The sequence below is a fragment of the Petromyzon marinus genome, unplaced genomic scaffold (assembly GCF_048934315.1).
Source record: "Petromyzon marinus isolate PM22_M1 ecotype Great Lakes invasive population unplaced genomic scaffold, UKy_Petmar_22M1.pri1.0 PM_G_Scaffold_32, whole genome shotgun sequence".
Lineage (NCBI taxonomy): Eukaryota > Metazoa > Chordata > Hyperoartia > Petromyzontiformes > Petromyzontidae > Petromyzon > Petromyzon marinus.
The window spans coordinates 694,088-982,445 of NW_027422895.1; the positions used below are offsets into that span (position 1 = coordinate 694,088).

General features: G+C 47.1%; 8 protein-coding genes and 2 long non-coding RNA genes across 12 annotated transcripts; 5 read left to right on the forward strand and 5 right to left on the reverse strand.

Moving 5' to 3' along the window:
• Window positions 1-557: 557 nt before the first annotated feature.
• LOC142915534 (speckle-type POZ protein-like) lies at window positions 558-9,297 on the forward strand. Of its 2 annotated transcripts, none has more exons than XM_076061298.1 (8): window positions 558-666; window positions 1,229-1,350; window positions 1,523-1,674; window positions 4,891-5,018; window positions 5,803-5,980; window positions 7,389-7,444; window positions 7,872-7,994; window positions 9,018-9,297. In XM_076061298.1, the coding sequence occupies exons 1-8, from the start codon at window positions 589-591 to the stop codon at window positions 9,171-9,173; spliced, it is 993 nt and encodes a 330-aa protein (XP_075917413.1). In that variant the 5' UTR covers window positions 558-588; the 3' UTR covers window positions 9,174-9,297. The 2 variants fall into 2 exon arrangements, with proteins under 2 accessions (XP_075917413.1, XP_075917414.1); XM_076061299.1 differs by lacking the exon at window positions 558-666 and adding an exon at window positions 719-806 and having other exon boundaries at window positions 9,018-9,296.
• Window positions 9,298-44,964: 35,667 nt separating this feature from the next.
• Window positions 44,965-49,371, forward strand: LOC142915505 (cadherin-2-like; the record flags this gene model as incomplete). The annotated part of the gene is made up of 4 exons (XM_076061260.1): window positions 44,965-45,210; window positions 46,321-46,473; window positions 47,723-47,867; window positions 49,352-49,371. Coding segments are annotated over 4 exons (564 nt in total), but the record flags the coding sequence as incomplete, so codon positions are not given.
• Window positions 49,372-53,714: 4,343 nt separating this feature from the next.
• On the forward strand, window positions 53,715-122,627 carry LOC142915506 (cadherin-2-like; the record flags this gene model as incomplete). Its single annotated transcript, XM_076061261.1, has 3 exons — window positions 53,715-54,099; window positions 58,088-58,225; window positions 122,508-122,627. Coding segments are annotated over exons 1-3 (435 nt in total), but the record flags the coding sequence as incomplete, so codon positions are not given.
• A 1,281-nt stretch (window positions 122,628-123,908) lies between these two features.
• LOC142915535 (cadherin-2-like) lies at window positions 123,909-147,088 on the forward strand. The gene is made up of 8 exons (XM_076061300.1): window positions 123,909-123,963; window positions 125,284-125,426; window positions 126,549-126,691; window positions 128,071-128,292; window positions 132,019-132,240; window positions 132,689-132,828; window positions 134,231-134,380; window positions 145,604-147,088. Exons 1-8 carry the CDS (start codon window positions 123,928-123,930, stop codon window positions 145,865-145,867), a joined length of 1,320 nt encoding a protein of 439 aa, XP_075917415.1. The 5' UTR covers window positions 123,909-123,927; the 3' UTR covers window positions 145,868-147,088.
• Window positions 147,089-147,675: 587 nt separating this feature from the next.
• On the reverse strand, window positions 147,676-165,632 carry LOC142915536 (uncharacterized). 2 transcript variants are annotated; one of them, XR_012935984.1, is made up of 4 exons: window positions 165,349-165,632; window positions 158,603-158,680; window positions 155,908-155,967; window positions 147,676-149,102 (listed from the first exon to the last, which is right to left on the reverse strand). It is a non-coding gene; the product is annotated as an uncharacterized LOC142915536 (long non-coding RNA). The 2 variants fall into 2 exon arrangements; XR_012935983.1 differs by lacking the exon at window positions 165,349-165,632 and having other exon boundaries at window positions 158,603-159,844.
• Window positions 165,633-204,071: 38,439 nt separating this feature from the next.
• On the reverse strand, window positions 204,072-215,431 carry LOC142915507 (uncharacterized). Its single transcript, XM_076061263.1, has 2 exons — window positions 215,422-215,431; window positions 204,072-206,855 (listed from the first exon to the last, which is right to left on the reverse strand). Exons 1-2 carry the CDS (start codon window positions 215,429-215,431, stop codon window positions 205,747-205,749), a joined length of 1,119 nt encoding a protein of 372 aa, XP_075917378.1. The 3' UTR covers window positions 204,072-205,746.
• Window positions 215,432-222,489: 7,058 nt separating this feature from the next.
• On the forward strand, window positions 222,490-228,566 carry LOC142915508 (uncharacterized). The gene is made up of 3 exons (XM_076061264.1): window positions 222,490-222,686; window positions 225,056-226,270; window positions 228,552-228,566. Exons 2-3 carry the CDS (start codon window positions 225,107-225,109, stop codon window positions 228,564-228,566), a joined length of 1,179 nt encoding a protein of 392 aa, XP_075917379.1. The 5' UTR covers window positions 222,490-222,686; window positions 225,056-225,106.
• Window positions 228,567-229,783: 1,217 nt separating this feature from the next.
• Window positions 229,784-233,184, reverse strand: LOC142915490 (uncharacterized). The gene has a single exon (XM_076061250.1). The coding sequence runs from the start codon at window positions 233,176-233,178 to the stop codon at window positions 231,142-231,144; it is 2,037 nt and encodes a 678-aa protein (XP_075917365.1). The 5' UTR covers window positions 233,179-233,184; the 3' UTR covers window positions 229,784-231,141.
• Window positions 233,185-248,504: 15,320 nt separating this feature from the next.
• On the reverse strand, window positions 248,505-249,713 carry LOC142915491 (uncharacterized). Its single transcript, XM_076061251.1, has 2 exons — window positions 249,618-249,713; window positions 248,505-249,486 (listed from the first exon to the last, which is right to left on the reverse strand). Exon 2 carries the CDS (start codon window positions 249,470-249,472, stop codon window positions 248,543-248,545), a length of 930 nt encoding a protein of 309 aa, XP_075917366.1. The 5' UTR covers window positions 249,473-249,486; window positions 249,618-249,713; the 3' UTR covers window positions 248,505-248,542.
• An 8,628-nt stretch (window positions 249,714-258,341) lies between these two features.
• Window positions 258,342-261,499, reverse strand: LOC142915537 (uncharacterized). Its single transcript, XR_012935985.1, has 2 exons — window positions 261,457-261,499; window positions 258,342-261,307 (listed from the first exon to the last, which is right to left on the reverse strand). It is a non-coding gene; the product is annotated as an uncharacterized LOC142915537 (long non-coding RNA).
• Between the last annotated feature and the right edge of the window lie 26,859 nt (window positions 261,500-288,358).

A 288,358-nucleotide genomic window follows, 5' to 3' on the forward strand; every position in this document is an offset into this window, starting at 1 on the left:
TAATAAAAAATATATATAAAACAATAAAATTCTTACGACGTTTCGACCGCAACACAAGCAATCATCGTCAGGTGTGAAAACCACAGCAAGAACATTTAACTCGTAATCTCGTAGTCACTTATGTGTTAATATCGCCTGATGATGTCACTTACATGTTAATATCGCCTGATGATGTCACTTCCCTCTTAATGTCGCCTAATGATGTCACTTCCCTCTTAATGTTGACTGATGATGTCACTTCCCTCTTAATGTCGCCTGATGATGTCACTTACCTCTTAATGTCGCCTAATGATGTCACTTCCCTGTTAATATCGCCTGATGATGTCACTTCCCTCTTAATATCGCCTGACGATGTCACTTCCCTCTTAATGTCGCCTGATGATGTCACTTCCCTCTTATTGTTGCCTATTGATGTCACTTCCCCTCTCAATGTCACCTGATGATGTCACTTCAGTCTAAATGTCGCCTGATGTCACTTCCTTCTTAATGTCGCCTGATGATGTCACTTCCTGCTTAATGTCACCTCATGATGTCACTTCCCTCTTAATGTCACCTGATGATGTCACTTCCCTCGCATTCGAAGCAAACATGTCCAGGGCCCCGAGCTCCCCACCTCCGTCTGAAATGTCCAATGCGCCCATCGCAGAAAGCTGGTGCTACACACAGGTAACTTGTTCCCCTGTGGCCAATCACATTCAACGGGTCTCCGTCTTGTGCCGGTCAAAGTATGCGCATGGCTAATGCATTTAACTTTTACACGTTTTTTGTTCATCGCAAAGCCATCCAAAATGGTTTCATAATTATGTGTAAGTGCAATTATGGATTATCATTGTACAGGCTATTTTTGTACATCAGATTGCAAAGTTCATAGAATTGCACTAACAACATTATACTAGATAATTGTCTCTGATTTTGACTGGTAGTGTATTTTTACAAAAGGGGCAGCAGTTTTTATCAAATAAAAAAAATAAAAAGGCCTTTTATTGCACACTCTAATCTATGACATGTTGAGACTTGTGTTAACGCTGTGCAGTAATGAACATGCAAGGTAATCCCAGAACACTAATAAGACCCTTTCATGTACAGTAATGTTTCTTTCCTTATAGGCAGTTTGTGTTTTTGAGCACAATATTCAGATGTGTGGGTGAAATACTTGAGGGTTTGTCAATGGTCATGTATTTATGGTAATGAATGAGCTTTATAGCTGTTATGTGCTCGTGTATTTCAGGTTAAGGTTGTAAAGTTCTCTTATATGTGGACCATCAACAATTTCAGCTTCTGTCGTGAAGAAATGGGCCAAGTTCTCAAGAGTTCTACATTTTCAGCAGGCACCAATGATACATTGAAATGGTACAGTAAATTCTGGCTATTTTATGACATTAAAAAAAATCACAATGCTCACGGAGGTGCTTTACTAGAACAATTTTGCATAGTGCATGTTTTAGTTCATACTATATTGTTTTAGCAATGTAGTCTGCGCGTACATACACACCTAATATGTCTTGTTTATATGTTCAATCAGGTGCCTACGCATACACCCCAAGGGTCTTGACGAAGAGAGTAAAGATTACCTATCGTTGTACTTGTTATTGGTCAGCTGTCCCAAGAGTGAAGTCTACGCCAAGTTCAAGGTTTCTATTCTTAATGCCAAGGGAGAGGAAACCAAGGCTATGGGTGAAACTACTTGTATTTAAGTATCAATTCACGTCATATGTGTATTTGGTAACAGGATTATATCATAATCAGCCATTATTTATCGACTGCTTGAAACATTGTATAAACCTTACGAACACCATCCCTCATCCTTCACATGAGCTGATCTAATATCTCCTTGTCTACGTTTGACATCGTCTTGGGCATGTACTCTACTTTTCTTCCTATTCGACCACTAGTCTCATCCATCAACCATCCCATTTAGCGATGTGTCCTGTCCAAGCCCAATCTATATTTACAACAGTCAATATGTTGTCTCTAATTTGCCGTTTTGATTTGACCAACGTGTTCCTCTTTCAGTTTCTCACTGTAATTCTCAACATACTTCTCTCCACGCTTTGTGTACTTTTTGGTTTTGTTCCATTTGTCAGTGTTTCTATTTGTAATCAGTGTTTCATAGTAGGTAATATGCACTAGATTGGAATCTTTCATCCTGTAGCACATTGCAACTTTTCATTATCAAATTAATATTCCAAAAGTGCTCTTGATCCTGTTCCACCTTCAGAAGTTGCCATTATGCATATTTTTTGTGTTTTCCATGATATTGACCCTCCAATAATTATTTTATTTTGCTTAGTGTACCTGGACATTGTCATTCACGGACATTTCTTTTCCTAGTTTTACAATCTTCACCATGTGTTATTCCATTGTAATTTATCAAGTGACGGCTTCATTTTTCTGCTTGCACTCACTGTTTATTACAACTTCATTATTTTTGTTTGTATTCTCATCCATTTTTTTATTCATTTCTGGTGGTTTTACAAAGGTTGGCATTTTCATCCCATTTCACACTTCTCCTTTACCTTGCTTTAGTGGTTCATATTGTTTGTTTTATAATTGCCTTATTACTTTCAGGATACTCTTTCAATGCGCGATAACTATTTTAAGTGATGACATCCATACATTTACTGTGCTTTGCTAAGGCTATTAACATGTTTCTGAGAGTCTAAATCTATCTTTTTGTTTTAAACTTTCATGTTTTTTTCTTATTATTTGCTTTGGTGTTGTCTTTGGTAATGTTAACATGTAACTCACGTCACACAACCATGTTTACAAAGACAAGCATTATTAATACACAAACACATTCAACTAATCCATATGAACTATATCTTCATACACTTAAATCCAGGTCTGATTTTCATCTACCTTGAAGTTAAAAGCTAAACTGAACTATTTTTATTTTACCAGGCAAGGCCCACTGAACTACAGTGTGGGAAAAAAGTATTTGATGCCCTGCTGATTTTGTACGTTTGCCCACTAACAAAGAAATGATCAGTCTATAATTTTAATGGTAGGTTTATTTCAACATTGAGAGACAGAATAACTACAACAAAATCCAGAAAAACGCATGTCAAAAATTGTATAAATTGATTGGCATTTTAATGAGGGAAATAAGTATTTGACTCCCTCTCAATCAGAAAGATTTCTGGCTCCCAGGTGTCGTTTATACAGGTAACGAGCTGAGATTAGGAGCACACTCTTAAAGGGAGTGCTCCTAATCTCAGCTTACCTGTATAACAGACACCTTTCCACAGAAGCAATCAATCAGATTCCAAACTCTCCACCATGGCCAAGACCAAAGAGCTCTCCAAGGATGTCAGGGACAAGATTGTAGACCTACACAAGGCTGGAATGGGCTACAAGACCATTGCCAAGCAGCTTGGTGAGAAGGTGACAACAGTTGGTGCGATTATTCGCAAATGGAAGAAACACAAAAGAACTGTCAATCTCCCTCGGTTTGGGGCCCCATGCAAGATCTCACCTCGTGGGGTTGCAATGATCATGAGAACGGTGAGGAATCAGCCCAGAACTACACGGGAGGATCTTGTCAATGATCTCAAGGCAGCTGGGACCATAGTCACCAAGAAAACAATTGGTAACACACTACGTCGTGAAGGACTGAAATCCTGCAGCGCCCGCAAGGTCCCCCTGCAAAACAAAGTACATATACATGCCTGTCTGAAGCTTGCCAATGAACATCTGAGTGATTCAGAGGACAACTGGGTGAAAGTGTTGTGGTCAGATGAGACCAAAATGGACCTCTTTGGCATCAACTCAACTCGCCGTGTTTGGAGGAGGAGGAATGCTGCCTATGACCCCAAGAACACCATCCCCACTGTCAAACATGGAGGTGTAAACATTATGCTTTGGGGGTGTTTTTCTGCTAAGGGGACGGGACAACTTCACCGCATCAAAGGGAAAATGGACGGGGCCATGTACCGTCAAATCTTGGGTGAGAACCTCCTTCCCTCAGCCAGGGCATTGAAAATGGGTCCTGTATGGGTATCCCAGCATGACAATAACCTAAAACACACGGCCAAGGCAACAAAGGAGTGGCTCAAGAAAAAGCACATTAAGGTCCTGGAGTGGCCTAGCCAGTCTCCAGACCTTAATCCCATAGAAAATATGTGGAGGGAGCTGAAGGTTCGAGTTGCCAAACATCAGCCTCGAAACCTTAATGACTTGGAGAAGATCTGCAAAGAGGAGTGGGACAAAATCCCTCCTGAGATGTGTGCAAACCAGGTGGCCAACTACAAGAAACGTCTGACCTCTGTGATTGCCAACAAGGGTTTTGCCACCAAGTACTAGGTCATGTTTTGCAGAGGGGTCAAATACTTATTTCCCTCATTAAAATGCAAATCAATTTATAACATTTTTGACATGCGTTTTTCTGAATTTTGTTGTTTTTCTGTCTCACTGTTCAAATAAACCTACCATTAAAATGATAGACTGATCATTTCTTTGTCAGTGGGCAAACGTACAAAATCAGCAGGGAATCAAATACTTTTTTCCCTCACTGTACATAGCTCTTTTTCAGAAGTGCCCCGGCCACAAACGATAGCTTAACGAGATGGCTTATTGTGTGGAAATGTATAGCAGCCAAATACTCTGGATTTTTATAAATATTGAGGGAAAAACCGGAAGATCTGCATAAAAATACATGCAACCACAAGGAGAACATGCAGATTCCAAATATACAGGCATCAGGGTTGAGATCGAACCCATGACCTATATACCAGGCGAGGCAGTTGACTGCCACCGTGGCGCAGGGCTTTAGAATACATTGCTGTCTTTACACTTTGAAAATAGAATTAAAAAATTTTTTCCCATTACATGAAATTACCACCGTTTATTGTAAGAACTGGTGAGTATTGTTTGAAATCTATTTTTTTACAGAGAGCCCGCGAGCATACCGCTTTTTCCAAGGAAAAGACTGGGGATTTAAAAAATTCATTCGAAGAGATTTTTTGCTTGATGAATCTAATAGCTTGCTTCCAGATAACAATCTGACACTATTTGGTGAAGTAAGTATGACATGCTGCAGCTAATGTGTAATTTTCTATTTTAGTCATTACAATTGCACAGTTGGAGTCAATATTCTACTTAATTGAAGATTGTAATAATTACTTTCCCTGTTCCATAGAAGGAAATTGTTAACATGAGTTTTACAAGCACGTTTTTCCTCCACTGGTGCTAGAGTTAACATAGCACAACAATTAAATAATCAAGCGTAATTTTTTTTAGGTTTTCTCCCTCTGGATAGTGTTTATATTTAAACCTTGACATTTTTATAAACTAGAATGTCAGGTATTACATAAAGTGTTTTGTTTAAATGTCACCACATGAATTCCTTTTCCTATTCTCGGACATCAGCCAGTTTGATGTAAATGTTTCTTGTCCTTAGGGGGGTCCTTTTAATCAGCCAGATTTATATTTTTTACCTTTAAAATACTTTACAAAATACAAGCATTTTTGATAATGAAAGGAAGCACATCAAGAAGGGCTGTTCACTTCCTCTGTTGTTGTGCAGAACCCATAATTAGGGGCCTCACTACCTGTTTAAACTGTTTATACAGTGTAAAATAACTTGACAAAAATATAGAATGAAAATTGATTAATATGAAAAACATTTCACGGACCTCTATTTTGGCATTATTCACAACACTTGTTCTGATATAGGATGTCTGTGCAGATTTGCTTGCTTGATTGAACCAAAGCCTACATCTTCATGCAAAATGTGTAGTTAAGTGAGGATTTGTAAAAAAAAATCATCAAATGCCTTCTCAAAGCTGGTTGATGTCTATGCAGGTTAGTGTGGTGCAGGATTCCGTGAACATTTCTGGTCAATCCAGCATGAGTACATTGATAGTGCCAGATTGCCGGCTGGCAGTTGACTTCGGGGAGATCTGGGACAATTCCCGCTTCACTGACTGCCTGCTTCGTGTTGGTGGCCAGGAGTTTAAAGCACACAAGGCCGTATTGGCAGGTCTGTGCCACAACAAGCAACACATGCGTCGTTTAGTGTACAATAGAACCATATAATTAATGATACTGTAATTAGTTTGGGGTAATCAACTACAGCCATTTCCTGTTTTACACTGAATTTTATTAACTAACACTGGCAAATGCTTACGTCAATTTGTAATGCTTTTTGTTAAAGGATACATCAGTAAATATGTGTAATGAATTCAACTGAGTCACAGACGCACTTCTTCAACCGACACACGGGGTACTACCCCGTAACACATGAACAACCTATGGTGGTGGACCACCAGGCTATCTACACTAATTACACGGGAATTAGCTACGACGGACCGGACCCTGGCCGGGGTCCGGGTCCACGTATTGGTGACTCTTGTAGGACGTAGATTCTTCAGGATGAACAACAGCAGCCGGTCCCTCTCAGGGACCCGGCTTTTATCCTCTGTGGCGGGGGTGGCTCCGCCCTTGGCCACGACCACCTTCTGGAATCCTCTAGCGGGTTCCCGGCCCTGACACGTGACCACCCCTAGCCCCCACCTGGGGGCCCTGTGTACACTTTACCGGTCACGTGTCCTTCGTGGTCAAGTGCCATGGCCCTTGGTAACCCCATTCCCATGGCCAGCACTCTCACACCCTATCCTGTAGGGGTCGGCACCCCACGCAGAGCGTGGTGCCACTCAGCACTGTCAGACAGCGCTCACCATGCCCCTCTCGGGCCGGTACTGCACCCACATCCACGTGGTGCCCGCGATGTTAATACATCGCACGCCGTGCCTCTCTATAGCCGGCATTACACAGTGACATTCGCGATGTCACTACATATATAAATGTAATATTGTATTGTGTGAGAGATGAACATATTTAATTAGCCTGTTGCTAAAGTTTTTATTCCGTTTTTATTTACTTCACTATATCGTTGTTGTGCAGGAATTCATTTTTCACAATGCAGTTATGGTGTAGGTTTTGAGCCTCTAATTTGGACATTTATTTGACAAATGTTTGACAAATCTGTAATGGATATGCCATATGAAATAAAATATGGATCTGGATTTTACCTCTTTTGTATCTAGATTATTTGATCTCTAGATATAACATCTAAATGTGTCTGTACCACATTCTGGTGTTTTTCCAATTCACTGTACAGTAAAACCTTGAATTGCGAGTAACTTGGTCTGCAAGTGTTTTGCAAGACGAGCAAATTTTTTAAATAAATATTAATTTGATAAACGAGTGAGGTTTTGCAATACGAGTAGTACGTATACGCTTTGTCTGCCGAGCGTCACGTGATCACAACTGATATACGAGTGCTTTGATATACGAGTGCTTTGGATTACAAACACGTTTCCGGAACAAATTATTCTCGCAATCCAAGGTTTTACTCTATTTGTTAACAGTTGCTTTACCTTTTTCAGGTCGGTCACTTGTTTTTAATGCTATGTTTGAACATGAAATGGAAGAGAGCAAAAAGGTATCTTTAAATGCAATCTTAATACAGCACATTAATACTGTGATCATACATTTCCAAGGTGCATTTGTCACAATGGATCGGTTGATAAGTATCTCTTGAGAGTGCTGTCAAATGTTGAACTATTACCCTAGTAACTCTTTTGGCGCATTGCACATTTATTATCAAAAAGTATTCATTCTGAGGGAATGTTAGATTGTATTTTATAGCTATTTTTTATACAACATTTCACAGAAGGCCATTGCATGTGTGTCAAGAATGGATTTATTACGCGCAATAAATAGTCATCGGCAAGTTGAATACAACTTGAATGGAGCCACTTTACATGTGTTGTGTAGATATAAAGGATGTTTATTTAATTTAATGCTATATTTTCGTCTCCAAATATATGCCGAAGTTAATTTGAATATATTGTGTTGCTACCTTGCAGAATCGAGTGGAGATTAATGATGTGGAGCCTGACGTGTTCAAGGAAATGATGAGTTTTGTCTATACGGGAAGGGCTCCAAACCTGGAGAAGATGGCTGATGAGCTGCTGGCCGCTGCTGACAAGGTTACACGCTTAAAATATTAACATGAGATCGCACCACCTTGTGATGTATCGGTATGCAGTTGTAGGTCGCAAGTGAAATTAAAACAGCATTTAGGTATTTTCTAAAGCCCGTGTCACAAATAATATGAATAGCAAATGTATATGATGTAGACGTTCACATTAGTGCTTTCAGGTTTTGGAATTGATGTCCTGGGAGATGATTGAATTTTCAACAAAAAATATAAATTGTCATGCAATTTCACAATTGAATTGAATGTCAAACTGGTATTAGTCCATGCTAGAGGCTAGTACGTGTGCATTGAAGTGCATTCACATGCAGCATTTTTATCCTAAGTGCAACCATTTGGCTGTGTGTTCTTGTATTGAGGGTTTTTTGTTAATCACATTAACAATTGATACAATTAGTAATAAAATAAAGGGAAGTGTTTTAAAAGATTGTTTGATATGGCATGGCTGTATAGAAATAAATTGGAACAAATATACTTTTATTAAGGAAACGGATATCCTGCTGTTCCTGAAGATCTGCCAGATAATCAGTTAAGAGTCATTACTCTCCCTTCTGGAACATCATATTCAATAGTTCCTAAAGCGATTGTAATGAAATAAGAATACAAATCGTATAAAGTCGCATGTTCAAGCTTTGTTCATTAAAGTTTAATATTCTGCTAGAGTTGAAATATGGTGGCTTGCAGTTGCATTGTTTATCAGCTTAACAACCAAACTCTTTAAGCTCTTGGAAAACAACATCTCACCTCCTTTGTAATTTGCATGACTTTGTAACCAATATAATAAAGTTTAGGACAAGGACCCCTAATTATAGTAGAGATCAATAAATACATGACTTAAAACATAAATATGCTGAAAGGTTGATGCCATGTTTTAAGAAAATTCTCAAACATTTGACTGCTATATACTGCGTTTATAAAGTAGTTCATGGGGTGAGGGAATGTTATACAAGCGAAATAGGTAGAGAAAATAGTGTTCTTAATACTGAAATTGCACTTTGTTTTTACTTTTCTCAAGTATGCATTAGAGAGGTTGAAGGTGATGTGCGAGGAGGCACTATGCACAAACTTGTCGGTGGAAAATGTTGTAGAGACTTTGATCTTGGCCGATTTGCACAGTGCAGAGCAGTTGAAGGCCCGGGCCATTGACTTCATAATAAACAGGCAAGTCTAGTGAGAGTGTGACTGTCACTGAGCTGCGTAACATTGATGATGTTACCTGGCAATTTGCATTACAGTCCCTTTTAATGGAGACTAACCGTTTGCCCCAATCCTTATAGACACTGCTTATTAGGAGCTCGCTTAACCCTGACTTGTACTTGCAGTCATGCGATGGACGTAATGGAGACGGCGGGCTGGAAGTCCATGGTTCTGTCTCGCCCTCACCTGGTTGCGGATGCTTTCCGTGCCTTGGCCACGGCCCAGTCTCCACAGCTGGGACCTCCATGCAAGCGTCTCAAACAGACTTAACGGTGGCAGGCAAAGAACATCTATGACCAGGAAAACTTTGGCTGCACGGTGCGGTTATTTACCTGTGGCCTCCATGCAAACAACCGTGAAGACTTTGCATCAGACTACCAACTTTCCTCTGCTTTGAAAATAATGTTAATTTAAGCAAATATGTTTACTTTCACAAAAAGGTGGCCAAATTCACTTTACCATGTAATATAGTGTTACATCTATACATCTACAACTCTATAAACAAGTATATATGTAGAAAAAGTGGAAAACTACAACCTAATAAACACCACGACATATCCCAATTGAGAGAGTGTAAAATAAAACGTTCGATGTGATTGTCCCTAGGTGGCAGGACAATTTGGTTCAATTGTTTAGTTAAGCAAAAACAGAATGGTCTAAAACCCTGCAATGTCTACCTTAACGTGAAGGATGAGTATTCGTCCAGTGTCTGTGTACTCAAGGTTACAGATAGTGGTATAGGGAACAACCAGTTCTGAAAGATAAGAATGTGCCAAGCCATATAAGGCCTTAATTCAAGAGGTAAACTTTTCAGATTGATTTTTCATTGCACAGACAGCTTATGCATTGACTAGAACAGGAGTACTATGATTGCGCGAGTTTGAAGACTGACAAAGATAATATTGCAGTCGTGTATCCTGCGTATAACAAAGCATGGATGGAGTGCTCGGTGTAAGAAAAGGCAAGGCACAGCATCAATTTGGCCATGTTACGCAGTTGATAACATTTCACTTTTTTGCTCGTATGGGCTTTCATGTATGACCCAAAGGTTTTTGACTTACAACAAAAGTAAATCTTATGTCCATCAATTTAGTAGTTTGTATTCACGGAAACAAGATGTGCTGTTTTCTAAGTTTTGTTTCGTATTATATTGTAATGATTTGTTTTTATTATGAATTTCATCTATTGCAAACTCGTAGCATCATGTCAACCCAGAGTTTTACGTGATTGGAAGGACCATAATTTTTGCATCAGCGCTGTTTTACGTAACCTCTCACTTAAAATTAAACTGTACATAAAATTGCATAAGCTTTGAAGGATTACACACATAGATTTGGAAGCACAGATTTAAAAAATATTCAAAGCTGCAGGATATAATATGAAAGTACAACAAATGAGCAGTGTCATGGATTTGAGTCGATTTTAAGAATATTACAATCTAATGCAATGTGTTGGGATATGAACAAATGCAAACGACGAGAATGTTGGAGTTTTTTTTACGTGTTAAACGTACAAAACAAGTTGGATAATACATGCAAAATTAAGGATAGCCAGTGTTGTAAGCAGTCTATTTATTTTGTTATTTGTTTAATATTTTAGTTTCGTCCTTATATATATTTGATGCTAAAGATGTATATGGTACATTGCACTCTACCTATTCAATTAAAAACTGATTAGGTGATTCGGGGAAGTTATTTGTTGTCATGGTGAGAGTTAAAGCATTGAAATCTGATTGGGGTTCTAATCTGCAGCAAGTCTATGCTGTCATAAGTGAGTGTGAGTGCGGTGGACTAATTGACCCCTGAAATGTATCAGGCAGTTACCGATAATGTACTCTTCAAATTGTTGCCTTGTATGACTTCCGAAATTGAAAACACTTTGCGCCAAATGTAAATGTTTATTGGAAAATGGATATACTGTAACTGCCAAAAAATATATATAATTGCAGAAATAATAATATGGTCTTTGTAAAAAGTGTGTGTTTTGAAAAAGTGTGATTGCATGCAAGACAGTTTTGGGTTCTTCCCACGAGTTTTTTTGCATATTCAGAGATGAAAATATGTTAATTGGTTAAATTAAAAAATTTTGCTACAATTGTAATACAAAAATATAAACTTGAAGCTAGAAATGCGGTATAGTGCCCCAATGTTTGACCTTTTTATCTTTTTCCATTACAGATAATACTGTTTTGGATGTAATATAAATGTTTTGTAAGGCCCTTTTACAATGAATTGTCAGCAGATGATTGGAATTGCAAAATGAACCATTCTTGTATATTACGTGTTTTCTAAATTGATTTGCATTATAAATGGCAATATAAACCCTTTTCATGTGGTAAATATATTACCGTTATCTGATCTCTTCTAGAAATCAGTATTTGGATATAAGAAAAAAAGCTGCTTTTAGCTCTGCACCACTTATTCCACATTTTTTTCATTAAAATTGTTTTTGATGTTAATATTTTCATTCATGACATTTTGCAGTGTTACACTTTTTATTTTCGGTAAAGTCTCGTCGAAAGAAATTACTACACTTTACCCGAAAGAACCAAAGAGTCATTCCTGCAGTCACGAAAGCTTTGAATCTATTTTGCTGTGTATTTAAAAGTTGAAAAAACATGAATGTACCTGGAAATATGTCCAGTTTAAGTTGTCATGTTCTTTACTCTGGGAATGTTACAGATATGTGGATATGTCAAATTTCAATTGACACCCAACAACAACATTTTAACAAGTTGTATTTTGGAGCCTTGCCACTTTTATAGGCATGTTTACCATGTGTTGATAAACAGTTCACTAGAGAATTGTAATGTGTTCACTGTTCATCATTTACAGCGTTTTGTCAACGCACTGCTTAAACGAAGGCCTCACCACACCATGTCGGTCATTCTTCACCCACTGATGTTAACTGTGGCTGGGAATTGAACTGGTTGTTTCGTCAGTTTCCTAGTGCCACCACTCCATTCAATTACATCCTGTTTAATGTGTATAATTATAAGTGGCATTCTTACTCTTTGGTTCTATTCGGTAAAGTCACGTAGGTAAAAAAATTAAAACAACAAAAATCACGACGTTTCGGCCACAACACAAGCGGCCTTCATCAGGTGAAGGGACCAACCTGTCCAGCGGGCAGCGTTGGAGTGAAGAAAGCCAAGCGCTGGTCGCCTCCCTTTAAGCTGTGAGGGGGCAAACAGCAAACGCTCTGACAAAGGAAATTAGCATGAAACGCACCACTGACAAAGTTTGGAATTAGCACAAGATGATAATACACCTCCCTGGGAGTTTGGAATACCACTATGCATGTTGTTGCATTGCAACAACAACATGCATAAATACAAACTGACAATTTCATCCTTGCAGTCACGAAAGCTTCAAATCTAGAAGTCGCATTCTATTTTTGGTGGTCATACGTTCAGTATTTTCTGCTGAACTGAGTGTTGGATTTATTCATTTTAAATGTACTTTTTGCTTGGTTACATTTTGCTCAGGTAACAGCTCGCATTTGCGGTAATTGGTGCCATAAATCAATGTCTTGTCTGGCATTAGACACGTCTGTACGAACAGTGTTTTCATTAGCCTCCATTTATCAGTTAGGCGAACAACTAAGCTCGAAGGGGCAGTACGTGTCGTTCTGGTCACTCAACACGACGTGTACTGTTCACGGACCACTGAGAAAACGCGTTGCAACAACAACATGCATAAATACAAACTGACAATTTCAGCCAGTGCAGCAGCTTTATATAGCATGACCACATCGATTCAAGTTTCACAAACCTCTTATTCGTATGTGCAGACATGTAGCAACTACAATAATGTTTCTTTGAGGTGGTAGAGCCGGATGACTGCGTCAGCTGTAGCAGATTGTATCACTGTAATGCCTCCATTATGTTTGTGAATCGGGCATTGAATTGTTATATGTTCCATGGTTCTGGGTGAGCCCAGTCGCACACTGGAGAGTTTTTTCTGTTTTCCTTTTTTGTGCATCGACCGGATGTTGTTTAGGGTAGCCCGTAAGCTTTACGGAAGATCGAAGCCAGGTACCTTTTACATCGGGTCTTTCATGAGGTGTTTGTGTCTTGTGGACTTCATTCGGATTTCCAAGAATCACGTTTGAATGTTGACTTAAAGCTTTCGTGACTGCAGGAATTCACATTCTTGGGTCTTTCGGTAAAGTCACGTAGATAGGTTCAAAGAAAATAACAAAAAAACTACGACGTTTCGATCACAGCACAAGCAATCGTCATCAGGAGAGCAATCTTATTATCCCTGAGATCAGGGCTAGGCCAGCCCTGAACAAGATCCGTTTACCATTGGGAGAAGTGACAACAGCAGATGTCATTGTGAAGGCGATCGGTATTACCTTAGTGTCGCGGCATCTCTTCAGAAATGTGAGTGACTTGATCGAGTCGACGGGTCTTGTTCAGGGCTGGCCTAGCCCTGATCTCAGAGATAATAAGATTGCTCTCCTGATGACGATTGCTTGTGTTGTGATAGAAACGTTGCAGTTTTTTTGTTATTTTTATTATTTTCTTTGAACCTATCTATGTGACTTTACCGAAAGACCCAAGAATATCACGTTTGAAGTTACATTGTTGAAGGTTAAGCGCGTGGGTCCAAAAAGGCTTACGCGACTCGAGTGCTGGCGAGGGACTGTATTGAGATCCGAATGGATGGGGAGACGTTCGTTTTTCCACGATTTGCTGTGCTTCCCGGACAGTTGCAGTATTGAGGCAAATGGATGGGGAAGTGATGCGTGGCAACTCGAGAAGCCAGGATTTTGGATCCTGCTTTAAGGTTCCAGTGCCACCGCATTGCATCGTTCAATTGGACATCAAATTGCACTTTGTTTTTTTTGATGTTAATATTTTCATTCATGACATTTTGCAGTGTTACACTTTTTATTTTCGGTAAAGTCTCGTCGAAAGAAATTACTACACTTTACCCGAAAGAACCAAAGAGTCATTCCTGCAGTCACGAAAGCTTTGAATCTATTTTGCTGTGTATTTAAAAGTTGAAAAAACATGAATGTACCTGGAAATATGTCCAGTTTAAGTTGTCATGTTCTTTACTCTGGGAATGTTACAGATATGTGGATATGTCAAATTTCAATTGACACCCAACAACAACATTTTAACAAGTTGTATTTTGGAGCCTTGCCACTTTTATAGGCATGTTTACCATGTGTTGATAAACAGTTCACTAGAGAATTGTAATGTGTTCACTGTTCATCATTTACAGCGTTTTGTCAACGCACTGCTTAAACGAAGGCCTCACCACACCATGTCGGTCATTCTTCACCCACTGATGTTAACTGTGGCTGGGAATTGAACTGGTTGTTTCGTCAGTTTCCTAGTGCCACCACTCCATTCAATTACATCCTGTTTAATGTGTATAATTATAAGTGGCATTCTTACTCTTTGGTTCTATTCGGTAAAGTCACGTAGGTAAAAAAATTAAAACAACAAAAATCACGACGTTTCGGCCACAACACAAGCGGCCTTCATCAGGTGAAGGGACCAACCTGTCCAGCGGGCAGCGTTGGAGTGAAGAAAGCCAAGCGCTGGTCGCCTCCCTTTAAGCTGTGAGGGGGCAAACAGCAAACGCTCTGACAAAGGAAATTAGCATGAAACGCACCACTGACAAAGTTTGGAATTAGCACAAGATGATAATACACCTCCCTGGGAGTTTGGAATACCACTATGCATGTTGTTGCATTGCAACAACAACATGCATAAATACAAACTGACAATTTCATCCTTGCAGTCACGAAAGCTTCAAATCTAGAAGTCGCATTCTATTTTTGGTGGTCATACGTTCAGTATTTTCTGCTGAACTGAGTGTTGGATTTATTCATTTTAAATGTACTTTTTGCTTGGTTACATTTTGCTCAGGTAACAGCTCGCATTTGCGGTAATTGGTGCCATAAATCAATGTCTTGTCTGGCATTAGACACGTCTGTACGAACAGTGTTTTCATTAGCCTCCATTTATCAGTTAGGGGAACAACTAAGCTCGAAGGGGCAGTACGTGTCGTTCTGGTCACTCAACACGACGTGTACTGTTCACGGACCACTGAGAAAACGCGTTGCAACAACAACATGCATAAATACAAACTGACAATTTCAGCCAGTGCAGCAGCTTTATATAGCATGACCACATCGATTCAAGTTTCACAAACCTCTTATTCGTATGTGCAGACATGTAGCAACTACAATAATGTTTCTTTGAGGTGGTAGAGCCGGATGACTGCGTCAGCTGTAGCAGATTGTATCACTGTAATGCCTCCATTATGTTTGTGAATCGGGCATTGAATTGTTATATGTTCCATGGTTCTGGGTGAGCCCAGTCGCACACTGGAGAGTTTTTTCTGTTTTCCTTTTTTGTGCATCGACCGGATGTTGTTTAGGGTAGCCCGTAAGCTTTACGGAAGATCGAAGCCAGGTACCTTTTACATCGGGTCTTTCATGAGGTGTTTGTGTCTTGTGGACTTCATTCGGATTTCCAAGAATCACGTTTGAATGTTGACTTAAAGCTTTCGTGACTGCAGGAATTCACATTCTTGGGTCTTTCGGTAAAGTCACGTAGATAGGTTCAAAGAAAATAACAAAAAAACTACGACGTTTCGATCACAGCACAAGCAATCGTCATCAGGAGAGCAATCTTATTATCCCTGAGATCAGGGCTAGGCCAGCCCTGAACAAGATCCGTTTACCATTGGGAGAAGTGACAACAGCAGATGTCAGTGTGAAGGCGATCGGTATTACCTTAGTGTCGCGGCATCTCTTCAGAAATGTGAGTGACTTGATCGAGTCGACGGGTCTTGTTCAGGGCTGGCCTAGCCCTGATCTCAGAGATAATAAGATTGCTCTACTGATGACGATTGCTTGTGTTGTGATAGTAACGTTGCAGTTTTTTTGTTATTTTTATTATTTTCTTTGAACCTATCTATGTGACTTTACCGAAAGACCCAAGAATATCACGTTTGAAGTTACATTGTTGAAGGTTAAGCGCGTGGGTCCAAAAAGGCTTACGCGACTCGAGTGCTGGCGAGGGACTGTATTGAGATCCGAATGGATGGGGAGACGTTCGTTTTTCCACGATTTGCTGTGCTTCCCGGACAGTTGCAGTATTGAGGCAAATGGATGGGGAAGTGATGCGTGGCAACTCGAGAAGCCAGGATTTTGGATCCTGCTTTAAGGTTCCAGTGCCACCGCATTGCATCGTTCAATTGGACATCAACAAGCCGGGTGTGTGCCGAGCTATTTATGGTCCATGCCGTTGCACAGAATACACAAGGACCATGGCTTATACCATAGCACCGGTGATAAATAAGAATTATCAAACAAGAACATGGAACAAAAGCTGAAAAGTATTTAGGAAAAAAGCGTGGAGCGGTGCATGCTGAGAGTTACTCTGGGATGGAAAGAGGAATGCAGATGTACTGACGTCGCAGACGTCGCTGTGTAATGCCGGCACTAGAGGGGCACGGTGTGCGATGTACTCACATCGTGGACACCACTTGTATGCGGGTGTCGTGCTGGCCCGAGAGGGGTTCTGTGAGCGCTGAGTCATAGCGCTGAGTGACACCACGCTCAGGTGTGCATTGCCGACCCCTACAGGATGGGGTGTGAGAGTGTCAGCCATGGAATCAGGTTACTTTAGGCCATGGCACTCGGGTTGACCCCGGAGAACACGTGACTGGTAAAGTCTACACAGGGTCCCCAAGTGGGGGGGCTAGGGGTGGTCACGTGTCGGGGCGAGATCCTGCTCGAGGATTCTAGAAGGTGGTCGTGGCCAAGGGTGGGGCCAGCCACGGCCACGGAGGATATAAGCTGGGTTCCCCAGAGTTGCTGTTGTCATCCTGAAGATCTACATTCGACGTCCGTGAAGAGTCACCAACACGTGGACTTGGACCCAAGCTGGGGTCCTGTCCGTTGTAGCTACTCCCAGTGTAGTTAGTGTAGTTAGCCTGGTGGTCACGTAGCTAGTTACGGTGTAATTAGTGTAGTTAGCCTGGTGGTTACGTAGCTAGTTACGGTGTAATTAGTGTAGTTAGCCTGGTGGTTACGTAGCTAGTTACGGTGTAATTAGTGTAGTTAGCCTGGTGGTTGCGTAGCTAGTTACGGTGTAATTAGTGTAGTTAGCCTGGTGGTTACGTAGCTAGTTACGGTGTAATTAGTGTAGTTAGCCTGGTGGTGACGTAGCTAGTTACGGTGAAATTAGTGTAGTTAGCCTGGTGGTTACGTAGCTAGTTACGGTGTAATTAGTGTAGTTAGCCTGGTGGTGACATAGCTAGTTATGGTGTAATTAGTGTAGTTAGCCTGGGGGTTACGTAGCTGGTTACGGTGTAATTAGTGTAGTTAGCCTGGTGGTTACGTAGCTTGTTACGGTGTAATTCGTGTAGTTAGCCTGGTGGTTACGGAGCTATTTACGGTGTAATTAGTGTAGTTAGCCTGGTGGTGACGTAGCTAGTTACGGTGTAATTAGTGTAGTTAGCCTGGTGGTGACGTAGCTAGTTAGGGTGTAATTAGTGTAGTTAGCCTGGTGCTTACGTAGCTAGTTACGGTGTAATTTGTGTAGTTAGCCTGTTGGTTACGGAGCTAGTTACGGTGTAATTAGTGTAGTTAGCCTGGTGGTGACGTAGCTAGTTACGGTGTAATTAGTGTAGTTAGCCTGGTGATCACGTAGCTAGTTACGGTGTAATTAGTGTAGTTAGCCTGGCGGTCACGTAGCTAGTTACGGTGTAATTAGCGTAGTTAGCCTGGTGGTTACGTAGCTAGTTACGGTGTAGTTAGTGTAGTTAGCCTGGTGGTCACGTAGCTAGTTACGGTGTAATTAGTGTAGTTAGCCTGGTGGTTATGTAGCTAGTTATGGTGTAATTAGTGTCATTAGCCTGGTGGTCACGTAGCTAGTTACGGTGTAATTAGTGTAGTTAGCCTGGTGGTTACGTAGCTAGTTACGGTGTAATTAGTGTAGTTAGCCTGGTGGTCACGTAGCTAGTTACGGTGTAATTATTGTAGTTAGCCTGGTGGTTACGTAGCTAGGTACGGTGTAATTAGTGTAGTTAGCCTGGTGGTTATGTAGTTAATTACGGTGTAATTAGTGTAGTTAGCCTGGTGGACACGTAGCTAGTTATGGTGTAATTAGAGTCGTGATTCATAATAAAGGTTTTTGGGTTAGATCGCGTTATTTATAAATGTGTCGTAACCCTCCACCACCCGACACGGCCAATCAGCAAAAAAAGTGTCACGTTGACAAAAGACAAAAGAGTTCACTACATCAGCCCACCGCTGTGTTGAAGGGTGAATCACCAACATTTACAGTTTGAATACGACGTTTCGCTGATAATTACATACAGCATCATCGGGCAATTCGCCAGAATGGTAAAGCCCTCACTTGCTCCCGGTCTTACATAGAGCAGCAGCAGGGTGACGTCTTCATTTAACTCATTCAGGTGCAGTAATTATATAATCGATTGGTGATCAGTGACAGCGCCGTGACTACACGGGATGTCGCGCTTGGCCTTAGCAAAAGGCAGACGGCACAAAGAATGAAGACGCACAATGTGACACTGTGAACTTGCGAGACGATTTCGTTTTGCGCGTGCGATAATCACCGCCATTCTGCTGGGTAAAATGTGTAGTACTCTTTGGTTCTATTGGGTAAAGTCACGTAGGTGAAAATAACATAACAAAAAATCACGACGTTTCGGCCACAACACAAGCGGCCTTCATCAGGTGAAGGGACAAGACTGTCTGGAGGACAGCGCTGACTTTACCCAATAGAACCAAAGAGTATGGATCCTAGCAGTCACGAAAGCTTTAAATCTAGAATTAAAATGTGTAGTCCAATCGCTTGGCACTAAACATTTTATTTAAATGTGAAGACCTTTGTCGATCCACTGCTGGATAAATTCCTCCACCACGATGTTTCTGCCATGGGGGTTGTTTGACCATCATTCACCACATTGGTCAGTGTGGATTGGTGAAGGACAGGTAGGTGCCCAGAATTAGTTCAGATATCACTCGCTACTGATGTCATCCGTGATCAGTAATCAAACTTGAGTCGCTGCTGGGTTCATAGTGCATTGCGCTAACAATTGCACCGCTACTACACCTTAAACATTGAATGTCATCATTGACCACGATCAATCCACAGCTGGATGAAGACCTCCCGGTGCTATCCGTGTACCTGCTTGAGTCCCGAGTGGTTGGGGTCATCTGAGTGCAAGTGGTGTGTGGTTATCCACGTCGGGTGAGTTTCCTCACCAACCTGCATTGACCAGGGTATAATGACTAACGGTCACATATCTTCCCCACAATTTTAACGCATCTTGATACATTAACCTGAATCTGAAAATTTGAAATATTCATCATTACGAGGAAATAAAACAGGAAGGAGACAGACTTCTAAACATGGATTTCTCTGTTAGATGCAGTCATTTGATGCCACTATTTGTGATATCTCAGGGAACACGATGTGACAAATCAAGCATACCAGCTTATATGGAAGAATGTCTTGATTCCAGCTCTCAAATCAACAGATCGACACGATGCTTATATAAATAACCACATTGTACAGCTTACCGACCTACCAAGGAGTTGACCCGTTCTTTCGATGTCCTCTAGTACACAGGTAACTATAGGCTACAACAGGTGTTTCGTAAAGCCAGTAGATACACCTTTCTGCGGCCCACTTTTCACTTCCCACAAAATCAGCAGCCTGCAATACAATGCAGCGATACGGTCCAATTTACACTTCAATGGCGACTAATGGGAGATGCGAATGGACCGTGGAAGACTGGCCCACAAACTTCAGTTTGAGAATGCAGAGGACTGGATGGAAAAATGCCAAGGAAATCCCGATTGGATACCCCCCCCCCCCCCAATCTCTCTCTACGAAGAGTTGACGGCGGGGATTTGAGAGGCGGCAGCAGCAGCAGCAGATGGTGGCCGTACGCTTGTGGCAACGAAGCCCCGAGTAGCCGTCCCTGCAGGTGCACACGCCAGGGAGCCGCGCAGCGCCCGCCGTTGACGCAGCCATCTCGGCACAGCGCTGTTCGGGGGGCATCGCCAGAGGCGCACGGGAGGAGGAGCCTTTAGCCGTCGGCAGAATCCTTGCATCGGGTAGAGCGGCCCCAGACATCGTCGTCGTCGTCGTTGTCGTCGGCCGCTAAGTGATCGGAGTGGCGATGATGACGCATTGGCGAATGTTCGTGCGTGTGTATGTGGTCACAACGGTGACTTCCTGGGCCTCAATTATGTCGGCTCAGACTTAAATGAGTACCTGGTGTGCTGTGGATACATCAGCATTGGGGCGACAAAAGCGGCTTTGGGGCCATCCATAAATGACGTCACGAGATTTTGGACGAATTTTGACCCCCCCCCCCTCGTCATTGTCACAAATGTCTGACCCCCCCCCCAAAAAAAAAGATAAAACATGCTTCAAATCGCTTTAAACTATTGTCATTGTAGTGCGTATTTATTGTGCCGCTGCACTCTGATGTTGTAGGAGAAAACATTTATTAACAAGTCTATTTAATTAAGTGGAGCGTGTTGTCTATATTTATTTAAAGTTGCGCATTTTGATGTGACGTCACATTTCTCACCCCCCCCCTCGTCACGCATCGTCACAAATGTCTGACCCCCCCCCCCCAGGTGCGTGACGTCATTTATGGACGACCCCTTTGGCGTGGTGTTGGCCACACCACCTACTCGATACAAGACGTACACAAGCTGAAGAATCAGACTGGCGAACGAGAGGCAGAATTGAAATAAATACATCGTGACACGGTTGGCATAGATGAGGTGAGAAGGAAAGGAGAGCACCCCATACCTCTGAAGAGTGGCATAACCTTTCCTATCATAGGGGCACAGCTGACAGTAATTCTAGAGGAATGGGATTATATTATTGCTGTCTCTGAGAATCGCACATTGTGTTTGATCGCTCTCATCGGATAGGGCGACCTGAAAAACTGGCGGTGTACTTTCTCACTCTCGCTTGTGTACAATTACGGGTTACCAGAGCACAGAATGCAAGCTCACATTCACTCGGGTAAGATGGGCTGCAAGCACAGTGGCCAGATGTTAACTACCTCGCCTGGTATACAGGAGGTCGTTGGTTCAATCTCGACTGACGCCTGCTGCTGTATATTTGGATGTTCTCCCCTTGATCGTGTGGCTTTTTCTCCGAGTCCTCCGGTTTTTCCCTCCCAATTCAGAAGCATGTGTTTGGAGTATTTGGCTGCTAGAAATTTTCACACGATAAGCCACTTCGTTGAGCTATCATTTGTGGCCAGGTCGCTTCTAAAAAAAAGAGCTTTACAGCTCAGTGGGCCCTGGTAAAATAAAAAAGTTTTAATTTAGTATGAGAGGGCAACATTCTCGTCGGTAATGGCATAAGACAGGAGGCGGCAGTGTATACGTGGTGCATCTGCGTTCGAGGCTTAGCCAATTTTCACAGCCTCAGATCAATCCACTGCTGGATGATGCCTTTCCCCATATTATATGGGTTACTTGACCATACTGCACCACACTGGTCAATGCGGTTTGTTTGAAGGGGTCCAGATATCACTTTCAATTCATGTTATAGTCATTCCCTGTAATCGAACTTACAGTGAGGGAAAAAAGTATTTGATCCCCTGCTGATTTTGTACGTTTGCCCACTGACAAAGAAATGATCAGTCTATAATTTTCATGGTAGGTTTATTTGAACAGTGAGAGACAGAATAACAACAACAAAAATCCAGAAAAACGCATGTCAAAAATTGTATAAATTGATTTGCATTTTAATGAGGGAAATAAGTATTTGACCCCTCTGCAAAACATGACTTAGTACTTGGTGGCAAAACCCAGGAGTGTCCCACTTTTGTAGAGGAAACCTTTACAGCAAAATCATCAAACACCCACCACCCCCACCCCACTACCGTTCCCAAAGTCCGCCGAGTGGAAGGTCATGGCAACGCAAGAAAGTCGACTGATCTTTCACGAAGCCAGGACTCCCCACGCCCATGTCTGAGGGTTCTAAGGTCAACTGTAGTTTAGATTAACAAAAATATCTGAATGCAACCGCAACTCACAAAATAACAAAATTAACCCAGAATGCACCAAATCTCGTCAGATCTTTGAAGCTCAGCCGGGGAAGAGCCTGGGTTTAGTGCTTAATTTGAAGACTGTCTGGGAAAAGCAGACGTTTCAGGCCTTGCGCTGCAAGTTGGCCAACAGATGTCGGTGTACGGTGATGCTTTTTATATTCTTGGTTATTTTGGTAAAGTCACGTAGAAGGGAAACAATAAAATAAAAATATAAAACATCTATGCAGTTGTCGAGTGTTACCCCCCCCCACCACCTTTCGTATGCACAGGTAATCTCCGAGTTACTCCGGTTTCCTCTCACGAGCCAAACAAGCTACAAAGGAATTGGTCGAACATCTGAACGCTGGAACTTCATGAATACAAAATCTCAGAAACAGTCAGGATTTCCTGAGTAAATGAATGGGAAAAAAATATTCTGACAGTATTATTATTATCACCCACGGATGCGCATGTGAGCGGGGCTTAATTTCAACCACGTCCCACACACGGCACACCACGTCCAGTACGCACTTCTCACACTACGGCCGTGGCTACACAAAAAAAAATCACGTGTGCCTCCTCCGGTCTACCAGCGACCCGGAAAATATTCCATGAGAAATGTAAGGCCTCCTCGTGTGCGGGCGCGCCACGCGTGAAGACTGAATGGACTTTGGGGGGCTGTGGCCCTCTGGTTGTACGTGGAATGTACGGGGGGTGTGGTGGTTGGCCCAACTGGATGCGGACCGCTATAAATTCCGTGCACTGCACAAACCCCCGGAATAAAACCACGGCCTTTGCCGGACCACTGGGGGCAACCAGCGAGCGAAAAAGAGGCCAGAGTTGGAAAAGGTCCACCCCCCCCTCCCCCTTCTTTCTCTCCCCCTCACTTGTGAAAATGAATGAACAATTTGTTCGATTACAATGCCATTGTTTCGAAGAGATCAAACGGATTATCTTTCGTCTTGGCTACACAGCCGTACGTGTGCATGTATACATCCCCCGTTTGTCAATCCACTGCTGGATAAGGGCTCACGCCACCCAGCAGTCGGTAGTGAGGGGTTATCTGACCACACGTCAGTGTGTCTTGATAAAGCTCAGGGGGAGTACAGACACAAAATTGATTTAGCTGCACTGCCCGAAACGCCCACTACTACTGCACCTGTGTTTTGTGCAAGGTGGTCGCCCATCCGAGCAGTATCCAGGCTCAAAACCTGCTCAGACGAGATAGGTGCGCGGTTAGGCCGCAGGCCAATAGGGGTCGCATGCAGACACTTCTAGAACACAAATCGCATGTCATTGTGGTTTGCGTTGACAACACTGCACGTCGGCGTCACGAGCGACTAGTCGCCATGCTGTGGACCCTGGGCAATAATCATTGGCAAATAAAAACAGATAAGTAGCTGGATATAAGCACACCTGCTATAAGCACAGTTCTTATATGGCAACACATTCTTACGTTACACTGGTGGCCTTGCTCTGTAAAGGGTGTGCTTATATCCAGATTCTACTGCAACTGGCGGGCGTGTTAGGAAAACTTGATAACCCACACAAGCAGGACACCTTCGTGAGAGGTAGGGCTTTGTAAAAGAGAGTAAGGGGATGGAAGAGATGATGCGAGCGAATGTTTTAAGGCCACTGTGCGGAACATCTGTACGGGGAAAGTTGTATTGTCAAGCGCTTCAAAGAAGTCACACGTGGGGTTAGAGAGAACAATAATAAGTGTGGGTTACCAGGTTATTCTGGGACACCCCTCGATTGTGGTGCAATTGCTAGAGACCCTACGACAGCACCGTCACATTTGATCATCAACCGCAACTAAATCATTATTAACATCTAAAGATTCCAGTAATAATAAGCGAATTAACATAACCATTCATGCCTCCCCAATCTAATTACAGTGGCGAGTAAGTTCACCGAGCGAGCGATGTCAATTATAATGATGTTCTAAAGCGTTTGGAGAGCTTAAAATTTAAAGAACGAGAGCAGAGTCTCGACATTTACGACTTGGAAAAATTGAAAAACCGCCATTTTAATGACAGGCCCCTCAAATGTAAGACCAAAACATTTTAGACTTGGGCGTCTTATTTTTTCACAAACTCAGACTTAATCAAGTTTGCATCTGGAGATGCTGAAGGGTGACACATTCCAAACATGACATCAGATTTTAAAATCCGAAAACTGCGATTTGCCCTCTTAAAAATTCCGTGGGCTAAAACTTGTGTGTGTGTGTTTGTCGTTTGCAAGCTTGGGTCCTGCGAAAGTATTGTCTGGAAGTGTTGAAGGATGTCAAATCCAAACATGACATCAGAATTAAAAAAATTCGGCATCCGCATTGTTGCTTAATTTCAGCCTAAGCCTGTTCAGGTTTGCGTGTGTACGTATAGACGGTGCTTTGAAGGGGGTTGGCATTCGAAACATGTCGCATTTTTCAATAACTGAATTTTCGGGGGATTTATTTTTGTAAGTGCGTGGCACACAGGGTGGTGCGCTGCTATGCAGGATTTTCAAATGGATACGCGCGACATTGACAGCATAATTGGAAATCACATCGACAAGCGCCATAGGGAATATCTTCTTTAACATTCATTTATATTTTTGTTATTTTTTCGATTTTTATATTTTACGTGCCGAAAGTTGTTTTTGCGCCAATTTTTATTTTGCTTCTCACCTGCGCCAAAAAAAAATACACTTAACGTGAAATATATTCGGGGAGGGGGGCGGGGGGGGGCAGGAAACTAAAGCAACACGACACAATAGTTCAAAGCTAGGCACACGTTGCACGCTGCACTGAAACTCTGCGTGAACTACATGTGAACTACATGTGAACTGTGAACGCCGTTTTGTCAACAGCGCTGGATGCAGCAACAATACGTTCCTAACGCACGAGCAGCTATGGCAGGGAGCAATGTTGGGATTAACCACAGGTTGTCGCCCCAGGAGGTAGCCGTGCAGAGGAACGCAAGTATCGTTTCCGGAGGATAGCTCTCCGCAGCTGGGCTGCTCGCGTCTCTCCTGTTTTGTTAAAAAATAAAGGCACTTTTGAAGGCGGAAAACTGGCTACATGCGTTACGCCAGTACTATCCTGTGCGCGCAGGTTATGCATGTAGGTAAATATTAGGCATGTACGAATAAGACTACCCCCCCCCCACCACCCAGCATCACTCGGGCGCTGCGATAGATTCAAGATTAAACAATTTGGTTTTAATTACCAAATGTGGTGAACGCGGCACCTCGAGTACCTGCGGTGGATTAGGTGACCGGATCAATTAGGTGGATTGCACGGATGGAATGCAAGTGGTTTCCCAGTAAAAGTGGAACATCTGGACCAGCGCAAGGGGTGAACGTTCGGCCAACGTTGGCCAAACGGTTTACTGGGCGATTCTAACGTTCACTATTTGCCACACGTGTTGCGAGCATACGGAATCGAGGATTCTGATCCGCTGCGTCGTTACTACGACCGATAAAAACACCGGTCCTGCAGTGGGTCACCATCGATGATGAAACTCGCATTTGTATTGTTTCACACTTTTTTTCGTTCTCGTCTCTACGGTTTTCGTTCACTCAACTTGGCCCGACTGCGATGCGTACGGTGTCGCTCGGACGTCGTTTGCATCACTTGTAAATAACAAATTCCCAAATGCACGATTAGATGCGAACGTTTGTGGGTGTAGGAATCGTTTGTTTACGGTCTATGCATCGCTACACGCCTAGTATTTGTGTATGCACACCCATACTTGTGTGTACAGATACGCTTATGCATGTAAAATACTATGGGTGATTTTCTGATTTAAAAAAAATTACTTGCTTGCATTTGTAACAATTATGGATCTTCTTATGGATTTTTGACCACTTACACGATGTCCTAATTTTTATGCGTTTTGGGGTTTTAACAAGTGATGTCATGTGGCAATTACCTCCTGTCAAGTGACACCACTCTTGGCGTGAAGGTGATGCCACCTGTTTGTGACATCACTTTTTCAGATCAATATAAAGAATATTTATTTATTTTGTCCCAAATTTTACGTCTCAGCCTGGATTGCGATATTTTTCAGATTAATCTGAAAATCTGGAACATCCCTAATAGTAATACATATACATCATAATTCTAACAGCATGCATTTAATGTCTCAATGTACACGTTTACTGTATAAGATTGTGAATGTACCTGTTACATGGGTGTCCACCAATCACTGAAGAAAATGGATTACAGTAGACTGCAGTCCTAGCTATGTTTATGAAATCACATAACCCATACACACTTGGTAATGTGAAGATTTCATCATCTGTGTCTCATGCCCTCCTCTCGACCGCCACATGTCGACCATCGCGTTGACACGCATCATATCGAGATTTAAAAGTCCCAGGTGTTTGCCAACATCACGTGCTTTTCTCGTGTGCTGCTATCGGCGACCACTCTAGAAAGATGGATGACCAACGGATGCAGTTATTTAGGAATTGGTGATTTTGCACAATGACCAAGGCGGAGACATTTTTGTGCACTCGGCACGCGCCTCTGTGCGTGCTGCCGACACGGATTCGCTCGAGGTTTTCGCAATCGTTAAATGCAAGCACGGTAAGGATTATTTTTGCTGCCAATATTTCAGCCAGGGGGACACGTTAAAGATCCCTTGGCGTAGTTCGCAAGAGTGGGACCACTGTGCGCTGGCGTCAGGGTCCACGTTTGGCGAAAATTATACCGCAAATTATCTCAATTGGATACATGGTGTTCATCACTCTCCCTACTGCCCATCCGAATGGCCCAGGTCAGTCTTCACATGAGACCATCCTGGTCTCTTGGGTTCTCATCTGCATGAACATAGCAAACTTGAAACTTGAACCGCACAGTTCAATTAGATGTATAATTACGATTATTTAATTATGGGTACATTCAAGGACAACACACCCTGTACAGGACAATGTGCTATACATACGAATATAATTATATGGGCCTAAGTAAGCAATGTCATATACCCAAGCATGTGTTGCGTACACATACATGGGTATATGTTTGTACGTGTATTTACAGATGTATATATCTGCAAACATGTTCCTACGTTTATTATTAGTGGACTTACATATATATCTGTACATATGAATGCATGTGTCTATGTATGAATGTACACATGCATACATGCATGTATACATACATGCATGCATACACACATGACCTATGGGAAAAAAATGTATGTGTATGGAAATACGTATACGTGTCAATGTACGCGCCATACAGACATATACCCATGCATGTGTTGCGTACACATACATGGGTATATGTTTGTAAATGTATTTACAAATGTATAGATATGCTAACATGTTCCTATGTAAATTATTAGTGGACTTATATATTTATATCTGCACATATGAATGCATGTGTGTAGGTATGAATGTACACATGCATGTATACATCCATGCATACACACGTAACCTATGGAAAGCAAATGTACATGTGTATGGAAATATGTATAAATCCGCGTATGTACATATGCAACAAGGCAGTGGGTGACCAGTGCCTCCAGGTTGAGGAAACAACAGCTTAAACTTCAGGTTTGTTCAACCTCCGGTGACGTGAGATTGAGAGGCACGCGTACAGGCCTCGTGTCAATCCACTGCTGTATGAGGATGACCCCCACCCCACGTCGTGCTGCTCCGTTGGGGTCACGTGACCACAATTCACCGTGCCGGTCAGTGCGGCTTAAAGGCGGCCAAGAATGGACACGGGAGCATAGAAGCACAATACGACAATGGATATTGTCTGTGACGGCCCTGTGCTTTCCCCGCCCGTCACTTGGCGCGTACAGGTGGATTCATTGAGAACTGGAACGTGAAAAAAAAGTCTGATGATGATGATGAAGCTCCTTTGCTAGGGACCAATTATACGGAGCAGTTTATCCCGGGAAGATATGTGCCCCTGTCCGGTTGGAGAAAGCGCCGATGTAACTGCTGCTCCGAATCTTATTCGTGCCTTCATCATGCTCGTTGATTAATCATGGAGGGACCCCTCTCTGTGGACTCCACAAATCTCCCACCTTCCTAAGTGCAAGTGATCGTCCAACCTTCAAACTTGTACCCATCAATGAGAACGCATCAACCCGGTACTCGGATCCCTCCACTGTGCTCTCAACCTAATTCCGACTCAACCGCAAGATGGAGGATCTTGAAGACGCCTTCAATGTCTTCAAGATCTTCCATGGGCTCTCAACGCTCCAACCTCTCCCCCCCCCCCTCTAATCGCCTATAATATTATCTGCACACCAGCAACTAAGATCTCCCATCTTACTGCCCCCTGTTCAAGTCCAGACCAAAATCTTTCCTCGTCCTTGTCTACGATCGTCGCAAGTCTCCGAAATGTTTCAAAGAAGAAAATGAATACTTTCCTGTTTTTGGGCGATTCCCAGCGATGCGGATTTAGACGGTCTCTCAATGCGCTTGGATCGTATTGCTGATGAAGCCAATGCCGTCGCATTCCAGTTACTCAACAAATCCACCGGACGCGCGCGCCATCGCCCGAGACTGGAAAACCCGAGGTGGCAATTGTGGCCTCCTCAACCTGAAGCCACGAAAAACCTCCCCTATGCATTAAGTGCCTGGCATGAGCAATTCACATTTTTCAGATTCCGTATTCAAAGATCGCACTGTCCAAAACCAACGGCGCCACGATCAAGTTGAAACCGGTTCCTTGCGAAGCCTCGGGAGGTACCGGTGGGGCGAGTGGGAGGACGTGTCTCACGGTGGGCCCCCCCCCACCCCAAACTCCCCCTTCTCTCTCCTCGCCGTTCGCTCGATCTCCACCGCGGTTCTAGTTTCTGTACCGTGCCACAACATCGGACCACAGCCTCTGCATGTCCTCCAGGCCCCTGGTCCAGAGCTCGCGTAGCTTCACCCAGCCGGTGCGCGCCGTTATCAGCAGGTAGTCGGCGTTCTGCGGGTATCGCAGGATCGTGTAGCGGGCCATGACCAGCGACTGGCAGAACCTGCGGGGAAAAGTAGACCATATTGTTGTTGTCGCCGTTGCTGTCGTTACGGTTAATATCGTTTGTTATTCAAGAGGGTTTTTGCTGCCGACTTGTTGATCAACTGGGATTTTAGTGTCCCCACCTCTGCTCTCACCTGCACGCCACCAGGAAGTAAACGGCCCTCCTCTCGTCCTCGGTGAGGGCCTGCACGCTCTCGTAGCCGGCTAGGACGTGACCCCCGGCCTCCATCGCCTCTCCGCTCTCCACCATCATGTACATGATGGCCATGGCCAGGTCGTACACGTGGTAGCCGAACATCATCGAGTTGAGGTCCACAATGCCGGAGACGCGGTGCCGCGGCACTCCCTCCGCCGACTTGGGCCCCTGCTGCTGCTGCTGCTGCTGCTCGCTTCCCACGGCCACCTCCTGCACCAGGATGTTGTCGTCATTGAAGTCACCGTGGATTATGCCTGCGGCGAGGGGGAACGTCGAATTTGATTTCGTCCGTTGTCTTTTATTGTTGACCGTCCTCCCCTCGTCGCCGTCGTCATCGTTTGTGCCCGTGCCGTTTTTATTCCGGCCGCACGATTGGTGTTGCGCAAGCCGCGTGTGCGAGTCTAAGAACGGCCCCCGCAGAGTCTCAGTGAATCACCGACTTCTCCTGCCTTCAAAGGCACAGAATTACAATAACCCACCAGCGTCGTACAACTCTGCACGGGGGCGAGATATGGAGCGGTGTGTAGTGGTATGCACACCGCATCACGAGCCCTTGATTCCCGGCCATGGAGAACATCACTGATATCTGAACCAGTCCTGGGATCCTACCTACCTCCTCACCGACCAGCATGGTGAAGGTGGCAAAACAACCCCCATGACCCTACACAGCCTGGGAATGCCTTCGTCCAGATAGTGCATTGACAAAGGGCTGTACATTATTATTATGAGTATATGTGTAACAAAAACTGTTGAACACAATTTAGCATCCATTGAAAAATGATTTGGTAGAAATTACAATTATGATTTATATACAGTAGCGTCTGAACGTCATAACCCTGTCATTTGATTTCACCTGTGATCAGTGTCTGTGCGAGTGTCCCCCATTACATGCATGCCCTGTAATGCATCTGTGTATGCTGGGTAAAAGTAATCACGTAAAGCACATTGCAAAGAAAATGCTTGCCACAAATGAATCACAATACCTTGCTGATCTCGTCAAGCAGCATAAACCATCACGCGAATTCGGGTGATCCTCGCAGCGGCTTGTGGCTAACCATCGAACAAACAAAGACGGTCACCGCATCGCGCGCTTTCAGATGCACTTCTGCGGCCGTCTGAAAAGCTCTTCTTTCCGATATTAGGAAGGCACTGGAGCTATGCACTTTTAAACCTAGATTGAACACTAATTTATTTTTGAACTGATTTTTTGTGTTTAGTTTGTTGTCCTTCCCCCGCACCTCCGATTAGCACGGTTGGCTACGTACGGTGCGAAAGAAGTTCAACGTACACACGTACGCGGCACCCGTCGTGGCTTCAAGGCCTCGTCGGTGGCCTGAAGCGCCCCTCGCCCCCTGAGGCATGGAGCTACGTCCCGGGTGAAGCTGCGAGGCGAGCGTACATCTGGTAAACTTGTGCAGGTTGGGTTGGATCTCCTCGCGGAACTTGGCGATGACCTCCCTGACCAAACCCTGGTTGGGGTCGCCGTCCAGAGTGAAGAGGTAGGACTCGAGCAGGTGGGTGTTTGACAGGTTCCAGATGAAATCGTCTCGTTGCAGGGAGTGCAGGAACGGGTGCTCAAACTATGCAGATGTTTAAAAATGAAGGCGGTAAGATGACAAAAAATGCAATACGAGATTAACATCGCATTGGCCAGTTGAGTACATATGTAAGTTAAAGGCAGCAAAACGTCAAGCTAGCAAAGGATAGTCTTCGTTTCAAAAAAGATGTTCTCCTTGACTTATTATTTTCTCTTTGTTTTTTTTCGGTAAAGTCACGTAGGTAAAACTATAAAATAAAAGAATGAATGAAAAAACAACTACATTTTTTCATCATCAGGTGTGAAAACCACAACAAGAATTGTTTTTTTTTCAAATTTCCTTGTTGTGGTTTTCACACCTCATGACGATTGCTTGTGTTGCAGTCGAAACGTCGTGAGAATTTCATTGTTTTATATTTTTTATTATTTTATTGTTTCCCTTCTACGTGGTGGTGACTTTACCGAAAGCAACAAGAATATGAATCCCTGCAGTCTCACGTCACCTGTCAAGAGGCGCTCGTGCGCTCGTACCTGCTGCAGGGCTTGGTGGATGCTCGCTGCCAGCTTGCCCACCTGGTAGTACAGGCTGCCATCCGCCAGCACCCTGGACAGCGGCACGCCGGGCAGCAGGAGTCGCCACCGAGGTCAAGAGGTCACCACGGTTAGTGAAATCTCACCGTCGCTTCCTTTTGCTGGAACATAAAAAGCTGTTCGGAAGCTGATATCGGAACCTCCAAGGTCTGGCCAAAGTGTCAACTCACCACTTTGCGCCCTGTGTCCATTACCCACGTGCTATACTACACAGGGTCTCTTATGAATTGCTCAACTGATAGCCAAGGCTACTATTCTTTTTTTAGGAAATTAAGCGACAATTTGCTGCTCAGTATTAAATGGTTAATAACAATAATGAACGTGCTAAGTCCAATATATAACGCACATAAAATTCGTGTAGTCTTTAAAACGCCAATCTCTCAAGCAACTTGAATCGAGTATTTCTGTTCCCCCCCCCAAAAAATAGTAAATTGGAGTGATTTTTTCCTCATGACTTTCTTTCACGGTACTATTAACGCAGAAATTAATAACACGAACGCATTCCGAAATTCACATTCCTATATGGCCTTGTTGTCTAAACCGCTGTAGCTAAATAAAGCATTTGAGAGGAATAATACCTCGCCACACCCATGCGTAAGGCATCCGCCAAAGTTGCAACGTGGCACGCAACCCTCACGCCTTAGCGCACGCTGGCCGGAACCGGGGGCAATTCGCCCAGGTTCGGGCCAGAATGGATACGTCAGCACCACGAGTCTAGCTGAATTCCCTGGGTTCAGCTTGAGCAAATTACTTAGGAGCAGGGTGAATGGGGGCCCCATCTGCATCAGGAGGCGACTTTTATCGCTCGTTCCATCACGTAAATATAAGGGTCAGCGGCATTCCGTGATCTTCGCATTCCAAACACGGCGTTGGGTGGCGATGTCAGCTCACGCGATGAACCCCGAGCCTGGGTTTAAAGGAGCGTTGCTAGCCCAGGCATTATAATCAGAATATGTACTTTTACTGGAGGAATCCGATGAGCTATGAAGCACTTTGCTTTACAAATGTTTAGCAGCCCAGTGTTGTCCCAACTACAGCCCGTGGGCCAAGCCCGAATCACCAAAATTAATTCATTCTGGTCTACAGGACAACTATCCCGCCACGCCTTACAAGAACTAATTAAGTACATGTCTCAGTCAGCAATACTCACTTGAAATTACACACGACAACCGTCGCCCCCGCGCCCTACCCCCAACTGAAAAGTTTGACAAGACCCTCCCGATACTCAGTGAGGCTCTGCTGTGAAAACAAGTGTAACGATGATGATTACAATAATAATATTAATAGAAGTGATGCGATGCAGGAGGTCGGAGTGGGTGTGGGGGAGAGATAAGCTCTGTATCGACATGTTTGCATTTCTCTAAATCTCTCCTCTTGCGGATAGATCTTTCTCCTATCTCTTCCATATAAATATATTTCTGATTAAATCTCTCTATGAATGAGTTAAATGATGACATCACCCTGCTGCTCTATTTAAGACCGGGAGCAAGTGAGGGCTTCACCATTCTGGCGAATTGCCCGATGATGCTGGATGTAATTACCAGCGAAACGTCGTACTCAAATATTGTAAATGTTGTGTATTCACTCATCACACCGGTGGGCTAAAGTAGTGAACTATTTTGTCTGTTGTCAACGTGACACATTTTTTACTGTTTGGCTGTGTCGGGTGGTGGAGGGTTACGACAAATTTATTAATAACGCGATCTCACCCAAAAACCTTTATCATGAATAAATCTCTCTCATATCTCTACATTATATTGCTTGTGACATCTCTCTCCCGTCTATGCTTGTTCATGTAATACATGGTTTTGGTTTGACGTGTTCCCCTTGTCAGCCAATCCGGAACTCGATGCAAAGAGTTTGACGTTTGCTTCTCTGTGCCATTAAAACGTCTCAGGGTCTCGTGGGAAGATAAGCAGAAACAAAAATTACGATTTAGGTTTCGTAAGTATGTTGAAATTCTTTCGCACCATACGTACGTAGCCAACCGTGCTCATCGGAGGTGTGGGGAGGTAGAACACACTGTGCAGTTGGCGAATGGCGGCGTCGGTGAACTGTACAAACATTATATCTACCAACCTGCAGGTCAGTAGATGAGAAAACAGCAAGTGTGCTTCTGATCTCTCACCACAGATGTTATCGTCTCGTCCGTGTGGCTTTGCTGTGAGCAGTCATTCCAGTTTCATCCCACACACCAAACATTGTTTTTTTTTATATATATATATGAAGAATTTACAAAATATCACAATGTGGACCTTGGGCCAGTACCAACAAGCAGTGCGTTACATCCACCAACCTCACAAAAACTAAAAAGTATGATCCTTTTACATCACTTATCGTCAGTGGAGTGCGACCCAGTATTATACCACCGCCTCATGCTCGGATATTGATCGTTGTCTTTGCAAGTATAAACCAATGCTGTGTTCGTATGATTACTATCAGCCTATTACTAAATCACCTGGAATGTGCCCTATCATAAGATCTGAAAGCTAAGCAGGTTGAGCCTGGATTAGGGCTTCTATGGGTGACAATCGTGCATTAAACAGGCATCACAGGCTGCTGCGTGGTGCTACGTTGTGGGGGCCAGAGTTCAGTTGCAGCAAAATCAATTGTACTGCACTGTACATCTATTAAACTTGATTTGTCGCTTTCGTGACTGCAGGAATTACTCTTTGGTTTTTTCGGTAAAGTCACGTAGAAATAAGAAATAATAATAAAATTACATAATAGCATACGACGTTTCGATTGCAACGCAAGCAATCATCATCAGGCATAGAAGAGCTAAATTTAAGAGAGAGGAAACACAGAACCGCAGATATATATACAGACACCTAAGTAGAAGGGAGTTCACACAGAGACACAAAGAGAGACACAACGTACGGAGCACAGAGAGATAGGGTCTCTGTGCCGAGGCCTTAGCATGTAGGGGGAGACAAAGAGAGATGGAGACGCACATCAAGTAGAACAAGATTTAGTATTATGTACATCTCTTCTCCAATGTCTCTGCTCCCGGGACCCACGCAGGCGCAGCTCACCGATGCTCTCGAGCGACATGATCTTCCCGCTGACGTTGTCCACCACCTCCTGCATGGGGAAGCCCCTCTCCCGCAGGAACCTCATCATGGCCATCTGCACCTCGAGCAGCTGCGGCCGCTGGCTGTCCCGCGTGTTGGTGACCTTGAGCACAAACTGGCGACCGTCGCGCGCCAGCACGCGGTAGTTCTGGTCGACGTAGCTCGCCAGCGGGCTCACCCCCGCCACGCTCACCCCGTAGAGGCGCTCCACCAGCTTCGCCGCGCGGGACTCGCTGATGCACGGCTTCTCGTGCTCGTGGCCATCGTCCTGCGGCGCGGCTTGCATCGTCTTCAACGGACAAAACGAGGGCAATCGAAAAGCTTTTGGGTTTTGCAAGTGCACGTTGGCGTTCGCTCCATTCGTGCAGCGCGAGGCACCTCCGATGAGCACGGTTGGCTACGTACGGTGCGAAACAAGCTCAGCGTACACACGAGGCTACACCCTGGAGGCGCTACGCTTCACGGACAGCCCACAGTAGTTGTCGCATTTACAGAGTTGTGCCGACACACGTGGCATACTACTTATTTAAATTACATCTCCGAGATCTTTAGCATCCGACTGTGAAGCAGACAGTGCGCAATATTTACAGTTCATACACCCACAGCGTTAACCGGGGCGGTCGTGGGACTCGTACCACAAACATCTGCAACGCGCTACCGCTCGGCCATGAAGTCAATCGATCGATCAGCGATCAATAAACACGTCTCTTTGCTCGCATCACATTTAATAGCAACACATTTCACCGAACAGAAAAGCACCACTTAAACATGTCAGATATAAGATTCGTAATAACAGAGAATTCTCCTTGTGTATTTCAGTGGAAATACAGCCAGTGCCTGATAAAGTAGCATTACTGTAACTGGAATTTTAACAAGAACCGTGGGTTTATGCAGCATTGGGGAGCTGCAGCTATGGCCCGAGTAAACACCTTGTCCCGTAAGCACGAAATCACGTGTTCAAATTCCACTGTATGTGTAATTGTGTGAATAATAATCAAGGCTTAATCTGTCACTGAATATTTTCCGGGTCGCTGGTGCGGAGTGGAGTGGGCAGCACAGCCCCGGTAGCCACGGCGATAGCGAAAGGTACACACTGGACGTGGTGTGCCGGGTGTCAGTAGATTTTTCAGAGTCGCTGACACAGAGCAGCCCTGGCCGAAATTATCTCCATACATATGTAAAAGGCAAAGTTGTGATTATGTGTGTCTATTCAAAATGTTTAGCGTACTTCCCGACATGCAACAAACTTGAAATTTGCCATGTGGGTACTTTCCAGACTGTACACCACGCAAAAATTATTAAAATACACTTTTGTGGTTTTTTCTGGGGGGAGGAGGGGGGGAGCTCAATAATGCATTTTTTTTGCACGGCAAGTGAGCTGTGACGTCAAATCTGTCACGTGACCCACGCATGTGGAAGCTTAACGCATTGTAGTGTAGTGGTTAGCGCACTGCGCTACGAACCCGGCAACCCGAGTTCAATTCCCGCTCACGGCCACCACCGGTGACGATTATTTCAACCGCTCCTGGGCCTCCCCTAGATCGACTCAGCCTCAAACGAGTAATTGCTGTGGTGTGTGAACATCGCCACTGGGGACACAAAGGCGGCCGGGCGTGGTGCTGTCACCCACCCCTTCGTCTGTATATATAAAAGCGAAATTTGTGAATATGTGTGTCTGTTCGAAATGTTTAGCATACTTCCCGACATGCAACAAACTTGAAATTTGCCATGTGGGTAGCTTCCAGACTGTAAACAATGCAAAAAGTATAAAATATACTCTTTGGTTCTATTGGGTAAAGTCACGTAGGTGAAAATAAAATAACAAAAAATCACGACGTTTCGGCCACAACACAAGCGGCCTTCATCAGGTGAAGGGACGAGACTGTCTGGAGGACAGCGCTGGAGTGTGAGAAGCCACGCTCAGATCACGACCTTTAAGCTGTGAGAAGAAAAACACAAAGCGCCTTGACAAAGGAATTAGCATATAATTTAGCATTGAAATGGCTCATTCAAATAGCTAAGTTAAAGTATACACATCCGCAGAGGTACCCCTTGACAAAGGAATTCGCATAGAATTTAGCATTGAAATAGCTGAGTGATTAGCTTGTAACTGGTCACAGAAATAGCTATGTTAAAGTCAGAGCATATTTCACGTAAACAAAACGTGCCAATTAGTTACTGCTTCAGCACACTGGTGTATTGGATAGTAAACCCAGAACATTTACCATTAGAGTATGACGTTTCACTGATTATTACAACCAGCTTCATCAGGCGATTTGCCATAATTGTGAAGAAGTATTCCTGTTTCCGTCTTTGAAGTCAACTCAGCCTTAAATGAGTACTTGGTGCAGGGTGTGAACATCGCCACTTGGGAGACAAATGCGGCCGGGCGTGGTGTTTGGCCACCCACCCCATCGTGTGCTGGGCCGGCCTTCATAGGTGTTGGCTCCCAGCCATTGCCCCAAGTCTGTTAAGGCTATACGGGGGTCTTTGTGTGTATGAGATGCATGTGAGTGTGTGTGTATGAGATGCATGTGTGTATGTGATGTGTGTGTGTATGTGATGTGTGTGTATGAGATGTGTGTGTGTGTATGAGATGTGTGTGTATGAGATGTGTGTGTGTGTATGAGATGCGTGTGTGTGTGTATGAGATGTGTGTGTGTATGAGATGTGTGTGTGTGTGTATGAGATGCGTGTGTGTGTATATGAGATGCGTGTGTGTATGAGATGCGTGTGTGTGTGTATGAGATGCACTGCTGTATAATAATGTACTACTCACTACTGAGTACACAGACAGTCCCCACTGTGTTCACAGCTACCACCCCAACGCACGCATAAACTCAACTCAGTCATTAAAAATGTTAAGTTATGTTTAGCAAACAATAGTCATTGCAACGTTATACTTGAATCTAATAACAAGTTTAAGGCACTGCTGTATAATAATGTACTTGTCACTACTAACCACAGTCCCCACTGTGTTCACAGCTACCACCCCAACGCACACATAAACTCAACACACACACAGTGCGCTAACCACTGCACCACCGCTCCCCACACACACACACAGTGCGCTAACCACTGCACCACCGCTCCCCACACACACACAGTGCGCTAACCACTGCACCACCGCTCCCCACGTCCACCACAACCTGGCACCCGATGATGTATCGATCGGCTCGGCTTACCGTGGCTGCTGCGCCAAGTCACCTGCAGAGAAAATCGTTTTAAATTGCGATTAACTATACTCGCGCCGATTCCTAATGGGATAACATTAGGAATCGATTATAATAGAGTTACGGATGTATGAGTCGATTTCAATTGGGATAACATGGGAACCGATTTATTTGTGGCTTAGGCTAATAAAATCGATTTGCATTGGGATAAAATGGGAATCAACAGTGGTCTAAAATGAACCTTCATTAATCGATTCCTCCTGTGTAGACGTGGGAATCGACCACGTTAGACGATCACGTGTGTGGGCGTGGTCTCTCAACGTCAATCAAACAGGTAGGGCGTGACTGGTGGAGAGTTTGGGATCTGATTGATTGATTGCTTCTGTGGACAGGTGTCTTTTATACAGGTAACGAGCTGAGATTAGGAGCACTCCCTCTAAGAGTGTGCTCCTAATCTCAGCTCGTTACCTGCATAAAAGACACCTGGGAGCCAGAAATTTTTCTGATTGAGAGGGGGTCAAATACTTATTTCCCTCATTAAAATGCAAATCGATTTATAGCATTTTTGACATGTATTTTTCTGGATTTTGTTGTTATTCTATCTCTCACTGTTCAAATAAACCTACTATTAAAATTATATTTCTTAAAATTATATTTCTTTGTCAGTGGGCAAACGTACAAAATCAGCAGGGGATCAAATACTTTTTTTCCCTCACTGTAAACCCCAATGATCCGATCGAAATGAGGGATTTTGATCGGATCATTGGGGGGCCACGTGTCACTACCACCCCCCCCAAACAGTCATGAGCAGCACCTCCCCACACGCCCTGCCACCGAGAAAAATGTTTCACGTACGAGAGTGAAACTGATATTTTCATTCTCAGCTGGAATTTAGCCAAATGCAATACGCTTGAGAAACCTGGTTTAAAATCACAAGCAAGTTGCCTGAATTTCAAACCCATGGTCTCAGCGGTACAGCTCGGTGCTCTTGGCAGACTGAGCCAACCGGTCACTTCATCGCAAGCAACCGGAAGCATCAAGGTTGTCAATGCCGTGCGCGTCGTCCTAATGGGGAGCGGCAGTGTGGTGGCTTGCAACGCTGTGTTGCGAACCCAGTGAACAGAGTTCAATTCCTCCCCACTCACGACCAATAACGGTGCCGAATATTTAAACCGCTTTCCATGGGTCGGCATGGCTTTAAATGAGTACCTGGTGCAGTGTGATCGTGGTGGTGGTTGTGATGGTGGTGATGATCATGGTTGTGATGATGGTGGTGGTGATGGTGTCTCTATGGGTCTCTGTGAGTCCCTGAGCCTCTATGGGTGTCTACGAGTCTCAGTCACTCTGGGTCTATATGGGTCTCTATGAGTCTCTACGGGTCTCTACGGGTCTCTGTGTGTCCCTGTGGGTCTCTGTGAGTCTCTGTGTGTCTGTTGGTCTCTGTGTGTCTCTGTGGGTGTCTCTGGGTCTCTGTGTGTCTCTGTCGGTCTCTGTGAGTCTCTGTGGGTCTCTGTGTGTCTCTGTCGGTCTCTGTGTGTCCCTGTGGGTCTCTGTGGGTCTCTGGTGGCCGGGCCTGCTGTTGGCCACCCACTGCTCGTGTGCTGTGCCAGCCTTCATAGACGCTGCTACTCGCCAACAGCAATTGCCTCAACAGTCTGTTATTTCAAGTTTCATTTCAAGTTTTCATGTATTAGGTATAGCCCTGTGACATGGGAATCAATAGTGGTCACCCACCTAAGTTCATTATAAACGTGGGAGCGTTATACGCATTAGTTCGCTATCACGACATACAGTACCCTGGTGTCTACAAACTAGGTTGCCTCTGTGGTAGTAGTTACATTGGAGAAACCAAACGCCATGTCTCGGACCGCATTCGTGAACACAAAGCAGACCTTAAACACGGTAGGACCAACACCTCGGCCATGGCAGATCACTGTTATAATTCAGTAGGCTCACATGACATTGACTTTTCCAAGACGGAGGTTCTTTGTAAGCCATCTGGCTTCCATGAGAGATTCGTTCATGAGGCTATCCACATATACAAACACAGAAACAATTTCAACCGAGAAGATGGACTTTGGCTTAGCAATCATTGGAAGGATTTGATAAACCATTTCAGGTCTTAATTGATTGTTCATGCTTACGGTGGCTTTCAGACAGCATAAATTAATTTTTGGTCTCCCCACTCCTCTTTAAAGAACATAGATGGACTCTTGAATTAAAGCTTTCGTGACTGCACTAATTCATATTCTTAGCTCTTTCGGTAAAGTCACGTTGAAGGGAAACAATAAAACAATAAAATATATATAAAAAAAACACAATATATTTTATTATTTATTGTTTCCCTTCAACGTGACTTTACCGAAAGAGCTAAGAATATGAATTACTGCAGTAACGAAAGCTTTAAATCAAAACATCAACAGGCTGATGTGCCACATCTCCTCCTTCAAGAAGTCTCACAGCCCTGCGATGTTGTGTCCACACAACCCAAACTACGGAGTGCCTGGTGGTAAACCGCTGTGCTGTAGCCTGCGCCCCTCCAGTGGAGCAGGAACAGTAAAACCTCGCTGATGCTCTCCTGAAGCACTCCTGTGCGCAACAATCATTGAGACTAGTTGTACGTGCATCGATTGTAAAACCCCGTTCCGTTTCAGGAAGTGGGGACAGTTGGTGCCGTGTGCTCGTTTCACGTCGGGGTGCCACTAAAGGCGCAGGTCCCACCCCTGAGTGATCGGTTACGCGACACTCTTTTGCACGAATAATAAATCTCTTGCAATTTTATTTAATTATTTAAATCTTTCGTGACTGCAGCGATTCATATTCTTTGTTCTTTCGGTAAAGTCACCACGTAGAAAGGAAACAATAAAATAAATAAAAAAATATTAAACAATAAAATTCTTACGACGTTTCGACCGCAACACAAGCAATCACCGTCAGGTGTGAAAACCACAGCAAGAACATTTAACTCGTAATCTCGTAGTCACGTACATGTTAATATAGCCTGATGATGTCACTTCCCTCTTAATGTCGCCTGATGATGTCACTTCCCTCTTAATGTCGCCTGATGATGTCACTTCCCTCTTAATGTCGCCTGATGATGTCACTTCCCTCTTAATGTCGCCTGATGATGTCCCTTCCCTCATAATGTCGCCTGAAGATGTCACTTCCCTCTTAATATCGCCTGATGATGTCACTTCCCTTTTAATGTCGCCTGATGATGTCACTTCCCTCTTAATGTCGCCTGATGATGTCACTTCCCTCTTAATGTCGCCTGATGATGTCACTTACCTGTTAATATCGCCTGATGATGTCACTGCCCTTTTAATGTCGCCTGATGATGTCACTTCCTTTTTAATGTCGCCTGATGATGTCACTTCCCTTTTAATGTCGCCTGATGATGTCACTTCCTTTTTAATGTCGCCTGATGATGTCACTTCCCGCTTAATGTCGCCATGAGCAGCAGCATCAGTGAGTGTGGCACTAAAGAGAGAACCCCGTGGGTAAGGCTGATGGAGCGCCGCGTGATGATGCTGCTGCTGCTGGCGGTGGCGGCGGTGGCGGTGATCACAGAGCAACAGTCTCAGGTAACGGGGGTCCCCCCCCCCCCTCTCATTCACCCCTTTGGGGCCCCCTCTCATTCACCCCTCTGGGGCCCCCTCTCATTCACCCCCCAGGGTCCCCTCTCATTCACCCCCTGGGGTCCCCACCCCCTCTCATTCACCCCCTGGGGTCCCTTCTCATTCACCCCCTGGGGTCCCCTCATTCACCCCCCTGGGGTCCCCTCTCATTCACCCCCTGGGGTCCCCTCTCATTCACCCCTTGGGGTCCCCTCTCATTCACCCCCTGGAGTCCCCTCTCATTCACCCCCCTGGGGTCCCCTCTCATTCACCCCCCTGTGTCCCCCTCTCATTCACCCCCTGGGGTCCCCTCTCATTCACCCCCCTGTGCCCCCCCCCTCTCTCTCGGTGTTGGTGGTGTTTGGGGAGTTTATCTCCCGCTCGCGGCTCAACCCACACCCAGTGACGGCCGTTATCTGAACCGGTCCTGGGCCTCCCCCAGTCCGACTCAGCCGCAAATAAGTAGCCGGTGTGGCGGTGTAGTAGAGCGGTGAACATCGCTAGCACTGGGGGAGACAAAGGCGGCCGGGCCTGGTGCTGGCCACCCGCCCCCTCGTGTGCCACAGTGCCGGTAGCCTTCATAGGTGCTGCTACTCGCTAACAGCACTTAACAGCACTTGTCCCTGTCGCACCCCAAGGTGTACAGGGAATGGCTCTGACTCCCTGCCACGTAGTTTTACCCGGGCCCGCTCACCATCATGAAGGTCCTTAATGATCTTGAGCAGAGGGTCAGGGACTCCAAAAGTACGAAGAACAACCCAGAGCCCAGGCGTACTGATGGTATCATAGGTCTTGACCAGGTCAATAAAGCAGAAATGTAGGTCCTGTTGGAATTCCCTACATCTCTGCTGTAGCAGACGGACAGAAAATATGGCATCTGTGCAGGACCGCCCTTTCCTGAAACCGCGTTGGGGCTCCGCAAGCCTCTCCTCAGCGTGCCTGGCAAGGCGATGCTGAATAATCCTTGCCAGGACCTTTCCCGGCACACTGAGGAGTGAGGTGCCCCTGTAGTTGTTACAGTCTGTGCGGTCCCCCTTCTTAAAGAGGGGGACCACCAGGGCATCCTTCCAATCCTGCGGAACCCGTCCAGTGGTCCAGACTGTTGTTATGATGTCATATAGGGCAGTCTGTGCACAAACGCCACCCTCCCTCAGCATTTCGCTTAGGAGATCATCTCTGCCCGGTGCCTTTCCTGGTCTCAGACTCTGGATCGCCTTCAGTACTTCCTCAACAGATGGCACCTCAGCCAGCCACTCACAGGGGGTGACTTCTTCCTCCAATATTTGAGGCAACGCAGCCTCGGTAGGGTCATCACCACTTTGTCCCATGTTGTTTTCCTGGGTGAGGGATTTCCCCTCCCCCAGGACCTCACAGAAATGCTCAACAAATCTGAAAACCTGTTGCTGGGGGTCGGAGATTGGATCACCGTTCTTTCCCCTAAAATGGTAATAGGTGTGGGGCTGCAGGTTACTTTTATGATGTAATTAAAGAGCGATTTGTGATCGCGGGCCGCTGAGGCAGACTCCATCTCCTCAGCAACCCGCGACCACCACCCATCCTTGCAGCGCCTCACGGCTCTCCGAACCTCCGAGCGAAGGCTGCGGTAAGCCTCCTCATTATCCGACATGGGATGCTGTAGCCGATGAGAGGGGGCCTGTCACTTTTTCTCAGCCAGCTTGAACACCTCCTCTGTCAGCCAGGGTCTCTGGGAAGGTCTGGACTGTGTACCCAAAGCGGCCATTGCAGCTGCATGAGCCACAGTCCTAAACCTCGTCCATTTCCCCTCGACATCAGGAGGAGTCAGGGACGATGCCAACCCCAGACGCAAGCGATGATGAAATTCTCGCTTGCAACTTTCATCAGCTAGCTGAGACCAGGCCACTGTGGGTTTTAATGGGTTCCTGGGTGTACACCCACCGCCGGAGTGGAAGAATGGCAGGTGCATCTTACAGATGACAAGTCGATGGTCAGTGGGCAGATCAGCTCCATGGTAGGTCCTGGTGTCAAGGACATGGGCCCGCATCCGCTGTTCCGTCACTGTAGTCCAGCAGATGTTCTTGCTTAGACCTGGCATGCATCCATGATGTAGTGTGGATGCGCCGATGATGGAAACACATTTGGTAATTACAAGCCCATGGGCTACACAAAAATCTAGCAGCCTCCTGCCGTTGTTATTGAGCTGATCTGGTCCATGCCTTCTAATTACTCCAGACCAGGTGCCCGCATCATGAACCAAGATGACTATCCCGAGGGGTCACTTTAGCTAGCGCCTGTGACAGGAGGTCATAGAAGGCAGCTGACTCATCGGCCTTGCCTGCATCCCTCCATGGATGTTCGTTTTCAGTGGGGGCATAAGTAACCACTACCACCATTCTTCGCCTCTGGTTGATGGGAAGGCGAGCCCAGAGTAGCCTGGGGCTTACAGCTTCCCACACCTCACCGCCACGCTCCCACGCCTCATTCATTCTTTTATTCAGAAGAAGAGCCACACCCTGTTGTTTGGCAGTCTGCTGCCCCGAGGAGAGGACTGTCCACCTCTCATGGTGGCAGGAGCCAGAGCCGGTCCATCGGACCTCCTGAATACCACAGAGATCCAGGCGCTACCGGTCCAGCTCCCGACAGAGGAGTGGCAGCCTCTCCTCCGCAGTGAGCGTTCGAACATTCCACGTGGCCACACAGTGGTTTTTTGTTGTTTCTTGAGGAGCCCCGAGGGTAAGGATTCAGTCTCCTGGCTCTGCCAAATGGAGTTTTCGGCAGGAGACGTCATAGATGCTTATCCCCCCGAGGCCTCCTGTACAAGCTTATTAATTAGATATTTTAAACGTGGTTTAGTGGTAATTAATTGAAGGTGGAGGGGTTACCAGCCCCTCGCACCCATCCAGAGCCCCCAATTAGCTGCTGTGGTGGTTACATGGGACAAAAAGCCAATCGAAATTCGCCCTCCCCCCACGGCACTGCCCACGACAGCGTTGCCCGTCCGGCACACACGTACACACACACTTACACGCATACACACACGTACACACAGAGACACACACACACGTATACACACACTTACACACATACACACACACGTACACACACGCGTCACTATCTGGCCAAATTCCGTGTCGTTAAGAATCCCTCCACCAGCCGACAAAAGGAATGAAGTGGCCTCGCTCACGATGACGTTTGGTGTCGTCTTCACCGCACCCCGCACAGGGAGAGCGCGGGGAGAGACGCGTGGAGGTGGTGGAGGTGGTGGAGGTGGTGCAGCTGGAGGAGAGAGACGAGAAGGAGGTGGAGAAGGAGGTGGAGGAGGAGGTTGAGAAGGAGGTGGAGGAGGAGGTAGAGGAGGTGGAGGAGGAGGAGGAGGAGAGAGACGAGGAGGAGGTGGAGAAGGAGGTGGAGGAGGAGGTGGAGGATGAGAGAGACGAGGAGGAGGTGGAGAAGGAGGTGGAGGAGGAGGTGGAGGAGGAGAGAGACGAGGAGGAGGTGAAGGAGGTGGAGGAGGTGGAGGTGGTGGAGCTGGAGGAGAGAAATGAGGAGGAGGAGGTGGAGAAGGAGGTGGAGAAGGAGGTGGAGGAAGAGAGAGACGAGGAGGAGGTGAAGGAGGTGGAGAAGGAGGTGGAGGTGGTGGAGGTGGAGAAGGAGGTGGAGAAGGAGGTGGAGGAGGTGGTGGTGAGGTTCCAGCAGCCAGGGCAAGGTGCGAGTCGTCGTCGCTGGAGACGGGCCTGGCTCATCCCCAAGGTGTCCGTGCCCGAGAATGACCGCGGGCCCTTCCCCAAGCTGCTGGTGCAGGTGCGCTGTGTGACGGACGTGGCGCGTTCTCATTCTTATTGTCGTATAACCTCATCCTAGCCCTAACCTACCCCTAACATAACCCTCAACTAGCCCTAACCTAACCATTAACTAACTCTAAAGTAGCCCTCAACTAACCCTAAACTAACCCTAACATGACCCTCAACTAACCCTAACCTAACCATTAACTAACTCTAACCTAACCCTAACTTAACCCTAAACTAACCCTCAACTAACCCTAACCTAACCATGAACTAACTCTTAAACTAACCCTAAACTAACCCTAACCTAACCCTAACCTACCCCTAACATAACCCTCAACTAGCCCTAACCTAACCATTAACTAACTCTAAACTAGCCCTCAACTAACCCTAAACTAACCCTAACCTAACCATGAACTAACTCTATACTAACCCTAACCTAACCCTTAACTAACCCTAAACTAACCCTAAACTAACCCTAACCTAACCATTAACTAACCTAACCCTAACTTAACCCTAAACTAACCCTCAACTAACCCTAACCTAACCATAAACTAACCCTAAACTAACCCTGAACTAGCCCTTAACTATCCTTTAACTAGCCCTAAACTAACCCTAACCTAACCATTAACTAACCTAACCCTAACTTAACCCTAAACTAACCCTCAACTAACCCTAACCTAACCATAAACTAACCCTAAACTAACCCTGAACTAGCCCTTAACTAGCCCTTAACTAGCCCTAAACTAACCCTAGCCTAAGGTTAGGACGCGTGGAGAAGGTGGAGGTGGTGGAGCTGGACCAGAGAGACGAGGAGGAGGAGGTAGAGGAGGAGGAGGGGGAGGAGGAGGAATCCGTAGAGCCGGGAAGCTCTTTTCTGCCACGCTCAGTAGGGGGCACGGTGGGGGGTGACAGAAACGCTTCTGGCGGTGGCGCAGAGTCCAGGGAAAGGTCAACGAATCGACGAGACGCGGACAGCCGAGACATCCGCACGCCGCCGTGGGAGGTCTGTGGGGCATTGTCGAGAGTCGAGGGTGAGGTGAGCGTGAGAGCGCTGGAAGAAGTCCAGCGTAGGAGCGGCCGTCACAGCATCATCGCCGCCCCCACGTTCGTCATGGCACCCCAACAGGTGAAGTCCGACACCGCCGGGGTGGACATCCGCTACGCCTTGCTGGGGGACGGCGCCGACCAGCATCCCGTGGGGTTGTTCGTCATGGACACCGTGACGGGGAGAGTCTCAGTCACCAGGAGCCTGGACCGGGAGGTGATCGCTCAGTATCGGGTACGGACCACTCACGCTACACTACACTATGCACTACTACACCATATACTATACACTACACTACTACACCATACACTACACTACTACACTACACTACTACACTACACTATACACTACACTATACACTACACCATACACTACACTATACACTACACTACTATACATTACACTATACACTACACTACTATGCTACACTATACACTACACCATACACTACACTACTACACTACACTATACACTACACTATACACTACACCATACACTACACTATACACTACACTATACACTACTACACTATACACTACTACACTATACACTACACTATACCCTACACTATACACTACACTATACACTACACTATACTACACTACACTACACACTACACTATACACTACACTATACACTACACTATACACTACACTATACACTACACTATACACTACACTACTACACTATACACTACTCTATACACTACACTACTACACTATACACTAATACACTATACACTACTACACTATGCACTACACTATACACTACACTATACACTACTACACTATACACTACTACACTATACACTACACTATACACTACTACACTATACACTACTACACTATACACTACACTATACACTACTACACTATACACCACTACACTATACACTACTACACTATACACTACTACACTATACACTACTACACTATATACACGACTACACTATACACTACTACACTATACACTACTATACTATACACTACTACACTATACTACACTATACACTACTACACTATACACTACTACACTATACACTACTACACTATACACTACTACACTATACACTACTACACTATACACTACTACACTATACACTACTACACTATACACTACTACACTATACACTACTACACTATACACTACTACACTATATACACTACACTATATACACTACACTATACACTACACTACTATACACTACTACACTATACACTACTACACTATACACTACTATACTATACACTACTACACTACACTATACTACACTATACACTACTACACTATACACTACACTATACACTACTACACTATACACTACTACACTATACACTACTACACTATACACTACTACACTATACACTACTACACTATACACTACTACACTATACACTACTACACTATACACTACTACACTATACACTACTACACTATACACTACTACACTATACACTACTACACCACAGTGTTGTGACTGCAGCTCAAGTGCTACGCTGTGGACACGAGTGGGCGTCATCTGGAGAAGCCTGTGGACCTCGTCGTTGATGTCATTGACGTCAACGACAACCGTCCCACGTTCGCCAAGAAAGTCTTTCACAGCAGCGTCGTCGAAGGATCCCCGCAAGGTGCGCTGACGATGATGACGATGATGACGATGATGACGATGATGTTGATGATGATGATGATGACGATGATGACGATGATGACGACGATCATGACGATGACGATGATGACGATGATGATGATGATGATGACGATGATGGTGATGACGATGATGACGGTGATGACGACGATCATGACGATGACGATGATGACGATGATGATGACGACGATGATGATGATGATGACGATGATGACGATGACGATGATAACGATGATGATGACGACGATGATGATGACGATGGCGACGATGATGATGATGATGACGATGACGATGATGACGATGATAACGATGACGACGATGATGATGACGATGATGACGATGGCGATGATGATGATGATGATGACGATGATGATGACGACGACGATGGCGAGGATGATGACGATGATGTCGCCATGGCAACCACTCACTCACACACTCACTCATGCACTCACTCACACATACACTCACTAACTCATACACTCACTCATACACTCACTCATACACTCACTAACTCATACACTCACTCACACACTCACTCACTCATACACTCACTCACACACTCACTCACTCATACACTCACTTACTCATACACTCACTCATACACTCACTCATACACTCACTCACTCATACACTCACTCACACACTCACTCACACACTTACTCATACACTCACTCATACACTCACTCATACACTCACACACTCACTCATACACTCACTCATACACTCACTAACTCATACACTCACTCATACACTCATACACTCACTCATACACTCACACACTCACTCATACACTCAGTCATACACTCACTCATACACTCACTCATACACTTATACACTCACTCATACACTCACTCATACACTCACTCACTCATACACTCACACACTCACTCATACACTCACTCATACACTCACACACACACTCACTCATACACTCACTCACTCACACACTCACTCATGCACTCACTCACTCGTATACTCACTCACTCATACACTCACACACACTCACTCATACACTCACTCACACACTCACAGGTACACACACACAGACACACTCACTCACACAACAACCGCCATTCGCCACTAAGTGGCGGTGACGTCACCACGACGCTTGTGCCAGGCTATGTGCACCCTGAGGCCATGTGAAGTGTCGAACGCCCGCTGGCAGGAGGTCACGGGGCAGACCTAGATGTCACAGGTCGACTGACTGAGATGACTGGCTGATGCACCACCTGTGCCCCCTACTGTGCCAAACTGCTGTGCTTTAGCCACCCGGCGCTCTGCTCGTTGTTGTGAGTGTCGCTCCTCCGCCCTCCGTTGTTGTTGGAGGGCAACTACCTCCAACTGCCCAATAGCATCCTTCACGAGCCTCCTCCACAGAGGCCTATCTTGACACCGCTGGTACCAGTCATCGGCAAGTCCACTCAGCTCCACGTCCTCCTGTACCACATCACTCCATCTCTTCTCTAGCCCATGCCGCGTCCGCTTAACCCCCTCAATCCGGCCAAACAAAAGCTGTTTCGGCATGCGGTGGCTGGGCATGCGGGCTACATGACCCAGCCATCGTGCCCGCCGGAGGAGCTCACCGATGGGACCTTGCCCAGATCTTTCAAGGATTTGTGAGCTCCTCACACAATTCAGCCTGGTTAAACCCAGGATGGATCGTAGACAGGCTAGCCTAAATGTTTCTAACCGGCGAAGATGTTTCAATAGGGGGGTCCACGTTTCGCAAGCGTAGAGAAGGGAGGGAATGACCGTGGCCGAGAAGACCTGAAGCTTAGTGCGGAGCAACAGACCAGGTAGCTTCCACACAGCGTTACGCAACCGATGAAAAGATATTGCCGCTCGACTGATTGAGTGAGACCTCTGCTGTTAAACTGGAGCCGGTCATAAGCACACTGCCGAGGTATGGGAAACTCCGCTCGCTCCACAACTGCCCCATCACCGATTGGGAGTTGTGGGGGTGTAGTGTCCGATGGTACAAAATACCCAGGCAGGTGCTTAGTTATGGTGGGGCTGATGGTAAGGCCCCACCTCTTAGTGGCACGCTCCAGTCTCAGCAGCAGCGTCTCCAACTCCTCCTCTGAATGAGCAGCTATTACCAAATCATCAGCATACATAGCGTGGTTGAGCAATAGGGAGCCATCCCTTGACCGCACCCGGGCATCGATCAGCCTCCCATTATATCTGTACCATATGGAGATTCCCCCGGTACAGCTATTGAAGGCTTCACGAACTACGTGGTCAAAATAGATGTTAAATAATGTGGGAGCCAGAGGACATCCCTGTCGCACCCCAAGGTGTACAGGGAATGGCTCTGACTCCCGGCCATGTAGTTTTACCCGGGCCCGCTCACCATCATGAAGGTCCTTAATGATTGTGAGCAGAGGGTCAGGTACTCCAAAAGCACGAAGAACAACCGAGAGCCCAGGCCTACTGATGGTATCATAGGCCTTGACCAGGTCAATAAAGCAGAGATGTAGGTCTTTTTGGAATTCCCTACACCTCTGCTGTAGCAGACGGACAGAAAATATGGCATCTGTGCAGGACCGCCCTTTCCTGAAACCGCATTTGGGCTCCGCAAGCCTCTCCTCAGCGTGCCTGGCAAGGCGATGCTGAATAATCCTTGCCAGGACCTTTCCCGGCACACTGAGGAGTGAAATGCCCCTGTAGTTGTTACAGTCTGTGCAGTCCCCCTTCTTAAAAAGGGGGACCACCAGGGCATCCTTCCAATCCTGCGGAACCCGTCCAGTGGTCCAGACTGTTGTTATGATGTCATATAGGGCAGTCTGTGCACAAACGCTCCCCTCCCTCAGCATTTCGCTTGGGAGATCATCTCTGCCCGTTGCCCTTCCTGGTCTCAGACTCCGGATCGCCCTCAGTACTTCCTCAACAGATGGCACCTCAGCCAGCCACTCACAGGGGGTGACTTCTTCCAATATTTGAGGCACCGCAGCCTCAGCAGGGTCATCCTTACTTTGTGCCACGATGTTTTTCTGGCTGAGGGATTTTCCCTCCCCCAGGACCTCACAGAAATGCTCAGCAAATCTGCAAACCTGTTCCTGGGGGTCGGAGATTGGATCACCGTTTTTTCCCCTAATGATGGTAATAGGTGTGGCGCTGCAGGTTACTTTTTTGATGGAGTTAAATAGAGATTTGTGATCACGGGCCACTGAGGCAGACTCCATCTCCTCAGCAACCCGCGACCACCACCCATCCTTGCAGCGCCTCACGGCTCTCCGAACCTCCGAGCGAAGGCTGCGGTAAGCTTCCTCATTCTCTGACGTGGGATTCTATAGCCGATGACAGTGGGCCTGTCGCTTTTTCTCAACCATCCTGAACACCTCCTCTGTCAGCCAGGGTCTCTGGGGAGGTCTGGACCGCATACCCAAAGCAGCCATTGCAGCTGCATGAGTCACAGTCCTAAACCTCACCCATTTACCCTCGACATCAGAAGGAGTCGGGGACGATGCCAATCCCAGCCGCAAGCGATGATGAAATTCTCGCTTGCAGCTTTCATCAGATAACTGAGACCAGGCCACTTTAGGTTGGAATGGGGTCCTGGGTGTACACCCACCACCGGAGTGGAAGAATGGCAGGCGCATCTTACAGATGACTAGTCGATGGTCAGAGGGCAGATCAGCTCCACTGTAGGTCCTGGTGTCAAGGACATGGGCTCGCATCCGCTGGTCCGTCACTATGTAGTCCAGCAGATGTTCTTGCGTGGACCCGGCATGCATCCATGATGTTGTGTGGATGCGCCGATGCCGGAACAGCGTGTTGGTAATTACAAGCCCATGGGCTGCACACAAATCTAGCAGCCTCCTACCGATGTTATTGAGCTGATCTGGCCCATGCCCTCCAATCACTCCAGACCAGGTGCCAGCATCATGACCAACTCGGGCATTGAAGTCACCCATCATGATGACTCTATCCCGAGGGGCCACTTTAGCCAGCACCTGTGACAGGAGGTCATAGAAGGCATCTGACTCATCGGCTTTGCCTGCATCCTTCCACGGATGTTCATCTTCGGTGGGGGCATAAGTAACCACGACCACCATTCCTCCCCTCCGGTTGATGGGAAGGCGAGCCCAAAGTAGCTTGGGGCTTACAGCTTCCCACACCTCACCGCCACGTTCCCACGCCCCCTTCATTCTTTTGTTCAAAAGAATAGCCACACCCTGTTGTTTGGCAGTCTGCTGCCCCGAGTAGAGGACTGTCCAACCCTCATGGTGGCAGAACCGGTCCACCGGACCTCCTGAATGCCACATAGATCCAGGCGGTACCGGCCCAGCTCCCGACAGAGGAGTGGCAGCCTCTCCTCCGCAGTGAGCGTTCGAACATTCCACGTGGTCACTCCTGGCTCCGCCAATTGGGGTTTGGCCAGGAGACGTCATAGACGCCTGGCCCCCCGGGGCCTCCGGCACAAGCTTATTAGTTATATTTTTCAGTTGTAGTTTAGTGGTAATTAATTGAAGGTGGAGAGGTTACCAGCCCCTCGCACCCGTCCAGAGCCCCCGTTTAGCCCCTGTGGTGGACACAGACGCCATGAGGGGAGGAGCCAATCGGAATTGGACCTCCCCCCACAGCACTGTCCACGACAGAGTTGCCCGTCCGGCACATACACACACATACACACTCACACATACACACTCACACACTCATTCACACATACACACTCACACACTCACACATACACACTCAAACACTCACACACACATACACACTCACACATACACACATACACACTTACACACTCACACACTCACATACACTCACACATACACACAGATACACAAACTCACACATACACACATACACACTCACTCACACACACTCACACTCACACACTCACTCACACACTCACACACATACACACTCACACATACACACTCAAACACTCACACACACACATACACACTCAAACACTCACACATACACACTCACACATACACACATACACACTTACACACTCACTCACACTCACTCACACACTCACATACACTCACACATACACACAGATACACACACTCACACATAGACACTCACACACTCACACACACACACTCACACATACACACTCACACACTCACACACTCACACATACACACTCACACACTCACACACACACTCACACATACACAGACACACTCACACATACACACTCACTCACACACTCACACATACACACTCACACACTCACACACACACTCACACACTCACACATACACACATACACTCACACATACACACTCACTCACATACACACACATACACACTCACACACTCACACATACACACATACACAGACACACTCACACATACACACTCACTCACATACACACACATACACACTCACACACTCACACATACACACATACACACACTCACACATACACACTCACTCACACACACTCACACACTCACTCACACACTCACACACATACACACTCACACATACACACTCAAACACTCACACACACACATACACACTCAAACACTCACACATACACACTCACACACTTACACACTCACTCACACTCACTCACACACTCACATACACTCACACATACACACAGATACACACACTCACACATACACACTCACACACTCACACACACACTCACACACTCACACATACACACTCACACACTCACACACATACACACTCACACACTCACACACACACTCACACACTCACACATACACACATACACAGACACACTCACACATACACACTCACACACTCACACATACACACTCACACACTCACACACACACTCACACACTCACACATACACACATACACAGACACACTCACACATACACACTCACTCACATACACACACATACACACTCACACACTCACACATACACACATACACACACTCACACATACACACTCACTCACACTCACACACTCACACACTCACTCACTCACACACTCAAACACACACAGACACACACACACACAGACACACACACATACACACAGATACATTCACACACACTCACTCCTTCCCCTCCCTCTCCCTCCGGGCATGTCAGGCACTTTCGTGATGAGGGTGGTGGCGAGTGACATGGATGACCCCTTGACGCTCAACGGAGCGATTCGCTACCATATAGTGTTGCAGGTTCCCATGGTGACTGCACACCGCGTGTTCACCATCGACAGATTCACAGGCATCATCACCAATACTGTCCGGCTGGACCGAGAGGTGGGTATCACGTCTGTGTGTGTCTGTGTGTGTGTGTCTGTGTGTATGTCTGTGTGTGTGTCTGTGTGTGTGTGTGTCTGTGTGTGTCTATGTCTATGTGTGTGTCTGTGTGTGTGTGTGTTTGTCTCTAGTGTGTGTTTGTCTGTGTGTGTGTGTGTGTCTGTGTGTGTGTGTCTGTGTCTACCGCGTGTTCACCATCGACAGAGTCACAGGCATCATCACCAATACTGTCCGGCTGGACCGAGAGGTGGGTATCACGTCTGTGTGTGTCTGTGTGTGTGTCTGTGTGTGTGTGTGTGTCTGTGTGTTTGTCTCTAGTGTGTGTTTATCTGTGTGAGGTGTGTGTCTGCGTGTGTGTGTGTGTCTGTGTGTGTGTCTATGTGTGTGTCTGTGTGTTTGTCTCTACTGTGTGTGTCTGTGTGTCTCTGTGAGGTGTGTGTCTGTGTGAGTCTGTGTCTATGTGTGTGTCTGTGTGTTTGTCTCTACTGTGTGTTTGTCTGTGTGTGTGTCTGTGTGTTTGTCTCTACTGTGTGTGTGTGTCTGTGTGTGTGTGTCTGTGTGTGTGTCTGTGCGTGTGTGTCTATTTAACTACAAAAAAGTAATCTGCAGCGCCACACCTATTACCATCATTAGGGGAAAAAACGGTGACCCAATCACCAACCCCCAGGAACAGGTTTGCAGATTTGCTGAGCATTTCTGTGATGTCCTGGGGGAGGGAAAATCCCTCAGCCAGGAAAACATCGTGGCACAAAGTGAGGATGACCCTGCTGAGGCTGCGGTGCCTCAAATTTTTGAAGAGGTCACCCCATGTGAGTGGCTGGCTGAGGTGCCATCTGTCGAGGAAGTACTGAAGGCGATCCGGAGTCTGAGACCAGGAAAGGCAGCGGGCAGAGATGATCTCCCAAGCGAAATGCTGAGGGAGGGCGGCGTTTGTGCACAGACTGCCCTATATGACATCATAACAACAGTCTGGACCACTGGACGGGTTCTCACTCTTCAGTGTGCCAGGAAAGGTCCTGGCAAGGATTATTCAACATCGCCTTGCCATGCACGCTGAGGAGAGGCTTGCGGAGCCCCAATGCGGTTTCAGGAAAGGGCGGTCCTGCACAGATGCCATATTTTCTGTCCGTCTGCTACAGCAGAGGTGTAGGGAATTCCAAAAAGACCTACATCTCTGCTTTATTGACCTGGTCAAGGCCTATGATACCATCAGTAGGCCTGGGCTCTGGGTTGTTCTTCGTGCTTTTGGAGTACCTGACCCTCTGCTCACGATCATTAAGGACCTTCATGATGGTGAGCGGGCCCGGGTAAAACTACGTGGCCGGGAGTCAGAGCCAGTCCCTGTTAACCTTGGGGTGCGACAGGGATGTCCTCTGGCTCCCACATTATTTAACATCTATTTTGACCACGTAGTTCGTGAAGCCTTCAATAGCTGTACCGGAGGAATCTCCATATGGTACAGATATAATGGGAGGCTGATCGACGCTCGGGTGCGGTCAAGGGATGGCTCCCGAATGTTCAACCACGTTATGTATGCTGATGATTTGGTAATAGCTGCTCATTCAGAGGAGGAGGTGGAGACGCTGCTGCTGAGACTGGAGCATGCCACTAAGAGGTGGGGCCTACCATCAGCCCCACCAAAACTAAGCACCTGTCTGCATATTTTGTACCATCGGACACTCCACCCCCACAACTCCCAATCGGTGATGGGGCAGTTGTGGAGAGAGTGGAGAGTTTCCCATACCTGGGCAGTGTGCTTATGACTGGCTCCAGTTTAACAGCAGAGGTCTCACTCCGAATCAGTCGAGCGGCAATATATTTTCATCGGTTGCGTAACGTTGTGTGCAAGCTACCTGATCTGTCGCTCCGCACTAAGCTTCAGGTCTTCTCGGCCACGGTCATTCCCTTCCTTCTCTACGCTTGCGAAACGTGGACACCCCTAATGGAACATCTTCGCCGGTTAGAAACATTTAGGCTGGCCTGCCTACGATCCATCCTGGGTTTAACCAGACTGGATTGTGTGAGGAGCTCACAAATCCTTGAGAGATCTGGGCAAGGTTCCATCGGTGAGCTCCTCCGGCGGGGAAGGCTGCGATGGCTGGGTCATGTAGCCGCATGCCCAGCCACCGCATGCCGAAACAGCTTTTGTTCGGCCGGATCGAGGGGGCTAAGCTAGCGCGGCACGGGCTAGAGAAGAGATGGAGTGATGTGGTACAGGAGGACGTGGAGCTGAGTTGACTTGCCGATGACTGGTACCAGCGGTGTCAAGATCAGCCTCTGTGGAGGAGGCTCGTGAAGGACGCTACTGGGCAGTTGGAGGTAGTCGCCCTCCAACAACAACGGAGGGCGGAGGAGCGACGCTCAGAATAACGAGCGGAGTGCCGGGTGGCTAAAGCACAGCAGGTTGGCACAGTAGGGGGCACAGGTGGTGCATCAGCCAGTCATCTCAGTCAGTCGACCCGTGGCACCTGGGTCTGCCTCGTGACCTCCTGCCAGCGGGCGTTCGACACTTCACGTAGCCTCAGGGTGCACATAGCCTGGCACAAGCCTCGTGGTGACGTCACCGCCACTTAGTGGCGAATGGCGGTTTTGTTGTTGTTGTGTGTGTGTTTATCTCTACTGTGTGTGTCTCTGTGAGGTGTGTGTCTGTGTGTGTGTCTGTGTGTGTGTCTGTGTGTTTGTCTCTACTGTGTGTGTGTGTCTGTGTGTGTGTCTGTGTGTGTCTGTGTGTGTGTCTGTGTGTTTGTCTCTACTGTGTGTGTGTCTGTGTGTGTGTGTCTGTGTGTGGCTGTGTGTCTGTGTGTTTGTCTCTACTGTGTGTGTGTGTCTGTGTGAGGTGTGTGTCTGTGTGTGTCTGTGTCTGTGTGTGTCTGTGTCTAGAACATCTGACTGTTGTTGTATCTGTAAAGCAAAACAAATACGGTACATTTTGTGCACTGATGCAGTTTTCCGCATCGTTTAATCTGGCTTCTGCCGCACATCACGGACACAACGTTCGTGTGACGATTGTCTGAACTGGTCCCGGGCCCCCCTAGGTCGACTCGGCCTCAAATGAGTACCTGGTGCGGTGTGTAAACATTGCCACTAGGGAGACAAAGGCGGTCGTGCGTGGTGCTGGCCACCCACCCCCTCGTGTACCGTTCCAGCCTTCATAGGTGCTCGCTAACAGCACTTGCCCCTACAGTCTGTTAAGGCTATATGGGGGATCTTTGTCTGTGTCTATGTGTGTGTCTGTGTGTTTGTGTCTATGTGTGTGTCTGTGTGTTTGTCTCTACTGTGTGTGTGTGTCTGTGTGAGGTGTGTGTCTGTGTGTGTCTGTGTGTTTGTCTGTGTAAGGTGTGTGTCTGTGTGTGTCTGTGTGTGTTTGTGTGTGTCTGTGTGTATGTCTCTACTGTGTGTGTCTGTGTGTGTGTGTCTGTGTGTGTCTGTGTGTGTGTGTCTGTGTGTTTGTCTCTACTGTGTGTGTCTCTGTGAGGTGTTTGTCTGTGTGTGTGTGTGTCTGTGTGAGGTGTGTGTCTGTGTGTGTCTGTGTGTTTGTCTCTACTGTGTGTGTGTGTCTCTGTGAGGTGTGTGTCTGTGTGTGTCTGTGTGTGTGTGTGTGTGTCTGTGTGTGTGTGTGTTTGTCTCTATTGTGTGTGTGTGTGTCTCTGTGAGGTGTTTGTCTGTGTGTGTCTATGTCTGTGTGTGTGTCTGTGTGTGTGTCTGTGTGTGTCTGTGTGTCTGTGTCTATGTGTGTGTCTGTGTGTGTGTTTGTCTCTAGTGTGTGTTTGTCTGTGTAAGGTGTGTGTCTGTGTGTGTCTGTGTGTTTGTCTGTGTAAGGTGTGTGTCTGTGTGTGTCTGTGTGTGTGTCTGTGTGTGTCTGTGTGTGTGTCTGTGTGTGTCTCTGTCTCTCTGTGCACGCCATGTATAGCGGTTACCGCTCTACACTACAAACCCACTCCGTGCGTGTGCCGGGGGGTGACGGTGTGGGAGTGTCCGCTCTGTGTAGAGAGTGGCGCACTTTTCGCTGGTGGTGATGGCTTCAGACATGGAGGGAGACGCCAACATCGGACTCTCGACCACGGCCACCGCCATCGTCACCATCACCGACATCAATGACCACGCCCCCGAGTTCACGAGTAGAACCGTACGGCACGCCGGCACCACCACCGCCACCACCACACACCACCCACACTCACACCGTCACCACCACCCAACCTCAACACTGCACCATAGACTCAACACTGCACCATAGACTCAACACTGCACCATAGACTCAACACTGCACCATAGACCAAACACTGTACCATAGACTCAACACTGCACCATAGACTCAACACTGCACTATAGACTCAACACTGCCCATAGACTCAACACTGCACCATAGACTCAGCACTGCACCATAGACTCAACACTGCACCATAGACTCAACACTGCACCATAGACTCAACACTGCACGATAGACCAAACACTGTACCATAGACCCAACACTGCACCATAGACTCAACACTGCACCATAGACTCAACACTGCACCACAGACTCAACACTGCCCTTAGACTCAACACTGCCCATAGACTCAACACTGCACCATAGACTCAGCACTGCACCATAGACTCAACACTGCACCATAGAATCAACACTGCACCATAGACCCAACACTGCACCATAGACTCAACACTGCACCATAGACTCAACACTGCCCATAGACTCAACACTGCACCATAGACTCAACACTGCACTATAGACTCAACACTGCACCATAGACTCAACACTGCACCATAGACTCAACACTGCACCATAGACCAAACACTGTACCATAGACTCAACACTGCACCATAGACTCAACACTGCACCATAGACTCAACACTGCACCATAGACTCAACACTGCCCTTAGACTCAACACTGCACGATAGACTCAACACTGCACCATAGACTCAACACTGCCCATAGACTCAACACTGCACCATAGACTCAGCACTGCACCATAGACTCAACACTGCACCATAGACTCAACACTGCACCATAGACTCAACACTGCACCATAGACTCAACACTGCACCATAGACTCAACACTGCCCATAGACTCAACACTGCACCATAGACTCAGCACTGCTCCATAGACTAAACACTGCACCATAGACTTAACACTGCACCATAGACTCAACACTGCCCTTAGACTCAACAATGCACAATAGACTCAACACTGCACCATAGACTCAACACTGCCCATAGACTCAACACTGCCCTTAGACTCAACATTGCCCTTAGACTCAACACTGCACGATAGACTCAACACTGCACCATAGACTCAACACTGCACCATAGACTCAGCACTGCACCATAGACTCAACACTGCACCATAGACTCAACACTGCACCATAGACTCAAAACTGCCCATAGACTCAACACTGCACCATAGACTCAGCACTGCTCCATAGACTAAACACTGCACCATAGACTCAACACTGCACCATAGACTCAACACTGCCCTTAGACTCAACAATGCACAATAGACTCAACACTGCACCATAGACTCAACACTGCCCATAGACTCAACACTGCCCTTAGACTCAACACTGCACAATAGACTCAACACTGCACCATAGACTCAACACTGCCCATAGACTCAACACTGCACCATAGACTCAGCACTGCACCATAGACTCAACACTGCACCATAGAATCAACACTGCACCATAGACCCAACACTGCACCATAGACTCAACACTGCACCATAGACTCAACACTGCCCATAGACTCAACACTGCACCATAGACTCAACACTGCACTATAGACTCAACACTGCACCATAGACTCAACACTGCACCATAGACTCAAAACTGCACCATAGACCAAACACTGTACCATAGACTCAACACTGCACCATAGACTCAACACTGCACCATAGACTCAACACTGCACCATAGACTCAACACTGCCCTTAGACTCAACACTGCACGATAGACTCAACACTGCACCATAGACTCAACACTGCCCATAGACTCAACACTGCACCATAGACTCAGCACTGCACCATAGACTCAACACTGCACCATAGACTCAACACTGCACCATAGACTCAACACTGCACCATAAACTCAACACTGCACCATAGACTCAACACTGCCCATAGACTCAACACTGCACCATAGACTCAGCACTGCTCCATAGACTAAACACTGCACCATAGACTCAACACTGCACCATAGACTCAACACTGCCCTTAGACTCAACAATGCACAATAGACTCAACACTGCACCATAGACTCAACACTGCCCATAGACTCAACACTGCCCTTAGACTCAACATTGCCCTTAGACTCAACACTGCACGATAGACTCAACACTGCACCATAGACTCAACACTGCCCATAGACTCAACACTGCACCATAGACTCAGCACTGCACCATAGACTCAACACTGCACCAAAGACTCAACACTGCACCATAGACTCAACACTGCACCAAAGACTCAACACTGCACCATAGACTCAACACTGCTCCATAGACTCAACACTGCACCATAGACTCAACACTGCACCATAGACTCAACACTGCACAATAGACTCAACACTGCACCATAGACTCAACACTGCACCATAGACTCAACACTGCACCATAGACGCAACACTGCACCATAGACTCAACACTGCGCCATAGACTCAACACTGCACCATAGACTCAGCACTGCTCCATAGACTAAACACTGCACCATAGACTCAACACTGCACCATAGACTCAACACTGCACCATAGACTCAACACTGCACCATAGACTCAACACTGTTCCATAGACTCAACACTGCACCATAGACTCAGCACTGCTCCATAGACTAAACACTGCACCATAGACTCAACACTGCCCATAGACTCAACACTGCACCATAGACTCAACACTGCACCATAGACTCAACACTGCTCCATAGACTCAACACTGCACCATAGACTCAGCACTGCTCCATAGACTAAACACTGCACCATAGACTCAACACTGCACCATAGACTCAACACTGCACCATAGACTCAACACTGCACCATAGACTCAACACTGCACCATAGACTCAACACTGCCCATAGACTCAACACTGCACCATAGACTCAACACTGCACTATAGACTCAACACTGCACCATAGACTCAACACTGCACCATAGACTCAACACTGCACCATAGACCAAACACTGCACCATAGACTCAACACTGCCCTTAGACTCAACACTGCACGATAGACTCAACACTGCACCATAGACTCAACACTGCCCATAGACTCAACACTGCACCATAGACTCAGAACTGTACCATAGACTCAACACTGCACCATAGACTCAACACTGCACCATAGACTCAACACTGCACCATAGACTCAACACTGCACCATAGACTCAACACTGCACCATAGACTCAACACTGCACCATAGACTCAACACTGCACCAAAGACTCAACACTGCACCATAGACTCAACACTGCACCATAGACTCAACACTGCACCATAGACTCAAAACTGCACCATAGACTCAACACTGCACCATAGACTCAACACTGCACAATAGACTCAACACTGCACCATAGACTCAACAATGCACCATAGACTCAACACTGCACCATAGACGCAACACTGCACCATAGACTCAACACTGCGCCATAGACTCAACACTGCACCATAGACTCAGCACTGCTCCATAGACTAAACACTGCACCATAGACTCAACACTGCACCATAGACTCAACACTGCACCATAGACTCAACACTGCACCATAGACTCAACACTGCTCCATAGACTCAACACTGCACCATAGACTCAGCACTGCTCCATAGACTAAACACTGCACCATAGACTCAACACTGCCCATAGACTCAACACTGCACCATAGACTCAACACTGCACCATAGACTCAACACTGCTCCATAGACTCAACACTGCACCATAGACTCAGCACTGCTCCATAGACTAAACACTGCACCATAGACTCAACACTACACCATAGACTCAACACTGCACCATAGACTCAACACTGCACCATAGACTCAACACTGCACCATAGACTCAACACTGCCCATAGACTCAAGACTGCACCATAGACTCAACACTGCACTATAGACTCAACACTGCACCATAGACTCAACACTACACCATAGACTCAACACTGCACCATAGACCAAATACTGTACCATAGACTCAACACTGCACCATAGACTCACCACTGCACCATAGACTCAGCACTGCACCATAGACTCAACACTGCCCTTAGACTCAACACTGCACGATAGACTCAACACTGCACCATAGACTCAACACTGCCCATAGACTCAACACTGCAACATAGACTCAGCACTGCACCATAGACTCAACACTGCACCATAGACTCAACACTGCACCATAGACTCAACACTGCACCATAGACTCAACACTGCCCATAGACTCAACACTGCACCATAGACTCAACACTGCAATATAGACTCAACACTGCACCATAGACTCAACACTGCACCAAAGACTCAACACCGCACCATAGACTCAAAACCGCAACATAGACTCAACACTGCACCATAGACTCAACACTGCACCATAGACTCAACACTGCACCATAGACTCAACACTGCACAATAGACTCAACACTGCACCATAGACTCAACACTGCACCATAGACTCAACACTGCACCATAGACTCAACACTGCACCATAGACTCAACACTGCGCCATAGACTCAACACTGCACCATAGACTCAGCACTGCTCCATAGACTAAACACTGCACCATAGACTCAACACTGCACCATAGACTCAGCACTGCTCCATAGACTAAACACTGCACCATAGACTCAACACTGCACCATAGACTCAACACTGTTCCATAGACTCAACACTGCACCATAGACTCAGCACTGCTCCATAGACTAAACACTGCACCATAGACTCAACACTGCCCTTAGACTCAACACTGCACGATAGACTCAACACTGCACCATAGACTCAACACTGCCCATAGACTCAACACTGCAACATAGACTCAGCACTGCACCATAGACTCAACACTGCACCATAGACTCAACACTGCACCATAGACTCAACACTGCACCATAGACTCAACACTGCCCATAGACTCAACACTGCACCATAGACTCAACACTGCAATATAGACTCAACACTGCACCATAGACTCAACACTGCACCAAAGACTCAACACCGCACCATAGACTCAACACCGCAACATAGACTCAACACTGCACCATAGACTCAACACTGCACCATAGACTCAACACTGCACCATAGACTCAACACTGCACAATAGACTCAACACTGCACCATAGACTCAACACTGCACCATAGACTCAACACTGCACCATAGACTCAACACTGCACCATAGACTCAACACTGCGCCATAGACTCAACACTGCACCATAGACTCAGCACTGCTCCATAGACTAAACACTGCACCATAGACTCAACACTGCACCATAGACTCAACACTGCGCTTAGACTCAACACTGCACGATAGACTCAACACTGCACCATAGACTCAACACTGCCCATAGACTCAACACTGCACCATAGACTCAACACTGCACCATAGACTCAACACTGCTCCATAGACTCAACACTGCACCATAGACTCAGCACTGCTCCATAGACTAAACACTGCACCATAGACTCAACACTGCACCATAGACTCAACACTGCCCTTAGACTCAACAATGCACAATAGACTCAACACTGCACCATAGACTCAACACTGCCCATAGACTCAACACTGCACCATAGACTCAACACTGCAATATAGACTCAACACTGCAATATAGACTCAACACTGCACCATAGACTCAACACTGCACCAAAGACTCAACACTGCACCATAGACTCAACACTGCAACATAGACTCAACACTGCACCATAGACTCAACACTGCACCAAAGACTCAACACTGCACCATAGACTCAACACTGCACCATAGACTCAACACTGCACCATAGACTCAACACTGCACCATAGACTCAACACTGCACAATGGACTCAACACTGCACCATAGACTCAACACTGCACCATAGACTCAACACTGCACCATAGACTCAACACTGCACCATAGACTCAACACTGCGCCATAGACTCAACACTGCACCATAGACTCAGCACTGCTCCATAGACTGAACACTGCACCATAGACTCAACACTGCACCATAGACTCAACACTGCCCTTAGACTCAACACTGCACGATAGACTCAACACTGCACCATAGACTCAACACTGCCCATAGACTCAACACTGCACCATAGACTCAGAACTGCACCATAGACTCAACACTGCACCATAGACTCAACACTGCACCATAGACTCAACACTACACCATAGACTCAACACTGCACCATAGACTCAACACTGCACCAAAGACTCAACACTGCACCATAGACTCAACACTGCACCATAGACTCAACACTGCACCATAGACTCAACACTGCACCATAGACTCAACACTGCACCATAGACTCAACACTGCACAATAGACTCAACACTGTACCATAGACTCAACACTGCACCATAGACTCAACACTGCACCATAGACGCAACACTGCACCATAGACTCAACACTGCGCCATAGACTCAACACTGCACCATAGACTCAGCACTGCTCCATAGACTAAACACTGCACCATAGACTCAACACTGCACCATAGACTCAACACTGCACCATAGACTCAACACTGCACCATAGACTCAACACTGCTCCATAGACTCAACACTGCACCATAGACTCAGCACTGCTCCATAGACTAAACACTGCACCATAGACTCAACACTGCCCATAGACTCAACACTGCACCATAGACTCAACACTGCACCATAGACTCAACACTGCTCCATAGACTCAACACTGCACCATAGACTCAGCACTGCTCCATAGACTAAACACTGCACCATAGACTCAACACTGCACCATAGACTCAACACTGCACCATAGACTCAACACTGCACCATAGACTCAACACTGCACCATAGACTCAACACTGCCCATAGACTCAACACTGCACCATAGACTCAACACTGCACTATAGACTCAACACTGCACCATAGACTCAACACTGCACCATAGACTCAACACTGCACCATAGACCAAACACTGTACCATAGACTCAACACTGCACCATAGACTCACCACTGCACCATAGACTCAGCACTGCACCATAGACTCAACACTGCCCTTAGACTCAACACTGCACGATAGACTCAACACTGCACCATAGACTCAACACTGCCCATAGACTCAACACTGCAACATAGACTCAGCACTGCACCATAGACTCAACACTGCACCATAGACTCAACACTGCACCATAGACTCAACACTGCACCATAGACTCAACACTGCCCATAGACTCAACACTGCACCATAGACTCAACACTGCAATATAGACTCAACACTGCACCATAGACTCAACACTGCACCAAAGACTCAACACTGCACCATAGACTCAACACTGCAACATCGACTCAACACTGCACCATAGACTCAACACTGCACCATAGACTCAACACTGCACCATAGACTCAACACTGCACAATAGACTCAACACTGCACCATAGACCCAACACTGCACCATAGACTCAACACTGCCCATAGACTCAACACTGCACCATAGACTCAACACTGCACTATAGACTCAACACTGCACCATAGACTCAACACTGCACCGTAGACTCAACACTGCACCATAGACCAAACACTGCACCATAGACTCAACACTGCCCTTAGACTCAACACTGCACGATAGACTCAACACTGCACCATAGACTCAACACTGCCCATAGACTCAACACTGTACCATAGACTCAGAACTGCACCATAGACTCAACACTGCACCATAGACTCAACACTGCACCATAGACTCAACACTGCACCATAGACTCAACACTGCACCATAGACTCAACACTGCACCATAGACTCAACACTGCACCATAGACTCAACACTGCACCATAGACTCAACACTGCACCATAGACTCAACACTGCACCATAGACTCAACACTGCACAATAGACTCAACACTGCACCATAGACTCAACACTGCAACATAGACTCAACACTGCACCATAGACGCAACACTGCACCATAGACTCAACACTGCGCCATAGACTCAACACTGCACCATAGACTCAGCACTGCTCCATAGACTAAACACTGCACCATAGACTCAACACTGCACCATAGACTCAACACTGCACCATAGACTCAACACTGCACCATAGACTCAACACTGCTCCATAGACTCAACACTGCACCATAGACTCAGCACTGCTCCATAGACTAAACACTGCACCATAGACTCAACACTGCCCATAGACTCAACACTGCACCATAGACTCAACACTGCACCATAGACTCAACACTGCTCCATAGACTCAACACTGCACCATAGACTCAGCACTGCTCCATAGACTAAACACTGCACCATAGACTCAACACTGCACCATAGACTCAGCACTGCTCCATAGACTAAACACTGCACCATAGACTCAACACTGCACCATAGACTCAACACTGCGCTTAGACTCAACACTGCACAATAGACTCAACACTGCACCATAGACTCAACACTGCCCATAGACTCAACACTGCACCATAGACTCAACACTGCACCATAGACTCAACACTGCTCCATAGACTCAACACTGCACCATAGACTCAGCAGTGCTCCATAGACTAAACACTGCACCATAGACTCAACACTGCACCATAGACTCAACACTGCCCTTAGACTCAACAATGCACAATAGACTCAACACTGCACCATAGACTCAACACTGCCCATAGACTCAACACTGCACCATAGACTCAACACTGCAATATAGACTCAACACTGCACCATAGACTCAACACTGCACCAAAGACTCAACACTGCACCATAGACTCAACACTGCAACATAGACTCAACACTGCACCATAGACTCAACACTGCACCAAAGACTCAACACTGCACCATAGACTCAACACTGCACCATAGACTCAACACTGCACCATAGACTCAACACTGCACCATAGACTCAACACTGCACAATAGACTCAACACTGCACCATAGACTCAACACTGCACCATAGACTCAACACTGCACCATAGACTCAACACTGCACCATAGACTCAACACTGCGCCATAGACTCAACACTGCACCATAGACTCAGCACTGCTCCATAGACTGAACACTGCACCATAGACTCAACACTGCACCATAGACTCAACACTGCGCTTAGACTCAACACTGCACAATAGACTCAATACTGCACCATAGACTCAACACTGCCCATAGACTCAACACTGCACCATAGACTCAACACTGCACCATAGACTCAACACTGCAACATAGACTCAACACTGCACCATAGACTCAACACTGCCCATAGACTCAACACTGCACCATAGACTCAACACTGCACTATAGACTCAACACTGCACCATAGACTCAACACTGCACCATAGACTCAACACTGCACCATAGACCAAACACTGTACCATAGACTCAACACTGCACCATAGACTCACCACTGCACCATAGACTCAGCACTGCACCATAGACTCAACACTGCCCTTAGACTCAACACTGCACGATAGACTCAACACTGCACCATAGACTCAACACTGCCCATAGACTCAACACTGCAACATAGACTCAGCACTGCACCATAGACTCAACACTGCACCATAGACTCAACACTGCACCATAGACAGAACACTGCACCATAGACTCAACACTGCCCATAGACTCAACACTGCACCATAGACTCAACACTGCAATATAGACTCAACACTGCACCATAGACTCAACACTGCACCAAAGACTCAACACTGCACCATAGACTCAACACTGCAACATAGACTCAACACTGCACCATAGACTCAACACTGCACCATAGACTCAACACTGCACCATAGACTCAACACTGCACAATAGACTCAACACTGCACCATAGACCCAACACTGCACCATAGACTCAACACTGCCCATAGACTCAACACTGCACCATAGACTCAACACTGCACTATAGACTCAACACTGCACCATAGACTCAACACTGCACCATAGACTCAACACTGCACCATAGACCAAACACTGCACCATAGACTCAACACTGCCCTTAGACTCAACACTGCACGATAGACTCAACACTGCACCATAGACTCAACACTGCCCATAGACTCAACACTGCACCATAGACTCAGAACTGCACCATAGACTCAACACTGCACCATAGACTCAACACTGCACCATAGACTCAACACTGCACCATAGACTCAACACTGCACCATAGACTCAACACTGCACCAAAGACTCAACACTGCACCATAGACTCAACACTGCACCATAGACTCAACACTGCACCATAGACTCAACACTGCACCATAGACTCAACACTGCACCATAGACTCAACACTGCACAATAGACTCAACACTGCACCATAGACTCAACACTGCAACATAGACTCAACACTGCACCATAGACGCAACACTGCACCATAGACTCAACACTGCGCCATAGACTCAACACTGCACCATAGACTCAGCACTGCTCCATAGACTAAACACTGCACCATAGACTCAACACTGCACCATAGACTCAACACTGCACCATAGACTCAACACTGCACCATAGACTCAACACTGCTCCATAGACTCAACACTGCACCATAGACTCAGCACTGCTCCATAGACTAAACACTGCACCATAGACTCAACACTGCCCATAGACTCAACACTGCACCATAGACTCAACACTGCACCATAGACTCAACACTGCTCCATAGACTCAACACTGCACCATAGACTCAGCACTGCTCCATAGACTAAACACTGCACCATAGACTCAACACTGCACCATAGACTCAGCACTGCTCCATAGACTAAACACTGCACCATAGACTCAACACTGCACCATAGACTCAACACTGCGCTTAGACTCAACACTGCACAATAGACTCAACACTGCACCATAGACTCAACACTGCCCATAGACTCAACACTGCACCATAGACTCAACACTGCACCATAGACTCAACACTGCTCCATAGACTCAACACTGCACCATAGACTCAGCAGTGCTCCATAGACTAAACACTGCACCATAGACTCAACACTGCACCATAGACTCAACACTGCCCTTAGACTCAACAATGCACAATAGACTCAACACTGCACCATAGACTCAACACTGCCCATAGACTCAACACTGCACCATAGACTCAACACTGCAATATAGACTCAACACTGCACCATAGACTCAACACTGCACCAAAGACTCAACACTGCACCATAGACTCAACACTGCAACATAGACTCAACACTGCACCATAGACTCAACACTGCACCAAAGACTCAACACTGCACCATAGACTCAACACTGCACCATAGACTCAACACTGCACCATAGACTCAACACTGCACCATAGACTCAACACTGCACAATAGACTCAACACTGCACCATAGACTCAACACTGCACCATAGACTCAACACTGCACCATAGACTCAACACTGCACCATAGACTCAACACTGCGCCATAGACTCAACACTGCACCATAGACTCAGCACTGCTCCATAGACTGAACACTGCACCATAGACTCAACACTGCACCATAGACTCAACACTGCGCTTAGACTCAACACTGCACAATAGACTCAATACTGCACCATAGACTCAACACTGCCCATAGACTCAACACTGCACCATAGACTCAACACTGCACCATAGACTCAACACTGCTCCATAGACTCAACACTTCACCATAGACTCAGCACTGCTCCATAGACTAAACACTGCACCATAGACTCAACACTGCACCATAGACTCAACACTGCCTTTAGACTCAACAATGCACAATAGACTCAACACTGCACCATAGACTCAACACTGCACTATAGACTCAACACTGCACCATAGACTCAACACTGCACCATAGACTCAGCACTGCACCATAGACTCACCACTGCACCATAGACTCAGCACTGCACCATAGACTCAACACTGCCCTTAGACTCAACACTGCACGATAGACTCAACACTGCACGATAGACTCAACACTGCCCATAGACTCAACACTGCAACATAGACTCAGCACTACACCATAGACTCAACACTGCACCATAGACTCAACACTGCACCATAGACTCAACACTGCACCTTAGACTCAACACTGCCCATAGACTCAACACTGCACCATAGACTCAACACTGCAATATAGACTCAACACTGCACCATAGACTCAACACTGCACCAAAGACTCAACACTGCACCATAGACTCAACACTGCGCCATAGACTCAACACTGCACCATAGACTCAGCACTGCTCCATAGACTGAACACTGCACCATAGACTCAACACTGCACCATAGACTCAACACTGCGCTTAGACTCAACACTGCACAATAGACTCAATACTGCACCATAGACTCAACACTGCCCATAGACTCAACACTGCACCATAGACTCAACACTGCACCATAGACTCAACACTGCTCCATAGACTCAACACTTCACCATAGACTCAGCACTGCTCCATAGACTAAACACTGCACCATAGACTCAACACTGCACCATAGACTCAACACTGCCTTTAGACTCAACAATGCACAATAGACTCAACACTGCACCATAGACTCAACACTGCACTATAGACTCAACACTGCACCATAGACTCAACACTGCACCATAGACTCAGCACTGCACCATAGACTCACCACTGCACCATAGACTCAGCACTGCACCATAGACTCAACACTGCCCTTAGACTCAACACTGCACGATAGACTCAACACTGCACGATAGACTCAACACTGCCCATAGACTCAACACTGCAACATAGACTCAGCACTACACCATAGACTCAACACTGCACCATAGACTCAACACTGCACCATAGACTCAACACTGCACCTTAGACTCAACACTGCCCATAGACTCAACACTGCACCATAGACTCAACACTGCAATATAGACTCAACACTGCACCATAGACTCAACACTGCACCAAAGACTCAACACTGCACCATAGACTCAACACTGCAACATAGACTCAACACTGCACCATAGACTCAACACTGCACCATAGACTCAACACTGCACCATAGACTCAACACTGCACAATAGACTCAACACTGCACCATAGACTCAACACTGCACCATAGACTCAACACTGCACCATAGACTCAACACTGCACCATAGACTCAACACTGCGCCATAGACTCAACACTGCACCATAGACTCAGCACTGCTCCATAGACTAAACACTGCACCATAGACTCAACACTGCACCATAGACTCAACACTGCGCTTAGACTCAACACTGCACAATAGACTCAACACTGCACCATAGACTCAACACTGCCCATAGACTCAACACTGCACCATAGACTCAACACTGCACCATAGACTCAACACTGCACCATAGACTCAACACTGCACCATAGACCAAACACTGTACCATAGACTCAACACTGCACCATAGACTCAACACTGCACTATAGACTCAACACCGCACCATAGACTCAACATTGCCCTTAGACTCAACACTGCACGATAGACTCAACACTGCACCATAGACTCAACACTGCCCATAGACTCAACACTGCACCATAGACTCAGCACTGCACCATATACTCAACACTGCACCATAGACTCAACACTGCACCATAGACTCAACACTGCACGATAGACCAAACACTGTACCATAGACCCAACACTGCACCATAGACTCAACACTGCACCATAGACTCAACACTGCACCACAGACTCAACACTGCCCTTAGACTCAACACTGCCCATAGACTCAACACTGCACCATAGACTCAGCACTGCACCATAGACTCAACACTGCACCATAGAATCAACACTGCACCATAGACCCAACACTGCACCATAGACTCAACACTGCACCATAGACTCAACACTGCCCATAGACTCAACACTGCACCATAGACTCAACACTGCACTATAGACTCAACACTGCACCATAGACTCAACACTGCACCATAGACTCAACACTGCACCATAGACCAAACACTGTACCATAGACTCAACACTGCACCATAGACTCAACACTGCACCATAGACTCAACACTGCACCATAGACTCAACACTGCCCTTAGACTCAACACTGCACGATAGACTCAACACTGCACCATAGACTCAACACTGCCCATAGACTCAACACTGCACCATAGACTCAGCACTGCACCATAGACTCAACACTGCACCATAGACTCAACACTGCACCATAGACTCAACACTGCACCATAGACTCAACACTGCACCATAGACTCAACACTGCCCATAGACTCAACACTGCACCATAGACTCAGCACTGCTCCATAGACTAAACACTGCACCATAGACTCAACACTGCACCATAGACTCAACACTGCCCTTAGACTCAACAATGCACAATAGACTCAACACTGCACCATAGACTCAACACTGCCCATAGACTCAACACTGCCCTTAGACTCAACATTGCCCTTAGACTCAACACTGCACGATAGACTCAACACTGCACCATAGACTCAACACTGCACCATAGACTCAGCACTGCACCATAGACTCAACACTGCACCATAGACTCAACACTGCACCATAGACTCAACACTGCCCATAGACTCAACACTGCACCATAGACTCAGCACTGCTCCATAGACTAAACACTGCACCATAGACTCAACACTGCACCATAGACTCAACACTGCCCTTAGACTCAACAATGCACAATAGACTCAACACTGCACCATAGACTCAACACTGCCCATAGACTCAACACTGCCCTTAGACTCAACACTGCACAATAGACTCAACACTGCACCATAGACTCAACACTGCCCATAGACTCAACACTGCACCATAGACTCAGCACTGCACCATAGACTCAACACTGCACCATAGAATCAACACTGCACCATAGACCCAACACTGCACCATAGACTCAACACTGCACCATAGACTCAACACTGCCCATAGACTCAACACTGCACCATAGACTCAACACTGCACTATAGACTCAACACTGCACCATAGACTCAACACTGCACCATAGACTCAAAACTGCACCATAGACCAAACACTGTACCATAGACTCAACACTGCACCATAGACTCAACACTGCACCATAGACTCAACACTGCACCATAGACTCAACACTGCCCTTAGACTCAACACTGCACGATAGACTCAACACTGCACCATAGACTCAACACTGCCCATAGACTCAACACTGCACCATAGACTCAGCACTGCACCATAGACTCAACACTGCACCATAGACTCAACACTGCACCATAGACTCAACACTGCACCATAGACTCAACACTGCACCATAGACTCAACACTGCCCATAGACTCAACACTGCACCATAGACTCAGCACTGCTCCATAGACTAAACACTGCACCATAGACTCAACACTGCACCATAGACTCAACACTGCCCTTAGACTCAACAATGCACAATAGACTCAACACTGCACCATAGACTCAACACTGCCCATAGACTCAACACTGCCCTTAGACTCAACATTGCCCTTAGACTCAACACTGCACGATAGACTCAACACTGCACCATAGACTCAACACTGCCCATAGACTCAACACTGCACCATAGACTCAGCACTGCACCATAGACTCAACACTGCACCAAAGACTCAACACTGCACCATAGACTCAACACTGCACCAAAGACTCAACACTGCACCATAGACTCAACACTGCTCCATAGACTCAACACTGCACCATAGACTCAACACTGCACCATAGACTCAACACTGCACAATAGACTCAACACTGCACCATAGACTCAACACTGCACCATAGACTCAACACTGCACCATAGACGCAACACTGCACCATAGACTCAGCACTGCGCCATAGACTCAACACTGCACCATAGACTCAGCACTGCTCCATAGACTAAACACTGCACCATAGACTCAACACTGCACCATAGACTCAACACTGCACCATAGACTCAACACTGCACCATAGACTCAACACTGTTCCATAGACTCAACACTGCACCATAGACTCAGCACTGCTCCATAGACTAAACACTGCACCATAGACTCAACACTGCCCATAGACTCAACACTGCACCATAGACTCAACACTGCACCATAGACTCAACACTGCTCCATAGACTCAACACTGCACCATAGACTCAGCACTGCTCCATAGACTAAACACTGCACCATAGACTCAACACTGCACCATAGACTCAACACTGCACCATAGACTCAACACTGCACCATAGACTCAACACTGCACCATAGACTCAACACTACCCATAGACTCAACACTGCACCATAGACTCAACACTGCACTATAGACTCAACACTGCACCATAGACTCAACACTGCACCATAGACTCAACACTGCACCATAGACCAAACACTGCACCATAGACTCAACACTGCCCTTAGACTCAACACTGCACGATAGACTCAACACTGCACCATAGACTCAACACTGCCCATAGACTCAACACTGCACCATAGACTCAGAACTGTACCATAGACTCAACACTGCACCATAGACTCAACACTGCACCATAGACTCAACACTGCACCATAGACTCAACACTGCACCATAGACTCAACACTGCACCATAGACTCAACACTGCACCATAGACTCAACACTGCACCAAAGACTCAACACTGCACCATAGACTCAACACTGCACCATAGACTCAACACTGCACCATAGACTCAACACTGCACCATAGACTCAACACTGCACCATAGACTCAACACTGCACAATAGACTCAACACTGCACCATAGACTCAACAATGCACCATAGACTCAACACTGCACCATAGACGCAACACTGCACCATAGACTCAACACTGCGCCATAGACTCAACACTGCACCATAGACTCAGCACTGCTCCATAGACTAAACACTGCACCATAGACTCAACACTGCACCATAGACTCAACACTGCACCATAGACTCAACACTGCACCATAGACTCAACACTGCTCCATAGACTCAACACTGCACCATAGACTCAGCACTGCTCCATAGACTAAACACTGCACCATAGACTCAACACTGCCCATAGACTCAACACTGCACCATAGACTCAACACTGCACCATAGACTCAACACTGCTCCATAGACTCAACACTGCACCATAGACTCAGCACTGCTCCATAGACTAAACACTGCACCATAGACTCAACACTGCACCATAGACTCAACACTGCACCATAGACTCAACACTGCACCATAGACTCAACACTGCACCATAGACTCAACACTGCCCATAGACTCAAGACTGCACCATAGACTCAACACTGCACTATAGACTCAACACTGCACCATAGACTCAACACTGCACCATAGACTCAACACTGCACCATAGACCAAACACTGTACCATAGACTCAACACTGCACCATAGACTCACCACTGCACCATAGACTCAGCACTGCACCATAGACTCAACACTGCCCTTAGACTCAACACTGCACGATAGACTCAACACTGCACCATAGACTCAACACTGCCCATAGACTCAACACTGCAACATAGACTCAGCACTGCACCATAGACTCAACACTGCACCATAGACTCAACACTGCACCATAGACTCAACACTGCACCATAGACTCAACACTGCCCATAGACTCAACACTGCACCATAGACTCAACACTGCAATATAGACTCAACACTGCACCATAGACTCAACACTGCACCAAAGACTCAACACCGCACCATAGACTCAACACCGCAACATAGACTCAACACTGCACCATAGACTCAACACTGCACCATAGACTCAACACTGCACCATAGACTCAACACTGCACAATAGACTCAACACTGCACCATAGACTCAACACTGCACCATAGACTCAACACTGCACCATAGACTCAACACTGCACCATAGACTCAACACTGCGCCATAGACTCAACACTGCACCATAGACTCAGCACTGCTCCATAGACTAAACACTGCACCATAGACTCAACACTGCACCATAGACTCAACACTGCGCTTAGACTCAACACTGCACGATAGACTCAACACTGCACCATAGACTCAACACTGCCCATAGACTCAACACTGCACCATAGACTCAACACTGCACCATAGACTCAACACTGCTCCATAGACTCAACACTGCACCATAGACTCAGCACTGCTCCATAGACTAAACACTGCACCATAGACTCAACACTGCACCATAGACTCAACACTGCCCTTAGACTCAACAATGCACAATAGACTCAACACTGCACCATAGACTCAACACTGCCCATAGACTCAACACTGCACCATAGACTCAACACTGCAATATAGACTCAACACTGCAATATAGACTCAACACTGCACCATAGACTCAACACTGCACCAAAGACTCAACACTGCACCATAGACTCAACACTGCAACATAGACTCAACACTGCACCATAGACTCAACACTGCACCAAAGACTCAACACTGCACCATAGACTCAACACTGCACCATAGACTCAACACTGCACCATAGACTCAACACTGCACCATAGACTCAACACTGCACAATGGACTCAACACTGCACCATAGACTCAACACTGCACCATAGACTCAACACTGCACCATAGACTCAACACTGCACCATAGACTCAACACTGCGCCATAGACTCAACACTGCACCATAGACTCAGCACTGCTCCATAGACTGAACACTGCACCATAGACTCAACACTGCACCATTGACTCAACACTGCCCTTAGACTCAACACTGCACGATAGACTCAACACTGCACCATAGACTCAACACTGCCCATAGACTCAACACTGCACCATAGACTCAGAACTGCACCATAGACTCAACACTGCACCATAGACTCAACACTGCACCATAGACTCAACACTGCACCATAGACTCAACACTGCACCATAGACTCAACACTGCACCAAAGACTCAACACTGCACCATAGACTCAACACTGCACCATAGACTCAACACTGCACCATAGACTCAACACTGCACCATAGACTCAACACTGCACCATAGACTCAACACTGCACAATAGACTCAACACTGCACCATAGACTCAACAATGCACCATAGACTCAACACTGCACCATAGACGCAACACTGCACCATAGACTCAACACTGCGCCATAGACTCAACACTGCACCATAGACTCAGCACTGCTCCATAGACTAAACACTGCACCATAGACTCAACACTGCACCATAGACTCAACACTGCACCATAGACTCAACACTGCACCATAGACTCAACACTGCTCCATAGACTCAACACTGCACCATAGACTCAGCACTGCTCCATAGACTAAACACTGCACCATAGACTCAACACTGCCCATAGACTCAACACTGCACCATAGACTCAACACTGCACCATAGACTCAACACTGCTCCATAGACTCAACACTGCACCATAGACTCAGCACTGCTCCATAGACTAAACACTGCACCATAGACTCAACACTGCACCATAGACTCAACACTGCACCATAGACTCAACACTGCACCATAGACTCAACACTGCACCATAGACTCAACACTGCCCATAGACTCAAGACTGCACCATAGACTCAACACTGCACCATAGACTCAACACTGCACCATAGACTCAACACTGCACCATAGACCAAACACTGTACCATAGACTCAACACTGCACCATAGACTCACCACTGCACCATAGACTCAGCACTGCACCATAGACTCAACACTGCCCTTAGACTCAACACTGCACGATAGACTCAACACTGCACCATAGACTCAACACTGCCCATAGACTCAACACTGCAACATAGACTCAGCACTGCACCATAGACTCAACACTGCACCATAGACTCAACACTGCACCATAGACTCAACACTGCACCATAGACTCAACACTGCCCATAGACTCAACACTGCACCATAGACTCAACACTGCAATATAGACTCAACACTGCACCATAGACTCAACACTGCACCAAAGACTCAACACCGCACCATAGACTCAACACCGCAACATAGACTCAACACTGCACCATAGACTCAACACTGCACCATAGACTCAACACTGCACCATAGACTCAACACTGCACAATAGACTCAACACTGCACCATAGACTCAACACTGCACCATAGACTCAACACTGCACCATAGACTCAACACTGCACCATAGACTCAACACTGCGCCATAGACTCAACACTGCACCATAGACTCAGCACTGCTCCATAGACTAAACACTGCACCATAGACTCAACACTGCACCATAGACTCAACACTGCGCTTAGACTCAACACTGCACGATAGACTCAACACTGCACCATAGACTCAACACTGCCCATAGACTCAACACTGCACCATAGACTCAACACTGCACCATAGACTCAACACTGCTCCATAGACTCAACACTGCACCATAGACTCAGCACTGCTCCATAGACTAAACACTGCACCATAGACTCAACACTGCACCATAGACTCAACACTGCCCTTAGACTCAACAATGCACAATAGACTCAACACTGCACCATAGACTCAACACTGCCCATAGACTCAACACTGCACCATAGACTCAACACTGCAATATAGACTCAACACTGCAATATAGACTCAACACTGCACCATAGACTCAACACTGCACCAAAGACTCAACACTGCACCATAGACTCAACACTGCAACATAGACTCAACACTGCACCATAGACTCAACACTGCACCAAAGACTCAACACTGCACCATAGACTCAACACTGCACCATAGACTCAACACTGCACCATAGACTCAACACTGCACCATAGACTCAACACTGCACAATGGACTCAACACTGCACCATAGACTCAACACTGCACCATAGACTCAACACTGCACCATAGACTCAACACTGCACCATAGACTCAACACTGCGCCATAGACTCAACACTGCACCATAGACTCAGCACTGCTCCATAGACTGAACACTGCACCATAGACTCAACACTGCACCATAGACTCAACACTGCCCTTAGACTCAACACTGCACGATAGACTCAACACTGCACCATAGACTCAACACTGCCCATAGACTCAACACTGCACCATAGACTCAGAACTGCACCATAGACTCAACACTGCACCATAGACTCAACACTGCACCATAGACTCAACACTGCACCATAGACTCAACACTGCACCATAGACTCAACACTGCACCAAAGACTCAACACTGCACCATAGACTCAACACTGCACCATAGACTCAACACTGCACCATAGACTCAACACTGCACCATAGACTCAACACTGCACCATAGACTCAACACTGCACAATAGACTCAACACTGTACCATAGACTCAACACTGCACCATAGACTCAACACTGCACCATAGACGCAACACTGCACCATAGACTCAACACTGCGCCATAGACTCAACACTGCACCATAGACTCAGCACTGCTCCATAGACTAAACACTGCACCATAGACTCAACACTGCACCATAGACTCAACACTGCACCATAGACTCAACACTGCACCATAGACTCAACACTGCTCCATAGACTCAACACTGCACCATAGACTCAGCACTGCTCCATAGACTAAACACTGCACCATAGACTCAACACTGCCCATAGACTCAACACTGCACCATAGACTCAACACTGCACCATAGACTCAACACTGCTCCATAGACTCAACACTGCACCATAGACTCAGCACTGCTCCATAGACTAAACACTGCACCATAGACTCAACACTGCACCATAGACTCAACACTGCACCATAGACTCAACACTGCACCATAGACTCAACACTGCACCATAGACTCAACACTGCCCATAGACTCAACACTGCACCATAGACTCAACACTGCACTATAGACTCAACACTGCACCATAGACTCAACACTGCACCATAGACTCAACACTGCACCATAGACCAAACACTGTACCATAGACTCAACACTGCACCATAGACTCACCACTGCACCATAGACTCAGCACTGCACCATAGACTCAACACTGCCCTTAGACTCAACACTGCACGATAGACTCAACACTGCACCATAGACTCAACACTGCCCATAGACTCAACACTGCAACATAGACTCAGCACTGCACCATAGACTCAACACTGCACCATAGACTCAACACTGCACCATAGACTCAACACTGCACCATAGACTCAACACTGCCCATAGACTCAACACTGCACCATAGACTCAACACTGCAATATAGACTCAACACTGCACCATAGACTCAACACTGCACCAAAGACTCAACACTGCACCATAGACTCAACACTGCAACATAGACTCAACACTGCACCATAGACTCAACACTGCACCATAGACTCAACACTGCACCATAGACTCAACACTGCACAATAGACTCAACACTGCACCATAGACCCAACACTGCACCATAGACTCAACACTGCCCATAGACTCAACACTGCACCATAGACTCAACACTGCACTATAGACTCAACACTGCACCATAGACTCAACACTGCACCATAGACTCAACACTGCACCATAGACCAAACACTGCACCATAGACTCAACACTGCCCTTAGACTCAACACTGCACGATAGACTCAACACTGCACCATAGACTCAACACTGCCCATAGACTCAACACTGCACCATAGACTCAGAACTGCACCATAGACTCAACACTGCACCATAGACTCAACACTGCACCATAGACTCAACACTGCACCATAGACTCAACACTGCACCATAGACTCAACACTGCACCAAAGACTCAACACTGCACCATAGACTCAACACTGCACCATAGACTCAACACTGCACCATAGACTCAACACTGCACCATAGACTCAACACTGCACCATAGACTCAACACTGCACAATAGACTCAACACTGCACCATAGACTCAACACTGCAACATAGACTCAACACTGCACCATAGACGCAACACTGCACCATAGACTCAACACTGCGCCATAGACTCAACACTGCACCATAGACTCAGCACTGCTCCATAGACTAAACACTGCACCATAGACTCAACACTGCACCATAGACTCAACACTGCACCATAGACTCAACACTGCACCATAGACTCAACACTGCTCCATAGACTCAACACTGCACCATAGACTCAGCACTGCTCCATAGACTAAACACTGCACCATAGACTCAACACTGCCCATAGACTCAACACTGCACCATAGACTCAACACTGCACCATAGACTCAACACTGCTCCATAGACTCAACACTGCACCATAGACTCAGCACTGCTCCATAGACTAAACACTGCACCATAGACTCAACACTGCACCATAGACTCAGCACTGCTCCATAGACTAAACACTGCACCATAGACTCAACACTGCACCATAGACTCAACACTGCGCTTAGACTCAACACTGCACAATAGACTCAACACTGCACCATAGACTCAACACTGCCCATAGACTCAACACTGCACCATAGACTCAACACTGCACCATAGACTCAACACTGCTCCATAGACTCAACACTGCACCATAGACTCAGCAGTGCTCCATAGACTAAACACTGCACCATAGACTCAACACTGCACCATAGACTCAACACTGCCCTTAGACTCAACAATGCACAATAGACTCAACACTGCACCATAGACTCAACACTGCCCATAGACTCAACACTGCACCATAGACTCAACACTGCAATATAGACTCAACACTGCACCATAGACTCAACACTGCACCAAAGACTCAACACTGCACCATAGACTCAACACTGCAACATAGACTCAACACTGCACCATAGACTCAACACTGCACCAAAGACTCAACACTGCACCATAGACTCAACACTGCACCATAGACTCAACACTGCACCATAGACTCAACACTGCACCATAGACTCAACACTGCACAATAGACTCAACACTGCACCATAGACTCAACACTGCACCATAGACTCAACACTGCACCATAGACTCAACACTGCACCATAGACTCAACACTGCGCCATAGACTCAACACTGCACCATAGACTCAGCACTGCTCCATAGACTGAACACTGCACCATAGACTCAACACTGCACCATAGACTCAACACTGCGCTTAGACTCAACACTGCACAATAGACTCAATACTGCACCATAGACTCAACACTGCCCATAGACTCAACACTGCACCATAGACTCAACACTGCACCATAGACTCAACACTGCAACATAGACTCAACACTGCACCATAGACTCAACACTGCCCATAGACTCAACACTGCACCATAGACTCAACACTGCACTATAGACTCAACACTGCACCATAGACTCAACACTGCACCATAGACTCAACACTGCACCATAGACCAAACACTGTACCATAGACTCAACACTGCACCATAGACTCACCACTGCACCATAGACTCAGCACTGCACCATAGACTCAACACTGCCCTTAGACTCAACACTGCACGATAGATTCAACACTGCACCATAGACTCAACACTGCCCATAGACTCAACACTGCAACATAGACTCAGCACTGCACCATAGACTCAACACTGCACCATAGACTCAACACTGCACCATAGACAGAACACTGCACCATAGACTCAACACTGCCCATAGACTCAACACTGCACCATAGACTCAACACTGCAATATAGACTCAACACTGCACCATAGACTCAACACTGCACCAAAGACTCAACACTGCACCATAGACTCAACACTGCAACATAGACTCAACACTGCACCATAGACTCAACACTGCACCATAGACTCAACACTGCACCATAGACTCAACACTGCACAATAGACTCAACACTGCACCATAGACCCAACACTGCACCATAGACTCAACACTGCCCATAGACTCAACACTGCACCATAGACTCAACACTGCACTATAGACTCAACACTGCACCATAGACTCAACACTGCACCATAGACTCAACACTGCACCATAGACCAAACACTGCACCATAGACTCAACACTGCCCTTAGACTCAACACTGCACGATAGACTCAACACTGCACCATAGACTCAACACTGCCCATAGACTCAACACTGCACCATAGACTCAGAACTGCACAATAGACTCAACACTGCACCATAGACTCAACACTGCACCATAGACTCAACACTGCACCATAGACTCAACACTGCACCATAGACTCAACACTGCACCAAAGACTCAACACTGCACCATAGACTCAACACTGCACCATAGACTCAACACTGCACCATAGACTCAACACTGCACCATAGACTCAACACTGCACCATAGACTCAACACTGCACAATAGACTCAACACTGCACCATAGACTCAACACTGCAACATAGACTCAACACTGCACCATAGACGCAACACTGCACCATAGACTCAACACTGCGCCATAGACTCAACACTGCACCATAGACTCAGCACTGCTCCATAGACTAAACACTGCACCATAGACTCAACACTGCACCATAGACTCAACACTGCACCATAGACTCAACACTGCACCATAGACTCAACACTGCTCCATAGACTCAACACTGCACCATAGACTCAGCACTGCTCCATAGACTAAACACTGCACCATAGACTCAACACTGCCCATAGACTCAACACTGCACCATAGACTCAACACTGCACCATAGACTCAACACTGCTCCATAGACTCAACACTGCACCATAGACTCAGCACTGCTCCATAGACTAAACACTGCACCATAGACTCAACACTGCACCATAGACTCAGCACTGCTCCATAGACTAAACACTGCACCATAGACTCAACACTGCACCATAGACTCAACACTGCGCTTAGACTCAACACTGCACAATAGACTCAACACTGCACCATAGACTCAACACTGCCCATAGACTCAACACTGCACCATAGACTCAACACTGCACCATAGACTCAACACTGCTCCATAGACTCAACACTGCACCATAGACTCAGCAGTGCTCCATAGACTAAACACTGCACCATAGACTCAACACTGCACCATAGACTCAACACTGCCCTTAGACTCAACAATGCACAATAGACTCAACACTGCACCATAGACTCAACACTGCCCATAGACTCAACACTGCACCATAGACTCAACACTGCAATATAGACTCAACACTGCACCATAGACTCAACACTGCACCAAAGACTCAACACTGCACCATAGACTCAACACTGCAACATAGACTCAACACTGCACCATAGACTCAACACTGCACCAAAGACTCAACACTGCACCATAGACTCAACACTGCACCATAGACTCAACACTGCACCATAGACTCAACACTGCACCATAGACTCAACACTGCACAATAGACTCAACACTGCACCATAGACTCAACACTGCACCATAGACTCAACACTGCACCATAGACTCAACACTGCACCATAGACTCAACACTGCGCCATAGACTCAACACTGCACCATAGACTCAGCACTGCTCCATAGACTGAACACTGCACAATAGACTCAACACTGCACCATAGACTCAACACTGCGCTTAGACTCAACACTGCACAATAGACTCAATACTGCACCATAGACTCAACACTGCCCATAGACTCAACACTGCACCATAGACTCAACACTGCACCATAGACTCAACACTGCTCCATAGACTCAACACTTCACCATAGACTCAGCACTGCACCATAGACTCAGCACTGCTCCATAGACTAAACACTGCACCATAGACTCAACACTGCACCATAGACTCAACACTGCGCTTAGACTCAACACTGCACAATAGACTCAACACTGCACCATAGACTCAACACTGCCCATAGACTCAACACTGCACCATAGACTCAACACTGCACCATAGACTCAACACTGCTCCATAGACTCAACACTGCACCATAGACTCAGCACTGCTCCATAGACTAAACACTGCACCATAGACTCAACACTGCACCATAGACTCAACACTGCCCTTAGACTCAACAATGCACAATAGACTCAACACTGCACCATAGACTCAACACTGCACCATAGACTCAACACTGCACCATAGACTCAACACTGCAATATAGACTCAACACTGCACCATAGACTCAACACTGCACCATAGACTCAACACTGCAATATAGACTAAACACTGCACCATAGACTCAACACTGCACCATAGACTCAACACTGCCTTTAGACTCAACAATGCACCATAGACTCAACACTGCACCATAGACTCAACACTGCACCATAGACTCAACACTGCACAATAGACTCAACACTGCACCATAGACTCAACACTGCACCATAGACTCAACACTGCACCATAGACTCAACACTGCACCATAGACTCAACACTGCGCCATAGACTCAACACTGCACCATAGACTCAGCACTGCTCCATAGACTGAACACTGCACCATAGACTCAACACTGCACCATAGACTCAACACTGCGCTTAGACTCAACACTGCACAATAGACTCAATACTGCACCATAGACTCAACACTGCCCATAGACTCAACACTGCACCATAGACTCAACACTGCACCATAGACTCAACACTGCACCATAGACTCAACACTGCACCATAGACTCAACACTGCACGATAGACTCAACACTGCACCATAGACTCAACACTGCCCATAGACTCAACACTGCACCATAGACTCAGAACTGCACCATAGACTCAACACTGCACCATAGACTCAACACTGCACCATAGACTCAACACTGCACCATAGACTCAACACTGCACCATAGACTCAACACTGCACCAAAGACTCAACACTGCACCATAGACTCAACACTGCACCATAGACTCAACACTGCACCATAGACTCAACACTGCACCATAGACTCAACACTGCACCATAGACTCAACACTGCACAATAGACTCAACACTGCACCATAGACTCAACACTGCAACATAGACTCAACACTGCACCATAGACGCAACACTGCACCATAGACTCAACACTGCGCCATAGACTCAACACTGCACCATAGACTCAGCACTGCTCCATAGACTAAACACTGCACCATAGACTCAACACTGCACCATAGACTCAACACTGCACCATAGACTCAACACTGCTCCATAGACTCAACACTGCACCATAGACTCAGCACTGCTCCATAGACTAAACACTGCACCATAGACTCAACACTGCCCATAGACTCAACACTGCACCATAGACTCAACACTGCACCATAGACTCAACACTGCTCCATAGACTCAACACTGCACCATAGACTCAGCACTGCTCCATAGACTAAACACTGCACCATAGACTCAACACTGCACCATAGACTCAGCACTGCTCCATAGACTAAACACTGCACCATAGACTCAACACTGCACCATAGACTCAACACTGCGCTTAGACTCAACACTGCACAATAGACTCAACACTGCACCATAGACTCAACACTGCCCATAGACTCAACACTGCACCATAGACTCAACACTGCACCATAGACTCAACACTGCTCCATAGACTCAACACTGCACCATAGACTCAGCAGTGCTCCATAGACTAAACACTGCACCATAGACTCAACACTGCACCATAGACTCAACACTGCCCTTAGACTCAACAATGCACAATAGACTCAACACTGCACCATAGACTCAACACTGCCCATAGACTCAACACTGCACCATAGACTCAACACTGCAATATAGACTCAACACTGCACCATAGACTCAACACTGCACCAAAGACTCAACACTGCACCATAGACTCAACACTGCAACATAGACTCAACACTGCACCATAGACTCAACACTGCACCAAAGACTCAACACTGCACCATAGACTCAACACTGCACCATAGACTCAACACTGCACCATAGACTCAACACTGCACCATAGACTCAACACTGCACAATAGACTCAACACTGCACCATAGACTCAACACTGCACCATAGACTCAACACTGCACCATAGACTCAACACTGCACCATAGACTCAACACTGCGCCATAGACTCAACACTGCACCATAGACTCAGCACTGCTCCATAGACTGAACACTGCACCATAGACTCAACACTGCACCATAGAATCAACACTGCGCTTAGACTCAACACTGCACAATAGACTCAATACTGCACCATAGACTCAACACTGCCCATAGACTCAACACTGCACCATAGACTCAACACTGCACCATAGACTCAACACTGCTCCATAGACTCAACACTTCACCATAGACTCAGCACTGCTCCATAGACTAAACACTGCACCATAGACTCAACACTGCACCATAGACTCAACACTGCCTTTAGACTCAACAATGCACAATAGACTCAACACTGCACCATAGACTCAACACTGCACTATAGACTCAACACTGCACCATAGACTCAACACTGCACCATAGACTCAGCACTGCACCATAGACTCACCACTGCACCATAGACTCAGCACTGCACCATAGACTCAACACTGCCCTTAGACTCAACACTGCACGATAGACTCAACACTGCACCATAGACTCAACACTGCACCATAGACTCAACACTGCCCTTAGACTCAACAATGCACAATAGACTCAACACTGCACCATAGACTCAACACTGCACCATAGACTCAACACTGCACCATAGACTCAACACTGCACCATAGACTCAACACTGCGCCATAGACTCAACACTGCACCATAGACTCAGCACTGCTCCATAGACTGAACACTGCACCATAGACTCAACACTGCACCATAGACTCAACACTGCGCTTAGACTCAACACTGCACAATAGACTCAATACTGCACCATAGACTCAACACTGCCCATAGACTCAACACTGCACCATAGACTCAACACTGCACCATAGACTCAACACTGCACCATAGACTCAACACTGCACCATAGACTCAACACTGCACGATAGACTCAACACTGCACCATAGACTCAACACTGCCCATAGACTCAACACTGCACCATAGACTCAGAACTGCACCATAGACTCAACACTGCACCATAGACTCAACACTGCACCATAGACTCAACACTGCACCATAGACTCAACACTGCACCATAGACTCAACACTGCACCAAAGACTCAACACTGCACCATAGACTCAACACTGCACCATAGACTCAACACTGCACCATACACTCAACACTGCACCATAGACTCAACACTGCACCATAGACTCAACACTGCACAATAGACTCAACACTGCACCATAGACTCAACACTGCAACATAGACTCAACACTGCACCATAGACGCAACACTGCACCATAGACTCAACACTGCGCCATAGACTCAACACTGCACCATAGACTCAGCACTGCTCCATAGACTAAACACTGCACCATAGACTCAGCACTGCTCCATAGACTGAACACTGCACCATAGACTCAACACTGCACCATAGACTCAACACTGCGCTTAGACTCAACACTGCACAATAGACTCAACACTGCACCATAGACTCAACACTGCTCCATAGACTCAACACTTCACCATAGACTCAGCACTGCTCCATAGACTAAACACTGCACCATAGACTCAACACTGCACCATAGACTCAACACTGCCTTTAGACTCAACAATGCACAATAGACTCAACACTGCACCATAGACTCAACACTGCACTATAGACTCAACACTGCACCATAGACTCAACACTGCACCATAGACTCAGCACTGCACCATAGACTCACCACTGCACCATAGACTCAGCACTGCACCATAGACTCAACACTGCCCTTAGACTCAACACTGCACGATAGACTCAACACTGCACCATAGACTCAACACTGCACCATAGACTCAACACTGCCCTTAGACTCAACAATGCACAATAGACTCAACACTGCACCATAGACTCAACACTGCACCATAGACTCAACACTGCACCATAGACTCAACACTGCACCATAGACTCAACACTGCGCCATAGACTCAACACTGCACCATAGACTCAGCACTGCTCCATAGACTGAACACTGCACCATAGACTCAACACTGCACCATAGACTCAACACTGCGCTTAGACTCAACACTGCACAATAGACTCAATACTGCACCATAGACTCAACACTGCCCATAGACTCAACACTGCACCATAGACTCAACACTGCACCATAGACTTAACACTGCACCATAGACTCAACACTGCACCATAGACTCAACACTGCACGATAGACTCAACACTGCACCATAGACTCAACACTGCCCATAGACTCAACACTGCACCATAGACTCAGAACTGCACCATAGACTCAACACTGCACCATAGACTCAACACTGCACCATAGACTCAACACTGCACCATAGACTCAACACTGCACCATAGACTCAACACTGCACCAAAGACTCAACACTGCACCATAGACTCAACACTGCACCATAGACTCAACACTGCACCATAGACTCAACACTGCACCATAGACTCAACACTGCACCATAGACTCAACACTGCACAATAGACTCAACACTGCACCATAGACTCAACACTGCAACATAGACTCAACACTGCACCATAGACGCAACACTGCACCATAGACTCAACACTGCGCCATAGACTCAACACTGCACCATAGACTCAGCACTGCTCCATAGACTAAACACTGCACCATAGACTCAACACTGCACCATAGACTCAACACTGCACCATAGACTCAACACTGCACCATAGACTCAACACTGCTCCATAGACTCAACACTGCACCATAGACTCAGCACTGCTCCATAGACTAAACACTGCACCATAGACTCAACACTGCCCATAGACTCAACACTGCACCATAGACTCAACACTGCACCATAGACTCAACACTGCTCCATAGACTCAACACTGCACCATAGACTCAGCACTGCTCCATAGACTAAACACTGCACCATAGACTCAACACTGCACCATAGACTCAGCACTGCTCCATAGACTAAACACTGCACCATAGACTCAACACTGCACCATAGACTCAACACTGCGCTTAGACTCAACACTGCACAATAGACTCAACACTGCACCATAGACTCAACACTGCCCATAGACTCAACACTGCACCATAGACTCAACACTGCACCATAGACTCAACACTGCTCCATAGACTCAACACTGCACCATAGACTCAGCAGTGCTCCATAGACTAAACACTGCACCATAGACTCAACACTGCACCATAGACTCAACACTGCCCTTAGACTCAACAATGCACAATAGACTCAACACTGCACCATAGACTCAACACTGCCCATAGACTCAACACTGCACCATAGACTCAACACTGCAATATAGACTCAACACTGCACCATAGACTCAACACTGCACCAAAGACTCAACACTGCACCATAGACTCAACACTGCAACATAGACTCAACACTGCACCATAGACTCAACACTGCACCAAAGACTCAACACTGCACCATAGACTCAACACTGCACCATAGACTCAACACTGCACCATAGACTCAACACTGCACCATAGACTCAACACTGCACAATAGACTCAACACTGCACCATAGACTCAACACTGCACCATAGACTCAACACTGCACCATAGACTCAACACTGCACCATAGACTCAACACTGCGCCATAGACTCAACACTGCACCATAGACTCAGCACTGCTCCATAGACTGAACACTGCACCATAGACTCAACACTGCACCATAGAATCAACACTGCGCTTATACTCAACACTGCACAATAGACTCAATACTGCACCATAGACTCAACACTGCCCATAGACTCAACACTGCACCATAGACTCAACACTGCACCAAAGACTCAACACTGCTCCATAGACTCAACACTTCACCATAGACTCAGCACTGCTCCATAGACTAAACACTGCACCATAGACTCAACACTGCACCATAGACTCAACACTGCCTTTAGACTCAACAATGCACAATAGACTCAACACTGCACCATAGACTCAACACTGCACTATAGACTCAACACTGCACCATAGACTCAACACTGCACCATAGACTCAGCACTGCACCATAGACTCACCACTGCACCATAGACTCAGCACTGCACCATAGACTCAACACTGCCCTTAGACTCAACACTGCACGATAGACTCAACACTGCACCATAGACTCAACACTGCCCATAGACTCAACACTGCAACATAGACTCAGCACTACACCATAGACTGAACACTGCACCATAGACTCAACACTGCACCATAGAATCAACACTGCGCTTAGACTCAACACTGCACCATAGACTCAACACTGCCCATAGACTCAACACTGCACCATAGACTCAGAACTGCACCATAGACTCAACACTGCACCATAGACTCAACACTGCACCATAGACTCAACACTGCACCATAGACTCAACACTGCACCATATACTCAACACTGCACCAAAGACTCAACACTGCACCATAGACTCAACACTGCACCATAGACTCAACACTGCACCATAGACTCAACACTGCACCATAGACTCAACACTGCACCATAGACTCAACACTGCACAATAGACTCAACACTGCACCATAGACTCAACACTGCAACATAGACTCAACACTGCACCATAGACGCAACACTGCACCATAGACTCAACACTGCGCCATAGACTCAACACTGCACCATAGACTCAGCACTGCTCCATAGACTAAACACTGCACCATAGACTCAACACTGCACCATAGACTCAACACTGCACCATAGACTCAACACTGCACCATAGACTCAACACTGCTCCATAGACTCAACACTGCACCATAGACTCAGCACTGCTCCATAGACTAAACACTGCACCATAGACTCAACACTGCCCATAGACTCAACACTGCACCATAGACTCAACACTGCACCATAGACTCAACACTGCTCCATAGACTCAACACTGCACCATAGACTCAGCACTGCTCCATAGACTAAACACTGCACCATAGACTCAACACTGCACCATAGACTCAGCACTGCTCCATAGACTAAACACTGCACCATAGACTCAACACTGCACCATAGACTCAACACTGCGCTTAGACTCAACACTGCACAATAGACTCAACACTGCACCATAGACTCAACACTGCCCATAGACTCAACACTGCACCATAGACTCAACACTGCACCATAGACTCAACACTGCTCCATAGACTCAACACTGCACCATAGACTCAGCAGTGCTCCATAGACTAAACACTGCACCATAGACTCAACACTGCACCATAGACTCAACACTGCCCTTAGACTCAACAATGCACAATAGACTCAACACTGCACCATAGACTCAACACTGCCCATAGACTCAACACTGCACCATAGACTCAACACTGCAATATAGACTCAACACTGCACCATAGACTCAACACTGCAACATAGACTCAACACTGCACCATAGACTCAACACTGCACCAAAGACTCAACACTGCACCAAAGACTCAACACTGCACCATAGACTCAACACTGCAACATAGACTCAGCACTGCTCCATAGACTAAACACTGCACCATAGACTCAACACTGCACCATAGACTCAACACTGCACCATAGACTCAACACTGCACCATAGACTCAACACTGCTCCATAGACTCAACACTGCACCATAGACTCAGCACTGCTCCATAGACTAAACACTGCACCATAGACTCAACACTGCCCATAGACTCAACACTGCACCATAGACTCAACACTGCACCATAGACTCAACACTGCTCCATAGACTCAACACTGCACCATAGACTCAGCACTGCTCCATAGACTAAACACTGCACCATAGACTCAACACTGCACCATAGACTCAGCACTGCTCCATAGACTAAACACTGCACCATAGACTCAACACTGCCCATAGACTCAACACTGCACCATAGACTCAACACTGCACCATAGACTCAACACTGCTCCATAGACTCAACACTGCACCATAGACTCAGCAGTGCTCCATAGACTAAACACTGCACCATAGACTCAACACTGCACCATAGACTCAACACTGCCCTTAGACTCAACAATGCACCATAGACTCAGCACTGCTCCATAGACTAAACACTGCACCATAGACTCAACACTGCCCATAGACTCAACACTGCACCATAGACTCAACACTGCACCATAGACTCAACACTGCTCCATAGACTCAACACTGCACCATAGACTCAGCACTGCTCCATAGACTAAACACTGCACCATAGACTCAACACTGCACCATAGACTCAACACTGCACCATAGACTCAACACTGCACCATAGACTCAACACTGCGCCATAGACTCAACACTGCACCATAGACTCAGCACTGCTCCATAGACTGAACACTGCACCATAGACTCAACACTGCACCATAGAATCAACACTGCGCTTAGACTCAACACTGCACAATAGACTCAATACTGCACCATAGACTCAACACTGCCCATAGACTCAACACTGCACCATAGACTCAACACTGCACCATAGACTCAACACTGCTCCATAGACTCAACACTTCACCATAGACTCAGCACTGCTCCATAGACTAAACACTGCACCATAGACTCAACACTGCACCATAGACTCAACACTGCCTTTAGACTCAACAATGCACAATAGACTCAACACTGCACCATAGACTCAACACTGCACTATAGACTCAACACTGCACCATAGACTCAACACTGCACCATAGACTCAGCACTGCACCATAGACTCACCACTGCACCATAGACTCAGCACTGCACCATAGACTCAACACTGCCCTTAGACTCAACACTGCACGATAGACTCAACACTGCACCATAGACTCAACACTGCCCATAGACTCAACACTGCAACATAGACTCAGCACTACACCATAGACTCAACACTGCACCATAGACTCAACACTGCACCATAGACTCAACACTGCACCATAGACTCAACACTGCCCATAGACTCAACACTGCACCATAGACTCAACACTGCAATATAGACTCAACACTGCACCATAGACTCAACACTGCACCAAAGACTCAACACTGCACCATAGACTCAACACTGCAACATAGACTCAACACTGCACCATAGACTCAACACTGCACCATAGACTCAACACTGCACCATAGACTCAACACTGCACAATAGACTCAACACTGCACCATAGACTCAACACTGCACCATAGACTCAACACTGCACCATAGACTCAACACTGCACCATAGACTCAACACTGCGCCATAGACTCAACACTGCACCATAGACTCAGCACTGCTCCATAGACTAAACACTGCACCATAGACTCAACACTGCACCATAGACTCAACACTGCGCTTAGACTCAACACTGCACAATAGACTCAACACTGCACCATAGACTCAACACTGCCCATAGACTCAACACTGCACCATAGACTCAACACTGCACCATAGACTCAACACTGCTCCATAGACTCAACACTGCACCATAGACTCAGCACTGCTCCATAGACTAAACACTGCACCATAGACTCAACACTGCACCATAGACTCAACACTGCCCTTAGACTCAACAATGCACAATAGACTCAACACTGCACCATAGACTCAACACTGCCCATAGACTCAACACTGCACCATAGACTCAACACTGCAATATAGACTCAACACTGCACCATAGACTCAACACTGCACCAAAGACTCAACACTGCACCATAGACTCAACACTGCAACATAGACTCAACACTGCACCATAGACTCAACACTGCACCAAAGACTCAACACTGCACCATAGACTCAACACTGCACCATAGACTCAACACTGCACCATAGACTCAACACTGCACCATAGACTCAACACTGCACAATAGACTCAACACTGCACCATAGACTCAACACTGCACCATAGACTCAACACTGCACCATAGACTCAACACTGCACCATAGACTCAACACTGCGCCATAGACTCAACACTGCACCATAGACTCAGCACTGCTCCATAGACTGAACACTGCACCATAGACTCAACACTGCACCATAGACTCAACACTGCGCTTAGACTCAACACTGCACAATAGACTCAATACTGCACCATAGACTCAACACTGCCCATAGACTCAACACTGCACCATAGACTCAACACTGCACCATAGACTCAACACTGCTCCATAGACTCAACACTTCACCATAGACTCAGCACTGCTCCATAGAATATACACTGCACCATAGACTCAACACTGCACCATAGACTCAACACTGCCTTTAGACTCAACAATGCACAATAGACTCAACACTGCACCATAGACTCAACACTGCCCATAGACTCAACACTGCCCTTAGACTCAACACTGCCCCATAGACTCAACACTGCGCTTAGACTCAACACTGCACAATAGACTCAACACTGCACCATAGACTCAACACTGCCCATAGACTCAACACTGCACCATAGACTCAACACTGCACCATAGACTCAACACTGCTCCATAGACTCAACACTGCACCATAGACTCAGCACTGCTCCATAGACTAAACACTGCACCATAGACTCAACACTGCACCATAGACTCAACACTGCCCTTAGACTCAACAATGCACAATAGACTCAACACTGCACCATAGACTCAACACTGCCCATAGACTCAACACTGCCCTTAGACTCAACACTGCCCCATAGACTCAACACTGCACCATAGACTCAACACTGCACCATAGACTCAACACTGCTCCATAGACTGAACACTGCACCATAGACTCAACACTGCACCATAGACTCAACACTGCGCTTAGACTCAACACTGCACAATAGACTCAATACTGCACCATCGACTCAACACTGCCCATAGACTCAACACTGCACCATAGACTCAACACTGCACCATAGACTCAACACTGCTCCATAGACTCAACACTTCACCATAGACTCAGCACTGCTCCATAGACTAAACACTGCACCATAGACTCAACACTGCACCATAGACTCAACACTGCCTTTAGACTCAACAATGCACAATAGACTCAACACTGCACCATAGACTTAACACTGCACCATAGACTCAACACTGCACCATAGACTCAACACTGCACGATAGACTCAACACTGCACCATAGACTCAACACTGCCCATAGACTCAACACTGCACCATAGACTCAGAACTGCACCATAGACTCAACACTGCACCATAGACTCAACACTGCACCATAGACTCAACACTGCACCATAGACTCAACACTGCACCATAGACTCAACACTGCACCAAAGACTCAACACTGCACCATAGACTCAACACTGCACCATAGACTCAACACTGCACCATAGACTCAACACTGCACCATAGACTCAACACTGCACCATAGACTCAACACTGCACAATAGACTCAACACTGCACCATAGACTCAACACTGCAACATAGACTCAACACTGCACCATAGACGCAACACTGCACCATAGACTCAACACTGCGCCATAGACTCAACACTGCACCATAGACTCAGCACTGCTCCATAGACTAAACACTGCACCATAGACTCAACACTGCACCATAGACTCAACACTGCACCATAGACTCAACACTGCACCATAGACTCAACACTGCTCCATAGACTCAACACTGCACCATAGACTCAGCACTGCTCCATAGACTAAACACTGCACCATAGACTCAACACTGCCCATAGACTCAACACTGCACCATAGACTCAACACTGCACCATAGACTCAACACTGCTCCATAGACTCAACACTGCACCATAGACTCAGCACTGCTCCATAGACTAAACACTGCACCATAGACTCAACACTGCACCATAGACTCAGCACTGCTCCATAGACTAAACACTGCACCATAGACTCAACACTGCACCATAGACTCAACACTGCGCTTAGACTCAACACTGCACAATAGACTCAACACTGCACCATAGACTCAACACTGCCCATAGACTCAACACTGCACCATAGACTCAACACTGCACCATAGACTCAACACTGCTCCATAGACTCAACACTGCACCATAGACTCAGCAGTGCTCCATAGACTAAACACTGCACCATAGACTCAACACTGCACCATAGACTCAACACTGCCCTTAGACTCAACAATGCACAATAGACTCAACACTGCACCATAGACTCAACACTGCCCATAGACTCAACACTGCACCATAGACTCAACACTGCAATATAGACTCAACACTGCACCATAGACTCAACACTGCACCAAAGACTCAACACTGCACCATAGACTCAACACTGCAACATAGACTCAACACTGCACCATAGACTCAACACTGCACCAAAGACTCAACACTGCACCATAGACTCAACACTGCACCATAGACTCAACACTGCACCATAGACTCAACACTGCACCATAGACTCAACACTGCACAATAGACTCAACACTGCACCATAGACTCAACACTGCACCATAGACTCAACACTGCACCATAGACTCAACACTGCACCATAGACTCAACACTGCGCCATAGACTCAACACTGCACCATAGACTCAGCACTGCTCCATAGACTGAACACTGCACCATAGACTCAACACTGCACCATAGAATCAACACTGCGCTTATACTCAACACTGCACAATAGACTCAATACTGCACCATAGACTCAACACTGCCCATAGACTCAACACTGCACCATAGACTCAACACTGCACCAAAGACTCAACACTGCTCCATAGACTCAACACTTCACCATAGACTCAGCACTGCTCCATAGACTAAACACTGCACCATAGACTCAACACTGCACCATAGACTCAACACTGCCTTTAGACTCAACAATGCACAATAGACTCAACACTGCACCATAGACTCAACACTGCACTATAGACTCAACACTGCACCATAGACTCAACACTGCACCATAGACTCAGCACTGCACCATAGACTCACCACTGCACCATAGACTCAGCACTGCACCATAGACTCAACACTGCCCTTAGACTCAACACTGCACGATAGACTCAACACTGCACCATAGACTCAACACTGCCCATAGACTCAACACTGCAACATAGACTCAGCACTACACCATAGACTGAACACTGCACCATAGACTCAACACTGCACCATAGAATCAACACTGCGCTTAGACTCAACACTGCACCATAGACTCAACACTGCCCATAGACTCAACACTGCACCATAGACTCAGAACTGCACCATAGACTCAACACTGCACCATAGACTCAACACTGCACCATAGACTCAACACTGCACCATAGACTCAACACTGCACCATAGACTCAACACTGCACCAAAGACTCAACACTGCACCATAGACTCAACACTGCACCATAGACTCAACACTGCACCATAGACTCAACACTGCACCATAGACTCAACACTGCACCATAGACTCAACACTGCACAATAGACTCAACACTGCACCATAGACTCAACACTGCAACATAGACTCAACACTGCACCATAGACGCAACACTGCACCATAGACTCAACACTGCGCCATAGACTCAACACTGCACCATAGACTCAGCACTGCTCCATAGACTAAACACTGCACCATAGACTCAACACTGCACCATAGACTCAACACTGCACCATAGACTCAACACTGCACCATAGACTCAACACTGCTCCATAGACTCAACACTGCACCATAGACTCAGCACTGCTCCATAGACTAAACACTGCACCATAGACTCAACACTGCCCATAGACTCAACACTGCACCATAGACTCAACACTGCACCATAGACTCAACACTGCTCCATAGACTCAACACTGCACCATAGACTCAGCACTGCTCCATAGACTAAACACTGCACCATAGACTCAACACTGCACCATAGACTCAGCACTGCTCCATAGACTAAACACTGCACCATAGACTCAACACTGCACCATAGACTCAACACTGCGCTTAGACTCAACACTGCACAATAGACTCAACACTGCACCATAGACTCAACACTGCCCATAGACTCAACACTGCACCATAGACTCAACACTGCACCATAGACTCAACACTGCTCCATAGACTCAACACTGCACCATAGACTCAGCAGTGCTCCATAGACTAAACACTGCACCATAGACTCAACACTGCACCATAGACTCAACACTGCCCTTAGACTCAACAATGCACAATAGACTCAACACTGCACCATAGACTCAACACTGCCCATAGACTCAACACTGCACCATAGACTCAACACTGCAATATAGACTCAACACTGCACCATAGACTCAACACTGCAACATAGACTCAACACTGCACCATAGACTCAACACTGCACCAAAGACTCAACACTGCACCAAAGACTCAACACTGCACCATAGACTCAACACTGCAACATAGACTCAGCACTGCTCCATAGACTAAACACTGCACCATAGACTCAACACTGCACCATAGACTCAACACTGCACCATAGACTCAACACTGCACCATAGACTCAACACTGCTCCATAGACTCAACACTGCACCATAGACTCAGCACTGCTCCATAGACTAAACACTGCACCATAGACTCAACACTGCCCATAGACTCAACACTGCACCATAGACTCAACACTGCACCATAGACTCAACACTGCTCCATAGACTCAACACTGCACCATAGACTCAGCACTGCTCCATAGACTAAACACTGCACCATAGACTCAACACTGCACCATAGACTCAGCACTGCTCCATAGACTAAACACTGCACCATAGACTCAACACTGCCCATAGACTCAACACTGCACCATAGACTCAACACTGCACCATAGACTCAACACTGCTCCATAGACTCAACACTGCACCATAGACTCAGCAGTGCTCCATAGACTAAACACTGCACCATAGACTCAACACTGCACCATAGACTCAACACTGCCCTTAGACTCAACAATGCACCATAGACTCAGCACTGCTCCATAGACTAAACACTGCACCATAGACTCAACACTGCCCATAGACTCAACACTGCACCATAGACTCAACACTGCACCATAGACTCAACACTGCTCCATAGACTCAACACTGCACCATAGACTCAGCACTGCTCCATAGACTAAACACTGCACCATAGACTCAACACTGCACCATAGACTCAACACTGCACCATAGACTCAACACTGCACCATAGACTCAACACTGCGCCATAGACTCAACACTGCACCATAGACTCAGCACTGCTCCATAGACTGAACACTGCACCATAGACTCAACACTGCACCATAGAATCAACACTGCGCTTAGACTCAACACTGCACAATAGACTCAATACTGCACCATAGACTCAACACTGCCCATAGACTCAACACTGCACCATAGACTCAACACTGCACCATAGACTCAACACTGCTCCATAGACTCAACACTTCACCATAGACTCAGCACTGCTCCATAGACTAAACACTGCACCATAGACTCAACACTGCACCATAGACTCAACACTGCCTTTAGACTCAACAATGCACAATAGACTCAACACTGCACCATAGACTCAACACTGCACTATAGACTCAACACTGCACCATAGACTCAACACTGCACCATAGACTCAGCACTGCACCATAGACTCACCACTGCACCATAGACTCAGCACTGCACCATAGACTCAACACTGCCCTTAGACTCAACACTGCACGATAGACTCAACACTGCACCATAGACTCAACACTGCCCATAGACTCAACACTGCAACATAGACTCAGCACTACACCATAGACTCAACACTGCACCATAGACTCAACACTGCACCATAGACTCAACACTGCACCATAGACTCAACACTGCCCATAGACTCAACACTGCACCATAGACTCAACACTGCAATATAGACTCAACACTGCACCATAGACTCAACACTGCACCAAAGACTCAACACTGCACCATAGACTCAACACTGCAACATAGACTCAACACTGCACCATAGACTCAACACTGCACCATAGACTCAACACTGCACCATAGACTCAACACTGCACAATAGACTCAACACTGCACCATAGACTCAACACTGCACCATAGACTCAACACTGCACCATAGACTCAACACTGCACCATAGACTCAACACTGCGCCATAGACTCAACACTGCACCATAGACTCAGCACTGCTCCATAGACTAAACACTGCACCATAGACTCAACACTGCACCATAGACTCAACACTGCGCTTAGACTCAACACTGCACAATAGACTCAACACTGCACCATAGACTCAACACTGCCCATAGACTCAACACTGCACCATAGACTCAACACTGCACCATAGACTCAACACTGCTCCATAGACTCAACACTGCACCATAGACTCAGCACTGCTCCATAGACTAAACACTGCACCATAGACTCAACACTGCACCATAGACTCAACACTGCCCTTAGACTCAACAATGCACAATAGACTCAACACTGCACCATAGACTCAACACTGCCCATAGACTCAACACTGCACCATAGACTCAACACTGCAATATAGACTCAACACTGCACCATAGACTCAACACTGCACCAAAGACTCAACACTGCACCATAGACTCAACACTGCAACATAGACTCAACACTGCACCATAGACTCAACACTGCACCAAAGACTCAACACTGCACCATAGACTCAACACTGCACCATAGACTCAACACTGCACCATAGACTCAACACTGCACCATAGACTCAACACTGCACAATAGACTCAACACTGCACCATAGACTCAACACTGCACCATAGACTCAACACTGCACCATAGACTCAACACTGCACCATAGACTCAACACTGCGCCATAGACTCAACACTGCACCATAGACTCAGCACTGCTCCATAGACTGAACACTGCACCATAGACTCAACACTGCACCATAGACTCAACACTGCGCTTAGACTCAACACTGCACAATAGACTCAATACTGCACCATAGACTCAACACTGCCCATAGACTCAACACTGCACCATAGACTCAACACTGCACCATAGACTCAACACTGCTCCATAGACTCAACACTTCACCATAGACTCAGCACTGCTCCATAGAATATACACTGCACCATAGACTCAACACTGCACCATAGACTCAACACTGCCTTTAGACTCAACAATGCACAATAGACTCAACACTGCACCATAGACTCAACACTGCCCATAGACTCAACACTGCCCTTAGACTCAACACTGCCCCATAGACTCAACACTGCGCTTAGACTCAACACTGCACAATAGACTCAACACTGCACCATAGACTCAACACTGCCCATAGACTCAACACTGCACCATAGACTCAACACTGCACCATAGACTCAACACTGCTCCATAGACTCAACACTGCACCATAGACTCAGCACTGCTCCATAGACTAAACACTGCACCATAGACTCAACACTGCACCATAGACTCAACACTGCCCTTAGACTCAACAATGCACAATAGACTCAACACTGCACCATAGACTCAACACTGCCCATAGACTCAACACTGCCCTTAGACTCAACACTGCCCCATAGACTCAACACTGCACCATAGACTCAACACTGCACCATAGACTCAACACTGCTCCATAGACTGAACACTGCACCATAGACTCAACACTGCACCATAGACTCAACACTGCGCTTAGACTCAACACTGCACAATAGACTCAATACTGCACCATCGACTCAACACTGCCCATAGACTCAACACTGCACCATAGACTCAACACTGCACCATAGACTCAACACTGCTCCATAGACTCAACACTTCACCATAGACTCAGCACTGCTCCATAGACTAAACACTGCACCATAGACTCAACACTGCACCATAGACTCAACACTGCCTTTAGACTCAACAATGCACAATAGACTCAACACTGCACCATAGACTCAACACTGCCCATAGACTCAACACTGCCCTTAGACTCAACACTGCCCCATAGACTCAACACTGCGCTTAGACTCAACACTGCACAATAGACTCAACACTGCACCATAGACTCAACACTGCCCATAGACTCAACACTGCACCATAGACTCAACACTGCACCATAGACTCAACACTGCTCCATAGACTCAACACTGCACCATAGACTCAGCACTGCTCCATAGACTAAACACTGCACCATAGACTCAACACTGCACCATAGACTCAACACTGCCCTTAGACTCAACAATGCACAATAGACTCAACACTGCACCATAGACTCAACACTGCCCATAGACTCAACACTGCCCTTAGACTCAACACTGCCCCATAGACTCAACACTGCACCATAGACTCAACACTGCACCATAGACTCAACACTGCTCCATAGACTCAACACTGCACCATAGACTCAACACTGCACCATAGACTCAACACTGCCCTTAGACTCAACAATGCACAATAGACTCAACACTGCACCATAGACTCAACACTGCCCATAGACTCAACACTGCCCTTAGACTCAACACTGCCCCATAGACTCAACACTGCGCTTAGACTCAACACTGCACCATAGACTCAACACTGCACCATAGACTCAACACTGCCCATAGACTCAACACTGCACCATAGACTCAACACTGCACCATAGACTCAACACTGCTCCATAGACTCAACACTGCACCATAGACTCAACACTGCCCCATAGACTCAACACTGCGCTTAGACTCAACACTGCGCCATAGACTCAACACTGCACCATAGACTCAACACTGCCCATAGACTCAACACTGCACCATAGACTCAACACTGCACCATAGACTCAACACTGCTCCATAGACTCAACACTGCACCATAGACTCAGCACTGCTCCATAGACTAAACACTACACCATAGACTCAACACTGCTCCATAGACTCAACACTGCACCATAGACTCAGCACTGCTCCATAGACTAAACACTGCACCATAGACTCAACACTGCCCATAGACTCAACACTGCACCATAGACTCAACACTGCACCATAGACTCAACACTGCTCCATAGACTCAACACTTCACCATAGACTCAGCACTGCTCCATAGACTAAACACTGCTCCATAGACTCAACACTGCACCATAGACTCAACACTGCCTTTAGACTCAACAATGCACAATAGACTCAACACTGCACCATAGACTCAACACTGCCCATAGACTCAACACTGCCCTTAGACTCAACACTGCCCCATAGACTCAACACTGCGCTTAGACTCAACACTGCACAATAGACTCAACACTGCACCATAGACTCAACACTGCCCATAGACTCAACACTGCACCATAGACTCAACACTGCACCATAGACTCAACACTGCTCCATAGACTCAACACTGCACCATAGACTCAGCACTGCTCCATAGACTAAACACTGCACCATAGACTCAACACTGCACCATAGACTCAACACTGCCCTTAGACTCAACAATGCACAATAGACTCAACACTGCACCGTAGACTCAACACTGCACCATAGACTCAACACTGCTCCATAGACTCAACACTGCACCATAGACTCAACACTGCACCATAGACTCAACACTGCCCTTAGACTCAACAATGCACAATAGACTCAACACTGCACCATAGACTCAACACTGCCCATAGACTCAACACTGCCCTTAGACTCAACACTGCCCCATAGACTCAACACTGCGCTTAGACTCAACACTGCACCATAGACTCAACACTGCACCATAGACTCAACACTGCCCATAGACTCAACACTGCACCATAGACTCAACACTGCACCATAGACTCAACACTGCTCCATAGACTCAACACTGCACCATAGACTCAACACTGCCCCATAGACTCAACACTGCGCTTAGACTCAACACTGCACCATAGACTCAACACTGCACCATAGACTCAACACTGCCCATAGACTCAACACTGCACCATAGACTCAACACTGCACCATAGACTCAACACTGCTCCATAGACTCAACACTGCACCATAGACTCAGCACTGCTCCATAGACTAAACACTACACCATAGACTCAACACTGCTCCATAGACTCAACACTGCACCATAGACTCAGCACTGCTCCATAGACTAAACACTGCACCATAGACTCAACACTGCCCATAGACTCAACACTGCACCATAGACTCAACACTGCACCATAGACTCAACACTGCTCCATAGACTCAACACTGCACCATAGACTCAGCACTGCTCCATAGACTAAACACTGCACCATAGACTCAACACTGCACCATAGACTCAACACTGCACCATAGACTCAACACTGCACCATAGACTCAACACTGCACCATAGACTCAACACTGCCCATAGACTCAACACTGCACAATAGACTCAACACTGCACTATAGACTCAACACTGCACCATAGACTCAACACTGCACCATAGACTCAACACTGCACCATAGACCAAACACTGTACCATAGACTCAACACTGCACCATAGACTCACCACTGCACCATAGACTCAGCACTGCACCATAGACTCAACACTGCCCTTAGACTCAACACTGCACGATAGACTCAACACTGCACCATAGACTCAACACTGCACCATAGACTCAACACTGCTCCATAGACTCAACACTGCACCATAGACTCAACACTGCCCCATAGACTCAACACTGCGCTTAGACTCAACACTGTACCATAGACTCAACACTGCACCATAGACTCAACACTGCCCATAGACTCAACACTGCACCATAGACTCAACACTGCACCATAGACTCAACACTGCTCCATAGACTCAACACTGCACCATAGACTCAGCACTGCTCCATAGACTAAACACTACACCATAGACTCAACACTGCTCCATAGACTCAACACTGCACCATAGACTCAGCACTGCTCCATAGACTAAACACTGCACCATAGACTCAACATTGCCCATAGACTCAACACTGCACCATAGACTCAACACTGCACCATAGACTCAACACTGCTCCATAGACTCAACACTGCACCATAGACTCAGCACTGCTCCATAGACTCAACACTGCACCATAGACTCAACACTGCACCATAGACTCAACACTGCACCATAGACTCAACACTGCACCATAGACTCAACACTGCACCATAGACTCAACACTGCCCATAGACTCAACACTGCACCATAGACTCAACACTGCACTATAGACTCAACACTGCACCATAGACTCAACACTGCACCATAGACTCAACACTGCACCATAGACCAAACACTGTACCATAGACTCAACACTGCACCATAGACTCACCACTGCACCATAGACTCAGCACTGCACCATAGACTCAACACTGCCCTTAGACTCAACACTGCACGAGGGACTCAACACTGCACCATAGACTCAACACTGCCCATAGACTCAACACTGCAACATAGACTCAGCACTGCACCATAGACTCAACACTGCACCATAGACTCAACACTGCACCATAGACTCCACACTGCACCATAGACTCAACACTGCACCATAGACTCAACACTGCCCATAGACTCAACACTGCACCATAGACTCAACACTGCAATATAGACTCAACACTGCACCATAGACTCAACACTGCACCAAAGACTCAACACTGCACCATAGACTCAACACTGCAACATAGACTCAACACTGCACCATAGACTCAACACTGCACCATAGACTCAACACTGCACCATAGACTCAACACTGCACAATAGACTCAACACTGCACCATAGACTCAACACTGCACCATAGACTCAACACTGCACCATAGACTGAACACTGCACCATAGACTCAACACTGCGCCATAGACTCAACACTGCACCATAGACTCAGCACTGCTCCATAGACTAAACACTGCACCATAGACTCAACACTGCACCATAGACTCAACACTGCGCTTAGACTCAACACTGCACAATAGACTCAACACTGCACCATAGACTCAACACTGCCCATAGACTCAACACTGCACCATAGACTCAACACTGCACCATAGACTCAACACTGCTCCATAGACTCAACACTGCACCATAGACTCAGCACTGCTCCATAGACTAAACACTGCACCATAGACTCAACACTGCACCATAGACTCAACACTGCCCTTAGACTCAACAATGCACAATAGACTCAACACTGCACCATAGACTCAACACTGCCCATAGACTCAACACTGCACCATAGACTCAACACTGCAATATAGACTCAACACTGCACCATAGACTCAACACTGCACCATAGACTCAACACTGCACCATAGACTCAACACTGCAACATAGACTCAACACTGCACCATAGACTCAACACTGCACAAAAGACTCAACACTGCACCATAGACTCAACACTGCACCATAGACTCAACACTGCACCATAGACTCAACACTGCACCATAGACTCAACACTACACAATAGACTCAACACTGCACCATAGACTCAACACTGCACCATAGACTCAACACTGCACCATAGACTCAACACTGCACCATAGACTGAACACTGCGCCATAGACTCAACACTGCACCATAGACTCAGCACTGCTCCATAGACTGAACACTGCACCATAGACTCAACACTGCACCATAGACTCAACACTGCGCTTAGACTCAACACTGCACAATAGACTCAATACTGCACCATAGACTCAACACTGCCCATAGACTCAACACTGCACCATAGACTCAACACTGCGCCATAGACTCAACACTGCTCCATAGACTCAACACTTCACCATAGACTCAGCACTGCTCCATAGACTAAACACTGCACCATAGACTCAACACTGCACCATAGACTCAACACTGCCTTTAGACTCAACAATGCACAATAGACTCAACACTGCACCATAGACTCAACACTGCACTATAGACTCAACACTGCACCATAGACTCAACACTGCACCATAGACTCAGCACTGCACCATAGACTCACCACTGCACCATAGATTCAGCACTGCACCATAGACTCAACACTGCCCTTAGACTCAACACTGCACGATAGACTCAACACTGCACCATAGACTCAACACTGCCCATAGACTCAACACTGCAACATAGACTCAGCACTGCACCATAGACTCAACACTGCACCATAGACTCAACACTGCACCATAGACTCAACACTGCACCATAGACTCAACACTGCCCATAGACTCAACACTGCACCATAGACTCAACACTGCAATATAGACTCAACACTGCACCATAGACTCAACACTGCACCAAAGACTCAACACTGCACCATAGACTCAACACTGCAACATAGACTCAACACTGCACCATAGACTCAACACTGCACCATAGACTCAACACTGCACCATAGACTCAACACTGCACAATAGACTCAACACTGCACCATAGACTCAACACTGCACCATAGACTCAACACTGCACCATAGACTCAACACTGCACCATAGACTCAACACTGCGCCATAGACTCAACACTGCACCATAGACTCAGCACTGCTCCATAGACTAAACACTGCACCATAGACTCAACACTGCACCATAGACTCAACACTGCGCTTAGACTCAACACTGCACAATAGACTCAACACTGCACCATAGACTCAACACTGCCCATAGACTCAACACTGCACCATAGACTCAACACTGCACCATAGACTCAACACTGCTCCATAGACTCAACACTGCACCATAGACTCAGCACTGCTCCATAGACTAAACACTGCACCATAGACTCAACACTGCACCATAGACTCAACACTGCCCTTAGACTCAACAATGCACAATAGACTCAACACTGCACCATAGACTCAACACTGCCCATAGACTCAACACTGCACCATAGACTCAACACTGCAATATAGACTCAACACTGCACCATAGACTCAACACTGCACCAAAGACTCAACACTGCACCATAGACTCAACACTGCAACATAGACTCAACACTGCACCATAGACTCAACACTGCACCAAAGACTCAACACTGCACCATAGACTCAACACTGCACCATAGACTCAACACTGCACCATAGACTCAACACTGCACCATAGACTCAACACTGCACAATAGACTCAACACTGCACCATAGACTCAACACTGCACCATAGACTCAACACTGCACCATAGACTCAACACTGCACCATAGACTCAACACTGCACCATAGACTCAACACTGCTCCATAGACTCAACACTTCACCATAGACTCAGCACTGCTCCATAGACTAAACACTGCACCATAGACTCAGCACTGCTCCATAGACTGAACACTGCACCATAGACTCAACACTGCACCATAGACTCAACACTGCGCTTAGACTCAACACTGCACAATAGACTCAATACTGCACCATAGACTCAACACTGCCCATAGACTCAACACTGCACCATAGACTCAACACTGCACCATAGACTCAACACTGCTCCATAGACTCAACACTTCACCATAGACTCAGCACTGCTCCATAGACTAAACACTGCACCATAGACTCAACACTGCACCATAGACTCAACACTGCCTTTAGACTCAACAATGCACAATAGACTCAACACTGCACCATAGACTCAACACTGCCCATAGACTCAACACTGCCCTTAGACTCAACACTGCCCCATAGACTCAACACTGCGCTTAGACTCAACACTGCACAATAGACTCAACACTGCACCATAGACTCAACACTGCCCATAGACTCAACACTGCACCATAGACTCAACACTGCACCATAGACTCAACACTGCTCCATAGACTCAACACTGCACCATAGACTCAGCACTGCTCCATAGACTAAACACTGCACCATAGACTCAACACTGCACCATAGACTCAACACTGCCCTTAGACTCAACAATGCACAATAGACTCAACACTGCACCATAGACTCAACACTGCCCATAGACTCAACACTGCCCTTAGACTCAACACTGCCCCATAGACTCAACACTGCACCATAGACTCAACACTGCACCATAGACTCAACACTGCTCCATAGACTGAACACTGCACCATAGACTCAACACTGCACCATAGACTCAACACTGCGCTTAGACTCAACACTGCACAATAGACTCAATACTGCACCATAGACTCAACACTGCCCATAGACTCAACACTGCACCATAGACTCAACACTGCACCATAGACTCAACACTGCTCCATAGACTCAACACTGCACCATAGACTCAGCACTGCTCCATAGACTAAACACTGCACCATAGACTCAACACTGCACCATAGACTCAACACTGCCCTTAGACTCAACAATGCACAATAGACTCAACACTGCACCATAGACTCAACACTGCCCATAGACTCAACACTGCCCTTAGACTCAACACTGCCCCATAGACTCAACACTGCACCATAGACTCAACACTGCACCATAGACTCAACACTGCTCCATAGACTGAACACTGCACCATAGACTCAACACTGCACCATAGACTCAACACTGCGCTTAGACTCAGCACTGCACAATAGACTCAATACTGCACCATAGACTCAACACTGCCCATAGACTCAACACTGCACCATAGACTCAACACTGCACCATAGACTCAACACTGCTCCATAGACTCAACACTTCACCATAGACTCAGCACTGCTCCATAGACTAAACACTGCACCATAGACTCAACACTGCACCATAGACTCAACACTGCCTTTAGACTCAACAATGCACAATAGACTCAACACTGCACCATAGACTCAACACTGCCCATAGACTCAACACTGCCCTTAGACTCAACACTGCCCCATAGACTCAACACTGCGCTTAGACTCAACACTGCACAATAGACTCAACACTGCACCATAGACTCAACACTGCCCAAAGACTCAACACTGCACCATAGACTCAACACTGCACCATAGACTCAACACTGCTCCATAGACTCAACACTGCACCATAGACTCAACACTGCACCATAGACTCAACACTGCCCTTAGACTCAACAATGCACAATAGACTCAACACTGCACCATAGACTCAACACTGCCCATAGACTCAACACTGCCCTTAGACTCAACACTGCCCCATAGACTCAACACTGCACCATAGACTCAACACTGCACCATAGACTCAACACTGCACCATAGACTCAACACTGCACCATAGACCAAACACTGTACCATAGACTCAACACTGCACCATAGACTCACCACTGCACCATAGACTCAGCACTGCACCATAGACTCAACACTGCCCTTAGACTCAACACTGCACGATAGACTCAACACTGCACCATAGACTCAACACTGCCCATAGACTCAACACTGCAACATAGACTCAGCACTGCACCATAGACTCAACACTGCACCATAGACTCAACACTGCACCATAGACTCCACACTGCACCATAGACTCAACACTGCACCATAGACTCAACACTGCCCATAGACTCAACACTGCACCATAGACTCAACACTGCAATATAGACTCAACACTGCACCATAGACTCAACACTGCACCAAAGACTCAACACTGCACCATAGACTCAACACTGCAACATAGACTCAACACTGCACCATAGACTCAACACTGCACCATAGACTCAACACTGCACCATAGACTCAACACTGCACAATAGACTCAACACTGCACCATAGACTCAACACTGCACCATAGACTCAACACTGCACCATAGACTGAACACTGCACCATAGACTCAACACTGCGCCATAGACTCAACACTGCACCATAGACTCAGCACTGCTCCATAGACTAAACACTGCACCATAGACTCAACACTGCACCATAGACTCAACACTGCGCTTAGACTCAACACTGCACAATAGACTCAACACTGCACCATAGACTCAACACTGCCCATAGACTCAACACTGCACCATAGACTCAACACTGCACCATAGACTCAACACTGCTCCATAGACTCAACACTGCACCATAGACTCAGCACTGCTCCATAGACTAAACACTGCACCATAGACTCAACACTGCACCATAGACTCAACACTGCCCTTAGACTCAACAATGCACAATAGACTCAACACTGCACCATAGACTCAACACTGCCCATAGACTCAACACTGCACCATAGACTCAACACTGCAATATAGACTCAACACTGCACCATAGACTCAACACTGCACCAAAGACTCAACACTGCACCATAGACTCAACACTGCAACATAGACTCAACACTGCACCATAGACTCAACACTGCACAAAAGACTCAACACTGCACCATAGACTCAACACTGCACCATAGACTCAACACTGCACCATAGACTCAACACTGCACCATAGACTCAACACTACACAATAGACTCAACACTGCACCATAGACTCAACACTGCACCATAGACTCAACACTGCACCATAGACTCAACACTGCACCATAGACTGAACACTGCGCCATAGACTCAACACTGCACCATAGACTCAGCACTGCTCCATAGACTGAACACTGCACCATAGACTCAACACTGCACCATAGACTCAACACTGCGCTTAGACTCAACACTGCACAATAGACTCAATACTGCACCATAGACTCAACACTGCCCATAGACTCAACACTGCACCATAGACTCAACACTGCGCCATAGACTCAACACTGCTCCATAGACTCAACACTTCACCATAGACTCAGCACTGCTCCATAGACTAAACACTGCACCATAGACTCAACACTGCACCATAGACTCAACACTGCCTTTAGACTCAACAATGCACAATAGACTCAACACTGCACCATAGACTCAACACTGCACTATAGACTCAACACTGCACCATAGACTCAACACTGCACCATAGACTCAGCACTGCACCATAGACTCACCACTGCACCATAGATTCAGCACTGCACCATAGACTCAACACTGCCCTTAGACTCAACACTGCACGATAGACTCAACACTGCACCATAGACTCAACACTGCCCATAGACTCAACACTGCAACATAGACTCAGCACTGCACCATAGACTCAACACTGCACCATAGACTCAACACTGCACCATAGACTCAACACTGCACCATAGACTCAACACTGCCCATAGACTCAACACTGCACCATAGACTCAACACTGCAATATAGACTCAACACTGCACCATAGACTCAACACTGCACCAAAGACTCAACACTGCACCATAGACTCAACACTGCAACATAGACTCAACACTGCACCATAGACTCAACACTGCACCATAGACTCAACACTGCACCATAGACTCAACACTGCACAATAGACTCAACACTGCACCATAGACTCAACACTGCACCATAGACTCAACACTGCACCATAGACTCAACACTGCACCATAGACTCAACACTGCGCCATAGACTCAACACTGCACCATAGACTCAGCACTGCTCCATAGACTAAACACTGCACCATAGACTCAACACTGCACCATAGACTCAACACTGCACTTAGACTCAACACTGCACAATAGAATCAACACTGCACCATAGACTCAACACTGCCCATAGACTCAACACTGCACCATAGACTCAACACTGCACCATAGACTCAACACTGCTCCATAGACTCAACACTGCACCATAGACTCAGCACTGCTCCATAGACTAAACACTGCACCATAGACTCAACACTGCACCATAGACTCAACACTGCCCTTAGACTCAACAATGCACAATAGACTCAAGACTGCACCATAGACTCAACACTGCCCATAGACTCAACACTGCACCATAGACTCAACACTGCAATATAGACTCAACACTGCACCATAGACTCAACACTGCACCAAAGACTCAACACTGCACCATAGACTCAACACTGCAACATAGACTCAACACTGCACCATAGACTCAACACTGCACCAAAGACTCAACACTGCACCATAGACTCAACACTGCACCATAGACTCAACACTGCACCATAGACTCAACACTGCACCATAGACTCAACACTGCACAATAGACTCAACACTGCACCATAGACTCAACACTGCACCATAGACTCAACACTGCACCATAGACTCAACACTGCACCATAGACTCAACACTGCACCATAGACTCAACACTGCTCCATAGACTCAACACTTCACCATAGACTCAGCACTGCTCCATAGACTAAACACTGCACCATAGACTCAGCACTGCTCCATAGACTGAACACTGCACCATAGACTCAACACTGCACCATAGACTCAACACTGCGCTTAGACTCAACACTGCACAATAGACTCAATACTGCACCATAGACTCAACACTGCCCATAGACTCAACACTGCACCATAGACTCAACACTGCACCATAGACTCAACACTGCTCCATAGACTCAACACTTCACCATAGACTCAGCACTGCTCCATAGACTAAACACTGCACCATAGACTCAACACTGCACCATAGACTCAACACTGCCTTTAGACTCAACAATGCACAATAGACTCAACACTGCACCATAGACTCAACACTGCCCATAGACTCAACACTGCCCTTAGACTCAACACTGCCCCATAGACTCAACACTGCGCTTAGACTCAACACTGCACAATAGACTCAACACTGCACCATAGACTCAACACTGCCCATAGACTCAACACTGCACCATAGACTCAACACTGCACCATAGACTCAACACTGCTCCATAGACTCAACACTGCACCATAGACTCAGCACTGCTCCATAGACTAAACACTGCACCATAGACTCAACACTGCACCATAGACTCAACACTGCCCTTAGACTCAACAATGCACAATAGACTCAACACTGCACCATAGACTCAACACTGCCCATAGACTCAACACTGCCCTTAGACTCAACACTGCCCCATAGACTCAACACTGCACCATAGACTCAACACTGCACCATAGACTCAACACTGCTCCATAGACTGAACACTGCACCATAGACTCAACACTGCACCATAGACTCAACACTGCGCTTAGACTCAACACTGCACAATAGACTCAATACTGCACCATAGACTCAACACTGCCCATAGACTCAACACTGCACCATAGACTCAACACTGCACCATAGACTCAACACTGCTCCATAGACTCAACACTGCACCATAGACTCAGCACTGCTCCATAGACTAAACACTGCACCATAGACTCAACACTGCACCATAGACTCAACACTGCCCTTAGACTCAACAATGCACAATAGACTCAACACTGCACCATAGACTCAACACTGCCCATAGACTCAACACTGCCCTTAGACTCAACACTGCCCCATAGACTCAACACTGCACCATAGACTCAACACTGCACCATAGACTCAACACTGCTCCATAGACTGAACACTGCACCATAGACTCAACACTGCACGATAGACTCAACACTGCGCTTAGACTCAGCACTGCACAATAGACTCAATACTGCACCATAGACTCAACACTGCCCATAGACTCAACACTGCACCATAGACTCAACACTGCACCATAGACTCAACACTGCTCCATAGACTCAACACTTCACCATAGACTCAGCACTGCTCCATAGACTAAACACTGCACCATAGACTCAACACTGCACCATAGACTCAACACTGCCTTTAGACTCAACAATGCACAATAGACTCAACACTGCACCATAGACTCAACACTGCCCATAGACTCAACACTGCCCTTAGACTCAACACTGCCCCATAGACTCAACACTGCGCTTAGACTCAACACTGCACAATAGACTCAACACTGCACCATAGACTCAACACTGCCCAAAGACTCAACACTGCACCATAGACTCAACACTGCACCATAGACTCAACACTGCTCCATAGACTCAACACTGCACCATAGACTCAGCACTGCTCCATAGACTAAACACTGCACCATAGACTCAACACTGCACCATAGACTCAACACTGCCCTTAGACTCAACAATGCACAATAGACTCAACACTGCACCATAGACTCAACACTGCCCATAGACTCAACACTGCCCTTAGACTCAACACTGCCCCATAGACTCAACACTGCACCATAGACTCAACACTGCACCATAGACTCAACACTGCTCCATAGACTCAACACTGCACCATAGACTCAACACTGCACCATAGACTCAACACTGCCCTTAGACTCAACAATGCACAATAGACTCAACACTGCACCATAGACTCAACACTGCCCATAGACTCAACACTGCCCTTAGACTCAACACTGCCCCATAGACTCAACACTGCGCTTAGACTCAACACTGCACCATAGACTCAACACTGCACCATAGACTCAACACTGCCCATAGACTCAACACTGCACCATAGACTCAACACTGCACCATAGACTCAACACTGCTCCATAGACTCAACACTGCACCATAGACTCAACACTGCCCCATAGACTCAACACTGCGCTTAGACTCAACACTGCACCATAGACTCAACACTGCCCATAGACTCAACACTGCACCATAGACTCAACACTGCACCATAGACTCAACACTGCTCCATAGACTCAACACTGCACCATAGACTCAGCACTGCTCCATAGACTAAACACTACACCATAGACTCAACACTGCTCCATAGACTCAACACTGCACCATAGACTCAGCACTGCTCCATAGACTAAACACTGCACCATAGACTCAACACTGCCCATAGACTCACCACTGCACCATAGACTCAACACTGCACCATAGACTCAACACTGCTCCATAGACTCAACACTTCACCATAGACTCAGCACTGCTCCATAGACTAAACACTGCTCCATAGACTCAACACTGCACCATAGACTCAACACTGCCTTTAGACTCAACAATGCACAATAGACTCAACACTGCACCATAGACTCAACACTGCCCATAGACTCAACACTGCCCTTAGACTCAACACTGCCCCATAGACTAAACACTGCGCTTAGACTCAACACTGCACAATAGACTCAACACTGCACCATAGACTCAACACTGCCCATAGACTCAACACTGCACCATAGACTCAACACTGCACCATAGACTCAACACTGCTCCATAGACTCAACACTGCACCATAGACTCAGCACTGCTCCATAGACTAAACACTGCACCATAGACTCAACACTGCACCATAGACTCAACACTGCCCTTAGACTCAACAATGCACAATAGACTCAACACTGCACCATAGACTCAACACTGCCCATAGACTCAACACTGCCCTTAGACTCAACACTGCCCCATAGACTCAACACTGCACCGTAGACTCAACACTGCACCATAGACTCAACACTGCTCCATAGACTCAACACTGCACCATAGACTCAACACTGCACCATAGACTCAACACTGCCCTTAGACTCAACAATGCACAATAGACTCAACACTGCACCATAGACCCAACACTGCCCATAGACTCAACACTGCCCTTAGACTCAACACTGCCCCATAGACTCAACACTGCGCTTAGACTCAACACTGCACCATAGACTCAACACTGCACCATAGACTCAACACTGCCCATAGACTCAACACTGCACCATAGACTCAACACTGCACCATAGACTCAACACTGCTCCATAGACTCAACACTGCACCATAGACTCAACACTGCCCCATAGACTCAACACTGCGCTTAGACTCAACACTTCACCATAGACTCAACACTGCACCATAGACTCAACACTGCCCATAGACTCAACACTGCACCATAGACTCAACATTGCACCATAGACTCAACACTGCTCCATAGACTCAACACTGCACCATAGACTCAGCACTGCTCCATAGACTAAACACTACACCATAGACTCAACACTGCTCCATAGACTCAACACTGCACCATAGACTCAGCACTGCTCCATAGACTAAACACTGCACCATAGACTCAACACTGCACCATAGACTCAACACTGCGCTTAGACTCAACACTGCACAATAGACTCAATACTGCACCATAGACTCAACACTGCCCATAGACTCAACACTGCACCATAGACTCAACACTGCACCATAGACTCAACACTGCTCCATAGACTCAACACTGCACCATAGACTCAGCACTGCTCCATAGACTAAACACTGCACCATAGACTCAACACTGCACCATAGACTCAACACTGCCCTTAGACTCAACAATGCACAATAGACTCAACACTGCACCATAGACTCAACACTGCCCATAGACTCAACACTGCCCTTAGACTCAACACTGCCCCATAGACTCAACACTGCACCATAGACTCAACACTGCACCATAGACTCAACACTGCTCCATAGACTGAACACTGCACCATAGACTCAACACTGCACCATAGACTCAACACTGCGCTTAGACTCAACACTGCACAATAGACTCAATACTGCACCATAGACTCAACACTGCCCATAGACTCAACACTGCACCATAGACTCAACACTGCACCATAGACTCAACACTGCTCCATAGACTCAACACTTCACCATAGACTCAGCACTGCTCCATAGACTAAACACTGCACCATAGACTCAACACTGCACCATAGACTCAACACTGCCTTTAGACTCAACAATGCACAATAGACTCAACACTGCACCATAGACTCAACACTGCCCATAGACTCAACACTGCCCTTAGACTCAACACTGCCCCATAGACTCAACACTGCGCTTAGACTCAACACTGCACAATAGACTCAACACTGCACCATAGACTCAACACTGCCCATAGACTCAACACTGCACCATAGACTCAACACTGCACCATAGACTCAACACTGCTCCATAGACTCAACACTGCACCATAGACTCAGCACTGCTCCATAGACTAAACACTGCACCATAGACTCAACACTGCACCATAGACTCAACACTGCCCTTAGACTCAACAATGCACAATAGACTCAACACTGCACCATAGACTCAACACTGCCCATAGACTCAACACTGCCCTTAGACTCAACACTGCCCCATAGACTCAACACTGCACCATAGACTCAACACTGCACCATAGACTCAACACTGCTCCATAGACTCAACACTGCCCATAGACTCAACACTGCCCTTAGACTCAACACTGCCCCATAGACTCAACACTGCACCATAGACTCAGCACTGCTCCATAGACTAAACACTGCACTATAGACTCAACACTGCCCATAGACTCAACACTGCACCATAGACTCAACACTGCACCATAGACTCAACACTGCGCCATAGACTCAACACTGCACCATAGACTCAGCACTGCTCCATAGACTAAACACTGCACCATAGACTGAACACTGCACCATAGACTCAACACTGCACCATAGACTCAACACTGCACCATAGACTCAACACTGCACCATAGACTCAACACTGCCCATAGACTCAACACTGCACCATAGACTCAACACTGCACTATAGACTCAACACTGCACCATAGACTCAACACTGCACCATAGACTCAACACTGCACCATAGACCAAACACTGTACCATAGACTCAACACTGCACCATAGACTCACCACTGCAATATAGACTCAACACTGCACCATAGACTCAACACTGCACCAAAGACTCAACACTGCACCATAGACTCAACACTGCAACATAGACTCAACACTGCACCATAGACTCAACACTGCACCATAGACTCAACACTGCACCATAGACTCAACACTGCACAATAGACTCAACACTGCACCATAGACTCAACACTGCACCATAGACTCAACACTGCACCATAGACTCAACACTGCACCATAGACTCAACACTGCGCCATAGACTCAACACTGCACCATAGACTCAGCACTGCTCCATAGACTAAACACTGCACCATAGACTCAACACTGCACCATAGACTCAACACTGCCCATAGACTCAACACTGCACCATAGACTCAACACTGCACTATAGACTCAACACTGCACCATAGACTCAACACTGCACCATAGACTCAACACTGCACCATAGACCAAACACTGTACCATAGACTCAACACTGCACCATAGACTCACCACTGCAATATAGACTCAACACTGCACCATAGACTCAACACTGCACCAAAGACTCAACACTGCACCATAGACTCAACACTGCAACATAGACTCAACACTGCACCATAGACTCAACACTGCAATATAGACTCAACACTGCACCATAGACTCAACACTGCACCAAAGACTCAACACTGCACCATAGACTCAACACTGCAACATAGACTCAACACTGCACCATAGACTCAACACTGCACCATAGACTCAACACTGCACCATAGACTCAACACTGCACAATAGACTCAACACTGCACCATAGACTCAACACTGCACCATAGACTCAACACTGCACCATAGACTCAACACTGCACCATAGACTCAACACTGCGCCATAGACTCAACACTGCACCATAGACTCAGCACTGCTCCATAGACTAAACACTGCACCATAGACTCAACACTGCACCATAGACTCAACACTGCGCTTAGACTCAACACTGCACAATAGACTCAACACTGCACCATAGACTCAACACTGCCCATAGACTCAACACTGCACCATAGACTCAACACTGCACCATAGACTCAACACTGCTCCATAGACTCAACACTGCACCATAGACTCAGCACTGCTCAATAGACTAAACACTGCACCATAGACTCAACACTGCACCATAGACTCAACACTGCCCTTAGACTCAACAATGCACAATAGACTCAACACTGCACCATAGACTCAACACTGCCCATAGACTCAACACTGCACCATAGACTCAACACTGCAATATAGACTCAACACTGCACCATAGACTCAACACTGCACCAAAGACTCAACACTGCACCATAGACTCAACACTGCAACATAGACTCAACACTGCACCATAGACTCAACACTGCACCAAAGACTCAACACTGCACCATAGACTCAACACTGCACCATAGACTCAACACTGCACCATAGACTCAACACTGCACCATAGACTCAACACTGCACAATAGACTCAACACTGCACCATAGACTCAACACTGCACCATAGACTCAACACTGCACCATAGACTCAACACTGCACCATAGACTCAACACTGCGCCATAGACTCAACACTGCACCATAGACTCAGCACTGCTCCATAGACTGAACACTGCACCATAGACTCAACACTGCACCATAGACTCAACACTGCGCTTAGACTCAACACTGCACAATAGACTCAATACTGCTCCATAGACTCAACACTGCCCATAGACTCAACACTGCACCATAGACTCAACACTGCACCATAGACTCAACACTGCTCCATAGACTCAACACTTCACCATAGACTCAGCACTGCTCCATAGACTAAACACTGCACCATAGACTCAACACTGCACCATAGACTCAACACTGCCTTTAGACTCAACAATGCACAATAGACTCAACACTGCACCATAGACTCAACACTGCCCATAGACTCAACACTGCCCTTAGACTCAACACTGCCCCATAGACTCAACACTGCGCTTAGACTCAACACTGCACAATAGACTCAACACTGCACCATAGACTCAACACTGCCCATAGACTCAACACTGCACCATAGACTCAACACTGCACCATAGACTCAACACTGCTCCATAGACTCAACACTGCACCATAGACTCAGCACTGCTCCATAGACTAAACACTGCACCATAGACTCAACACTGCACCATAGACTCAACACTGCCCTTAGACTCAACAATGCACAATAGACTCAACACTGCACCATAGACTCAACACTGCCCATAGACTCAACACTGCCCTTAGACTCAACACTGCCCCATAGACTCAACACTGCACCATAGACTCAACACTGCACCATAGACTCAACACTGCTCCATATACTCAACACTGCACCATAGACTCAACACTGCACCATAGACTCAACACTGCCCTTAGACTCAACAATGCACAATAGACTCAACACTGCACCATAGACTCAACACTGCCCATAGACTCAACACTGCCCTTAGACTCAACACTGCCCCATAGACTCAACACTGCGCTTAGACTCAACACTGCACCATAGACTCAACACTGCACCATAGACTCAACACTGCCCATAGACTCAACACTGCACCATAGACTCAGCACTGCACCATAGACTCAACACTGCTCCATAGACTCAACACTGCACCATAGACTCAGCACTGCTCCATAGACTAAACACTACACCATAGACTCAACACTGCACCGTAGACTCAACACTGCCCTTAGACTCAACAATGCACAATAGACTCAACACTGCACCATAGACTCAACACTGCCCATAGACTCAACACTGCCCTTAGACTCAACACTGCCCCATAGACTCAACACTGCACCATAGACTCAACACTGCTCCATAGACTCAACACTGCACTATAGACTCAACACTGCACCATAGACTCAACACTGCCCTTAGACTCAACAATGCACAATAGACTCAACACTGCACCATAGACTCAACACTGCCCATAGACTCAACACTGCCCTTAGACTCAACACTGCCCCGTAGACTCAACACTGCGCTTAGACTCAACACTGCACCATAGACTCAACACTGCACCATAGACTCAACACTGCCCATAGACTCAACACTGCACCATAGACTCAACACTGCACCATAGACTCAACACTGCTCCATAGACTCAACACTGCACCATAGACTCAGCACTGCTCCATAGACTAAACACTGCACCATAGACTCAACACTGCACCATAGACTCAACACTGCCCTTAGACTCAACAATGCACAATAGACTCAACACTGCACCATAGACTCAACACTGCCCATAGACTCAACACTGCCCTTAGACTCAACACTGCCCCATAGACTCAACACTGCACCATAGACTCAACACTGCACCATAGACTCAACACTGCACCATAGACTCAACACTGCACCATAGACTCAACACTGCACCATAGGCGGTATACAACAACAACGTCACCCCCCCTATCCGCCCCCTTCTCTCGGCATCTTCATCGCCGTAGTGGTTCGGCACGGTCCGTGAGAACGCCGTGGGGGTGCCGGTGACGATGCCGCCCCTCTCAGTGATCGACTCGGACGAGGCCGGCACGGCAGCTTGGCGTGTCCGCTATTCCCTCCGCGGGGGGGGGGCAGGGGGGGGGGGAGTGGGGGGCGGGAGACCCCGGCGACCTGTTTGTCGTGGAGACCGACCCCGGCACCAACAATGGCAGGATCGTCGTTGTCAAGGTAACGCGTGGGAGGGAGGGGAGGGGGTCAAAGGAGGGAGGGGAGGGGAGGGAGGGGAGGGAGGGGAGGTAGGGGAGGGATGGAAGGGGAGGGGGGGAAAGGAGGGGAGGGAGGGAGGGAGGGAGGGGAGGGATGGAAGGAGGGGAGGGATGGAGGGGGGGAGGGAGGGAGGGAAGGGAGGGAGGGGGGGATGGAAGGAGGTGGGGGAGGGAGGGGAGGATGGGGAGGGGAGGGAGGATGGCGAGGGTGGGGAGGGAGGGAGGGGAGGGATGCAAGGAGGGGAGGGGAGGGGGGGATGGAAGGAGGTGGGGGAGGGAGGGGAGGATGGGGAGGGGAGAGGGGGATGGAAGGAAGTGGGGGAGGGAAGGAAGGGGAAGGAGGGGAGGGAGGGGAGGATGGGGAGGGAGAAGATGGAGGCAGCTAGGGAGGTATTTTTTCACAGACGTCCAGTGGGGGGTGAGGGGGGGGGCACGGGGTCCGAACGTCAACGTCGCCAGCACTGGGGAGACAAAGGCGGACGGGCGTGGTGCTGGCTCCCCACCCCCACGTGTGCCATTCCAGTCTTCATAGGTGCTCGCTAACAACACTTGGCCAAACGGTCTGCTAAGGCTATACGGGGGATCTTTGCCTTTTGTACGTGTGCGTGCGTGTGTGTTAACGTGTGTCCGTGTGTACGTGCGTGTGTGCGTGTGTACGTGTGTCCGTGTGTGTACGTGTGTGCGTGTGTGTACGTGTGTGTGTGCGTGTGTACGTGTGTACGTGTGTGTACGTGTGTACGTGTGTGTACGTGTGTGTGTACGTGTGTACGTGTGTGTACATTTGTACGTGTGTGTGTACGTGCGCGTGTGTACGTGTGTGTACGTGTGTGTGTACGTGTGCGTGTGTACGTGCGTGTGTACGTGTGTACGTACGTGTGTGTGTGTACGTGTGCGTGTGTACGTGTGTGTGTACGTGTGTGTACGTGTACGTGTGTGTGTACGTGTGTACGTGTGTGTGTGTACGTGTGCACGTGTGTACGTGTGTGTGTACGTGTGTACGTGTGTGTGTACTTGTGTACGTGTGTGTGTACGTGTGTACGTGTGTGTGTGTACGTGTGTGTGTACGTGTGCGTGTACGCCGCAGCCCTTAGACTTTGAGACGTCATCGTCATACCAACTCATCGTCTTCGTGGATAATGAGGAGCCGCTCGTGAAAACCATGCGGCCCCCTCCAGAGAGTACCGCCACCGTCACGGTGAGTGACCCCCACGGCCCCCACATGGCCCACGCACGGCCCCCCCACGGTCTTCCCGTGCCACCCGCACCCGGCTCTGGACACCTGCGAGCTGCTCAAGAGCTTCACAGCTGCTGGGATTCTCCCGCCACGAAACAAAGATTCCTGCGGAAAAGCCGCCACCTCCGACCTCTCCCCGTGTCTCTCCCCGCATCTCTCCCCGCATCTCTCCCCGCATCTCTCCCTGTGTCTCTCCCCATACCTATCTCCATGTTTTTACCCGCGTCTTTCCTCGTACCTATCTCCATGTTTTTACCCATGTCTCTCCCGTACCTATCTCCATGTTCTTACCTGTGTCTCTCCCCGTACCTATCTCCATGTTTTCCCTGTGTCTCTCCCCGTGCGCGTCTCTCCCCGCATCTCTCCCCGCATCTCTCCCCGCATATCTCCCCGTGTCTCTCCCCATATCTATCTCCATGTTTTTCCCTGTGTCTCTCCCCGTACCTATCTCCATGTTTTTCCCCGTGTCTCTCCCCGTACCTATCTCCATGTTTTTCCCCGTGTCTCTCCCCATGCGCGTCTCTCCCCGCATCTCTCCCCGTGTCTCTCCCCGTACCTATCTCCATGTTTTTCCCCATGTCTCTCCCTGTACCTATCTCCATGTTTTTACCCGTGTCTCTCCCCGTACCTATCTCCATGTTTTTCCCTGTGTCTCTCCCCGTGCCTATCTCCATGTTTTTCCCCGTGTCTCTCCCCTTACCTATCTCCATGTTTTTCCCCACGTCTCTCCCCGTACCTATCTCCATGTTTTTCCCCGTGTCTCTCCCCGTTCCTATATCCATGTTTTTCCCCGTGTCTCTCCCCGTGCGTGTCTCTCCCCGCATCTCTCCCCGTGTCTCTCCCCGTACCTATCTCCATGTTTTTCCCCGTGTCTCTCCCCGTACCTATCTCCATGTTTTTCCCCGTGTCTCTCCCCGTCCCTATCTCCATGTTTTTCCCCGTGTCTCTCCCCGTACCTATCTCCATGTTTTTCCCCTCGTCTCTCCCCATACCTATCTCCATGTTTTTCCCCATGTCTCTCCCCATTCCTATCTCCATGTTTTTCCCCGTGTCTCTCCCCGTGCGCGTCTCTCCCCGCATCTCTCCCCGCATCTCTCCCCGTGTCTCTCCCCGTACCTATCTCCATGTTTTTCCCCGTGTCTCTCCCCGTACCTATCTCCATGTTTTTCCCCGTGTCTCTTCCCGTACCTATCTCTATGTTTTTCCCCGTGTCTCTCCCCGTGCGCCGCGTCTCTCCCCCCCACAGCTTGTCTCCCCGTGCGCCGTGTCTCTCCCCGGCAGGTGAGTGTTGAGGATGAGAACGAGGCTCCGCTGTTTGAGCCGCGGCTACAGCAGGTGATGCTGGCCGAAGGCCTCGCCCTGGGCAGTGCCGTCACCACCCTGGTGGCACGGGACCCGGACACCGCACAGAAGCAGAGCCTGCGGTGAGGACAACTCCCCGCCAAGCGGATAACAACCAAAACAACAACCACAACAACAACCACAACAACCACAACAACAACCACAACAACCAAAACAACAAGCAAAACAACCCCAACAACCACAACAACAACCACAACAACAACCACAACAACCTAAAAAGGACAGCGGGTCTGGGGGTACCTAGGGTCCGACCACTGTCCCACTAAGTCCCTGCCCTCACAAGGACGTCGGGTCTGGGGGTACCCAGGGTCCGACCACTGTCCCACTAAGTCCCTGCCCTCACAAGGACGTCGGGTCTGGGGGTACCCAGGGTCCGACCACTGTCCCACTAAGTCCCTGCCCTCACAAGGACGTCGGGTCTGGGGGTACCCAGGGTCCGACCACTGTCCCACTAAGTCCCTGCCCTCACAAGGACGTTGGGTCTGGGGGTACCCAGGGTCCGACCACTGTCCTACTAAGTCCCGGCCCTTACAAGGACGTGGGGTCTGGGGGTTCCCAGGGTCCGACCACTGTCCCACTAAGTCCCTGCCCTCACAAGGACGTCGGGTCTGGGGGTTCCCAGGGTCCTACTCTAAGCCCGGCGGTCTTCAGTCTTCGGCTTGGGGACGACTGCCGAACCCGTTCAAGGGTCCGGCTTTTATAACCCTCCAGGGTCTCTCCGCCCCTGGCCACGCCTCCCTTCCAGAATGTTCTGGGGGATCCTGGAATATTCCCCCAGCCCACCCCCTCTTGGGGTCTGGGGAACCCTAGCAGCCCACATACCACCCCCTGCTGATGTATGTCTGCTACTGCAGGTAAGTTACCACAGTCTGTTCATGGCGTGATACTAGACAACACTATACAATACTATACACTACACACTACACTTCACACTACACTATACACTACACTACTATACACGACACTATACACTACTATACACTATACACTACTATACACTACACTACTATACACTACACTATACACTACACTATACTCGCTAACAGCACTTGCCCCTACATCCTGTTGAGGCTACACGGTGGGGAATCTTCGTCTGTGTGTAGGTGTCTGCCTACTCGCCACTAACAGCACTCGCCGCGACAGTCCGTCGAGGCTACCTGGGGGATCTTTGTGCGTGCGTGCAGCTACCGCAAGCTGCGGGTGCCGGGCGACTGGCTTGACATCGACGCGGCCGACGGCGCGGTGAGCACGGCGGCGGAGCTCGACCGCGAGTCGCCTCTCGTGCAGCGCAACGTCTACACAGCCACGTTCCTGGCGACTGACGACGGTGCGGGGTTACAGGGGAGCGGGGCCCGCGGCCACGCCCACGCTCACAGCCACGCTCGCCGTCGCTGCGTGTGTTTGTGTGTACGTGTGTGTGTACATGTGTAGAGGTTCACTTCTGAGACGCTGGTAGTAGGAGGCACACACACACAAGTTTGTTCTACACTTTTAGACACTCTGTTCACACATGGGATCACTGCAGATGGGTCAGGACGCTCGGCATGCTGCCTGACCCACAATGCCGAGCGTGAAGAGCGAGGACCCAGGGGAAGGCGCGGCAGCGAGGACTCCACTCCAGCAGACGGCCCCGACCCGGCCTCGGGACCTCCCTTTTATGGCCCCCGGCGTGGCCTGGCCACGCCCTCGGCCACGCCCCCTTCTGAAACCTACCAGAAGGTGTCTAGGCCGTGCCCCACGTGTCCCATCTGTCACCTTTGGCCTATCACGTGCCCTGCAAGCCAGCCGGGCTGCTACGTCCTCTGACAGCCACCAGCACTACGCCCCCTAGGTCCCGTTTCATGACATTGCATGCCCTGCTGGCAGAGAGGGCTACTGCACCCACAATTCCCCTCTCTGTAACCAACGCTACGCCCCCTAGTGACCCACCTTCACTACATTTTATGTGTGTACGTGTGTGTGTGTACGTGTGCGTGCGTGTGTGTGTACGTACGTGTGTGGTGTGTGGCGTGTGTACGTGTGTACGTGTGTGTGTGTGTGCCTGTGTGTGCGTGCGTGTGTGTGTACGTACGTGTGTGGTGTGTGCATGTGCACGTGTGTTGTGCGTGCGTGTGTGTGTACGTGCGTGTGTGTGTACGTACGTGTGTGTGTGTACGTGTGTGTACGTGTGTGTACGTGCGTGTGTGTGTATACGTGTGTGTACGTGTGTGCGCGTGTGTATGTACATGTGTGTGTGTGCGTGTGTGTGTGTACGTGTGTGTACGTGTGTGTGTGTACGTGTGTGTGTGTGTGCGTGCGTGTGTGTACGTGTGTGTGTACGTGTGTGCGTACGTGTGTACGTGTGTGTGTGTGCGTGCGTGTGTGTACGTGTGTGTGTGTGCGTGCGTGCGCACGTCGCGACGGTGGAGCAGGCTCTCCCGTCGCGAGCGGCACCGCCACGCTGGAGTTGCTGCTGAGCGATGTCAACGACAACGCCCCCACGGCCGCCGTGTGGCCGCGTGTACGTGTGTGTGTGTGTGTACGTGTGTTTGTGTGTGTGCGTGTGTGTACGTGTGTGTGTACGTGTGTGTGTGTGTACTTGTGTGTGTGTACGTGTGTGTGTATGTGTGTGTGTACATGTGTGTGTACATGTGTGTGTGTACGTGTGTGTACGTGTGTGTGTGTGTACGTGTGTGTACGTGTGTATGTGTGCGTGTGTGTGAGCAGGCTCCCCCGTCACGAGCGGTACCGCCACGCTGGAGTTGCTGCTGAGCGACGTCAACGACAACGCCCCCACGGCCGCCGTGTGGCCGCGTGGGGCCGCCGCGTGCCCCCGCACCGGCGTCGCCGTCGTCGCCTCGGACGCCGACGAGGACCCCAACGGCCGCCCCTTCCGCTTCTGGCTGGCGCCCGGCGGCGACGACGACTGGACGCTCCGCCAGGTCGACGGTGAGCGCGGCCGGGGGTGGGGGGGAACGCACCGCTCGGGAGATGGCACTCGCCGTCGTCGTCATTGTCATCATCATTGTCGTCATCGTCGTCATCATCAACGTCGTCGTCATTATCATTATCGACGTCGTCATCGTCGTTATTGTTGTCGTCGTCATCGCCGTCATCATCGTCATTATGAACGTCATCGTCATCGTCGTCATCATCATTGTCATTGTCGTCATCGTCGTCATCATCAACGTCGTCATCATTGTCGTCTTCTTTGGTTCTTTCGGTAAGTTCACGTAGAATGAGAATAAAATAATAAAATAACACAATAAAATTCTCATGACATTTCGGCCACAGGTGAAAGGTACAGACCTGTCGGGACGACAGAGCTTCAATGAACGATGTTAAGATTTGTAGCGACTTTAAGCTGGTTGGGAGAAGTGAGGCACCTTGACAAAGGTGTTTACATATTAAATAGCTGAGGGATTAGCTTGTGACTGGTCACAAGAATGGCTATGTTAAAGTTAAAACCTACACATCCACAGAAGCAACTAGTAATTTAGCATTGAAATAGCTAAGGGATTAGCTTGTGACTGGTCACAGAAATAGATGTTAAAGTAAAGGCCTACACATCCACAGAGCTTCAATGAACGCTGTTAAAATTCGTAGCGACTTTAAGCTGGTTGGGAGAAGTGAGGCACCTTGACAAAGGGGTTTACATATCAAATAGCTGAGGGATTAGCTTGTGCGTGTGTGTGTACATGTGTGTAGCTTGTGACTGGTCACGGAAATGGCTATGTTAAAGTCAACAGCATTAATTGATCAGACCAAACAGTTCTCATTGAAACCCTCTGCTGCCAGACCACCAAGATTATATGGCCTCCCAAAGATACACAAAGAAGATACACCCCTTCTTCTTTGGTTCTTTCGGTAAAGTCACGTAGAATGAGAATAAAATAATAAATTGATAAAATAAAATAACACAATAATATTCTCACGACGTTTCGGCCACAACACAAGCGGCCTTCATCAGGTGAAGGGACGAGACTGTCTGGAGGACAGCGCTGGAGTGAAAAAGCCACGCTCAGATCGCGACCTTTAAGCTGTGTGAGACGAAACAAAGCACCTTGACAAAAGAATTAGCATATAATTTATCATTGAAATGGCTGAGTGATTAGCTTGTGACTGGTCACAGAAATGGCTATGTTAAAGTTAAAGCATACACATCCGCAGAGGCACCCCTTGACAAAGGAATTAGCATAGAATTTAGCATTGAAATAGCTAAGTTAAAGCATACACATCCGCAGAGGCACCCCTTGACAAAAGAATTAGCATAGAATTTAGCATTGAAATAGCTGAGTGATTAGCTTGTAACTGGTCACAGAAATAGCTATGTTAAAGTCAGAGCATACACATTCACAGAGGCACCTAGTACAAATCAAACAGGAGAATTTAGCATTGAAATAACTAGGCGAATTTAGCATTGAAATAACTGAGTGATTAGCTTGTGACTGGTCACAGAAATGGCTATGTTGAAGTCAAGGCCTACACATCTGAGCTATTCACAGTAACTGGGTATACACTACAATATATAATGAATACTACATAGTGAACCAATAAAAAACTAAAATATAAATTACCTCAATGTTATCAATAAACTCTATATATTCTCCAATCAGCTAAGCTACCAACAATAAGTCGTTATATATCACAATGCTATATGGCGAAAAAAATGGGTGGATTCTTACCCTCAACTTTAGCAACACGGATAGCTACGGGCCCCGTTCAGATGGACGAGTTCATCTATGGTCGGAACAGAGGAGGGGGAGAGAGACAGCTGCGAGGCGCTGTTATACTCCATGTTGTAAACCATACCATTAACCGTGGTGTGAGAGGTATTAAGAGTCAATGTCAGCGAAAGAGCTGCGGTCTGAAGGTCATCGTAAAATACAATTAATTAAGAACGGAAATGGTTTAAAACATCTTTCCAATGGTTACTAAGCCAGAATCCATCTTCTCGGTTGAAATTGTCTCTGTGCTTGTATATGTGAATGGCCTCATCAACGAATCTCTCATGGTAGCCGGTTGGTTTGCAAAGAACCTCCGTCTTGGAGCAGTCAATGTCATGTGAGCCCACTGAATTATAACAATGATCTGTCACGGCAGAGGAGTTCGTTCTACCGTGTTTCAAGTCTGCTTTATGTTCGCGGATGCGGTCCGAGATATGTTGTTTGGTTTCTCCAATGTAGCTACTACCACAGAGGCACTTTAGTTTGTAAACGCCCGGGTACTGTATGTCTGGAACAGCATCTTTTACAGATGGAACTAGATCACGGATTTTATGTACTGTGTTGAATCGGACCTGGATCTTGTGTTTATTCAGGATTTTGGAGATCTTTTTAGTGACCTCTGCAATGTAGGGTAAGGTGATGGTTTTGAGTGACTCCACAAGAGGATCCTTCTTCATGACTGGAGTGATGGCTTTGCGGATTGTGTAGTCGGAGTAACCATTAGCCCTGAGAGCCTGGTGTACGTGCTTGAGTTCACTGGTAATGTGTTCCTGGTCGGAAATGCATTGGGCTCTATGGTATAGAGTCTTGATGAGGGAGTTCTTCTGGGATGGATGGTGGTGGCAATCCGGTTTCAAGTAAGCATCTGTATGGGTAGCTTTCCTGTAGACAGAGTGGCTCATTGAACCATCATGTCTCCTTTTAATTAAGACATCCAAAAAGAGTGGTTTGCCATCTTTTTCGACCTCCATGATAAATCTGATGGCTGGGTGTATGGAATTGATGTGGTCCCCCCTATCTCCGGTTGTAGCCAACGTATTCATGGAAAAATTTGAAACTGACGCCATCTAGACTGCCACTCTACGCCCGACCTTATGGAAGAGGTACGTGGATGACACCTTTGTCATCTGGCCACATGGCCAGCCTGCTCTAGACCAATTCCGCGACCACATCAATTCCATACACCCAGCCATCAGATTTACCATGGAGGTCGAAAAAAATGGAGGTGGAGGTGACGCTTGCCATTGTTGTTGTTTTGATTTAAATCTTTCCTGACTGCAGGGATTCATATTCTTGCTTCTCTCGGTAAAGTCACCACCACGTAGAAGGGAAACAATAAAATAATAAAAATATAAAACAATAAAATTATCACGACGTTTCGACTGCAACACAAGCAATCATCGTCAGGTGTGAAAAACACAGCGAGAACATTCGAAATTTTCTTGCTGTGGTTTTTCTTGCTGTGGTTTCCACACCTGACGATGATTGCTTGTGCTGCAGTCGAAACGTCGTGAGAATTTCATCGTTTTATTTTTAAATTATTTTATTGTTTCCCTTTCTACGTGGTGACTTTACCGAAAGAACCAAGAATATTGTTTCTAGATTTGAAGCTTTTGTGACTGCAAAGATCCATGCTCTTTGGTTCTATTCGGTAAAGTCACGTAGGTAAAATTAAAAGAACAACACAAGTGGCCTTCATCAGGTGAAGGGACCGTGCTGTCATGAGGACAGCGTTGGAGTGCGGTCCCTTCACCTGATGAAGGCCACTTGTGTTGTGGCCAAAACGTCGTGATTTTTGTTGTTTTATTTTTTACCTACGTGGTGACTTTACCGAATAGAACCAAGAATAATGTTGTTGTTGTTTACTTCCTCGCCCCTCCCCCCGGCACCTCCGACGGCCCCGCGTCTGTCCACGTGCTGCGTCCCCCCGGCGGCGGCGGCGGCGCAGGCAACAGCTCGCAGCTGCTGGCCAAGTCGTCGCTGGCGGAGGGGCTCCACTGGGTGGCGCTGCTCGTCGGGGACTCGGGCATGCCGCCGCTGAGCGCCGTGCGGCAGCTGCAGGTGGCGCTCTGCGCCGCGTGCGACCGCCGCGGCCGCTGCCTCCACGCCAGCGCCGCCAGCGGAGCCGCCAGCGCCGTCTCGGCCATCGTCGTGTTGGTGATCTTACTGGGTCAGCTCCTCACTCACTCCTACTACTCACTCACTCCTTCTCCTCCTCCTCCTCCTCCTCCTCCCTCACTCACTCCTCACTCACTCACTCACTCCTCCTTCTCCTTCACTCACTCACTCCTCACTCACTCACTCCTCCTTCTCCTCCTCCTCCTCCTCCTCCTCCTCCCTCACTCACTCCTCACTCACTCACTCACTCCTCCTTCTCCTTCACTCACTCACTCCTCACTCACTCACTCCTCCTTCTCCTCCCTCCCCCTCCTCCCTCTCCTCATCCGCCCTCCTCCCGCACCTCATCCTGACCCACGACCCCCGCTCCGACCCCGTGACCCCGGCACCTCATCTTGACCCACGACCCCGCTCCGACCCCGTGACCCCGCCCTGCCCCCACACCTCATCCTGACCCACGACCCCCGCTCCGACCTCGTGACCCCGTGACCCCCGCACAGGCGTTCTAGGCTCCCTTCTCTTGGCGTTGGCGTTGAAACGGCGTCGCCATGGAGACAAAGTGGGCAGGTGGAGCCTCGCGGAGCCGCTCGTAAATGCGGCCACCGACTACACGGAGCAGGGTGGGGGGGAGGAGGATCGGGTGAGGTGGTGACATCACCCACAGTGACATCACCCACTGTGACACCACCCACAGTGACACCACCCACAGTGACACCACCCACAGTGACACCACCCACAGTGATACCACCCACGGTGACACCACCCACGGTGACACCACCCACAGTGACATCACCCACAGTGACACCACCCACAGTGACACCACCCACAGTGACACCACCCACAGTGACATCACCCACAGTGATACCGCCCACGGTGACACCACCCACGGTGACACCACCCACGGTGACACCACCCACAGTGACATCACCCACAGTGACACCACCCACAGTGACATCACCCACAGTGACACCACCCACAGTGACACCACCCACAGTGACATCACCCACAGTGACACCACCCACAGTGACACCAACAACAACAACCGCCATTCACCACTAAGTGGCGGTGACATCACCACGACGCTTGTGCCAGGCTATGTGCATCCTGAGGCCGCGTGAAGTGTCGAACGCCAGCGGGCAGGATGTCACGGGGCAGACCCAGGTGCCACGGGTCGACTGACTGTGCCAACTTGCTATGCTTTAGCCACCCAGCGCTCCGCTCATTGTTGTGAGTGTCGCTCCTCCGCCCTCCGTTGTTGTTGGAGGGCGAATGCCTCCAACTGCCCAGTAGCAGCGTCCTTCACAAGCCTCCACAGAGGCCAATCTTGACACCGCTGGTACCAGTCATCGGCAAGTCCACTCATCTCCACGTCCTCCTGTACCACATCACTCCATCCCTTCTCTAGCCCGTGCCGCACCCGTTTAACCCCCTCGATCCGGCCGAACAAAAGCTGTTTCGGCATGCGGTGGCTGGGCATGCGGGCTACATGACCCAGCCATCGCATTTCAAGGATTTTTGAGCTCCTCACACAAACCAGCCTGGTTAAACCCAGGATGGATCGTAGGCAGGCTAGCCTAAATGTTTCTAACCGGCGAAGATGTTCCATTAGGGGGGTCCACGTTTCGCAAGCGTAGAGAAGGAAGGGAATGACCGTGGCCGAGAAGACCTGAGGCTTAGTGCGGAGCGACAGACCAGGTAGCTTCCACACAGCGTTACGCAACCGATGAAAAGATATTGCCGCACAACTGTGACACAGTGACACCACCCACAGTGACACGGACGATGCGGTGTAATGAGATGGCGTGCGCTGAGACTGTGATGAGGCTGTGGTGAGGCTGTGGTGAGGCTGCGGTGAGACTGTGGTGAGGCTGTGGTGAGACTGTGGTGAGACTGCGGTGAGGCTGTGGTGAGGCCGTGGTGAGACTGTGGTGAGGCTGTGGTGAGACTGTGGTGAGACTGCGGTGAGGCTGTGGTGAGGCCGTGGTGAGACTGTGGTGAGGCTGTGGTGAGACTGTGGTGAGGCTGCGGTGTCTGCACTGCAGGACTACGATGCGACGTTGCTGCGCTTTGAACCACCGCCGTCACCGCCGTCACCGCCGTCACCGCCGTCACCGCCGTGCGGCGATTGTCCCGGATCACTCCGCCTGGAAGAGACCGTGCTGTCCAGAGACATGGCAGCCTTCATCGGCAAGGTCGGTGCCACCGCCACCATCACAACAACACTCACTTGAACAACATCACCACCATCACACACCGCTCACTTGAACATCATCACACACCACTCACTTGAACATCATCACCACCATCACCATCACACAACACTCACTTGAACCACCACCACCACCATCACACAACAACAACAACCGCCATTCGCCACTAAGTGGCGGTGACGTCACCACGACGCTTGTGCCAGAACATGAGCACCTTGAGGCCACGTGGAGTGTCGAACGCCCGCTGGCAGGAGGTCACGGGGCAGACCCAGGTGCCACGGGTCGACTGACTGAGATGACTGGCTGATGCACCACCTGTGCCTCCTACTGTGCCAACCTGCTGTGCTTTAGCCACCCGGCGCTCCGCTCGTTGTTGTGAGCGTCGCTCCTCTGCCCTCCGTTGTTGTTGGAGGGCGACTACCTCCAACTGCCCAGTAGCGTCCTTCACGAGCCTCCTCCACAGAGGCCGATCTTGACACCGCTGGTACCAGTCATCGGCAAGTCCACTCAGCTCCACGTCCTTCTGTACCACATCACTCCATCTCTTCTCTAGCCTGTGCCGCGCCCGTTTAGCCCCCTCGATCCGGCCGAACAAAAGCTGTTTCGGCATGCGGTGGCTGGGCATGCGGGCTACATGACCCAGCCATCGCAGCCTTGCCCGCCGGAGGAGCTCACCGATGGGACCTTGCCCAGATCTTTCAAGGATTTGTGAGCTCCTCACACAATCCAGTCTGGTTAAACCCAGGATGGATCGTAGGCAGGCCAGCCTAAATGTTTCTAACCGGCGAAGATGTCCCATTAGGGGGGTCCACGTTTCGCAAGCATAGAGAAGGGAGGGAATGACCGTGGCCGAGAAGACCTGAAGCTTAGTGCGGAGCGACAGACCAGGTAGCGTCCACACAGCGTTACGCAACCGATGAATAGATAGCTGCTCGACTGATTCGGAGTGAGACCTCTGCTGTTAAACTGGAGCCGGTCATAAGCACACTTCCCAGGTATGGGAAACTCTCCACTCTCTCCACAACTGCCCCGTCACCGATTGGGAGTTGTGGGGGTGGAGTGTCTGATGGTACAAAATACCCAGGCAGGTGCTTAGTTTTGGTGGGGCTGATGGTAAGGCCCCATCTCTTAGTGGCACGCTCTAGTCTCAGCAGCAGCGTCTCCAACTCCTCCTCTGAATGAGCAGCTATTACCAAATCATCAGCATACATAACGTGGTTGAGCAATAGGGAGCCATCCCTTGACCGCACCCGGGCATCGATCAGCCTCCCATTATATCTGTACCATATGGAGATTCCCCCAGTACAGCTATTGAAGGCTTCACGAACTACGTGGTCGAAATAGATGTTAAATAATGTGGGAGCCAGAGGACATCCCTGTCGCACCCCAAGGTGTACAGGGAAAGGCTCGGACTCCCGGCCACGTAGTTTTACCCGGGCCCGCTCACCATCATGAACGTCTTTAATGATTGTGAGCAGAGGGTCAGGTACTCCAAAAGCACGAAGAACAACCCAGAGCCCAGGCCTATTGATGGTATCATAGGCCTTGACCAGGTCAATAAAGCAGAGATGTAGGTCTTGCTGGAATTCCCTACACCTCTGCTGTAGCAGACGGACAGAGAATATGGCATCTGTGCAGGACCGCCCTTTCCTGAAACCGCATTGGGGCTCCGCAAGCCTCTCCTCAGCGTACCTGGCAAGGCGATGTTGAATAATCCTTGCCAGGACCTTTCCCAGCACACTGAGGAGTGAGATGCCCCTGTAGTTGTTACAGTCTGTGCGGTCCCCCTTCTTAAAGAGGGGGACCACCAGGGCATCCTTCCAATCCTGCGGAACCCATCCAGTGGTCCAGACTGTTGTTTTGATGTCATATAGGGCAGTCTGTGCACAAACTCCACCTTCCCTCAGCATTTCGCTTGAGAGATCATCTTTGCCCGTTGCCTTTCCTGGTCTCAGACTCCGGATCGCCCTCAGTACTTCCTGAACAGATGGCACTTCAGCCAGCCACTCACAGGGGGTGACTTCCAATATTTGAGGCACCGCAGCCTCAGCAGGGTCATCCTCACTTTGTGCCACGATGTTTTCCTGGCTGAGGGATTTTCCCTCCCCCAGGACCTCACAGAAATGCTCAGCAAATCTGCAAACCTGTTCCTGGGGGTCAGAGATTGGATCACCGTTTTTTCCCGTAATGATGGTAATAGGTGTGGCACTGCAGGTTACTTTTTTGATGGAGTTAAATAGAGATTTGTGATCGCGGGCCACTGAGGCAGACTCCATCTCCTCAGCAACCCGCGACCACCACTCATCCTTGCAGCGCCTCACGGCTCTCCGAACCTCCGAGTGAAGGTTGCGTAAGCCTCATTCTCTGACGTGGGATTCTGTAGCCGATGACAGTGGGCCTGTCGTTTTTTCTCAACCATCCTGAACACCTCCTCTGTCAGCCAGGGTCTCTGGGGAGGTCCTGACCACGTACCCAAAGCAGACATTGCAGCCACATGAGTCACAGTTCTAAACCTCGCCTATTTACGCTCGACATCAGGAGGAGTGCGGGACGATGCCAACCCCAGCCGCAGGCAATGATGAAATTCTCACTTGCAACTTTCATCAGATAACCGAGACCAGGCCACTTTTGGTTGGAATGGGGTCCTGGATGTACACCCACCACCGGAGCGGAAGAATGGGCGGCGCATCTTACAGATGACAAGTCGATGGTCAGAGGGCAGATCAGCTCCACGGTAGGTCCTGGTGTCAAGGACATGGGCTCGCATCCGCTGGTCCGGCACTATGTAGTCCAGCAGATGTTCTTGCTTGGACCCGGCATGCATCCATGATGTTGTGTGGATGCGCCGATGCTGGAACAGCATGTTGGTAATTACAAGTCCATGGGCTGCACAAAAATCTAGCAGCCTCCTACCGTTGTTATTAAGCTGATCCGGCCCATGCCCTCCAATCACTCCAGGCCAGGTGACACCATCATGACCAACTCAGGCATTGAAGTCACCCAACAAGATGACTCTATCCCGAGGGGCCACTTTGGCCAGCACCTGTGACAGGAGGCCATAGAAGGCATCTGACTCATCGGCTTTGCCTGCATCCCTCCACGGATGTTCGTCTTCGGTGGGGGCATAAGTAACCACGACCACCAATCCTCGCCTCCGATTGATGGGAAGGCGAGCCCAAAGTAGCCTGGGGTTTACAGCTTCCCACACCTCACCGCCACGCTCCCACGCCCCCTTCATTTTTTTGTTCAAAATAAGAGCCACACCCTGTTTGGCAGTCTCCTGCCCCGAGTAGAGAACTGTCCACCCCTCATGGTGGCAGGAGCCAGAACCGGTACACCGGACCTCCTAAATGCCACAGAGATCCAGGCGGTACCGGTCCAGCTCCCGACAGAGGAGTGGTAGCCTCTCCTCCGCAGTGAGCATTCAAATATTCCACGTGGCCATCCGTAGTGGCTTTTCGTTGTTTCTGGAGGAGCCCCGAGGGTTGAGATTCAATCTCCTGGCTCCGCCAATTGGGGTTTGGCCAGGAAACGTCATAGACGCCTGTCCCCCCGGGGCCTCCGGCACAAGCTTATTTGTTACATATGTAGTGTTGTAAGGATGAGCAGACTTCTTTAGGAGCACACTCTGTTTATTGTATTATTTCCTTATACAATGCTTAACACATACAGAGGGATATTCGGTCCCCTCACCCGATACCCTAGGGAGGTACAGCCTCCGGACTTGGCGGGACTCACACGTCTACCGCTAACCTCCTTGATACCTAAGGAGGTACAGCCTCCGGACTTGGCGGGACTCACACATCTACCGCTAACCTCCTTGATACCTAAGGAGGTACAACCTCCGGACTTGGCGGGACTCACACGTCTACCGCTATCCTAGTCCTCCGGCTAGGACCTAGGGGAGGCTATCTGACCCACCGCTGGCCCGGTGGGTCCTGACCACTGGGTATGCCGAGCCTTAGCCCTTAGAAGGGCTGGGAGGCTGGTCCAGGGTCCTAGCTAGGCTTCAGCCCAGTCTTCGTGCAGGGAAAGAACTCCCCGAGGTCCGTTGGGTCACCCGTCTTATACTCCTTCGTGGCCAGGTAGAACCAATCATACATTCCCACGTGGAACCGTCTGATTGGTTCGTACTAAACCCTGGCTACGATCCGTTTCACCTTGACTGACCCCAACCGTTGTACCCAGGGGTAATGCTGCACTGCCCTGGTGGCAATGCAGGTTACGCAACAGCGCGTAGTTAACACCTCTACATCACCCCCTCCTTCGGAAGCTCCAGCCGTCCTGGCTGCAACAATGGGAAACTCCGAAATTACCAATGGTAGAAGAATTGTGAGTGTGCCTCACGAACAACAAGAACAAGAACAATAAAACCCCTATAAATACCCCCCTTAACAACATAACGTATGTACAAGGCACTAGACATGCCAAAGAACATGATAACAACCGGCGAGATTTCGCGCGCGTGTGTTTCGCGGGACCATCGTAGGGGATGGCAGGCTTTGTCGGCGGCACAAGGGAAGGAGGAGGATGAGCAAGAGCATCCGGTGGGCCTTTAGGCATCTCCACACGGACACCTGCTGCTCCACGGTCCATTGAGGTTGAACGTGGCCTGCCTGGAGCCGTCACTCCCGCGTCATATGCAGGAGGAATGACACGCCTGCGCTGTGGATTAGGCACCAATGGGGCAACATCTGCCTCGTCGAACGCGTCGCACACTCGGCCCCCGTGTCGTGTGTGTTGTGGAGGGACGCGTGGCGTGACGAAGGGTTTCAACCGAGAGGGGTGAACGCACCAGCGACGCCGTCCCCAGCGAATTTTAACACATTGGGGACGCAGGACTTCCACTACCTCAACCGGGCCTCGCCATGGTCTGAGGAGTTTGGCCGACGTGGACACCGGCACCTGGGGGCAGTGGAGCCATGCCCTGTCTCCCGGTGCCCACGGATGCGTGTACGTCCGAGGGTCACGCAGTCGCAAATTCGCCCATTGGCGGGAAGCAGAATTTTCAATGGCGGCCTCCCGTGCCTCGGCCAACTTACGGAGGCTGAATCGCAAGTGGTCAACGAGCTTTGACTTTTGCGGTGGCTGTTCGATTTCCAGCCGAACGTCGGCGGGAGGAAAGGCATCCCTGCCATACATTAGAAAGAACGGGGAAAATCCCGTCGCCGCGTGAGGTGCCATACGGTATGCGGCGAGGACCCCCGGAACCTGCAAGTCCCAATCGAGGTGGGATTCATCGACCTGATGGCATAACATAGCGGTGAGAGTTCTATGAAGGCGCTCCACCATGCCGTCGGTCTGGGGATGGTAGGGCGAAGTGCGCACTTTCTTAGTGTCCAACAGGCGGCACACATCATTCAGCAAGGCTCCCGAAAAATTTCTTCCCTGATCGGTCAGCAACCGTTCTGATGCGCCCTTGTCCAGAACGTAGCCCTGAACAAAGGCGTCCACAACGGCCGCCGCCGACTGGTTGGGGAGGGCCCAGGCCATAGGCCAACGCGTAAAATACTCTACCCCAACCAGAAGGTACTTATTACCCCGTGGCGTAGTAGGAAAAGGGCCCAAAATATCGAGAGCCACCAACTCATTTGTACGAGAGACCGAAATGGGTTGCAGGGGTGGACATGCCGGTTTAGCCGGCGGTTTACGTTGCGCGCAATGGGTGCATCCCAGCAAAATGTCAGTGATGTCGCGCAGCATGCTCGGCCAGAAAAGTTGCAACCGCAACAACCCAATGGTCTTATGAACACCCAGATGCAATAAACGCTCATGCGCCGCCCATATGGCTTTGCATCGCAAGGCGGACGGCACGACGATTTTATGTTGACACGAGTCAGCATCCCAATGCATCAACAAGCCGTGCTTCATGACGAATGAATTAAATTTGCCCTGTCTTGGAGCCGCATTATTCGCGTGGCGACGCAACCTCAGTAACGACATGTCATCGCTCTGGTGCCGACTCCATTCGGCCAAAGTTAGCCCCAGCAAATCGTGACTGGCCATTGGATCTGCATGATCCGATATCGGCGCTGAGGCGGCGGGAAGCGTGGCTGACACCGTTGTGAGAGGCGTGACCTGCGCAGGCAGTGGCGGCTTACAACGGCCCGAGCCCAAAAAACATGCACATTTTTGAGCCAGCGGGAGGCGAGACAACGCATCGGCATTTGTGTGTTGTGCACCCCTACGGTAAGTGACATTGAAATCGTACTCCTGAAGGACATCGAGCCACCGAGAAAGCAGCCCGGACGGTTGGTCAACCCGCAGAGCGTACTGTAAAGCCGAATGATCAAATCGCATGGTAAAATGCTGACCATACAGGTACGGCCTGTATTGTTGAATAAAAAAAACAATGGCCAGCAGCTCACGTCTGGTCACACAGTATCTTTGTTCAGCAAGAGACAAGACTCTGCTACCATAGGCAACAACCCTTTCAATGCCATCAACTTTTTGGGACAGAACACCCCCAATCCCCGTATTGCTAGTGTCGGTGTCCAACACGAATGGCACGGAAAAATCGGGGTATGCAAGGGACGGTGCCGCCACGAGCGCGTTCCGCAAGGAGTCGAACGCGGCCTGTTCTGCGTCCCCCCAATGAAACGCCACCCCTTTTGACGTAAGGGCGTGGAGCGGCTTGGCAATTGTCGCGAAGCCAGCAACAAACCGGCGGTAGTACGACGCAAAACCAATAAAACTATGAACATTGCCCGCAGATGTAGGGGTCGGCCAATGTCGAACACATTTGTTTTTTTCAGGGTCGGTAGAGATGCCCAAGCGGCTAACTATGTGGCCCAGGTAGCGCACAGACTCACGCAGAAGATGACACTTCTGCGGCTTGGATTTCAAGTTAGCGGCCCGCATTTTCAAGAAGACAGCACGCAACCGTTCGATGTGTTCGCCGAACGTGCGGCTAAAGACGATGACGTCAAGATAAATGAGACATGAGTCCCACTGGAGCCCAGCGAGGACCAGCTCCATGAGCCTCTGGAACGTCCTGGGGCCGAGACGAGACCCATGGGCAATCTATTAAACTCGAAAAGCCCCTGTGGTGTCCGAAAAGCAGTCTTAGGTTTTGACGCTTCGTCGAGGGGGAGTTGCCAAAACCCCGACAGAAGGTCCAAGGTGGAGAAATAGTGCGCCCCTGCCAAGGCATCCAATGACTCGTCCATACGAGGGAGAGGGTAGGCGTCCGCTACCGAGATTTTATTTAGGCGCCGAAAATCAACGCAAAAACGGAGACTGCCATCATGCTTTTTGACCAGCACTATTGGAGCACCCCAGGGACTAGTGGAGGGAGAAATTATATCGGCCTCCAGCATGTCATCCACAGCCGATTTAACATGCTGTTTCTCCGCCGGGCTAAGCCGAAACGGGTTTTGTCGAATCGGGGCAGCATCACCAGTATCAATGTGGTGACGCAGCAGCTTGGTACAGCCAATATCAAATTTAGATTTATTGAAGACATCGGGCATTCTCGCAGAAGAGCGCGCAATTTAATTCGCTGCGAATGAGACAGATTACCCGTGTCTGTGCAAAGCGCGTCCAACCATCTCTCATCCGATTCGGAAGGAGGTGGGACCTGCGGCGTGTCATGCACGTGTCCCACGACTCCGGTCCCCAATGGCACCGGGGTCGCGTGAGCGAGCACAGTTCCTTGCGGAATGACGTTTGTGGACAATCCGACATTCAAAACCTGCAAGAACGGCTCCCTGTCGGCTGCTACGAGGGTCTGTGCAGCCACCAAATCTAACCCCTTAGCAGCTGCGTTTGAAGGCCCCAGCAAAATGCCATGTGCCGAGGCCTCCGGGGCTAGCGGTTTTTTAAGTTGCAAGGGCACGAGCATTTGTGTCCCTGGCGGAATGCGGACTGTGCTCGCAACAAACGTCTGCACCGAGGCACTAGCCATGCGCGGATGTGAGGGTGTGGACAAGAACGCCATCCGCCGACCCGACGGGAGTTCGATGCAGCCTTGATCTACAAGAATCTTAATAGGCATTTTCGCGAGAAAATCAGTGCCTAACAAACACGGCAAGGGAAGAAGAGACCAAAATAGGCCCTGCCAATTTAATGTCTCCAATCGAAATTTGCGCCCGAATTTACCCGATAATGCCCAGCGAACTGCCATTAGCGGCGAAACACGGGATAGAAACCCGTTTCAAGGGGCGGCATCGTACGGGCAGTATATTGTAAATCAAATCCGAAATGATCATAGCTGACGCGCCAGTATCGACTAACACGTGAAATTCCACACCCTCGATTGATCCGACAACCACGGACCAACCTGCCGTCGCCGCGACTACCCTATGGGCCAACTCAGACCACTGCCCAGGTCCGAGTGGCCGCGAACAAACACCAGAATACCCCCCATCACACGCCGAATCGCGAGCCCTTTTTATTGTGCGTTGCGGTGTGTATGGTGTGAATGCGGGCCGAGCGTGTGAGGCGTCGCGACTTGCCTGGTTTTGCCGCGATGCCGTGGACGTCCTGTAGTTCTGGCCCCGGGATGCGGAGTGGCGTTGTCGAGGCGCACGGCAGTCAGAGAAGATGTGGCCTCGTCGGCCACAGTTGAAGCACGTCACGTCGCCGCGTGGAGAAGGCCGTCCCCGCTGCTGGTCGTTGCGACGACCAGCGTGGTCGGACGATCGCACAGCCCGTTGACCTGGTCGCCATGAAGGCCCGGTCGGGGGAGAACTCGGCGTCCCTGCTGGCAGGCTCCGACGTCGAAGCCGAGGCGGCGATGGTCGATTCCGTGTGGAGCAGCAGATGTGCGTGGATGCACCGAGCGGCTCGTAGCGAGCACATACTGTCGTCATCCACCGCTTGGATGACGATGCGCAGCTCGCGCGCCAGCTCCAGCATCTTCTGGAGAATGATGGCGTCGATGGCCTCGTCGTCCATGCGAGGGTAACCCGCTCTTGCCATCGCCAGTAGAGCGGTCCGGAATGCCAACGGAGACTCTTTAGGGCGGCGTCGCCTGTCGTAAAATCGGCTGTGGACGTCGGATGGAGGCCCGTAGACGTCGGACATCCGTCGGAGGGCCGATTGAAGAGTCGCCCTTTTGTGCCTGGGGATGGTGAGGAGCGAGGCGAGAGCGTCGTCGTCCAGAGTGGCCGGTAGCGCTCGGAGCGCCTGTGCGTCCGACCAGCCCACCATCTCTTGGTGGCTCAGGAAGCGACGCTGGAACACCGCCCAGTCGCCCCCTTCAGATGTGAATTCCCGGAAGATGGGCAGGCGTTGTTGGAGGGCGGACGTCATCTCCCCCTCAGCTTGCACCGTCTCGAGCCGGAGATCGGCGATTTCCCGGCCGATAGAGTCTACTGTACCGTGTCGGTACAGTGATGACGCGGCGTCCGCTGAGGAACTTGAATTCGCAGCGTCGCGTGCTGATGACGTTGCGGGTTTTCATTGGCCCCCCGCGTTCCCAGGATGCCCCTGGCTTCCGCTTCCGGCGGGATCACGTGGTTCTCCGGCGGGAAAATCAAAATGTCCGCCCCGGCCGATAGCGGGAACGTCTGCCGGCGGTTGACTCGGCCTGCCCGCGACCTCCAAGTTGATCTCCTCGAGAATGGAGGCCGCGGCATGTAGGAGTTGAGCGAGACGGCCGTGTGCTGCCCTGAGTCCGTCCCCCATGGCAGGGGGAGCGACCGGCTGCTCAACCGGTGGCTGGGCGGCCGTCAACGCGGCAGCATTTTCAGTGGAGCTGGCGGTGCTTGCAGGTGAGACAGCGTTATCTTCGTTCTGGCTCCGCGCGTGGGCTGAACTTCTGGTTTCCATTTCCAACCACTCCTGACACCAGTTGTAGTGTTGTAAGGACGAGCAGACTTCTTAAGGAGGCACACTCTGTTTATTGTATTATTTCCTTATACAATGCTTAACACACACAGAGGGATATTCGGTCCCCTCACCCGATACCCTAGGGAGGTACAGCCTCCGGACTTGGCGGGACTCACACGTCTACTGCTAACCTCCTTGATACCTAAGGAGGTACAGCCTCCGGACTTGGCGGGACTCACACGTCTACCGCTAACCTCCTTGATACCTAAGGAGGTACAACCTCCGGACTTGGCGGGACTCACACGTCTACCGCTATCCTAGTCCTCCGGCTAGGACCTAGGGGAGGCTATCTGACCCACCGCTGGCCCGGTGGGTCCTGACCACTGGGTATGCCGAGCCTTAGCCCTTAGAAGGGCTGGGAGGCTGGTCCAGGGTCCTAGCTAGGCTTCAGCCTAGTCTTCTGTCTTCGTGCAGGGAGAGAACTCCCTGAGGTCCGTTGGGTCACCCGTCTTATACTCCTTCGTGGCCAGGTAAAACCAATCATACATTCCCACGTAGAACCGTCTGATTGGTTCGTACTAAACCCTGGCTACGATCCGTTTTACCTCGACTGACCCCAACCGTTGTACCCAGGGGTAATGCTGCACTGCCCTGGTGGAAATGCAGGTTACGCAACAGCGCGTAGTTAACACCTCTACACATATTTAAGTTTAAGTCGTAGTTTCGCGGTAATTTTTTGAAGGTGGAGGGGTTACCAGCCCCTCTACCCATCCAGAGCCCCCGTTTAGCCCCTGTGGTGGTCACAGACGCCATGAGGGGATGAACCAATCGGAATTAGCCCTCCCCCCACAGCACTGTCCACGACAGAGTTGCCCGTCCGGCACCGCGAGGAGGTAGGGGGTTGAACACCATCACCATCATCACACCACTCACTTGGAACATCACCATCACAACACTCACTTGAACATCATCACCATCACACACCACTCACTTGAACACCATCACCACCATCACACACCACTCACTTGAACACCATCACCACCGTCACACACCACTCACTTGAACATCATCACCACCATCACCACCATCACACACCACTCACTTGAACACCATCACCACCATCACACACCATTCACTTGAACCACCATCACACACCACTCACTTGAACCATCACCATCACCACCATCACAACACTCACTTGAACACCATCACACACCACTCACTTGAACATCACCACCATCACCACCATCACACACCACTCACTTGAACACCATCACCATCACACACCACTCACTTGAACATCACCACCATCACCACCATCACACACCACTCACTTGAACACCATCACCATCACACACCACTCACTTGAACATCACCACCATCACCACCATCACACACCACTTACTTGAACCACCACCGCTGCACCTGCAGAGTTTGCGTGCGGCCGATGCCGATGAGATGTCACCTCCGTACGACTCGCTGGCCGTCTTCGCGTACGAGGGCTCCGGCTCCGAGGCCGGCTCACTGAGCTCACTGAGCTCACTGAGCTCCTCACTGAGCTCCTCACTGAGCGGCTCCTCACCGTGGGACGCCGACCACAGCCACGGGGTCCTGGACACGTGGGGGCCGAACTTCTTCCACAATCTGTCGGACTTCCACAAGCTGGCGGACTTGTACGCTGGCGACTCAGACTGAGAACATCCACTACTACCACTATCACCACTACTACTACACTCACTACTACCACTGCAACTACCACTACTACCACTACAACTACACTCACCACTACTACTACCACTACCACCACTATCACCACTACTACCACTATCACCACTACCACTACTATTACACTCACCACTACTACTACCACCACTACTACCACTACAACTACACTCACCACTACTACTACCACCACTACTACCACTACTACCACTACACTCACCACTACTACTACCACTACCACCACTACTACTACCATCACTATCACCACTACCACCACTACCACCACACCTACCACTACCACCACACCCACCACTACCACCACACCCACCACTACCACCACACCCACCACTACAACCACTACTACCACTACCACCACTACTACCACTATTACCACCACACCCACCACTACCACCACTACTACCACTATCACAACTACTACCACTACTACTACCACTACTACCACTACCATCACTATTACCACTACTACCACCACTACCACCACTATCACCACTACCACCACTACCACCACACCCACCACTACCACCACTATCACCACACCCACCACTACCACCACACCCACCTCACGTCCTGCTGCTGATGTTGATGTTTCAGTTCTGTTTTTAATCCGCCCTTGAGGACAATAGCGTCGTTTGATTATCAAGGGCGTAGTTTAATTATTATAAATTAAGAACCTTAGCTTGATTGATCACTTGCGCTGGTGAGGAATGACACCACCGTGACACTCGTCACGGAACAACAACACATCGTACGGTCCACATGATGTACCGCACAAGCAGCAGAGCAATCCCGTACCGTAATGCCGTACCACCGTGCTCTCACCCTTGCGGGGTAGGCAGAGACTGCTAGTCACGGTGGCTAGGAGATGAACCCACGACCTCCTGGTACGCAGGAGGTTGTGGGTTCACTCCAGACCCTGACACGGCCTCCTGCTGCTGCTCCTGTATATTTGGAGTTTGCGCGTCTCCCCATGGCAGTGCGAGTTTTCTCATGTGCTCCGGTGTTTTCCCCCGCTCCGCATTTAGAAACAACGTCTCTACGGCATGTTTATTTTTCGTGAGCATTTAGCTGCTGCTGTAAGTGTTCCACGCGTTGAGTTATCACTTCTCTATTTTTGTTATATACATGTGTACCCGGTAAAATAAAAAAAATAAACGTTTCTCAGTATCGCGGTCACAGCGCGCGCCCCTTGTACCACGATGTTCGCGAACGTCACCTCGACTCTAAACGCCGCTTTTTTTTTCGCGCCCGTTTAAGAAGGGGGGGGTCAGGTCGTCGCGTCGAGTTTAAAATGTTTCATCTTCTTTGCTTTCGGTAAAGTCACGTAGAATGAGAATAAAATAATAAATTGATAAAATAAAATAACACAATAATATTCTCACGACGTTTCGGCCACAACACAAGTGGCCTTCATCGGGTGAAGGGACGAGACTGTCTGGAGGGCGCTCATTCTCCGTGACTTTACCGAATGAACCAAAGAAGATGAATCCTTGCAGTCACGAAAGCTTTAAATCGAAATTTAAAATGTTTGTTCACGCACCGCCCCCCCCGGTCCTTCACTCGAGGCTGAAGGCGACCTAAGGGATCGATTTTCCGGAGCTCAGCCACGTGCAGCTCCGACCTCATCGAAACCGGTGATGTCAACAACGCCGAAAGTTGCGAAGGGCCGAGTTGACACTCGCGACGGGGTTTCACGAACTCGCGACCTTTCCCAATGTATTTCCTTACGTCGAACAAGCAAAAAAAGGGCACGGAATTACTCGCAGATTTTAAGCGCTTTAATTTCGAGCGTACACTTGACGTCGCCCTTACGAGACGGCACTCGATGAACCGATATTACAACAACGAACAGAACAAAATTAACATTTACTTTACAATCGCTACGTATATAATACCACGAAAGTCCACACCCGCCAGTGATGTAATACTGCTCCTGTTCTGTCAAGCGTGTTTATTAAACAGTTTATGGCCAGTTCATTGCTACTGACGTGAACCATGTGTTGCCTATTCCGAATGACCCAGCTTGTTGTTTCACCACTTGACTGGCGTAGCCTTCAAACGTCGACCTACACAGAGTTCGCTCTTCATTGCAAGGCCCGCAGGCCACTAGCGGCCACTGATGGGCCTTTAGCGCGGCCCTCTGACGTGCGCCCCACCCCCGACAATACACAAATGTGAAAACACCCCCCCCATCATCATCATGATGCTGTCAACCCCAGCTGTGGTTTCAAATGTGTGGCCGCCCAACTCAAACTTATCGGCGAAAGTGTCCCCCCCTCCTCTCTGAAAATTGGTGAAAGACACTTTTATTATTCTTGGTTCTTTCGGTAAAGTCACCACCATGTAGAAGGGAAACAATAAAATAATAAAAATATAAAACAATAAAATTCTCACGACGTTTCGACTGCAACACAAAGCAATCATTGTCAGGTGTGAAACCCACAGCAAGAAAATTTGAAAAAAGTGGCGGTTTTTCCTTAACGTCAGCACCACGGAGAGCGATTTGGCGGTTGTTCAGATGGATGAGTCATCAGTCATGTTTCCGCACAACGGAGAGCGATTTGGCAGTTATTCAGACGAGTCCATCCAAACAAACTGCCAAATCGCTCTCCGTGGTGCTAACGTAAAAAACGCCACTTTTTCAAATTTTCTTGCTGTGGTTTTCACACCTGACGATGATTGCTTGTGTTGCGGTCAAAACGCCGTGATAATTTTATTGTTTTATATTTTTATTATTTTATTGTTTCCCTTCTACGTGGTGACTTTACCGAAAGAACCAAGAATATGAATCCCTGCAGTCACGAAAGCTTTAAATCAAAACAAAAACACTTACTTAAAACTGAACACCCAAAATATTTTAACCACGGTGGCTAAAAGTCTCCACCCTGGCCACCATTTCACCAAGAACATTGAACGCAAAACATAGCGTTAAAACAACGTTAAAACAACGTTAAAACAACGTCAAAACAACGTTAAAACAACGTTAAAACAACGTTAAAACAACGTCGCTCAAAAAAACACTTATTATTTATTAATCCTCAGGTTCAAAAGCGTAGACATCTGGATCCTCAAACCAGTCAAAGATGTTGCCCCACTCTATTGCAGGACGCTTGCTGGGAGGTAACGCAGAGATCATCCTCCCTCGTTTGACCTTTCTTGTCGACGCAGCTTTTCTTGAGATCTCGCTCGCCTGCCACAAATGAACACATCGAAGACGCCACAACAATACCGGCATCGTCAACAGTCACAAAGATGCGGGATGCAAACGCAGAGGCGCTCACAAAGAAGTACGGCGAGATGCTCCCTTGGGATTACACTGAGAGATGGTGAAAGGAACAACGTTTTCGTCGTCCATCCGCCCGCACCTTCGATTAGCACGGTTGGCTACGCACATACACAAGCACGCACGCACGTACACACACACGCACAGACAACACGAGGGACAGATAATGTACACAGGGTTCGTGGCTACGCACGGTGGTGCGAAAGTAGTTCAACACGTACACACGCACGCACGTACAACACGAGGGACAGATAATGCACACAGGGTTCGTGGCTACGCACGGTGGTGCCAAAGAAGTTCAACACGTACACACACACGCACGTACGTACGTATGTACAGACAACACGAGGGTCAGATAATGTACACAGGGTTCGTGGCTACGCACGGTGGTGCCAAAGAAGTTCAACACACGTACTGCACGGACAACACGAGGGTCAGATAATACACACGGGTGTTTCGTGACGTCGTTCAAACTGTCGAGAGAAGCCACCTTGGGCAGGAGAGGGACGATGGGGACGATGGTCAAGGAAAAAACGGACCGGAGTGGCATCCAACGGAAGATACTCGACCGAGGCGGCGCCAACCGAGGAGATGGAGCGATGAATTGAGCCCCGCGTGCACAGGCGCTAAGTCTGGATCATTATAGATCTGCAGGATCGCGAGAGATGTGGCGATTGCGCGGGGAGGCCTCCGTCCGGAAAGTGGAATGATTACGGCTGATGGGAGTCTCCATGCCACAAAAACAAGAATGTAGAAGCGTGAAAACGAGGGCACCAAACATGTGACATGAACACAATATTATTGTAAACATTAAACAGCATTTACATAAAAGGTGGGGGGGGGGGGAGCACTCAAAAGCTCCACACTGATAGATTCAAGAATCCATGGCTATGCTGCCATCTCCTGACCACCTCGTAGGCCAAGCCTGGTAGTCCCCGGCAGTCTCCCATGCAAGTATTGCACCGGCTAAACCCTGCTTAGTGTCTGTGATCTGACAAGGGTGGGCCCATTTAAATATCGGTCAAAATTGTTGGCTTGAATGGGTGGGTGACCAATCGGGTGACTGGCATTGACGCTGCTATACGCGGACTGGGAATGAGAGCGACCGCCTAGAAGCAATGCAATGAGATAAGTGGACAATAGAAGTGACGGCGCAGAGCTGCAATTGCTGACTCATGCCACACTGCAGGCAGAAGGAGTTCTACAGAGGGTGACCGCTGTCCACGACGTCTTGGAAGGAGTTCTACAGAGGGTGAGCGGCGCTGTCCATGACGTCTTGGAAGGAGTTCTACAGAGAGTGACCACTGTCCACGACGTCGTGGAAGGAGTTCTACAGAGGGTGAGCGCTGTCCACGACGTCTTGGAAGGAGTTCTACAGAGGGTGACCGCTGTCAACAACGTCTTGGAAGGAGTTCTACAGAGGGTGACCGCTGTCAACAACGTCTTGGAAGGAGTTCTACAGAGGGTGACCACTGTCCACGACGTCTTGGAAGGAGTTCTACAGAGGGTGAGCGGCGCTGTCCACGACGTCTTGGAAGATGGTGGGAGTAACCGCAACTTGACCCCACCACACACAACCAGCCGATCGATTAAATGGCACACCCATTTATCCAGAATGAGAAGATGTATTTATATTGGAGGAATCCGATGAGCTATGAAGCTGTTTTTCACAGATGTCCGGTACTATTAACTATTTTTTTTATTTTCCCAGGTAAGGCCCACTGAGCTGTATAGCTCTCGTTCAGAAGTGACCTGGCCACAAATAGCTCAACCAAGTGGCTTATCACGTGGAAATGTATAGCAGCCAAATACTCTAAAAAGCCACGTTTTTAAATGTGTAGGGAACAATCGGAGGACCTGGAGAAAAATCCACGCGACCACGTGGAGAACACGCAAGCTCCAAATATACAGCAGGCGTCAGAGTCGGCATGGAATCCACGACCTCCTGTATGCCAGGTGAGGCCGTTAACATTTCTCCACCGGTAAGAAGGCCATGTCAGACGTCACAACAGCAAACAATACAAGAACACCACAATAGGAGTGCAAAGTATAGGAAAGGTTAAAAAAATGAATAAAAAAATATAAACAAAAAAAACTAAACCATTTTGATCTTACTCTTTGTTTTTTTCAGTAAAGTCACGTAGGTAAAAAAATCAATAAAATAAAAATAAATGAAAACCAATTTTTTTTTATCTCAGCAGGTAAGGCCCATTGAACGATGAGCTTCTTTTAGAGCGGCGAACTGGCCACAGACGGCAGCTCTACGAAGCGGCTTGCTGCGTGAAACGTTGCTGGAGAGCAACAATGATCTTTTGGAGCGAGAGACAAAAGTGCGTTACGTCGTGGGCATTGTTGAAACCGCAGCGCCCAGGGAGATCAAGCCGGATTGCAAGCGAAGCGCACTCATTCTAGATTGGAAGTTGTCGTGACTGCAAAGGATCCACACACTCTGGCTCTTTCGGTAAAGTCACGTAGGTAAAGAAAATAAAAATAAAGGTTAAATATAAATTAAACCACGACGTTTCGATTGCGACACAAAGCAGTCATCATCAGGCAAAGGGGTCAGCCTCTAAAGGCAAAGTGTTTGTGAAGGTTTGGGGATGGGGGGCATAGCCCAAGTGTAGCACACCAGAAGCACGGGCGGTGCACGAGTGCCAATGTAGCAACAATGTAGCAACGATGTAGCAACAATGCCAATGTAGCAACAATGCCAATGTAGCAACAATGTAGCAACAATGCCAATGTAGCTAACAATGTAGCAACAATGCCAATGTAGCAACAATGCCAATGCAGCAAAAATGCCAATGTAGCAACAATGCCAATGTAACAACAATGCTAATGCAGCAACAATGCCAATGTAACAACAATGCCAATGCAGCAACAATGCCAATGTAGCAACAATGCCAATGTAGCCAACAATGTAGCAACAATGCCAATGTAGCAACAATGCCAATGTAGCAACAATGCCAATGTAACAACAATGCCAATGTAACAACAATGCCAATGCAGTAACAATGCCAATGTAACAACAATGCCAATGCAGCAACAATGCCAATGTAGCAACAATGCCAATGCAGCAACAATGCCAATGTAGCAACAATGCCAATGTAACAACAATGCCAATGCAGCAACAACGCCAATGTAACAACAATGCCAATGTAGCAACAATGCCAATGTAGCCAACAATGTAGCAACAATGCCAATGTAGCAACAATGCCAATGCAGCAACAATGCCAATGTAGCAACAATGCCAATGTATCAACAATGCCAATGCAGCAACAATGCCAATGTAACAACAATGCCAATGCAGCAACAATGCCAATGTAACAACAATGCCAATGTAGCAACAATGCCAATGTAGCCAACAATGTAGCAACAATGCCAATGTAGCAACAATGCCAATGTAGCAACAATGCCAATGTAACAACAATGCTAATGCAGCAACAATGCCAATGTAACAACAATGCCAATGCAGCAACAATGCCAATGTAGCAACAATGCCAATGTAGCCAACAATGTAGCAACAATGCCAATGTAGCAACAATGCCAATGTAGCAACAATGGCAATGTAACAACAATGCCAATGTAACAACAATGCCAATGCAGTAACAATGCCAATGTAACAACAATGCCAATGCAGCAACAATGCCAATGTAGCAACAATGCCAATGCAGCAACAATGCCAATGTAGCAACAATGCCAATGTAACAACAATGCCAATGCAGCAACAACGCCAATGTAACAACAATGCCAATGTAGCAACAATGCCAATGTAGCCAACAATGTAGCAACAATACCAATGTAGCAACAATGCCAATGCAGCAACAATGCCAATGTAGCAACAATGCCAATGTATCAACAATGCCAATGCAGCAACAATGCCAATGTAACAACAATGTCAATGCAGCAACAATGCCAATGTAACAACAATGCCAATGTAGCAACAATGTAGCCAACAATGTAGCAACAATGCCAATGTAGCAACAATGCCAATGTAACAACAATGCCAATGCAGCAACAATGCCAATGTAACAACAATGCCAATGCAGCAACAACGCCAATGTAACAACAATGCCAATGTAGCAACAATGCCAATGTAGCCAACAATGTAGCAACAATACCAATGTAGCAACAATGCCAATGCAGCAACAATGCCAATGTAGCAACAATGCCAATGTATCAACAATGCCAATGCAGCAACAATGCCAATGTAACAACAATGCCAATGCAGCAACAATGCCAATGTAGCAACAATGCCAATGCAGCAACAATGCCAATGTAGCAACAATGCCAATGTAACAACAATGCCAATGCAGCAACAACGCCAATGTAACAACAATGCCAATGTAGCAACAATGCCAATGTAGCCAACAATGTAGCAACAATGCCAATGTAGCAACAATGCCAATGCAGCAACAATGCCAATGTAGCAACAATGCCAATGTATCAACAATGCCAATGCAGCAACAATGCCAATGTAACAACAATGCCAATGCAGCAACAATGCCAATGTAACAACAATGCCAATGTAGCAACAATGCCAATGTAGCCAACAATGTAGCAACAATGCCAATGTAGCAACAATGCCAATGTAGCAACAATGCCAATGTAACAACAATGCTAATGCAGCAACAATGCCAATGTAACAACAATGCCAATGCAGCAACAATGCCAATGTAGCAACAATGCCAATGTAGCCAACAATGTAGCAACAATGCCAATGTAGCAACAATGCCAATGTAGCAACAATGGCAATGTAACAACAATGCCAATGTAACAACAATGCCAATGCAGTAACAATGCCAATGTAACAACAATGCCAATGCAGCAACAATGCCAATGTAGCAACAATGCCAATGCAGCAACAATGCCAATGTAGCAACAATGCCAATGTAACAACAATGCCAATGCAGCAACAACGCCAATGTAACAACAATGCCAATGTAGCAACAATGCCAATGTAGCCAACAATGTAGCAACAATACCAATGTAGCAACAATGCCAATGCAGCAACAATGCCAATGTAGCAACAATGCCAATGTATCAACAATGCCAATGCAGCAACAATGCCAATGTAACAACAATGTCAATGCAGCAACAATGCCAATGTAACAACAATGCCAATGTAGCAACAATGTAGCCAACAATGTAGCAACAATGCCAATGTAGCAACAATGCCAATGTAACAACAATGCCAATGCAGCAACAATGCCAATGTAACAACAATGCCAATGCAGCAACAACGCCAATGTAACAACAATGCCAATGTAGCAACAATGCCAATGTAGCCAACAATGTAGCAACAATACCAATGTAGCAACAATGCCAATGCAGCAACAATGCCAATGTAGCAACAATGCCAATGTATCAACAATGCCAATGCAGCAACAATGCCAATGTAACAACAATGCCAATGCAGCAACAATGCCAATGTAACAACAATGCCAATGTAGCAACAATGTAGCCAACAATGTAGCAACAATGCCAATGTAGCAACAATGCCAATGTAGCAACAATGCCAATGTAACAACAATGCCAATGCAGCAACAATGCCAATGTAACAACAATGCCAATGCAGCAACAATGCCAATGTAACAACAATGCCAATGCAGCAACAATGCCAATGTAACAACAATGCCAATGTATCAAACAATGCCAATGCAGCAACAATGCCAATGTAACAACAATGCCAATGTATCAAACAATGCCAATGTAACAACAATGTAGCAACAATGCCAATGTAGCAACAATGCCAATGTAGCAACAATGCCAATGTAGCAGCAATGCCAATGTAGCAACAATGCCAATGCAGCAACAATGCCAATGTAGCAACAATGCCAATGTAACAACAATGCCAATGCAACAACAATGCCAATGTAACAACAATGCCAATGTATCAAACAATGTGAATGCAGCAACAATGCCAATGTAACAACAATGCCAATGTAGCAACAATGCCAATGTAGCAACAAAACCAATGTAGCAACAATGCCAATGTAGCAACAATGTCAATGTAGCAACAATGCCAATGTAGCAACAATGCCAGTGCAGCAACAATGCCAATGTAGCAACAATGTAGCAACAATGTAGCAACAATGTAGCAACAATGCCAATGTAGCAACAATACCAATGTAGCAACAATGTAGCAACAATGCCAATGTAGCAACAATGCCAATGTAGCAACAATGTAGCAACAATGCCAATGTAGCAACAAAACCAATGTAGCAACAATGCCAATGTAGCAACAATGCCAATGTAGCAACAATGCAACAACAATGCCAATGTAGCAACAATGCCAATGTAGCAGCAATGCCAATGTAGCAACAATGTATCAAACAATGCCAATGTAGCAACAATGCCAATGCAGCAACAAAACCAAACGCTGGGGATGCGGGGGGGGGGGGGGGAAATTAACTAGGAAATTAAATAGTCTAGAACCCGGCAGATATGATGGAACAACCAAAAACATCTTCTTGGTTCTTTCGGTAAAGTCACGTAGAAGGGAAATAATAAAATAATACAAATAAAACAATAATTTTCGTATTGTTTTATTTTTACCGAAAGAACCAAGATTATGAATCCAATACTATACAGGCATATCCTTGGCAACTTCATAGCAACACCTGGTATCGTTAGCAGACCCCACAAGGTATATTCAACATCTGCCACAAACAATTTTGCAAGAATTTAAAGTGTAGTGCTAAAGCCTCACTCGGATTGTGCCCGTGTCATCGTCATCGGAGTCACCTGACCCCTCGGCATCAAAAAGGTTCTGAGGAAAATGTAAACAGTGATTAGCACAAATAAACTTGGGCATCTTCAGAGGTCAAATCAATTTCTAGGTTCACCTCCTCCAACCACATATTGCACACCGCGTGCACTGCAGCCATGACCAATTTCATTCCACAAATGCCTCAATGACGTAGCTGCTGCACTTGGCACAGCCACGTTTCAAAGCTGCCTGAGTCGTTTCAAGGCCCCGGTTATGGTTATTCAGTTGAGGAAATTGTTTCCATTGAAAATCAAGTCACTTGAAGTAATCAATCCTATTCATTAAAACAGCTCATTCAGGGGGGGGGGGCGACGTTTCGGCCACAACACAAGCAGCCATCCTCAGGTGAAGGAACAGAACTGTCTGGACGACAGCGCTCCAGTGAACACCGCTAAGCTTGGCAGCGTCTTTTAAGCTGGGTGGGAGGAGCAGAGCCCCTTGACAAAGGAGTTTACATATCAACAGAGGAATTTATCATTGAAGTAGCTAAGTTAATGTGAAAGATTAGCAGGATGTTAATGTGAGGAATGAGCATGTAACTGGGAGATTAGCATGATGTTAGTGTGAGGAATTAGCATGTAACTGGGAGATTAGCAGGATGTTAGTGTGAGGAATTAGCATGTAACTGGGAGATTAGCAGGATGTTAATGTGATGAATTAGCATGTAACTGGGAGATTAGCATGATGTTAATGTGAGAAATTAGCATGTAACTGGGAGATTAGCAGGATGTTAATGTGAGGAACTAGCATGTAACTGGGAGATTAGCAGGATGTTAGTGTGAGGAATTAGCATGTAACTGGGAGATTAGCAGGATGTTAATGTGATGAATTAGCATGTAACTGGGAGATTAGCATGATGTTAATGTGAGAAATTAGCATGTAACTGGGAGATTAGCAGGATGTTAATGTGAGGAACTAGCATGTAACTGGGAGATTAGCAGGATGTTAGTGTGAGGGATTAGCATGTAACTGGGAGATTAGCATGATGTTAGTGTGAGAAATTAGCATGTAACTGGGAGATTAGCATGATGTTAGTGTGAGGGATTAGCATGTAACTGGGAGATTAGCATGATGTTAATGTGAGGAATTAACATGTAACTGGGAGATTAGCATGATGTTAATGTCAGGGATTAGCATGTAACTGGGAGATTAGCAGGATGTTAATGTGAGGAATTAGCATGTAACTGGGAGATTAGCATGATGTTAGTGTGAGGGATTAGCATGTAACTGGGAGATTAGCATGATGTTTATGTGAGGAATTAGCATGTAACTGGGAGATTAGCATAATGTTAATGTGAGGGATTAGCATGTAACTGGGAGATTAGCAGGATGTTAATGTGAGGAATTAGCATGTAACTGGGAGATTAGCATGATGGTAATGTGAGGAATTAGCATGTAACTGGGAGATTAGCATGATGTTAATGTGAGGGATTAGCATGTAACTAGGAGATTAGCAGGATGTTAATGTGAGGAATTAGCATGTAACTGGGAGATTAGCATGATGTTAGTGTGAGGGATTAGCATGTAACTGGGAGATTAGTGTAGTGCCGTGAATTCACTCGGACGACAACCGTCTCTTTTTCCGCCGTCACTTTTATTCCATCGTTCCGTACACACAGTAATTCTCTCCGTGCTCCGCCAACTCGGACACTCCGATTTACTTCAGCATTGTCCGTGCATCACCTTCCACACACAGTGTTTCTTCGCCTATCTCTTCACACACAGTATCTTCCCTTCCACACACAGTGGTTCGTCTTCTATCTCCTCACACACAGTATCGCCACTATTTCTTCACACGCAGTGACTTCCATCTATTCACACACAGTGACTCTATCTATCTCCGCTAACGCTGACTCTCCCCATCGCTATTTACTGTCTTTGGGGTCCGGCTCTCTATCTATTCTTCCATAACATTTCCAGCTGTCTTCTTCGTATCTCTTCACCTCTCGCCAACAACTGCCCAGCAACAACTCTCCAGCAACAACTCCCCAGCAGCAACTCTCCAACAGCAACTCTCCAACAGCAACTCTCCAACAGAAACTCTCCAACAGCAACTCCTTTCCGTTCAAACCACCTCGCGTTTTATCCCCTCTCGCATTAGCCTTAATGAATTGCCACGTGGCTCGCTGGCCGTTTCCCGCCAGCCCGCACCTGTCCCCTTCATCAGACATTCAGACACCACCACTTAACGCTAACAGCCTCTCGACCAATCACAGCCCTCGTGCCACGACTCCCTTAATTACTTGGGTTTGTTTACGCCACTCGCGACTCGACCACCTGTTCGACCTCGTGTGACCCGTTCTCCTTGTCTGTCTGTATGTACTGTATATGGCCAATTCCTATGCACATTATCTACCCCACTACATTAGCATGATGTTAATGTGAGGAATTAGCATGTAACTGGGAGATTAGCACGATGTTAATGTGAGGGATTAGCATGTAACTGGGAGATTAGCATGATGTTAGTGTGAGGGATTAGCATGTAACTGGGAGATTAGCATGATGTTAACGTGAGGAATTAGCATGTGACTGGTCCATAAACAGTTCAGGTTTAACCTGGTCGAGTGCAGGCACCATTGGTGCCGCGTCAGCGAAACCTCGACATCTACGTGAGGAAGACGTCGGAGACCCTCACCTTGCCTGCTGCCCTGGCCTTGTCACTTCGCTTGGATGGCATCGCGCCAGACGCACTTTCTAGGAGTTGTTCATCCACCTAACGTACATTCATAAATATCGATGAAGATAAATCGTGCACATGCATAGATCCTGCAATTAAACAAAAATTCTTCTTTGGTTCTTTCGGTAAAGTCACGTAGAATGAGAATAAAATAATAAATTGATAAAATAAAATAACACAATAATATTCTCACGACGTTTCGGCCACAACACAAGCGGCCTTCATCAGGTGAAGGGAGCGAGACTGTCTGGTAGGACAGCGCTGGAGTGAGAGAGCCACGTTCAGATCACGGCTTTTAAGCTGTGTGAGAGGAACAAAGAGCCTTGACGAAGGAATTAGCATAAAATTTAGCATTGAAAAGGCTGAATGATTAGCTTGTGACTGGTCACAGAAATAGCTATGTTAAAAGTTAAAGCATACACATCCGCAGAGGCACCCATTGTTAAAAGGAATTAGCATAGAATTTAGCATTGAAATAGCTAAATTAAGGCATTCGCTTGTAACCGCTACAGAAATAGTTACGTTGAAGTCAGAGCATACACATTCACCGAGGCACTTAGTACAAATCAAAACAGGAGAATTTAGCATTGAAATAACTAGGCGAATTTAGCATTGAAATAACTGGGTGATTTGCTGGTGACTGGTCACAGAAATGACTACACATCTGAGCTATTCACAGTACTATATAGTGAACCAATAAAAACTAAAATATAAATTACCTTCATGTTATCAATAAACTCTATATTCTCCAATCAGCTAAGCTACCAACCATAAGTCGTTATATATCACAATGCTATATGGCGAAAAAATGGGTGGATTCTTACCCTCAAATTTCCGTACCACGGATAGCTACGGGCCCCGTTCAGACGGACGAGTTCGTCCATGGTCGGAACAGAGGAGGGGGAGAGAGACAGCTGCGAAGCCCTAGTATACTCCATGTTGTAAACCATACCATTAACCGTGGTGTGAGAGGTATTAAGAGGCAATGCTGGCGAAAGAGCTGCGGTCTGAAGGTCATCGTAAAATTACAATTAATTAAGAACAGAAATGATTTAACACATCTTTCCAGTGGTTACTAAGCCTGAATCCATCTTCTCGGTTGAAATTGTCTCTGTGCTTGTATATGTGAATGGCCTCATGAACGAATCTCTCATGGTAGCCAGTTGGTTTGCAAAGAACCTCCGTCTTGGAGAAGTCAATGTCATGTGAGCCCACTGAATTGTAACAGTGATCTGCCACGGCCGAGGAGTTCGTCTTACCGTGTTTCAAGTCTGCTTTATGTTCGCGGATGCGGTCCGAGATATGTCTTTTGGTTTCTCCAATGTAGCTACTACCACAGAGGCACTTTAGTTTGTAAACGCCCGGGTACTGTATGTCTGGAAGAGCATCTTTTACAGATGGAACTAAATCACGGATTTTGTGTACTGTGTTGAATCGGACCTGGATCTTGTGTTTATTCAGGATTTTGGAGATCTTTTTAGTGACCCCTGCAATGTAGGGTAAGGTGATGGTTTTGAGTGGCTCCACAAGAGGATCCTTCTTCATGACTGGAGTGATGGCTTTGCGGATTGTGTAGTCGGAGTAGCCATTAGCCCTGAGAGCCTGGTGTACGTGCTTGAGTTCACTGGTAATGTGTTCCTGGTCGGAAATGCATTGGGCTCTATGGTATAGAGTCTTGATGAGGCAGTTCTTCTGGGATGGATGGTGGTGGGAATCCGGTTTCAAGTAAGCATCTGTATGGGTAGCTTTCCTGTAGACAGAGTGACTCATTGAACCATCATGTCTCCTTTTAATTAAGACATCCAGAAAGGGTAGTTTGCCATCTTTTTCGACCTCCATGGTAAATCTGATGGCTGGGTGTATGGAATTGATGTGGTCGCGGAATTGGTCTAGAGCAGGCTGGCCATGTGGCCAGATGACAAAGGTGTCATCAACGTACCTCTTCCATAAGGTCGGGCGTAGAGTGGCAGTCTGGATGGCGTCAGTTTCAAATTTTTCCATGAATACGTTGGCTACAACCGGAGATAGGGGGGAGCCCATTGGGGTGCCCTCAGTTTGTTTGTAGAAAGTTCCATTCCAGGTGAAGTATGTGTTGGTTAAGCAATGTCTCACCAGGGGGGGTACATCAGTATGCAGTCCTTGATGAACCAGGTCTTCAATGATAGCGATGGTGTCAGGTACCGGGACTTTGGTGAACAAGGACACCACATCAAAACTGACAAGCAGGTCGTTTGGGGACAGGGAAATGTCTTTGATTGTCGATACCAGGTGAGTAGAATTTAGTACCGCAGAGGTGGTTTTTCCAGTGAAAGGTCGCAGTATATCAGCCAGAAAACGTGCCAGTTTGTAGGTGGGGGAGCTGATAGTAGAGACGATGGGACGAAGGGGTGTATCTTCTTTGTGTATCTTTGGAAGGCCATATAATCTTGGTGGTCTGGCAGCAGAGGGTTTCAACAAGAACTGTTTGTTCTCATCAATTAATGCTGTTGAATCAGAGATAATTTTGTTCGTTTTGGTGACCAGGCTGTTGGTGGGATCTCTTTTTATTTTTGTATAGCTGCCATCGTTGAGTAGTTCTTGAATTTTGTTGTTATATTCTGTTTTGTCCATGATGACAGTGGCATTGCCTTTGTCGGCTGAGAGAACGACAATATCATCCCTCTTTTTTAATTGAGATAATTCAAAACGTTCGTCTTTGCTGATGTTGCTAGGTGGCAACTTAGCGTTTTTGAGGGTTGCAGCGATTTCAGATCTTGCTACGTCTGCAGAGATGTGACTCAAGCTCTTGAGTGCAACGTCGACATGGGCAATGATATCATTAACCGGTAAGTGTCTCGGTGTGACAGCAAAGTTTAGACCTTTAGCTAAAACGGATTTCAGACCATCAGAAATGGAACTGTTACTGCGATTAATTACGACTTTGTTGATGTCTATCTTTTCGGTGTGTGGATCCGATTTTTTGCTGGAGAGGTGATTGAATTTGGAAATCAAATTGTCCCTACATTTGTTCGACATAGTGGCAGCCGAAGAGGTAGTCATATTGTCTACATGTTCCCAATCCGATGTAGACATTGTTGCTGTCAATTTTAAGTGTGATTTGTAGAGTGTCTTGTCTAACTGATCGAGTTCGGTGCGTGTAAGTCTGATTTTTTCCGAGATAAGAGCGAAGCTAGTTCTAGCTAGAATTCGTTTTGCATTGAGAGAAGTTGCAACAGCAGAGGTTAGTGTAAATGCGGTTGGTTTTACCTTAGAGTCGCGGCATCTCTTCAGAAAGGTGAGAGACTCGATTAGTTGAGCCTTCTTATCCCAAAGTCTGTTGAATGATCTGAAGGATGTGTGGAATCCCTCCCCGTAGAGGCGGTTAAATTTCGATTTAAAGCTTTCGTGACTGCAATGATTCATCTTCTTTGGTTCTTTCGGTAAAGTCACGTAGAATGAGAATAAAATAATAAATTGATAAAATAAAATAACACAATAATATTCTCACGACGTTTCGGCCACAACACAAGCGGCCTTCATCAGGTGAAGGGAGCGAGACTGTCTGGTAGGACAGCGCTGGTAAAGTCACCACGTAGAAGGGAAACAATAAAATAATAAAAATTAAATTACATTTTATTATGTTTTATTTGTAATACTTACGTAGAAGTGAAATAATAAAAATAAAATAATATTTTATTATGTTTAAATTGTGTTACTTACGTAGAAGGGAAATAATAAAAATAAAACAAAATAAAAGAATCTTTTATTATGTTTTATTTGTATTTCTTACATAGAAGGGAAATAATAAAATAATAATATTTTATTATATTTTATTTGTATTACTTATGTAGAGGGGAAATAATAAAATAATAAATAAAATACTCTTTTCTTATGTTTTATAAATTAATAAAAATAAAACAAAATAAAATATTATTTTATTTTTTATTTTTTACTTAGAAGGGAAATAATAAAATTAAAACGAAATAAAAAAATATTTTTATTTTATAAAAAAAATAAAATAATAAAACTAAATAAAATAATATTTTATTACGTTTTATAAAGTAATAAAATAACATTTTATTAAGTTGTATTTTTATTATTGTATTATTTCCCTTCAAGGTGACTGAAAGAACCCAGAAGTAGTAGTGGTCTAACAATATTCTATTGTTCACACATCCCACCTGACGCAGCAGGTCCATGACAAACACCCTCAGGACGTAGCTGCAAGCCGTAACTGGCCCCGGCGTGCGTGTTGGACAATAGAAATAGGTTTTACCCTTTTAACTGGCACAAAAAACTGACACCTTTATTCAAGGCATCATGTCTGCAATAACCACAACACAGGCAGTCAAAATGCAAACAAAAAGACAACTCTGATAATATTTGCACTGTCCTTGAATTTGATTGGTCTACACCCGAGACGGCTTTTTCTTAGAGCCTAGTCTCCACTGGTGTTGGACCAGAAGACGCCAAAAGCTGTACAACACCAGTGGAGACTAGGCTCTAAAGAAAGCCGTCTCGGGTGTGGACCAATCAAATTCAAGGACAGTGCCAATATTATTATCAGAGTTGTCTTTTTGTTTGCATTTTGACTGCTTGTGTTGTGGTTATTGCAGACATGATGCCTTGAATAAAGGTGTCAGTTTTTTGTGCCAGTTAAAAGGGTAAAACCTATTACTATATCTTGTTACTGGCAAAGGAGGTCTCATAGTGTTGGACAATCTTCCTTTCTCCTCGTTGTGCAAGCGTGCCGATGTCTCTGTCGCCAACGGCGGGACGGGGGGTGGGACAATGAGCAAGAGGCGGCGAGTTCCCACCGTCTCAACAAGAAGAGAATGTCACCCGTCGGGGAGGGGGTTTGACGCCGCCACCTCAGAGTAACAACCGTAGCTGCTCGATCTTCTTTGGTTCTTTCGGTAAAGTCACCACCACGTAGAATGAGAATAAAATAATAAATTTATCAAATAAAATAACACAATAAAAACTCTCACGACGTTTCGGCCACAACACAAGCGGCCTTCATCAGGTGAAGGGACGAGACTGTCTGGAGGACAGCGCTGGAGCGAACACAGCCAAGCTCAGATCGCGACCTTTAAGCTGTGTGAGAAGAAACAGAGCGCCTTGACAATGGAATTAGCATAGAATTTAGCATTGAAATAGCTGAGTGATTAGCTTGTGACTGGTCACAGAAATGTCTATGTTAAAGTCAGAGCATACACATCCACAGAGGCACCCCTTGACAAAGGAATTGGCATAGAATTTAGCATTGAAATAGCTGAGTGATTAGCTTGTGACTGGTCACAGAAATGTCTATGTTAAAGTCAGAGCATACACATCCACAGAGGCACCCCTTGACAAAGGAATTGGCATAGAATTTAGCATTGAAATAGCTGAGTGATTAGCTTGTGACTGGTCACAGAAATGTCTATGTTAAAGTCAGAGCATACACATCCACAGAGGCACCCCTTGACAAAGGAATTGGCATAGAATTTAGCATTGAAATAGCTGAGTGATTAGCTTGTGACTGGTCACAGAAATAGCTATGTTAAAGTCAGAGCATACACATTCACAGAGGCACCTAGTACAAATCAAACAGGAGAATTTAGCATTGAAATAGCTGAGTGATTAGCTTGTGACTGGTCACAGAAATGGCTATGTTAAAGTTAAAGCATACACATCCAATGCTAATTCCTTTGTGAAGGCGCTCTGTTTCTTCTCACACAGCTTAAAGGTCGCGGTCTGAGCTTGGCTGTGTTCGCTCCAGCGCTGTCCTCCAGACAGTCTCGTCCCTTCACCTGATGAAGGCCGCTTGTGTTGTGGCCGAAACGTCGTGAGAATTTTATTGTGTCATTTTATTTTATCAATTTATTATTTTATTCTCATTCTACGTGGTGGTGACTTTACCGAAAGAACCAAAGAAGATGAATCCTTGCAGTCACGAAAGCTTTAAATCGAAATTTAACTGTAGCTCGAGTTTCATCATCTCGCTCGCTACAAAATCAAACATGCGCTCTTTCTCATCTCTGAATGCGTCGTTTCTTGAATTGCATCATTGCTGCTGTTGCTGCTGCTTGAAATAGAATGGGCTAATGGAGGTTAAGGGGAGGCAGAGTGTGGAACGAGTCGTAATGGGGTTCATGGGAAAAGTGGCACGCTTGGGTCTCCTGTTAACGTCTTTTTCTGAAATAAAGTGGTTGAAATATTTAAAAAATGACCTTTGAAAAATTGACTACACGGGTAAGAAATACACTGCTAGGTGTTTGAGTAGAGTGCAACAATGGTTATTGCTACACTGCCACCCACAAGGTCAGCCCAACAGCCTATAGCACGTCCATGTGTGGTGGACGTCTGCCCAAGATCCAGGCCGAGGCCTGCTTCACTTGCGAGATCGGGCACATTCCGGGGTGATCTAAATACCCAACTCTATGCGGTACACCGTCACACCGAAACCCTATCAGACCGTACCCACACCATGAAGCACACCGCCCCACACCATTACACAACACCGCACCAACATCGCACGACACCACAATGCCGTGCCACCGCAACGGGGCGTTTCACGACAATTTGTGAGCTCCGCCAACACTCGTTTGAGATTATTACAACGATAAGCCTTGTTAAAATTAAACATTGCGTTTTACCAACCTGTCCACGTGACGCGACCGGAACCGCTGACTTACCTGCGACCGAGGGACACGTCTTCACGTTAACGTGCGCTTACTTACAACGTTACCAACGGGCAATCTCCACGCAGTCATCGACCCCGGGAAGCCCGCAGGTTGACAAAGTGCCGTCGAAGCAACTCCATGGACGCCTGCCGCTCCCTCTGCAGCTCGTCGCGCGTCCACCAGAGTCCGGCCTGCAGTTCGGCCAGCGCGCATTTGTAGCGCAGCTCCATCTTCCCGTGCAGGGCGGCCTCCTTCAGCAAAGACTCCTGAGACTTCACTTCCTGTTCCAGCGCCCTCAGTTGCTGCCGCTGCCGCAGCCACGCCGAGTGAAGGTCCCTGCGGCACCGTGACGCCTGGCGCTGGGTTGCACTCACAACCTTCACAAGCAAACACAACCTGCATTACACTCACAACCTTGACAAGCAAACACAACCTGCGTTACACTCACAACCTTCACAAGCAAACACAACCTGCGTTACACTCACAACCTTCACAAGCAAACACAACCTGCGTTACACTCACAACATTCACAAGCAAACACAACCCGCGTTACACTCATAACCTTCACAAGCAAACACAACCTGCGTTACACTCACAACCTTCACAAGCAAACACAACCTGCGTTACACTCACAACCTTCACAAGCAAACACAACCTGCGTTACACTCACAACCTTCACAAGCAAACACAACCTGCGTTACACTCACAACCTTCACAAGCAAACACAACCTGCGTTACACTCACAACCTTCACAAGCAAACAAAACCTGCACTACACTCACAACCTTCACAAGCAAACACAACCTGCGTTACACTCACAACCTTCACAAGCAAACACAACCTGCGTTACACTCACAACATTCACAAGCAAACACAACCCGCGTTACACTCATAACCTTCACAAGCAAACACAACCTGCATTACACTCACAACCTTCACAAGCAAACACAACCTGCGTTACACTCACAACCTTCACAAGCAAACACAACCTGCGTTACACTCACAACCTTCACAAGCAAACACAACCTGCGTTACACTCACAACCTTCACAAGCAAACACAACCTGCGTTACACTCACAACCTTCACAAGCAAACACAACCTGCACTACACTCACAACCTTCACAAGCAAACACAACCTGAGTTACACTCACAACCTTCACTTGCAAACACAACCTGCGTTACACTCACAACCTTCACAAGCAAACACAACCCGCGTTACACTCACAACCTTCACAAGCAAACACAACCTGCGTTACACTCACAACCTTCACAAGCAAAAACAACCCACGTTACACTCACAACCTTCACAAGCAAACACAACCTGCACTACACTCACAACCTTCACAAGCAAACACAACCTGCACTACACTCACAACCTTCACAAGCAAACACAACCTGCGTTACACTCACAACCTTCACAAGCAAACACAACCTGCGTTACACTCACAACCTTCACAAGCAAACACAACCTGCACTACACTCACAACCTTCACAAGCAAACACAACCTGCGTTACACTCACAACCTTCACAAGCAAACACAACCTGCGTTACACTCACAACCTTCACAAGCAAACACAACCTGTACTACACTCACAACCTTCACAAGCAAACACAACCTGCACTACACTCACAACCTTCACAAGCAAACACAACCTGCACTACACTCACAACCTTCACAAGCAAACACAACCTGCGTTACACTCACAACCTTCACAAGCAAACACAACCTGCACTACGCAGAGGTGGTTTTTCCAGTGAAAGGTCGCAGTATATCAGCCAGAAAACGTGCCAGTTTGTAGGTGGGGGAGCTGATAGTAGAGACGATGGGACGAAGGGGTGTATCTTCTTTGTGTATCTTTGGAAGGCCATATAATCTTGGTGGTCTGGCAGCAGAGGGTTTCAACAAGAACTGTTTGTTCTCATCAATTAATGCTGTTGAATCAGAGATAATTTTGTTCGTTTTGGTGACCAGGCTGTTGGTGGGATCTCTTTTTATTTTTGTATAGCTGCCATCGTTGAGTAGTTCTTGAATTTTGTTGTTATATTCTGTTTTGTCCATGATGACAGTGGCATTGCCTTTGTCGGCTGAGAGAACGACAATATCATCCCTCTTTTTTAATTGAGATAATTCAAAACGTTCGTCTTTGCTGATGTTGCTAGGTGGCAACTTAGCGTTTTTGAGGGTTGCAGCGATTTCAGATCTTGCTACGTCTGCAGAGATGTGACTCAAGCTCTTGAGTGCAACGTCGACATGGGCAATGATATCATTAACCGGTAAGTGTCTCGGTGTGACAGCAAAGTTTAGACCTTTAGCTAAAACGGATTTCAGACCATCAGAAATGGAACTGTTACTGCGATTAATTACGACTTTGTTGACGTCTATCTTTTCGGTGTGTGGATCCGATTTTTTGCTGGAGAGGTGATTGAATTTGGAAATCAAATTGTCCCTACATTTGTTCGACATAGTGGCAGCCGAAGAGGTAGTCATATTGTCTACATGTTCCCAATCCGATGTAGACATTGTTGCTGTCAATTTTAAGTGTGATTTGTAGAGTGTCTTGTCTAACTGATCGAGTTCGGTGCGTGTAAGTCTGATTTTTTCCGAGATAAGAGCGAAGCTAGTTCTAGCTAGAATTCGTTTTGCATTGAGAGAAGTTGCAACAGCAGAGGTTAGTGTAAATGCGGTTGGTTTTACCTTAGAGTCGCGGCATCTCTTCAGAAAGGTGAGAGACTCGATTAGTTGAGCCTTCTTATCCCAAAGTCTGTTGAATGATCTGAAGGATGTGTGGAATCCCTCCCCGTAGAGGCGGTTAAATTTCGATTTAAAGCTTTCGTGACTGCAATGATTCATCTTCTTTGGTTCTTTCGGTAAAGTCACGTAGAATGAGAATAAAATAATAAATTGATAAAATAAAATAACACAATAATATTCTCACGACGTTTCGGCCACAACACAAGCGGCCTTCATCAGGTGAAGGGAGCGAGACTGTCTGGTAGGACAGCGCTGGTAAAGTCACCACGTAGAAGGGAAACAATAAAATAATAAAAATTAAATTACATTTTATTATGTTTTATTTGTAATACTTACGTAGAAGTGAAATAATAAAAATAAAATAATATTTTATTATGTTTAAATTGTGTTACTTACGTAGAAGGGAAATAATAAAAATAAAACAAAATAAAAGAATATTTTATTATGTTTTATTTGTATTTCTTACATAGAAGGGAAATAATAAAATAATAATATTTTATTATATTTTATTTGTATTACTTATGTAGAGGGGAAATAATAAAATAATAAATAAAATACTCTTTTCTTATGTTTTATAAATTAATAAAAATAAAACAAAATAAAATATTATTTTATTTTTTATTTTTTACTTAGAAGGGAAATAATAAAATTAAAACGAAATAAAAAAATATTTTTATTTTATAAAAAAATAAAATAATAAAACTAAATAAAATAATATTTTATTACGTTTTATAAAGTAATAAAATAACATTTTATTAAGTTGTATTTTTATTATTGTATTATTTCCCTTCAAGGTGACTGAAAGAACCCAGAAGTAGTAGTGGTCTAACAATATTCTATTGTTCACACATCCCACCTGACGCAGCAGGTCCATGACAAACACCCTCAGGACGTAGCTGCAAGCCGTAACTGGCCCCGGCGTGCGTGTTGGACAATAGAAATAGGTTTTACCCTTTTAACTGGCACAAAAAACTGACACCTTTATTCAAGGCATCATGTCTGCAATAACCACAACACAGGCAGTCAAAATGCAAACAAAAAGACAACTCTGATAATATTTGCACTGTCCTTGAATTTGATTGGTCTACACCCGAGACGGCTTTTTCTTAGAGCCTAGTCTCCACTGGTGTTGGACCAGAAGACGCCAAAAGCTGTACAACACCAGTGGAGACTAGGCTCTAAAGAAAGCCGTCTCGGGTGTGGACCAATCAAATTCAAGGACAGTGCCAATATTATTATCAGAGTTGTCTTTTTGTTTGCATTTTGACTGCTTGTGTTGTGGTTATTGCAGACATGATGCCTTGAATAAAGGTGTCAGTTTTTTGTGCCAGTTAAAAGGGTAAAACCTATTACTATATCTTGTTACTGGCAAAGGAGGTCTCATAGTGTTGGACAATCTTCCTTTCTCCTCGTTGTGCAAGCGTGCCGATGTCTCTGTCGCCAACGGCGGGACGGGGGGTGGGACAATGAGCAAGAGGCGGCGAGTTCCCACCGTCTCAACAAGAAGAGAATGTCACCCGTCGGGGAGGGGGTTTGACGCCGCCACCTCAGAGTAACAACCGTAGCTGCTCGATCTTCTTTGGTTCTTTCGGTAAAGTCACCACCACGTAGAATGAGAATAAAATAATAAATTTATCAAATAAAATAACACAATAAAAACTCTCACGACGTTTCGGCCACAACACAAGCGGCCTTCATCAGGTGAAGGGACGAGACTGTCTGGAGGACAGCGCTGGAGCGAACACAGCCAAGCTCAGATCGCGACCTTTAAGCTGTGTGAGAAGAAACAGAGCGCCTTGACAATGGAATTAGCATAGAATTTAGCATTGAAATAGCTGAGTGATTAGCTTGTGACTGGTCACAGAAATGTCTATGTTAAAGTCAGAGCATACACATCCACAGAGGCACCCCTTGACAAAGGAATTGGCATAGAATTTAGCATTGAAATAGCTGAGTGATTAGCTTGTGACTGGTCACAGAAATGTCTATGTTAAAGTCAGAGCATACACATCCACAGAGGCACCCCTTGACAAAGGAATTGGCATAGAATTTAGCATTGAAATAGCTGAGTGATTAGCTTGTGACTGGTCACAGAAATGTCTATGTTAAAGTCAGAGCATACACATCCACAGAGGCACCCCTTGACAAAGGAATTGGCATAGAATTTAGCATTGAAATAGCTGAGTGATTAGCTTGTGACTGGTCACAGAAATAGCTATGTTAAAGTCAGAGCATACACATTCACAGAGGCACCTAGTACAAATCAAACAGGAGAATTTAGCATTGAAATAGCTGAGTGATTAGCTTGTGACTGGTCACAGAAATGGCTATGTTAAAGTTAAAGCATACACATCCAATGCTAATTCCTTTGTGAAGGCGCTCTGTTTCTTCTCACACAGCTTAAAGGTCGCGGTCTGAGCTTGGCTGTGTTCGCTCCAGCGCTGTCCTCCAGACAGTCTCGTCCCTTCACCTGATGAAGGCCGCTTGTGTTGTGGCCGAAACGTCGTGAGAATTTTATTGTGTCATTTTATTTTATCAATTTATTATTTTATTCTCATTCTACGTGGTGGTGACTTTACCGAAAGAACCAAAGAAGATGAATCCTTGCAGTCACGAAAGCTTTAAATCGAAATTTAACTGTAGCTCGAGTTTCATCATCTCGCTCGCTACAAAATCAAACATGCGCTCTTTCTCATCTCTGAATGCGTCGTTTCTTGAATTGCATCATTGCTGCTGTTGCTGCTGCTTGAAATAGAATGGGCTAATGGAGGTTAAGGGGAGGCAGAGTGTGGAACGAGTCGTAATGGGGTTCATGGGAAAAGTGGCACGCTTGGGTCTCCTGTTAACGTCTTTTTCTGAAATAAAGTGGTTGAAATATTTAAAAAATGACCTTTGAAAAATTGACTACACGGGTAAGAAATACACTGCTAGGTGTTTGAGTAGAGTGCAACAATGGTTATTGCTACACTGCCACCCACAAGGTCAGCCCAACAGCCTATAGCACGTCCATGTGTGGTGGACGTCTGCCCAAGATCCAGGCCGAGGCCTGCTTCACTTGCGAGATCGGGCACATTCCGGGGTGATCTAAATACCCAACTCTATGCGGTACACCGTCACACCGAAACCCTATCAGACCGTACCCACACCATGAAGCACACCGCCCCACACCATTACACAACACCGCACCAACATCGCACGACACCACAATGCCGTGCCACCGCAACGGGGCGTTTCACGACAATTTGTGAGCTCCGCCAACACTCGTTTGAGATTATTACAACGATAAGCCTTGTTAAAATTAAACATTGCGTTTTACCAACCTGTCCACGTGACGCGACCGGAACCGCTGACTTACCTGCGACCGAGGGACACGTCTTCACGTTAACGTGCGCTTACTTACAACGTTACCAACGGGCAATCTCCACGCAGTCATCGACCCCGGGAAGCCCGCAGGTTGACAAAGTGCCGTCGAAGCAACTCCATGGACGCCTGCCGCTCCCTCTGCAGCTCGTCGCGCGTCCACCAGAGTCCGGCCTGCAGTTCGGCCAGCGCGCATTTGTAGCGCAGCTCCATCTTCCCGTGCAGGGCGGCCTCCTTCAGCAAAGACTCCTGAGACTTCACTTCCTGTTCCAGCGCCCTCAGTTGCTGCCGCTGCCGCAGCCACGCCGAGTGAAGGTCCCTGCGGCACCGTGACGCCTGGCGCTGGGTTGCACTCACAACCTTCACAAGCAAACACAACCTGCATTACACTCACAACCTTGACAAGCAAACACAACCTGCGTTACACTCACAACCTTCACAAGCAAACACAACCTGCGTTACACTCACAACCTTCACAAGCAAACACAACCTGCGTTACACTCACAACATTCACAAGCAAACACAACCCGCGTTACACTCATAACCTTCACAAGCAAACACAACCTGCGTTACACTCACAACCTTCACAAGCAAACACAACCTGCGTTACACTCACAACCTTCACAAGCAAACACAACCTGCGTTACACTCACAACCTTCACAAGCAAACACAACCTGCGTTACACTCACAACCTTCACAAGCAAACACAACCTGCGTTACACTCACAACCTTCACAAGCAAACAAAACCTGCACTACACTCACAACCTTCACAAGCAAACACAACCTGCGTTACACTCACAACCTTCACAAGCAAACACAACCTGCGTTACACTCACAACATTCACAAGCAAACACAACCCGCGTTACACTCATAACCTTCACAAGCAAACACAACCTGCATTACACTCACAACCTTCACAAGCAAACACAACCTGCGTTACACTCACAACCTTCACAAGCAAACACAACCTGCGTTACACTCACAACCTTCACAAGCAAACACAACCTGCGTTACACTCACAACCTTCACAAGCAAACACAACCTGCGTTACACTCACAACCTTCACAAGCAAACACAACCTGCACTACACTCACAACCTTCACAAGCAAACACAACCTGAGTTACACTCACAACCTTCACTTGCAAACACAACCTGCGTTACACTCACAACCTTCACAAGCAAACACAACCCGCGTTACACTCACAACCTTCACAAGCAAACACAACCTGCGTTACACTCACAACCTTCACAAGCAAAAACAACCCACGTTACACTCACAACCTTCACAAGCAAACACAACCTGCACTACACTCACAACCTTCACAAGCAAACACAACCTGCACTACACTCACAACCTTCACAAGCAAACACAACCTGCGTTACACTCACAACCTTCACAAGCAAACACAACCTGCGTTACACTCACAACCTTCACAAGCAAACACAACCTGCACTACACTCACAACCTTCACAAGCAAACACAACCTGCGTTACACTCACAACCTTCACAAGCAAACACAACCTGCGTTACACTCACAACCTTCACAAGCAAACACAACCTGTACTACACTCACAACCTTCACAAGCAAACACAACCTGCACTACACTCACAACCTTCACAAGCAAACACAACCTGCACTACACTCACAACCTTCACAAGCAAACACAACCTGCGTTACACTCACAACCTTCACAAGCAAACACAACCTGCACTACACTCACAACCTTCACAAGCAAACACAACCTGCGTTACACTCGCAACCTTCACAAGCAAGCAACCTTGCGTTACAGTTGTGAGCAGATTAACGCGAAAATTCCCCAAGCATTAACGTTTGCAAACCAACCTATGTTGATGCTTTGAGATGCTAACCTTCACTAAGTATGTTTTATATTCTGATTCGCACGGTTGCCTACATACGGCGCAAAAGACGTTCAACATACTTATATATAAAATTATTTTCCCATATTTAACCTTACTTCAGTCTACAGGGCCTCTTCTACTTACACACGAGTTATATTCCAGAGGTCTGTTCGTAAGTCGATTTGTTCGAAAGTCCAACTTTACTCCTGTCGATTCCCAACGTGTTGTACGGCGTGTACACTCAACACGGGGAATGGGTTTACAAGTTGTGTAATCTCCTGTAGATGTAGATGCCAACTTGGGAGGTTGAACTTACGAATCTCGGTCCGAACAGGCCAACTGGACATACGGACAGGGGTTTGTTCTTATCGCTGAAAGTTCGTAAGTCGAATGTTTGTAAGTAGTGGAGTCCCCGGATACCACGATGTTAATTACGTGCGTGAAATAGCGCTCAACAAAGCCCCCCACACTGAGTCTGGAGACTTTTTCTGGAGTGTGCCGCTTTGCAATTCTTCTTTGCCGACACCAACAAGTGTTTGGGCTCCGTGTGGGGAAACAAAAATGACAGCACGCAGAGAAACCCCACAAGTACAAAAGTGTCACACTAAACACCACCATATTCTGAACCGCTGAAGGTTTTAGAATTCAAGTACTAACCGCGTTCGCCCCTGCTTAGCCTCTGAGATCCGTTGAGATCAGGTACATTTAGTGTGATTTGGTAACAGGCAGAATTTAAATTTTTGTTTTTTATGGAAAGGAAATGCACGCAAAGCGCTTCCTCAATCTACTGGATGGATGAGGCCCTGTCCACGCCACGGAGTTCATGGGGGTTATTTGACCATACTTCGCCAGAATGGTCAACGAGACTTTCTGAAGGCGAGGAGCATGGACGTGGGATGCAGCGAGCAGCCCCGCCGTGAGTCCTTGGCACAATCCACACTCAACCCACTTAGCTTCTTAGATATGACAAAATCGGGCGCATTATGGGCATATTCAGTCATACATCCTACATAGACCATTCAGTTCCGTCAAAACACATCGGGCGAGGAGAGAGCAAAGCGATAGATGACGTTACTGTGCTTCCTCTCACCTCCTGCAGGGCTCCAAGCGACTTCTCAAGCTGCTGCACCTCACGCTCGAGCTTCCGGCAGCGCGTCGCCCGCCCGTCCGCCTCCTGCCGAGCGGCCAAACCCACCTTCAGGTCGTTCTGCAGGCACTCGCAGCGAGCCCTCGGCTCGCCCCCGGCCGCTTCCGACGCGCTCGGCGCGGGCTTCGGCCCGCGAACCCGCACCGCGTCGTCGTCGTCCTTCCTCCTCCCTCCGCCGTCCCGCCTCAAGGCGGCCGCGTCCTCCTCGCCCCGCGAGCGCCTCGCCCCCGTCGCCAGCTCCTCGACGCCCACGCCGCCCGCGCGCCTCTCCGACTCGCGAGGGGACCCCGCGGAGTCGTCTCGCGCGGCACCGGCGGCGGCGGCGGCTCCCTCGGGGTACTCGCGGCCAACGACGACGCCGGCGCCTCGTTCCGGCCGGGCTCCACGCGCCGCCGCCGCCGCCACCGCCGCCTCCGCCGCCGCCTGTTCTCCGGACACGGTGCCGTCAACGTCCTTCGGGCGCCGCGCTCGGCCCTGGCGAGCCTGTTCCCCCGCCGCCGGCAAAGTAAATGGGACCTCTCGTCAGTCGGCTCGTTCGGCTCAAAGTTGACGGTGGGTCACGCCGTCCCTTAAAAGGCAAACAAAAAAAAACCACGACCATTTCATTCCCTTTAACGTGACTTTACCGAAAGAGCCAAGAATATGAATTACTGCAGTCACGAAAGCTTTAAATCAAAATAACCTCGGCGCGTTTCGTATTAAAACTGGTGGCAATGCTTTTGCGGTATTCGAGTCGCGACTTCCAGATGACGACGGCAAGCGACGCGCTCCGGACTGCGCTTCTGCGGCCGTCTGGAACGCTCTTCCCTTCCGACATCAGGAAGCCACCGGAGCTATGCCACTTGTTAATTCGTCTCGATTGAGAAACTCGTTTCTCTAGTTCTAGATTTGAAGCTTTCGTGACTGCAAGGATCCATACTCTTTGGTTCTATTCGGTAAAGTCACGTAGGTAAAAAATAAAACAACAAAAATCACGACGTTTCGGCCACAACACAAGTGGCCTTCATCAGGTGAAGGGACCAGACTGTCTCGAAGACTTTCACTCCAGCGTAGTCTTCGAGACAGCCTGGTCCCTTCACCTGATGAAGGCCGCTTGTGTTGTGGCCGAAACGTCGTGATTTTTGTTTTATTTTTTACCTACGTGACTTTACCGAATAGAACCAAAGAGTATCATTTCTTTAGAAGTGCTTCTGCTGTGTCTAGCTTGTTTGTCCTTCCCCCCACCCCCGTACCTCCGATTATCGCGGTTGGCTACGTACGGTGCAAAAGAAGTTCAACGTAGACGTGCGGTCGATCATCGATAATGATAATCCGACGGCGTCGTGGGGCGTGTGAATGCGCCGGATTTTAAATACCGACGGATAATCACTGTGCACGGACTGTACTCACTGTGCCCGGACTGGACTCACTGTGTCTGTGATGGACTCACTGTGCACGGACTGGACTCATTATTCCCGGACTGTACTCACTGTGTCTGTGATGGACTCACTGTGTCTGTGATGGACTCACTGTACCCAGACTGGACTCACTGTGCCCGGACTGGACTCACTGTGCCCGGACTGGACTCACTGTGTCTGTGATGGACTCACTGTGTCTGTGATGGACTCACTGTACCCAGACTGGACTCACTGTGCCCGGACTGGACTCACTGTGCCCGGACTGGACTCACTGTGTCTGTGATGGACTCACTGTGTCTGTGATGGACTCACTGTGTCTGTGATGGACTCACTGTGCACGGACTGGACTCATTATGCCCGGACTGTACTCACTGTGTCTGTGATGGACTCACTGTACCCCGACAGGACTCACTGTGTCTGTGATGGACTCGCTGTGTCTGTGATGGAATCACTGTACCCGGACTGGACTCACTGTACACGGACTGGACTCACTGTACACGGACTGGACTCGATGTGCCCTGGACTGGACTCTCTGTACCCCGGACTGGACTCACTGTACCCAGACCACGTGGTTTCGTGGTTTTGGTTTTGCCGGGAAATGCGCTGAGCTGACGCTTGCCGTCGCAAGCCAATCGCCGCATCGATTCCTCGACATCTAAAGTCGGCGCGATTCCTCCCCGTCGAATCCTGCTTGATGAGAAATCAACCAATCGCCGAAGAGATTCTACGTCCCGCGCGCATCGATTGTCGACCGTCACGAATCGACCGTCGCGATTCGATGAGGCGACTCCGACCTCCGCCGACTCCGAGGCCCACGGACGAGGCGGCCACCGCTTTCCTGGTGGCCACGCGGAGCAGCAGGAGGGCCTGGGTGAGACACGCGCTGTGGACACGTGACACCACCTGCTGTGGACACGTGACACCTGCTGTGGACACGTGCCACCTGCTGTGGACACGTGCCACCTGCTGGTGGTGTACACACAGAGACACACACACACACAGAGACACACACACACAGAGACAGACACACAGACACACACACGCACAGACACACACAGAGACACACACAGAGACACACAGACACACAGACACAGAGACACACAGAGACACACACACACAGAGACACACACACAACACACACAGACACACAGAGACACACACACAGAGACACACGCACACAGAGACACACGCACACAGACACACACACACAGACACACACAGAGACACACACAGAGACACACAGACACACAGACACAGAGACACACAGAGACACACACACACAGAGACACACACACAACACACACAGACACACAGAGACACACACACAGAGACACACGCACACAGACACACACACACACAGAGACACACAGAGACACACACACACACAGAGACACACGCACACACAGAGACACACACACACAGAGACACACACACAACACACACAAAAACACAGAGACACACACACACAGAGACACACACACAACACACACAGACACAACAACAACCGCCATTCGCCACTAAGTGGCGGTGACGTCACCACGACGCTTGTGCCAGGCTATTTGCACCCTGATGCCACGTGACGTGTCGAACGCCCCCTGGCAGGAGGTCACGGGGCAGACCCAGGTGCCACGGGTCGACTGACTGAGATGACTGGCTGATGCACCAACTGTGCCCCCTACTGTGCCAACCTGCTGTGCTTTAGCCACCCGGCGCTCCGCTCGTTGTTGTGAGCGTCGCTCCTCTGCCCTCCGTTGTTGTTGGAGGGCGACTACCTCCAACTGCCCAGTAGCATCCTTCACGAGCCTCCTCCACAGAGGCCGATCTTGACACCGCTGGTACCAGTCATCGGCAAGTCCACTCAGCTCCACGTCCTCCTGTACCACATCACTCCATCTCTTCTCTAGCCCGTGCCGCGCCCGCTTTGCCCCCTCAATCCGACCGAACAAAAGCTGTTTCAGCATGCGGTGGATGGGCATGCGGGCTACATGACCCAGACATCGCAGCCTTGCCCGCCGGAGGAGCTCACTGATGGGACCTTGCCCAGATCTTTCAAGAATTTGTGAGCTCCTCACACAATCCAGTCTGGTTAAACCCAGGATGGATTGTAGGCAGGCCAGCCTAAATGTTTCTAACCGGCGAAGATGTTCCATTAGGGGGGTCCACGTTTCGCAAGCGTAGAGAAGGGAGGGAATGACCGTGGCCGAGAAGACCTGAAGCTTAGTGCGGAGCGACAGACCAGGTAGCTTCCACACAGAGTTACGCAACCGATGAAAAGATATTGCCGCTCAACTGATTCGGAGTGAGACCTCTGCTGTTAAACTGGAGTCAGTCATAAGCACACTGCCCAGGTATGGGGAACTCTCCACTCTCTCCAGAACTGCCCCATCACCGATCGGGAGTTGTGGGGGTGGAGTGTCCGATGGTACAAAATACCCAGGCAGGTGCTTAGTTTTGGTGGGGTTGATGGTAAGGCCCCACCTCTTAGTGGCATGCTCCAGTCTCAGCAGCAGCGTCTCCATTTCCTCCTCTGACTGAGCAGCTATTACCAAATCATCAGCATACATAACGTGGTTGAGCAATAGGGAGCCATCCCGTGACCGCACCCGGGCATCGATCAGCCTCCCATTATATCTGTACCATATGGAGATTCCCCCGGTACAGCTATTCAAGGCTTCACGAACTACGTGGTCAAAATAGATGTTAAATAATGTGGGAGCCAGAGGACATCCCTGTCGCACCCCAAGGTATACAGGGAATGGCTCTGACTCCCGGCCACGTAGTTTTACCTGGGCCCGCTCACCATCATGAAGGTCCTTAATGATCGTGAGCAGAGGGTTAGGTACTCCAAAAGCACGAAGAACGACCCAGAGCCCAGGCCTACTGATGGTATCATAGGCCTTGACCAGGTCAATAAAGCAGAGATGTAGGTCTTGTTGGAATTCCCTACACCTCTGCTGTAGCAGACGGACAGAAAATATGGCATCTGTGCAGGACCGCCCTATCCTGAAACCGCATTGGGGCTCCGCAAGCCTCTCCTCAGCGTGCCTGGCAAGGCGATGCTGAATAATCCATGCCAGGACCTTTCCCGGCACACTGAGGAGTGAGATGCCCCTGTAGTTGTTACAGTCTGTGCGGTCCCCCTTCTTAAAAAGGGGGACCACCAGGGCATCCTTCCAATCCTGCGGAACCCGTCCAGTGGTCCAGACTGTTGTTATGATGTCATATAGGGCAGTCTGTGCACAAACGCCACCCTCCCTCAGCATTTCGCTTGGGAGATCATCTCTGCCCGCTGCCTTTCCTGGTCTCAGACTCCAGATCACCTTCAGTACTTTCTCAACAGATGGCACCTCAGCCAGCCACTCACAGGGGGTGACTTCTTCCAATATTTGAGGCACCGCAGCCTCAGCAGGGTCATCCTCACTTTGTGCCAAGATGTTTTCCTGGCTGAGGGATTTTCCCTCCCCCAGGACCTCACAGAAATGCTCAGCAAATCTGCAAACCTGTTCCTGAGATTGGATCACCGTTTTTTCCCCTAATGATGGTAATAGGTGTGGCGCTGCAGGTTACTTTTTTGATGGAGTTAAATAGAGATTTGTGATCACGGGCCACTGAGGCAGACTCCATCTCCTCAGCAACCCGCGACCACCACCCATCCTTGCAGCGCCTCACGGCTCTCCGAACCTCCGAGCGAAGGCTGCGGTAAGCCTCCTCATTCTCTGACGTGGCATTCTGTAGCCGATGGCAGTGGGCCTATTGCTTTTTCTCAACCATCCTGAACACCTCCTCTGTCAGCCAGGGTCTCTGGGGAGGTCTGGACCGCGTACGCAAAGCAGCCATTGCAGCTGCATGAGTCACAGTCCTAAACCGCGCCCATTTACCCTCGACATCAGGAGGAGTCGAGGACGATGCCAATCCCAGCCGCAAGCGATGATGAAATTCTCGCTTGCAACTTTCATCAGATAACTGAGACCAGGCCAAATTAGGTCGGAATGGGGTCCTGGGTGTACACCCACCACCGGAGTGGAAGAATGGCAGGCGCATCTTACAGATGACTAGTCGATGGTCAAAGGGCAGATCAGCTCCACGGTAGGTCCTGGTGTCAAGGACATGGGCTCGCATCCGCTGGTCCGTCACTATGTAGTCCAGCAGATGTTCTTGCTTGGACCCGGCATGCATCCATGATGTTGTGTGGATGCGCCGATGCCGGAACAGCGTGTTGGTAATTACAAGCCCATGGGCTGCACAAAAATCTAGCAGCCTCCTACCATTGTTATTGAGCTGATCTGGCCCATGCCCTCCAATCACTCCAGACCAGGTGCCAGTATCGTGACCAACTCGGGCATTGAAGTCACAGACACAACAGACACAACACACACAGAGACACACACACACAGAGACACACACACAGAGACACACGCACACAGACACACGCACACACAAAGACACACACACACAGACACACACACACAGAGACACACAACACACACACACACACTGAGACACGCACACAGAGACAGACACAACACAAATGTCTCCCCGTGTAGTCTCCCTGACGGGCTGCGTGAGGCTTACACACACAGACACACACAGAGACACACACACAGACACACACACAGACACACACACACACAGAGACACACACAGACACACACACAGACACACAGAGACACGCACACACAGACACAACACAAATGTCTCCCCGTGTAGTCTCCCTGACGGGCTGCGTGAGGCTTACACACAGACACACACAGAGACACACACACAGAGACAGACACAACACAAATGTCTCCCCGTGTAGTCTCCCTGACGGGCTGCGTGAGGCTTACACACAGACACACACAGAGACACACACACAGAGACAGACACAACACAAATGTCTCCCCGTGTAGTCTCCCTGACGGGCTGCGTGAGGCTTACACACAGACACACACAGAGACACACACACAGAGACAGACACAACACAAATGTCTCCCCGTGTAGTCTCCCTGACGGGCTGCGTGAGGCTTACACACACAGAGACACACACACAGAGACACACACACAGAGACTCACACAGATACACACAGACACACACACAGACACAGAGACACACACACAGACACACACAGAGACACACACACAGACACACACACAGACACACACACACAACACAAATGTCTCCCCGTGTAGTCTCCCTGACGGGCTGCGTGAGGCTTACACACACAGAGACACACACAGAGACACACACACAGAGACATACACACAGAGACACACACACAGAGACATACACAGAGACAACAACAACAACCGCCATTCGCCACTAAGTGGCGGTGACGTCACCACGACGCTTGTGCCAGGCTATGTGCACCCTGAGGCCACGTGAAGTGTCGAACGCCCGCTGGCAGGAGGTCACGGGGCAGACCCAGGTGCCACGGGTCGACTGACTGAGATGACTGGCTGATGCACCACCTGTGCCCCCTACTGTGCCAACCTGCTGTGCTTTAGCCACCCGGCGCTCCGCTCGCTGTTGTGAGCGTCGCTCCTCCGCCCTCCGTTGTTGTTGGAGGGCGACTGCCTCCAACTGCCCAGTAGCATCCTTCACGAGCCTCCTCCACAGAGGCCGATCTTGACACCGCTGGTACCAGTCATCGGCAAGTCCACTCAGCTCCACGTCCTCCTGTACCACATCACTCCATCTCTTCTCTAGCCCGTGCCGCGCCCGCTTAGCCCCCTCAATCCGGCCAAACAAAAGCTGTTTCGGCATGCGGTGGCTGGGCATGCGGGCTACATGACCCAGCCATCGCAGCCTTGCCTGCCGGAGGAGCTCACCGATGGGACCCTGCCCAGATCTTTCAAGGATTTGTGAGCTCCTCACACAATCCAGTCTGGTTAAACCCAGGATGGATCGTAGGCAGGCCAGCCTAAATGTTTCTAACCGGCGAAGATGTTCCATTAGGGGGGTCCACGTTTCGCAAGCGTAGAGAAGGGAGGGAATGACCGTGGCCGAGAAGACCTGAAGCTTAGTGTGGAGCGACAGACCAGGTAGCTTCCACACAGCGTTACGCAACCGATGAAAAGATATTGCCGCTCGACTGATTCGGAGTGAGACCTCTGCTGTTAAACTGGAGCCAGTCATAAGCACACTGCCCAGGTATGGGAAACTCTCCACTCTCTCCACAACTGCCCCATCACCGATTGGGAGTTGTGGGGGTGGAGTGTCCGATGGTACAAAATACCCAGGCAGGTGCTTAGTTTTGGTGGGGCTGATGGTAAGGCCCCACCTCTTAGTGGCACGCTCCAGTCTCAGCAGCAGCGTCTCCAACTCCTCCTCTGACTGAGCAGCTATTACCAAGTCATCAGCATACATAACGTGGTTGAGCAATAGGGAGCCATCCCTTGACCGCACCCGGGCATCGATTAGCCTCCCATTATATCTGTACCATATGGAGATTCCCCCGGTACAGCTATTGAAGGCTTCACGAACTACGTGGTCAAAATAGATGTTAAATAATGTGGGAGCCAGAGGACATCCCTGTCGCACCCCAAGGTGTACAGGGAATGGCTCTGACTCCCGGACACGTAGTTTTACCCGGGCCCGCTCACCATCATGAAGGTCCTTAATGATCGTGAGCAGAGGGTCAGGTACTCCAAAAGCACGAAGAACGACCCAGAGCCCAGGCCTACTGATGGTATCATAGGCCTTGACCAGGTCAATAAAGCAGAGATGTAGGTCTTGTTGGAATTCCCTACACCTCTGCTGTAGCAAACGGACAGAAAATATGGCATCTGTGCAGGACTGCCCTTTCCTGAAACCGCATTGGGGCTCCGCAAGCCTCTCCTCAGCGTGCCTGGCAAGGCGATGCTGAATAATCCTTGCCAGGACCTTTCCCGGCACACTGAGGAGTGAGATGCCCCTGTAGTTGTTACAGTCTGTGCGGTCCCCCTTCTTAAAAAGGGGGACCACCAGGGCATCCTTCTAATCCTGCAGAACCCGTCCAGTGGTCCAGACTGTTGTTATGATGTCATATAGGGCAGTCTGTGCACAAACGCCACCCTCCCTCAGCATTTCGCTTGGGAGATCATCTCTGCCCGCTGCCTTTCCTGGTCTCAGACTCCGGATCGCCTTCAATACTTCCTCAGCAGATGGCACCTCAGCCAGCCACTCACAGGGGGTGACTTCATCCAATATTTGAGGCACCGCAGCCTCAGCAGGGTCATCCTCACTTTGTGCCACGATGTTTTCCTGGCTGAGGGATTTTCCCTCCCCCAGGACCTCACAGAAATGCTCAGCAAATCTGCGAACCTGTTCCTGGGGGTCGGAAATTGGATCACTGTTTTTTCCCCTAATGATGGTAATAGGTGTGGCACTGCAGGTTACTTTTTGGATGGAGTTAAATAGAGATTTGTGATCACGGGCCACTGAGGCAGACTCCATCTCCTCAGCAACCCGCGACCACCACCCATCCTTGCAGCGCCTCACGGCTCTCCGAACCTCCGAGCGAAGGCTGCGGTAAGCCTCATTCTCTGATGTGGGATTCTGTAGCCGATGACAGTGGGCCTGTCGCTTTTTCTCAACCATCCTGAACAACTCCTCTGTCATCCAGGGTGTCTGGGGAGGTCTGGACCACGTACCCAAAGCAGCCATTGCAGCTGCATGAGTCACAGTCCTAAACCTCGCCCATTTACCCTCGACATCAGGAGGAGTCGGGGACGATGCCAATCCCAGCTGCAAGCGATGATGAAATTCTCGCTTGCAACTTTCATCAGATAACTGAGACCAGGCCACTTTAGGTTGGAATGGGGTCCTGGGTGTACACCCACCACCGGAGTGGAAGAATGGCAGGCGCATCTTACAGATGACTAGTCGATGGTCAGAGGGCAGATCAGCTCCACGGTAGGTCCTGGTGTCAAGGACATGGGCTCGCATTCGCTGGTCCGTCACTATGTAGTCCAGCAAATGTTCTTGCTTGGACCCGGCATGCATCCATGATGTTGTGTGGATGCGCCGATGCCGGAACAGCGTGTTGGTAATTACAAGCCCATGGGCTGCACAAAAATCTAGCAGCCTCCTACCGTTGTTATTGAGCTGATCTGGGCCATGCCCTCCAATCACTCCAGACCAGGTGCCAGTATCATGACCAACTCGGGCATTGAAGTCACCCAACATGATGACTCTATCCCGAGGGGCCACTTTAGCCAGCACCTGTGACAGGAGGTCATAGAAGGCATCTGACTCATCGGCTTTGCCTGCATCCCTCCACGGATGTTCATCTTCGGTGGGGGCATAAGTAACCACGACCACCATTCCTCACCTCCGGTTGATGGGAAGGCGAGCCCAAAGTAGCCTGGGGCTTACAGCTTCCCACACCTCACCGCCACGCTCCCACGCCACCTTCATTCTTTTGTTCAAAAGAAGACCCACACCCTGTTGTTTGGCAGTCTGCTGCCCCGAGTAGAGGACTGTCCACCCCTCATGGTGGCAGGAGCCAGAGCCGGTCCACCAGACCTCCTGAATGCCGCATAGATCCAGGCGGTACCGGTCCAGCTCCCGACAGAGGAGTGGCAGCCTCTCCTCTGCAGTGAGCATTCGAACATTCCACGTGGCCACCCGTAGTGGCTTTTCGTTGTTTCTGGAGTAGCCCCGAGGGTAGGTATTCAATCTCCTGGCTCCGCCAATTGGGGTTTGGCCAGGAGACGTCATAGACGCCTGGCCCCCCGGCACAAGAGACACACACAGACACACAAACACAACACAAATGTCTCCCCGTGTAGTCTCCCTGACGGGCTGCGTGAGGCTTACACACACAGAGACACACACACAGACACACACAGAGACACACACACAGACACACACACAGACACACACACAGAGACACACACAGAGACACACACACAGACACACACAGACACATACACAGACACACACAGACACACAGAGACACAGACACAACACAAATGTCTCCCCGTGTAGTCTCCCTGACGGGCTGCGTGAGGCTGACAGACACACACAGAGACACACACACACACATAGAGACAGACACACACAACACACACACAGAGATACACACACAGAGACACACACACAGAGACACACACACAGACACATACACACACAGACACACACAGACACACACACAGACACAACACAAATGTCTCCCCGTGTAGTCTCCCTGACGGACTGCGTGAGGCTGACAGAGCCCGCGCGTCTTTGTGGGCCTCAGGCTGTGAGGGCGAGAGGTCGGCTCCACTCTCTCACTCACCGCCCCCGTTGTGTCGCTCGCTCTCGTTCACGTTTTTGTTTTATTATAGTCGTAGTAGTTGTTGATATTACAGTATTAGTTATTATAGCAGTTCATGTTTTTATTACTATTGTAATTGTTTATATTATTGCTGTTGTAATTTGTTGATGTTATTATTAGTGTTATAGTTACGATTGTAGATGTTATTGCTATTATAGTAGTAGTTATACTTATGATTATAGATGTTGTGGTGATGGTGGTGCTGGTTGTTAGTCTCCTCAGAACACACAGCCGCCTTCTCCCGCCAAAACGCGACAGTTTGGTGGTGGAGGGAGAGGGTCGTGGGCGAAACCAACGCGAGCAGCGGGCGAGGGAGGGGTGAATGCCACCGGCGAACTTAAATTGTTTTAATTTAGGAGGGTACACAGCAAACCCCACCTTTCACTAACGCTAGCGAGCCCCTCTTGCTTCTTGTCGCTATGGATGAAATAATTAAACATCAAACAAATTCGCTACATTTATTCAGCGCGTCTTGAGTTTTGATGCTTTTCATCCCCCTCCCCCTCTTCCGGGCTATGCTTGGTATAGTCTAAAACGCAGCAGCGCCTTATCTACTCTATGCTATTTACCATGGGCCTTAATCCGGGCTATGAAATAAAGTTCAATGTCACGTGCAATGGAGCTGACCAATTAAAAAACACCCACAAAATATCAACACCACGTGACTCGTGGTGGGAGGGGGGTTGCCATCTTGGTAAGGGAGAAGCCACCACACACCCCCCTACCCAAGATGACCGCCCACACGTTGTTTGACTGGTTGTTGGGGAGAACCTCTGATAGCCAATAGCGACTATTAGGCGACTATTCACACTCGACTATTGCGGAGCTGTAGAAGCCCATCACGCTTTTACCCCGTCGTGGTCTTTGCGCAGGCAAAGTGAGTTCCCAGGCCCGTACGGGCATACAGCCGTTTCAATATGGGCAAACAACAATACAAATCCGTGTCGATTTGTTTGTGTTTCTTCCTTGTGATGGGACTTTGTAGGATTAACGTTGCGATTTATAAGGGGCACGGGGTGATCAGTAAGGTCTGAATTGGTCTGTAATAAGGTAGGGCACTGATAAGGGGTTGACAGCTGTGTAGTGTATAGTGTAGTATAATGTATAAGATGAACGTTGAGATTTATAAGGGGCACGGGGTGATCGACCAGGTCTGAATTGGTCTGTAATAAGGCAGAGCGCCGATAAGGGGTTGACAGCCGTGTAGTGTATAGTGTAGTATAATGTATAGGATGAACGTTGAGATTTATAAGGGCCACGGGGTGATCAGTAAGGTCTGAGTTGGTCTGTAATAAGGTAGGGCACTGATAAGTGGTTGAGAGTTATGCTACTGACACTAACGGTGTGACTATGCATACGTAGCCGTTCAGAGTGTTCAACGTCGGCCTGGGTGCTGTGGTCGTCCAGGCGGGCACCGTTCTGGCCCACGCAGTGGCCGCGTGTCGTGGGGAGGCCGGCAAGGCGACCACAGATGTCTCGTGGCCATGGTGAAGCGGAGGAGCGAGCCGGACGAATCATGGATGGACGCGCTGCGCTGCAAGAATTCCGATTTTATCCGGCGAGCAGCGGGGCGAATTTTCAAAACATTTTCAGTCAGGGTAAATATGACACTTTGGGCGCACGTCCCTGATGGCAGCACCGCATTGTCACGGGCAACGCCGCTTCCGTACGCCAGAATTCACACGGGCTCAGTCGTCAGGAAGAGGACCACGTTCGCCACTGCGGTCGACGAGGGGAGCTCTCGTTGTTCCCGTTAAGAAACACGATGGGAGTCTGCGGCTTCGCGTGGATTTCCACCAATTGAACAGGGTCTCCGTGGCAGATGCACACCTGCTCCCACGGATGGACGATTCATTGGATGCCCTGTCGGCCGTGTGGGTTTTCTACCACACTTGACTTGTCGTCGGGGTGTTGGCAGTTGCCTCTTGATGAGAGCTCTAAACCAAATCCTGCCTTCTGAACACCTCGGGCTCTGTTCCAGTTTAATTGTCTCCCGATGGGACTCCACTCGGCTCCGGTCACGTTCCAGCGACTCACGCAGCTGGTCCTAGCAGGCCTCCAATGGGACTCGTGCCTTATTTATTTGGACCACGTGATCGTCTTCGGATGCATGTTCCAGGAGCAGCTGCAGCGGTCGCGATCGGTGTTTGTTAAACGTTCGGGCGGCCAATCTTACGTATAAACCACAGGAGTGTCATCTCCTGCAGACATCGGTTCGCTACTTGGGGCACATCGTCAGCGAGTCCGGGATAGCCACGGACCCCAACAAAACTGCGTGCGTGCGCAACATGGCCAACCCCCACGTCGGTGGGTGACGTTTGCAGCTTTGTCGTAATACCGCCGCTTTGTGCCCAAATTTTGCAAAAATTGCAAAACCGCTCCACGCTCTCACCGCGGAAAGGCCAAAGATTTCGGTGGGGAGGGGGGGTGGAGGAGGAAACCGCATTTGTCGCGCTGTGGGACGGCCTCGTGACTTCTTTGTGACGTCATACACCAACGTGCATTGAGGCCCTTATAAGGACTGCTTTGTGACGTCATACACCAACGTGCATTGAGGCCCTTGTAAGGACTGCTTTGTGACGTCCTACACCAACGTGCATTGAGGCCCTTATAAGGACTGCTTTGTGACATCATACACTAACGTGCATTGAGGCCCTTATAAGGACTGCTTTGCGACATCATACACCAACGTGCATTGAGGCCCTTGTAAGGACTGCTTTGTGACGTCATACACCAACGTGCATTGAGGCCCTTATAAGGACTGCTTTGCGACATCATACACCAACGTGCATTGAGGCCCTTGTAAGGACTGCTTTGTGACGTCATACACCAACGTGCATTGAGGCCCTTATAAGGACTGCTTTGTGACGTCATACACCAACGTGCATTGAGGCCCTTGTAAGGACTGCTTTGAGACGTCACACACCAACGTGCATTGAGGCCCTTGTAAGGACTGCTTTGTGACATCATACACCATTTGCCATGACGTCCAAGCCATTAAACACCGGAACAACGAACGTGCCATTCAAGTACATCTTGAAACCCATTATCTGAAGTAGTTTGTATTAAACAATAACTAAATAATAGAAACACGTTTACAATATTGAGCGAAGTTATAGTCACGGACTTTTTACAACTTTAGCTCTACAGGACCACAAAAGCTCAAATATGTGGTTCATAATAAATGAATCAATCTGATTGCAATCATGAACTGGCCAAACACTTTTCGATTTCAACATCACTTTATAAAATAACATTTTAAATATAAGCGCACAACTTTATCTATCTGTGATGAGCGCTGCACTTTCCGTTGTTTTCATGCAGGGGGCGCTGCAAACCTACGCACCCTCTGCATGGACGACGGAGGCGCAGGGACAGACGTTCGATTACGTTGGAATCGATCTGCAGACGGCGGTCTTCTCGCACGGCCAGCAGCTCCGTGTCGCCTTATCTCGATCCCGCAATCCCAAACAGGTGAAAGTCCGCATCGAACCGAACCCCCGGCAAGGCCGTCTACTGATGTAAATTGAGACAAGCTTTTAATGAAGAAATAAAATAATCTAATTCAAAACACAACACAATTCAAAGATGTTTCATTTTAAAACTTCAAAATGGAGCATGGGGTACTTGCGTGAATGCGTCCTTCGTGTGCAAATGTTGTGACTTTCCTGGCCTGAAAGCCGTCAATGTGTTGGACCCTTATTGGTGGACAGCGTCTCAACAACAGCAGTGGGGTTTGCTTCAACCGATAGGTACGAACATCCAGACATCAATCAGCAAGGAGCACTTCTAGTCCTAGTTAGACAAAATCTATGTCTACACTTAAGACAAAACTACAATTCGTGTTATAGAGAATGTACCTCCTCCTATACGTGTAACTTTTAAGTGGTATGCCTTGTAACTGATGAATGATCCGAGCGTGCTCCCTATTTCAAAGACAATGAGTTGCTCCAGAGGCAGACGCTTCGTGGAACACAAAAATACCCTTTGACCTGTATCACAAGAACAACGGATCTCAACTGAGTTCTCTGTACAGGTTACTTCCAAAACACACACACACTTTGTCCTAACATCACTTATTCAATGTTTGACCCTCAGACAAAATGTTACATGCACGCGCACAATCAGACAAGTATTCATTCTAAATCATTGACGGGCATATTAACAAAATTGAATTTCTGCAGCGAAATTGACTGCATCACGTTACATCGTATTAACAAGAAGTTATTTTACAAATACGCACCGTCTGCTTAACCGTGTATGTACAACGTACTATTGTTGCGTCATTCAAAACGAGTAGGCCGTTGCATGCTGGCGCCTGGGTCAAAATGTAGCAAATTCAAACCATTACGCTACAAATAATAGATCACGGCACTTCGATGGCAACACAAGCAATCGTCATCAGGTGGGACAAGCACAGCAGCAAGAAGAAGAAACTGGAGTAGGCGCCTACTACTTCAGCAGTTTCTCTTGCTGTGGTTGTCCCACCTGATGACGATTGCTTGTGTTGTGATCTAAACGCCGTGATCTGTTATGTTTCTACTACGTGATGACTTTACTGAAAGAATTCAAGAGTGTGGATTCCTGCAGTCACGAAAGCTTCGAATCAAGATTGCCTACAAACTACAGAAATGAGATGACGCATCAATCATCGCCCCCTACTGACAGGCTCTTGCCAGTGCAGGGCCACCACCTTGTGCCACACAGGGGCAGCTGCTACTTGGGGATGTTTCAGACGAGGTACGACAAAAAACTCTGAGTTGCTGAGGCGGTTAAGCAAGCACCGTGTAAATGCAATTATTATTATAACATAGTGAATGCTTGGGGGCTTATTGTCTCTCGCTCCTGGTTAAAGATCTACCCAACCCACAGGTCCACAAAGACTGGCCGCTCTTACCCTGTAGGTTGAACCAAGGAACTGAGTGTCCAACTTCACGGTCTTGTCATTAAAGGCCTGTGACAAAGGTGCATCTATTGGAGCGACATTGACTCAAGCTTACACATCTACCGGGTCTCCACTTGACTTTGTATTGTCTCGGAGGAAGTCCACCCACACCTCCACTTCCACAAACTGCTGGGAGTTGCATCGCTCTACCTCACAGTCAGAATTCTCCTCCTGCTTCACGTTGCCTCCATCGATGTGAAGGTCCCATTTTGGATTTGAATCTTCATCTTCACATTTCACCTTCACTTCTTCACTCTTCACCATCACTTCTTCACATTTCACCTTCACTTCTTCACATTTCACCATCACCTCTTCATATGTCACCTCGATACCTTTAAAAGTGTCCAAGCTGGGATTTTCCTCCGGTTCGTGTTTCATGAGGGATGGGCTCATTGCGGCACTTTGACTTTCACAAGCTGATTTCAGACTGCACTCCTTGTGGATCTTCTGATGCTTCTGTGTTCTCTGGTGTACTTGAAGATTTGATGAATTTGCAAATGCCTTCCCACACACACTGCACTTGAAGGGGTTCTCTCCCATGTGTGTTCTCTGGTGTTTTTTAAGAGCAGATGACCGTGAAAATGCCTTCCCACACACACTGCACTTGAAGGGTTTCTCTCCCGTGTGTGTTCTCTGGTGTCTTTGAAGATGAGATGAATCTGAAAATGCCTTCCCACACACACTGCACTTGAAGGGTTTCTCTCCCGTGTGTGTTCTCTGGTGTGTTTTAAGAGCAGATGAATCTGAAAATGTCTTCCCACACACACTGCACTTGAAGGGTTTCTCTCCCGTGTGTGTTCTCTGGTGTCTTTGAAGATGAGATGAATCTGAAAATGCCTTCCCACACACAGTGCACTTGAAGGGTTTCTCTCCCGTGTGTGTTCTCTGGTGTTTTTTAAGAGTAGATGAATCTGAAAATGTCCTCCCACACACACTGCACTTGAAGGGTTTCTCTCCCGTGTGTGTTCTCTAGTGTTTTTTAAGAGCAGATGACTGTGTAAATGCCTATCCCACACACAGTGCACTTGAAGGGTTTCTCTCCCGTGTGTGTTCTCTGGTGTGTTTTAAGAGTAGATGAATCTGAAAAAGTCTTCCCACACACAGTGCACTTGAAGGGTTTCTCTCCCGTGCGTGTTCTCTGGTGTCTTTGAAGATGAGATGAATCTGAAAATGCCTTTCCACACACACTGCACTTGAAGGGTTTCTCTCCTGTGTGTGTTCTCCGGTGTGTTTTAAGAGTAGATGAATCTGAAAAAGTCTTCCCACACACAGTGCACTTGAAGGGTTTCTCTCCCGTGCGTGTTCTCTGGTGTCTTTGAAGATGAGATGAATCTGAAAATGCCTTTCCACACACACTGCACTTGAAGGGTTTCTCTCCTGTGTGTGTTCTCCGGTGTGTTTTAAGAGTAGATGAATCTGAAAATGTCTTCCCACACACACTGCACCTGAAGGGTTTCTCTCCCGTGTGTGTTCTCTGGTGTGTTTTAAGAGTAGATGAATCTGAAAATGTCTTCCCACACACAGTGCACTTGAAGGGTTTCTCTCCCGTGTGTGTTCTCTGGTGTGTTTTAAGAGCAGATGAATCTGAAAATGTCTTCCCACACACAGTGCACTTGAAGGGTTTCTCTCCCGTGTGTGTTCTCTGGTGTATTTTAAGAGCAGATGACTGTGCAAATGCCTTCCCACACACAGTGCACTTGAAGGGTTTCTCTCCCGTGTGTGTTCTCTGGTGTTTTAAGAGCAGATGAATCTGAAAATGTCTTCCCACACACAGTGCACTTGAAGGGTTTCTCTCCCGTGTGTGTTCTCTGGTGTTTTTTTAAGAGCAGATGAATCTGAAAATGCCTTCCCACACACAGTGCACTTGAAGGGTTTCTCTCCTGTGTGTGTTCTCTGGTGGGTCTCAAGAACTGATGGCCATGCAAATGCCTTGTCACACACAGTGCACTTGAAGGGTTTCTCTCCTGTGCGAGTTCTCTGGTGCTGTGTCAAATTTCCAGTCCGATCCGTGCTGTATGCACGCTGGTCGCATTGTTGGCTTGTTGTACCAAGCTGCTGTGCTGAGGGCCTTTGCTCCATCAGACCAGCATCAGCTGCAGACAGAAAAAAAGAATATCCACACCATCTACACGTCAGTATCGAGCCATGGAGCAATTAATATATACAGTGACACGTGACTTAGACGTCTATATTCATTCATGTATTCACGACTAGCTGTACTACCCGGCTTCGCCCGGGACTTTCATCCACCACGTCCGGCCGCCTTTGTCTCCCCAGTGGCGATGTTCACACCTCAACAGTTACTCGTTTTAGGCTGAGTCGACCTAGGGGAGGCCCAGAAGCGGTTTAAATAATCGTCGCCGGTGGTGGCCGTGAGCGGGAATCGAACTCGGGTCGCCGGGTTCGTAGCGTAGCGCTAACCACTACACTACAATGCGTTACGCTTCCACACACACAAAGACACAAAAACACAAACACACAGACACACACACAGACACACAGACACAAAAACACAGACATACACACAGACAACGCTAACGGCTACACTACAATGCGTGACGCTTCCACATGCGAGGGTCACGTGACAGATTTGACGTCACAGCTCACTTGCTGTGCAAAAAATCTATACATTATTGAGCTCCCCCCCCCTAAAAAAACCAAAAGTGTATTTGTATAATGTTTGCACGGTGTACAGTCTGGAAAGTACCCACATGGCAAACTTCCAGTTTGTTGCATGTCGGGAAGTACGCTAAACATTTTGAACATACAACACACACAATCACAACTTTGCCTTTTATATATATTTGGAGATGCAGTGAAAAACTTTCCCAAATTCATCACGCGGTTTCAGTTTTTTGATTTTCAGTTTGATTTATTTTGGTTATAGTCCCGTGAGTCATTCGGCTCTTGAATCGGGTGCAACCACAACAAGCAACACAACAAAAACACGACCAAGAAAAACATCTTACAGTGACTATGTGTGACTGTGCAAACAGCACTGTCATGGCACGCAATGAGAGGGCAAATGTCATAAATATTCCTGTAAGCCCTCGCATCTTCAACATTAATGTTGCCATAGAAACGTGGGGTTTTTTGCTTCATTAAAAAAATTATTATCTGTTATTTTTATTTTATTTTCTATCTACGTGACTTTACCGAAAGAACCAAGAATATTAATTCCTGCAGTCACCAAAGTTTAAAGTCAAAACATTCACACACGTTGACAAAGCCTCACCTTGTGTTGTTGTGGGCAGGTGGCTTCTGATAACAAGAGCGGTATAGCAGCTCAAGCGGGCTTGGCCTGGTAACAAAAGAAAATAAAAACTGCGTGAATATTGACAATAAAACAAAGTTACAAAGTGACGAGCCGGGTGAAGACAAATTAAACTTAAGCGAGATAATTAAAGTGAACGCAATCAGGCGAGGGCAGGAGGCAAGGCCACGCGTGGCTAGGCCCCGCGTTGTAAAGTTCCAACCTGGACATCGATTCCCATGCTCGCTGCTACTCAACTGACATCCCTACGAGAGAGAGGCTCTACCTTGGTAAACAACAACAACAACCACCACCATGAGAATTTCTCACCTCGGATTTCAGTGCAAGCGCGGATCGGCAGCCTCCTGTTACCTCGCGACATCACGCGGGTAAGCAGGTAACATGACGTCACTTCTGGGGTAAGAGACACGCCCCTCCCATAATAAGCGGCTCTGCAACTGAATAGATTATGTTAATGTGAACTGGCCATATCTCGAGGGATGGGGCGTGGCTGCTGAACTCGACGGCTTCAACGGACACATGTTAATGAACCGCCAGTCACTGGGCGTAGCTTTGCCCAAATAAGGATTGGCACTGGATTGACATCGGCAGTGACCCAAGCGGTGACATCACGCTCAAGAGCGCTGTGGACGAGGTTGGCAGAGTGTGAATACCTTGGTGACATGACGTCACTAGCGAAGTACACCTCCCGATGGCACTTCATGCCGATGAGGTCATGCTGAGTGGTGACGTCGCAGAGCGGGGATGGAGTTTAAGTTGATTTAGCTTCATTTTCCATTGCCCCCTCCCTTGGGTGCATGAACGCAGCAACAACAACGTGGACATTGTGTGTGTACATACACACACTGTGTGTGTGTATGTACACACTGTATGTGTGTACGTACACACATACAGTGTGTGTACGTACACACTGTGTGTGTGGGGGTAGTGGGGGGCAAAGGTGGTGCATTAGCCAGTCATCTGAGTCAGTCGACCCATGGCATCTTATCAATTTATTTTAAAAATTTTATTATTTTTATTTAATCGTATTTTTTAATTTTATTTTATTTTGTTTATTTTTTGTATTCTATCTACGTGACTTTACCGAAAGAACCAGGAATATGGTAGCGCATTCTCTATTTGTTGCAGAGGTTCAAAGTTCAAATCCGACAGGCACACCTGGCCACCCCAGTAACATTCACCACAATATGCGCTGTTCTGCTTCACGGCGGATGTAAAACAGAGTATTGTGTCACTCACAACGCACAGGTCATTGCATGCTGGTGTCACGGTCAAAATTGTGGTAATTCCAAACATTATCCAGAAACTCTACAACGGAAATGTTTGGCTACGTTTGGTTTGAAAGAAGTGTTAGTCAAACAGAATGTGTATTTGCGTGCGCGTTTAAACGTATCTTTGTACGAGCGGTAGGGCAGCGGTTAGCGCTACGCTGCGCTACGAACCCGGAGACCCAGGTTCGTTTCCCGCTCACGGCCAACACAGCCAGTGACGATTATCTGAACCGGTCCTGGGCCGTCCCTAGGTCGACTCAGCCTAAAAATGAGTACCCAGTGTGATGTGAGCATCGCCGCTCGGGATACAAAGGCGGCCGGGCGCGGTGCTGGCTACCCACCCCCCTCGTGTGCCGTGCCAGCCTTCATAGGTGCTCGCTAACAGCACTTGCCCCTAGAGTCTGTTAATGCTCTACCGGGGATCTTTGTTCTTGTTGTTGTGTACGAGTGGGGAGCGGTAATTTAGTGGCTATCGCACTGCACTCCGTAACCCGGTGACCCAAATTGGATTCCTGCTCATGACACACAACAGTGGCAGATATTTAAACCAGTCCTGGGTTTTCCCTACATTGATGTAGTCTTGAATTACTTCCTAGTGTGGTGTGTAAATATCAGGGGAGACAAAGGTGGCCCGGTGCGGTGTTGGCCACCCTCCCCCTCGAGTGCCGTGCGTGCCGGCGTTTATAGCTCACCAACAGCACTTGCCCCAGCAGTCTGTTGAAGGCTGTACGGGGGATCTTTGTGTGTGGGTGTGTGTGTGTGAGTGTGTGTGAGTGTGTTTGTGTGCAATAAGATCAGGCAATGACTGGCAGAGAAAATTGCTTGAGATTATTTTAAAAGCATGGGTTTAGAAAAGTGAACAAAGCATGTCTCTATTATGTGCATTACCAAAGAAGGGTGCATTGGGTTCAAAGCCATCCGCATAGCCTCAAATCTGCATTAATGCCAATTTGTCTCCGTTTCTGGTAAGATCATAGTATTACAGGAGGTCCTCTCATGCGCTAACCCAGACTGGTGTGAGTGCACGATCTCTGTATGTTTTTTTTTATTGTCCTTAACTCAAATCAAACAATATGCAGTTCAGGTCAAGACATTCCTTCCAAGGTTGAGATGTTAATGCATTAGCTCTGTTCGTTCATATCTGCCCATCTGTCTGTAGCATGGCATTTCGATAACCCTCTTAAAGATGTATGGACTGATGCTGTACAGGATGTGGAGCTGAGTGGACTTGCCGATGACCGGTACCAGCGGTGTCAAGATCGGCCTCTGTGGAGGAGGCTCGTGAAGCACGCTGCTGGGCAATTGGAGGCAGTCGCCCTCCAGTAACAACGGAGGGCGGATGAGCGACGCTCACGACGAGCGGAGCGTCAGCCACACCAAGTCGGTGCAGTGGTGCCTCTGTCAGTCATCTTATTGAGCACATGGCAACTTGGGTCTGTCCTGTGAGCTGGCAGAGAGCCTTCAACACATCACGTGGCCTCAACACGTAAGACAAAACTATAATTCGTGTTGTAGAGAATGTACCTCCTCCTATACGTGTAACTTTTAAGTGGTATGCCTTGTAACTGATGAATGATCCGAGTGTGCTACCTATTTCAAAGACAATGATTTGCTCCAGATGCTTCGTGGAACACAAAAATACCGTTTGACCTGTATCACAAGTACAACGGGTCTCACCTGAGTTCTCTGTACAGGTTACTTTCAAACACGCACACACACTTTGTCCTAACATCACTTATTCAATGTTTGACCCTTACAGATAAAATGTTACAAGTATGCACACAACCAGACAAGTATACATTCTAAATTATTGCTAGCCATATTAACAAAATTGGATTACTGCAGTGAAATATACTGCATCACATTACATCGTATTAACAAGAAGCTTTAACAAAAAAGTTGCACAGTCTGCTTCACAGTGTATGTAAAACATACTATTGTGTCATTCAAAACGAGTAGGCCATTGCATGCTGGCGTCTGAGTGAAAATGTAGCAAATTCTAAACATTACCTACAAACTACACAAGTGAGATGACACATCAATCATCGCCCCCTACTGACAGGCTCTTGTCCACAAGCAGGCCGGTGCAGGGCCACCACCTTGTGCCACACAGGGGCAGCTGCTACTTGGGGATGCTCTTCGAGTGTTTCAGACGAGGTACGACACAAAACTCTGAGTTGCGGAGGCGATTAAGCAAGCACCATGTAAAAGCAATTATTATGATAAGATAGTGAATGCTTGGGAGCTTATTGGCTCTTGTTCCTGGTTAGAGATCGACCCAACCCACGGGCCCACAAAGTGTTCAACTTCACATTCTTGTCATTAAAGGCCTGTGACAAAGGTGCATCTATTGTAGTGACATCGTCTCTGGCTTACACATCTACCGGGTCTCCACTTGACTTTGTATTGTCTAGGAGGAAGTCCACCCACACCTCCACTTCCAGAAACTGCTGGGAGTTGCCTCGCTCTGCCTCACAGTCAGAATTCTCCTCCTGATTCACGATGTGAAGGTCCCATTTTGGAGTTGAATCTTCAATTTCACATTTTACCTTCACCTCTTCGCATTTCACCATCACTTCTTCACATTTCACAATCACCTCTTCATATTTCACCATCACCTCTTCATATATCACCTCGATAACTTTAAAAGTGTCCAAGCTGGGATTTTCTTCCGGTTCTTGTTTCATGAGGGATGGGCTCATTGCGGCACTTTGACTTTCACAAGCTGATTTCAGACTCCACTCCTTGCAGATCTTCTGATGCTTCTGTGTTCTCTGGTGTACTTCAAGATTTGATGAACGTGCAAATGCCTTCCCACAAACACTGCACTTGAAGGGTTTCTCTCCCGTGTGTGTTCTCTGGTGTAATACGAGATTATATGACTGTGTAAACGCCATCCCGCACATCGTGCACCTGAAGGGTTTCTCTCCCGTGTGTGTTCTCTGGTGTAATACGAGATTATATGACTGTGTAAACGCCATCCCGCACATCGTGCACCTGAAGGGTTTCTCTCCCGTGTGTGTTCTCTGGTGTGTTACAAGAGCAGATGACTGTGCAAACGCCTTCATGCACACACTGCACTTGAAGGGTTTCTCTCCCGTGTGTGTTCTCTGGTGTTTTTTAAGAGCAGATGACCATGAAAATGCCATCGCACACACACTGCACTTGAAGGGTTTCTCTCCCGTGTGTGTTCTCTGGTGTGTTACAAGATTACATGACTGTTTAAATGCCATTCCGCACATCGTGCACCTGAAGGGTTTCTCTCCTGTGTGTGTTCTCTGGTGTTTTACAAGATCAGATGACTGTGCAAATCCCTTCACGCACACACTGCACTTGAAGGGTTTCTCTCCTGTGTGTGTTCTCTGGTGTTTTTTAAGAGTAGATAAATCTGAAAATGCCTTCCCACACACAGTGCACTTGAAGAGTTTCTCTCCCGTGTGTGTTCTCTGGTGTTTTTTAAGAGCAGATGACCATGAAAATGCCTTCCCACACACAGTACATTTGAAGGGTTTCTCTCCTGTGTGTCTTCTCTGGTGCCGTGTCAAATTTCCAGTCCGATCCGTGCCGTATGCATGCTGGTCGCATTGTTGACTTGTCGTACCGAGCTGCGCTGAGTGCCTTTGCTCCATCAGACCAATTCTGCAGAGGAAGCGTCAGCTGCAGACAGAAAAAAAAGAATATCCACACCATCTACACGTCAGGCACAGAGGAATGCACACGTGACTTACACGTCTATACTTATTAATATATTCATGATGTAGTGAAAAAGTTTCCCAAATTCATCAGATTTGATGAACGTGAAAACGCCTTCACGTACAGAGTGCACCTGAAGGGTTTCTCTCAACGGGCTGTTATGGCACGCATTGAGAGGGAAAATGTCATTAATATGCCTGGAAGCCTTCATATCTTCAAGATGAATGTTAACCAAAAACTCTAAGCACACAATTTCGGCTGTCTGACTACAAAAGGAATATTTATGAAAGCTAAATTCAGCTGACATAGCAAAGGGTGTTGAAAACAATACTATTTGTGTTTTGCAGAAATGCATGAATTAATGTTCAATCGCAACTTAGAGGTGTGAATCCAGGCTCAGATGTCCTTGAATGCTGGGATGAACAGTTCCGAATTCAGCTGCATGTGTGTGCTGTGTTCACCTCCTGTTTCCATTCTTAGTAAGAGTTCCAGAGGAAAACAAAAATAAACTATTGTTTTGATATAACCTCCGTGTTCAACAGAGTTAATAGACTTTACTGCAAACACAAACTTGACAGTATCACACACTGCCATGAGTAAACAGGTGGTGGTGTGACCAGAACCATGCCTGGCCACCTTCATCTGCTCAGCATTAATTCTTCCTCACTCCACCAAGTAATGAATCGAGGATCAATCAACACAGCCGAGGCTATCCGTGTCTCTGTCTCTCTCTCCCCGTGGTGAAGGTGTTCCCCTCCACACATTCAGAGTCAACAGCGGCACGCGCTTAGCGTCTTTGACCGATAGATACATTGTATTGTTGGTTTTTTCGGTAAAGTCACGTAGATAGAAAATAAAAATAACAGATTAAATTTAATAAGATAAAGACCACTTGTGTTGCGATCGAAACCTCGTGGGTTTTTGCTTAATTTTAAAAAAAAAGATTTTTCATTTAATTTAGTATCCGTTATTTTTATCTTATTTTCTATCTACGTGACTTTACCGAAAGAAGCAAGAATATTAATTCCTGCAGTCACCAAAGTTTTAAGTCAAAACATTCACACACGTTGACAAAGCCTCACCTTGTGTTGTTGTGGGCAGGTCGCTTCTGATAACAAGAGCGGTATAGCAGCTCAAGCGGGCTTGGCCTGCTAACAAAAGAAAATAAAAACTGCGTGAATATTTACAATAAAACAAAGTTACAAAGTGGCGAGCCGGGTGAAGACAAATTAAACTTAAGCGAGATAATTAAAGTGAATGCAATCAGGCGAGGGCAGGAGGCAAGGCCCCGCGTGGCTAGGCCCCGCGTTGTAAAGTTCCAACCTGGACATCGATTCCCATGCTCGCTGCTACTCAACTGACATCCCTACGAGAGAGAGAGGCTCTACCTTGGTAAACAACAACCACCTCCACCACCACCATGATAATTTCTCACCTCGGATTTCAGTGCAAGCGCGGATCGGCAGCCTCCTCTTACTTCGCGACGTCACGCGGGTAAACAGGTAACATGACGTCCTTCCAGGGTAAGAGACACGCCCCTCCCATGAGCAGCGCTGTAATTGAATAAATTATGTTAATGAGCCCAGCCCATATGTCGAGGGATGGGGCGTGGGTGCTGAACGCCTCGCAATCAACTCTCGACGGCTTCAACGAACACATTATGTTAATGAACCGCCAGTCACTGGGCGTAGCTTTGCCCAAATAAGGATTGCCACTGGATTAATATCGGCAGTGACCCAAGCGGAGGTGACGTCACGCTCAAGAGCGCCGTGGACGGGGTTGGGGGAGTGTGAATACCTTGGTGACATGACGTCACTAGCGAGGTACACCTCCCGCTGGCACTTCATGCCGATGAGGTCATGGGGATGGAGTTTAAGTTGATTTAGATTCATTTTCCATTGCCCCCTCCCTTGAGTGCGTGAACTCAGCAACAACAACGTGGACATTATTGTGTATACGTACACACTGTGTACACTTTGAGGCCACGTGAAGCGTCAAAGGCTCGCTGGAAGGAGGAAGTCGCGTGACAGACTCAGCAGTTGCGATGGGTTAACCGACGGATGGCTATCGATTAGAAATCACATATCCCCGAGTCTCACCTGTGAGTGGCACCACCTGACGCTGTTGTGGATCCCCACGTGGCTCGGAGCCTCAAAAGCTCCGTGACTTCCGGGTGGTAATACAAAGACAAAGGTCCCCCGTGTAGCCTTAACAGACTGTTGGGGCAAGTGCTGTTAGCAAGTAGCAGCACCACCTATGAAGGCCGGAACGGTACACGAGGGGGTGGGTGGCCAGCACCGCGCCCGACCGCCTTTGTCTCCCCAGTAATGATGTTTGCACATCACACCGGGTACTCTCTTGAGGCTGAGTCGACCTAGGGGAGGCCCAGAACCGGTTCAAATAATCGTCACTGGGTGTTGGCTGTGAGCGGGAATCAAACTCGGGTCGTTATGTTGGTAGAGCAGCGCACTAACCACACACACACACAGACATACACACACACACAGACACACACACACAGACACACACATACACACACACAGACACACATACACACACACAGACACACACACATACATACACACAGACACACACACACAGACACACAAAGACAAAGATCCCCCGTATAGCCTCAACAGACTGTAGGGGCAAGTGCTGTTAGCGAGCACCTCTGAAGGCCGGTAACGGTACACGAGGGGATGGGTGGCCAGCACCACGCCCGACCGCCTTTGTCTCCCTAGTGGCAATGTTTACACACCACACCAGGTACTCATTTGAGGCTGAGTCGACCTAGGGGAGGCCCGGGACCGGTTCAGATAATCGTCACTGGTGTTGGCCGTGAGCGGGAATCGAACCCGGGTCGCCGGGTTTGTAGCGTAGCGCTAACCGCTACACTACAATGCGTTACTCTTCCACACACACACACAGACACAAATCCACAGACACACACAGACACACGCACACACAGACACACACACAGACACACACACAGACAACGCTAACCACTACAATGAGTTTCGCTTCCACGTGCGAGGGTCACGTGACAGATTTGACGTCACAGCTCACTTGCCGTGCAAAAAATCTATACATTATTGAGCTCCCCTCCCCCCCCCAACAAAAACACAAAAGTGTATTTGTATGTTTGTATGGTGTACAGTCTGGAAAGTACCCACATGGCAAATTTCCAGTTTGTTGCATGTCGGGAAGTACGTTAAACATTTTGAACAGACAACACACACAATCACAACTTTGCCTTTTATATATATTTGGAGATGCAGTGAAAAACTTTCCCAAATTCATCACGCGGTTTCAGTTTTTTGATTTTCAGTTTGATTTATTTTGGTTATAGTCCCGTGAGCCATTCGGCTCTTGAATCGGGTGCAACCACAACAAGCGACAAAAAAACACGACCAAGAAAAACATCTTACAGTGACTCTGTGTGACTGTGCAAACAGCACTGTCATGGCACGCAATGAGAGGGCAAATGTCATAAATATTCCTGTAAGCCCTCGCATCTTCAACATTAATGTTGCCATAGAAACGTTGTGGGGTGTTTTGCTTCATTGTAAAAAAGAAAAATTATTATATGTTATTTTTATTGTTATTTTCTATCTACGTGACTTTACCGAAAGAACCAAGAATATTCATTCCTGCAGTCACCAAAGTTTTAAGTCAAAACATTCACACACGTTGACAAAGCCTCACCTTGTGTTGTTGTGGGCAGGTCGCTTCTGATAACAAGAGCGGTATAGCAGCTCAAGCGGGCTTGGCCTGCTAACAAAAGAAAATAAAAAACTGCGTGAATATTGACAATAAAACAAAGTTACAAAGTGGCGAGCCGGGTGAAGACAAATTAAACTTAAGCGAGATAATTAAAGTAAACGCAATCAGGCGAGGGCAGGAGGCAAGGCCCCGCGTGGCTAGGCCCCGCGTTGTAAAGTTCCAACCTGGACATCGATTCCCATGCTCGCTGCTACTCAACTGACATCCCTACGAGAGAGCGAGCGAGGCTCTACCTTGGTAAACAACAACAACAACCACCACCACAACAACCACCACCACGATGAGAATTTCTCACCTCGGATTTCAGTGCAAGCGCGCACACGGCAGCTTCCTGTTGCCTCGCGACAGCAGGAAGTAGTATGACGTCACTTCCCTCCCACGAGCGGCTCTGTAACTGAATAAATTATGTTAATGAGGCCAGCCCATATGTGGAGGGATGGGGGCGTGGGCGCTGAACCCGTCGCAATAAACTCGCGACGGCTTTAACGGACACATTATGTTAATGAGCCACCAGTCACTGGGCGTAGCTTTGCCCAAATAAGGATTGCCACTGGAACGATATAGGCAGTGACCCTGCAGAAATTAAAATAACGCTCAAGAGCACGGTTGATTTAGATTCATTTTCCATTGGCCCCTCCCTTGGGTGCGTGAACTCAGCAACAACGTGGACATTATTGTGTACAGTGTGTGTGTACACAGTGTGTGTGTACAGTACACACTGTGTGTGTGTAGTGGAGGGCAAAGTCGACCCATGGCATCTTATCATCAATTATTTTTTTTAAATGTATTATTTTTATTTATTTGTATTAAATTTTTTAATCTTTTATTGATTATTTTTTGTTTTCTATCTACGTGACTTTACCGAAAGAACCAGGAATATGGTAGCGCATTCTCTCTTTGTTGCAGAGGTTCAAAGTTCAAATCCGACAGGCACACCTGGCTACCCCAGTAACATTCACCACAATATGCGCTGTTCTGCTTCACGGCGGATGTAAAACAGAGTATTGTGTCACTCACAACGCACAGGTCATTGCATGTTGGTGGCACGGTCAAAATTGTGGTTAATTCCAAACAGCCAGAAACTCCACAGGGAGATGACGCGTCAATGATCGCCCCCTACCGACAGACTCATGTCCACGTGCAGGCCGGTGCAGGGCCACCTTGTGCCACACAGGGGCAGCTGCCACTAGGGGCGCCCTTCGATTGTTTGAGATGAGGTTCGATACGAAACACCGAGTTGCTGAGGCAATTAGGCAAGCGACTTATGAGTGCAAATATGTTGTTTATAACGTAGTGAATGCTTGGGATCTTGTCTCTCGCTCCTGCTCACAGATTTACCCGGCCCACAGCTCCACAGATACCAGCCGCTCCTCCTGGGCAGGTTCGGTTACGTACGGTGCGAAATAAGTTCCAGATACACACACAGAGACTCACACAGATACACACACACAGAGACTCACACAGATACACACAGAGACTCACACAGAGACTCACACAGATACACACACAGATACACACACAGAGACTCACACAGATACACACACAGAGACTCACACACAGACACACACACAGAGACTCACACAGAGACCCATGGATTAACACGGTTGGCTAGGTATGGTGCGAAATAAATTACAGATAAACACTCCTTTGAGCAAGTTTGAGTCACGGGCCATGCAAGTTGACCGGGCGCGTGTTGCTACTGACAGTCGTTGAATACGGTTGGATAGACGCTGATAGAGAGACACACACACAGACAAGACAGGCAGATAGACACAGACAAGAGGAACACAGAGACGACAGAGAGACAGGCAGAGAGAAACACAGAGGCAAACAGATGACACAGACGGACAGAGACAGAGAGATGTTGAATCGAACACACTGAGCGCGCTCCATTGAAAGAGATTCCTCGATCTTCGCAATCCCCGGAAGTCGTTCTTATTTTTATTGATTTAATTGCGTGTGGTGTGTACGTGCAAGCAATGTGGGATATCGATGTACACAGATATGAACAAGATCAGCAGACAAGACGTCTTTAATTTAATCGGTCTCTCCACGAAACAAAGGAATGTTGAACACAAAATATAAATCCCACGGCCTTCGTGCGAGTCCATAATTACTGCAGCATTGATTCAGTGCAAGCCAACTGTGGACCAGTTTTGGTGGACAATGTCTCAACAGTAGTGGGGCTTGCTTCAAGCCATGGTTGTGAACATCCAGACGTGAATCAGCAAGGAGCATTTCTAGTTCAAGTTCGACAAATCTACGTCAACACGTAAGACAAAATTATAATTCGTGTTGTAGAGAATGTATCTCCTCTGCGTGTAACTTTAAGGTGGTATGCCTTGTAACTGATGAATTATCCGAGTGTGCTTCCTATGTCAAAGACAATGAGTTGCTCCAGATGCTTCCTGAAACACAAAAATACCCTTTGACCTGTATCACAAGAACATCGGGTCTCACCTGAGTTATCTGTACAGGTTGCTTCCAAAACACACACACACTTTGTCCTAACATCACTAATTCAATGTTTGACCCTTATAAAAAAAAAGTGATGCACGTACACACAAAATCAGACAAGTGTTCATTCTAAATTTCGATTTAAAGCTTTCGTGACTGCAAGGATTCATCTTAAGTCACGTAGAATGAGAATAAAATAATAAATTAATAAAATAAAACAATAAAGCAATTTCTATGACCAGTCTATTTCTATGACCAGTCACAAGCTAATCACTCAGCTATTTCAATGCTAAATTCTCTTGTTTTATATGTAAACCCCTTTGTCAAGGTGCCTCACCTCTCTAAACCAGCTTAAAAGACGCTACGAATCTTAACAGCGTTCATTGAAGCTCTGTCGTCCCGACAGGTCTGTTCCTTTCACCTGAAAGCCACTTGTGTTGTGGCCGAAACGTCGTGAGAATTTTATTGTGTTATTTGATTTTATTATTATAATCTCATTCTACGTGACTTTAACGAAAGAACCAAAATAAATGTTCATTCTAAATTATTGACTGGAATTTTAAGAAAATGTAATTACTGCAGTGAAATCTACTACATCAGATAACATCTGATTAAAAAGCTATTTGAAAAAATATGCACCGTCTGCTTAACAGTGGATGTAAAACATACTATTGTGTCATTCAAAACGAGTAGGCCATTGCATGCTGGCGAATTCTAAACATTAGCGACAAATTACACAACTGAGATGAAACATCGATCATCGCCCCCTACTGACAGCCTCTTGTTCACATACTCTTTGGTTCTTTCAGTAATGTCACGTAGGCAGAAAAAAAAATAATAGATCACGACATTTCGATCGTAACACAAGCGGCCGTCCTCAGGCGGAAAAAAATAATAAATGCAGGCCGGTGCAGGGCCACCACCCTGTGCCACACAGGGGCAGCTGCTACTTGGGGATGCTCTTCGAGTGTTTCAGATGAGATACGATACAAAACTCGGAGTTGCAAAGGTTATTAAGCAAGCACCGTGTAAATGCAATTATTTAGTGAATGCTTGGGAGCTTCTTGGCTCTCGCTCCTGGTTAAAGATCTCCCCAACCCACAGGTCCACAAAGACTGGCCGCTCGCTCTTACTCTGCAGGTTGAACCTAGGAATTGAGTGTTCAACTTCACATTCTTGTCATTAAAGGCCTGTGACAAAGATGCATATATTGTAGCGACATCGTCTCTGGCTTACACATCTACCGGGTCTCCACTTGACTTTGTATTGTCTAGGAAGTCCACCCACACCTCCACTTCCACAAACTGTTGGGAGTTGCCTCGCTCTGCCTCACAGTCAGAAATCTCCTCCTGCTTCACGTTGCCTCCATCGATGTGAAGGTCCCATTTTGGAGTTGAATCTTCATCTTCACATTTCACCTTCACTTCTTCACTCTTCACCATCACATCTTCACATTTCACCTTCACCTCTTCATATTTCACCATCACCTCTTCATATTTCACCTCGATAACTTTAAAAGTGTCCAAACTGGGATTTTCTTCTGGTTCGTGTTTCATGAGGGATGGGCTCAAGGCGGCACTTTGACTTTCACAAGCTGATTTCAGACTCCACTCCTTGTGGATCTTCTGATGCTTCTGTGTTCTCTGGTGTACTTGAAAATTTGATGAATTTGCAAACATCTGCCTACACACAGTGCACTTGAAGGGTTTCTCTCCCGTGTGTGTTCTCTGGTGTACTACAAGAGCAGATGAATGTGCAAACGCCTTCCCACACACACTGCACTTGAAGGGTTTCTCTCCCGTGTGTGTTCTCTGGTGTACTTTAAGATGTGGTGACTGTGCAAATGCCATCCCGCACAGAATGCACCTGAAGGGTTTCTCTCCCGTGTGTGTTCTCTGGTGTCTTTGAAGATGTGACACATGTACAAACGCCTTCCCGCACAAGGTGCACCTGAAGGGTTTCACTCCCGTGTGTGTTCTCTGGTGGGTCTGAAGAACTGATGGCCAGGCAAATGCCTTCCCACACACAGTGCACTTAAAGGGTTTCTCTCCAGTGTGTGTTCTCTGATGTTTTTTAACAACAGATGACTGTGCAAATGCCTCCCCATACACACTGCACTTGAAGGGTTTCTCTCCCGTGTGTGTTCTCTGGTGTTTTTTAAGAGCAGATGACCGTGAAAATGCCTTCCCACAAACACTGCACTTGAAGGGTTTCTCTCCCGTGTGTGTTCTCTGGTGTGTTTTAAGAGCAAATGAACCTGAAAATGTCTTCCGACACACACTGCACCTGAAGGGTTTCTCTCCCGTGTGTGTTCTCTGGTGTTTTTTAAGAGTAGATGAATCTGAAAATGTCTTCCCACACACACTGCACTTGAAGGGTTTCTCTCCCGTGTGTGTTCTCTGGTGTCTTTGAAGATTAGATGAATCTGGAAATGCCTTCCCACACACACTGCACTTGAAGGGTTTCTCTCCCGTGTGTGTTCTCTGGTGTTTTTTAAGAGCAGATGACTGTGAAAATGCCTTGTTACACACACTGCACTTGCAGGGTTTCTCTCCCGTGTGAGTTCTCTGGTGTATCTCAAGAACTGATGGCCATGCAAATGCCTTCCCACACACTGTGCACTTGAAGGGTTTCTCTCCCGTGCGAGTTCTCTGGTGCTGTGTCAAATTTCCAGTCCGATCCGTGCTGTATGCACGCTGGTCGCATTGTTGACTTGTCGTACCGAGCTGTGCCGACGGCCTTTGCTCCATCAGACCAGCGTCAGCTGCAGACAGAAAAAAATAATATCCACACCATCGACACGTCAGTATCGATGCACAGAGGAATGCACATATAGTCACATGTGACTTACACGTCTATACTTATTCATATATTCATGATGTAGTGAAAAAGTGTCCCAAATTTATCACACGGGCTGTGATGGCACACAATGAGAGGGCAAATGGTTATAAACATGCCTGGAAGCCCTCGTATCTTCAAAATGAATGATAACCCAAAACTCTAAGCACACAATTTCGGCTGTCTGGCTACAAAAGGAATATTTCTAAGAGCTAAATTCAGCTGACATAGCAAAGGGTGTTGAAAACAATACTATTTGTGTTATGCTGAAATGCATGAATTAATGTTCAATCACAACTCAGATGTCCTTGAATGCTGGGATGAACAGTTCCGACTTCAGCTGAATGTGTGTGCTGTGTTCACATCCTGTTTCCATTCTTATAAAGAGTTCCTGAGGAAAACAAAAATAAACTATTGTTTTGATATAACCTCCGTGTTCAACAGAGTTAATAGACTTTACTGCAAACACAAACTTGACACTGTCACACACTGCCATGAGTAAACAGGTGGTGGTGTGACCAGAACCATGCCTGGCCACCTTCATCTGCTCAGCATTAATTCTTCCTCACTCCACCAAGTAATGAATCGAGGATCAATCAACATAGCCGAGGCTATCCGTGTCTCTGTCTCTCTCTCTCCCCGTGGTGAAGGTGTTCCCCTCCACACATTCAGAGTCAACAGCGGCACGCGCTTAGCGTCTTTGACCGATAGATACATTGACGCACGTATTGTTGGTTCTTTCAGTAAAGTCACGTAGATAGAAAATAAAAATAACAGATTCAATTTAATAAGATAAAGACCACTTGTGTTGCGATCGAAACGTCGTGGGTTTTTTGCTTTATTTTAATTTTTTTATTTTTCATTAATTTTTATTATTTTATTTTCTATCTACGTGACTTTACCGAAAGAAGCAATAATATTAATTCCTGCAGTCACCAAAGTTTTAATTCAAAACATTCACACACGTTGACAAAGCCTCACCTTGTGTTGTTGTGGGCAGGTCGCTTCTGATAACAAGAGCGGTATAGCAGCTCAAGCGGGCTTGGCCTGGTGAAAACAAAAGAAAATAAAAACTGCGTGAATATTTACAATAAAACAAAGTTACAAAGTGGCGAGCCGGGTGAAGACAAATTAAACTTAAGCGAGATAATTAAAGTGAATGCAATCAGGCGAGGGCAGGAGGCAAGGCCCGCGTGGCTAGGCCCCGCGTTGTAAAGTTCCAACCTGGACATCGATTCCCATGCTCGCTGCTACTCAACTGACATCCCTACAAGAGAGAGAGGCTCTACCTTGGTAAACAACAACAACAACCACCACCACGATGAGAATTTCTCACGTCGGATTTCAGTGCAAGCGCGCACACGGCAGCTTCCTGTTACCTCGCAACAGCAGGAAGTAGTATGACGTCAACTCCCTCCCACGAGCGGCTCTCTAACTGAATAAATTATGTTAATGAAGCCGGCCAATATGTTGAGAGATGGGGGCGTGGACGCTGAACCCGTCGCAATAAGCTCGCGACGGCTTTGACGGCTACATTATGTTAATGAGCCACCAGTCACTGGGCGTTGCTTTGCCCTAATAAGGATTGCCACTGGAACGATATCGGCAATGACACAAGCGGAGGTGATGTCACGCTCAAGAGCGCGGTGGACGAGGGAGGGGTGCATACTTTGGTGACATGACGTCACTAGCGAGGTACACCTCCCCCTGGCGTTTCACGCCGATGAGGTACTGCAGAGTGGTGACGTCACAGAGTTGAAGTCTAAGTTGATTTAGATTCATTTTCCATTGCTCCCGCCCTTGGGTGTGTGAGCTCAGCAATAACGTGGACATTATTGTGTATACACTGTGTGTCTACACTGTGTGTGTACACTGTGTGTATACACTGTGTGTGTACACTGTGTGTGTCACTGTGTGTGTGTCACTGTGCCTGGCACAAACGTCGTGGTGACGTCACCGCCACTTAGTGGCGAATGGCGTTTGCTGTTGTGTCACTGTGTGTGTGCGTACACTGTGTGTGTACACTGTGTGTGTCACTGCCACTGTGTGTACACTGTGTGTGTGTACACTGTGTACCCTGTGTGTACACTGTGTGTACACTGTATGTGTGTACAGTGTGTACACTGTGTGTACACTGTGTGTATACACTGTGTGTGTGCACTGTCTGTGTACAGTGTGTACATTGTGTGTACACTGTGTGTATAAACTGTGTGTACATTGTGTGTACACTGTGTGTGTACACTGTGTGTACACTGTGTGTGTGTGTACACTGTGTGCACACTGTGTATACACTGTGTGTACACTGTGTGTGTACACTGTGTGTGTGTAAACTGTGTACACTGTGTGTGTGTACACTGTGTATAAACTGTGTGTGTACACAGTGTGTGTATACACTGTGTATGTGTACACTGTGTGTGTACACTGTGTATGTGTGTACACTGTGTGTGTACACAGTGTGTGTCCGCATTGAACCGAACCCCGGGCAAGGCCATCTACTTAATGACGAGAGAAAATTCACACGAAATGTCCTTTTCAATGAAGTCTTCCAGATGTAAATTGATACAAGCTTTTAATGAAGAAATTAAATCATCTAATTCAAAACACAACACAATTCAAAGATGTTTCATTTTAAAACTTCAAAACGGAGCATGGGGTGCTTGCGTGAATGCGTCCTTCGTGTGCAAATGTTGTGACTTTCCTGGCCTGAAGGCCGTCAATGTGTTGGACCATTAAATGGTGCACAGCGTCTCAACAACAGCAGTGGGGTTTGCTTCAACAGATAGGTAACGAACATCCAGACGTCAATCAGCAAGGAGCATTTATAGTCTTAGACAAAATCTACGTCAACACGTAAGACAAAACTACAATTCGTGTTGTAGAGAATGTACCTCCTCCTATACGTGTAACTTTTAAGTGGTATGCCTTGTAACTGATGAATGATCCGAGCGTGCTCCCTATTTCAAAGACGATGAGTTGCTCCAGAGGCAGACGCTTCGTGAAACACAAAAGTACCCTTTGACCTGTATCACAAGAACAACGGGTCTCACCCGAGTTCTCTGTACAGTTTACTTCGAAAACACACACACACACTTTGTCCTAACATCACTTATTCAATGTTTGACCCTCAGACAAAATGTTACATGCACGCGCACAATCAGACAAGTATTCATTCTAAATCATTGACGGGCATATTAACAAAATTGAATTTCTGCAGCGAAATTGACTGCATCACGTTACATCGTATTAACAAGAAGTTATTTTACAAATACGCACCGTCTGCTTAACAGTGTATGTACAACGTACGATTGTTGCGTCATTCAAAACGAGTAGGCCGTTGCATGCTAGCATCTGGGTCAAAATGTAGCAAATTCAAAACATTACGCTACAAATAATAGATGAGGGCGCTTCGATGGCAACACAAGCAATCGGCATTAGGTGGGACAAGCACAGCAGCAATAAGAACAAACTGCAGGAGTAGGCGCCTACTACTTCAGCAGTTTCTCTTGCTGTGGTTGTCCCACCTGATGACGATGGTGTGTGTTGTGATCTAAACGCCGTGATCTGTTATGTTTCTACCCACGTGGTGACTTTACCGAAATAACTCAAGAGTGTGGATTCCTGCAGTCACAAAAGCTTCGAATCAAGATTGCCTACAAACTACACAACTGAGATTACGCATCAATCATCGCCCCCTACTGACAGGCTCTTGTCCACATGCAGGCCGGTGCAGGGCCACCACCTTGTGCCACACAGGGGCAGCTGCTACTTGGGGATGCTCTTCGAGTGTTTCAGACGAGATACAAAACTCCGAGTTGCTGAGGCGGTTAAGCAAGCACCATGTAAAAGCAATTATTATAACATAGTGAATGCTTGGGGGCTTATTGGCTCTTGCTCCTGGTTAGAGATCTCCCCAACCCACGGGCCCACAAAGTGTTCAACTTCACATTCTTGTCATTAAAGGCCTGTGACAAAGGTGCATCTATTGGAGCAACATCGTCTCTGGCTTACACATCTACCGGGTCTCCACTTGACTTTGTATTGTCTAGGAGCAAGTCCACCCACACCTCCACTTCCACAAACTGCTCGTAGTTGCCTCACTCTGACTCACAGTCAGAATTCTTCTCCTGCTTCATGATGTGAAGGTCCCATTTTGGAGTTGAATCTTCATCTTCACATTTCACCATCACTTCTTCGCTCTTCACCATCACTTCTTCACTCTTCACCATCACTTCTTCACTCTTCACCATCACTTCTTCACATTTCACCATCACCTCTTCACATTTCACCTTTATACCTTTAAAAGTGTCCAAGCTGGTATTTTATTCTGGTTCTTGTTTCATGAGGGATGGGCTCATTGCGGCACTTTGACTTTCACAAGCTGATTTCAGACTCCGACTCCGCTCCTTGTGATGCTTTTGTGTTCTCTGGTGTACTTGAAGATTTGATGAATCTGCAAACGACTTCCCGCACAGAGTACACTTGAAGGGTTTCTCTCCTGTGTGTGTTCTCTGGTGTTTTACAAGAGCAGATGAACGTGCAAATGCCTTCACGCACACACTGCACTTGAAGGGTTTCTCTCCCGTGTGTGTTCTCTGGTGGGTCTGAAGAACTGATGGCCATGCAAATGCCTTGTTACACACAGTACATTTGAAGGGTTTCTCTCCTGTGTGACTCCTCTGGTGCCGTGTCAGATTTCCAGTCCGGTCCGTGCTGTATGCACGCTGGTCGCATTGTTGACTTGTCGTACCGAGCTGCGCTGAGTGCCTTTGCTCCATCAGACCAATTCTGCAGAGGAAGCGTCAGCTGCAGACAGAAAAAAAGAATATCCATACCATCTACACGTCAGGCACAGAGGAATGCACACGAGACTTACACGTCTATACTTATTAATATATTCATGATGTAATGAAAAGTTTCTCAAATTCATCAGATTTGATGAACGTGCAAACGCCTTCACGCACAGAGTGCACCTGAAGGGTTTCTCTCCACGGGCTGTTATGGCACACAATGAGAGGGAAAATGTCATAAATATGCCTGAGAGCCTTCATATCATATTCTTAGTTTTTTCGGTAAAGTCACGTTGAAGAGAAACAACAAAATAATAAAATATATATAAAACAATAAAAAAATTCTCACGACATTTCGACCATAACTCAAACGGTCGTCTTCAGGTGTGTTGGTTCGCATACATTTATTTTTAAACGGGGCATTTATTTATTTATAAAAAACGTTAGCGCCACGCGCAGCGATTTGGCAGTTTACCCAGGACTAGTCCATCTATATTCTGAAAAGAGGAGGGGGGAGACGAAATTTTGCAATCATTGAAGACTTGGTTCATCAAGGACTAAACACTGAGGTACCCCCCCTGGTGAGACACTGTTTAACCAATACATACTTCACTTGGAATGGAACTTTCTACAAACAAACTGAGGGCACCCCAATGGGCTCCCCCCTTTCTCCAGTTATAGCTAACATTTTCATGGAGAAATTTGAGACTGACGCCATCCAGACTGCCACTCTGCGCCCAACCTTATGGAAGAGGTACGTGGATGACACTTTTGTCATCTGGCCACATGGCCGGCCTGCTCTAGACCAATTCTTCGACCACATCAATTCCATACACCCAGCCATCAGATTTACCATGGAAGTCGAAATAGATGGCAAGATACCTTTTTTGGATGTCCTAATTAAAAAGAGACCTGATGGTTCAATGAGCCACTCTGTCTACAGGAAAGCTACCCATACGGATGCTTATCTGAAACCGGATTCCCACCACCATCCATCACAGAAGAATTCTCTCATCAAGACTCTGTATCATAGAGCCCAATGCATATCCGACCAGGAACACATAAGCAGTGAACTCAAGCACGTACACCAAGCTCTTAGGGCTAATGGTTACTCCGACTATACAATCCGCAAAGCTATCACTCAAACCATGAAGAAGAACCCTCTTGAGGAGCCTTTCAAAACCATCACTTTACCCTACATTGCGGGGATCACAAAAAAGATCTCCAAAATCTTGAATAAACACAAGATCCAGGTCCGTTTCAACACATTACATAAAATCCGTGATCTGGTTCCGTCTGTAAAAGATGTGATTCCGGACATACAATACCCTGGTGTCTACAAACTAAGTTGCCTCTGTGGTAGTAGTTACATTGGAGAAACCAAACGCCATGTCTCGGACCGCATTCGTGAACACAAAGCAGACCTTAAACACGGTAGGACCAACACCTCGGCCGTAGCAGATCATTGTTCTAATTCAGTAGGCTCACATGCCATTGACTTTTCCAAGACAGAGGTTCTTTGTAAGCCATCTGGCTTCCATGAGAGATTCGTTCATGAGGCTATCCACATATACAAGCACAGAGACAATTTCAACCGAGAAGATGGATTCTATCTTAACAATCATTGGAAAGATTTGATAAACCATTTCAGTTCTTAATTGATTGTTCACACTTACAGTGGCTTTCAGACAGCATACATTATACAAATTTTCGTCTCCCCCCTCCTCTTTTCAGAATATAGATGGACTAGACCTGGGTAAACTGCCAAATCGCTGCGCGTGGCGTTAACGTTTTTTATAAATAAATAAATGCGCCGTTTAAAAATACATTTATGCGAACCAACACACCTGAAGACGACCGTTTGAGTTATGGTCGAAACGTCGTGATATTTTTTTATTGTTTTATATATATTTTATTATTTTGTTGTTTCTCTTCAACGTGACTTTACCGAAAGAACTAAGAATATGAATTACTGCAGTCACGAAAGCTTTAAATCAAAAGCCTTCGTATCTTCAAGATGAATGTTAACTCAAAACTCTAAGCACACAATTTCGGCTGTCTGACTACAAAAGGAATATTTATGACAGCTCAATTCGGCTGACATAGCAAAGGATGTTGAAAACAATACTATTTGTGTTATGCAGAAATTAATGTTCAATCGCAACTTAGAGGTGTGAATCCAGGCTCAGATGTCCTTAAATGCTGGGATGAACAGTTCCGACTTCAGCTGAATGTGTGTGCTGTGTTCACCTCCAGTTTCCATTCTTATAAAGAGTTCCAGAGGAAAACAAAAATAAACTATTGCTTTGATATAACCTTCGTGTTCAACAGAGTTAATAGACGTTACTGCAAACACAAACTGTATGCTGTCACTGGGTAAACAGGCGGTGGCGTGTCTAGAATCTGGCCACCTTCATCTGCTTGGCATGAATGCTTTCTCACTCCACCAAGTAATTAATTGAGGATCAACGACCATATCCGAGGCTAACTGGAGTTTGCGTGTCACTCTCCGTGGTGAGATGTTAACTACCTCACCTGGTATACAGGAAGTCGTGGGTTCGATCCCGACCCTGACGTCTGCTGTATATTTGGAGTTTGCGCGTCACTCCGTTTAGCATCTTTGACCGATAAGACATTGACACACGTATTCTTGTTGATTTCGGTAAAGTTACGTAGATAGAAAATAACAATAACAGATAATACAATTACATTAAATAAAGAGCACTTGTGTTGCGATCAAAACGACGTGAGTTTTTTGCTTTATTTACAATTATTTGTTCATTTTATTGTTATTTTTATTTAATTTTCTATCTACGTGACTTCACCGAAAGAACCAAGAATATTAATTCCTGCAGTCACCAAAGTTTTAAGTCAAAACATTCACACACGTTGACAAAGCCTCACCTTGTGTTGTTGTGGGCAGGTCGCTTCTGATAACAAGAGCGGTATAGCAGCTCAAGCGGGCTTGGCCTGGTAACAAAAGAAAATAAAAACTGCGTGAATATTTACAATAAAACAAAGTTACAAAGTGGCGAGCCGGGTGAAGACAAAGTAAACTTAAGCGAGATAATTAAAGTGAATGCAATCAGGCGAGGGCAGGAGGCAAGGCCCCGCGTGGCTAGGCCCTGCGTTGTAAAGTTCCAACCTGGACATCGATTCCCATGCTCGCTGCTACTCAACTGACATCCCTGAGAGAGAGAGAGGCTCTACCTTGGTAAACAACAACAACAACCACCACAACGATGAGAATTTCTCACCTCGGATTTCAGTGCAAGCGCGCACACGGCAGCATCCTGTTGCCTCGTGACAGCAGGAAGTAGTATGACGTCACTTCCCTCCCACGAGCGGCTCTCTACCTGAATAAATTATGTTAATGAGGCCAGCCCATATGTTGAGGGATGGGGGCGTGGGCGCTGAACCCGTCGCAATAAACTCGCGACAGCTTTAACGGGCACATTATGTTAATGAGCTACCAGTCACCGGGCGTAGCTTTGCCCAAATAAGGATTGCCACTGGAGATGACGATCTCCAATGATCTCCAAACGGAGATGACGTCACACTCAAGAGCGCGGTGGACAGGGGAGGGATGAATACCTTAGTGACATGACGTCACTAGCTAGGTACACCTCACTCTGGCGTTTCACGCCGATGAGGTATTTAAGAGTGGTGACGTCACAGAGTTGGAGTTTAAGTTGATTTAGATTAATTTTCCATTGCTCCCTCCCTTGGGTGTGTGAGCTCAGCAACAACAACGTGGACATTATTGTGTATACACTGTGTGTGTGTGTACACTGTGTGTGTACACTGTGTGTCACTGTGTGTCGCTGTGTGTATACACTGTGTGTGTGTGTACAGTGTGTGTGTCTACCTGTGTGCGTCTACCTGTGTGTATACACTGTGTGTGTACACTGTGTGTACACTGTGTACACTGTGTGTGTGTACACTGTGTGTACACTGTGTGTGTGTACACTGTGTATGTACACTGTGTGTGTACACTGTGTGTACACTGTGTATACAGTGTGTGTGTACACTGTGTGTGTACAGTGTGTACACTGTTTGTGTACACTGTGTGTGTGTACACTGTGTATACCCTGTGTGTGTACACTAATTGTGTACACTGTGTATACACTATGTGTGTACACTCTGTGTGTGTACACTGTGTGTGTACACTGTATGTACAGTGTGTGTACACTGTGTGTACACTGTGTGTATACACTGTGTGTGTACACTGTGTGTGTGTACACTGTGTGTGTGTACACTGTGTGTGTACACTGTTTGTGTCCGCATCGAACCGAACCCCCGGCAAGACCGTCTACTTAATGACGAGAAAAATTCACACGAAATGTCCTTTTCAATGAAGTCTTCCAGATGTAAATTGATACAAGCTTTTAATGAAAAAATAAAATCATCTAATTCAAAACACAACACAATTCAAAGATGTTTCATTTTAAAACTTCAAAAACGGAGCATGGGGCACTTGCGTGAATGCGTCCTTCGTGTGCAAATGTTGTGACTTTCCTGGCCTGAAGGCCGTCAATGTGTTGGACCCTTATTGGTGCCCAGCGTCTCAACAACAGCAGTGGGGTTTGCTTCAACCGATAGGTACGAACATCCAGACGTGAATCAGCAAGGAGCATTTCTAGTCCCAGTTAGACAAAATCTATGTCAACACGTAAGACAAAAGTACAATTCGTGTTGTAGAGAATGTACCTCCTCCTATACGTGTAACTTTCAAGCGGTATGCCTTGTAACTGATGAATGATCCGAGCGTGCTCCCTATTTCAAAGACAATGAGTTTCTCCAGAGGCAGACGCTTCGTGAAACACAAAAATACCCTTTGACCTGTATCACAAGAACGGGTCTCACCCGAGTGATCTGTACAGGTTACTTCCAAACACACACACACACTTTGTCCTAACATCACTTATTCAATGTTTGACCCTCAGACAAAATGTGACACGCACGCGCACAATCAGACACGTATTCATTCTAAATCATTGACGGGCATATTAACAACATTGAATTACTGCAGCGAAATTGACTGCATCACGTTACATCGTATTAACAAGAAGTTATTTTACAAATACGCACCGTCTGCTTAACCGTGTATGTACAACGTACTATTGTTGCGTCATTCAAAACGAGTAGGCCGTTGCATGCTGGCGTCTGGGTCAAAATGTAGCAAATTCAAAACATTACGCTACAAATAATAAGTCACGGCGTTTCGATGGCAACACAAGCAATCGTCATCAGGTGGGACAAGCACAGCAGCAAGAAGAAGAAACTGGAGTAGGCGCCTACTACTTCAGCAGTTTCTCTTGCTGTGGTTGTCCCACCTGATGACGATTGTTCGTGTTGCGATCTAAACGCCGTGATCTGTTATGTTTCTACCCACGTGGTGACTTTACCGAAAGAACTCAAGAGTGTGGATTCCTGCAGTCACGAAAGCTTCGAATCAAGATTGCCTACAAACTACACAACTGAGATGACGCATCAATCATCGCCCCCTACTGACAGGCTCTTGTCCACATGCAGGCCGGTGCAGGGCCACCACCTTGTGCCACACAGGGGTAGCTGCTACTTGGGGATGCTCTTCGAGTGCTTCAGACGAGATACAAAACTCTGAGTTGCTGAGGCGATTAAGCAAGCAACGCGTAAAAGCAATTATTATAACATAGTGAATGCTTGGGAGCTTATTGTCTCTCGCTCCTGGTGAGAGATTGACCCAACCCACAGGTCCACAAAGACTGGCCGTTCTTACTCTGCAGGTTGAACCTAGGAGCTGAGTGTTCAACTTCACATTCTTGTCATTAAAGGATTGTGACAAAGGTGCATCTATTGGAGCGACATTGTCTCTGGCTTACACATCTACCGGGTCTCCATTTGACTTTGTATTGTCTAGAAGCAAGTCCACCCACACCTCCACTTCCACAAACTGCCGGGAGTTGCCTCGCTCTGCCTCACAGTCAGAATTCTCCTCCTGCTTCACGTTGCCTCCATTTATGTGAAGGTCCCATTTTGGAGTTGAATCTTCATCTTCATATTTCACCTTCACTTCTTCGCTCTTCACCTTCACTTCTTCACATTTCACCTTCACTTTTTCGCTCTTCACCATCACCTCTTCCCTCTTCACCATCACCTCTTCATATGTCACCTCGATACCTTTAAAAGTGTCCAAGCTGGGATTTTCTTTCGGTTCTTGTTTCATGAGGGATCGGCTTATTGCGGCACTTTTGACTTTCACAAGCTGATTTCAGACTCCACTCCTTGTGGATCTTCAGATGCTTCCGTGTTCTCTGGTGTACTTGAAGATTTTATGAATGTGCAAACGCCTTCCTGCAAAGTGCACCTGAAGGGTTTCTCTCCTGTGTGTTCTCTGGTGTACTTTAAGATGTGATGACTGTGAAAACATCATCCCACACAGAGCGCACCTCAAGGGTTTCTCTCCCGTGTGTGTTCTCTGGTGTACTTTAAGATGTGACTGTGAAAACGCCTTGCCGCACAGAGTGCACTTGAAGGGTTTCTCTCCCGTGTGTTCTCTCGTGTACTTGAAGATTTGATGACCGTGCAAACATCATCCCGCACAAAATGCACCTGAAGGGTTTCTCTCCTGTGTGTGTTCTCTGGTGTTTTTTAAGAATAGATGACAGTGAAAATGCCTTCCCACACACAGTGCACTTGAATGGTTTCTCTCCTGTGTGTTCTCTGGTGTATTTTTAAGAACAGTTGACTGTGAAAATGCCTTCCCACACACAGTGCACTTGAAGGGTTTCTCTCCCGTGTGTGTACTCTGGTGTCTTTGCAGACTTGATGACTGTGCAAACGCCTTCCCACACACACTGCACCTGAAGGGTTTCACTCCCGTGTGTGTTCTCTGGTGTCTTTGCAGATTTGATGAATGTGCAAATGCCTTCCCACACACAGTGCACTTGAAGGGTTTCTCTCCTGTGTGAGTTATCTGGTGGGTCTGAAAAACTGATAGCCATGCAAATGCCTTCCCACACACAGTGCACTTGAAGGGTTTCTCTCCTGTGTGTGTTCTCTGGTGTTTTTTAACAACAGATGACCGTGAAAATGCCTTCCCACACACACTGCACTTGAAGGGTTTCTCTCCTGTGTGAGTTCTCTGGTGCCGTGTCAAATTTCCAGTCCGATCCGTGCTGTATGCACGCTGGTCGCATTGTTGACTTGTCATACCGAGCTGCGCTGAGTGCATTTGCTCCATCAGACCAATTCTGCAGAGGAAGCGTCAGAGGAAGCGTCAGCTGCAGACAGAAAAAAATAATATCCACACCATCTACACGTCAGTATCGAGGCACAGAGGAATGCATATATAGTCACATGTGACTTACACGTCTATATTCATATATTCATGATGTAGTAAAAACGTTTTCCAAATTTATCACACGGGCTGTTATGGCACACAATGAGAGGGCAAATGGTCATAAACATGCCTGGAAGCCCTGGTATCTTCAAAATGAATGTTCACCAAAAACTCCGAGCACACAATTTCAGCTGTCTGGCTACAAAAGGAATATTTATGAGAGCTAAATTCAGCTGACATAGCAAAGGGTGTTGAAAACAATACTATTTGTGTTATGCAGAAATTCATAAATTAATGTTCAATCGCAACTTAGAGGTGCGAATCTAGGCTAAGATGTCCTTAAATGCTGGGATGAACAGTTCCGACTTCAGCTGAATGTGTGTGCTGTGTTAACTTCCTGTTTCCATTCTTATGAAGAGTTCCAGAGGAAAACAAAAGTAAACTATTGTTACGCTATAACCTCCGTGTTCAACAGAGTTAATAGACGTTACTGCAAACACAAACTGTACGCTGTCACTGGGTAAACAGGCGGTGGCGTGTCTAGAATCATGCCTGGCCACCTTCATCTGCTTGGCATGAATGCTTTCTCACTCCACCAAGTAATTAATTGAGGATCAACGAACATAACCGAGGCTAACTGGAGTTTGCGTGTGTCTCTCCGTGGTGAGATGTTAACTACCTCACCTGGTATACAGGAAGTCGTGGGTTCGATCCCGACCCTGACGCCTGCTGTATATTTGGAGTTTGCACGTCACTCCGTTTAGCGTCTTTGACCGATAGACATTGACACACGTATTCTTGTTGATTTCGGTAAAGTTACGTAGATAGAAAATAATAATAACAGATAATACAATTACATTAAATAAAGACCACTTGTGTTGCGATCAAAACGTGAGTTTTTTTGCTTTATTTACAATTTATTTTTATTTATTTTAATTTTATTTTCTATCTACGTGACTTTACCGAAAGAACCAAGAATATTAATTCCTGCAGTCACCAAAGTTTTAAGTCAAAACATTCACACACGTTGACAAAGCCTCACCTTGTGTTGTTGTGGGCAGGTCGCTTCTGATAACAAGAGCGGTATAGCAGCTCAAGCGGGCTTGGCCTGGTAACAAAAGAAAATAAAAACTGCGTGAATATTTACAATAAAACAAAGTTACAAAGTAGCGAGCCGGGTGAAGACAAATTAAACTTAAGCGAGATAATTAAAGTAAATGCAATCAGGCGAGGGCAGGAGGCAAGGCCCCGCGTGGCTAGGCCCCGCGTTGTAAAGTTCCAACCTGGACATCGATTCCCCTGCTCGCTGCTACTCAACTGACATCCCTACGAGAGAGAGCGAGGCTCTACCTTGGTAAACAACAACAACCACCACAACCACCACCACAACAACCACAACCACAATGAGAATTTCTTACCTCGGATTTCAGTGCAGGAAGCGATAGCTTCCTGTTGCTACCTCGTGACGTCAAGCGGCAGCAGGTGACATGACGTCACTTCCGGGGAACGGGACACGCTCCTCCCACAATGAGCTTCTCCGTAAATAAATAAATTAGAGTATGAACAAATTATGTTAATGTACCTTTCGATATTAGTTCATTTTAGTTCATTTGTTCATTTATTTGGTATAGCCCTGTGAGCCATTCGGCTCTTGAATCGGGTGCAACCGCAACAAAGAAAAAACATGAACAAGAAAACATCTTAAAATGATTATGTGACTGTGCAAACAGAAAATACAGGAAAAAAATATCAAAATATTCCTGAAATAGCACCGTACACCAACTCTGTGTGCAAAAATCCCAGTGGGATGCAAGTCAAATAACAACAACAACAACCACAATAGAATCAGAATCAGAAAGGGTTTTATTCGCTATGAAAGTTCACACCGACACGGAATTTACTTTGGCAGGATGGTGCATACATTCAACATATAGGAATCTAAAATCTTAAATAAGTTTTAAACAAGTCTTACTATAATAATAATAAGGGTTAAAAGTCTAACACCAAGGGGCTGAAGTATATAAAATTGAATAAATATCGAATATAAAATAGCTTTAAGATATAATTTAAAAATAAAAAATACAAATAGGTTAACATAGTTAATATCGGCAAGGTGTCATTATGTAGATAACTCAGATTAAGGCCATCAGTCTAACTCCGTACTACAATAAACATTAACATGGCCTAAACCAAAAAAACTTTTCGAAATCACCAAAATAAAAGCCATAAATGCAATGTAACAGTGATCATAGGGAGTGTGACCGAATTTTTTACAATAAACTACATAAATAAATTATAATACCAAAATCTAGAGCCATATTTCAGGCCACTAAATAGCAGTGGCAGCTAGGGGTGTACAACTCCTCTAGAGCAGTTTTGAGTGAAGATCTCATAGGTGGTGATTCAAGTTGCAGTTTATTGGCAATAGCATTCCAGACCCTGGGGTCATGAATAGCAAAGGCCCTTCCTCCAGTTTTTGTACCGCAATAGGGAATGTGAAGCTGGTAAATGAGCGAAGACCTGAGGTCAAATTTGTTCTTTGAAACAGAGAGGAGATCCAGTAGGTAGTCTGCGGAATTTTTTGTAAGTACATCGTGAATAAATAAGATCTGGTGCACAAGCCGTCGAACATTAAGAGATGTTAAGTTTGACCCAATGTAGAGATCACAGTGGTGAGTCTATGGGGCAGTGTTGAGTCTATGGGCAGTGTTGAGTCTATGGGTAGTGTTGAGTCTACGGGCAGTGTTGAGTCTATGGTGCAGTGTTGAGTATATGGGCAATGTTGAGTCTACGGGCAGTGTTGAGTCTACGGGCAGTGCTGAGTCTATTATGGTGCAGTGTTGAGTCTATGGTGCAGTGTTGAGTCTATGGGCAGTGTTGAGTCTATGGACAGTGTTGAGTCTATGGGCAGTGCTGAGTCTATGGGCAGTGTTGAGTCTATGGGCAGTGCTTAGTCTATGGGCAGTGTTTATCAATTCTACAGAATCTGAGCCTCGCTCGCACTGCGTGTTCGCCTATCCGCACTACGGTTTATAAAAGCGCCCTGCTAAGGCCTCACGTGATAACAGCCCCGCCGAGTCGCCTGCCCGTGATTCGAGGCACGGAACGTCGAATCTCCTCCTCCACCACGACCACACGAGGACATTGTTTTGTTTGTAACCTCACCACGAAGGAGGATATAGCTGAAGACCCCCTCCCCAGACACCTACGCAGCGTTGCGCTGGTGAGTGCCGTGTTGAGGCCTATTCCGGGAGTGTCACCGGTCTCGGCTAGATTGCCCAGTCGGCCGAGGCGGCACTTTGGCCGGCTACAGATGCCGCTGTCATGCGATGGTCTCCATAGAGACCTGGAAGATGGTCTCTAGGTTATGTTGTGGGTTAGCAAGCTTCCAAAGGATGCGTGAAGGCTGCCGCTAGGCTTTTGTAACGAATCTTTGCTGCGTGTTTTAAACTTGAATTATTTGCAATGCACGCGGGTCAATGTGCTCTAGAGGAGTTGTACAACCCTAGCTGCCACTGCTATTCAGTGGCCTAAATTATGGCTCTAAATTTTGGTGTTATAATTTATTTATGTAGTTTATTGTTAAAAATTTGGTCACAGTCCCTATGATCACTGTTACATTGGATTTATGGCTTTCATTTTGGTGATTTCGAAAAGTTTTTTTTGTTTTGGCCATGTCTTTGTTTATTGTAGTACGGAGTTAGACTGATGGCTTTAATCTTAGTTGTCTTGTGGTTGTTGTTGTTATTTGACTTGCATCCCACTGGGATTTTTGCACACAGCGTTGGTGTTCGGTGCTATTTCAGGAATATTTTGATTTTTTTTCCCTGTATTTTCTGTTTGCACAGTCACATAATCACTTTAAGATGTTTTCTTGTTCATGTTTTTTGTTTGTTGCGGTTGCACCCGATTCAAGAGCCGAATGGCTCACAGGGCTATACCAAATAAATGAACTATGAACTATGCGTCGCTCAAAGACTTCACTCGAGCGCGTCGTGTTCAAGCTCGCTTTGTCTACCTTAGGAGCTTACAAAGTGCCGCCCAATAATTTACCGTGCGTCTGCCTCTTAGACCCGAGTGAATCGCTTGAACAAGTGCACATTCAGAAGCGTAAACTCTGCGAGTATCTCGTTTTGAATTTTGATATGAAGCTTTCGTGACTGCAGTAATTCATATTCTTAGCTCTTTCGGTAAAGTCACGTTGAAGGGAAACAATAAAATAGTAATATATATATAAAACAATAAAAAATTCGCACGACGTTTCGACCTGATGACGACCGTTTGTGTTATGGTCGAAACGTCGTGATAATTTTTATTGTTTTATATATATTTTATTATTTTATTGTTTCCCTTCAACGTGACTTTACCGAAAGAGTTAAGAATATCTCGTTTTATTCATAGACCGTGTTTCCAAGGACAAAAAAATTGCACGTTCTCATTACCAACACATCGACCTGGCTGGTGGTCACAGTTGCCAGGAGCCCCTTTCCCTGTCGGCTTGACATTGTTTTCAACTCAATTGTTTTTTTACACAGCTCTTGGACAGACGTGCGGCAGTGTTGGTTTATACCCTGGAAGGTGCTCTCACTCCAGGGGCTGTTTCATTGATGGGAAAAAAAAAACCTGAGCTGAGGCTGTAATCAATGTTTCTCATTGGTTTTTTAATATAATTTTATTGTATTTCAACAATAAAATGTCTACATACGTGACTTTACCGAAAAAACCAATGAGTAATTTTATGCAGTCACGAAAGCTTTTATACTTTATTATGTAATCAATGTTGTTTTATTGATCTAGTTTAAAAAATCAGCACGAACATCGGTGCCAAACTAACACGATGTGAGGCGCTAGATTTGAAGCTTTCGTGATGTGCAAGGATTCATAGTCTTTAGCTTTTTTTCGGTAAAGTCGCGCTGGTAAAAAAAATAAAGTTAAACCCAAGTTAAACTTTAGCAGCCTTATAGTTTACAGCAGTATACCCTGCAAGGCAACCAGTTTGTCAGCTTAACTACTGCCTCCTGCCTCTGGTTCTTGTGTGTAACGCTCTTCAACCTGCACACGGCCATCTCTCCGTCCCCAACCCCCTGCAGCATAACAGAAGGCGGCTTAACTTAGCCCCCGCCCCACGGCCCTTCTTGTCTCTCCCCCCCCCCCTTAACCTGTATACAATCTCGGGTGTCACTACCACCACCATTACACCACCACTACTACCACCACCACTAGCACCATCACCACCACCACTTCCACCACTTCCACCATTACCACCACTACTACCATACACTACCATCACTACCACCACCATTACCACCACTACTACCAGAAACGCTACCACCACCATTACACCACCACTACTACCACCACCACTAGCACCATCACCACCACCACTTCTACCGCCACTTCCACCATTACCAGCACCACTACTACCATACACTACCATCACTACCATCACCACCACCATTACCAACATCACTACAATCACTGACCACCACCGCTACCACTAATAACACCACCGCTACCGGGATGTTTGCGTGCTGAATGCTGGAATCTGATCCCGCGTCTCCTCCCTCTCCTCCGGCCCTCCCCCCTCACCAGCGGCCTCCCAGACGGCCTCCCCCAGCCCGGGCCCCGGCCCCGACCCCGGCCATGGCCACGGCCGCCCCCTCCGCAAGGGCTCGCTCCTCCTGGCCCATCCGGGTGCCCAAGCGCTCCGCGGAAGACGCCGGAGGAGGAGGAGCCGAGTCCCACGCGGCGCCCTCCAAGGTCGCTCGCCCGCTCCACGACGACGACGCTGGGGGGCCGGGGCCCGCGCCGGGGCCTCCCCGCCACGACCGTCATCTTCGTCGCCCCGTGACGTTCCGGGCTCTCGAGGGGGGGCGCCGCTGCCGGGAGACTCCGGCGGCGGCGGCGCCCCCCCAGGAGAGCTCCCGCGGCGGCGGCGGCGGCGGCGCCCGGCCGACGCCGGGAATCGGCCCGAGGGTCGCCCCGAAGCGCGGAGACGGCGGCGGAGAGTCGGGGCCGGCGCTCGGTGCCGACAAGTCGGCGGGCAAGGAGGAGGCGGAGGAGGCGGAGAGACGCAGGGAGGCCGCGGTTGGACCGCGTGCGGCGTTGAAGAGACACTTCGACTTTTGGTGGCAGGGCGTGGGCATGAGGGCGAGCAGCAGGAGGGGCGGAGGAGGAGGAGGAGGCGGAGCGAGAGGAGAAGGAGGGGAAGAGGAGGCCGAGGCGGTGATGAAGGCGGAGGAGGAAGAGGAGGAGGAGGTTTTGGCCGGGCGGTCGCCGCTAAGCAAGCAGCGGGAGGTGGCGGCGGCGGCGGATTGCCCGGCGGGACCGAATCCCGATCCCTGCCCGGGCTCCTCTACCTGCCGTGCTCCTCCGCCTCCTCCGCCTCCTCCGTCTCCTCCGTCGCCGCCGGCTCCTCTTCCGCCGCCGCTGCCGCCGGCGGTCGCAGGCAAGCGGCGCTCGGCCCCGCGTGGGGCGACGTTCCACTTCTCCTCGCTGATGCCGCGGCCGCTGGCTGAGCCGCCGCCGCCCACTGAGAGGCGCCGGGGTCGCGCCCTGGAGAAGCAGCGGCAGCGACGGAAACAAATTCAGCAACAATACCGGCAGCAGAGAGCGTCGTCATCGTCGTTCAGCTGTTGGTCGTTCTCGGACGCATCGTCGTCGTCGTCTTCATCATCATCATCGTCATCGCCGGAGGAGGTGGTGGAGGGGGACGAGGCGAAGGAGCGGAGGGACGACGAGGAGGAGGTGGTGGTGGAGGGTGACGAGGTGAAGGAGCGGAGGGACGATGAGGAGGAGGAGGGGGAGGTGGTGGTGGAGGATGACGAGGTGAAGGAGTGGAGGGACGACGAGGAGGAGGAGGGGGAAGTGGTGGTGGAGGGTAACGAGGTGAAGGAGCGGAGGGATGAGGAGAAGGTGGTGGTGGAGGGTGACGAGGCGAAGGAGCGGAGGGACGAGGAGGAGGAGGTGGTGGTGGATGACGAGGTGAAGGAGCGGAGGGACGACGAGGAGGAGGAGGTGGTGGTGGAGGGTAACGAGGTGAAGGAGCGGAGGGACGAGGAGGAGGAGGTGGTGGTGGAGGGTGACGAGGCGAAGGAGCGGAGGGACGAGGAGGAGGAGGGGGAGGTGGTGGTGGAGGGTGACGAGGTGAAGGAGCGGACGGACGACGAGGAGGAGGAGGTGGTGGTGGAGGGTGACGAGGTGAAGGAGCGGAGGGACGAGGAGGAGGAGGTGGTGGAGTCTACGGGGGGCGTCCGCAGGCTGCTGCTGAAGTTTCGCGCCAGCCGCCTGCAGCTGAGCGTCGACAGAGCACGAGACGAGGAGGAGGCGGCGGACAACGAGGAGGAGGAGAACGAGGAGGAGGAGAGGAAGACGAGGAGGAGGAAGAAGAAGAAGAGGAGGAGGAGGAGGGGACTACGGAGATCACGCAGTGCAGCCGATGATGGCGACTGCAAGTCGGGCGACGGGGTGGAGGAGGAGGAGAGGGTGGCGAGTCTCAAGAGGGTGGAGGAGTGCCGGATTCTCAAGCAGATAGACGACATCATGGCTGAGATACACCAGCTGGAGGGGAGATGCAGGGTGAGGAGGAGCAGATGAGGTGTAGGGTGGTGAGGAGGAGCTGGGTGGTGAGGTGTAGGGTGGTGAGGAGGGGCTGGGTGGTGAGGTGTAGGGTGGTGAGGAGGAGCAGATGAGGTGTAGGGTGGTGAGGAGGGGCTGGGTGGTGAGGTGTAGGGTGGTGAGGTGGGACTGGGTGGTGGGTCTTCCTCTGGATTTGGAAACTCGACAGATATAACATCGATTTGGATTGGATGATTTTTTTCTTTCAGCCAGATTAAAATATGAGCGTGGGGAAGTCATCTACATCATTAGACCTCCTTTGGCAGTACCAAAATATAATAATAGGGGTTTTTCCCCTTTTTTCTGGCAACAAACTGAAACCTTTTTACAAGGATTCATATTACAGCATTAACCACAATACCTGCAGTCAAAATGCAAGCAAAAAACACGCACTATGATAATATATATGTGGAATTGTCCTTGAAACCGCTTGTTCCACACCAAGGGACGGCTTTCTTGAGAGCCTCGACCCAATTGGTGCTCGACCAGAGGACGCCAAAAGGTTTCAGTTTTCTTGCCACAAAAAAAGGGGAAACCCCTATGATGTGGAAGTCCTCGTTTCTGCCACTCAGTTGAGTACATCCAGCATCGTTTCTCCAAAAAACACGACTCTCAGTGAATGCTCTCGATGAATTTGACTTGCTTTTGTCTGAACACCCTGGCTGTGAAGTCGTATCGACGGCTGGGTGTCTGGCCGAATGAAAGTTATTATTATTTTTGTTTTATCTCAGGCCAAGCTGGATTACATGTAAAGGTAATAAATAAGTCGGGGACATCCATACGCTTGAACGTATGACATGGCACCTTGAGCATATTTGTGCATGCGTCTAGGGCTTCCTGTGAACGTAGCAGACGCCTGGATGCTACAAGGGGGGGGGGGGGATGATGTAACGCCATTGTTGGGCTGTATGCGTATTACCACGGGAGCTGACCTGTAATAGCGGACATGTGTCAGCAGGGGGTGGTGTACAGACCAGGTGTGACGAACAGGGCCCCCAGACCCCAAGATGGGGGGGGGGGGGGGGCTGGGGGATGTTCCAGGGCCCCCTAGAGAGTTCCAGAAGGCTTGGCCAGGGGCGGAGAGACCCTGGAACGGGGATAAAAGCCGGACCCCTGAACGGGTTTGGCGGTCCTCGTCCACCTGAAGCTCTGAAGAAGTCTCTGAGCGCTACCCTGAAGACCCTGAAGACCCTGAAGCGAAGAGCCCAGTGACCCTGGCTAGGGTCGGGTTCAGACATAACCAGTGTAGGGTTAGCGCTAGAACCAGAGTAAGGGCACCGTAGTGTGGAGGGACTGCCTCCTGAGGTTATCGGCTGTGAGGGGTCGTCACCCCTCTGTGCTGTGGTTCCCTTGTTGAATAAACGTGTTGCCTCCAGCGAACCGTCTCGCCTCGTCTTGGACCCACTGCACGTGTAACCTGTGGTAATGAAACCTCTTGTCGCAAAAAATTAGCGTCGTGCGAACGTGAAAGGTGTTAACGAAGTAAAAATAAATTTTGATTTTAAGCTTTCGTGACTGCTAGGAATTCATGTTCTTGGTTCTTTCGGTAAAGTCACCACGTAGAAGGGAAATAATACAATAATAAAAATATAAAACAATACAATTCTCACGACGTTTCAACTGCAACACAAGCAATCGTCGTCAGGTGTGAAAACCACAACAAGAAAAATAATAAAAATATAAAATAAAAATTCTCACAACGTTTCGACTGCAACACAAGCATTCATCATCAGGTGTGAAAACCACAGCAAGAAAATTTGAAAAAAGTGGCGTTTTTTTAACGTTAGCACCACGGAGAGCGATTTGACAGTCATTCAGATGGACGAGCCCATCTATGTTCGGGATAGAGGAGGGGGGAGACGAAAATAATGGATGCGGTCTGAAAGCCACCATAAGTGTGAACAATCATTTAAGACCCGAAATGGTTTATCAAATCCTTCCAATGATTGCTAAGCCAGAATTCCTTCCTCTCGGTTGAAATTGTCTCTGTGTATATGTGGATAGCCTCATGAACGAATCTCTCATGGTAGCCAGATGGATTGCAAAGAACCTCCGTCTTGGAGAAGTCAATGTTATGTGAGCCTACTGAATAATAACAGTGATCTGCCACGGCCAAGGTGTTGGTCCTACCGTTTTTTAGGTCTGCATTCTGTTCACGAATGAGGTCCGAGACATGGCGTTTAGTTTCTCCAATGTAACTACTACCACAGAGGCAACTTAGTTTGTAGACGCCAGGGTACTGTATGTCCGGAATCACATCTTTTACAGACGGAACCAGATCACGGATTTTATGTAATGTGTTGAAACGGAACTGGATCTTGTCTTTAGTCAAGATTTTGGAGATCTCTTTTGTGATCCCCGCAATGTAGGGTAAAGTGATGGTTTTGAAAGTCTCCTCAAGAGGGTCCTTCTTCATGGTTGGAGTGATAGCTTTGCGGATTGTGTAGTCGGAGTAACCATTAGCCTTAAGAGCTTGGTGTACGTGCTTGAGTTCACTGGCTATGTGTTCCTGGTCGGATATGCATTGGGCTCTATGGTGCAGAGTCTTGATGAGGGAATTCTTCTGGGATGGATGGTGGTGGGAATCCGGTTTCAGGTAAGCATCCGTATGGGTAGCTTTCCCGTAGACAGAGTGGCTCATTGAACCATCATTTTTTTTACCAATTCCACTTTACAGTAAAATTGTAGACACGGCACAATATATACTTCTGAATCTTTATTTTTACCAACATTTAAAAAAAATATTCTCCGTTAAGGCAAAATTCTGAAATATTGGATTTTTTACCAAGCCTTGTGAATTCACCTTGTATCTGAACAAGTTAAATTTGTGCAAATATTTGTTTTCAAACGTAAAAATAACAAAGACATTGCTTACAAATATCAGCTCTATGTTTTCAAGTAAATACATTTTGGGTAGTGAATAAATTATAGTCTAAATAAGCTACACATGACGAATTGTAGGCAATTATAGTTATAATCAAATACATTTTTAAACAATCACGTGGTCCCTGTAGTCGCCGTTAGAGACAATCTGCTTGAAACAGTTTATCAACATATATACGAATACATTGATTCGAATAAGCAGAGTTAATTTCCTATTTATGGCATGCCAGTTATGTGTCAGTTTTCAATATCAACATCACCTTATAAAAGAATAACATTTAAAATACGCACAGAGAAGTATTCATTCGTAATTATTGACAGGCATATTAACAAAATTGAATTACTGCAGTGAAATATACTGCATCAGGTTACATCGTATTAAGAAGCTATTTTAAAAATACGCACCACCTGCTTAACAGTGTATGTACAACAAACTATTGTAGTGTCATTCAAAACGAGTAGGCCATTGCATGCTTGCATCTGGGTCAAAATGTAGCAAATTCTAAACATTGCCAACAAATAATAGATCACGGAGTTTAGATCGCAACACAAACAATCGTCATCAGGTGGGACAACCACAGCAGCAAGACAAAACTGCTGAAGTAGGCGCCTACTTCAGCGTCTTCTTCTTGCTGTGGTTGTCCCACCTGATGACGATTGCTTGTGTTGTGATATAAACGCCGTGATCTGTTATGTTTCTACCCACGTGGTGACTTTACCGAAATAACTTGAGAGTGTGGATTCCTGCAGTCACAAAAGCTTCGAATCAAGATTGCCGACAAACTACACAACTGAGATGATGCATCAATCATCGCCCCCTACTGACAGGCTCTTGTCCACATGCAGGCCGGTGCAGGGCCACCACCTTGTGCCACACAGGGGCAGCTGCTACCTGGGGATGCTCTTCGAGCATCTCAGACGAGATACGAAACTCCGAGTTGCCGAGGCGATTAAGCAAGCACCATGTAAAAGCAATTATCATTAGAACATCGTGAATGCTTGGGAGCGTATTGGCTCTCGCTCCTGGTCAGAGATTGACCCAACCCACAGGTCCACAAAGACTGGCCGCTCGCTCTTACTCTGCAGGTTAAACCTAGGAATTGAGTGTTCAACTTCACATTCTTGTCATTAAAGGCCTGTGACAAAGGTGCATCTATTGGAGCGACATCGTCTCTGGCTTACACATCTACCGGGTCTCCACTTGACTTTGTATTGTCTAGGAAGTCCACCCACACCTCCACTTCCACAAACTGCTGAGAGTTGCCTCGCTCTGCCTCACAGTCAGAATTCTCCTCCTGCTTCACGTTGCCTCCATCGATTAGAAGGTCCCATTTTGGAGTTGAATCTTCATCTTCACATTTCACCTTCACTTCTTCACATTTCACCATCACTTCTTCACATTTCACCTTCACTTCTTCGCTCTTCACCATCACTTCTTCCCTCTTCACCATCACCTCTTCATATTTCACCTCGATACCTTTAAAAGTGTCCAAGCTGGAATTTTCTTCCGGTTCTTGTTTAATGAGGGATGGGCTCATGGTGGCACTTTGACTTTCACAAGTGGATTTCAGACTCCACTCCTTGCAGATCTTCTGATGCTTCTGTGTTCTCTGGTGTACTTGAAGATTTGATGAATCTGAAAACGCCTTCCCACACACACTGCACTTGAAGGGTTTCTCTCCCGTGTGTGTTCTCTGGTGTACTACAAGAGATGAACGTGCAAATGCCTTCACGCACACACTGCACTTGAAGGGTTTCTCTCCTGTGTGTGTTCTCTGGTGTTCTACAAGAAGAGATGAACGTGGAAACGCCTTCAAGCACACACTGCACTTGAAGGGTTTCTCTCCTGTGTGTGTCCTCTGGTGTATTACAAGAGCAGATGAATATGCAAACGCCTTTCCACACACACTGCACTTGAAGGGTTTCTCTCCTGTGTGTGTTCTCTGGTGTGCTACAAGAGTACATGAATGTGCAAATGCCTTCACACACACACTGCACTTGAAGGGTTTCTCTCCCGTGTGTGTTCTCTGGTGTGTTACAAGAGCAGATGACCGTGAAAATGCCTTCCCACACACACTGCACTTGAAGGGTTTCTCTCCCGTGTGTGTTCTCTGGTGTTCTACAAGAAGAGATGAACGTGGAAACGCCTTCAAGCACACACTGCACTTGAAGGGTTTCTCTCCTGTGTGTGTCCTCTGGTGTATTACAAGAGCAGATGAATCTGCAAACGCCTTCCCACACACACTGCACTTGAAGGGTTTCTCTCCCGTGTGTGTTCTCTGGTGTACTACAAGAGATGAACGTGCAAATGCCTTCACGCACACACTGCACTTGAAGGGTTTCTCTCCTGTGTGTGTTCTCTGGTGTTCTACAAGAAGAGATGAACGTGGAAACGCCTTCAAGCACACACTGCACTTGAAGGGTTTCTCTCCTGTGTGTGTCCTCTGGTGTATTACAAGAGCAGATGAATATGCAAACGCCTTTCCACACACACTGCACTTGAAGGGTTTCTCTCCTGTGTGTGTTCTCTGGTGTGCTACAAGAGTACATGAATGTGCAAACGCCTTCACACACACACTGCACTTGAAGGGTTTCTCTCCCGTGTGTGTTCTCTGGTGTGTTACAAGAGCAGATGACCGTGAAAATGCCTTCCCACACACACTGCACTTGAAGGGTTTCTCTCCCGTGTGTGTTCTCTGGTGTTCTACAAGAAGAGATGAACGTGGAAACGCCTTCAAGCACACACTGCACTTGAAGGGTTTCTCTCCTGTGTGTGTCCTCTGGTGTATTACAAGAGCAGATGAATATGCAAACGCCTTTCCACACACACTGCACTTGAAGGGTTTCTCTCCTGTGTGTGTTCTCTGGTGTGCTACAAGAGTACATGAATGTGCAAACGCCTTCACACACACACTGCACTTGAAGGGTTTCTCTCCCGTGTGTGTTCTCTGGTGTGTTACAAGAGCAGATGACCGTGAAAATGCCTTCCCACACACACTGCACTTGAAGGGTTTCTCTCCCGTGTGTGTTCTCTGGTGTGCTACAAGAGTAGATGAATCTGCAAACGCCTTCCCACACACACTGCACTTGAAGGGTTTCTCTCCTGTGTGAGTTCTCTTGTGCCGTGTCAAATCTCCAGTCCGATCCGTGCTGTATGCACACCAGTCGCATTGTTGACTTGTCCTACCGAGCTGCGCTGAGTGCATTTGCTCCATCAGACCAATTCTGCAGAGGAAGCGTCAGAGGAAGCGTCAGCTGCAGACAGAAAAAAATAATATCCACACCATCTACACGTCAGTATCGATGCACAGAGGAAAGCATACATACACAGTAACACGTGTGTCTATACTTATTCATATATTCATGATATAGTGGAAAAGTGTCCCAAATTCATCACATGGGCTGTTATGGCACACAATGAGAGGGCAAATGGTTATAAACATGCCTGGAAGCCCTCGTATCTTCAAAATGAATGTTCACCAAAAACTCCGAGCACACAATTATAGCTGTCTGGCTACAAAAGGAATATTTATGAGAGCTAAATTCAGCTGACATAGCAAAGGGTGTTGAAAACAATACTATTTGTGTTAGGCAGAAATTCATAAATTAATGTTCAATCGCAACTTAGAGGTGTGAATCCAGGCTCAGATGTCCTTGAATGCTGGGATGAACAGTTCCGACTTCAGCTGCATGTGCGTGCTGTGTTCACCTCCTGTTTCCATTCTTACAAAGAGTTCCAGAGGAAAACAAAAGTAAACTATTGTTTTGATATAACCTCCGTGTTCAATAGAGTTGATAGACTTTACTGCAAACACAAACTTGACACTGTCACACACTGGCGGTGGCGTGTCCAGAATCATACCTGGCCACCTTCATCTGCTCAGCATTAATGCTTCCTCACTACACCAAGTAATTAATCGAGGATCAACGAACATAGCCGAGGCTAACTGGAGTTTGCGTGTCTCTCTCCGTGGTGAGATGTTAACTACCTCACCTGGTGTACAGGAAGTCGTGGGTTTGATCCCGACCGTGACGCCTGCTGTATATTTGGAGTTTGCACATCTCTCCGTATAGCGTCTTTGACCGATAGACATTGACACACGTATTCTTGTTTCTTTCAGCAAAGTTACGTAGACAGAAAATAACAATAACAGATAATACAATTACATTAAATTAAGACCACTTGTGTTGCGATCAAAACGACGTCAGTTTTTTTAGCTTTATTTACAATTTTTAAAATTATTTTTATTTTCTGTTATTTTCATTAAATTTTCTATCTATGTGACTTTACCGAAAGAACCAAAAATATTAATTCCTGCAGTCACCAAAGTTTTAAGTCAAAACATTCACACACGTTGACAAAGCCTCACCTTGTGTTGTTGTGGGCAGGTCGCTTCTGATAACAAGAGCGGTATAGCAGCTCAAGCGGACTTGGCCTTGTGAAAAATATAAAAACTGCGTGAATATTTACAACAAAACAAAGCTACAAAGTGGCGATCCGGGTGAAGGCAAATTAAACTTAAAGCGAGATAATTAAAGTGAATGCAATCAGGCGAGGGCAGGAGGCAAGGCCCCGCGTGGCTAGGCCCCGCGTTGTAAAGTTCCAACTTGGACATCGATTCCCATGCTCGCTGCTACTCAACTGACATCCCTACGAGAGAGAGAGGCTCTACCTTGGTAAACAACAACAACAACCACCACCACCACAACGACCACCACGATGAGAATTTCTCACCTCGGATTTCAGTGCAAGCGCACACACGGCAGCTTCCTGTTACCTAGCGACAGCAGGAAGTAGTATGACGTCACTTCCCTACCACAAGCGGCTCTGTAACTGAATAAATTATGTTAATGAAGCCTATCCATATATCGAGGGATGGGGGCGTGGGCGCTGAACCCATCGCAACAAACTTGCGACGGCTTTAACGGACACATTATGTTAATGAGCCACCAGTCACTGGGCGTATCTTTGCCCAAATAAGGATTGGCACTGGAACGATAACGGCAGTGACCCACGCGGAGGTGACGTCACGTTCAAGAGCGCGATGGACGGATGAATACCTTGGTGACATGACGTCACTAGCGAGGTACACCTCCCCCTGGCGTTTCACGCCGATGAAGTAATGCTGAGTGGTGACGTCACAAGCGGGGTTGGAGTTTAAGTTGATTTAGATTCATTTTCATTGCTCCCTCTCTTGGGTGCGTGGGCTCAGCTACAACAACGTGGACACTTTTGTGTATACACTGTGTGTGTGTGTACACTGTGTGTGTACACTGTGTGTATAAACTGTGTGTGTGTGTGTACACTGTGTGTGTGTGTACACTGTGTGTGTGTGGACAGTGTGTGTGTACACTGTGTATATACTGTGTGTACACTGTGTGTACGTATATAAACTGTATGTACATACACACTGTGTATACACTGTGTGTGTGTACACTGTGTGTGTGTGTACACTGTATGTATAAACTGTGTGTGTGTACACTGTGTGTACAGTGTCTGTGTGTACACAATGTGTGTGTGTACACTGTGTGTATACACACAGTGTACACACAGTGTACACTGTGTCCGGCAAAACAACCCCCTACCTCCTCGCGGTGCCGGACGGGCAACTCTGTCGTGGACAGCGCTGTGGGGGGAGATCCAATTTTGATTGGCTCCTCTCCTCATGGCATATGTGTCCACCACAGGGGCTAAACGGGGGCTCTGGACGGGTGCGAGGGGCTGGTAACCCCTCCACCTTCAATTAATTACCACGAAACCACGAATTAAACTGAAATATGTAACAACTAAGCTTGTACCGGAGGCCCCGGGGGGCCAGGCGTCTATGACGTCTCCAGGCCAAACCCCAATTGGCGGAGCCAGGAGATTGAATACCTACACTCGGGGCTACTCCAGAAACAACGAAAAGCCACTACGGGTGGCCACGTGGAATGTTCGAACGCTCACTGCAGAGGAGAGGCTGCCACTCCTCTGTCGGGAGCTGGACCGGTACCGCCTGGATCTATGTGGCATTCAGGAGGTCCGGTGGACCGGCTCTGGCTCCTGCCACCATGAGGGATGGACAGTCCTCTACTCGGGGCAGCAGACTGCCAAACAACAGGGTGTGGCTCTTCTTTTGAACAAAAGAATGAAGGGGGCGTGGGAGCGTGGCGGTGAGGTGTGGGAAGCTGTAAGCCCCAGGCTACTTTGCGCTAGCCTTCCCATCAACCGGAGGCGAGGAATGGTGGTCGTGGTTACTTATGCCCCCACCGAAGATGAACATCCGTGGAGGGATGCAGGCAAAGCCGATGAGTCAGATGCCTTCTATGACCTCCTGTCACAGGTGCTGGCTAAAGTGGCCCCTCGGGATAGAGTCATCATGTTGGGTGACTTTAATGCCCGAGTTGGTCATGATACTGGCACCTGGTCTGGAGTGATTGGAGGGCATGGGCCAGATCAGCTCAATAACAACGGTAGGAGGCTGCTAGATTTTTGTGCAGCCCATGGGCTTGTAATTACCAACACGCTGTTCCGGCATCGGCGCATCCACACAACATCATGGATGCATGCCGGGTCTAAGCAAGAACATCTGCTGGACTACATAGTGACGGACCAGCGAATGCGAGCCCATGTCCTTGACACCAGGACTTACCGTGGAGATGATCTGCCCTCTGACCATCGACTAGTCATCTGTAAGATGCGCCTGCCATTCTTCCACTCCGGTGGTGGGTGTACACCCAGGACCCCATTCCAACCTAAAGTGGCCTGGTCTCAGTTATCTGATGAAAGTTGCAAGCGAGAATTTCATCATCGCTTGCGGCTGGGATTGGCATCGTCCCCGACTCCTCCTGATGTCGAGGGTAAATGGGCGAGGTTTAGGACTGTGACTCATGCAGCTGCAATGGCTGCTTTGGGTACGCGGTCCAGACCTCCCCAGACACCCTGGATGACAGAGGAGTTGTTCAGGATGGTTGAGAAAAAGCGACAGGCCCACTGTCATCGGCTACAGAATCCCACGTCAGAGAATGAGGAGGCTTACCGCAGCCTTCGCTCGGAGGTTCGGAGAGCCGTGAGGCGCTGCAAGGATGGGTGGTGGTCGCGGGTTGCTGAGGAGATGGAGTCTGCCTCAGTGGCCCGTGATCACAAATCTCTATTTAACTCCATCAAAAAAGTAACCTGCAGCGCCACACCTATTACCATCATTAGGGGAAAAAACGGTGATCCAATTTCCGACCCCCAGGAACAGGTTCGCAGATTTGCTGAGCATTTCTGTGAGGTCCTGGGGGAGGGAAAATCCGTCAGCCATGAAAACATCGTGGCACAAAGTGAGGATGACCCTGCTGAGGCTGCGGTGCCTCAAATATTGGATGAAGTCACCCCCTGTGAGTGGCTGGCTGAGGTGCCATCTGCTGAGGAAGTATTGGAGGCGATCCGGAGTCTGAGACCAGGAAAGGCAGCGGGCAGAGATGATCTCCCAAGCGAAATGCTGAGGGAGGGTGGCGTTTGTGCACAGACTGCTCTATATGACATCATAACAACAGTCTGGACCACTGGACGGGTTCCGCAGGATTGGAAGGATGCCCTGGTGGTCCCCCTTTTTAAGAAGGGGGACCGCACAGATTGTAACAACTACAGGGGCATCTCACTCCTCAGTGTGCCGGGAAAGGTCCTGGCAAGGATTATTCAGCATCGCCTTGCCAGGCACGCTGAGGAGAGGCTTGCGGAGCCCCATTGCGGTTTCAGGAAAGGGCGGTCCTGCACAGATGCCATATTTTCTGTCCGTCTGCTACAGCAGAGGTGTAGGGAATTCCAACAAGACCTACATCTCTGCTTTATTGACCTGGTCAAGGCCTATAATACCATCAGTAGGCCTGGGCTCTGGGTCGTTCTTCGTGCTTTTGGAGTACCTGACCCTCTGCTCACGATCATTAAGGACCTTCATGATGGTGAGCGGGCCCGGGTAAAACTACGTGGCCGGGAGTCAGAGTCATTCCCTGTACACCTTGGGGTGCGACAGGGATGTCCTCTGGCTCCCACATTATTTAACATCTATTTTGACCACGTAGTTCGTGAAGCCTTCAATAGCTGTACCGGGGGAATCTCCATATGGTACAGATATAATGGGAGGCTAATCGATGCCCGGGTGCGGTCAAGGGATGGCTCCCTATTGCTCAACCACGTTATGTATGCTGATGATTTGGTAATAGCTGCTCAGTCAGAGGAGGAGTTGGAGACGCTGCTGCTGAGACTGGAGCGTGCCACTAAGAGGTGGGGCCTTACCATCAGCCCCACCAAAACTAAGCACCTGCCTGGGTATTTTGTACCATCGGACACTCCACCCCCACAACTCCCAATCGGTGATGGGGCAGTTGTGGAGAGAGTGGAGAGTTTCCCATACCTGGGCAGTGTGCTTATGACTGGCTGAAGTTTAACAGCAGAGGTCTCACTCCGAATCAGTCGAGCGGCAATATCTTTTCATCGGTTGCGTAACGCTGTGTGGAAGCTACCTGGTCTGTCGCTCCGCACTAAGCTTCAGGTCTTCTCGGCCACGGTCATTCCCTCCCTTCTCTACGCTTGCGAAACGTGGACCCCCCTAATGGAACATCTTCGCCGGTTAGAAACATTTAGGCTGGCCTGCCTACGATCCATCCTGGGTTTAACCAGGCTGGATTGTGTGAGGAGCTCACAAATCCTTGAAAGATCTGGGCAGGGTCCCATCGGTGAGCTCCTCCGGCAGGCAAGGCTGCGATGGCTGGGTCATGTAGCCCGCATGCCCAGCCACCGCATGCCGAAACAGCTTTTGTTTGGCCGGATTGAGGGGGCTAAGCGGGCGCGGCACGGGCTAGAGAAGAGATGGAGTGATGTGGTACAGGAGGACGTGGAGCTGAGTGGACTTGCCGATGACTGGTACCAGCGGTGTCAAGATCGGCCTCTGTGGAGGAGGCTCGTGAAGGATGCTACTGGGCAGTTGGAGGCAGTCGCCCTCCAACAACAACGGAGGGCGGAGGAGCGACGCTCACAACAGCGAGCGGAGCGCCGGGTGGCTAAAGCACAGCAGGTTGGCACAGTAGGGGGCATAGGTGGTGCATCAGCCAGTCATCTCAGTCAGTCGACCCGTGGCACCTGGGTCTGCCCCGTGACCTCCTGCCAGCGGGCGTTCGACACTTCACGTGGCCTCAGGGTGCACATAGCCTGGCACAAGCGTCGTGGTGACGTCACCGCCACTTAGTGGCGAATGGCGGTTGTTGTTGTTGTTGTATACACTGTGTATACAATGTGTGTGTGTACACTGTGTGTGTGTGTACACTGTGTGTATGCACTGTGTGTGTGTACACTGTGTGTGTACACTGTGTGTGTGTGTACACTGTGTGTGTACACTCTGTGTGTACACTGTGTGTGTACACTCTGTGTGTGTACACTGAGTGTGTGTAGGTGTTCACGCCACGTCCCTTTCTCTGTGTGTGTACACTCTGTGTGTGTGTACACTGAGTGTGTGTAGGTGTTCACGCCACGTCCCTTTCTCTGTGTGTGTGTACACTCTGTGTGTGTGTACACTGAGTGTGTGTAGGTGTTCACGCCACGTCCCTTTCTCTGTGTGTGTGTACACTCTGTGTGTGTGTACACTGAGTGTGTGTAGGTGTTCACGCCACGTCCCTTTCTCTGTCACCATTTTAATTCTGGGCCAAAGAGGTCCCGCAAACGTAAACATTTTCTGTTTAAAATGTAACACGAACATAACAATGAATTATATTCTTGGTTCTTTCGGTAAAGTCACGTTGAAGGGAAACAATAAAAAATATATAAAACAATAAAATTCTCACGACGTTTCGACTATAACACAAGCAGTCATCATCAGGTGTGAAAACCAACGGCAAGAAACATTTGAAAGTAGTGGCGGCTTGTATTTATTTATTTATAAACGTTAGCATCATGGAGAGCGATTTGGCAGTCATTCAGAAAGACGAGTCCATCTATGTTCTGAAAAGAGGAGGGGGAGACGAAAAATTAATGTATGCTGTCTGAAAGCCACCGTAAGCGTGAACAATCAATTAAGACCCGAAATGATTTATCAAATCCTTCCAATGATTGCTAAGCCAGAATCCATCTTCTCGGTTGAAATTGTCTCTGTGTTTGTATATGTGGATAGCCTCAGGAATTGGCTAAACCCGCCGGCCGTGGCCACAAATTTTACAGATGAATTTAACTTGTTTCAATTAATAAATGTCCCCACAAGACCCAACCTAAAAAATCCGGAACAGTCAACTCTGCTTGATGTCCTATTGACAAATGCCCCTCACAATTTTGCACTGACTGGTGTTCTGGGTAATAACCTTAGTGATCACTCCTTCATTTTTGGTGTGAGATCATCAACCAGACCCAAAGCCCCCCTAAAATTGTTGAGAAGCACTCTTTGAGGCACTTCAGCACTCAGGCATTTACAAATGATGTGCTTCACTCGGATATTGATAAGGTCTGTGATATCCCCAACCTGACTACGGCTTGGGAGACTTTCAGGTACACGTTTCTCCAAATTCTTAACAAACATGCTCCGTTGGTTAGATTTAAAACTAAAGGCAACCGCCCACCATGGTATGATCCTTTGATTACAAAGCTCATGAAAACTAGGGACAAGGCTTGGGCATGTGCTCAGAAAAGTGATTTGGTAAATGACTGGCTAGAATACAGAATTTTAAGGAATAGATGCGTAAAAAAATATGGCATGCAAAAAATGCCTATTTTTCCTCCACGCTCCTGGAATCACATGGAAATGCCAGGATTTTTTGGAAAACAATCAAATCTATCGAAAAGGCATCCAAAACAGAAAATCTGCCCGTTGAGCTTCACCGAAATGGGGAATATTTTTCAGATCCCAAAAAAATACTTGACAATTTTAACCTTTTTTGATTTAAAGCTTTCTTGACTGCAGTAATTCATATTCTTACTTTTTTCGGTAAAGTCACGTTGAAGAGAAACAACAAAATAATAAAATATATATAAAATAAAAAAATTCTCACGACGTTTCGACCATAACTCAAACGGTCATCTTCAGGTGTGTTGGTTTGTATAAATTTATTTTTAAACGGCGCATTTATTTATTTATAAAAAACGTTAGCGTCACGCGCAGCGATTTGGCAGTTTACCCAGGACTAGTCCATCTATATTTTGAAAAGAGGAGGGGGGAGACGAATTTTTTTTAGAATGTATGCTGTCTGAAAGCCACTGTAAGCGTGAACAATCAATTAAGAACTGAAATGGTTTATCAAATCTTTCCAATGATTGCTAAGATAGAATCCATCTTCTCGGTTGAAATTATATCTGTGCTTGTATATGTGGATAGCCTCATGAACGAATCTCTCATGGAAGCCAGATGGCTTACAAAGAACCTCTGTCTTGGAAAAGTCAATGGCATGTGAGCCTACTGAATTATAACAGTGATCTGCCACGGCCGAGGTGTTGGTCCTACCGTGTTTAAGGTCTGCTTTGTGTTCATGAATGCGGTCCAAGACATTGTGTTTGGTTTCTCCAATGTAACTACTACCACAGAGGCAACTTAGTTTATAGACACCAGGGCACTGTATGTCCGGAATCACATCTTTTACAGACGGAACCAGATCACGGATTTTATGTAATGTGTTGAAACGGACCTGGATCTTGTGTTTATTCAAGATTTTGGAGATCTTTTTTGTGATCCCCGCAATGTAGGGTAAAGTGATGGTTTTGAAAGGCTCCTCAAGAGGGTCCTTCTTCATGGTTTGAGTGATAGCTTTGCGGATGGTATAGTCGGAGTAACCATTAGCCTTAAGAGCTTGGTGTACGTGCTTGAGTTCACTGCCTATGTGTTCCTGGTCGGATATGCATTGGGCTCTATGGTACAGAGTCTTGATGAGAGAATTCTTCTGTGATGGATGGTGGTGGGAATCCGGTTTCATATAAGCATCCGTATGGGTAGCTTTCCTGTAGACAGAGTGGCTCATTGAGCCATCAGGTCTCTTTTTAATTAGGACATCCAAAAAAGGTAGCTTGCCATCCTTTTCGACTTCCATGGTAAATCTGATGGCTGGGTGTATGGAATTTATGTGGTCGAAGAATTGGTCTAGAGCAGGCCGGCCATGTGGTCAGATGACAAAAGTGTCATCCACGTACCTCTCCCATAAGGTTGGGCGCAGAGTGGCAGTCTGGATGGCGTCAGTCTCAAATCTCTCCATGAAAATGTTAGCTATAATGGGAGATAGGGGGGAGCCCATTGGGGTGCCCTCAGTTTGTTTGTAGAACGTTCCGTTCCAAGTGAAGTATGTATTGGTTAAACAGTGTCTCACCAGGGGGGGTACCTCAGTGTTTAGTCCTTGATGAATAAAGTCTTCAATGATTGCGATGGTGTCAGGTACAGGAACTGACTGGTGTAGCTAGCCTGGTGGTCACCACCTGGCAAGATACACTAGTCACGTGATAACTAGTGTAGCTAGCCTGGTGGTCACCACCTGGCTAGCTACACTAGTCACGTGATAACTAGTGTAGCTAGCCTGGTGGTCACCACCTGGCTAGCTACACTAGTCACGTGATAACTAGTGTAGCTAGCCTGGTGGTCACCACCTGGCTAGCTACACTAGTCACGTGATAACTAGTGCAGTTAGCCAGACACAGATACAACAGGGGATACAGAGATAGACGGGGGGAGCACACTAATTGTGTTTTGACCGACCGTCGTGTTGCGTTATATGGTTTCCAAATTTTGCTAAACCTTGTTCGATTTAGTGTGCTCCGCGGTTATGTCTCCTCTCTCTTTAGCTCTTCTGTACCTGATGATTGCTTGTGTTGCAATCGAAACGTCGTACGCTATTATGGAATTTTTTATTACTTATTTCTACGTGACTTTACCGAAAAAAACTAAGAATAATTCCTGCAGTCACGATATCTCCAAATTCAAGTGATCGACATAGGCGAGGCCATAACCGATTCAGACAATCGTCACTGGTCTTTGCCGTGAGCGGGGAATCCAACTGGTTGGCCGGCTTCGTGGCGAAGTGTGTTCATCACGACACTACCGCTTCCCACATTTACACACTCACGCAAAGACAAATATCCCGCAGCACCTGCCCCGAGCACCTTAACAGACTGTTGGGGCAGGTACTGTTAGTGAGCACCTGCCCCGAGCACATTAACAGACTGTTGGGGCAGGTGCTGTTAGCGAGCACCTGCCCCGAGCACCTTAACAGACTGTTGGGGCAGGTGCTGTTAGCGAGCACCTGCCCCGAGCACCTTAACAGACTGTTGGGGCAGGTGCTGTTAGCGAGCACCTGCCCCGAGCACCTTAACAGACTGTTGGGGCAGGTGCTGTTAGCGAGCACCTGTGCAGGCCAGCACGGCTTGGTGAATGAGTTCTTGTGTGCGTGAGAACTTGAGAGGGTGGGTAGGTGGTTTTGTGAGCGATTGATTGGTATAAATAAATATTCTGATGAATTTGCAACTTGGTATCTGAATTCAATATTTGGACGGCAGAACATGTATTTACATTCGTATTCATGCGTGTCATGTATGAAGTGTATTTGTTGGGGTGTGTGTGTGTGCACCTTCTACCACGAGAGCACAGATGCCACAGACACCGCGCAGCTGTTAATTGTTTTGCGGGGAGTAGATGATAATTTTTGCTGTACGGAGGAACTGCTTGATATGATGAGCCTAAAAGGCACAACGACGGGTAGAGATATTTTTGAAGCTGTGTCAGAGGCAGTTGAAAAGATGGGGCTTAAATGGGACAAGCTCTGTGGAGTAACAACGGATGGAGCTCCGGCCATGACGGGCGAGCGCAAAGGAATGGCATCGATGGTGTGCGCCAAGGTAAAAGAGAGCGGAGGTGAGGCTGTTAGGATGCACTGTATAATCCACCAAGAAGCAGTGTGTGCCAAGACTGTCCAGCTGGGCGATGTGATGAACCATGTTGTAAAAACTGTCAACATAATTCAAGCTAGAGGTCTGTACCACAGAGAATTTCAAGCTTTCCTGTCTGATGTGGATGCTGAATACGGGGACGTACTCTACCACTCTGATGTGCGCTGGCTCAGCCGCGGCTCTGTGCTGCAGCAGTTTTATTCGCTGAGATCAGAAATCGACCAGTTTTTGAAAGAGAAGGGCCGGCCTCTTCATGAACTGAGTGACCCTCTGTGGCTGGCAGACCTGGCATTTTTAGTTGATCTTACTCATCATCTGAATACACTGAACAAGAACCTACAAGGCAAAGAACACCTGTATGCGCACATGAAAGCCTTCTGTGTAAAGCTCCGCCTGTTTGAGACACAACTACGAAGCTTTAATGCTGCACACTTCCCTGCGCTGTCTGAAATCAAGTCTGCTTTTCCAAAGGGTGACCTTTCTGCTAAAAAGGAGAAATATCTGTCTGTGATTGTACCTCTCGTGACAGAATTCAACCAGCGTTTCCAAGATTTTTCTGTCATTGAAAAACAAATCAAGCTGTTCTCGACCCCCTTCCTGGTGGATGCAGAAGAAGTGGAAGAGTCTGCAGTTAGAACTGATTGAAATGCAATGTGATGATTCTCTGAAGAGTCAACATCAGCTTCTCTCCCTCCCTGACTTCTATCAGAGTTTGGATAATGCCAAGTTTCCTCTGATGAGACGCCACGCAAAAAAATGATGAGCCTGTTCGGCTCAACATACATATGTGAACAAACATTTTCTCTGTTAAATCAGAACAAAAGCCATCTCTGTCAAGTCCTTCGTGTCTAAACCACCAAACTTTCTCCTGACATGTCAGCCAGCCTTCAATCCAAAGGACAGCATCACTGCTCCCACTGAGTGCAATTTTCTTCACATTATAGGTGAGTTAGAAATACACACAGTATTCATGTGTCAACATGTCACCTCTAGTGTGTGGCCCGGCCTTTTGTTTATTTTTCTGTATTTGGCCCTCACTAAAAAAACTTTGGACACCCCTGGTGTAGTGTATAGTAGTGTAGAGTATAGTGTAGTGTATAGTGTAGTGTATAGTGTAGTTTATAGTGTAGTGTATAGTGTAGTGTATAGTAGTGTATAGTGTAGTGTATAGTGTAGTGTATAGTGTAGTGTATAGTGTAGTGTATAGTAGTGTAGTGTATAGTAGTGTAGTGTATAGTGTAGTGTATAGTTTAGTATACTAGTTATCACGTGACTAGTGTAGCTAGCCAGGTGGTGACCACACTAGTGTGTGCATCTCCACTCGTCCGTGTTTGCAAGTAAGCGCTTGTGTGTGTATGTGCACCCGCGTGTTTGTTCGTGTCTGTATGTACGCACACTGTTGCACATGGTTCGCTCGTGTGGGTGTGTAGTGGAACGCACTGCTCATGAAAACATTGCCTCGTTACGCGGTAAATGCTGCGGCACAACAGGAGGGAACTGCAGGGATGAGGCTCTTCGCTCTTGGTGCTGTGAATTAAAACAGCGCCAGGGCAGAGTCCTGATCCCTACAGCTCGTAGCTGTGACGGAGCGAGAGTGATCAGCGGACAGCCACCATGGTTGCCAGGTAAGGGGAGACTTCACCCGGAACTCGCCTCCACACGTGTTCGCCGTGAACATTGTCGCAATAAACGTACGATCAGGAATCTTTAAAATATCCGACCTTTGTTGTTCCGCAAGAATGTTAACGCTCAAACTCGTATCGAACTCTTCATGAATTCACTTGGTCAAACAGTTCAGGTACTCGGCAAAGCATTTCACCACCCGGTATGCAACAGTTAAACAATCTACTCCAAATCAACACCGAAATGTCAAATTATCATCCACCATTGACTTCCACATCGATGGAAGCCATTTGCCATGACGTCCAAGCCATTAAACACCGGAACAACGAACGTGCCATTCAAGTACATCTTGAAACCCACTATCTGAAGAAGTTTGTATTAAACAATAACTAAATAATAGAAACACGTTTACAATACTGAGCGAAGTTATAGTCACGGACTTTTTCCAACTTTAGCTCAACAGGACCACAAAAGCTCAGATATGTGGTGCATAATAAATTAATCAATCTGATTGAAATCATCAACTGGCTAAACACTTTTCGATTTCAACATCACCTTATAAAAGAATAACATTTTAAATATAAGCACACAACTTTATCTATCTGTGATGAGCGCTGCACTTTCCGTTGTTTTCATGCAGGGGGTGCTGCAAACCGACGCACCCCCTGCATGGACAATGGAGGTGCAGGGACAGACGTTTGATTACGTTGGAATCGATCTGCAGACGGCCGTCTTCTCGCACGGCCAGCTCCGTGTCGCCTTATCTCGATCCCGCAATCCCAAACAGGTGAAAGTCCGCATCGAACCGAACCCCCGGCAAGGCCGTCTACTTAACGTTGAGAGAAAATTCACACGAAATGTCCTTTTCAATGAAGTCTTCCAGATGTAAATTGAAACAAGCTTTTAATGAAGAAATAAAATCATCTAATTCAAAACACAACACAATTCAAAGATGTTTCATTTTAAAACTTCAAAACGGAGCATGGGGTACTTGCGTGAATGCGTCCTTCATGTGCAAATGTTGTGACTTTCCTGGCCTGAAGGCCGTCAATGTGTTGGACCATAAAATGGTGCACAGCGTCTCAACAACAGCAGTGGGGTTTGCTTCAACCGATGGTCACGAACATCCAGACGTGAATCAGCAAGGAGCATTTCTAGTCCCAGTTAGACAAAATCGACGTCAACACTTAAGACAAAACTACAATTCGTGTTGTAGAGAATGTACCTCCTCCTATACGTGTAACTTTCAAGTGGTATGCCTTGTAACTGATGAATGATCCGAGCGTGCTCCCTATTTCAAAGACGATGAGTTGCTCCAGAGGCAGACGCTTCGTGAAACACAAAAGTACCCTTTGACTTGTATCACAAGAACAACGGGTCTCACCTGACTTCTCTGTACAGGTTACTTCCAAAACACACACACACACACTTTGTCCTAACATCACTTATTCAATGTTTGACCCTCAGACAAAATGTTACATGCACGCGCACAATCAGACAAGTATTCATTCTAAATAATTGACGGGCATATTAACAACATTGAATTACTGCAGCGAAATTGACTGCATCACGTTACATCGTATTAAGAAGTTATTTTACAAACACGCACCGTCTGCTTAACAGTGTATGTACAACGTACTATTGTTGCGTCATTCAAAACGAGTAGGCCGTTGCATGCTGGCGTCTGGGTCAAAATGTATCAAATTCTAAACATTGCGCTACAAATAATAGATCACGGCGTTTCGATAACAACACAAGCAATCGTCATCAGGTGGGACAAGCACAGCAGCAAGAAGAAGAAACTGCTGGAGTAGTAGGCGCCTACTACTTCAGCAGTTTCTCTTGCTGTGGTTGTCCCACCTGATGACGATTGCTTGTGTTGTGATCTAAACGCCGTGGTCTGTTATGTTTCTACCCACGTGGTGACTTTACCGAAATAACTAAAGAGTGTGGATTCCTGCAGTCACGAAAGCTTCGAATCAAGATTGCCTACAAACTACACAACTGAGATGACGCATCAATCATCGCCCCCTACTGACAGGCTCTTGTCCACATGCAGGCCGGTGCAGGGCCACCACCCTGTGCCACACAGGGGCAGCTGCAACTTGGGGATGCTATTCGAGCGTTTCAGACGAGGTACGACACAAAACTCCGAGTTGCCGAGGCGATTAAGCGAGCAAAGCGTAAAAGCAATTATCATGAGAACATCGTGAATGCTTGGGAGCTTATTGGCTCTCGCTCCTGGTGAGAGATTGACCCAACCCACAGGTCCACAAAGACTGGCCACTCTTACTCTGCAGGTTGAACCTAGGAAATCAGTGTTCAACTTCATATTCTTGTCATTAAAGGCCTGTGACAAAGGTGCATCTATTGTAGCGACATCGTCTCTGGCTTACACATCTACCGGGTCACCACTTGACTTTGTATTGTCTAGGAGGAAGTCCACGCACACCTCCACTTCCACAAACTGCTGGGAGTTGCCTCGCTCTGCCTCACAATCAGAATTCTCCTCCTGCTTTACGTTGCCTCCATCGATGTGAAGGTCCAATTTTGGAGTTGAATCTTCATCTTCACATTTTACCTTCACTTCTTCGCTCTTCACCATCACTTCTTCCCTCTTCACCATCACCTCTTCACATTTCACCATCACCTCTTCACATTTCACCATCACCTCTTCACATTTCACCTCGATACCTTTAAAAGTGTCCAAGCAGGGAGTTTCTTCTGGTTCGTGTTTCATGAGGGGTGGGCTAATTGCGGCACTTTGACTTTCACAAGCTGATTTCAGACTGCACTCCTTATGGATCTTCTGATGCTTCTGTATTCTCTGGTGTACTTGAAGATTTGATGAATGTGCAAATGCCTTCCCGCACACACTGCACTTGAAGGGTTTCTCTCCCGTGTGTGTACTCTGGTGTGTTTTAAGAGCAGATGAATCTGAAAATGTCTTCCTACACACACTGCACTTGAAGGGTTTCTCTCCCGTGTGTGTTCTCTGGTGTGTTTTAAGAGCAGATGACTGTGAAAATGCCTTCCCACACACACTGCACCTGAAGGGTTTCTCTCCTGTGTGTGTTCTCTGGTGTTTTTTAAGAGTAGATGAATCTGAAAATGCCTTCCCACACACAGTGCACTTGAAGGGTTTCTCTCCCGTGTGTGTTCTCTGGTGTTTTTTTAAGAGTAGATGAATCTGAAAATGCCTTTCCACACACAGTGCACTTGAAGGGTTTCTCTCCTGTGTGTGTTCTCTGGTGTGTTTTAAGAGCAAATGACTCTGAACATGTCTTCGAACAAACACTGCACTTGAAGGGTTTCTCTCCCGTGTGTGTTCCCTGGTGTCTTTGAAGATGAGATGAATCTAAAAATGCCTTTCCACACACACTGCACTTGAAGGGTTTCTCTCCTGTGTGTGTTCTCTGGTGTTTTTTAAGAGTAGATGAATCTGAAAATGCCTTCCCACACACACTGCACTTGAAGGGTTTCTCTCCCGTGTGTGTTCTCTGGTGAGTTTTAAGAGCAAATGAATCTGAAAATGTCTTCCCACACACAGTGCATTTGAAGGGTTTCTCTCCTGTGTGTGTTCTCTGGTGTCTTTGAAGATGAGATGAATCTGAAAATGCCTTTCCACACACACTGCACTTGAAGGGTTTCTCTCCTGTGTGTGTTCTCTGGTGTGTTTTAAGAGTAGATGAATCTGAAAATGTCTTCCCACAAACAGTGCATTTGAAGGGTTTCTCTCCCGTGTGTGTTCTCTGGTGTACTTTAAGAGCAGATGACTGTGAAAATGCCTTCCCACACACAGTGCACTTGAAGGGTTTCTCTCCTGTGTGTGTTCTCTGGTGGGTCTCAAGAACTGATGGCCATGCAAATGCCTTGTCACACACAGTGCACTTGAAGGGTTTCTCTCCTGTGCGAGTTCTCTGGTGCTGTGTCAAATTTACAGTCCGATCCGTGCTGTGTGCACGCTGGTCGCATTGTTGACTTGTCGTACCGAGCTGTGCTGAGTGCATTTGCTCCATCAGACCAGCGTCAGCTGCAGACAGAAAATAAGAATATCCACACCATCTACACGTCAGTATCGAGCCATGGAGGAATTAATATATACAGTCACACGTGACTTACACGTCTATATTCATTCATATATTCATGACTAGCTGTACTAACCGGCTTTGCCCGGGACTTGGATCCATCACGTCCGGCCGCCTTTGTCTCCCCAGTGGCGATGTTCACACCGCAACAGTTACTCGTTTGAGGCTGAGTCGACCTAGGGGAGGCCCAGAAGCGGTTCAAATAATCGTCACCGGTGGTGGCCGTGAGCGGGAATCGAACTCAGGTCGCCGGGTTCGTAGTGCGGTGTAGCGCTAACCGATACACTACAATGAGTTACTCTTCCACACAAACACACACACAGATACACACACAGACACACAGACACACACAGACACACACACAGACACACATACACACACACAGATACAGACACACACAGACACACACACACAGACACACACACAGACACACACACACAGATACACACAGACACACAGACACACACACACATACACACACACAGATACACACACAGACAAACACACAATGCTAACCGCTACACTACAATGCGTTCCTCTTCCACATGCGAGGGTCACGTGACAGATTTGACGTCACAGCTCACTTGCCGTGCAAAAAATCTATACATTATTGAGCTCCCCTCCCCCCCTAAAAAAAACACAAAAGTGTATTTGGATAATGTTTGCACGGTGTACAGTCTGGAAAGTACCCACATGGCAAATTTCCAGTTTGTTGCATGTCGGGAAGTACGCTAAACATTTTGAACAGACAACACACACAATCACAACTTTGCCTTTTATATAAATTTGGAGATGCAGTGAAAAACTTTCCCAAAATTCATCACGCGGTTTCAGTTTTTTGATTTTCAGTTTTATTTATTTTGGTTATAGTCCCGTGAGCCATTCGGCTCTTGAATCGGGTGCAACCACAACAAGCAACAAAACAAAAACACGACCAAGAAAAACATCTTACAGTCACTATGTGTGACTGTGCAAACAGCACTGTCATGGCACGCAATGAGAGGGCAAATGTCATAAATATTCCTGTAAGCCCTCGCATCTTCAACATTAATGTTGCCATAGAAACGTTGTGGGGTTTTTTGCTTCATTTAAAAAAAAGAAAAATTATCTGTTATTTTATTTTCTATCTACGTGACTTGACCAAAAGAACCAAGAATATTAATTCCTGCAGTCACCAAAGTTTTAAGTCAAAACATTCACACACGTTGACAAAGCCTCACCTTGTGTTGTTGTGGGCAGGTCGCTTCTGATAACAAGAGCGGTATAGCAGCTCAAGCGGGCTTGGCCTGCTAACAAAAGAAAATAAAAACTGCGTGAATATTTACAATAAAACAAAGTTACAAAGTGGCGAGCCTGGTGAAGACAAAATTAAACTTAAGCGAGATAATTAAAGTGAATGCAATCAGGCGAGGGCAGGAGGCAAGGCCCCGCGTGGCTAGGCCCCGCGTTGTAAAGTTCCAACCTGGACATCGATTCCCATGCTCGCTGCTACTCAACTGACATCCCTGAGAGAGAGAGAGGCTCTACCTTGGTAAACAACAACAACCACCACAACAACAACCACCACCACCACAACGATGAGAATTTCTCACCTCGGATTTCAGTGCCAGCGCGCACACGGCAGCTTCCTGTTGCCTCGCGACAGCAGGAAGTAGTATGACGTCACTTCCCTCCCACGAGCGGCTCTGTAACTGAATAAATTATATTTTGATTTAAAGCTTTCGTGACTGCAGTAATTCATATTCTTAGTTTTTTCGGTAAAGTCACGTTGAAGGGAAACAACAAAATAATAAAATATATATAAAACAATAAAAAATTCTCACGACGTTTCGACCATAACTCAAACGGTCATCTTCAGGTGTGTTGGTTTGCATAAATTTATTTTTAAACGGCGCATTTATTTATTTATAAAAAACGTTAGCGCCACGCGCAACGATTTGGCAGTTTATTTAGGACTAGTCCATCTATATTCTGAAAAGAGGAGGGGGGAGACGAAATTTTTTGTCTGAAATCCTGCGTCCTTTCACTGGAAAGACCACCTCTGCGGTACAAAATTCTACTCACCTGGTATCGACAATCAAGGGTATTTCCCTGTCCCCAGACGACCTGCTTGTCAGTTTTGATGTAGTTTCCTTATTCACCAAGGTTCCTGTACCTGACACCATTGCAATCATTGAAGACTTGGTTCATCAAGGACTAAACACTGAGGTACCCCCCCTGGTGAGACACTGTTTAACCAATACATACTTCACTTGGAATGGAACTTTCTACAAACAAACTGAGGGCACCCCAATGGGCTCCCCCCTTTCTCCAGTTATAGCTAACATTTTCATGGAGAAATTTGAGACTGACGCGTGGCGCTAACGTTTTTTATAAATAAATAAATGCGCCGTTTAAAAATAAATTTATGCGAACCAACACACCTGAAGATGACCGTTTGAGTTATGGTCGAAACGTCGTGAGAATTTTTTGTTATATATATTTTATTATTTTGTTGTTTCCCTTCAACGTGACTTTACCGAAAAAACTAAGGAAATGAATAAATTATGTTAATGAGCACGGCCCATATGTCGAGAGATGGGGGCGTGGGCGCTGAACCCGTCGCAATAAACCTCGCGACGGCTTTAACGGATACATTATGTTAATGAGCCACCAGTCACTGGGCGTAGCTATGCCCAAATAAGGATTGCCACTGGAACGATATCGGCAGGGACCCAAGCGAAGGTGACGTCACGCTCAAGAGCGCGGTGGACGGGGGAGGGATGAATACCTTAGTGACATGACGTCACTAGCGAGGTACACCTTACCCTGGCGTTTCACACCAATGAGGTATGCAGAGTGGTGACGTCACAGAGTTGAAGTTTAAGTTTATTTAGATTCATTTTCCATTGCTCCCTCCCTTGGGTGTGTGAGCTCAGCTACAACGTGGACATTATTGTGTATACACTGTGTGTGTGTACACTGTGTGTGTGTACACTATGTGTATACACTGTGTGTCACTGTGTGTGTATGTACACTGTGTGTATGTACACTGTGTGTGTGTACACTATGTGTATAAACTGTGTGTACACTGTGTGTATGTACACTATGTGTATACACTGTGTGTCACTGTGTGTCACTGTCACTGTGTGTGTCACTGCGTGTCACTGTGTGTGTCACTGCCTGGCACAAGCTTCGTGGTGACGTCACCGCCACTTAGTGGCGAATGGCGATTGTTGTTGTGTCACTGTGTCACTGTGCGTGTGTGTACACTGTGTGTGTGTACACTGTGTGTGTGTATACTGTGTGTACACTGTATCACTGTCACTGTGTGTGTACAGTGTGTGCACTGTATGTACACTGTGTGTACAGTGTGTACACTGTGTGTGTGTACACTGTGTGTGTACACTGTGTTTGTGTACACTGTGTATACACCGTGTGTGTACACTGTGTATGTACACTATGTGTATACAGTGTGTGCACTGTGTACACTGTGTGTGTACACTGTGTGTGTGTGTACACTGTGTGTGTACACTGTGTGTGTACAGTGTGTGTGTACATTGTGTGTGTACACTGTGTGTATACACTGTGTGTACACTGTTTGTGTACACTTTGTGTGTACACTGTGTGTGTATACTGTGTGTGTACACTGTGTACACTGTGTGTACACTGTGTGTGTGTGTACACTGTGTGTGTATACTGTGTGTACACTGTGTGTACACTGTGTGTGTACACTGTGTGTACACTGTGTGTGTGTACACTTTGTGTGTGTACACTGTGTGTGTCCGCATTGAACCGAACCCCCGGCAAGGCCATCTCCTTAATGACGAGAGAAAATTCACACGAAATGTCCTTTTCAATGAAGTCTTCCAGATGTAAATTGATACAAGCTTTTAACACAACACAATTCAAAGATGTTCCATTTTAAAACTTCAAAACGGAGCATGGGGTGCTTACGTGAATGCGTCCTTCGTGTGCAAATGTTGTGACTTTCCTGGCCTGAAGGCCGTCAATGTGTTGGACCATTAAATGATGCACAGCGTCTCAACAACAGCAGTGGGGTTTGCTTCAACCGATGGTTACGAACATCCAGACGTGAATCAGCAAGGAGCATTTATAGTCTTAGACAAAATCTACGTCAACACGTAAGACAAAACTACAATTCGTGTTGTAGAGAATGTAACATCACTTATTCAATGTTTGTGACCCTCAGATAAAATGTTAAATGCACAATCAGACAAGTATTCATTCTAAATCATTGACGGGCATATTAACAACATAGAATTACTGCAGCGAAATTGACTGCATCACGTTACATCGTATTAACAAGAAGTTATTTTACAAATACGCACCGTCTGCTTAACAGTGTATGTACAACGTACTATTGTTGCGTCATTCAAAACTAGTAGGCCGTTGCATGCTGGCGTCTGGGTCAAAATGTAGCAAATTCTAAACATTACGCTACAAATAATAGATCACGGCGTTTCGATGGCAACACAAGCAATCGGCATCAGGTGGGACAAGCACAGCAGCAAGAAGAAGAAACTGCTGGAGTAGGCGCCTACTACTTCAGCAGTTTCTCTTGCTGTGGTTGTCCCACCTGATGACGATTGTTCGTGTTGTGATCTAAAAGCCGTGATCTGTTATGTTTCTACCCACGTGGTGACTTTACCGAAATAACTCAAGAGTGTGGATTCCTGCTGTCACGAAAGCTTCGAATCAAGATTGCCTACAAACTACACAACTGAGATGACGCATCAATCATCGCCCCCTACTGACAGGCTCTTGTCCACATGCAGGCTGGTGCAGGGCCACCACCTTGTGCCACACAGGGGCAGCTGCTACTTGGGGATGCTCTTCAAGTGTTTCAGACGAGGTACGACACAAAACTCCGAGTTGCTGAGGCGATTAAGCAAGCACGGTGTAAATGCAATTATTATAACATAGTGAATGATTGGGGGCTTATTGTCTCTCGCTCCTGGTTAAAGATCTACCCAACCCACAGGTCCACAAAGACTGGCCACTCTTACTCTGCAGGATGAACCTAGAAACTGAGTGTCCAACTTCACATTCTTGTCATTAAAGGCCTGTGACAAAGGTGCATCTATTGGAACAACATCGTCTCTGGCTTACACATCTACCGGCTCTCCACTTGACTTTGGATTGTCTCGGAGGAAGTCCACCCACACCTCGACTTCCACAAACTGCTGGGAGTTGCCTCACTCTGCCTCACAGTCAGAATTCTCCTCCTGCTTCACGTTGCCTCCATCGATGTGAAGGTCCCATTTTGGAGTTGAATCTTCATCTTCACATTTCACCTTCACTTCTTCCCTCTTCACAATCACCTCTTCCCTCTTCACCATCACTTCTTCCCTCTTCACCATCACCTCTTCATATTTCACCTCGATAACTTTAAAAGTGTCCAAGCTGGGATTTTCTTCCGGTTCTTGTTTCATGAGGGATGGGCTTATTGTGGCACTTTGACTTTCACAAGCTGATTTCAGACTCCACTCCTTGTGGATCTTCTGATGCTTCTGTGTTCTCTGGTGTACTTGAAGATGTGGTTGCTGTGCAAACGCCTTCCCGCACGGAGTGCACCTGAAGGGTTTCTCTCCCGTGTGTGTTCTCTGGTGAATTACAAGAGGAGATGACTGTGCAAACGCCTTCCCACACACACTGCACTTGAATGGTTTCTATCCCGTGTGTGTTCTCTGGTGTATTACAAGAGCAGGTGACCGTGAAAATGCTTTCCCACACACACTGCACTTGAAGGGTTTCTCTCCCATGTGTGTTTTCTGGTGTTCTACAAGAGTAGATGATTGTGCAAACGCCTTCCCACACACACTGCACCTGAAGGGTTTCTCTCCTGTGTGTGTTCTCTGGTGTTCTACAAGATTAGATGACTGTGCAAACGCCTTCCCACACACAATGCACTTGAAGGGTTTCTCTCCCGTGTGTGTTCTCTGGTGTGCTACAAGAGCAGATGAATGTGCAAACGCCTTCCCACACACACTGCACTTGAAGGGTTTCTCTCCTGTGTGAGTTCTCTGGTGCCGTGTCAAATCTCCAGTACGATCCGTGCTGTATGCACACTGGTCGCATTGTTGACTTGTCATACCGAGCTGCGCTGAGTGCCTTTGCTCCATCAGACCAATTCTGCAGAGGAAGCGTCAGAGGAAGCGTCAGCGGCAGACAGAAAAAAATAATATCCACACCATCTACACGTCAGTATCGAGGCACAGAGGAAAGCATATATGCACAGTAACACGTGACTTACACGTCTATACTTATTCATATATTCATGATATAGTGGAAAAGTGTCCCAAATTCATCACACGGGCTGTTATGGCACACAATGAGAGGGCAAATGGTTATAAACATGCCTGGAAGCCCTCGTATCTTCAAAATGAATGTTCACCAAAAACTCCGAGCACACAATTTCAGCTGGCTGGCAACAAAAGGAATATTTATGAAAGCTAAATTCAGCTGACATAGCAAAGGGTGTTTAAAATAATACTACTTGTGTTCGGCAGAAATGCATAAATTAATGTTCAATCGCAACTCAGAGGTGTGAAGCCAGGCACAGATGTCCTTGAATGCTGGGATGAACAGATCCGACTTCAGCTGCACGTGTGTGCTGTGTTAACTTCCTGACTCCATTCTTACAAAGAGTTGCAGAGGAAAACAAAAATAAACTACTGTTTTGATATAACCTCCGTGCTCAATAGAGTTAATAGACTTTACTGCAAACACAAACTTGACACTGTCACACACTCAGAGGCGGAGCCAGGATTTTCAGGTAGGGGGGGCAACCCCTCCAGCAATGACATGATAGGAGTTGTTAGTAAGTAAGGAGTTGCTACTAAGGAGTTGTTAGTAAGTAATGACTTGTCCCTTGCTTTTTATTCGACGCGTGTGATCGGCATTGCGCTCGCTGAAGGTGTTTGCCTTCAGGGAAGTCGTGTACTGTATACGCAAATGCGCAAAATTCTGTGAGTCACTTACAACTGCTTTGCCGTTACTTATTGCCAATTATGGACTCGGACTGTTGTCCTCTCATAGAGTCCCTGGCACGTAATAATATGCCACACGGTGGCAGTGGGGGACGCAAAATGCTGCTTTATCTATATATATGAAAGGGAAATGTGTGGATACGTGTGTCTGTTCGAAATGTTTAGCATACTTCCCAACGTGCCACACACTTGAAATATGGCATGTGGGTATGTTCCATACTGTACACAATGTAAAAAATATAGAAAGTCTTTTAATCAAAGAAACTGAGTAAAATTGTGAAATGTAATGCAATGCAACACAGAGAGTCGGTCAACACACAATAAACGCATAGCCTGGTAGATTACTTTCTTACAAAGATTGCTCAACTAAGTGAGATAATTGAAGCAAACGCGATCAGGCGAGGGCAGGAGGCAAGGCCCCTCGTGGCTAGGCCCCGCGCTGTAAAGTTCCAACCTGGACATCGATTCCCATGCTCGCTGCTACTCAACTGACATCCCTACGAGAGAGAGCGAGGCTCTACCTTGGTAAACAACAACAACAACCACAACAACCACCACCACAACCGCGATGAGAATTTCTCACCGCGGATTTCAGTTCACGCGCGGAGCGGCAGATTCCTGTTACCTCGTGACGTCACGCGGCAGCAGGAGGTGACGTCACTTGAGTGGTACAAGAACACTCCCCTCCCGCAACGAGTGGGACCTAATTTAAATAAATTATGTTAATGAGCCCGGCCCATACGTGGAGGGATGGGGCGTGGGTGCTGAAACCCTTCGCAATAAACTCGCGAGGGCCTTCACGAATATATTATGTTAATGAGCCGCCAGTCACCGGGCGTAGCTTTGCCCAAATAAGGAGTGTACTTGAACAGATAACGGAAGTGAACCAGGCAGAGGTGACGTCACGCTCAAGGGCGCGGTAGACGGGGTGGGGTGAATACCTTGGTGACATGACGTCACTAGCGAGGGACACCTCCCCCTGGCGTTTCACGCCGATGAGGTGATGCTGAGTAGTGACGTCACAGAGCGGTGTTGGAGTTTAAGTTGATTTACATTCATTTTCAATTGCTCCCTCCCTTGAACTCAGCAACAACAACGTGGACATTGCATCCCACTGGGATTTTTAGCACACAGCGTTGGTGTACGGTGCTTTTTTCAGGAATATTTTGTTGTTTTTTTTCATGGATTTTCTGTTTGCAGAGTCACACACAAAGTAGTCACTTTAAGATGTGTTTCTTGTTCGTGTTTGTTGTGGTTGCACTTGATTCAAGAGCCGAATGGCTCACAGGGGTATACCAAAATATATAAACTGAAATTATTGTGTACACTGTGTGTGTACACTGTGTGTGTACACTGTATGTGTACACTGTGTGTGTGTACACTGTGTGTACACGTACACACTGTGTGTACACTGTGTGTGTACACTGTGTGTGTACACACACTGTGTGTGTGTGCACTGTGTGTGTGTGTACACTGTGTGTGTACACGTACACTGTGTGTGTGTACACTGTGTGTGTACAGTGTGTGTGTGTGTGTACACTGTGTGTGTGTGTGCACTGTGTGTGTACACTGTGTGTGTGTGTGCACTGTGTGTGCACACTGTGTGTGTGTACACTGTGTGTACTGTGTGTGTGTGTACACTGTGTGTGTGTACACTGTGTGTGTACACTGTGTGTACACTGTGTACACTGTGTGTGTGTGTACACTGTGTGTGTGTACGCTGTGTGTGTGTACACTGTTTGTGTGTGTGTGTACACTGTGTGTGTGTGTACACTGTGGGGGGCAGTCATCTCAGTCGACCAATGGGCATCTTTTCATCAATTTATTACTTTCCAATTTTTCTTATCTACGTGACTTTACCGAAAGAAGCAAGACTGTAAATGTTAACGAGCTGCACCACGCTGTGTGGGAGCTGCCTGGCCTGTCGCTCCGCACGAAGCTGCGTGGAGCCTCTGCGTGAAAGTTCTGCGCCGGTGAGAAACTCTCTCAGTCTGACCCCCACCCCCATGCCTCCACGCAGATTGAGGCGAGCCGAGTGGTGGCGCATTCTGTTTTGACTCAAAACGTTCGCGACTGCAGGAATTAACGTTCTTGGTTCTTTCCGTCAAGTCACGTAAATTAAAAAAATGTTACATTGAAGAAAAAAAGAAATTGACGATTTAAATAATAAAAATAAACGCGTTTTTTCCTTTCTTTTTGTTTTCTATTTACGTGACTTTACCGAAAGAACCAAGAATGTGGTAGCACATTCTCTATTTATTGCAGAGGTTCAAGGTTAAAATCCGACAGGAACACCTGGCTACCCCAGCAACATTCACCACAATATGCGCAGTCTGCTAAACGGCAGATGTAAAATATAACGTTGTGTCATTCACAACGCACAGGTCATTGCATGTTGGTCTCACGGTAAAAATTGGGGTAATTCCAAACATTATCGAGAAACTCCACAACGGAGAAACGCACCCCATGTACCAACGACGGAGGCGCAGGGACAGACGCTCGATTACGTTGGAATCGATCTGCAGACGGCCAGCAGCTCCGTGTCGCCTTATCTCGATCCTGCAATCCCAAACAGGTGAAAGTCCGCATCGAACCGAACCCCCGGCAAGGCCGTCTACTTAACGACGAGAGAAAATTCACACGAAATGTCCTTCTCAACGAAGCCTTCCGGGTGTAAAATGAACTTTTAAGCTTTTAATAAAGAAATAACAATCATCTAATTCAAAACACAACACGATTCAAAGATGTTTCATTTTAAAACTTCAAACCGGAGCACTGGGTGCTTGCGTGAATGCGTCCTTCGTGTGCAAATGTTGTGACTTTCCTGGCCTGAAGGCCGTCAATGTGTTGGACCATTATTGGTGCACAGCGTCTCAACAACAGCAGTGGGGTTTGCTTCAACCGATAGGTACGAACATCCAGACGTGAATCAGCAAGGAGCATTTCTAGTCCCAGTTAGACAAAATCTACATCAACACGTAAGACAAAACTATAATTCGTGTTGTAGAGAATGTACCTCCTCCTATACGTGTAATTTTCAAGTGGTATGCCTTGTAAATGATGAATGATCCGAGCGTGCTCCCTATTTCAAAGACAATGAGTTGCTCCAGAGGCAGACGCTTCGTGGAACACAAAAACACTGTTTGACCTGTATCACAAGAACAACGGGTATCACCTGAGTTCTCTGTACAGGTTAGTTCCAAACACACACACACACTTTGTCCTAACATCACTTATTCAATGTTTGACCCTTATAGATCAAATGTTACAAGAATGCACAAAACCAGACAAGTATTCATTCTAAATTATTGACAGGCATATTAACAAAATTGGATTACTGCAGTGAAATATACTGCATCACGTTACATCGTATTAACAAGCTTTTAAAAAAAAGCTGCAGTCTGCTTCACAGTGTATGTAAAACATAATGTTGTGTCATTCAAAACGAGTAGGCCATTGCATGCTGGCATCTGAGTGAAAATTGAGCAAATTCTAAACATTACCTACAAACTACAGAACTGAGATGACACATCAATCATCGCCCCCTACTGACAGGCTCTTGTCCACATGCAGGCCAAGGCAGGGCCACAACCTTGTGCCACACAGGGGCAGCTGCTACTTGGGGATGCTCTTCGAGCGTTTGAGATACAAAACTCCGAGTTGCTGGGGCAATTAAGCAAGCACCATGTAAAAGCAATTATTATGATAACATAGTGAATGCTTGGGGGCTTATTGTCTCTCGCTCCTGGTTAAAGATCTACCCAACCCACGGGCCCACAAAGTGTTCAACTTTGCATTCTTGTGATTAAAGGCCTGTCACAAAGGTGCATCTATTGGGGCAACATCGTCTCTGGCTTACACATCTACCGGGTCTCCACTTGACTTTGTATTGTCTAGGAGCAAGTCCACCCACACCTCCACTTCCACAAACTGCTGGGAGTTGCCTCACTCTGACTCACAGTCAGAATTCACCTCCTGCTTCACGATGTGAAGGTCCCATTTTGGAGTTGAATCTTCATCTTCACATTTCACCTTCACTTCTTCGCTCATCACTTCTTCACATTTCACTATCACCTCTTCATATTTCACCTTGATACCTTTAAAAGTGTCCAAGCTGGGATTTTCGTCCGGTTCTTTTTTCATGAGGGATGGGCTTATTGCGGCACTTTGACTTTCACAAGCTGATTTCAGACTCCGACTCCGCTCCTTGTAATGCTTTTGTGTTCTCTGGTGTCTTCGAAGATTTGATGAATCTGCAAACGGCTTCCCGCACGGAGTACACTTGTAGGGTTTCTCTCCCGTGTGTGTTCTCTGGTGTTTTACAAGAGCATATGACTGTGCAAACGCCTGCATGCACACACTGCACTTGAAGGGTTTCTCTCCAGTGTGCGTTCTTTCGTGTACTTTAAGATTTGGTGAAACTGTAAACGCCTTCCCGCACAGAGTGCACCTGAAAGGTTTCTCTCCCGTGTGTGTTCTCTGGTGTTTTACAAGATCAGATGAATGTGCAAATGCCTTCACGCACACACTGCACTTGAAGGGTTTCTCTCCCGTGTGTGTTCTCTGGTGTGTTACAAGATAACATGAATCTGAAAAGGCCTTGCCGCACAGAGTACATTTGAAGGGTTTCTCTCCTGTGTGAGTTCTCTGGTGCCGTGTCAAATTTCCAGTCCGGTCCGTGCTGTATGCACACTGGTCGCATTGTTGACTTGTCGTACCGAGCTGCGCTGAGTGCCTTTGCTCCATCAGAACAATTCTGCAGAGGAAGCGTCAGCTGCAGACATAAAAAAAGAATATCCACACCATCTACACGTCAGGCACAGATGAATGCACACGTGACTTACACGTCTATACTTATTAATATATTCATGATGTAGTGAAAAAGTTTCCCTAATTCATCAGATTTGATGAATCTGCAATCACCTTCCCGCACAGAATGCACCTGAAGGGTTTCTCTCCACGAGCTGTTAGGGCACACAATGAGAGGGAAAATGTCATTAATATGCCTGGAAGCCTTCATATCTTCAAGATGAATGTTAACCCAAAACTCTAAGCAAACAATTTCGGCTGTGGTTACAAAAGGAATATTTATGAGAGCTAAATTCAGCTGACATAGCAAAGGGTGTTGAAAACAATACTATTTGTGTTATGCATAAATTAATGTTCAATCGCAACTTAAGAGATGTGAATCCAGGCTCAGATGTCCTTGAATGCTGGGATGAACAGTTCCGAATTCAGCTGCATGTGTGTGCTGTGTTCACCTCCTGTTTCCATTCTTACAAAGAGTTCCAGAGGAAAATAAACTATTGTTTTGATATAACCTCCATGTTCAACAGAGTTAATAGACTTTACTGCAAACACAAACTTGACACTGTCACACACTGCCATGAGTAAACAGGTGGTGGTGTGACCAGAACCATGCCTGGCCACCTTCATCTGCTCAGCATTAATTCTTCCTCACTTCACCAAGTAATGAATCGAGGATCATCAACATAGCCGAGGCTATCCGTGTCTCTGTCTCTCTCCCCGTGGTGAAGGTGTTCCCCTCCACACATTCAGAGTCAACAGCGGCACGCGCTTAGCGTCTTTGATCGATAGATACATTGACACACGTATTGTTGGTTCTTTCAGTAAAGTCACGTAGATAGAAAATAAAAATAACAGATTAAATTTAATAAGATAAAGACCATTTGTGTTGCGATCGAAACGTCGTGGGTTTATTACTTTATTTTAAAAAAAATATTTTTCATTTATTTTTGTTATTTTATTTTCTATCTACGCGACTTTACCGAAAGAACCAAGAATATTAATTCCTGCAGTCACCAAAGTTTTAAGTCAAAACATTCACACACGTTGACAAAGCCTCACCTTGTGTTGTTGTGGGCAGGTCGCTTCTGATAACAAGAGCGGTATAGCAGCTCAAGCGGGCTTGGCCTGCTAACAAAAGAAAATAAAAACTGCGTGAATATTTACAATAAAACAAAGTTACAAAGTGGCGAGCCGGGTGAAGACAAATTAAACTTAAGAGAGATAATTAAAGTGAATGCAATCAGGCGAGGGCAGGAGGCAAGGCCCCGCGTGGCTAGGCCCCGCGTTGTAAAGTTCCAACCTGGACATCGATTCCCATGCTCGCTGCTACTCAACTGACATCCCTACGAGAGAGCGAGCGAGGCTCTACCTTGGTAAACAACAACAACAACCACCACCACAACAACCACCACCACTACCATGATAATTTCTCACCTCGGATTTCAGTGCAAGCGCGGATCAGCAGCCTCCTGTTACCTGGCGACGTCACGCGTGTAAGCAGGTAACATGACGTCACTTCCGGGGTAAGAGACACGCCCCTCCCACAATGAGCTGCTCTGTAACTGAACAAATTATATTTTTTGATTTAAAGCTTTCGTGACTGCAGTAATTCATATTCTTAGTTTTTTCGGTAAAGTCACGTAAAGTCACGTTGAACAAATTATGTTAATGAGTCCGGGCCAAATGTCGAGAGATGGGGCGTGGCAGCTGAACCCGTCGCAATAAACTCGCGACGGCTTCAACGGACACATTATGTTAATGAACCGCGAGTCACTGGGCGTAGCTTTGCCCAAATAAGGATTGCCACTGGATTGATATCTGCAGTGACCCAAGCGGAGGTGACGTCACGCTCAAGAGCGCTGTGGACGGGGTTGGGAGAGTGTGAATACCTTGGTGACATGACGTCACTAGCGAGGTACACCTCTTGCTGGCACTTCATGCCGATGAGGTCATGCTGAGTGGTGACGTCACAGAGCGGGGATGCAATTTAAGTTGATTTAGATTCATTTTCCATTGCCCCCTCTCTTGGGTGCGTGAACTCAGCAACAACAACGTGGACATCATTGTGTGTACAGTGTGTGTGTGTACCTACACACTGTGTGTGTGTAGTGGGGGGCAATGGCGGTGCATTGGCCAGTCATCTCAGTCAGTCGACCCTCATAGGCCAAATCGCTTCTGAAAAATAAGTTAATAGCAGCTCACTGGGCTTTGCCTGGTAGGATGGGGATGGTTTAGTTGCGTGCGTGTGTGTGTTTGGGCGATTTATTTACCATTTTTGTACTTTGCACTACCATCACGTATTCTACTTTGTGTTGTTTTAACGTTCTCACCCCGTGCGCCTACTGGACATCTGTGAAAAAGAGCTTCATAGCTCATCGGATTTCTCCAGTGTAAAACATTCTGCTTCCGAGGTGCTCACTAACGGGCACTTGCTCCAACAGTCTGTTAAAGGTTACCACGGGGGGGATCTGCTTCTTTTGTTGCCCGGGCTAATGCTACATTAATTCCCGATGCTTCAGAGACATTGCACACGAGGTTTCTTTGCTAGTGGGAGTCATCAAGTGAGTACCTCCCAGTCAAGCGTCTCAGCCGTGCCGCTGCAAACTGCAAGGGAGGTCCCCCCCCCCACGAGACTTGCAGGTCAATTCATCGCGGTGTGGCACGATATTTGTTGCGATATTTCATATTTGTTCATGCGTGTTTGATTTTCGCGAATGTGTATTGCGTGCACATATTTGGAATACGGTTCGTTTTTCGAGAGAGAGTGAGAGGAAAATATAAAATGACGTATTTAATTTGTTGTTGATAGCTGAGGATATATTTGACGCGGTTTGTTGGCGGAAATTAAAAACTCTAACTGATGTAGCAGAGCAACACTGAGTGTACGGCGTCTCGCTGCACGTGGTCTGTGCCCGCCAGACCAGAGACACGTGACTAGTGTAGCTAGCCAGGTGGTGACCACCAGGCTAGCTACACTAGTTATCACGTGACTGGTGTAGCTAGCCAGGTGGTGACCACCAGGCTAGCTACACTAGTTATCACGTGACTAGTGTAGCTAGCCAGGTGGTGACCACCAGGCTAGCCACACTAGTTATCACGTGACTAGTGTAGCTAGCCAGGTGGTGACCACCAGGCTAACTGCACTAGTTATCACGTGACTAGTGTAGCTAGCCAGGTGGTGACCACCAGGCTAGCTACACTAGTTATCACGTGACTAGTGTAGCTAGCCAGGTGGTGACCACCAGGCTAGCTACACTAGTTATCACGTGACTAGTGTAGCTAGCCAGGTGGTGACCACCAGGCTAGCTACACTAGTTATCACGTGACTAGTGTATCTTGCCAGGTGGTGACCACCAGGCTAGCTACACCAGTCAGTTCCTGTACCTGACACCATCGCAATCATTGAAGACTTTATTCATCAAGGACTAAACACTGAGGTACCCCCCCTGGTGAGACACTGTTTAACCAATACATACTTCACTTGGAACGGAACGTTCTACAAACAAACTGAGGGCACCCCAATGGGCTCCCCCCTATCTCCCATTATAGCTAACATTTTCATGGAGAGATTTGAGACTGACGCCATCCAGACTGCCACTCTGCGCCCAACCTTATGGGAGAGGTACGTGGATGACACTTTTGTCATCTGACCACATGGCCGGCCTGCTCTAGACCAATTCTTCGACCACATAAATTCCATACACCCAGCCATCAGATTTACCATGGAAGTCGAAAAGGATGGCAAGCTACCTTTTTTGGATGTCCTAATTAAAAAGAGACCTGATGGCTCAATGAGCCACTCTGTCTACAGGAAAGCTACCCATACGGATGCTTATATGAAACCGGATTCCCACCACCATCCATCACAGAAGAATTCTCTCATCAAGACTCTGTACCATAGAGCCCAATGCATATCCGACCAGGAACACATAGGCAGTGAACTCAAGCACGTACACCAAGCTCTTAAGGCTAATGGTTACTCCGACTATACCATCCGCAAAGCTATCACTCAAACCATGAAGAAGGACCCTCTTGAGGAGCCTTTCAAAACCATCACTTTACCCTACATTGCGGGGATCACAAAAAAGATCTCCAAAATCTTGAATAAACACAAGATCCAGGTCCGTTTCAACACATTACATAAAATCCGTGATCTGGTTCCGTCTGTAAAAGATGTGATTCCGGACATACAGTGCCCTGGTGTCTATAAACTAAGTTGCCTCTGTGGTAGTAGTTACATTGGAGAAACCAAACACAATGTCTTGGACCGCATTCATGAACACAAAGCAGACCTTAAACACGGTAGGACCAACACCTCGGCCGTGGCAGATCACTGTTATAATTCAGTAGGCTCACATGACATTGACTTTTCCAAGACAGAGGTTCTTTGTAAGCCATCTGGCTACCATGAGAGATTCGTTCATGAGGCTATCCACATATACAAGCACAGAGACAATTTCAACTGAAAAGATGGATTCTAGCTTAGCAATCATTGGAAAGATTTGATTAACCATTTCAGGTCTTAATTGATTGTTCACGCTTACGGTGGCTTTCAGACAGCATACATTAATTTTTCGTCTCCCCCCTCCTCTTTTCAGAACATAGATGGACTCGTCCTTCTAAATAAACTGACAAATCGCTGCGCGTGGCGCTGACGCTTTTTAAATAAATAAATGCGCTGTTTGAAAATAAATAAATTTATGCAAACCAACACACCTGATGACGACCGTTTGTGTTATGGTCGAAACGTCGTGAGAATTTTTATTGTTTTATATATATTTTATTATTTTATTGTTTCCCTTCAACTTGACTTTACCGAAAGAGCTAAGAATAAGAATTACTGCAGTCACGAAAGCTTTAAATCAAAATTTAACCCCCAACCTTAGCCAAAACATATATTTGTTTAATTGTCTACTTGACCTCCGCCCTTCCTCTCTTACCTACGTTTGGTTCTTCTAATCATATTTACAGGTGTGTGGAACCAGAACGCTTTTGGAACTCACAGGAATACCTCTGACGCATGAACAAATCAGCTCCAGAGCAGATTTGTGCTCCCAAAAGGAAATAATGAAAATGAGATGTGTGTGTGCGCTTGTCCAATCAAATTCCCCAGGAGTTTAAAAGCGATAACTTTAAGTCATAGATCGATAGTCATTAGAAGTGCAGTAGTAAACACAAGTTTAGAACACGGTGGCAGCCAATCATCCCACTGCTAATGTACCAAGGGTAGGTTATATCACACATATATAAGCATGCCAACCTTGGATGGTACATTACAACTCAACTATTACAACTATTTATTATTTTACCAGGTAAGGCCCAGTGAGCTATATAGCTCTATTTCAGAAGCGACCTTGCTATCTCAAATTAAAGCTCAACGAATTAAGATTGTACGTGCAAATTTGTAGCAGCCAAAAACTAAACATTAATCTTGCCTTTTTAAAGCTTTCGTGACTGCAGGAATTCATCTTCTTGGTTCTTTCAGTAAAGTCACCACGTAGAATGGAAGTAAAATAATAAAATAAAACATAATAAAATAAAATTCTCACGACGTTTCGGCCACAACACAAGTAGCCTTCCTCAGGTGAAGAAACAGAACTGTCGGGAAGACAGCGCTTAAGTTAATGTTTTATTTTTATTATTTTATTATTTTATTCCCATTCTAGGTGACTTTACCGACAGAACCAAGAAGATTAATCTCGCCATCCCGATTGCTTGGGTTGCCGATTGAAAGCGTCCCAAACATTACGAATAACGCCTGGCCTACGTAACATCGGCACCAACGTCACGTGGCAATATGCCCGCAGGAGCTCATCGTTCAAACAGGCGTCTGGCTTTAACGAAAGACTCCTTGAAAACAAAGCTCCATGAGCGTCCCGGTCTCATGACGGTTCCCATTGCGCACACGGACAGCTGCTCTTCCGCTCCGGTGCTGGACGAAGGCCTCCCCATGCCGCACGATGCGCGAGGTTTCAGCGAGTAGCCTGCACCGCGCGGGACGCCGGTTTGTGTCGCCGTGTTGAAGGCCAGGAGCGTAGACACGGGTTAAGTTCAGGTCATTACGAGACCTCCTTAGCCAGTAGCAAGATACGCCTTTTGGTGTCGTCTGGTCCAACACCAGTGGAGACTGGGCTCTAAGAAATGCCGTCTCGGGCGTGGACCAATCAACTTCAAGGACAGTGCCAATATCATTATCAGAGTTGTCTCTTTTTCGTTTGCATTTTGACTGCTTGTGTTGTGGTTATTGCAAACATGATCCCCTTGTATAAAGGTGTCAGTTTTGGTGCCAGATAAAAGGGTAAAAACCTATTACTAAGTTCAGTTCAGTTTATTTAGTGTAGCCCTGTGAGCCATCAACAAACACAAAAACAAAAATAAGAACCCATAAAACCATCTTATTACAATGGGGGAATTGTAATAAAAATAATTGACATTTTTAATGCGCAATTCGTCCAGGGATCACGCTACAACAATGGATTCTACGACATGTAATTGCTCCTTATTTGGCCACACTGCATTGGCAGTGTGGCAGTGACACAATCGTGTGACGTGTTGCTTTCTTGTTAATGGCTCGACACGGGGCTGCGACGTGACTGTGCGGGACGTGTCACGTGACGGCAACACAATCGCGTATCCGTGACGGCCCGTGTGTTCCAATGACACACGGGCCTTGTTAGACTGATGGCCGTAATCTTGGTTGTCGTTGTTGTTGTTGTTTGACTTGCATCCCACTGGGATTTTTGCACACAGCGTTGGTGGTGTACGGTGCTATCTCAGGAATATTTTGATGTTTTTTTTTTCCTGGATTTTCTGTTTTCACAGTCGCACATAGTCACTTTAAAATGTTTTCTTGTTCACGTTTTTGTTTTTTTGTTTGTTGCGGTTGCACCCGATTCAAGAGCCGAATGGCTCACAGGGCTATACCAAATAAATGAACTATGAACACTCACTCACTCCACTCACTCCACTCACTCACTCCACTCACTCACTCACTCCACTAACTCACTCCACTCACTCCACCCACTCACTCCACTCACTCACTCCACTCACTCACTCCACTCACTACACTCACTACACTCACTCACTCTACTCCCCCCCCCCTCCCCCCGGTGCTGGTCCGTCATGGTCCCCACCCGCTCCTGGTCCATCATGGCCCATGCACCTCCTACGTACATCGTGCTCATTGTTATGCTAATTCCTTTGTCAAAGCGTTTTGCTTCCTCCCACACAGCTTAAAGAACACGACCTGGGCTTGGCTGATTTCACTCCAACGCTGTCCTCATGACAGCACGGTCCCTTCACCTAACACTGTGTGTGGAAGGGGATGCACGGACGATGCTGAAGTAAATCGGAGTGTCCGAGTTGGTGGAGCACGGAGAGAATTACTGTGTGTACGGAACGATGGAATAAAAGTGATGGCGGAAAAAGAGACGGTTGTCGTCCGAGTGAATTCACGGCACTACATTTAGTAAAACTTTTATAACATCACAAAATATACAACCTCAATCCAGATTGTATGTTACATTTCCATATTTAGTAAAACTTTTATAACATCACAAAATATACAACCTCAATCCAGATTGTATGTTACATTTTTATATTTAGTAAAACTTTTATAACATCACAAAATATACGTCAATCCAGATTGTATGTTACATTTTCATATTTAGTAAAACTTTTATAACATCACAAAATACACAACGCCAATCCAGATTGTATGTTACATTTCCACATTTAGTAAAACTTTTATAAGATCACAAAATATACAACGTCAATCCAGATTGTATGTTACATTTCCATATTTAGTAAAACTTTTATAACATCACAAAATATTCAACCTCAATCCAGATTGTATGTTGCATTTCCATATTTATTAAAACTTTTATAAAATCACAAAATATACAACACCAATCCAGATTGTATGTTACATTTCCATATTTATTAAAACTTTTATAACATCACAAAATACACAACACCAATCCAGATTGTACGTTTCATTTCCATATTTAGTAAAATTTTTATAACATCACAAAATAAACAACGCCAATCCAGATTGTATGTTACATTTCCATATTTATTAAAACTTTTATAACATCACAAAATACACAACCTCAATCCAGATTGTATGTTACATTGCCATATTTATTAAAACTTTGATAAAATCACAAAATATACAACACCAATCCAGATTGTATGTTACATTTCCATATTTATTAAAACTTTTATAACATCACAAAATACACAACGCCAATCCAGATTGTATGTTTCATTTCCATATTTAGTAAAACTTTTATAACATCACAAAATATACAACCTCAATCCAGTTTGTATGTTACATTTCCATATTTAGTAAAACGTTTATAACATCACAAAATATACAACCTCAATCCAGATTGTATGTTTCATTTCCATATTTAGTTAAACTTTTATAACATCACAAAATAAACAACGCCAATCCAGATTGTATGTTACATTTCCATATTTATTAAAACTTTATTAACATCACAAAATACACAACCTCAATCCAGATTGTATGTTACATTGCCATATTTATTAAAACTTTTATAAAATCACAAAATATACAACACCAATCCAGATTGTATGTTACATTTCCATATTTATTAAAACTTTTATAACATCACAAAATACACAACGCCAATCCAGATTGTATGTTTCATTTCCATATTTAGTAAAACTTTTATAACATCACAAAATATACAACCTCAATCCAGTTTGTATGTTACATTTCCATATTTAGTAAAACTTTTATAACATCACAAAATATACATCTCAATCCAGATTGTATGTTTCATTTCCATATTTAGTTAAACTTTTATAACATCACAAAATAAACAACGCCAATCCAGATTGTATGTTACATTTCCATATTTAGTAAAACTTTTATAACATCACAAAATATTCAACCTCAATCCAGATTGTATGTTACATTTCCATATTTATTAAAACTTTTATAAAATCACAAAATATACAACACCAATCCAGATTGTATGTTACATTTCCATATTTATTAAAACTTTTATAACATCACAAAATACACAACGCCAATCCAGATTGTATGTTACATTTCCATATTTAGTAAAACTTTTATAACATCACAAAATATACGTCAATCCAGATTGTATGTTACATTTTCATATTTAGTAAAACTTTTATAACATCACAAAATACACAACGCCAATCCAGATTGTATGTTACATTTCCACATTTAGTAAAACTTTTATAAGATCACAAAATATACGTCAATCCAGATTGTATGTTACATTTCCATATTTAGTAAAACTTTTATAAAATCACAAAATATACAACACCAATCCAGATTGTATGTTACATTTCCATATTTATTAAAACTTTTATAACATCACAAAATACACAACGCCAATCCAGATTGTATGTTTCATTTCCATATTTAGTAAAACTTTTATAACATCACAAAATAAACAACGCCAATCCAGATTGTATGTTACATTTCCATATTTAGTAAAACTTTTATAACATCACAAAATACACAACCTCAATCCAGATTGTATGTTACATTTCCATATTTAGTAAAACTTTTATAACATCACAAAATATTCAACCTCAATCCAGATTGTATGTTACATTTCCATATTTATTAAAACTTTTATAAAATCACAAAATATACAACACCAATCCAGATTGTATGTTACATTTCCATATTTATTAAAACTTTTATAACATCACAAAATACACAACGCCAATCCAGATTGTATGTTTCATTTCCATATTTAGTAAAACTTTTATAACATCACAAAATATACAACCTCAATCCAGTTTGTATGTTACATTTCCATATTTAGTAAAACTTTTATAACATCACAAAATATACAACCTCAATCCAGATTGTATGTTACATTTCCATTTTTAGTAAAACTTTTATAACATCACAAAATACACAACCCCAATCCAGATTGTACGTTACATTTCCATATTTAGTAAAACTTTTATAACATCACAAAATATTCAACGCCAATCCAGATTGTATGTTACATTTCCATATTTAGTAAAACTTTTATAATATCACAAAATATACAACGTCAATCCAGATTGTATGTTACATTTCCAAATTTAGTAAAACTTTTATAACATCACAAAATATACAACCTCAATCCAGATTGTATGTTTCATTTCCATATTTGGTTAAACTTTTATAACATCACAAAATATACAACCTCAATCCAGATTGTATGTTACATTTCCATATTTAGTACAACTTTTATAACATCACAAAATATTCAACCTCAATCCAGATTGTATGTTACATTTCCATATTTAGTAAAACTTTAATAACATCACAACACGTACCACACTCCAGGCTTGTTGACACCCCAGGCTGTACACGTTACATCTTCACGTTGTGTGGTGAGCGCCGTGTCCTGGCCATGGCAGGAACCACCTGACAATCCCACACCACCCAATGGGGGTGAGTCAGCTGTGGGTAAATCACCTGGGGGGGTAAGTCACCTGGGAGGGGGGTGAGTCAGCTGTGGGGGGTGAGTCAGCTGGGGGGGGTGAGTCAGCTGTGGGGGATGAGTCAGCTGTGGGGGGTGAGTCAGCTGGGGGGGGGGGTGAATCAGCTGTGGGGGTGAGTCAGCTGAGGGGGGTGAGTCAGCTGTGGGGGGTGAGTCAGCTGGGGGGGGTGAGTCAGCTGTGGGGGGTGAGTCAGCTGGGGGGGGTGAGTCAGCTGTGGGGGGTGAGTCAGCTGGGGGGGGTGAGTCAGCTGTGGGGGTGAGTCAGCTGGGGGGGTGAGTCACCTGGGGGTTGAGTCAGCTGGGGGGGGTGAGTCAGCTGTGGGGGTGAGTCAGCTGTGGGGGGTGAGTCAGCTGTGGGGGGTGAGTCAGCTGGGGGGGTGAGTCAGCTGGGGGGGGTGAGTCACCTGGGGGGGGTGAGTCAGCTGGGGGGGTGAGTCCGCTGTAGGTAAATCACCTGGCGTGGTTGAGTCAGCTGTGGGGGTGAGTCAGCTGTGGGGGGTGAGTCAGCTGGGGGGGTGAGTCAGCTGAGGGGGGTGAGTCAGCTGGGGGGGTGAGTCAGCTGAGGGGGGTGAGTCAGCTGGGGGGAGGTGAGTCACCTGTAGGTAAATCACCTGGCGTGGTTGAGTCAGCTGTGGGGGTGAGTCAGCTGGGGGGGGTGAGTCACCTGGGGGTTGAGTCAGCTGGGGGGGTGAGTCAGCTGGGGGGGTGAGTCAGCTGGGGGGGTGAGTCAGCTGTAGGTAAATCACCTGGCGTGGTTGAGTCAGCTGGGGGGCGTGAGTCAGCTGTGGGGGGTGAGTCAGCTGTGGGGGGTGAGTCAGCTGGGGGGGGTGAGTCAGCTGTGGGGGGTGGATCACCCAGTGGTACTGGATCTGGGGGTTCATCATCCAGGGGTGACTCAGCTGCTGAGCCAGCTGTGGGCGGCTCACAAGCTGGGGGTGACTGACAGGAGCCTGGCGATACACCGCCTGGGAGCGACTCCCCCAGGGGGGGAGATTGACCCCAGGTTGAGTCAGGCCGCGTTGACTCCTCACCGGGCGGTGAGTCAGCTGGGAGGGGAGTGGGGACAGATGGGACAGAGAGAGAAGATGAACATCAGGTAGGTCACCACCACACTCACCACCACACTCACCACCACACTCACCACCACCACACTCACCACCACCACACTCACCACCACCACCACACTCACCACCACCACACTCACCACCTGCTTCTGCTGTTGGCGCTCTCCTTCTTGTCCTCCCACGGTGGTGGTGGCCCCCAACCCCCCCACCTCCTCTAGCTCCTCCTCCTTCACCTCCTCCTTCATCTCCTCCTTCACCTCCTCCTTCATCTCCTCCAGCTCCTTCACCTCCTCCTCTTCCAGCTTCTTCACCTCCTCCTTCATCTTCTCCAGCTCCTTCACCTCCTCCTCCTCCAGCTGCTTTACCTCCTCCAGCTCCTCCACCTCTTCCACCCCCTCCTCCTCCACCTCCTCCTTCACCTCCTCCTTCATCTCCTCCTTCACCTCCTCCTTCATCTCCTCCAGCTCCTTCACCTCCTCCTCCTCCAGCTGCTTCACCTCCTCCAGCTCCTCCACCTCCTCCACCCCCTCCTCCTCCACCTCCTCCTTCATCTCCTCCTTCACCTCCTCCTTCACCTCCTCCTCCTCCTCTTCCAGCTCCTTCTTCACCTCCTCCTTCATCTTCTCCAGCTCCTCCACCTCCTCCACCCCCTCCTCCTCCACCTCCTCCTTCACCTCCTCCTTCATCTCCTCCTTCACCTCCTCCTTCATCTCCTCCAGCTCCTTCACCTCCTCCTCTTCCAGCTCCTTCTTCTTCACCTCCTCCTTCATCTTCTCCAGCTCCTTCACCTTCTCCTTCACCTCCTCCTCCTCCAGCTGCTTCACCTCCTCCAGATCCTTCACCTCCTCCCACGTCTCCCCCCTGCACCTGCTGGTGTCTCTGTAGCACGTCACCGATCGTGGCACCACCATAGACACCAAATAGCCACCACCAGAGACACCTCCGCTATAGCTATCACCATGGACACCACCATAGACACCTCCGCTATAGCTACCACCATAGCCACCACCAGAGACACCTCCGCTATAGCTACCACCATAGACACCACCAGAGACACCTCCGCTATAGCTACCACCATAGCCACCACCATAGCCACCTCCGCTATAGCCACCACCAGAGATACCTCCGCTATAGCTACCACCATAGCCACCACCATAGACACCACCATAGACACCTCCACTATAGCTACCACCATAGCCACCACCATAGACACCTCCGCTATAGCAACCACCACCACTGCCATCATAGCGCCACCAGGCCCCCTCTCTGGCAAGTGCACACCACCCTCCCCAACCAGCCCACATCCACGCCCAAGCTTCTTCACCTCCTCCAGATCCTTCACCTCCTCCTTCACCTCCTCCAGATCCTTCACCTCCTTCCACGTATCCCCTCTGCACCTGCTGGGGTCTCTGTAGCACGTCACAGATCGTGGCACCACCACCTCCACCACCACCATAGACACCTCCACTATAGCCACCTCCACCACCACCTCCACCACCATAGCCACCACCATAGCCACCACCACCACTGCCATCATAGTGCCACCAGGCCCCCTCTCTGGTAAGTCCATGCCACCCTCCCCAACCAGCCCACATCCTCGCCCAAGCTTCTTCACCACCTCCACCACCTCCACCACCTCCTCCACCACCTCCACCACCTCCACCACCTCCTCCTCCTCCCCTTCCTCTCCGATGGTCGCCACCTCCGGCCCTCCTCATCTCCTCCTCCATCCTCGTGGTCCGAGGGGCACCTGGGAGCGAGACAGAGAGATACAGACTTCAAACATTCAGTAGCAGCAGCAGAAGGTGTCGCCAGGGTCGGGATCGAACCCACGGACCTCTGTAGACCAGGCGAGGGAGTTAACATCTCCTAGCCAACCGCGTGGCGAGGATCTCTCACATTGCTACATTTTAAGTTGTCGTGACGTAAAAGGTAAAAAAACAACGAGCCTACTTTTTTCCTACCTTTTACCTTACCACAATACAATCACTCTATCTACCTTTTACCCTTCAGCAGGTAAGGAAAAAGGTTAAAAACAACGAGCCTACCTTTTCCCTACCTTTTACCTTACCACAATACAATCACTCTACCTACCTTTTACCCTTCAGCAGGTAAGGTTAAAGGTTAAAAACAACGAGCCTACCTTTACCCGACCTTTTACGCTTACCCTATACAAATGACCCCATTACAGGGTAGTAATTACTGGGGTACTACTACACATGCAGGTACACGCTAGGTAGAGTGCTTTATTCATATAGAATACTCTCAATGATACTTGAATTTGGAGCTTTCGTGACTGCAGGAATTATATTTAGTGTGCTCCCACGTTTCTCTCTCTCTGTATCCCCTGTTGTATCTGTATCTGTACATATATCTGCGGTTACGTGTCTCCTCGCTCTCGTAAATTTAGCTCTTCTATACCTGATGATGATTGCTTGTGTTGCAATCGAAACGTCATACACTATTATCTTATTTTATTATTTCTACGTGACTTTACCGGAAAAACCAAAGAATACTCTCACTGATTCCAATTGTACACGCTTTCTTTTAACTCACTCTGTCTGTCGTTGTATCTTCAAATCTTGTAACTCAATTTTAACCCACTTCCCAATGTGGTATCGACTGCAAACTCGGTATACTTATGTCATACTGATGACAATACCATATTCTATCATTAAAATAAACATATATCTTAAACATTATTTTGTACATGTTATGTTTCGGCTTGCGTCTAATTGCCCACGGCCCCTTACGTCGTGGCGAGCTCGGGCCCACTGCCCGGAGTCGTGGTGGAGTTCTCATAGTTAGTTCATAATTTCATTTATTTTGGTATAGCCCTGTGAGCCATTCGGCTCTTGAATCGGGTGCAACCGCAACAAACACAAAAAAACATGAACAAGAAAACATCTTAAAGTGACTTTGTGTGACTGTGCAAACAGAAAATCCAGGGAAAAAAACCCATCAAAAATATTCCTGAAATTGCACCGAACACCAACGCTGTGTGCAAAAAATCCCAGTGGGATGCAAGTCAAACAACAACAACAACAACCACAAGACAACTAAGATTAAGGCCATCAGTCTAACTCCGTACTACAAAAAACAAAAACATGGCCAAAACCAAAAAAAACTTTTCTAAATCACCAAAATAAAGCCATAAATGCAATGTAACAGTGATCATAGGGACTGTGACCGATTTTTTAACAATAAACTACGTAAATAAATTATAACACCAAAATCTAGGGCCATATGTTAGGCCACTGAATAGCAGTGGCAGCTAGGGGTGTACAACTCCTCTAGAGCAGTTTTGAGTGAAGATCTCATAGGTAGTTCTGACATTACTACTCGCACATTTCATTAAAGCGTGTTTTTAATCAAACATTTTTTTAAATATTACTTATTAAATGTAGGCCACGGACAGGGCCACGGAGCTTTGTGGCGGTAAACAAGGCACCGTATTTACCGGGTGATAATACTTCACCTTTACCTTTACACTTTTACCCGGTGACAAAGGTAAATTACCTCACCTTGCCCAAGCCAAGTCGCCAGGTTCGTAGCGCAACGCAGCGCTCACCACTACACCCACCGCTCCCCAAACAAAACAATGGATAATCGATTCGTGGAATCGATGATAGTTTCATATAATCGATTCCACCGCCCACCTTTGTTGAACGGTGGAAGAATCGATTTATGTTTAATAGGAATCGAGCATCGATTACTAGAACGTGCTGGTGGACAGTACGTGCACCTAGCCTGGCACCTACAGTTGGACGTTCGGCCGAGAGCTTCCGACCCCCACACTTTACCCCCCCGCCCCCCTAACCAACACCACCGCCTGGCCCATCGTGGACTCTACAGAAATGCCTCTAGCAGCCCTTAACGTGAGCTACACCTCGCGGGGCGAGTAACAAGCAGCAGCAGCCCGGTACCTGCGTGTGGCGCCGAGAGAGACAAAGGCGGCCGGGCGGGAGTTGTCATTGTGGGTCCCCTTCCTGGTGGTGTCAACAGCTGGGCCATCTTGCTCAGAGCCACTTGCCACGTGCTCTACGGCCACTCCCCCCTCCACTCTAAGCCTCTCCCCCTCCACTCAAAGCCACTCCCCCCTCCACTCTAAGCCACTCCCCCCTCCACTCTAAGCTACTCCCCCTCCACTCTAAGCCACTCCCCCCCGGAGGGGTCACTTGCCCACGTGCTCTACGCCACTCCCCCCTCCACTCTAAGCCACTCCCCCTCCCGGGGGTGGGGGGAGGGTCGAAATCCCCGGGCGCTGATTGGCCGAAGCAGCAATATTAAAAATGAAAGCAAAATCCCTAATGAAACGCAGCTGTCGTGAATGTTAACACACGGCAGACTGCATTTTGATCTGATTCTGGAGACTGCAGTACGTCCATTGCCTGGGCTGCAGCCATAAGAAGACACAGACACGTGCCTGCTAGCCTTCACGGCCTCAGCAAGGTGCTGTCTGACATGGCGTTCAAGGTCTGTTTTACCAATCCCCTTGTCACTGTTAACTCTGCACCGTCGCAGATTGAGATCCTTGGTGGAATTCTGGAATTGCAATCAGTTCAGTTTATTTTGGTATAGCCCTGTGAGCCATTTGGCTCTTGAATCGGGTGCAACCACAACAAACACAAAAAACAAAAACACGAACAAGAAAAACATCTTAAAGTGACTTTGTGTTGACTGTGTAAAAACAGAAAATCCATGGGAAAAAAAAACCAGCAAAAACATTCCTGGAAAAAGCACCGTACACCAACGCTGTGTGCTAAAATCCCAGTGGGATGCAAGTCAAACAACAACAACAACCACAAGACAATTAATTGTTATTTTTTTGTTATTTTATTTTCACCTACGTGACTTTACCCAATAGAACCAAAGAGTATGGATCCTAGCAGTCACGAAAGCTTTAAATCTAGAAAAGACAACTTAGATTGAGGCCATCAGTCTAACTCCGTACTACAATAAACAAAAACATGGTCAAACCAAAAAACTTTTCGAAATCACCAAAATAAAGCCATAAATGCAACGTAACAGTGATCATAGGGACTGTGACCGAATTTTTAACAATAAACTACATAAACAACATGTAACACCAAATCCTAGAGCCATAGCTGGCTACATGAGTTACTCCACAAACAACAGGAGCATTGGTCGGAGTATCACATTTCTCAATGCACCTTTAAGATCGGCACGCTAAATCAAAACGCAGATAATACTTTGCGGCCGTTCATCCGGAGCGAAACATTTTATTTTTCGATTTAAAGCTTTCGTGACTGCAAGGATTCATCTTATTTGGTTCTTTCGGTAAAGTCACCACCACGTAGAATGAGAATAAAATAATAAATTGATAAAATAAAATAACACAATAAAATTCTCACGACGTTTCGGCCACAACACAAGCGGCCTTCATCAGGTGAAGGGACGAGACTGTCTGGAGGACAGCGCTGGAGTGAACAAAGCCACGCTCAGATGCCGCGACTCTAAGGCGCTTTGTTTCTTCTCACACAGCTTAAAGGTCGCGATCTGAGCGTGGATTTTTCACTCCAGCGCTGTCCTCCAGACAGTCTCGTCTAGAGCAGTATCCACGGGTCCATCACCACAGTGAATGAATCAAGAGATCGCGTGTGGTGGAGTAAACCGCGTGGTACTGCCACCGCCTCCAAGACATCTGACCAACGTGGAAGAGGCAGCTTGGGAATCCCCTTTAGAGGGGGTCTACAGAGCTCCACCCTCCATACTCTTTGGTTCTATTCGGTAAAGTCACGTAAAAGACAACAAAAAATAAAATAACAAAAAATCACGACGTTTCGGCCACGACACAAGTGGCCTTCATCAGGTGAAGGGGACCGTGCTGTCACGAGGACAGCGTTGGAGTGAAAACAGCCAAGCCCAGGACGCGTTCTTTAAGCTGTGTGGGAGGAAGCAAAACGCTTTGACAAAGGAATTAGCGTAGAATTGAGCACGATGTACGTAGGAGGTGCATGGGCCATGATGGACCAGGGGTGGGTGGGGAGCAAGACGGACCAGCAGTAGCACGAGGGGCTGCACCCTCCTCCTCGAGTGAATCCACTGACACCGCTAAGGCGGGTGTGCCATCAACGTCAAGTGCCGAGAAAGCAGCGAGCTAGGCGTCGTCACTAAACTGTATTACACTTTATATATGCGTAGCGATGTATGACGTCACTGCCGTGTCGGGTCCGGTGCGCGCGTGACGTCACTGCTGTGTTGTGTCTGTACACACATGACGTCACTGCTATGTTGGGTCTGTTATGCGTGACGTCATTATGTTGGGTCTGTTACGTGTGACGTCAATGCCTGTTCCGTGTGGAGGCTGTTGACAGTTAGGGGCCGTCCGTAAATGACGTCACGCACCTAGGGGGGGGGGGGGGGGTCAGACATTTGTGACGATGTGTGACAAGGGGGGGAGTGGGGGGTTTGAGAAATATGACGTCACATCAAATTGCGCAACTTTAAATAGACAAAACGTTCTACTTAATTAAATAACTTTTTAATGTTTTCTACCTACAACATCAGAGTGCAGCGCCACATTAACTACGCACTACAATGACAACAATAGTTTAAAGCGATTTGAATCATGTTTTATTTTTTTTTGGGGGGGGGGCCGAGTTTTGTCCTGGGCTCCCCACGTGATCGCCTCACGCCCACGTGTGCACTGCCCCCTGCCGTCAGCGGCCCTGACACCGTCACAAACCCGCGTTATTACACTACACTATACACTGCAGTACACACTATAGTACACACTACACTATAGTATACACTACACTATAGTATACACTATAGTATACAGTACACACTACACTATAGTATACACTACACTATAGTATACACTATAGTATACACTATAGTATACAGTACACACTACACTATACACAGCAGTACACACTATAGTACACACTACACTACAGTGCACACTACACTATAGTATACACTACACTATAGTATATAGTACACACTACACTGTAGTATACACTACACTATAGTATACACTACACTATAGTATACACTATAGTATACAGTACACACTACACTATAGTATACAGTACACACTACACTATAGTATACAGTACACACTACAGTACACTATAGTATACAGTACACACTACACTATAGTACACACGACAGTATAGTATATAGTACACACTACACTGTAGTATACAGTACACTATAGTATACACTACACTATAGTATACACTATAGTATACATATAGTACACAATACACTACAGTACACACTATACTATAGTATACAGTATACACTACACTATAGTATACAGTACACACTACACTATAGTACACACTACAGTATAGTATATAGTACACACTGCACTGTAGTATACACTACACTATAGTATACACTACACTATAGTATACACTATAGTATACAGTACACACTACACTATAGTATACAGTACACACTACACTATAGTATACACTACACTATAGTATACACTATAGTATACAGTACACACTACACTATAGTATACACTACACTATAGTATACACTATAGTATACACTATAGTATACAGTACACACTACACTATACACAGCAGTACACACTATAGTACACACTACACTACAGTGCACACTACACTATAGTATACACTACACTATAGTATACACTATAGTACACAATACACTACAGTACACACTATACTATAGTATACAGTATACACTACATTATAGTATACAGTACACACTATAGTATACACTAAACTATAGTATACACTACACTATAGTATACAGTACGCACTACACTATAGTATACACTACAGTATAGTATATAGTACACACTGCACTGTAGTATACACTACACTATAGTATACACTATAGTATACAGTACACACTACACTATAGTATACAGTACACACTACACTATAGTATACAGTACACTATAGTATACAGTACACACTACACTATAGTACACACGACAGTATAGTATATAGTACACACTACACTGTAGTATACAGTACACTATAGTATACACTACACTATAGTATACACTATAGTATACAGCACACACTACACTATAGTATACAGTACACACTACACTATTGTACACACTACACTATAGTATATAGTACACAATACACTGTAGTATACAGTACACACTACACTATAGTACACACTACACTATAGTATACAGTACACTACACTATAGTACACACTACAGTACACACTACACTATAGTACACACCACACTACAGTACACACTACACTACAGTACACTATAGTACACACGACACTATAGAACACACTACACTATAGTATACACTATAGTATACAGTACACACTACACTATAGTACACACTATAGTACACAGTACACACTACACTATAGTATACAGTACACACTACACTATAGTACACACTACACTATAGCATATAGTACACACTACACTGTAGTATACAGTACACTACACTATAGTACACACTACAGTACACACTACACTACAGTACACACTACACTATAGTATATAGTACACACTACACTGTAGTATACAGTAGACTACACTATAGTACACACTACACTATAGTACACGCTACACTATAGTACAAACCACACTACAGTACACACTACACTATAGTTCACACTACACTGTAGTATACAGTACACTACACTATAGTACACACTACACTGTAGTATACAGTACACTACACTATAGTACACACTACACTGTAGTATACAGTACACTACACTACAGTACACACTACACTATAGTATACAGTACACTACACTATAGTACACACTACAGTACACACTACACTATAGTACACACCACACTACAGTACACACTACACTACAGTACACTATAGTACACACGACACTATAGAACACACTACACTATAGTATACACTATAGTATACAGTACACACTACACTATAGTACACACTATAGTACACAGTACACACTACACTATAGTATACAGTACACACTACACTATAGTACACACTACACTATAGCATATAGTACACACTACACTGTAGTATACAGTACACTACACTATAGTACACACTACAGTACACACTACACTACAGTACACACTACACTATAGTATATAGTACACACTACACTGTAGTATACAGTAGACTACACTATAGTACACACTACACTATAGTACACGCTACACTATAGTACAAACCACACTACAGTACACACTACACTATAGTTCACACTACACTGTAGTATACAGTACACTACACTATAGTACACACTACACTGTAGTATACAGTACACTACACTATAGTACACACTACACTGTAGTATACAGTACACTACACTACAGTACACACTACACTATAGTACACACTACACTATAGTACACACTGCACTATAGTACACACTACACTGTAGTACACACTACACTATAGTGCACACCACACTACAGTACACACTACATTACAGTACACACCACACTACAGTACACTATAGTACACACGACACTATAGTACACACTATAGTATACACTACACTATAGTACACACTACAGTATAGTATATAGTACACACTACACTGTAGTATACAGTACACTACACTATAGTATACACTATAGTATACAGTACACACTACACTATAGTACACACTACACTATAGTATATAGTGCACACTACACTGAAGTATACAGTACATTATAGTATACACTACACTATAGTACACACTATAGTATACACTACACTGTAGTACACACTACACTATACACTACACTATAGTATACACTACACTATAGTACACACTACACTATAGTATATAGTACACACTACACTATAGTATACACTACACTATAGTACACACTATAGTATACACTACACTATAGTACACACTACACTATACACTACACTATAGTATACACTACACTACAGTACACACTACACTATAGTATACACTACACTATAGTACACACTACACTACAGTAAACACTACACTATAGTACACACTACACTATACACTACACTACAGTATACACTACACTATACACTACACTACAGTAAACACTACACTACACTACTGTAGCGACTCACTCCGAGACGGGGTTCTTAAAACACCGCCTTCATTTCTACACGTAAGGGAACCCCAGACGTCCTGCGCGCTGACTGCAAGTCAGCCGCACGTCCATCGCGTGGAGGTACTGCCTCGCTAGCACAGTCGGCAGGCTGCCTGGCCAGCCAGCTAGCGACGTCGCCTAAAGGTGGTCGAGACCTGGGACGTGCGGTCACGGGAGGCAGGGGAGGCAGAGCCTTTACCTGTCATGCCACAATGAAAATAAGCTGTTACTAAAAGTAAAAAAAAATCTGATCAAATAAATATTACGTTTTTCCCACTGATCTGTGTTATGCCATTTCTGTATGACTCCACGATCATTTTTTACAGTTAAAATCGCCAAATTTGCGGAGCTCCGCTGCAAATACAGGGAGGGGTGAGAGGTGAGGCAGCGACGAGCTCAGCCTCCCCTCTGATTGCGCAACCCCTCAATAACTGGATGGAGCGCGGGCAATAAGCGCGTGCCTGTTACTGTCTCAATATGTCACTAATGTAATGTTTGTAGACCCCTTCATTTCATGTCCTCGCCTTCCATAGTCCAGGTAACTTACTTCACGTATGTGTATAAAGATATTTAGACTCACTGGTCTCATCGTGAAACTGCAATGAAAAAGCATCGGGGGAGGCAGCTATCACATCTGCCTCACTGAGGGGGACGTGTCTAACACGCCTCCTCAGTGAGGCCACGCCCCCTCTCAGTGAGGCCACGCCCCCCTCAGTGTGTGAATCTGGCTCTGACACTGGCCAGTGCCTGCCCAGCCATTGACCTCACCGCACGTCACTGGTCGAGACGAAGGGCGACACTGCCAGCAACGGCCCCGGGCCCCTCTCATATCCTGGCAAGGGCGGGGCGAGGTCACGCCCTAGCCACGCCCTACATAGCCACGCCCTACCTAGTCATGCACTACCTAGCCGTGCCCTACATAGCCACGCCCTACATAGCCGCGCCCTACCTAGTCACGCCATACCCAGCCACGCCCTACATAGCCACGCCATACCTAGCCACGCCCTTCCTAGTCGCGCCCTACCTAGCCACGCCCCACCTAGCCACGCCCTACCTAGCCACGCCCTACCTAGCCACGCCCTACGTAGCCACGCCCTACCTAGCCACGCCCTACCTAGCCACGCCCTACATAGCCACGCCCTACCTAGTCACGCCCTACCTAGTCACGCCCTACCTAGTCACGCCCTACCTAGCCACGCCCAACCTAACCACGCCCTACCTAGCCACGCCCTACCTAGCCACGCCCTACCTAGCCAAGCCCTACATAGTCACGCCCCCCCCCTTCTAGAAGCGACTTGCGGGTTCTCGGCTTCCAGATGGACCCCTGTCCTGGGCTCCCCACGTGATCTCCTCACGCCGACGTGTGCACTGCCCCCTGCCGTCAGTGCCCCTTACACCGTCACAAACCCGTGTTATTACACTACACTATACACTGCAGTACATACTATAGTACACACTACACTACAGTACACACTATAGTATACAGTACACACTACACTATAGTATACAGTACACACCACACTACAGTACACACTACACTATAGTACACACTATAGTATACAGTACACACTACACTATAGTATACAGTACACACCACACTATAGTACACACTACACTATAGTATATAGTACACACTACACTGTAGTATACAGGACACACTACACTATAGTACACACCACACTACAGTACACACTACACTACAGTACACACTACAGTACACACCACACTACAGTACACTATAGTACACACGACACTATAGTACACACTACACTATACACTATAGTATACACTAGAGTCTACACTATAGTACACGCTACACGTATAGTTCCAACGTGCGCACACACACACTGTAGTGTAGTGAAATATGCCGTGCGCACAGTTGACCGAGGGGCAGGTCGATGCGCAGTGTGCAACACGTGAGGGTCGTTGATGTGGGTGGTGGTGATGATGGTTCATGTGGGTGGTGGTGGTGATGGTTGATGTGGGTGGTGGTGATGATGGTTGATGTGGGTGGTGGTGATGATGGTTGATGTGGGTCGTGGTGATGATGGTTGATGTGGGTGGTGGTGATGTGGGTGGTGGTGGTGATGGTTGATGTGGGTGGTGGTGATGATGGTTGATGTGGGTGGTGGTGATGATGGTTGATGTGGGTCGTGGTGATGATGGTTGATGTGGGCGGTGGTGATGTGGGTGGTGGTGGTGATGGTTGATGTGGGTGGTGAGTGATGATGGTTGATGTGGGTGGTGGTGATGATGGTTGATGTGGGTGGTGGTGATGATGGTTGATGTGGGTCGTGGTGATGGTGGTTGATGTGAGTGGTGGTGATGATGGTTGATGTGGGTGGTGGTGATGATGGTTGATGTGAGTGGTGGTGATGATGTGGGTGGTGGTGATGTGGGTGGTGGTGATGATGGTTGATGTGGGTGGTGGTGATGATGGTTGATGTGGTGGTGGTGATGTGGGCGGTGGTGGTGGTGATGGTTCATGTGGGTGGTGGTGATGATGATGGTTGATGTGGGTGGTGGTGGTGATGGTTGATGTGGGTGTATAGATGTTGTGTGTGTAGTGTATAGTGTAGTGTATGTGTTGATAGCTATGTATATAGATGTGTGTAGTTTATACTGTAGTGTATAGTGTAGTGTATGTGTTGATAGCTACACTACACTATAGTACACACTACACTATAGTACACACTACACTATAGTACACACTACACTATAGTACACACTACAGTACACACTACACTATAGTACACACTACACTGTAGTATACAGTACACTACACTATAGTACACACTACACTATAGTACACACTACACTATAGTACACACCACACTATAGTACACACTACACTATAGTACACACTACACTGTAGTATACAGCAGACTATACTATAGTACACACTACACTATGGTACACACCACACTACAGTACACACTACACTATAGTACACACTACATTGTAGTATACAGTACACTACACTGCACACTACACTATAGTACACACTACACTACAGTATACACTCCACTATAGTACACACTACACTGTAGTACACACTACACTATGGTACACACTACACTGTAGTACACACCACACTACAGTACACACTACAGTACACACTACACTACAGTACACTATAGTACACACGACACTATAGTAAACACTGCACTATAGTATATAGTACGCACTACACTGTAGTATACAGTACACACTACACTACAGTACACACCACACTACAGCACACTATAGTACACACGACACTATAGTACACACTACACTTTAGTACACCCTACACTATACACTATAGTATACACTAGAGTCTACACTATAGTACACGCTACACGTATAGTTCCAACGTGCGCACACACACACTGTAGTGTAGTGAAATACGCCGTGCGTACAGTTGACCGAGGGGCAAGTCGATGCGCAGTGTGCAACACGTGAGGGTCGTTGATGTGGGTGGTGGTGATGATGGTTGATGTGGGTGGTGGTGATGATGGTTGATGTGGGTGGTGGTGATGATGGTTGATGTGGGTCGTGGTGATGATGGTTGATGTGGGTTGTGGTGATGATGGTTCATGTGGGTGGTGGTGGTGATGGTTGATGTGGGTGGTGGTGATGTGGGTGGTGGTGATGGTTGATGTGGGTGGTGGTGATGATGGTTGATGTGGATGGTGGTGGTGATGGTTGATGTGGGTGGTGGTGATGATGGTTGATGTGGGTTGTGGTGATGATGGTTGATGTGGGTGGTGGTGTTGATGGTTGATGTGGGTGGTGGTGATGATGGTTGATGTGGGTTGTGGTGATGATGGTTGATGTGGGTGGTGGTGATGATGGTTGATGTGGGTGGTGGTGTTGATGGGTGATGTGGGTGGTGGTGATGATGGTTGATGTGGGTTGTGGTGATGATGGTTGATGTGGGTGGTGGTGGTGATGGTTGATGTGGGTGGTGGTGATGGTGGTTGATGTGGGTGGTGGTGATGATGGTTAATGTGGGTGGTGGTGATGATGGTTCATGTGGGTAGTGGTGATGATGGTTGATGTGGGTGGTGGTGATGGTTGATGTGGGTGGTGGTGATGATGGTTCATGTGGGTGGTGGTGATGATGGTTGATGTTGGTGGTGGTGGTGATGATGGTTCATGTGGGTGGTGGTGATGATGGTTGATGTGGGTGGTGGTGATGATGGTTGATGTGGGTGGTGGTGATGGTGTGATTGATGTGGGTGGTTGTGATGTGGGTGGTGGTAATGATGGTTGATGTGGGTCGTGGTGATGGTGGTTGATGTGGGTGGTGGTGATGATGGTTGATGTGGGTGGTGGTGATGATGGTTGATGTGGGCGGTGGTGATGATGGTTCATGTGGGTGGTGGTGATGATGGTTGATGTGGGTCGTGGTGATGGTGTGGTTGATGTGGGTGGTTGTGATGTGGGTTGTGGTGATGATGGTTGATGTGGGTGGTTGTGATGTGGGTTGTGGTGATGATGGTTGATGTGGGTGGTGGTGATGGTTGATGTGGGTGGTGGTGATGATGGTTCATGTGGGTGGTGGTGATGATGGTTGATGTTGGTGGTGGTGGTGATGATGGTTCATGTGGGTGGTGGTGATGATGGTTGATGTGGGTGGTGGTGATGATGGTTGATGTGGGTGGTGGTGATGGTGTGATTGATGTGGGTGGTTGTGATGTGGGTGGTGGTGATGATGGTTGATGTGGGTCGTGGTGATGGTGGTTGATGTGGGTGGTGGTGATGATGGTTGATGTGGGTGGTGGTGATGATGGTTGATGTGGGCGGTGGTGATGATGGTTCATGTGGGTGGTGGTGATGATGGTTGATGTGGGTCGTGGTGATGGTGTGGTTGATGTGGGTGGTTGTGATGTGGGTTGTGGTGATGATGGTTGATGTGGGTGGTTGTGATGTGGGTTGTGGTGATGTGGGTGGTGGTGATGATGGTTGATGTGGGTGGTGGTGATGGTTGATGTGGGTCGTGGTGATGATGGTTCATGTGGGTGGTGGTGGTTATGGTTGATGTGGGTGGTGGTGATGTGGGTGGTGGTGATGGTTGATGTGGGTGGTGGTGATGATGGTTGATGTGGGTGGTGGTGATGGTTGATGTGGGTGGTGGTGATGATGGTTGATGTGGGTTGTGGTGATGATGGTTGATGTGGGTGGTGGTGTTGATGGTTGATGTGGGTGGTGGTGATGATGGTTGATGTGGGTTGTGGTGATGATGGTTGATGTGGGTGGTGGTGATGATGGTTGATGTGGGTGGTGGTGTTGATGGTTGATGTGGGTGGTTGTGATGTGGATGGTGGTGATGATGGTTGATGTGGGTGGTGGTGATGATGGTTGATGTGGGTCGTGGTGATGGTGGTTGATGTGAGTGG

What these genes read in the sequence shown, in the direction of transcription:
- LOC142915534 (XM_076061298.1), top strand. Translation starts at nt 589, where the DNA reads ATGTCCAGGGCCCCGAGCTCCCCACCTCCGTCTGAAATGTCCAATGCG. An exon ending in ATCTGACACTATTTGGTGAA is followed by an intron (nt 5,019 to 5,802) that starts GTAAGTATGACA and finishes ATGTCTATGCAG; the next exon opens with GTTAGTGTGGTGCAGGATTC. An exon ending in ACACAAGGCCGTATTGGCAG is followed by an intron (nt 5,981 to 7,388) that starts GTCTGTGCCACA and finishes TACCTTTTTCAG; the next exon opens with GTCGGTCACTTGTTTTTAAT.
- LOC142915535 (XM_076061300.1), top strand. Translation starts at nt 123,928, where the DNA reads ATGCGGCCCCCTCCAGAGAGTACCGCCACCGTCACG. An exon ending in GTTCCTGGCGACTGACGACG is followed by an intron (nt 126,692 to 128,070) that starts GTGCGGGGTTAC and finishes GTGTGTGAGCAG; the next exon opens with GCTCCCCCGTCACGAGCGGT. An exon ending in TGGCAGCCTTCATCGGCAAG is followed by an intron (nt 134,381 to 145,603) that starts GTCGGTGCCACC and finishes CTGCACCTGCAG; the next exon opens with AGTTTGCGTGCGGCCGATGC.
- LOC142915508 (XM_076061264.1), top strand. Translation starts at nt 225,107, where the DNA reads ATGGCCACGGCCGCCCCCTCCGCAAGGGCTCGCTCCTCCTGGCCCATC.
- LOC142915490 (XM_076061250.1), bottom strand. Translation starts at nt 233,178, where the DNA reads ATGGAGCAAATGCACTCAGCGCAGCTCGGTAGGACAAGTCAACAATGC.
- LOC142915491 (XM_076061251.1), bottom strand. Translation starts at nt 249,472, where the DNA reads ATGGAGCAAATGCACTCAGCACAGCTCGGTACGACAAGTCAACAATGC.